General features: G+C 43.3%; 1 protein-coding gene, 1 non-coding gene and 1 pseudogene across 2 annotated transcripts; 1 reads left to right on the forward strand and 2 right to left on the reverse strand.

The window, feature by feature from the left end:
- Window positions 1–15,898: 15,898 nt before the first annotated feature.
- On the reverse strand, window positions 15,899–15,973 carry Trnas-cga. Its single transcript has one exon. It is a non-coding gene; the product is annotated as a tRNA-Ser (tRNA).
- Window positions 15,974–23,444: 7,471 nt separating this feature from the next.
- LOC124606408 (dipeptidase 1-like) lies at window positions 23,445–187,737 on the forward strand. The gene is made up of 6 exons (XM_047138388.1): window positions 23,445–23,559; window positions 94,004–94,180; window positions 120,506–120,590; window positions 123,888–123,963; window positions 128,862–129,000; window positions 187,633–187,737. The coding sequence occupies exons 2-6, from the start codon at window positions 94,019–94,021 to the stop codon at window positions 187,735–187,737; spliced, it is 567 nt and encodes a 188-aa protein (XP_046994344.1). The 5' UTR covers window positions 23,445–23,559; window positions 94,004–94,018.
- LOC124608134 lies at window positions 99,650–99,766 on the reverse strand (annotated as a pseudogene).
- Window positions 187,738–288,358: the final 100,621 nt, after the last annotated feature.

Below are 288,358 nucleotides of genomic sequence, written 5' to 3' on the forward strand. Positions count from 1 at the left end.
TAGTTCCGTCTGTGTTTTTCCTATTGTTTTTACTGTTGATAGACATAATCTTATGATAATGCTTCTTTATTCTGTATTAATTTTATTCTGTGACGTGGCCTACGTTTGGCCCTCAAAATAATTTAATTTTTGTAAGTATCACGATTTCCCTTAGGCGCTTCAGTCCGGAACCGCGCGGCTGCTGCGGTCGCAGGTTCGAATCCTGCCTCAGGCATGGATGTGTGTGATGTCCTTAGGTTAGTTAGGTTCAAGTAGTTCTAAGTTCTAGGGGACTGATGACCTTAGATGTTAAGTCCCATAGTGCTCAGAGCCCAGATTTTCTTATTATGAAATCATTAGATTGATGTCGTATTTCAATGTTTAATATATGTCCGTATGGATTAATTTATAGGTTCTGAAGAAGATACCATTATTGGCATTGAAACGTAGGTAAACTAAAAAGAAATACCTTGCAAATGAAGGCTGAATTTCTTATAGACTGATTGCCGGATAGACTGACGCAGCATACAGAAAAGTCAAAACAGCCCTCGGTGAAATTAAAATCAAGGGTGGTAATATGAAGAGTGCAACGGGAATCCCACTGCGGCAGAGAGAAGGGATAGATGGAAAGAGTAGATTCAGGGTCTCTATGTCTCTCTCAGGTGGAGGTTACCTGATGGCGTGATATTAAAAGAAACGGGATTTCAAAGGAACGCGATAGGGAATCCACCATTAGAAGCAGAACTTAGAAGGGCTTTTGAAAGCTGAAAATCAAATAAGACAGAAGGAGTAGGTAGCATGCCATAAGAATTGCTAAGACTGTGGAAAGTGGGGAAAATATGAACACTCACGTCGGTGAGCAGAATGTATGGGACTAGTTATACACCATCAGTCTACAAGAAAAATTTCATCCACACAATTCCCAAGGTTGCAAAAGTTTACAAGTGCTACAATCATCGCACAATCAGCTTAGCAGCTCACTCATCCAAGTCAATTACAAGAATGATGCATAGGAAAATGGAAAAGAAAATAGAGGAGCAGATAGAAGACGATCTATTTCGGTTTAGGAAAGATAAAGGTACCAGAGAGGCAGTTCTGACGTTGCGGATGAAAATGGAAGCAAGACTAAAGAAGAATCTAGACACATTGTTAAGATTTGTCGATCGAGAAAAAGCGTTCGACAATGTAAAATGGTGCAAGACGTACGAAATTCTGAAAAAATGGTGGTATGCTTTATTGAAAGACAGGTAGTATATAATATGTACGAGAACCAGGACTGAACAATAAGAATGGACGATCAAGAACGCAGTGCATCAATTAAAAAGCTTGTAGGACAGGGATGCAGTCTTTCGTTCCTGCTGTTCTGTCTACACGTCGAAGAAGCAATGATAAAAGTAAAAGAAAGTTACAATAGTAGGATTAAAAATCAAGGTGAAAAGATATCAGTGCTAGAATCGCCGATGATATGGCTATCCACAGTGACAGTTAAGTGGAATTACAGGATGTGTTGAATGGAATGAACAGTCGACGAGAGCAGAATATGTACTGAGAGTAAATCGAAGGAAGACGAAAGTTATCAGAAGTAGCAAAAATCAGAACAGGGAGGATCTTAACATCGTAACTGGTGACAACGAAGTAGATGAAGTTAAGGAATTCTCCTACCTAGGCAGCAAAATAACCCACCATAGACGGAGCAGGGCTGATGTAAAATGCGTACTAGCACTGACAAAAAGGGCATTCCTGGCAGAGAGAAGTCTACTGTTATTAAACATAGGCCTTAATTCGAGGAACAGATTTCTGAGAATGTGCGTTTGGAGTCTAGCATTGTATGACAATGAGACACTGGTTGTAGGAAATGCTGCACAGAAGAGAATAGAATACTTTGATATGTGGTGCTACAGAGAACGTTGAAATTTAATTGGACAGATAAGGTAATGACGTGGAGGTTCACCGGAGAATCGGCGAGAAAAGGAACATACGGGAAACATTAACAAGAAGAAGGGACAGGATGGTATGCCATCTATTAAGGCATCACAGTGTAACTTCCATTGGATACTGGGAGCTATAGAGAATATCAACTGCAGACAATGAGAGATATTGGGTTACTTCGATCAAATAAATGAGGACGTAGGGTGTCAAGTGCTACTCTGAGATAAAGATGTTGATACAGGAGAGGAATTTATGGACTGCTGCATCAAACCAGACAGTAGACCGACGACTTAAAAATTATGGTTCATAAACGACGAATTAAAATTTGCCCAGTAATACCACCATCCACTCACTCACTCCACACTCACTTGTGAGTGTTCAAGCTGTTGCGGAAGATTAGAGCGGCAGTTTCCCGCCGCAGAGCAGGTGGCCGGCGGTTGCTACGGGGCCGTGGCGAGTGGCTAGTGTTTACGCGGCCTTGGAAAAACCCAAGCGGGAGTTGGCAGGGGCGCTTATGGGCGTGTTTGTGCGCTTGGAGAAATTTGTATGCCAGAGCAAAATTGATAAAAACAAAACTAAGAGTGACACGAGGGTGCGAATTGGCAGTCATGGACAGAAAAATATGTAAAGCTAAATTATCTAGACGCGCCACAAAAATATGTAATAGTTTGAAAGTTATTGTTGTCTTAAAAATTGTAAGTTTATGAAAGTTAAAAAGCTAATATCTCGGCAATGCTTTGGCCGATTAATACGAACGAAGGGTTTATGGATGCGGCTAGTAGAGCTGCATCGAGCAATCATATCCAATTTGGCATAGTGTGTACCATTTTTGAATGTGAGGTCGGAATACGGGATTCGACTGAGAGAAACTGTGTTTTTGGTAATCAATAAATTTAAAAAGACGAAACTAGCGGCAGCAATCTAAAGTTCAAAGAGGTATATAAGTAATTAAGAATGTATTCTTGTTTGTTTATTTATGTTCAGTATCAAAAATCCGGGAAAAGCAAAATCACACCAAAAGAATATTATTAGTGAAGAAACGGTGGCAAATAAAAAAATTGGACTTCAAATTGTTCTTGCGCAGGAAATTTCCATATTTTTAATATGTCATATATTTTCTTGTTTTTTTCCTTAGAATATTCGTAATTTTTGTCAGACATTGTTTTGAGTTAGGCAGTCGTTTCGAGGGTGGATAGGGCGCGCATCTGGGGGTGGTAGTGGGTTGGTAGCCACGTTCGAAGGCGACCAAGTGGAGTGCAATATAGTGGTTTAGGACATCAGACAAGAGTGTATTTTGTGAATTGTGAACAGACTGTCGATTGCCGTGATCGTGACATATCAGTTTTATAATAAAGTGTTGTAGCATCAATTATTAAAGGCCGCCCTTATGTAAAAGTAAAATTTAAGTGTTTAGTGAATATGCCGAAAAATTGAAATAAACTAAATGTTCTAATTATAAATCAACGTGAGTGACTCAATATTTCAAATTTCACCGCAATACCTGCCTGCATTGCTTTTTGATATTTTATTTCAGCTTAAAATTGAGTTTATAACAAATGTGAGCTGGCAACCTATGGCGAAAAACGTAGCCAATCATTGAGACCAGCAATATCTCTGGGCCGCTCAACTGAGCCTGATTGTAACAAATATATATACATATATATATATATATATATATATATATATATATATATATATATATATATATATATATTCGTGTCATAGTATGTAGGGGCTCGAACCAAACTATTCAAACTTCAATGTGTAGTGCCCAGTACCGTCGTAGCCTGGGTTTGAAAACGACACATATATTCTTGTCGTTTTGATTTCACGTGGAACACGATATGCAATAGTGTCTTACACTTAGTGATTTATCTAGGAGAGCAGTGTTATGTCCATTTACTGATGTTAAGTTTGTGCAACTTGTGGACGCCGGCGATTAGTTTTGTACGTAATAATATTAGCACGAGTCAAATATGTAGTTCTGTCAGGTGTTAAAATGAACGAAGAAATTCTGTCAGTTACTGCAAGCACATGTAGGAAGTAAAAGGGAAAATTTATTGTGAAGTGTTCTTTCTTTTTTTTGTCAGTTCGTATTTACAAGAAAAGTTTTACATCGCATCTGTCTGTACCAAGGGAACCGTTCTGGTTCTGAACAGCATCGTGTTTTTACATAAAACTGAGCTTTCTGCTGGCATCGCGTCAGTTCAACTAACTAAAAACTTTACAGTAAGACATATTCGGTCTTTGAGAGTTTCGTTCTACTTCGCTGGTTATCTCCAAGTCTCCCAGTTTAAATTCTCATGTCATCCTGTTTCTAGTAGATTTCAGTTTATATTACATTCACAATTTACTGTTTTTCTCACAGGTATGACTAACCCACGTTTCATACGAAGAATTTGCAGTGCTCTGTTTTGAAATGCGTCAGTCTGTAATTAGTGACCTGCAGTTACGACCCCATAACATATAACAAAATACCGCCTGTTCCTCGGTGTGATATGTGCTGTACAAACAGAGCAAAATAACAGTAACTAATGTGCGTAGCAGAGTCTGAAATCGTTTTATATTGCGGTATATTATACACTGAAGCAGGAAGAGTTATATTACAGCAAATAAACATTATAATTTAATTAAATCTCTAATTTCACGTCGCCCGAACGTTTGCTAAATATGATAAATGAAACTAGTTTACGTGGTAGACTTATGGTCGAATTCAACTGCGAAAAGCATATTACATTTAGTTATATTACATTCAGTTCTATCGCGTCTCTACCGTTTTTTTACATAAAGTCTTTCTACATTATATGTCATAATGTAGCACGACATATTTACAGTGACTCACCAGACTATGCCAACATTGCTAATTAGTACGTATGCAGGTGAAATTAAATTATTAATTGGGGGTGAATCTTTGGGGATTGTATGGCCTCGATCCATGAAACTTTTCTCTTCCTGCCGTTCCATCCAGAGCTGCGTTGGACATATTCAGAGGTACTCTTGGTTTGGTTGAGAGTCGAGATTGACGAGTCAGATGACGGAGATCAACATAAATTCCTTGAAAAGAAAGCGTAGTATGTAGACATAATACTTGTCTAAGATTAAACTTAACTGTTTTCTGGCGAATATAAAACTTACCTATCGATTCTATTGAGCTACTGTCCATATCACTGAATTTCATGCCTTCTACTTTCCTGTTAGAACTGTCGTTATTTTCTATATGTCGTCGGCTTCTTTACATAGCCGTGAATAACACTTCGTCACTGTAGATAAAATTTCTGTCTGAGAAATATTCGCTTCGTGTTTTCCTGAGTGAAGAACATGCTTTATTACAGCTAGTTTTTCTACCTTTATAATGAATTCTACTCTGCTTTTGTAAATGATGAAAGTCTATGTGAATGCAGCTTGCCACTAACTTGGTGTAATGTTTTGTCTGTACAGAAGTGTATCTGTCGCCTTTATCGCTCTTTCCCTCTCACACATAAATCGGTACAATAAAGTCAGGGCTTCGTGTTTTCTAGTTAGGCTGATCCGTGAAAAGACAGAGAAACAATTATGCTAATAGAGGATTCTCTCACTCTCTCTCTCTCTCTCTCTCTCTCTCTCTCTCTCTCTCTCTCTCTCTCTGTCCTTTATCTGTGTACAGTTTAAATATATTATTTACGTGAAATCAGCCTAGTAGAATCTCTGGTGGAGCCCTTCGTCTTAATATTCAGCGGCTGGCTTGCTAGAAAAGATCTTTACATTTGTTATTATTATTAAGCGCTGCATTCAGTTGGGAAAATCGATCGTTTGAACAATTCGTTCAGTTTACGACAGATCTAAAATTTCAGATGTGGACGAAGCCTTTTTGGACGATTTCAAAAAACTCAGAGATTGCAGGCTCTCTTCGTCACAGCTGAAACTTCCCAATTAATTACAGGGCCCAGACAATCATCAATGGTTCAGACAGAGAACTCATTCGTCATTCCCTCTAGAATAAAATGGTCACAAACCTTATTTCTGAGGAAAATTGTATATTGAATCCATTTCCGTACATGTTCCGTTTTCTGTTGGTTCCAAGTCTCATGTAATTTTCTTTTACAGGTTTTTCTTTCTTTTTATCTATCACGCTAGCGGATCAAACTTTCCTAGCTCGCTTTAGCGCGAAGAAGAGTAAATAAATCTGCTTTAGCAATCCGACAATCTTCCAACCGATACTTCCGAAGCTGTTCCTCTCTCTCTATATATAATAACCATGGAGCATACATTTCTGTACCTCTGTTGTTCCAAAGAATAAACGTACTAGAAAAATACCTTGGCGTCGACGAGCTGTCGGCGCATATATTACTAGAAAACCTGATCAGATACTTTTCAAACGTAAATACATGTGGATGATTTGGTTGACCATTATTAATTATTGCGTGGTAGAGGGTAATTTTCCGTGGGGAGATTACAATGCCCCTCGCAGCGATCGAAGTTTGTGAGCTCAATTTTGATTCACCGAACACACTTCGCGAGCTATCTATTAGCGTGGATAACCCGGAAGTGCTGATTGTCAGTCCTCCGACTGAAAAAGAATATTATATTTGAGACAGACGAAGAAAAGAAATGTTGGAGACAGAAGAAATGAAGAGACCGGTACCGCGGCTGTATTGCTTTTACGTGCATCTAGGTGTTACATTTGCTGTGCACAACCAAGGAAGATGATCTTTCATGAACTGATGTCAGGGTCTACCCATTCGGGAACTTTCTTAAGCAGGGAAACCTTGGAAAACCTCTTAAGCCTAGACCCCCAGCCTACGGTACATAGAAGATACGAAAGCCAATAGAAGAAAAAAAAATAATTTTGAAATAGATCTCTAAAGGAAAGACAGGGATCAATTTGTAACACGATTGGGAGAAGAGTGGTTTGCGCCTCTAGCAAAAAAAAACGTTTTACAATAAATAACGTGAATTCTCGTTTTACAATCTTGCTCCTGGCACAATATCTTGCGGTGCTAAACTCCCCCGGGTCTTGCATGTCCCCGACGTCCACATCTGTAGTCGGTCTTCTACGCGGCCCCCTCTGTAGTTGATCTTCTACGCGGCCCACAATGGGAAGAGTAGAAGGAACAGGGATACTCGAATTCACATGCAACATTCATTCCAAAAGAATTAGCAATGACCAAAAGGAAAACTCTTCCTGTAAGAGAACTGATTAGGTTGTACCGTCCAAGATTCTCCTTTTTGAAAGCAAAATCCTTACGGCTTCATGGATCCTTTTTGTTACGACGTACTTCAAGGAATTCAACCATTAACTAATGATGTTGCCAAAAGCATCATCCGATTTACTCCCTTTTGAATACTCCTTTTGACTTTGCCTCCCCACTTGTGCTTATAAGTCCAAAAGTTCTAACACATTTTCTATCACTGATTTGTTCTTCGTAATTTAAAGGATTCATGTAACTTACTATAGATTTTGGATTCAAATCATCGAATAATGGAAAGTGTAGTTCATTTTATACCAAAACATCATCCATATTTCCTTGATAAGTCATATAATTTAGCTATACTCAAAACTTTTTATTCTAAATACATATATTTCTTCGCTTGAGTGCTGAAATGTAAAAGTTATTAGCATTGAGGAATGCGGATTCGCTTCTTTCAATTACTCTCTGATTCATACGGTGTTCATCCATGCTCATATATGGAAATGGATTTTTCACACAAAATTCCCAAACGAACACGAACCATTAAATTACTACTGAATCTATGAATATTACTTTCTTTAATCATTCATTAATAAATTAAAAACTCTTAACTTCTAATTATAACACCTATTCCTTTTAGAGTTCAACATGAATCAGTTTATCCTCGCGTTTGGTGCGAGTCTCTTACAAAGCATATCTGTATTATCTATATCGATTTTAATTCTCGCGCCGACGTCAACTGTTTTGCGCGGGAAATTATCTTTGCGGCGTTAACCGTCACTCACGATTCACTACCACAACACATCCCTTCACACGTTTACACATGTAAGCGTGCACATGAGATTATATATGAATATTCACTCGGAACCTCTTTTGATTATTCCGCGTCATTTGCGGGAAACATTTCATTCTTCTTGAAGGTCAGTTAGATCCTTAATCATTCTTGATGACATTAGCAATGCTAAAGTTCTATGTTCACCCAAACCACAGGTGAAGCCTATCTCCACTATCTTCTTTACAACACTCGATAATAATAGTTAGTCACTATTTCTATACTCTATGTCACTGATTATAACTATTTCAATTTAAAGGTTTCTATCACTACGCACACAGTTTATTGTTATGTTTTTTTACGAGCGTTCATTTCTGTCACTCCGTACACCATTCCTCCCTATCTTCTAATCTTCATTATACTTTTTTAAGTCGTTATGAGAAAATAACCCTTTTATTTTGTTCGATCCCGGGTATGCTAACAGATAAGCCCCCGGATTCGGAATTTGTAGGATAATGTATGGTCCAGTATATAGTAACTCCCATTTCTTTATACTTTTCTTTATTACGGATGATTTGGTATGTCGTTTAACTAGTACCTTCTCTCCGACATGGTATGTCTGTACCCTTTTGATTAATTTGTCATATCGTTGTTTTCTTTGATCAGCCTTTTTCGTCATATTTATGATAGCTTGTCTTATTTTTTCTTCACAAGGCATCTCAGTTTCCTGAGTTTTGGGGATATGGTCAGTCCAGAAGTTTTCCTCTTTTGCTCCGAACATCAATTCACAAGGTGTATATCCAGTTGAGGAGTGGGGCATGTTATTGTATATCTGCTCAAAGTCTTCCACATAATTTGCCCACGCAGTTTGCTTATTATGGCAATACGTCCTCATAAATCGATTGAATTCTCTAAAAATCCTCTCAACCAAATTGCCTTGTGGGTGGTAAAATGATGTTAGTATATGTTTCACACCGACTTGAGACAAAGTCTGCTTCCATCGGAGTCCCGTGAATATTTTAGCATTGTCTGTTATGATCGCCTTAGGTGTACCAACATGTGGAAGATAATCCCTTATCAATCTTAATACAATTACTTTGGCTGTAGCCGCCTTTATCGGGTATAGCTTTACGTATTTCGTACACACATCGAGAAATGCCAATACATATTTAACACCACCTCTTGAAGTAGGTAACGGTCCACACAGATCACATGGAATTAATTCTTTTGGTTCTTGTACTAATATTGAGCATAATGGGTGCTTAGTCCCTTTTGAATCCGGCTTTGTTTTTTGACATATTATGCATCTCTTTAAGACCTCATGCACTCTGCGCTTTATGTTGGGAAAATAACAGGACCCACTTATTTTGTCTGCGCATTTTGTCGCACCGAAATGTCCCCAGGGTAAATGAGTGAACCATACAAGTTTCTCTATTTGTGCCTCAGGTATACAAACACACCAACGGACTTTGTTTGGCCTTCCACAGCGGAAAAATAATACGCCATTTACCAGCTTGTAATAGTTTGCCATCTGATCCGAAGGTTGCTGTTGTAACCTTTGAATGACACTTCCCCATTGAGCATCCTTTTTCTGTAACTGGGCCATATGCACACACAAATTGATGTAGTACGTCTTAAATGGATTTTCCTGCAGCAGCAATACAGGGAATTCTGAGGAATTATTTACTTCAATCTCTTTTGTTAAACCCTGCGGTGACCTTGATAGAGCGTCAGCAATAATGTTTTGCTGCCCTGAGACATGTACGATCTTAAACTGGTATTGTTGCAGAGCGAGCGTCCATCTAGCCAGCCTGGGGTGTAACAGTTTACACGTTTGTAAAAACGTTAATGATTGGTGATCGCAATATACGATAGTCTTCGACCCATATAAATAATAATGAAATTTTTTAAATCCCCAGACGACCGCAAGAGCCTCTAATTCTGTCGTCGTGTACGTTCGTTCACAGTTGGACAAAACACGACTAGCAAACGCAATAGGACAAAAGGTAAGCTGTCCATTTATCTTGCGTACTTGGAAAAGGCACACTCCAAGACCCACATTTGACGAATCTGTTGACAAGTAGAATTCCTCTTGCATGTCCGGATGGTACAAAAGCGGTGCATTTACTTATTGCTTCTTTATCTCTTCATATGCTTCTTGACACTCTAATGTCCAGAGCCAGGGCACATCCTTCTTCAGCAAACTATTTAGAGCTGCTGCATTCATGGCCTGATTCGTTATAAATCTTCTAAAAAATGAGGCAAGATCCATAAACCCTTTTAATTGCCTCCTATTTCTCGGTGTTGGAAACTTACTAATCGCAATTAGCTTCTCCTTGGTCGGTAAAATTCCCTTTGCGTCAACTATATGCCCCAGGAACTTGATTCTGTTTAGTGCAAAATGGGATTTCTGTAGGTTAGCAGTTATTCCCATGGTTTTGAACACGTCCAACACCCGACTCAGTAAGGTAATATGCTCCTCCCAGGTCTTCGATGCAATAAGCATATCATCAACAAATACTGTTATCCTGCTTCTTAGTTCTGGGCCCAGAGCATAATCTAGAGCTGCTATAAAGATTCCAGCACTAATGTTGAGTCCGAAAGGAACTACAGTAAATTGGTAACTTCTTCCGTCATAAATGAAAGCTGTATATTTCCTTGATAACTCATCCAGCCTGACCTGCCAATACGAACTCCGCAAATCGATGCTCGTCAAATATTGGACATCCTGGAACCGTTGTATCAGTTCGTCTATGTTTTCCGGATGTGTTCTCACTGGAATTATGATTTTATTTATTTCCCTGGCGTCGAGTACCAGTCTCACAGTTCCATTTGCTTTTGGCACGACCAACAATGGGGAGCAGTATGGGCTTGTAGAGGGTTCGATCAAACCCCATTTCAACATGCGATCTATTTCTTTTTGAACTTGAGCCTTTAACCTCCAGGGAACAGGATAGAAAGTTCTACATCACGTTTCGTGTGGCTTAACGTAGAGATGGCATATGTATCCCTTAATAACTCCTGGCCTTTCGTCAAACACGTTTTCATACACTAATAATAATTCTTTGAGCTGCTTCTTCTGCTCTTCAATAATGCAGTCGGATTCATTTAACTTCTCATACACTAATTGACCGAAGTCTCCTTTGACTTGGAACTCATTATTTACGTGCTGTTTAGAATTTTGTGCAGTCCTGATTACTTGCACACTGATCCCACTATTATATTTTCTGGTAAGGCTTTCCTTTTTCAACAAGTCCAACTCAATTTCTTGTTTATTTACATTTAACCAAATTTTTCCTGTTTTAAAATCTATTCTGCATCCGTATTGACGTAGGCTGTCGACTCCTATAATGCAGTCTACCACCAAATTTTTTACAACAAGGAATGTGCTTAATATTGCTACATTTCCGACTTCTACACTAATTAGTGACTGCACTTTTACATTAGCCGATCTAGCCCCAACGGCGCCTATTATTCTGCAATTTTGAACTGGAAAAATTGGTACTCGTCTTATATTTCTGATCTTGTTGAATAGAGCCTCCGAAATAAAATTCGTGGTTGCAGCTGTGTCCAAAACCGCCACTATAGGTACAGTCTCCAAAATGACTTGCACTTCGGCTACTGCCACCTGTTCCTTATCCTCATCTTGGAGTTCTAAGTCCTCGGTCAATTCATCTGCCAGTAATCGTCCATCATTATACGTTAGCATGGGTACACATATCCTGTTGCCCCTGAACCAATTGTTGACCGCTCCTCCGGGGCACGAGTGGGTCCTTACAAGTTTGTTGGATTTTGATTCGCCTGGTGGTTGACATCGTCCGTCACTTCGGTAATTACCGGTTGATTCGTAGATGTCCGTCCCCACTGATGTTGGTTATTTGAATCTATTCCCCCCGGTTGATTCCACTTTCTATAACTGTTACTGTTCCAGGCTTGCGGTCTGAAATTCCTTTCGTTCCCCCATACGGGATTGTATCGTTTCCCATTCCTGTTGTTCCTTGGATAGCCCCTCGCAAGACTATTGCCGGTATTATTATTGAGATTTTGAGGGGTTTCTCCACTATTTATCGATCTCTGTGCGTTCCCTTGCCTACCATTTGGCGGAGGTTCTATCTCCCTATATTGGAATCTGTTGTTACGGGCTTTCTGGTTGCTCTCTTCTATAATGTCTATATGATCTAACGTCGTGAGGAACGACTCCAAGTCTTTATCGTTCCCGTAAATTAATTGATTCCGGATGTTAGTTGGTAATCTCGCCTTAAGTATGTTTATTATGTCTGGCAAAGGCATAGGTCTGCCCCAATATCTAGTTTTGTTTATATATTTTTCAAAATACTTCCTAAGGCTTCCTTTTGAAAAAGAGAAAGGCTCTGGGTAGAGCACCTCCTGCCTTAGGCGTTGCTGTACCCCTTCTGACCAGAATTTTGCTAAAAACGCTTTCTCAAAATCGCCATATGTCGAGCAAACAGAAGTCATGTCCGAGGCCCAGATCGCCCCCGAACCTTGTATATACCCAGTCACGAAACTGATTTTCTGCCACTCCGACCAATTTCTGGGTAGCACTCCTCTGAAACTTCGGATAAAAACAATCGGATGGACCCCCCTTTTGTCAGTGTTAAAAATCCGGAATTTCCGATGCTTTATCATTTTTTCTTCGGCATGGCAAGGGCTTTCGTAATCTCCGTCAGATAAAACTTCACGCGAACAACTAGCTCGTGGCAATTTAATATTCGAGTTACTCACAGAAGTCGGTATCGTGTGCGAATGTGCAGTAACTGGCTCTACAGACGCTGCCAACTTCTGCTGCTGGCCGGTATTCATTTGTTCTGAGCCATCGACTCTTCTATCGTTTGTTTCCAATGCTCGAAATCAGCACCTAACTGCTGTCGCACTTCCTCAAGTACTTTCGCAAACAAATTCTCTTCCTGTTTGCCGCATAGACTCTGGAATGCTGCTTTAACATTTTGCTCAACGTTTTCACACATTAGCCTTTTGTTTTCTAATGTGATTTCGGATAATTTACCCGTTAATACATTAATTTGGTGGTCTATAACGTCTTGACGTTCGGTCAGATGTTCAACACTTTCCTTTAGGTTCGTCTGCGTACGTGCCAATTAAGGAAGTTGCGCAATTGCACATGACATGGCATCTTGCTTTTGTACTAATTGCGGAACCATTTCCACCTGTTCCCGTACGGTATCTATCTTAATAGCCAAATACTCCTTCATTTCTACACGTACGCGTTGAGTAGATTCCTCACATTGAGCTTTAACCAATTTTATTTGTGCAGTTAATTTTCGTTCCGTCTCTTCGGCCTGATCTTTAAGTTCCTTTGTCTTCGCCTCTATCCGCTGCTCAAATTCGGAAAAACTGTCATGTAACTGCTGCTTAATCTCAGCTTTCAGATTTTTCTGCCCCTCAGTAACTGAGGCTAATTTCGCATTCAAATCATTTTGCCCCTCGGTAACTGAGGCTAACTTCGCATTAATGTCGGTTTTCATATTATTCATGCCCTCGGTTATCATCTGCATCTGTCTCATGATAATTACTAATGGATCTAATCCATGTTGCATACTTGCTGTTACATCTACAGCCGTGTCTACCGGGCGTTCTATTGCACTATCTGTAGCGATCGGTTCTACAACACTTCTTACTACATCACTATTATCCGTGATCACAGCTGAAGGCTGTTGCGTGTTGCTCTGCTCTGCTTGACTCATCTTAAACATTGCCCTAGTTAAAACCATATAAATGTTCTACAGTCAATATGTATATATTTCCCTTCACACAATAATACTTCTGTGGCTACTTTCTTATAGTACTTATACAGGTAAATGCAACTAGGGCAGGTCAATCAAACTACGTCTGGCATGAACACAATTAGTAAATGTTCAAATCTACGTCTACTTCCTCAATACTAGCAAGCTTTAATGCGTTCTATTGCACTATCTGTAGCGATCGGTTCTACAACACTTCTTACTACATCACTATTATCCGTGATCACAGCTGAAGGCTGTTGCGTGTTGCTCTGCTCTACTTGACTCATCTTAAACATTGCCCTAGTTAAAACCATATAAATGTTCTACAGTCAATATGTATATATTTCCCTTCACACAAGAATACTTCTGTGGCTACTTTCTTATAGTACTTATACAGGTAAATGCAACTAGGGCAGGTCAATCAAACTACGTCTGGCATGAACACAATTAGTAAATGTTCAAATCTACGTCTACTTCTTCAATACTACCAAGCTTTAATACAAAATTATTGCTCTGGCCTCGTTTCTGCGCCCAGCGTGCTGCTTTTATTTGTAGATCCACTTAATTTGCCTGCGAGTATTTCTTCTCTTTTCCAAGTTAAGTTGTCTCGTCGTAGTTCACATGAAACAGAGAACAAAATTATTTTAACAACGTCCAAAAACGTGTCCTGTCACGGATTGGCCATTATAATGAAGTCTACTCTGCTTTTGTAAATGATGAAAGTCTATGTGAATGCAGCTTGCCGCTAACTTGGTGTAATGTTTTGTCTGTACAGAAGTGTATCTGTCGCCTTTATCGCTCTTTCCCTCTCACACATAAATCGGTACAATAAAGTCAGGGCTTCGTGTTTTCTAGTTAGGCTGATCCGAGAAAAGACAGAGAAACAATTATGCTAATAGAGGATTCTCTCACTCTCTCTCTCTCTCCCTCTCTCTCTCTCTGTCCTTTATCTGTGTACAGTTTAAATATATTATTTACGTGAAATCAGCCTAGTAGAATCTCTGGTGGAGCCCTTCGTCTTAATATTCAACTGCTGGCTTGCTAGAAAAGATCTTTACATTTGTTATTATTATTAAGCGCTGCATTCAGTTGGGAAAATCGATCGTTTGAACAATTCGTTCAGTTTACGACAGATCTAAAATTTCAGATGTGGACGAAGCCTTTTTGGACGATTTAAAAAAACTCAGAGATTGCAGGCTCTCTTCGTCACAGCTGAAACTTCCCAATTAATTACAGGGCCCAGACAATCATCAATGGTTCAGACAGAGAACTCATTCGTCATTCACTCTAGAATAAAATGGTCACAAACCTTATTTCTGAGGAAAATTGTATATTGAATCCATTTCCGTACATGTTCCGTTTTCTGTTGGTTCCAAGTCTCATGTAATTTTCTTTTACAGGTTTTTCTTTCTTTTTATCTATCACGCTAGCGGATCAAACTTTCCTAGCTCGCTTTAGCGCGAAGAAGAGTAAACAAATCTGCTTTAGCAATCCGACAATCTTCCAACCGATACTTCCGAAGCTGTTCCTCTCTCTCTATATATAATAACCATGGAGCATACATTTCTGTACCTCTGTTGTTCCAAAGAATAAACGTACTAGAAAAATACCTTGGCGTCGACGAGCTGTCGGCGCATATATTACTAGAAAACCTGATCAGATACTTTTCAAACGTAAATACATGTGGATGATTTGGTTGACCATTATTAATTATTGCGTGGTAGAGGGTAATTTTCCGTGGGGAGGTTACACCTTCCCTAGCCGATGCAGACTTCTGTTTCTTCAGACATGCACTCCAAAATCTCTTGGTAATTCCAAGATAGACCATAAATTTTACATGCCAGCGGAGGGGGAAATTTTCTTCTTTATGGGTCTGAGAGTTTGACAAAATTATTTTGTTGGTGAAAAACTGAAGTGATTTCCAGAATGACATTTTCACTCTGCAGCGGAGTGTGCGCTGATATGAAACTTCCTGGCAGATTAAAACTGTGTGCCCGAACGAGACTCGAACTCGGGACCTTTGCCTTTCGCGGGCAAGCGCTCTACCAACTGAGCTACCGAAGCACAACTCACGCCCGGTACTCACAGCTTTACTTCTGCCAGTACCTCGGCTCCTACCTTCCAAACTTTACAGAAGCTCTCCTGCGAACCTTGCAGAACTAGCACTCCTGAAAGAAAGGATATTGCGGAGACATGGCTTAGCCACAGCCTGGGGGATGTTTCCAGAATGACATTTTCACTCTGCAGCGGAGTGTGCGCTGATATGAAACTTCCTGGCAGATTAAAACTGTGTGCCCGACCGAGACTCGAACTCGGGACCTTTGCCTTTCGCGGGCAAGCGCTCTACCAACTGAGCTACCGAAGCACGACTCACGCCCGCTACTCACAGCTTTACTTCTGCCAGTACCTCGGATCCTACCTTCCAAACATTACAGAAGCTCTCCTGCGAACCTTGCAGAACTAGCACTCCTGAAAGAAAGGATATAGCGGAGACATGGCTTAGCCATTTCCTTTCTTTCAGGAGTGCTAGTTCTGCAAGGTTCGCAGGAGAGGTTCTGTAAAGTTTGGAAGGTAGGAGACGAGGTACTGGCAGAAGTAAAGCTGTGAGTACCGCACGTGAGTCGTGCTTCGGTAGCTCAGTTGGTAGAGCGCTTGCCTGCGAAAGGCAAAGGTCCCGAGTTCGAGTCTCGGTCGGGCACACAGTTTTAATCTGCCAGGAAGTTTCAACTGAAGTGATGTTTCTGTAAAACATTCCGAGCTAACCAGTCACATTTTTAATAAAAGTGAGAAAAGCTGAATTCTTCCATAGTTATTTTTAATCCTTGACCTTCGTCCTAGTGTTATTTTGAGGCAAAAATCCTTTTAGTTCTTTTCCTGAAGAACCATTTTCTTAGAAAGCCTTGGCCTCTGTTGACAAGACTTTTAACGGACAATAGCTTTACAGAGCCGATAAATAATGATTATCTTTGACATGCGGCTGGCCGATAGTTAAGTTTTGTCTTTGACGAAGATTATCTCTGCCGATTACGCCTGTTTCTCACGGTATTTATGTCGCTCTCCAATGTCGGATACACCAGTCGTCTAGACTCAGCCGAACCATGAGCACCTGTGAAGATGTTAACCATTGGTCGAAAGGTCTGAAGCAAAAAATTGTTGTAGGCCACGACCATACAAGCCGGAAGTTTCTCAACCAACTGAGACAACATCCTATGCAAGTCTTTATTGTATGATGAAACGACCATACCGTTTCTTGAAGATCGAACTACATATATTAACGAAAGTAATCAAGTTTTGACAATATTATATAATTGAATAGATAAAAAGTGTACTCACCAATCGGCGGCAGGAGGACACACACATATAAAAAAATGTTTTACTTATGTAAGTTTTGAGAGCGAGTAGGCCCTTCTTCCGGCAGTAGTACAGAAGGAGGAAGAAAAGTGGCGAAGGGAAAGGAACTCGAGAGGTTTCGGAAAAGGGGCAGAGTTCGGAAAAGTCACACAGAACTCCAGGTAAAGAGCGACTTACCGGACGGGATGAGAAGGAAAGACTTTGACGTTGAGGCAGACTGCTTTCCCTCTACCACATAAACTACGCTCGTTTCTTGAGTAAATAAGTAATTGTAAATGACTGAAAGAAGGGAATTCTGGACGTTCACCTTTCTTCCAAGGCTCTGGTCGAACTGTTACCGTAGTTAAATGGTAAATCATCCTTGAATGCCGTGTTCTTTGCCATCCAGTTGGTGTGTCGGTGTAGCTTTGTGTAATCAGAACATATTTCAATTTGAACATTTCTCCACTATTCCTTTTTTCTAAGTAGACTGTCTTAGCCTCATTAAGCAGAAGTGCCCCATATTCATGAACCAATATCTGCGTGTAATGCCCGCGAAAGACAGCAATCGGTTTGATGTCCAAAACTGGTTAATCGCATGTTCTAAATATTACAATCATTCCAAAACTAGTTACCGGATTTTGAAGAGTGCAACACGTCTCATGTAGAACGAAGATGCTAGCAGCAGATACTACAATAGTTCCATGTTAAAAAGCAAAGTTAATATCGATATTTATGTACTTAGCACTGATGAGAAAAGAGAGTAGTCACCATGTAGTGTAGAATTTACACAGTGCATCTAGATGTACACTCATTACGATATCTTAAACGATTCAAGATATACTGTAGTTGAACAGCTTAGTATTCCAGCATCCTGCGTCGTAGTGACTGTATATAGACTTACGTGATCGATGTGAAACACCACTGCAACTACATCTCATTATTTTAGTCCAGTATCTTTATCCATATGGTTACCACAGCAGAAGATGATCGGGTACGTTAACAGGAGCAACATGGGCTGTACAAAGATATAGAAACTCCTCGAAAAACGCCAGCTTGAATACAAATGCAGGTGATAATCTGCAAGTTGCACTGTTGTATTTGCCCACAAACGGCACCTGTACAATGTCCTCAATACATTACAAACTTCAGTTGTGATCACACCGGTGTTCTGTGTGGTTGTGAGTGCATTGTGTCCTAGTTAAGTGGGTTCGAACGTGGGTAGACTGTTGGTCCTCTTATGGTGGCTGCTTCCGTAACCAACGTAGCCGACGTCTTTGATGTTTCAAGCGCCACCGTACCGAAGATTTATACCGCGTACTGGGAAAGTCGAAAAACATCCTCCGCTAAGTCACAACGCACACGAAATTGGGTGGTGAGTGATCGCGCAGACGGTCGTTGATGATGACAGAGACGAAAAATAAGGGAGCGGCAGAAAAGTCAACGCACAACTAAATGTCGCACTCCCGAACCCCGTAAGCACCAACACAACACGAAAGGAGCTCAATATGCAGTGAATTGCAGGGCGAGCCGAAATTCTAAAGCCACCCATCAGTGATCCAAATGAACGTAATAGGAGAACGTGGCCCCGAAGCCATACAACCTTGACTATGGAGCAATGTAAAAAAGTTATAACGTCCGATGAGTCTTACTTCACACTGTTTCCAACTTCTGTCCGAATTTACCTTTCATGTGCGAAACAAAGCAGCGGTTCGGCGATGAGTTGGGCAGCCACACAGTGGTATCGCATTGGTACTATGGTTGCTCTATAAGGTCACATTACTGCCAAGGATTATGTGGCCATTATGGCTATCAGGTCCATCCATTGGTACAGAATTTGTTTCCTAACGGTGATGCAGTACTGCAAGACGACAGGGCTGCTTACACTGGTGGTCGCATCCTCTATGAGTGGTTTCGTGAACACGAGGATTAATTGTCACATTTCTCCTGGCCACCAAAGTCCCCAGATATCAATGTTATTGACCCTTTAAGGCCATCTTTGGAGCGAAGAGTGTGTGATTGCTTCCCACCTCCTCATAATCGTTACCATAATATTCCCTAGAAAACCACACTGAACCACAATTTATCCTTTCTGGGATGAGTAGAAGCTGATTTCAACGCCAAAGCGTCTCCTACACCGTGTTCATAGTAATGTCTTGTGGTTTTGTTATTTCCAAATTTTTGTCCATCCCGTGTACTCGCGGTGATACCCATCACAGTACTAGAGTGTTTGAAGATGAAGTTGTAATTATTATTGTTGTGTTGGCTGAAGAGCCAACACCGTGTTACTAGAGGAGGCCGAAATGCACGTGTTTTAGCTCAAGCAGGCTGGGGTGAGGAAGGAAGAACTATACTGACGTGAGGTCTGGAACACGACAAGGAATTAGAATTCAGAAAGCGGACGTAATTACTTTGATACTTAACTGTTATCCTTTAATGATGAACGTCGCTCTTGACGGTACATGATTCACAATATTATCAGTTCAGAATAGTAACGGAATATGGCGCCTTGCTAGGTCGTAGCAATTGACGTAGCTGAAAGCTATGCTAAACTGTCGTCTCGGCAAATGAGAGCGTATGTAGACAGTGAACCATCGCTAGCAAAGTCGGCTGTACAACTGGGGCGAGTGCTAGTTCGTCTCTCTAGACTAGACCTGCCGTGTAGCGGCGCTCGGTCTGCAATCACTGATAGGGTCAGACATATACCATCGGACCGCGGCCGATTTAAAGGTTACCACCTAGCAAGTGTGGTGTTTGGCGGTGACACCACAGTTTTGATATCGATTGCATAAACCAAGAGACACAGGCCAGATAAAATAGTAAGGGAATAACCTTTATATAAGAAAATATTTAACTACTGACGTCCATTATGTCAAGTGATATGGGGACTATAAGATTAAACAAAGAGAGGCTGAAACGTGAAATCGAAGTTTTATTTGTTATTTAATCAATGGTAACTCTCAAACAGTCAGTTATATACGAAGTGTTCGAAAATAATAATTTTTGGCTGAACTGGAGCCTTGTGAGACAATGATTATGGGGACACAAAAAAGGATGTGTCAGATTTAACAAACCCAAAAGGCACGAATACACACCACAACATTCTTTCACATTCTTACACGTATATACACATGCGTTCTTATACAAATCAAATTTAAATATTTTTATGGGACAACAGATAGGAGTGTCCCAGAAATAAATTATTTAGTTCGTTCAGTACTGATTGGCACTGACCGTATAACTCGTGAACAGTAGTGGCTTGAAATGTGGGCAGATGTATGTCTGAAAACAGGCTGTAGTACCGTTTACCACTACCAGATGTTGATGCTGCGTCGTCTAGATGACACGATGACACAATGCAGCAGCACTTGTTCCAGTTTGAGAGTACTCTGATGGACACCGATAAAATGACATGGAAGCACACAAGCATATTCAACTGCGAGCAGTATTGTTTCCCTAGAGAGAAGGAGCAGCTGCTTCATATATTCACAAGAGGTCAGTAAGCCATTTGTGGGGAGAGATTACCAAGTCGCAAATCCGTGTTTCGATGTGTATCGAAGGTCAGATAGGACGGGGACTGAGCTCAAAAATGCAAAAGCACTGGGTGTCCTGCAGTTGCACTCAAACCAAACAATTCCCAGGTCGTCAGTGTGCGATAATGGAGCACAGGTGAATGATATTTGATGAAGTAGAGAAGGAAATAGGTTTTTCACGGGGATCCCCCAACTCTTCATTCATATGGATTTGAGGATGAGGAAGGTGTGCGCACAGTGGGTGTCCCATTACCTCACCATTGCGCAGAAAACAGAAGCGTGTGGGGATATGCGAACAGACAGTGCAGTAGTGCAGTGCAAATCCAGCTGAGTTCTTTGTGAGTATGGTCACCATCGATGAATCATGGCGTCTTACAAGAGACTCCATCCCAGAAAAAGAAAATGCCAGTCTAGGGAGTGGACGCATAGTGAAAACCCTCGTCCCAAGAAGACACGGCCTGGGCGGATCAGGAAATGGATCTGGTGGACTGGCTCCTTCCCAATACAGTCCTTATCACTATCGGTACTGCATTTCACTGCACCAACTCCGCCGAAGTATTCACCAATACCGCCACAGCAAATGGGGCCGTGGCGTTCTGAGACAACACGACAATTCGTGACAGTCACCAGATCATTGTCACTATGCGTGAACTACCATGTACAAACACGCCATGTTATTCGCTGGATCAGGCTTCTAGCGACTAAGCCGTATTCGACGCAACGAAAGAGGTCATGCTGATTAAGAAGTCAACCACCAACGACGAGCTTCATGCAGCCGTCCACCAGCGGCATCGAGATTCCCGAAAGAATGGTTTGTTACTTAAATACGGTAGCTGCCAAAACGACGGCAAAAGTGCATGGACATTGGCGGGAAATACCTGTAATATTAGGTTAGAGCTTGAGTTCATACTGTTTTTCCGTAAGTTTAATAAACACAACAGTTACACGTAACAGGGATTTTACTCATCATTTATACATTGTCCTTCACCGATAACAACAGTCTACACTATTAACAACAGTTTACCAACGCTGAGGTAACTTTTCGATTCCGCGACTATAGAAATCACTTGGATTTGAGGAGAAGAACTTGTAGAGCAATTTCGGAGTGCATTTTCATCCGGAAACGAAGTTCTTTGATGGTTATTGCTTTGGCGTCATTGTTGAATGCTTCGGTGGAGTTGGTGCAGTTAAATGCAGTACTGATAGTTCCTTGGAGGTGGTTCCTTGAAGCTTACAAGGTGAAAATCAGGTGAATAAGGTGGAAGCTGAATGACTTCCCAACCCAACTGCTATACTGTGTCTTATGTGCGTCTCGCACAACGCGGGAGGGCGTCATCGTGGAGTCACATCACATCACGCAGTCCTCCTGGTGGCTGTTGGTGAAATGTGTCCGCAAGACGCCTCAGTTGTTAATGATAAATGTCAGCAGTCATGGATACATCGTGTGGAAGCAATTCGTAGTACACCACACCGTCGCTGTTCCACCAGATGCAGAGGATTACCTTTTGTGGATGCCCGCAGGACTTTGTACAGGGAGCTGCTGCTTGGTTTGGGCTCAGCTATTCCTTTCTTTTCCCTATATTAGCATAAAGACACATTTCTCGTCACCAGTAACGATACAGGATAGGAATGGTAGGCGTTGTTCACGAGCCAACTCATGAGGGGCAAGCAGTGATGCACATATGGCCAAGTGTTGTTTCTTGTAATTGTGGCTTAGCGCACGCGTTACCCGATTTTGGACCCTCTCCCATGGCATGCAAATGTCCCACGGCGGTGTAATGATCACAGTTAACCACACTGGGCAGCTCTCGAGCACACTGACGCGGATCATTGCGGATTAGTTCATCAAAACGCTAAGGTCTTCCTGAACGTGGAGAGACGCTAACATGAAAACGGTCCTCCTTGAAACGAGAACACCACTTTCTTGCCGTGCTTTGTCCAATGGAATCATCTCCGTACGCGGTACAAATGTTAGTGACTGCCTCCGCCGCTGTCACCCTCTATTGAACAGAAGAATGTGCGGAAATGTTCCGAATGCTCCGTTCGGCACTCCATTTTCTTGCGTCCACAGCTCCACTCACTATCTCCAAATGACAAAATGACAATATGTAAATGCCGGTGTGGCCGAGCGGTTCTAGGCGCTTCAGTCTGGAACCGCGCGACCGCTACGGTCGCAGGTTCGAATCCTGCGTCGGGCATGGATGTGTGTGATGTCCGTATGTTAGTTAGGTTTAGGTAATTCTAAGTTCTAGGGGACTGATGACCTCAGATGTTAAGTCCCATAGTGTTCAGAGCCATTTGAACCATTTTTAAACAATATGTAAATTCAAATAACAACACAGAGAATTACAAAGAAAAAATGACAATCTATAAATACACCCTTAGTAGCCGGAATACCAACACGTAAAACAAAAACGCTACGAACCTATGCACTGGCCTAATATAATCTCTGTTCCTTCTCCACTAAATGGTTCCTGTGACAAGACAAAAAGTTGCAATTTCAATAATGTCTCAGGTAAGACAGTCCCCCAAGTAAAAATTTTCCAGTCATTGAGTCAGGCCAAAGTATTTTGGAGATTCCCTAGGTTGTAACGCGAACAGCAGAACTGCAAGTTACGTCGTAAGTTTTCTCACTTATGCTTACCGTCGCCCCTCTCCCAGCCAAATGAAATATTGACCTATAAGGGGCTGGATCTCTAACAACTCGCTCTACTCCATGAATCAGGGAATGGAAGGTACAAAAAAAGTAAAGAAGAAAGTGAACCAGCTCGGTGATTGATTGGCTGGCACGATTGCAGCAGGCGGCGAGGGCGACACCTGGCAGCGGCGACGGTGCCGTCGCGACGGGCGAGTAGTGAGAGGCTGTACTTTTCGGCAGGGCAGACTCTTCGGCGGCTGGCGAGTTGGCCGACGACCAGGAGTTGCCGCCCGCCACGGTCTCGCCCCTGCCTCCGCCTCCGCCGCCGCCGCCGTCGCCGTCGCCCACACCCCTGGTCCTGGCCGACGTCGCCGCGGACGCTGACCCGGCGGCCGAACTCCTGCCGGGTCTCTCTGTTGTCCGCCGTCCCGGCCTAACGGAATTCGGCAGGGTGAGTACACGCCGTCTTCCGAAGCGGTTCCGAAATTTGTTATCAAGTTGGTGGATATGGCCATTGATCTTTAGATTGGCGTGTGTATAGAGAGGACAAAATAATACATTACGAATTTTTTGTTTGTGACCAATTTCACCTCCTAGGCGAAAATAAAAGGCAAAAAGTAATTTGGTATTTTAGGCTTGGAGGGAATGTACTCGAAAATAGGAAACGTAAAAAGTGCTTCCAAATAAAACTTAACAGGTAATTAATGTTCTGAAGAACTGTAGAATCAACATTTGTAATAATCTGAAATTTTGCAGTATACTCCACCACCACGCACTAATTGTGAAAAATGGAAACTGTTGTTACTATATAAACTGAAGAAGCTTTCAACTCACATACATCCTTGTGCAATAAATACCACTTTTTGGAAAATAAGCTGTACACAGTACGCTGCCAGTATATTTTCGAGAAATGTTGTTGTTGTTGTGGTCTTCAGTCCTGAGACTGGTTTGATACAGCTCTTCATGCTACTTTATCCTGTGCAAGCTGCCTAATCTCCCAGTACGTACTGCAGCCTACATCCTTCTGAATCTGCTTAGTGTATTCATCTCTTGGTCTCCCTCTACGATTTTTACCCTCTTCGTGCCCTCCAGTACCAAATCGGTGATCACTTGATGCCTCAGAACATGTCCTACCAACCGATCCCTTCTTCTAGTCAAGTTCTGCCACAAACTCTTCTTCTCCCCAAATCTATTCAATAGCTCCTCATTAGTTTTGTTATCTACCCATCTAATCTTCAGCATTCTTCTGTAACACCACATTTCGAAAGCTTCTATTCTCTTCTTGTCGAAACTACTTATCGTCCACGTTTCACTGCCATACTTGGCTACACTCCATACAAATACTTTCAGAAACGACTTCCTGACACTTAAATCAATACTCGATGTTAACAAATTTCTCTTCTTCAGAAACGCTTTCCTTGCCATTGCGAGTCTATATTTTACATCCTCTCTACTTCGACCATCATCAGTTATTTTGTTCCCCAAATAGCAAAACTCCTTTACTACTTTAAGTGTCTCATTTCCTAATGTAATTCCCTCAGCATCACCCGATTTAATTCGACTACATTCCATTATCCTCGTTTTGCTTTTATTGATGTTCATCTTATACCCTCCTTTCAAGACACCGTCCATTCCGTTCAACTGCTCTTCCGAGACCTTTGCTGTCTCTGACACGAGAAATATAATTCAAAAATGTTCAAATGTGTGTGAAATCTTATGGGACTTAACTGCGAAGGTCATCAGTCCCTAAGCTTACACACTTTTTAACCTAAATTATCCTAAGGACAAGCACAAACAACCATGCCCGAAGGAGGACTCGAATCTCCACCGGAACCAGCCGCACAATCCATGACTGCAGCCCCTGAGACCGCTCGGCTAATCCTGAGCGGCAGAAATCTATTTAAAACACCCCAACAGTCGTCACTATTCTATCTGTTTAAATTACGTACATTTGTTTAATGTTTTTAAATTAATATTTTGCGTTTTAAAATTATGGTTGTTTTGTTTGTCAGTTTACTACTCCATATATGTATAGTTCGTTTCCTGAAGATAATATGTAACTCATTATGATATAAGTTAATTACAATAATGATAAACAGTAAAGAAATGCTTAAAACATAACATTTCTTTACACCGTGCACAGAAAATAAACGCAATCTTTTCACTTGTTATACAGTACATGACAGAGAAGACAATTTATGAGCAAAATTTAGCAGGATTTCAAACTGTAGTGAGTGGTTCTCTGAATAACCTGATTTGTGTCAAGCATATAAATTCTGATAAGCGTTGGCGAAGAGTATTGATAATATACTAATGACTGCAGATTGAGTATATTGTTTATCAAGTGGACACTGGCATCGTAGTGATTCAACAGGACTAGATCCGAAAGCCTTCTCAGAAAATTCTTCCAATACTGCAAGCTGTGCACGTCCCACGGTTGTACAAGTGCAGTCAAGTGGTTTAGGATCACCAGATGAAAAAGTTCCTTGTCGTCACGTACGATGTTCTAACGGTTCTTTCACAATGAACTCTAACAATAATACAGACATTTCTCCCTCATTGTGCAAGGAAACATCTTTCAAATACCTTCTAACCTAGTTAGTCATTTGTTTACCAGATTTAGATACTGTCACAAAGACATTTGTGTCTTCAGAAATCGTCGGCCAAAACTCACCCTTAGTTTCTTTTAAAACCCAGAAAACACCGGTGGCCCGTGTGAAAAAAAGAAAAAGCTCCTTTAGAGCCTCGTACCTGAGGGCAAGAAGAAATGGTTCAAATGGCTCTGAGCACTATGGGACTTAACTGCTGAGGTCATCAGTCCCCTAGAACTTAGAACTACTTAAACCTAACTAACCTAAGGACATCACCCACATCCATGCCCGAGGCAGGATTCGAACCTGCAACCGTTGCGGTCACGCGGTTCCAGACTGTAGCGCCTAGAACCGCCCGGCCACCACGGACGGCTACCTGAGGGCAGGAAACACCTGGTGATCCAAAAGAACTCGATGGCACAGTTACAGCGGTGAAACGTATACGGTTTTCGATGTTGGAAGAACTTCACGAGAAGATTTTCAGATCTAGTTCAGTTGAATAGTTAAGATGTTAGTCTCCACTTGAGAAAAAATATAATGAAGCGGCAGCCGTTAGGACATAATCAATTCTCCTTGCCAAGACTTACAATGTACTAGAATATGCTTGATACAAATTAGCAAACTCAGAGAATCATCCGTGACAGTTTGAAATCATGCTCAATTTTGTTTTATGTTATCGCCGTCGTGTGTATTACTTGAAGAAATTTCACTCATTTTGTGTGCGTGGTGTAAAAAAACGCAACTTTTTTATGATTTACTTACAGATTATCATTTTGTGATTATTATATACCAGAACAATGAGTTACGTACTATTTTCATACGTATGTGAAACGGTGAATTAAGAAAAATGCCATGAAGGTAAATTGTAAAATAACAATTTAAAATATAATACGAATATAAGTAAAACAGGTGATTAGAATAGATATGAATTTTGACATATTATAAATAGATATATTGTAAAGCAAGGGTGATAACATTAAGAGTGCAACGGGAATTCCACTGTTACATGCAAAGGAGAGAACGGATATATGGAAAGAATACATTCAGGGGGAAGGTTTGTCAGATGTCATAGAAGAAGAAACAGAAGTCGATTTAGAACAGATGGAGGATTCAGTATTAGATTCAGAATTTAAAAGAGCTTTGGAGGAGTTAAGATCAAATAAGGCACAAGGGATAGACCACATTCCATCATAATTTCTAAAATCATTGGGGGAAGTGGCAACAAAACGACTATTCACTGTGGTGTGTAGAATGTATGACTCTGGTGACGTACCATCGAACATTCGGAAAAGCATCATCCACACAATTCCGAAGAGAGCAGAGCTGAGAAGTGCGAGAATTATTGCACAACCAGTTTAACAGCTCATTTATCCAAGTTCCTTGTAAGAATAATATACTGAAGAATGGAAAAGTAAACTAAGGATGCTCTAAATGAAGATAAGTTTGGTTTTAGGAGAGGTAAAGGCACGAGTGGGGCAATTCTGACATTTCATTTAGTAATGGAAGCACGACTAAAGAAAAATCAAGACACGTTCATAGGATTGTCGACCTAGAAAAAGCGTTCGACAGCGTAAAATGGTGCAAGATGTTCGAAATCCTGAAAAAAGTAGGGGTAAGCTATAGGAAGAGACGAGTCATATACAATATGTACAACAGCCAAGAGGGAACAATAAGAGCGGACGACCAAGAAAGAAGTACTCCTATTAAAAAGAGTGTATGGCAAGGATGCAGACTTTCACCCCTATGTTAAATCTGTACATCGAGGAAGCAATGACGGCAATGAAAGAAAGGTTCAGGAGTGGAATTAAAAGTCAAGGTGAAACGATATCAATGATACGATTCGCTGATGGCTTTGCTATCCCGAGTGAAAGTGAAGAAGAATTACATGATCTGCTGAATAGAATGAACAGTCTAATGACTACAGAGTATGGGTTGAGCGTAAAACGAAGAAAGACGAAGGTAATGAGAAGTAGTAGAAATGAGAACAGCGAGAAACTTAACATTAGGATTGATGGTGATGAAGTAGACGAAGTTTAGGAATTGTGCTACTTATACAGTTAAATAGCCGACGATGGACGGAGAGAGGACATCAAAAGCAGACTAGCAATGGCAAAAATGGCATTCCTGCCCAAGAGAATTCTACTAATCTCAAATATCGGCCTTAATTTGAGGAACACATTTCTGAGAATGTACGTCTGGAGTACAGCACTGTATGGTAGAGGAACATGGACTGTGGGAAAACCTGAAAAGAAGACAGTCAAATAATTTGAGATGTGGTGCTACAAACAAATGTTGAAAATTGGCTGGAATGGTAAGGAACGAGGAAGCTCTGCGCAGAATCGGAGAGGATAGGAATATGTGGAAAACACTGATAAGGAGATGGGGCAAGACGGTAGGACATCAGTTAAGATATGAGGGGATGACTTATATGGCACTATTGGGAGCTGTAAGCTGTAGAGGGCAAAAACTGTAGAGGAAGACACAGATTGGAATACATTTTCCAAGAATGGTATTTCAGAAATCAGCTTTTTTTACACAGTGATGTTTGGGCCTTGAAGGCTTCTTTAATTTACAGTGTAACAAAAGCCTTCATTTTCCAAAATTAATAAATGGTCGTGGTGGAGTATTTTCCAAATCTCAGATTATTCCAAAATTCGATTATGCAGTCTTCAAGAACATTAATTACATATCATCTTTTATGTGAAATACACTTTTATATATCATTGTCTCGAAGTATTCCCTCTGAATCTGAAATTCCAAACTACCTTTTGGAGTGTGTTTGACCGCTTGAAATTGAAACTGGCACAAAAAAAGTTGTCTTGCAGTATTTGGCCTTCTCTAAACTTCCGCCAAGTTTCACCAAGATCGGTCATTGACACGTAGGAATGTTCCCTTGCCAGTTACCATACAGGCCCCCAACGGAAGATAAGACAGAGAAGGCCGAAATACTGAATTCGGTATTCTGGAACTGTTTCACCACGATAAACTATAACACGATCCCTCTTTTTAGTCACCACAGGGATGTCGAAATGGTAGATATTTAAATAATGAACTGAAAAACAACTACAATCGTTTTGTAGTGGAAAGGTATCAGGACTGGACGAGATCCTCTTAATTCAAATGCTTCCCTTCTAGCAGCAGTTTATCGCAGTCTGCCAAAACAACGAGGGGTAGCTACTAATTGGAGAAAAGCACAGGTCATTACCGTTTTCAAGAAGGTCATACAAAGAGGCATATAATTATAGACTTAGATCGTTGACGTCAGGATGTTGAAGAATTAAGGAATGCGTTTTATGCCAAAGAATTATGATGTTTTTGGAGAACGAAAATCTCCTCAGTAGAAATAAACATGGATTCCGCAAAAAGAGATCTTGTGAAGCTTCGCTCTCTGCGTTCCTCCAATAGATGGACAGAGTTTTAGAGAACGGTGCTCACATTGTTGCCGTGTTCCTTAACTTCAGCAAGGCACTGATGCCATCTCACGCTGCTCATTACCGAAAAATGTACGAGAACCCCAAGGAGGTGTGATAGAAGCGTTACTGTTTGCAGTGTATATCAGGCGGAAACATTGTGTACCCAGTTGCTAATGGACTAAGTGATCATGATGCGCAATTAATGGAAATAAACAGATGGCACCTTACAACCCTTGGGCAGGTTCATACAAAATAGTCAGGCTTTATAAGGAAAACAGGGTACAATGTTTTAAGAGTAAGCAAGCTAAAAGTGGTGGTATGGAATGAGATGTACGGGGTGAATTTTTGCAACGTGTACAAACTCCAGGGAATGATCGATGAGAAGATATGGAACAAAAAAGGTCTATCCGGTCGATGACCTGGTCGATGTGGACGTGTGAGGCAGAACAAACTACGGCGCCTACCCGCATGCGATGAGGCACATGGAAACTTCTTTCAGCATATACTGTAACTGTGGCTTCATGGTACAGCTCGTATTAGACCGCAGTCTCTGTAACAAAGTATGACAGAATAAAGGTATCTAGCATGGAAAGCAGGAATTTCCGGACATAAGTTCATTAGATCTTTTTTCTTCCGTATCCTCTAATCGATCAGTCCCTAGAGTTTGTAAATGGTGGAAATATTCATCCCGTATATAGCAGGAGACGCTAATGCCATATTCAATTTATTCCATAGTAAATTTGCGTCAATATTTAAGAGTTGCTTATCTAAAAGATATCCAGAAGATCCAAAAATAAAAAAATAAAAAGAATTCGTGGAAAAATAACGGTACTAAAATCTCCTGTAGAGAAAGAGGTACATTTCTGTAATGGCCAGAGTAAGTTTAGATACGACATTACTTGCATACTTCAAAAATTACCACAGTATTTTAAGGAAAGGCATTCAAGTCTCCAGAAGTAAGAATGTCATGACAGAAATAAATAATGCCGACCCTGAAATTAAAACAAACTGAGCGAGGGGAAAACGATTGTCTATATGCCTCCAAAGACTCCTAATTTCTCTCATCTTATCTTTATAGTCGTTACTTGAAATGGCGGCAGCAGAATAGTTTTCCAGTCAGCTTTAAATGCCGAGTCTCCAAATTTCCTCAGTAGAGTTCCCCGAATTGAATGTCGCCTTCTCTTCATGGATTTCTACCATTTGAATTACCGAAGCATCTCCGTAACATTTGCGTATTGTGCGAACCTACCGGTGACAATTATAGCTGTTCTACATCTACATCTACATCTATACTCCGCGAGCCACCTTACGGTGTGTGACGGAGGGTACTTATTGTACCACTATCTGATCCCCCCTTCCCTGTTCCATTCACGAATTGTGCGTGGGAAGAACGACTGCTTGTAAGTCTCCGTATTTGCTCTAATTTCTCGGATCTTTTCGTTGTGATCATTACGCGAGATATATGTGGGCGGTAGTAATATGTTGCCCATCTCTTCCCGGAATGTGCTCTCTCGTAATTTCGATAATAAACCTCTCCGTATTGCGTAACGCCTTTCTTGAAGTGTCCGCCACTGGAGCTTGTTCAGCATCTCCGTAACGCTCTCGCGCTGACTAAATGTCCCCATGACGAATCGCGCTGCTTTTCGCTGGATCATGTCTATCTCTTCTATTAATCCAACCTGGTAAGGGTCCCATACTGATGAGCAATACTCAAGAATTGGACGAACAAGCGTTTTGTAAGCTACTTCTTTCGTCGATGAGTCACATTTTCTTAGAATTCTTCCTATGAATCTCAACCTGGCGCCTGCTTTTCCCACTATTTGTTTTATGTGATCATTCCACTTCAGATCGCTCCGGATAGTAACTCCTAAGTATTTTACGGTCGTTACCGCCTCCGAACTGCTCGATTTCCTTTAATCCGACCTGGTACGGATGAGGATTCAGGGCACTCGAACAGTACTCAAGAATAGGTCGCACCAGCGTCTTATATGTCTCCTTTACAGATGAACCACACCTTCCTAAAATTCTCCAAATAAAGCGATGTCGGCCTTTCGCCTTCTCTAACACAGTCCTCACATGCTCATTCCACTTCCTATCGAACGTTTAAGTGAAGTGACTTTGTTAAACAGGGCACCATTAATACTGTATGCGAAAATTATGGGTGTGTGCCTCCTACTCATCCACACCGTTGATGTGTCGGAACATCGATACTGTCGATGACCTCCTGAATGGCTGTTTTTAGCTTGTAACCTCCCCCTCACTTATCGACCTTAATGACAGTGAAAAATTAAACCGCGTGTACCTAATGGAAATTTGGGAAAAAGCAATCGTCACCGAAGTTAATCTGTCGGTAAAGAGGGAGGAAAGGGTTACATCTAAATGAAAGGAAAAATGCAAATGAAACTGGTGGAAATTAATTTTGAAAAGGGGTAAAGTTAATGAAGAAAGTAAATGTGCGGCCGTTACGTTAACAATTAACTAGCGGTAATTAGATATTTGAGATTTGGGGGAAATTACGGTCGCCAGTCCTAAGGACAATTACTATAGTAACTGAAAAAGAAAGGTAATTACACATATAATTAGCACTAGAAGCGGGGCAACTGAAAGTTGACACGTGTAGTGTGAAAACTGAAAGTTTGTCAGAAGTAATAACTTTCGCTGGACTCTGACTTAATTTAGCAAAAGAATTAATAAAACCGGAAAACTGAAAGTTAATTTAGTGACTGAAATTAATAAGAAGCCTTCTTTCTGAAGCACATCGAAATTCAGTAAAATACGGTTAGTCTTGGACTACCTCAACAATCATTTCAAAAGCTACTTGAATCTACGCAATTTAGAAATAAGAGATTTAGCTTTGAACTCGAATTAAATGATTCTGAACAATTAACAATAGTAAGATTTAGTACGTTCCAAGCTGAGCTGCAGTCACAGGTAAGCTAAAATATGGTAACAAAACTAGCACTCTTAATTTGTGCTTGTGTAATCTAAGTATTGTAGCCAGCTATGAATACTTAAAGTGAATTTTGAAATTAAAGCAGTGAAATGGAATTATGCTGGCGTTTGAATTTCAACGACACTCGGGTTCATTTCGGAAAAGGAAGGGAACCTGCTTGGGTATGCAATTGGGGCAATGAGCAACAAAGGTTCATGCTAAGTAGCTGTGTGATGCAACAATTTTAAAAGTTTGAAAAGCTGAGGTCTGCCATACAGTTCTAAAACTTTACGTGCTTCCAGTCTTCCTTGTTGGTTGATTGAAGATTTGAAGCCGTCGATCGAGGATGTGGCGACAGTCACTCATTGTCGGCCGTCGCTGTTGCAGAAGCTGGATGTTGGCGCGCCTTCTTCTCAACACGGTCACCAGACGAAACGGGCTCTTGATGTGCGCCAGCTAATGCTTCCCGTCCGCGACACCATGTCAGAAACTATTATCGCAAGTCGAGCGCAATTACATGCTGCCAAACCCCGAAAGCGCGGCAACTCCCGGGAGCTTTACACCACACACCTGTTCCACTCGCTACTCCAGCCAGACTCTCTCTGCCCGCGCTCCACGCGGCAGAGTTAACAGTCCCAAAGATCCTACACACTTTGATTCTTCACACGACCCATGGATGTAATCGTTCGATAGCAGTTTTCCCTAGGCAAGACCCAGCGTAAAAATTCAAATAATATTTACGAAACAAACCAATTATACATCGACATAAGTGCATAAATATATATATATGCAAACAGTAAAACAATTACAATATATAAAGAGACAGAAATGAGGTAACAAAACAAGGAAAAAAATAATAGTACAATAGATGGAAATAGGAGGATATGCATTTCCGGCGTTACACGTGTCTGAGGATGTTCGTGTAACGTAAACAGACTCAGAAAATGTCCCAAAAAAGAAACAGCGGAAATGCATATGCTAAAAACATCAACAAAATTTAGCATTCGTCTAATTAACCTTAAATCAATTTTAGACCATAATAATTGAGTGGAGACACTCCTAATCTTAGCCCACTCTGTCATCTTGCACAAAATAAAACAGGTTGACAACATATTAAAATTCATAGAAAATATAGAAAATCGTTTAGCTATTCCAAAATCGTCAAAATCCGTAACAGTATCAAGAAATGTAATACTATTTACAAAATTAATCAGAGTACATGGTCATAAAAACAGGTAGATCAAAATACGCAAATTAATTATTAATTACATAGAATACACATTTTATATAACCTTTTCGTAATTAATACTCTTGCCATGAGAGTCCACTTAATGCTAAACAAGAAATTAATATTCAGCAGATCGAACAAAAACATAAATATTAACAGCAGAATTCTTTCACATCAGCTGTCCGGGAAGAAAAAAACAATTCCGCCTTCCGTACCCGCAAGTACAAAGAATGCCGACAGCGGCACAAGAGCCGACAGCGGCACAAGAGCCGACAGCGGCTCCGCCTCGCAAGTATTGTTGCGCCCGCCTGTGCGGCGCGCTTGATCTCACTCGCCCTTGTAACGGCGTTTCCAGAACGTCCGTTTCACTGAATTCTTTCGGAAAAACTCACTCCCGAGTAATCTCAAGGAGTCCATAAACACTATCACAGTGGATAACTCAACACTGTCCATCATCACACGCATGTACTAGCCTGAAACTTAAAACAGCGTCTAAGTACATCGGCAATGACTAATAAAACACACATTCATGAAATCTGACAGCTAGTTACAAAAGCATATTTACATTCCTTAATCTACTGTGACTCAGTTGCAAACTTAAACTCGCAGCTTGGATTTTTCAGTTGATTAGACCATGATTAAATTGATTAAAATTAAATTAATTAATCAAAATTAATTACTTATTAATTACAACATCTTTAATGACCTTGGTCAGTCAAAAGCATGGCAATCTAGCAAATCGTTAAATCTTACACTCTATTTTACATACTGTACAAATTACCCATCGTGTGGTATTAATCGATCCTAGGTCGGTACAATTTCAAGTCTACAATGTTCCGTATACCTAATAGTTTTCCAGAGCTTGGATACTCTAAGCAATAAGCATTTGTGTGAGGTATACCAATGACTTTATATGGTCCATTATAAATAAACTTAAATTTAGAGATTTCATGGTCTATCTCGCTCGATTTCTCATGAGCTTTTACAAGTACTAAATCTCCGATTGCAAACTTAGCAAAACGCGCTTTAGCGTCGTGACGACGTATGCGAGCATCGGCTTTTAGCTTCATTACTTCTCGCAAACGATCTTTTTTCACACCAATACTAATGTCAATCCGTGGAGGGAATTTGATTATCTCTTCCAATTCACTTTCTACACTTTTGTCAATGCCGAAATTCCTCATGTTACGGCAGTTCAAACTCATTCCTACGTCAATGTCATCCGGCCATTTAACAATGTGTATAGGCTGGTATTGCCTATGCACACCGTCTCCTGCCTCGTCAAAACCAACTACCATTGTTTTATCTAGTGACATACATGTCAAAGTTTTGCTTTCGCAGTTAATCACTGCACGGTACTTTAATAGCCAATCTAACCGGATAATTACTTCCGTAGTTAAGTCTGGCACGACGAAAAACTCTTGTTCAAATCGTGCCCAACATATCTCGAAGTTGACAAAAATCTGTTTTGTGACCGGTTTACTGGCCTTCCCAGTAGCACCGATAATTTTCACTCCTGTTACTGGCATAACTACGATGCCAGGTCTGTCTTTCAGTAACTCAAATATTTTCCCAGATACAGCACTCAATTCTGCACCGGTGTCAATCAACACGTTTAGTTGTAGGTCGTGCATATTAACAGACACTACTATCTGTCTACACTTGTCCTCGACTGTTTCATTATTTTCCCACAGTAAATCCTCGTCTATATCCAGGTCTTTCCAGAAAAAACCATTCGGCTTTGATCCTAAATCCGGTTTATCTGGCGGCTTTTTCAGCCTCTGTTCACATACAGTTTTAATTTCAACACGTCTGTCCTGAGGCTTAGTCTGTAGCTTCGCCTCCAATACCGAAACCTTTTCCTGTAACTTGTCAACTAGTGAGTGTTGCTTTGCTATCAATTCACTAATTGTCACCTTTGTTGATTCTTCTTTGGCCAGATTGATCTCATCTGCCAATCTACCTGGAGGAATGTGCCCAGCCGCATCTGAAATTACTTCCACTGGATCTGCGCAACCCACACTGCTCACGTCTGACCGCATAACGTCAGCTCTAACCTCATACACGCTGTAATCTATGTGCTTTTCTACCAATTGTGTCCGGCTATCACTAAAATTTTCGTAATCTTTCCCCCTAATACTCTCGCAATGTTTAAACTGGAGGTTTGCGTCGGATGGGTCGGCTACTTCTACCACTACGACTTTCGGTAAGGTCTGCCGGTTAGGGCCAGAACTTTCCGTTACTACTTCAACATCCAACTCTTGTGGGACGAGACACGACGAATCTTGCTCGTGCTCCCCATTAACATCAACTATTTCTAGTAAAGTCTGCCGGTTAGGGCCAGAACTTTCTATCATTTCACAAACACTATCTTCCTGCGGGACGAGACGCTGAAAATCCTGCACGTGCTCCCCATAAACACTTCTCCCATACAGGCCCCTATAATCTCTTAATTCGTCGTATAAGCGACCGAACTGCCTTAACCAGACCTCATCCCTCTCTGCCTCCCCTCGCTCAATGACGGACGTTTTATCCGACATCTGATATCCTCTCAACACTTGCGAATCATTCTTAAACTCAATCTCCAGTTCCGCTGTGGGTTTTACAGCTGCCGCTTTATAATCGATTTCCGGAACACTACTTAAATTGTTCTCACTGACAGTGAATGTATTTTCAACTGCCGTGTATACAGCTAATCTACTACTTGTGGGCGCACTCCTTTCTCTTAACACTGGCACACTCTCCCGCCGTTGATTATTCCATACGGAATTTTCATAACGACGACACCTCGGTTTTCTACTTTTATTGGGCCGCCAAAATTTCTCCACGCCCGGTCGGCCCCTCACCGGCACGGCTAATGGTTTCCCTGTCTCGTCCCAGCAGATACGCTCCTCGGATGCTGCTGAGGCGGCTGATCACACCCTCTGGCGTTATTACTATTCTGTGAAGCCCGTATCACGTTAGTATGATACTGGTTTCCGTCATTCCTGTTATTATTTGCATTGTACCGATTGTTATTACGGTCCGAACCATTATTGTTATCGCTGCCATGGTTGCGGTATGCATTATTCCCATGGTTATCGTTGTTGTGGTTGTTGTGGTACCCGTTGTTGTTACCACGGCCTCTACCACTGTCGCGATTATTGCGCCAATTGTCCTCGTCCTCCACTCTTTCCAGGAAATCATTGATTGTCCTGTAATTGCTTCCTACGTAGCGTTTTGTATCATCTGGAAGCTTCATGTAGAGTTCCCAGACTATTTCGGATTCCGTGCGGCGATCACGCAAATATTCCAACTTGCGGATCCAGCCCTCACAAAGTTCCTTCATCGAGCCGCGCGAATTCGCATCGAAAGACCTCTATACGACAAATTCGCGCCAGACACTTTGCTGTTTTTGCTCTGACCAGTATTCAGCCAGAAACAAATTTTTAAATTCGTCAAAAGTCAGGTTCGTAATGTTGAGGTTTAAGCCCCAACGCTTGGCATCACCAGCCAACACATCAATAATAGCATTAACTTTTCTCTCATCAGTCCATGATCTGAGTAAAACACTTTCACAATTCTTAATGAAATCCGTCACGTGTATACCGCCTTTTTTCAAGGGGTCGAACCGCTCCTCTTTCGTCAACAACTCCGAACTATGTGGATAGATTGGCACATAGCTCTGTTTTTCGTCAAGTTTCTTTTCTAATCCCGACACTCTCGTAATTACTTGGCAAGTGGTTGTCGCAAGCGTTTCTACTTCCCTTTTTTTTTCTTCGCAGGTATTAGCCTGCTTCGTCACTTTGGTATCTACTTCGGATACTAAAGCCTTTAAAGTTTCCACCTTCTTTTGATCCTCTTTTTTCACTAATTGAATTTGTTCCGTCACCTTATTCTCGATGATCGGAGCAACTGATTCTCCTACACTTTTCTCGATTCTGCTAATTTCGGAATTAAAACGAGTATTTATGCTCGCAATTTCCGCCTGAACGCCTATCATTTCCTGTTTAAGATTACCGATTTCGGTATTAATTAAATTACAACAATATCTTCTTTGATTTTATCAACTTTTGTGTTAACAACTCCAACATTGTTGATAACGTTAATAGCTTTGTTCTGATTGTCTAGCATCCGTTCAAATTTTTCAGACTGAGCTTCTTGCTTGGCAGCCTGAGCTTCTTGCTTGGCAGCCTGAGCTTCTTGTTTGGCAGCCTGAGCTTCTTGCTTGGCAGCCTGATCTTCTTGCTTGGCCGATTGACTCTTGATTTCGTTAATCAAAACATTCAATAAATCAATTAAATTCCCGGAAACTACCGGTTTTACTTCCGTAGCGGCTTCCTCTTTAATTGTCCCCCCCGTATTCGTCATCAAGGGACTCAGTTTTGATTTTCACTTCCGATTCCGAAACATTTTCTAAAGTTTGGAATTCCATTTCTGCCCTTTGTTGCGTTTCGGCGGTCGCGTCTTTCATGCTAGCCGCCTGCCCCTGAACAATGGGTACCGCGGTGCGCGTTTCCCACTGTTCGACCGATTGTTCCGTATCCAAGTCTACCAAATTTTGGCAATTGTTGCCTTCACTCATTTTAATAATTTTCAATACAAATGCCAAATCTCAAATATAATTAGGATTACTCCCACTACTTATTCTCGCTGACGTAACGGCCTGTGCGTAACCAGTACTTTGTTACGAAATTTGCACCATACAAAATTCGTGTCCAGAACAACCTCAAAACTGAAGATTGTCCTGTCACCAGGTCGCCACGTGTAACCTCCCCCTCACTTATCGACCTTAATGACAGTGAAAAATTAAACCGCGTGTACCTAATGGAAATTTGGGAAAAAGCAATCGTCACCGAAGTTAATCTGTCGGTAAAGAGGGAGGAAAGGGTTACATCTAAATGAAAGGAAAAATGCAAATGAAACTGGTGGAAATTAATTTTGAAAAGGGGCAAAGTTAATGAAGAAAGTAAATGTGCGGCCGTTACGTTAACAATTAACTAGCGGTAATTAGATATTTGAGATTTGGGGGAAATTACGGTCGCCAGTCCTAAGGACAATTACTATAGTTACTGAAAAAGAAAGGTAATTACACATATAATTAGCACTAGAAGCGGGGCAACTGAAGGTTGACACGTGTAGTGTGAAAACTGAAAGTTTGTCAGAAGTAATAACTTTTGCTGCACTCTGACTTAATTTAGCAAAAGAATTAATAAAACCGGAAAACTGAAAGTTAATTTAGTGACTGGAATTAATAAGAAGCTTTCTTTCTGAAGCACATCGAAATTCAGTAAAATACGGTTAGTCTTGGACTACCTCAACAATCATTTCAAAAGCTACTTGAATCTACGCAATTTAGAAATAAGAGATTTAGCTTTGAACGTGAATTAAATGATTCTGAACAATTAACAATAGTAAGATTTAGTACGTTCCAAGCTGAGCTGCAGTCACAGGTAAGCTAAAATATGGTAACAAAACTAGCACTCTTAATTTGTGCTTGTGTAATCTAAGTATTGTAGCCAGCTATGAATACTTAAAGTGAACTTTGAAATAAAAGCAGTGAAATGGAATTATGCTGGCGTTTGAATTTCAACGACACTCGGGTTCACTTCGGAAAAGGAAGGGACCCTGCTTGGTAATGCAATTGGGACAATGAGCAACAAAGGTTCATGCTAAGTAGCTGTGTGATGCAACAATTTTAAAAGTTTGAAAAGCTGAGGTCTGCCATACAGTTCTAAAACTTTACGTGCTTCCAGTCTTCCTTGTTGGTTGATTGAAGGTTTTGAAGCCGTCGATCGAGGATGTGGCGACAGTCACTCATTGTCGGCCGTCGCTGTTGCAGAAGCTGGATGTTGGCGCGCCTTCTTCTCAACACGGTCACCAGACGAAACGGGCTCTTGATGTGCGCCAGCTAATGCTTCCCGTCCGCGACACCATGTCAGAAACTATTATCGCAAGTCGAGCGCAATTACGTGCTGCCAAACCCCGAAAGCGCGGCAACTCCCGGGAGCTTCACACCACACACCTGCTCCACTCGCTACTCCAGCCAGACTCTCTCTGCCCGCGCTCCACGCGGCAGAGTTAACACTCCCAAAGATCCTACACGCTTTGATTCTTCACACGACCCATCGATGTAATCGTTCGATAGCAGTTTTCCCTAGGCAAGACCCAGCGTAAAAATACAAATAATATTTACGAAACAAACCAATTATACATCGACATAAGTGCATAAATATATATATACAAACAGTAAAACAATTACAATATATAAAGAGACAGAAATGTCATATCTTGAGGTAACAAAACAAGGGAAAAAAAAATAGTACAATAGATGGAAAAATAGAGGATATGCATTACCGGCGTTACAAGCTCAGCAATGGATTTTGGGTTATTGCTCCACACCTTGTCTTTAATATAGTCTGCGTCCTCAAAGTACTCTTCCAGGACATAAAAACCTCCCGCGCTTCGATAGGGTCGAGCTCCGTCTTGCATGAACATCTTGTCGAAATCAGGGTCACTTTGGGTAATGGGAATAAAATCATCTTCCAAAACCTTTATGTTCCGTTCGGTGGTCACCATGCCATCGTGTAATGTCGCACCCATTATTCTGTGATTAGACATTGCACTCCACACAGTCACCTTAGGAGGATGGAGAGACTTCTCGTTCGCGAAATGCGAATTCTCAATCCCCCAAATGCGCCAAATTTGCTTATTGACGAATTTGTCCAAATGAAAGTGAGCTTCGTCCCTAAACCAAACCATATTCACATGAAAATCCTGTTCGTTAATTCTGTGGAGAATGGTGGTCCTGGGGCTTAATGACTGATGAGTTTGAATTTTGCATGAGAAGAGATGCAGGTCTTCAACGGCAGTTTGTCGCAGTGTCTCCCGGTTGATGCTCACCTGTTGTGCATCTCGTCTGATCGATTTCCTGGGATGACTTGAAACACCGCACGTAACTTCTCGGTTTTCAGGCGTTTCCATCCACGACCGACATTGCCAACACTTTCATCACAGACACTACCCGTTCTCTCAAACTTGCGAATCAAATTCTTGATTGTTACCATACTTGTACGGGTTGTCTTCAGCTTGAACTCGGTCGCAAACTATTTTTGAGCCGCAGTTGGAATGTTATTGCTCACATAGTAGGCGCCATACTTTCAGGCACGCTGTACCGAGACACTTTTAAGTGGAAATGTCCGACAAAAACAAGGCTCGTACGAATGCACATACTAATTTCATCATGCCACACATACAACCGTGCAGTTTTAACGTCCTAATGGAAATAGTTCAGGAGTTATGACTATTTTATTTCACTTAGTTCAATAATTGTCACCCTGCATATTCAAAGCTAGCTGCCATTCATCACACCAACTAGAAATTTCGTCTAACTCATCTTGTATCTACATACTGTCACTCTACTTGGACACCTTACCGTACTCCACAACGTCAAATCACTGCCCTCCCAGTTCATCAAATTATTTGTACATATAGAGAAGAACAGCTATTCTACCACACTTCGCTGGGGCACTCCTGACGATATCCTTCCCTTTGATGAACACCCACCGTCGAGGACAACATACTGGGCTCTATAGCTTAAAAGGTCTTCGAGCCAGTCACGTATCTATGAACCTAATCCGTATGCTCGTACCTTCGTTGACAGCCTGCAATGAGTGGCTGTGTCAAATGGTTCCCGGAAAACTATAAATATGGAAACCACCTGTTGCCCTTCGTTCATAGTTCTCAGTATATGAGAAAAGAGCAAGCTGAGCTCCAACGATCGATGTTTTATAAAATCAAGCTCATTCGTGGACATAAGCTTTTCCGGTCTCAAAAAAATTTACTATATTCGAACTGAGAATATATTCACGGATTCTGAAGAATACCGTAGTTTGGGATATCAGTTTGTAATTTTGCGGGTCCGTTATTTTATCCTTCTTATATACAGGAATTATCTGCGCTTTCTTCTAGTCACTTGGGAAATTGCTCTGGGCGAGAGATTCACGTAAATGCAAACTAGGTAAGGGGCCAGTGCCGCAGAGTATTGTTTGTAAAACCGAAATGGGATTCCATCCGGACCTGGTGACTTATTTGATTTCAAATCTTTCAGTTGGTTCTCTATGCCAGGGATGCTTATTACTACGTCGTCTGATGGTCAAATGACGGTATGTTTCTACGATTCCCCTGTGTGAACGATTTCTTAGACGAGAAATTTGTAACATCGGAATTCGTTGTGCTATCTTCAAGTGCCACATCAGATGGTCAACCAGGCACTGGATGGAAGCCACAGACCCGCTTACCGATTTTACATAGGACCAGAATTTTGTTGGGTTCTCTGCTAAACATTTTGCTAAGACTGACGATGGTATTTGTTGCATGCTTCGCGCATAGACCTTTTCACGCAAGCTCGAATTTATACTGACCTTTGCTTGTTGTCACTTGCGCGTTCTCATTTGCACTGAGAGCAATAGTCTCTGCTCTCTCAGCACCTTTCGAATTTCGTTGTTAAACTATGGTCGGTCTGTTATATCCTTAATCCACTTACTAGGCTCATGACTTCCCAAACCAAGTTTTATAGTCTGCTAAACTTTGCCCATAATTCCTCTATGTTCATCTTACTGGAGCTGAGTGACGTCAATTCATTGTCTACCTGAGATGTTAACAGTTGCTTATCTGCTCTTCCTAGCAGAAATACTCTTCTTGTCTTCTTCGCCGAATTATTAACTTTCGTGATCATAGTTGCTATAATGGCATCATGATCGCAAGCCCCCGTCTCCATACCGACGTTGTCAATAAGGTCAAGCCTATTCGTAGCTGCAAAATCTAAGGTATTTCCATTGCGGGTGGGATGTCGAACTAGCTACTCAAGACACCGATCAAAATCCGCGTTCAAGAGTAGTTCGCACGTTCTAGTTTACAGATGATCAGCATAGATAATCCTTGTCAGAGATAAATTTTCACTATCTATTCTAGCCTGTCAAAGAAAAAACTTATCTATCGGTTTTGCAGAACCGCTGTCTGTGTATCATTAAATTTCATGGTTTCATCTTTCCTGTCAAAGTTGTGTCCATACTTATACAGGGTGTTATTTGTACAGGTACAGATAGCGTGACCATTGGTAGCTTAATATACTACTGGTCATTAAAATTGCTACACCAAGAAGAAATGCAGATGATATACGGGTATTCATTGCACAAATATATTATACTAGAACTGACATGTGATTACATTTTGCCGGCCGGACTGGCCGAGAGGTTCTAGGTGCTACAGTCTGGAACCGCGCGACCGCTACGGGCGCAGGTTCGAATCCTCCCTCGGGCATGAATGTGTGTGATGTCCTTACGTTAGTTAGGTTTAACTAGTTCTAACTTCTAGGGGACTGGTGACATCAGAAGTTAAGTCCCATAGTGCTCAGAGCCATTTGAACAATTTTTTACTACATTTTCACGCAGTTTGCGTGCATAGATCCTGAGAAATCAGTGCCCAGCACAAACACCTCTAGCCGTAATAACGGCCATTATACGCCTCGGCATTGAGTCAGACAGAGCTTGGATGGCGTGTACAGGTACAGCTGCCCATGCAGCTTCAACACGATACCACAGTTCATCAACAGAAGTGACTGGCGCATTGTGACGAGCCAGTTGCTCGGCCACCATTGACCAGACGTTTTCAACTGGTGAGAGATCTGGAGAATGTGCTGGATAGGGCAGCAGTCGAACATTTTCTGTATCCAGAGAGGCCCGTACAGGACCTGCAACATGCGGTCGTGCATTATCCTGCTGATATGTAGGGTTTCGCAGGGATCGAAGGAAAGGCAGAGCCACAGGTCGTAACACATCTGAAATGTAACGTCCACTGTTCAAAGTGTCGTCAATGCGAATAAGAGGTGACCGAGACGTGTAATCAATGGCACCCCATACTATCACGCCGGGTGGTACGCCAGTATGGCGATGACGAAAACACGCTTCCAATGTGCGTTCACCGCGATGTCGCCAAACACGGATGCGACCATCATGATCCTGTAAACAGTACCTGGATTCAGCGGAAAAAACGACGTTTTGCCATTCGTGCACCCAGGTTAGTCGTTGAGTACACCATCGCAGGCGCTCCTGTCTGTGATGCAGCGTCAAGGGTAACCGCAGCCATGGTCTCCGAGCTGATAGTCCATGCTGCTGCAAACGTCGTCGAACTGTTCGTGCAGATGGATGTTGTCTTGGAAACGTCCTCATCGGTTGACTCAGGGATCGAGACGTGGATAAGATGCCTGTCATCTTGACTGCTTGTGATACGAGGCCGTTGGGATCCAGCACGGCGTTCCGTATTACCCTCCTGAACCCACCGATTCCATATTCTGCTGACAATCATTGGATCTCGACAAACGCGAGCAGCAATGTCGCGATACGATAAACCGCAATCGCCATTGGCTACAATCCGACCTTTATCAAAGTCGGAAACGTCATGGTACGCATTTCTCCTCCTTACACGATGCATCACAACAATGTTTCACCAGGCTACGCCGGTCAATTGCCGTTTGTGTATGAGAAATCGGTTGGAAACTCTCCTCATGTCAGCACGTTGTAGGTATCGCCACCGGCGCCAACCTCGTGTGAATGCTCTGAAAAGCTAATCATTTGCATATCACAGCATCGTCTTCCTGTCGGTTAAATTTCGCGTGTGTAACACGTCATGTTCGAGGTATAGCAATTTTAATTGCCAGTAGTGTATGTACCCATATCAGTGTGTTAGTTATTTTTTCTCTGTCTTCCGGCAGACACGTAACATAATTTTGTACCTAATGTTTTCTCAGCGGTCATAACTGTACCGTGAAGTGGACTGTACCTGCTCGTGCATACAATCCGTTCTGCTTCTACGCATCCACACTTCAATACGTGACCTGCTACCCAGGGAACATAAAAGTTAATGGTTTGCTCGTGTCACGCATTCTTGTAGGTAATAACCAACGTAACGAAATACTACTCGCAGTAGCTATGATTATTAACGTCTAAATGAAGTAAATACCTACGTAATATTGTTCAGCAAACTGTCCTCAGTCACCCTGCATATTTCTATCGCGTCTGTATATAGCAGTGTATGATAGTTTCTCAATGTAGAAAAAATTTTCGTTTCAGAAAACTTTATGATTTCTTAACTGAAGAGCTACTGGCGACAGGCGTCAATGCATAGTCAGGTTTTATCTCAGACAAAGATTATATCTGCGGATCAAGCGTAAACTAGACCACGCCCATTTTATCCAGTAAATAAGTCGCTTTCCGACGTCCGACACGTCAGTCGGCAACACTCGGTGAAAGTATCCAGTGCAGCTATGATAGGAACGTTAGGAACCGAAAAGTATCTTGTATGTTATCTAGAATTGTACAAGGTGACCGAGAAGTCCGTTAAGACTTGAAGATGTAATAATTCGCGAATTAAGAAAGGCAGAAAAGAAAAACTTGTCAAACATGAAGAATTTACGAGGGGTTTTACTGAAACCAAAACCTAATGCATGGTGTGGTTTGGGTTTATCACAAGAACCGTGATATGGCTCTTTTTCACCGAGAAATGCGGGCTGCAGCTTTCCACACTGCACGCGTGGCGGGTGCAAGATATGCAGATATACAGTCAAGCGCTAAAGAAACTGGTATAGGCATGCGTTTTCAAATACAAAGATTCGTAAACAGTCAGAATACGAGGCTGCGCTCGGCAACGCCTGTATAAGACAACTAGTGTCTGGTGAAACTGTTAAATCGGTTACTGCAACAATGACAGGTTACCCAGATTTAAGTGAGTTAGAACGTCGTGTTAACTCGACGGACGAGTGATGGGACACAGCATCTCCGAGATAGCGATGAAGTGGGGATTTTACGTTACTACCATTTCATGAGTGTGTCGTGAATATCAGGAATCCGGTAGAACGTCAAATGTCCGACATCGGTGCGGCCGGAAAAAGATCCTGTAAGAACGGAACCAACGACTACTGAAGAGAATCTTTCAACTTGACAGAACTGCAACCCTTCCGCAGATTGCTAAAGATATCAATGATGGGCCATTAACAACTGTCAGCGTGCGAACCATTCTACGAAACATCTCCGAATTGGAGCCGAAGGCCTACCCGTGTACCCTTGAAGACTGCACGACACAACGCTTTACGCCTCACCTGGGTCTGTGAACACCGACATTGGACAGTGACTGACTGGAAAAATGTTGCCTCGTCGGACGAGTCTCGTTTGAAATTCTATCGAGCGGATGGACGTGTACGGGTATGGAGACAATCTCATGCATCCATGGACCCTGCATGTTAGCAGGGGACTGTCAAAGCTGGTGGAGGCTATGTAGCCGTGTTGGACGCTTGCAGTTTGAGTGGTATAGCACCCTTGATAGTCTATATACGACACTGACGGGTGACTCGTACGTAAGCATGGTGTCCGATCACCTGCATCCATTCATGTCCATTGTGCATTCCGACAAACTTAGGCAATTACAGCAGGACAATGCGACACCACACACGTCCAGTATTTCTACATAGCTGCCCCAGTAACACTGTTCTGAGTTTAAACACTTTCTCTGGCCATCAGACTCCCCACAATGAACATTACTGAGCATAGCTGGGATGCCTTGCAACAAGCTGTGCAGAAGAGATCTGCACACCCTCGTTCTCTTAAGGATTTATGGCCAGCCCTGCAGGATTCATGGTGTCAATTCCCTCCGGCACTACTTCAGACATTAGTCGAGCCTACTCAACGTCGTGTTGCAGTTTTTCTGCGTGTTTGCGTGGGCCCTACACGATATTAGGCAGGTGTACCAGCTTCTTTGGCTCTTCAGTGTATTACAGAATCGCATCGGCCCCTAACGTGGCTGATATACACCTGCTGGAATGGAAGACTTCAATGGAGGATGACGCTCCACCTCATATTCCTACATGTGTGACAGACCTCTTGCGTCCATCGTTTGGTAAGTATCGCGTGCTGAGCTGCCACTTCTGTCGTGTTTCGTCTCCCAGCTCTCGAGAAGTCAATCCATGTGACTATTGGTTGTGGTGTTACCTGAAGTCGGAGGTCTAATGGCGTTGTCCGGCCTTATTAGGGATGCTAAAAGATGACATATGACGGCAGTTTCTCACTGTAACTACTGATTTGCCCTACAGTGCAGTTCACAACAGGTATTGTTGATTAATGAGGGCCCACATGTCGAGCATTAGTTATTGTCCTGCTAATTGTTGCTTCAATGTCATACAAAACGCCATCTTTTGGGCGTCTCCTCCACTTCTTTTCTTTCAGTGAAAGTCCAATTTTTACCTTGTACTACCATTACTCCGTGAAGAACTGAATTTTCAAATGTTTGCGTGCTTTTGTGTCACCCTGTATATTGATATAAACATGCCCTATTTACAATTTCCGTTAGGAAATCACAAAATATATCGTTTTCGCTCAGGATTCATACGCCGACTGCAACGTTAATCACTGAACAAAGGTACACTGATGAATGGCTATGAAGAATTGCAAAAATTATCATATTCTAATCCTTTTCTTTAAAATCAACTACGCCACAAATGGATGGTTGAGAAGGAATCACAACTAGGAACGAGGAAACTGTAGGATGTTCCACGCCACAAATGGATGGTTGAGAAGGAATCACAACTAGGAACGAGGAAACTGTAGGATGTTCCACATCTGACTAGCGAAGCACGTCACTTAAACCTGGTGGTCGTCTCTCCGCAAGTCTGCTCCTCTCGATGCCCCAATAACTAGCAGTTTCTGAACCTTCGTTTCCCGACAAGCTTCCTCAATCAGTGGTAGCGTTAGCTATTCAGGAGCCACCGTATACACCAACTCCTTTCCCAGGTCTGTGCTACTAATTTCTATATCAACTAGTGATTGTACAATGAAATAAAATCCCCCCCAGGCGACAAGCTGACACAAAGCTTCTCGTCGCCTGTTTGCAATGATATGGGCCTCTTATAATAATGAGAAATTTATAATAATGAGAAAATACACAATGGAAGGGCTTGTCTGCGATTTTTCCTTCCACATTTAGACTGCTGCAGCCTAGTTTCTTTAGTAAGGGAGAGCAGTCTCCGATGGTAGTCGTTGCCTCTGAATCCACGCGTTTTGCGGCGCCTTGACGGCTAAGGCATTTACGCCCCCACAGTCGCCTTTGAGGTCCGCTTTCATGTGGCCACAAAAGCGTCGGTGCCGAGTTTCTCCTCCACGACATGGATTTTTCTCTTCACCAAAGGAGCTCGTAACACCGGAGAATAAGGGTGGGAGGCAAAATTTCATAGCCCAAAGAAGAAGTGCGTAAAACCGTGTCATATCCGGCCAGCTAGGGAGTTGTGGAGGAGCCAGGACACCGTCTTGGACAGCTTCTTATAACATCCTCAGATTTTGTCACCATACTCCTGTGACTGTTTATCCCTGAACGAAAGACGAAGTTCTTTTCGAGGAGCGCTGTTGAGAAAATTTAGAGAACGGGCATCTAAAGCTGACTGCAGAACGATATTACTGACGCCAACAAACATTTTGCGTAGGACCCACGAAGGTACGATACGAGAAATTAGCTCTCATACGGAAGCATATAGACAGTCGTTCTCCCTCGCTGTATTGCCAAGTGAAAAAGGGAAGGAAATGACTAGTAGTGGTAAAGCGTAACGTCTGCCAAGCACAATAGGTGGCGTACGGAGTATGTATGTAGATGCAGATGGAAAAAGCATTTTATATTATTTTACTCGATTGCGATTGGGTTTTAGACTTTTTCGGAGTCGCGAATCCTCATGCTTTCACTGCTCTCGTTGCTCCTCAGTCTCTGGCCATAGTGATACATACAACATTAGTCCATCATGATAACCTGGCTAAAGAAGGCACCTGGATTGGCTTGACACACAGTTCAATATTTCTAATGATGTTACGTTACAGAGGGCATTTTATATGAGTATCAGAGGTCGTGTAACTTGGCGACTGGTGATCGTGATATTTAGAGAGTGGTGCAAAATGCATAAAGGGCATCCATGGCTGATTTTCAGTTTGCGCTTTCGCCCTGATGATGGTACGTCGATGTTCTACCACTGAACCCTCTTCTTCCACTCAGTTCTCCACAGAGATATGACTTCCCGTTTCCGTTTCGTCATTCAGACATCTTTTCCGACCCTGCAAGGGTATGCACAACGTAGCCATTGTTTTATACATTCAGGTGACAAAAATAACGGGATAGCGATTTGCACATACACAGGTAGAGGTAGTCTCGCACACAAAGGCTATAAAAGGGCAGTGCATTGGCTGAGCGGCCATTTGTACTCAAGTGATTTATGTGAAAAGATTTACAACGTGATTATGACAGCACTAAGTGAATTAATAAATTTTGAATGCGAAGTTGTCGTAGGAGCTAGGCGCATGGGACATTCCAGTTCGTAAATCGTTAGCGAATTCAATATTACGATATCTACAGTTTGGAGGTGTACTAAGGATACCAAATTCCAGGCTTTGCCGCTCACCGTGGACAACGCAGTGGCCGACCACCGTCACTTAACGACAGAGAGTAGCGGCATCTGCGTAGAATTGTCAGTGCTAACAGAAAAGCAAAACTGTATGAAATAACCGCAGACATTAATGTGGGACGTACGACAGCAACGGCTGACGCAAGTGCCTTTGCGAAGACGCATGACATCACCTGCAGCGCCTCTTCTGGACTCGTGACCATATCAGTTGGACCCTAGACGACCGGATAAACGTGGCCTGATCAGATGGGTCTTGATTTCAGTTGGTAAGAGCTGATATTAGGTTTCAAGTGTCGTAGAGACACCACGAACCCATGGACCCAAGTAGTCAGCAGGGCACTGTGCAAGCTGATGGTGGCTCCATAATGGTGTGGGCTCTGATTTCATGGAGTGGACTGTGTCCTCAGGTCCAACTGAACCGACCATTGACTGGAAACGGTTATGTTCAGCTACTTGGAGACCATTTGCTAGCATTTATGGACTCCACGTTCCCAAACAATGATGGAATTTCTATGGATGACGATGCGCCTTGCCACAGAGTCTCAAATGTTCACTATTGGTTTCAAAAACATTCTGGACAATTGTAAGGAATGACTTGGCCACCCATCGAACATTTGTAGGGCATAATAGGGAGGTCAATTCGTGCATAAGAATCCTGCACCAGAAAGACTTCATTAATTATGGGTGGCTGTAGAGGCAGCATAACTCAATATTTCTGCAGGGGACTTGCAATGGCTTGTTGAGTCCATATCACGTCGAGTTGCTGCACAATGTTGGGCGAAAGGAGGTGCATCACGATGTTAGGAAGTGTCCCACGACGCTTGTCACCTCAGTGTGTGTTGGCGAAATGTTGCTCTACATTCTACATTCACATGATCTCTGTTTGCGGAATCCAGGAGGACCTGCAGAGGATTAATGCATAGTGCGACAGCTGGCAGCTTTCCCTAAACGTAGATAAATGTAATATAATGCGCATACGTAGGGGCAGAAATCCATTCCAGTACGATTATGCCATAGGTGGTAAATCATTGGAAGCGGTAACGACCGTAAAATACTTAGGAGTTACTATCCGGAGCGATCTGAAGTGGAATGATCACATAAAACAAATAGTGGGAAAAGCAGGCGCCAGGTTGAGATTCATAGGAAGAATTCTAAGAAAATGTGACTCATCGACGAAAGAAGTAGCTTACAAAACGCTTGTTCGTCCGATTCTTGAGTATTGCTCATCAGTATGGGACCCTTACCAGGTTGGATTAATAGAAGAGATAGACATGATCCAGCGGAAAGCAGCGCGATTCGTCATGGGGACATTTAGTCAGCGCGAGAGCGTTACGGAGATGCTGAACAAGCTCCAGTAGCGGACACTTCAAGAAAGGCGTTACGCAATACGGAGAGGTTTATTATCGAAATTACGAGACAGCACATTCCGGGAAGAGATGGGCAACATATTACTACCGCCCACATATATCTCGCGTAATGATCACAACGAAAAGATCCGAGAAATTAGAGCAAATAGGGAGACTTACAAGCAGTCGTTCTTCCCACGCACAATTCGTGAATGGAACAGGGAAGGGGGGATCAGATAGTGGTACAGGGCTTGCGGAGTATAGATGTAGATGTAGATGTAGATGTACATGTGCAACTACACAGCATGGATTCTTGCAGCGTTGTTCGCCTGCGAATACAGATAATTCCTGCATGACACTCTAGTTTTTTAACGGGATGCGCTATTTTGATTTGGCTGCTGTAGCGACAGGCTTAAGTACTGTGTCAAAGGGATTTCAACATTCCAAATTGTACCTCTATTGCAAACGTATACCTTGAAAGATAAATACAACGTAATTACATAATTTACACTTTTGGACACCATAATTAAAACTTTATGACTATCCATCGCAAGTTTCTATCTCCGACGAAGGAGAAGTCACCTTTGATCGAATGTCTAAGCATAGGCGGCTCCGCCCCGTAAGCAATATATAGTGAAATTTCCTGATTCTTCTATCACTGTTTTGTAGAAACGGGTTCCTATTGATAAACTAAACATTATGGATGCTCTACGGTATTAATTTACTTATATGAACGCTTTACGGCTTAAAAAAACAATCACCAGATTACAAATGTTAAATGGTCGAAGTCAGTTAAGTATATCCCTTCTCCCAAACTTCACTTAAGACCATGATGTGTGTTCTGTTCAGTCCTTTCATATTGCTTTGTATTCAGTGCATTCCAAACTGTTATATATTCATCTTCCAAACAGTAAATCTACAGAGGTGTGCTGAACAATAAAGCTTCCGAATTGCTTACGTGAAAATTCTTAAAGCTTTTTAAATAAAAAAATTTCGTTGTTATTCTACATCTTTATTCTTCATTTCTACATACCTACATCTACATCTACATGGTAACTCTACAGTTCACACTTGAGTGCCTGGCAGAGAGTTCATCCAACCATTTTCATACTACTTCTCTACCATTCCACTCTCGAATAGCGCTTGGGAGAAAGGAACACGTAAATCTTTCCGTTCGAGCTCTGATTTCTCTTATTTTATTACGATGATCATTTCTCCCTACGTAGGTTGGTGTCAACACAGTATTTTCGCATTCGGAAGAGACAGTTCGTGATTGAAATTTCTTAAATAGATCTGGCCTCAAAGAAAACCGCCTTTGTTTCAGTGACTGCCACCACAACTCGCGTATCATGCCAGTGACACTCTCACCCCTATTGCACGATAAGACGAAACGAGCTGCCCTTCTTTCCACTTTTTCCATGTCCTCCATCAATCCTACCTGGTAAGGATCCCACACCGCGCAGCAATATTCCAGCAGAGGACGTACAAGTGTAATGTAGGTTGTCTCTTTAGTGGGTTTATCGTATCTTCTAACTGTTCTGCCAACAAAGCGCAGTCTTTCTTTGGCCTTCCCCACAGCATTAGCTATTTGATCTTTCCAATTTAAGTTGCTCGTAATTGTAATTCTTAGGTATTTAGTCGAATTGACAGCCCTTAGATTTGTGCGATTTATCGTATATCCAAAATTATAATATTTCTTTTAGTGCCCATGCGGATGACCTCGTACTTTTCAGTGTTTAGTGCCAATTGCCACTTTTTTCTCTAGATCATACTGTAATTGGAAATGATCATCTGATAATTTTACTAAACGGTAAATTACAGCGTCATCTGAAAACAATCTAAGGGAGCTGTTCAGTATATCACCTACATCATTTATGTAAATCAGTAACAGCAGAGGGGCTATGACACTACCTTGCGGAATACCAAATTCATTTCCGTTCTACTCGATGATTTACCGTCTATCAGTACGAACTGTGACTTCTCTGAGAGGAAATCACGAATCCAGTCACACGACTGAGACGATACTCCACATGCACGCAATTTGCTTAATAGTCGTTTGTGAGAAACGGTATCAGAAGCCTTCTGGAAATCTAGGAATATGGAATCGATCTGAGATCCCTTGCCGACAGCACTCATTACTTCATGGTAATAAAGAGCTACTTGTGTTGCACAAGAACGATGTTTTCTGAATCCGTGTTGGTTATGTATCAATAAGTCATTTTCTTCAAAGTGATTCACAATGTTCGAGTACAGTATATGCTCCAAAATCCTACTGCAAATTGAGGTCAGTGATATAGGTCTGTAATTCAATGGGTTATTCCTATTTCCTTTCTTGAATATTGGTGTGACGTGTGTGCTACTTTCCAGTCTTTAGGAACAGACCTTGACTGCTAAGAAAGGCGTTATTGTGTCTGCATACTCTGAAAGCAACCTGATTGGTATATCATCTGCACCGGAAGACTTGCTTTTCTTAAGTGATTTGAGTTGTTTCACAACACCCAAGATATCTACTTTTATGTCACTCATGCTAACAGCTGTTCTGGTTACGAATTCTGGAATATTTACTTCGTCTTCTTTCGTCAAGGAATACGGAAAACTGTATATAGTCACTCCGCTTTAGTGGCACCTTCATCCGTAGTATTTCCATCGCTATCGCGCAGTGACGGTACTGACTGTTTTTTGCCACTGGTGTACTTTACATACGACCAGAATCTCTTGGGGTTTTATACCGTATTTTATGCTATGTTTCATTGTGGAAACTATTAAAAGCATCTCGCATCGACGTCCGCACTAAATTACGAGCTTCCGTGAAACTTAGCCAGTCTTCTGAATTTGGTATGCTTTTTTCGTTGCTTCTGCGACAGTGTTCTGACGTGCTTTTTCTACCATGGTGGATCAATCCCGTCTCTTATTAACTTACGCGGTATGAATCTATCTATTGATGTCTCACCACAGTCACTCTGAGGACGAACAGATTTCTTTCAACGGCCGGCCGGTGTGGGCGAGCGGTTCTAGGCGCTACGGTCTGGAACCGCGCGACCGCTACGGTCGCAGGTTCGTATCCTGCCTCGGGCATGGATGTGTGTGACGTCCTTAGGTTAGTTTGGTTTAAGTAGTTCTAAGTTCTAGGGGACTGATGACCTCAGAAGTTAAGTCTCATAGTGCTCAGAGCCACTTGAACCATTTCTTTCAACGAAAGACCGGCTTTTTGATACCTTCACTGTAGAATGTTTAACTTTGTTGCCAGAGCAACGACCTCAGGTCTGTATGCACCGCTTAATCAGTGTCAAAGTGAAGTCTTCAAAGAAGTTCTTTAAGTTTCGAAAACAGATGAAAATATGATGGGGTCAAGTCGGGACCGTATGGAGAATGACCGATGACAGTGAACCCAACGAGTCGGATTTCTGTAGATGTGGCAGCGCTCGTGTGTGGCCTGGCCTTGTCATGTTGAAAGAGATGGTACTCCATGTGTGGACTGTTGTAGACTTGATTACAGAACTGTGTTTCTCACGCAATGTGATAGTTACCTAACACATCACCTTACTACACACTACAATCCTGGGTCGTCTAACGACATAGGGTTGCAACTCGACTCAGAGAGACGGTAAAGTCTACTGAGTAATATGCTTGATATGTAATACCTCAGCGGGAACAGAACACAACATACAAATTTGGAAGCTAACTGTTTTATTCGATTTCTATGACATAATCCAGCCATTCTCCAACATTATGGTATTTATTTTATTTGAGCTATATGGCCAGTTTCATTTAAACTGTTTTAAAAGCGCTGTTTGCTTGATTTACAGCACGTAGGTTCCCTCTTATGTTGAGTATAATTCTTTGCTGACGTTATACGCATCGCCTACCACCTCACTGCAACGCGCGCGTGCGCGTACACACACACACACACACATATATATATATATATATATATACATATATATATATATATATATATATATATATATGTATATATTTTGAGAAAGCCGTTGGCGAATGAATGTCCCTTCGACTGCAGAGGCTATGTTCCAAATTTAAGCAGTGGCTGTGTTCGAACACGTGATCCAGGAAGTTTTGAATAGTAATTATAATGAATTATAATTAATTATGTATATATGATATTCTGTGTATTCAGTGTTAAAGTTTTCTGGTATACCCAATTTATAATTATTTAAAGTTTTGATTCAACTTTTTCATGTTTTATGACCTAGGAGTATCGAAATTACTATTCAAAACGTCCTGGATACCGTGTTCGAACACAGCCGCTGCTTAAATTTGGAACATAACCTCAGCAGTGGAAGGGACTTCGCTTTCCAACGGCTTTCTCAAAGCGGGCGGAGGAGCGAACGAAGTTTCAGGGTAATCCTTTGCTCTTCGGGTGCGATACTGTCCCTAAAAGACGGAAGTATCAGTAATGAACAACAGAACGAGGATGCAGAAGACAATGGAACCCATTGCATTAATCACTAGTAAGGTGTATCCAGACGAATGTGACTAAATGGAAAACGGTCCTGATGATCTCTCTACTGGCAAAAATTACTGACTAGCCCTCCATTCGGATCTCCGGAAGGGGACTGCCAATGGGAAGGTGACTATGAGAAATAAACTGAATAAACTACGAAAGATAACGATCTACGACTCGCGGCGTGCGACTTATGAAGTTTGAACATGGTAAGGAAGCTAGAAAATCTCAAAAGGGAAATGCGAAGTCTAGGTCTAGATATATAGGGCTCACTGAAGTGAAATGGAAAGAGAACAAAGATTTCTCGTCAGACGACCATAGGGTAATAAGAACAGCAACAGAAAATGATGCAGCAGGAGTAGATTTCGTTATGAATAGATTGGTAGGGCAGAGAGTTAGTTATTGTGCACAGTTGAGCGACAGAATTGTTCTCGACAGCAAATCAACACCGACAACAATATTTCGTGTATAAATACCAACGCCGCAAGCAGACGATGAAATATCTAAATGGAAATGAAAATCTAGTAGTCATGGGGAACTGGAACGGCGCATCTCCTACCTCAGTTCTAGTTTGTAGCCTGGTTACGTCTCTCTGTATACCAGTTTTATCCTGATAAAGCTTATTATGTTAAGACCTCGTTTTTTCTCTTAAAGACGGGACCAAACATGGTTACCGATCACAGCGGTTGCCATCACTTCCTCGTCACCCTTCACCTGTCGTATTATTGCTCATATGCACTCTTCGTCCCGTCTCGCGCTGGGCTTCGCCTGAAGTGACGAGCAAAAGGAGGAATAGGGGTTAGGGGCGCTACTTTGGTAGTGTGCGACAAATGGGATTTTCGATTGAGAAGGGAGGTGTGCTTTCGAGGGAAACTCCCCGTCGATCCCCGATCTCATTTAGTGGTGAGAGGGCCCACTTGATACCCCGTCAAAAACTGAACACAGATCAAGCATGAAAATTGGAAGAAGGTGTAGCGATGTGTGGAGAAGAAGCAAAATAGAAACACTGAATTCTCAAAGGACAAGTGCGTAATAGAGCTATAAAAACAGCTATGGCGTCACGTTTAGGCGGTAACGCTAGTGGAGCGTAAAGCAAGCGAGTCGCGTTCAAAGCTCGTCCCTATATTTTACTCCGCTGTTCGCTGTATTCGACTCTGTGTCTGTGTCGTGGGGACCTATAATGATTGTTGAGTCTACACAATTAATCTAGTAACAGCCGAAAGAAAGTGGCTTTCGAATGGGAACCGAAAACATTTGAAGACAAGGCAACGTGTCAACCGAATCCTCCACCGGAAAACGCGGCATTAGTGACAGTAAGTGTGTCATACAATAGAAATCTCTTATCGACACTCCTAACTCGTACGCCTGGTGTGTGAGTGAGGTACGCCTCCTTGCCCGATTTAGGTGTTAGTATTGTAAGTAGGCTGTTTAGGTTTTTATGTTGGTAACGCCATGTAGCGCTCTATATGAAAATCACTGACTGTGCTGTGTGCAGCCTGTGGCTGGTCGGCATTGTTGTAATACTTGCTATTGTAGTATTGGGCAGTTGGAGGTTAACAGCGCGTAGCGTTGCGCAGTTGGAGGTGAGCCGCCAGCAGTGGTGGATGTGGGGAGTGAGATGGCGGTGTTTTCTCTATCAAAATCTTTCATTTGCTAACTATGCCTATCAGTAGTTATTGACTTCAGTAGTTACAATCTATTATTTAGCTGTCAGTATTGGCGCTCGCTGTATTGCAGTAGTCAGAGAAACGAAGATTTTTGCGAGGTAAGTGATTCATGAAAGATGTAGGTTATTTTTAGTCAGGGCCATTCTTTTGTAGGGATTATTAAAAGTCAGATTGCGTTGCGCTAAAAATATTGTGTGTCAGTTTAGTGATGATCAGAATAAGTAAAGAGCGAAATGTCTGAGTACGTTCAGTTGTGCTCAGCTGTTAGAAAATCAAATAATGTAAGAGGTTTACCAGCACAGTAATTGAATAATTTTTCTAAGGGGACGTTTCAGTATGAATTTTAATGTGTTCTCTCCCAAGGAAATTATGAAAACATTGTAGTTTGTCACATGAGCTGCACCAAACGAACGCAATTGTTTCACATTCACACAGTTTTCCCTGTGCCTATCTAAATAAATGTTTTCAACGTTTTTTAAGTTGCCTCTCGCATTGAACGTTTTACCTGTTGAATTCCTTTGTTGTAACATAGTTCACGCCCATTTATTTGTGGTTTCATTTCTGTGAGACGTCTATGTAGCATCTCACCTGCTCTCATTATACATCACATTTACTTGGGACGGTAATGTATTCTTACCACATGACTCTTATTCTATAGCCTATATATAGTATGACAACTACCAAGACTACAGAAAGAGAACAAACGTTTCAATTAACGGACGGACAGTTCATATTTCTGTGAAAATAAAAGTTGTAAGTGGCGCGAAGACGTTTTGAAGGCGAGTCGTCCGCGTAGCAGTCGCAAACCGTGAAGACTTCACCACGACGCCACAGCCATACCAGTGTGCAAGATGTTGTACTTCTTAACCTTGGACCGTTCACTATTTCTGTTTGTATCACACTTTAGTACACCTCCTTTCTGTTTTCATGCTTGATCTGTGTTCAGTATTTGACGGGATATACAGTGGACAATCTTACCACAAAATCTGAGAAGGGTGCGGTGGGGAGTACACCTTTTTTATCGTTATTGTTCGTTGCATTTATTCGGGACAGACGTCCCATTAAACTCGTTCAGATCTGTCGCTGACCCATTCACTAAGCTTCATAATAACAGAGGGCAGCAAACCCTCTGACCCAACACTGTGAGCAACCGTGCCGGCTACTTGTTACGTAATCCGTGAAGTTGTATGAAGTCTGTGTGTCGACGTGGCGTAAATGGTGAACGCACCAGTTTAGTAAGCGGAAGACTTGGGTTCGAATCCCAGCTTTGACACAAATTTCCGTTGGTCGTCAGTGCATTCCTTCACTGCCCTAATGCGACAGAAATTTGAATTTCTCCTTCGTGAACATCTTACCGCTAATTCTAGAATTTTTATCATTAATCTTTTTATTGTCATGTGTTGTGTCGCATTGATTTTTAGGCATTTTCGCCGGAACACCATTGTCGACATGTCCTCTCTTGCAATGCACATTACGTAGACAGCGTTCGTTTACACACTTTGTGGACTGTACGTGACGCTTTCGTCCATAACAACACAGTCCGTCACTTCCATATAACGTAGCCAATAATACACAATTCATATAATTGTTCTTTTACGTGAAGCACACCGTAAACAATGTCCACTCTGTTCTCGCCGTTCAAACTTCTGTAACGTCATTGAAAGTCAGATATACAGCACAGCTCATTAAATTCTCCACTTTCACAGCTTAATAAAAAGCGAAAGACAACAGTTCCACCACCCGAATATCAGTGCCAGCAAAACTCATTCGTATGTTCGTGTCGGTCTCAATAAAGTCTCAGTATCACTGTCCATAGAATTCCAGGTGCCTTTCATAAAAACACAGTATCACTTTCCCGCGCATGCTTCACAGACGCATCCTCCACCATACCTCCTACTACACATCCTCTGTTCGACTATCGGTATTTCCTTTGTCTAAAGATGTTATATCATTATCATAAATAATATAAATGTTTATAAATGTTCCTGTCTGCAGTTTGCACAATTAATAAAAAACCAAGAAAGGAATATACAAATTTTTCCATAGTTACAAAGCAAGAAGCATATTTATCCACTGGCAAACGAAATAATCACAATTACATCTTTACACTTAAAAACCACAGTATTACGTTACATCATGATAACTACATTTGCCGGTAGGAACAAAAGAAAAAAACGAAAGAAAATCACGGCAAAAAATTTTATATGCGTAATTAGCAATGCCTTCACAAACAGTCTCCTGAAAAATCACATTTTAAAATCTTATACACTACCTGGCCAGAAGCATCCGACCACTAATATGTAGTGCGGAAGTGACGACCAGTACGAGAGGAAGAGGGGACCTTAGTGTTATCACTGGAGAAGCAACAACAATGGAATTGGTCGGTCAGGGGACCGCCGGGACTGCAACATCAATCACACCAATCACTGAACATCACTGGAGCACCAAATCTCTCACGAAAATACCAATCCATTTAGAAGTGCCTAGGTCGACATTGGTGATGTGACTGCGAAGTGTAAACGTAAAGGAGAAACCACAGCTAAACCGTGTTCAAAGATTTGGAGGTCAGTACATACATGCAACATCATGCTTCTCTACACCATAACACTTGGACCACCAAAACGATCATATTTGACAATTCTGGGCGTAAATTCACACGCCGACAGGTGGAAACACGTAATGCACCCGGGAAAGTTGTCGAAATTGATAGTTTTGGTGGTCCAGGTGATATGGTTCGGTGAGGCATAATGTATCAAACCATTGAACACGATAGAATCTTTGGTCAACGTTAATGTGACACTGTACTTCTTCTCCATGTTCGTCTTTTCAGGGGTGCATTCGGCTCTGACTTCAAATTGTGGATGAATAAGCCTAGAACAGAGCAGGTGGAGGTAATTTGGAACGAGCGGATATTCGCAAACGAATTGGCCCGTCCCCTTTACTTAAGTACCACCGGGCACGTGTGGAGGTGGATCGCGAAGGCGTATTGTAGCACGTCTACGTGTACCAACGACCGTCTAGCAGTACCTGTCAACTGCGCTGGTGGGGGAATGAAAATCTATACCACAAGAACTGGTAACCAATCTTGTGGTTACCATGGGAGCAATTCTCATATCATGCATTTTCGTCCGTGCTGGTGACACACCATAATGAACCATGTCCAGCCTTTTGTAATGTCCAGTGAACCATCTTGAATCACATCACTTCACTGTAAGTATTGTCTTTGAATAAAAGCGTCGTTTATGTTCGTCTCGTTCCTCATTTCTTTCAGATATCTTCTGTACTGTGCTACAGCAGCTCTTTCTATGCGTGGTCCAATTTTCACTGATCTATGTAACTTGTCAGTGATACATCATGCGAAAGTAACTTTCTTCCTTAAGTTTTGCACACCAGTGTATTATTTCCCTCACAATGACTTCCTGCAGTGTAGCCATATGCGAAGTGAAACATGGACGATAAACAGTTTAGAACAAAATAGAACAGAAGGTTCAGAAATGTGGTGCTACAAAAGAATCTAAATCTACATCTACATCCATACTCCGCAAGCAACCTGACGGTGTGTGGTGGAGGGTACTTTGAGTACCTCTATCGGTTGTCCCTTCTATTCCAGTCTCGTATTGTTCGTGGAAAGAAAGATTGTTGGTTGCTTCTGTGTGGGCTCTAATCTCTCTGATTTTACCGTCATGGTCTCTTCGCAAGATGTACGTAGGAGGGAGCAATATACTGCTTGACTCCTCGGTGAAGGTATGTTCTCGAAACTTCAACAAAAGCCCGTACCGAGCTACTGAGCGTCTCTCCTGCAAAATCTTCCACTGGAGTTTATCTATCATCTTCGTAACGCTTTCGCGATAACTAAATGATCCTGTAACGAAGCGCGTTTCTCTCCGTTGGATCTTCTCTATCTCTTCTATCAACCCTATCTGGTACAGATCCCACACTGGTGAGCAATATTCAAGCAGTGGGCGGATAAGTGTACTGTAACCTACTTCCTTTGTTTTCGGATTGCACTTCCTTAGGATTTCGGATTGCACTTCCTTAGGATTCTTCCAATGAATCTCAGTCGGCCATCTACTTTACCGACGATAAGCCTTATATGATGATTCCATTTTAAATCAATCCTAATGCCTACTCGCAGATAATTTATGGAATTGATTGCTTCCAGTTGTTGACCTCTATATTGTAGCTAAATGATAAACGTTCTTTCTTTCTATGTACCCGCAGCACATTACACTTGTCTACAGTGAGATTCAATTGCCATTTCCTTCACCATGCGTCAATTCGTTGCATATCCTCCTGCATTTCAGTACAATTTTCCATTGTTACAACCTCTCGATGTACCACAGCATCATCCGCAAAAAGCCTCAGTGAACTTCCGATGTTATCCACAAGGTCATTTATGTGTATTGTGAATGGTGAAGATTAGATGTGTAGATCGCGTAACTAATGAGGGGGGACTGAACATAACCAGAGACACAAAAGATTTGTGGCGCAATTTGACTAAAACAATGGATCGATTGGAAGGTCACATTCAGAGCCGTCAAGAGATCACCAATTTAGTATTGGAGGGAAGAGTGGATGGGCAAAGGTCGTAGAGGGAGACCAAGAGACGAATACAGTAGGCTGGTTCAGAATGATGTAGGTTACAGTAGTTATCCAGAGATAATGATGCTTGCACAGGATAGATTACGAAGTAGAACTGCATCAAACCAGTCTTCGGACTGAGGACGACAGCAACAATGACACTCCATGTAAGCGTAAAATCAGACAGACCTGTCAGAGACCGACCACAAGTTTCAACGCGTATTATAATTTTTTTCTGTCAACTCATGTTATGTCTATTTGGTAAAATCAACAAATCAACCTCCATTAGAAGACAAAAGCGACCATCCCTAAGAAAAGAACAACACAACTGGCAGAAAGTTGGAAGTCTATCGAACTCGGGATCTTACCTGAGCATAAACGCACACATATATTAATACTTGTTCCAGAAATCATAAATACGACATTTCGTAATGATGTGGAACGTGTTACTTTAACGAAAATTTTCATTAGACAACATAATTTTTTTTGACAGTTACTGCTTCATATCTAGAAGTTCATCTATTGAGCAGAAGGAGTTTTTAAATTATAGTTGGCTATCTGTCAGACTTTTAATGCTATTTGGCAAATGACCAAACTTACTTTTAGGCATCATAATTCACCCCCTTCTGTGCCAAAGTCAGATTTAACCCCGAATAATGAAGATCATCCTTCCTTCTAGTGTTGTAGCTATGCACTTTGCTGTTATTTTTGAATTGCGATGGGTTATTAATAATAAATTTCATGAGTGAATATGTGCATTGCGAAGGTACTGTGAATATCCCGCGTTCCTTACATAAACGTCTGCAAGGTGATCTTGGGTGGTCTCCAGCTATTATTGTGATTATGCTCTTTAGTGGAATGAATGTTTTTTTCTCTTAATGATGAATTACCCCAAAATATGAGGCCATATGAAAGCAGTAAATAAAAATAGGCATGTAGGCTAATTTACTGATATGTTTATCACAAAAATTTGCAATGACCCTAACCGCATAAGTAGCTGAACCTAATCATTTCAGCAGATTACCGCTGTGTTTTTTCCAAATCATTTTCTCTTCAGTGCACACTCTGAGAAATTTTGAACATTCTGCCTTAGCAACAGGCATCTGTTCATACTCTATATTTATCAATGGTGTTGTGCCGTTTACTATACAGAATTGTATATACTGGTTTTTCTCAAAGTTTTGTGAAAGTCCATTTGCAGAGAACTGCTTACTAATTCTCTGAAAAGACATTATTTACAAATTCCTCAGCTGTTTCTTGTTTGTTGGGTGTGATAACTATACTTGCGTCTTCAGCAAAAAGAACTTACTTTCCATTTTCGTGAATAAACAGGGTGAGTCACTAACTATTGCCACCTAGAGTAACTCCGAAAGTATGATAGTACGTAGCTGAAAAGTTTGTGAGACAAATGATGCCTGGGACAATGGGGGCCTTAATATGACGTTGATTTTTTGTTGCTAAGCGGGGTCGCATCAGAGATATGAAGATCAACTTTGTCACTTATTTTCTGATAGCGGCTATCGAGACGAATCCAGTGATGTGTAACAATAATGTCTTTGAAGGTTAAAAAGGTCAAAAACGCGGCATGAACGTCCATTTACAGAAGGTGTTCGAAGTGATGACCATTGGTATCAATGCAGTGCTGCAATCTTCTTAAAATGGGTTGAGTGGTATCACATCGGCACTTATCGAAGAACGTGTTCTGACAATTCTCTCTCGCATATGTTCAGGTGTAGTTGGAACGTCTGTATAAACAAAGTCTTTAACGAATCCCCAGAAGAAAATATCCAGAGGCGTCAAGTCCGGCAAACGAGCCGGCCACGACACATCTCCTTCGCGTCCAATCCAACGATTTGGGATTTGTTTCTGCAACTCATTTCTAGCCATCCGCGAAAAATGTGCCGGACACCCATAGTGTTCATACCACATTCTGTTTCTTGTTCCTCAAGGTATTTCTTCCAAAAACATACCTAATTTTTCTTGCAGGAATGTGGTGTACTTTCTACCGTTAAGATATCCTTCCATGAAATAGGGGCCTATAATTCTGTTCTCGAGAATCCCACACTATACATTCACCGACAACGGTTTTTGGTGTTCAAATTGCAGCAGCCAACATGGATTTTCAGTTGCCCAATAATGCATGTTATGCAAATTAACATTTCCATGATTCGTGAATGTAGCCTCGTCAGTAAAGAAAATCAAACTAATAAATGTGCCATCACTCAGAATCTGAAGTTGAGCCCATCATCAGAATTCAATGCGACGCATACAATCTGTACCAGACAATTCTTGGTGGAGATTGACATGGTAAGGATGATATTTATGGCGATGCAGAACACGAACAACACTACTCTGGTTCATGCCAGATTTCCTTGCGATTTGACGCGAACTAACACAAGCATCTCGAACCACCGTGGCAAGGGTATCTATTTCCGTTTTCTCGATAGTAGCTTTCCTTTGCCGAATATGTTCCCGATGCGTTAAGGATACAGTTGTTCTCGATTTATCATACACATATTTAAATGTACGACGTGTAGGGTGTACGTTGAGGATACCTTTAAGCGGATAGGTCTCTAGCTCTCACTGAATTATGTTGGCATTATCCGTAAATGAGAAGCATATCGACTTGTTCTTCGAGGGAATACATCATTCACATTCGCTTGATTCGACGATACTATTCTCACCGTTCCTATTAGTGTTGTATTTCGAAACCGTCGAATCTTTTTACATGCCAGTGGCACGTTAGATGGATACGCGAATATTTGCTATCTGCACGATATGCGAGAGAGAATTGTCAGAGCATGTGCTTCGATAAGTGCCGATGTGATAAGGAATACCACTGAATCCATAATACGAATATTGCAGCACTGAATTGATATCAATGGTCATCACTTTGTAAATGGACGTTCATGTCACCTATTTGACCTTCAAAGACCTTACTGTTAAACATCATTAGATTCGTCTCGATAGCCGCTATCAGAAAATAAGTACCAAACTATAGCACCCCATTTAAGAAAACAAAGTTGAACTTCATATCTCTGACGCAACCCCAACTAGCAACAAGAAACCAACGTCGATTATGGCCCTCATCATCCCATGCAACATTTGTCCCACAAACGTTTCACCTTCTACCATACTTTCAGAGTTATTCTAGGTGGCAATAATTAGTGACTCACCCTGAACAGCGGCAAGTCAGTAATATATATTAAGAGCAATAAAGGTCCCAAAACTGAACCCTGTGGGACACCATTCTTGATACCTCCCCAGTTAGAGGGCTCTGTTGATTTTTGCAGATTATCTGTAGCATTCAATTCAACCTTCTACATTCTTCCAGTTAAATATGAATTAAACCGTATGCACTGTCCCACTCATGCCAAAATCTAGAAGAATTTCATCATTCACACAATCAAAAGCCTTTGAGAGATCACAAAATATCCCAATGGGTTTATTCAGTTATTCAGTGCATTCAATTTTTGATCAGTGAAAGCATATATAGCATTTTCTGTTGAAAAGCCTTTCTGAAAACTAAACTGAAATTTTTTTAGTACTTCATTCTCACAAATATGTGATGATACTCTTCAATACATTACTTTTTCAAAAATTATGGATAAATCTGTCAGAAGTGAGATAGCAACAGACAAACCCCCCTTTTTTATGCAATGGTTTAACAATAGTGTATTTCAGTGTATATGGATAAATGCCCTGTTTCAGTGAGGCACTACATATGTGTCTGAGAATCCTACTTATCTGTTCGAAATAAGCTTTTAGTACTCTGTTGGAAATGCCATCAATTCTGTGTGAGGTTTTAATTTTAAGTGGATTTATTATTTTCCTAATTTCAGTAGGAGACGTGGGTTGAATTACAATTTTATCAAATTGCATAGGTATTGCATCTTCCATAGACTGCCTTGCATTTTTTAACGAATAGCTAGTTCCTATGTTCTCTACAACACTTAAAACGATTATAAAAACGTTTTCTGGTTCTAACTTTTTGTTAACAAACTTTTCAATGATTCCGATAGAAATACAGTCTTCTGTACTTTCGATTGCCCTATTTCCTTTTAACAATATTCCAGATTGTTTTGATTTTATCACCAGATGTGCCAATCTCAGACATAATGCACATACTTATGAATTTTTAATAACTTTTCTTATTAAAAAGCAGTTGTTTTTATAATACTACAGTGTTTGTGGATCATTACTGCTCCTAGTTATAAGATACATTTCCCTTTTCTGTTTACAAGCTACTTTTATCACTCTAGTGAGCCATGTCTTTTTAGGTAGTTTCTTACATTTATATTTCAATATTTTCTTAAGGAAATTGTTTTCAGATATACTCACAAAGGTATCATGAAATAGGTTTCATTTTAAATTAGCATCATGTTCCCTGTACACCTCATTCCAGTCCAACTGTTGCAAGCTTTCTCTAAAATTTTCATTTGTTAAATCATTAATTGCACACACTATTCTGGAATCTGTTTTGCATTATTGTATGAAGCTATGTGCTATACTGTCATCAGCTGTGCATCATCATCAGACAGACCATTCTTAATAAGAAAAGTTTTTATTTGGTTAAATTTATCTTGGTCTGTAAAAATATTACGTATCAGTGTGTTTCTTTCCTGTACCACCAGAGTAGGAAAATCAATAACTGACATCAAATTGAAAGAACCAAGTAATACTTCAAGGGCAAGTTTTCTGTCTGACTCTTTCAGAAAATCTCCATTGAAATCCCCACAAACAATAATTTGCTTCCCTTTCTCTGACAGATAGCACGACAAAGTACCTATTCTTTTCCAAAGCAGCTGCAAATTTCCCAGTGGGGTCCTACATATGGCTACAATTATAAAAGTACCATTATTTAGTTTAGGCTCACAAGCACATGCTTCTATGTGATCTCTACACACAATATTTTAGTTTCGAAATTTTTCGCACTATGACAGATTACATGTGCTGAAAGCTTTTACCATTTCTATACCTGTGACTATAAGATATTCAGACAATTTAGTACATCTATTCCATCCTCAGTTTCTAAATTTTTTACAAACAACAAGCTCATCTACTTTGTTTTTTAATCCCCTGGTATTCTGATACAATATACTAATAGTATTTTTCACTGTACCTTTCTGAGAATCTTGCGACATACGAACATTATTTTTCACTATACTGTTATGAGTGTTTTGTGATATCTTAACATCCCTAGTACCTACCTGTCTGAGCTTCTCATTAAGCTTAATTTCAGTCAATGTTGGATGACGGGACACTTATCTTAGCCCAAATAAGAGGCACTGCCATGAGTTTCAGTGCCTGCCTTAAAGATTTTGCTACCATCCCCACCAGTTTACTCTTCCTTTTCCGACTGAGATGCAGGTCATGTCTTGTGATGTCCCAACTACCAATACTACCAACAGGGACCAAACCTATGCTTGACAAAGTAGGTATGCCTGACAAAGCAGCTGATTTTTCTCCACTTTCACCCTCGTTACAGAGCTGTTGCAGGTCACACTCAGTATTGTAGCTTGGTCCCTATCAAAACTGTTTCTGCTCCACCCACTACCACAACATGGTCCTGCTTTGTAAAACCCATGAACAATGATCCTACATCCTTTATCACTGGACTTGAAAATACTTGTGACCTGGTACCTGTCACCTAATTTTTCCTGCAAGATCTAGCCCACACCTGTTCCGTGGCTACTACCAGCCAACAGAATTTTCCTCCTACTTTTATCTTTCTTTGAAACAGTTGATTTCGTAGTGAAAGTCTATTGAGTGCTGACTACACTTACATCTACTTGAGCCTATTCCTTATTTGACTGAGGTAGCGTGGCAAATCTATCGCTTGTGCCAATGATGAAACTGTCGGAAACTGTTCTCTTTTTGTGGACCCTGTTCCTTGCTACCACTTCCCACCTGTCTTCACACTTCTCCCCCATTAACCTTATCAGTTTCTCCATAACACTATCCAGTTCAGCCTTAAAGGCTCTAATCTTCCCCTCCTGTTCAGCTATTTTCCTATCCTTTGAACATACTCTGCAATACCATGGAGAAGATCCATTTACTTCTCCAATTCCCATGCCACTACATTCCCCCCAACAGCTGCGCAGAACCCCAGAACTAACTCTCCTATGGCAGCTCAAACACTTTTGTCTCATAGTTGTTTACAATATTTTTACAAAATTTATCTAGGCAATAACAGTAGTATTCTATTAACTACAGATCAAAAGGTTCACTAATGTCACGTAGAACACTAATATACGTGTATACTATTAATATAGTACGTAATGCACTTAAACTAATATTAAAAATCAAAACTTGTGTACCCGAAAAATAGGCCTAAGATCGCTATTCGCAATATGTACTTTACACGTTTTGAAACGGAATGAAAGTTAGAACTTAAAACCTTTAATTCCCAGAGTACATCCGGCACTATTAAATATGTATATAATGTAAACAGCCTAAATTATTCCCTTAATACGTATGCAAGTGTCTTAAATTTGTATATAAATCTACGTCTAAAGTGCGCGGAAAATCACTTTCCAAGGTCTGCGTCTGAGCCGTCTGTTGGGGCCAATTCTACTGCTACTTTCTTCTTTATTTAGAGGATGTAGCCGTGACTAAAATCCAGATAATATAATTAGAACTGCAAAACACTTGTCTCTATAAGCTCGGAAATGATAGGTTACAACAGCGCCACAAGATTAGACATTAGGTCGTAGAAGCAGAATGAAGAAGTACAGCTTGCATTAGCAGCGAGAGTTTTAACAGTATTCCGTGAGTATGGTCAAGCGATGAGGAAGAAGTAAAATTTTGTTTATATGAGGAAAAATAAAATTCTAAAAATCCCATTGCTTCTCCGGATAAAAGTATTTCATATCAGTAAGTGTGTGTGTGTGTGTGTGTGTGTGTGTGTGTGTGTGTGTGTGTGTGTGTGTGTGTGTGTCTGTGTGTGTATGTGTGTGTGTGTTTGAGGTTTTCGGGCGCTAAACAGCGTGGTCATCAGCGCCCAAACGCATAGAAACAGGAACATATGCGGTGAAGGGACGAAGACTGACAGCGAACAAGGAGAACGGCTAAAAGACACAGACCTGACGCAGTTTCAAATCCTTACATACAGAGGCAAAACAAGAGGAGAAGAAACACACTAAAAAGGAAAGGCAACACAAGGAAAGGAGAACAGAAACCGAAGGGAAGGAAGGAGGTATTCGAGACTGGCGGACCTCTTACCTAAAACCTGGGCGAGGCAGTCACCCAGCAGCACATTAAAACCCTCTCCCTAAAATACGAGGCAACAAATTGGACAGGACACAAAACCGTAAGACCTTAACCACAGTCGTTGCGTCGTCTTGCAGAATAGAGGGCAAATCCGGTGGCAAAGAAACCACCGCCCTCTGGTCAGAGAATAAAAGACAGTCAAGTAAAATGTGTCGGTCAGTAATCTGGACGCCACAAGCACTGAATAACCATGTGTTAAGGGACTGTGCCCGATGCGGGCGCGAGTGAGGAGAACCTCATCCCGCCTGCATGACTGGTAGGACGTACGCCATGGCCACGTGGTGGCTTTGACCAGACGCAGCTTATTTTCACCGACTGCCAGCCACTCCTCTTCCCATTGACGCATAACACGAAAACGCAGGAGGGAGGTAACAGCATGGAGGGGGACGGCACATTCAACAACGTGAGCGAAGGAACATGCATCTTTGGCAGCCACATCCGCTAGTTCGTTTCCCTAATACCCACGTGCCCCGGCATCCAGCAGAAGGAAACCTCCTTCCTCTGCCGTTGCAGGTGGAGTAGGGCGTCGTGGATGTTCAGGACGACCGTATCCGCTGGGTACAAGTGTTGCATGGTCTGAAGGGCACTCAGGGAGTCAGAACAGATGAGAAACTTAAGACCGGGAACACATCTCATCTGCTCCAATGCCCACAAGATCGCAAACAATTCGGCATCAAAGATGGTAAACGCCGCAGGAAGCCGTAACTTGACGACTCTATCAGGGAAAACAACAGCACAACCAACAGAGTCCCCCTGTTTAGAGACATCCGTAAATACTGGTGCATGGTCGGGATACAGGTGTAAAATATCGGAAAATAAGGAGGTAAAAGCAAACGCAGGAGTGCAGCTTCTCCGGTACTCCGACAAGTCTAAAAGGTCTCTGGGCCTCTGGAGCAACCAGGGAGGCAGGCGGGTAAAACCTTGGCGTTGGGGGGCCACACGCTCCACGCCAAGGGACTCAAGCAAATGCTTGGCACGAATCCCAAATGGTCTCGTTGCCCTGGGACGACTGGAAAAGGGACGTCCCATAGGCGGTCGGGCAACGGTAGGGTACGCAGGGGAGGTAGGACAGGCAAGGAATTGACACACCCGTCGCACCATGAGGAGTTTCCGCCGGATGGCGAGCGGCGGTTCCCCTGCCTCAGCACACAGGCTGCGGATGGGACTGGTACGGAAGGCACCAGTGGCCAGCCTGATACCCTCACGGTGTACTGCGTCAAGAATCTTCAGATACGAAGGCCTTGCTGACCCATACAAGGTGCAACCATAGTCAAGACGCGATCGGAGGCCCAGTGTCCTTTTAGACTTGTCGGAGTACCGGAGGAGCTGCACTCCTGCGTTTGCTTTTACCACCTTATTTTCCGATACTTTACACCTGTATCCCGACCATGTACCAGTATTTACGGAAAGCCCTATAAAACTGCAGCAGACGCGGCCGATCTGCTCCCCAGGACTGATGGCTCAGACACTTCAAATTATTCACTGCCTTCAGGGCCCGCACCTTGAGATCTTTAAGGTGAGGCAACCACGACAACTTGGAATCGAAAGTGAGGCCCAGGAACCTCACAGTGTCTCTAAAAGGAAGAATGGTGTCCCTCAGACGCAATTCAGGTTAGGTAAAAAGACGTCGAGAACGATTAAAATGAACACTCACACATTTGTCGGCAGAAAAGGTAAAACCTGTCTTCGCTCCCCATGCCTCTAATCGCTTTATCGTAAGCTGCAACTGCCGACTAGCAGTGACAAGACTGGAGGAATAACAGAAAACAGCAAAATCGTCCACAAACAAGGAGAATTGGGCAGGACTCCGGATAGTGGACGTGATACTGTTAATGGCGACGGCAAAGAGGGTGACACTTAAAACGCTTCCCTGAGGAACACCATTCTCCTGCACGTACAAATCAGATAGCACATTACCAACCCGATATCGAAAGAGGCGGTGGGAAAGAAAGGACCGAATGAAGATGGGGAGACGGCCACGAAAGCCCCATTGATGGAGTTGATTGAGGATAATGCGGCGCAAAGTAGTGTCATACGCCTTATTAATGTTAAAGAATACACCTAGACAATGCTGGTTACGAGGAAGGCCTGCTAGATGGCCGCCTCAAGCAGCGTCAAGTTGTCTATAGTGGAACGACATCTCCGAAAGCCACACTGAGAGGGGCCAAGGAGCTGCCTGGTCTCGATCAGCCAAACTAGGCGACGATTGACCATGCGTTCCAACGTCTACCCGACACAGCTCGTCAAAGCAATACGTCGATAACTACTGGGATGCGTTCGGTCCTTCCCCGGTTTGAGGAGGGGAATCAAAATCGCCTCCCTCCACGAGTCAGGGAACGTGCCTGATAACCATATCATATTAAAACAATTCAGGAGAACTTCCTTGGATGGCAGCAACAAGTGCTGCAGCATGCTGTACCGGATTTGATCATGACCAGGCGCAGTATCATGAGCCACAGACATCGCCGAATCCAGTTCCCACATTGTGAAGGGGCAGTTGTAAGGTTCAGAATTTGGAGACCGGAAGTCCAAGTGACCCCTCTCGATGGCAGTGCGGTAGCGGCAGAAATCTGGTTCACAGTTAACAGTGGCGGTAGAATCCGCTAAATGCATGGTCAGTGTCTGGGCAATGTCTCTCGGCGCCGTGAAAACACATCCCTGTGCAGCAATGCCATGACAGGTAGTTGGCTGAGTTTTCCGGAAATCCTGCTGATGGCTTCCCATACTTTAGTAGAACTAGTGGAGCGGGAGATGGAGTTCAAGAACGATTGCCACGACCGTCGTTTGCTCTCTTTAATCACTCGCCGCGCCTTGACCCTTGCCATCAGAAAAGCCGCAAGATTGTCAGCTGAGGGACGGCACTTGAAGCGGCGCAGAGCGGCACGGCGGGCTCGGATGGCTGAGCGGCACTCAGTGGTCCACCAAAGGACAGGACGCCTCTTGGGATGACCGGATGACCGTGGGATTGACAATTCAGCAGCATGGGAGATCACGGCTGTAACATGGTCGACCCATTCGTGGACGCTGGCACGGTGTTCCAAAACAGGCAGTTGGCTGAAAAGTGTCCAGTCAGCACTGCAGAGGTGCCACCGGGGTGGAACGGGTAATGCCACAGCCTCATCCAGGAGGCGGATCCAAAGGGGGAAGTGGTCACAAGATTGAAGGTCAGCAGCAACCTCCCACAGAGCAGAATCCGCGAGTGCTGGAGAGCAAAAGGAAAGGTCAATAGCTGATGACAATCCGGAAGCAGTACAGAAATGAGTGGGAGCACTAGAGTTGAGGATGCACAGTTCTTCAGACATCATGAGGCTTTCCAGAATGCGACCCCTGGGGCAAGTAGTCGGAGAACCCCATAAGACTTTATGAGCATTGAAGTCCCCCAGAAGAAGAAATGGGCGGGGGATTTGGCTAATAAGGTCTGCGAGAGCCTCAGAGTCTATTGCATCCTGAGGTGGTAAGTAAACTGAACAGACTGTGAGCCTCTGACCCACAAGAAGGTCAACTGCAACTGCTTGCAAGTCTGTAACGAGAGGGGGCTCACGGACAAAAACTGCAACACCACCCTTTGCCTTTTCCCCTGTCAGATCATCTTTTCGATATACGGTATAGCCCCGTAAAGAAGGAGAATCAGTGGCCCGAAAATGTGTCTCTCGGAGACATAAGCACAAAAGGCACTCTCGTACAAGGAGTTGTAATTCGGCCACATTCGTCCTGAATCCATTCAGGTTCCACTGTAATATGGGAGCCAGTGATCAGGTGGGCTGAACTTTCACCCTGCCTCTGTGCTTTGGAGGAGAGCTTGTATTGGCCGGAGATTTATTCCTGAGGCTAGAAGATCGCCCACGGTCGACATCAATGTCCATCAGCTCCGATGACGAGCCACGGGAGATGTCAGACAGTACGATGGCCTCGTCATCGGTCCGACCCTGACTAGTCTCCTGAGATGGCAAAACCTTCATCTTCGGCGTCTTTGTCTTGGGGGGCTTTGAATGCAGAGCCTTGTCAACAGTTGGAGCTTTACTCGTCTGGGCAGAAGGCGCCATATGGAAAGAGGCAGGGAGTACCCCAATGTCAGCAACCACTGCCTTGTCCGACGTTGCGGGGAGAGCTGCAGGTTGCAAAACAACCGCGGCAGCACACGTGCACTGGCAAACGCAGGTATTAGTGCTAACACTAGCAACCTCCGTTTGCGTAGCAACAGCGGTCATTTGTACCGGTTTTTTCAGAGCGGAAGCGAAAGATGTAGAAAACACAGGAGGTTGCATGGCCTTAAAGAGCTTCTTGGCCTCACCATAGGGGATGCGCTTAGATGTTTTGATCTCCTTTACCTTCCGTTCTTCGAGATAGATGGGGCAGACCCGGCTCCAGACAGGGTGACTCCCAGAGCAATTCACGCACTTCACAGGCGATGAACAATCGGCTCCTTCATGGGCAGGCTGACTACATTTTCCACAAGTGGCTATCCCATTGCACCCCAACGTAGTATGCCCAAAGCGCTGACATTTAAAACAGCGCATTGGATTGGGGAAATGTGACCGTACTGGCAAACGTAAGAACCCCGCTTTAACATGCTCTGGGAGTCACGGGCAACTGAACGTGAGAATAAACGAGTCGGATTTGACGAGGTCCCCATCGACTCGTTTCATAATATGCTGCACGTCAACAGTACCTTCGTCAGCCCATTCAAACTCGTCTGTGGGGATATCCACCAAGTCCCTACATGTCACAACACCCTTACTATAATTCAAAGTGGAGTGGACCTCGGTCTCGATAGCATACTGTCCGAAACAGGTTGCTTTCAGAAGAGAAGCGACTTGACGGGAACTAGAAGTCTCAACTAACAGAGTCCCATTGCGGAGACGCTTCACAGATTTCAGTGTTCCTGCAATTCCCTCAAGACCCTTGTGGATGTAAAAGGGAGAAACCCTCTCAAAGCTACCCTCCTTCCGTTTAATAATCAAAAACACATTCTGATTATCAGCATGTGCTCTGTTACGACAGTCTGATAAATCTCTAGCAACACCAGGCGCTGGAGGACTCGTAGCATGAAGTCTCTTTTTCGATGGGGTGTATTTACTACCAGTGGCCCACCCAATCCACTAATAGGGGGAAATGTAGAGGTTGAAGGGTCCATTGCGGTCCCACGAGCAGCTATGGAACTAAAGGTACGCTCAGACAGAGCCCCGCGTGCCTGAGTAAGCCTTATACAACTGGGGTGCGGCAGGTGCCCCAGAGCTTGCCCGTTTGCGACTGTTCCACCCCAACAGCCATGCATCTTATAGGCGCGGAGCACACTGTAAGACTGAGGGGTTTTTATAGAGGTTGGCCTTCCTCGCAATCCAGGCGATCAAGCCAAGATTACCATTCCCCGCAGCACACAACATTCCACCGCCGCGCCATACGGTGGTCGCTGAAGCATGTCCGGGGGTTACGGTGACAGGGTGTAAGTAGGCTGTTTAGGTTTTTATATAGGTAACGCCACGTAGCGCTCTGTGTGAAAATTACTGGCTGTGCTGTGTGCAGTCTGTGGCTAGTTTGCATTGTTGTCTGCCATTGTAGCGTTGGGCAGCTGGATGTTAACAGCGCGTAGCGTTGCGCAGTTGGAGGTGAGCCGCCAGCAGTGGTGGATGTGGGGAGAGAAATAGCGGAGTTTTGAAATTTGTAAGACTGTATGTCATGAACTGCTATGTATATTATGATTTTTAAACACTAGTAAGGTAAATACATTGTTTGTTCTCTATTAAAATCTTTCATTTGCTAACTGTGCCTATCAGTAGTTAGTGCCTTCCATAGTTTGAATCTTTTATTTAGCTGGCAGTAGCGGCGCTCGCTGTATTGCAGTAGTTCAAGTAACGAAGATTTTTGTGAGTTAAGTGATTTGTGAAAGGCATAGGTTAATGTTAGTCAGGGCCATTCTTTTGTAGGGATTATTGAAAGTCAGATTGCGTTGCGCTAAAAAATATTGTGTGTCAGTTTAAGGACAGTCATGTATAATTTTTCTAAGGGGACGTTTCAAGCAGACTGGCGGCGCTGACCAGTCCGCAGCTCAGGACCCCGGGGTCGACAAACCCGTACTCAGCAAATGAATGCTGAGCCCCTGGGGGCTTCATATAAGTAAGTGTAGTTTTTAAAGAATATATAGAACATTAGAAGTAAAGGACAACGACACACTGATATGCATATGGAAAGGAGTAGGTGATGTGGAAATCTATTGTGAAATGGTAGCTGCTGAATAATTTTACATTTACAGGACTGTGAGCAAATAAATCTATTTGTTATTCATTACTAAAGAATCCTTTTTTAAAGTAATACAGCAGGAAATTTTTAGCGAATGATAGGTGAAAGCACGATACTGACGGTGGATGGAAACCATCAACGTATACTGCATATTTTAATTGCTTGGATTGACCGCAGACGAACATATTTGTAAATTATTTCATATGAGATCCAATATGTAATTAAACAAATATTGACCATTGATAGAGCTGGATGTATTTAATTAAATTCCTGCCAGGGAGAAAACAATGCAGTAAGGCTTACAGTTCCGCAGCGGAATCAGTTTTGTCTGTACGGAATACGAAGATTATTTGTGTACCTTTCCAGAACTCACTGGCTTCGCAAACCGGATAATAAAACTAGTAATCTTCCGTTCTATCAATCTGGCTTCCAATTTAAGATATTGAAGAGCTGCTGAGCCTTTTACATCAAAATTTATTCTGCCTTTCATTTATGTTATAAAATTCTTTTTTTAGAGGATGTAGCACTTTGCGTAGTGGTAAATCAACTGTCTAAACAGAGAATACCTACTTCATACAAGAATTATTTCGACGATCGTCACCCGTACGAGAATGTGTGAGATTCTAGCAAGCTGAAACAACTTCAAAGATATTATTTTTTTCCTATTTAGTGTTATCGTTACGTTTCTGATACGTGGGGAGATATGTAAATCAGGGCTGTGAAAGCAGGAAATTGAAATGTTCGTTCGAGATTAATTTTTTCTTTGTTAACCACATGAGCAGCCATCAAATGTTATTCATCTGTGTCACCCAGAGGAAAGGCTGTCAGAATCTCCAGATGTGTATCAACACGATATTAGCGAAGTAATTTTCGTTAAACTTTAGAGATTTACAAGGCGCATTGCTTCCTTTTAAGAGATTATTATTCCACGCAACTGTCAAACATTTATCATTAAGTAGGAATGAATGACTATCCTGAAATTTCCCATGTGACGTCAACTGCTATCGCCTAAATCACCAGGTAGCTATTGTTGACATTCTTGCCAGTAAGCAATGAGTCCAAAAATAACAAGCGCGATATGAAGATGAGATAACTTATTTAATGTGAAATTGATTTTGAGAACTGTCGTTAATGAGACTTAGTGCCAAAATTGTATATTAAATCCCAAGCACATCATTAGTTTTTCTTCCCATACATGATACGACATAATAATGTAGTAAATGTTCGTATCTATAGATATACCCAATGAAACGAACAGAAAGAGACGAACAGAAATGACACTTTTGTGCAAAGACAATACACTCTGAAATTCGTGATTTAATACGGTTTCCTGGACATTAAGAAAGGCGGGATATGGTTCTTAATATCGTAGATGACCACTACCAACGGCATTGTGTGCCACTAGTTTGCTAGGAGGTCTTGTGGTGCGGCGTTCCATTACTCCACCAGCGCTAGTAAAAACTACGCGATGGTCACTGACGCACGTGGAACATCTTTCAATACATCCCCCAACGCATCTCACATTTACCCCATGGAATTTGGGTCAAGTGATAGGCAGGCCAGTCCATTCGCCGAATATCCGCTCGTTACAGGAGCTCATCCATTTGCTCTGTTCGATGCGATTGTGCATTGTCATCCGTAAAAATGAAGTCAGCTTTAAATGCATCCCTGAAAGGACGCACATGGATGAGTATAATAACACAGTAACGTTGACCAGTGGGTGTAACGTGTTCAGTAATTTGTGATTCCCCACACCATAACATCTGCACCACCTCCCCCCCCCCCCCCACCCCCCGCAAAAAAACCATCATGTTCCACATTATTTCATGGGTGAACTAAGTGTTCTTGCTTCTCGTAATACGACAGTATGAGGGTACGTCCAGGATAACTAGTCAGGCTGAAGCAGCTTTCATCCGAGACGAATCCGCCACCTAAGCTTTTGACACCATCGCGACCGGTGCCCCGGTGTGTGGGAGAAACGAAACACAATATACTAGTCGTCGGACAAAGAGATCACGCCCATCCGGTCACCCTGCCACTGTGGAGCATGAGGCTGTATGCTTCGCAGTACTGTTGAATGTCTGCAAATCCCTGCACCAGCTGTTTGTCGTAGGTCCCTTTATGCCTGATGTACACTGTAGCGCTTAATTGCTGCTGTAGTTGTCCGTGGTCGGTTACCTCCTCTCCTACGTGCAGCAATGACTGTGGCTCTAAATGTTCCCAATACACTTTAAGCAATGATGTGAGCAACACCAAACTCCTGGGTTACTCTCGTCACACTTTGTCATTCACCCAGATTCCAGACGATTCTTCCTCGTATGAAGCCATCCAGATGTTGTCTCTAGGCCACGTTATAGTCAAGAACTTAATACCAATGCACTGTAATATCCCAGATTTAAATAATGTATATTTCAGGACCACTGAGTTATACATTGGCTACCACAAAAATAAAGTTCTTAATACTCTGCCGGCCAATGTGGCCGTGCGGTTCTAGGCGTTTCAGTCCGGAACCGCGCTGCTGCTACGGTCACAGGTTCGAATCCTGCCTCGGGCATGGATGTGTGTGATGTCCTTAGGTTAGCAAGGTTTAAGTAGCTCTAAGTCTAGGGGACTGATGACCTCAGATGTTAAGTCCCATAGTGCTGACAGCCATTTCAACCTTTTTTTTTTTTTTTCTTAATACTCCCCCCCCCCCCTACCCACACACACACCCAGCCACAAACAGGAGACCACCGACTACATAAGCTTTAGTTCGAGGAAATGTGAGGTAACCGAATATTTCCTTCCACTTTTACATGCAATGCAAATGTTTCTGCGTCATTTGTAAGCAATAGACGATAGCCAAACAGGAACCGTTGATTGCACACAGCAGGGCGCAAGACTATTGGCAGATAGGAAGCAAGTCGAAAACATAGCGCCCATTATAAAATCATGCGCCCATAGTCATTCTTTCGGAACTCGTTTTGCAAATATAAAGTTGAGTCCTCAGAAAAATGAACAATAGCGTGATGTTTCACATACTGCGATGCTGTCATTCAGCTGTGCTATATGTCTATAGGGCCTTAAGAAGACGAGACCTAATACTAATTCTAAATCACATAAGTAGATAAAGAAGACGCTATTCCCGATCGTGATAAATTTTAGTTTCAGAGTCCCTGAGATTTGTAATTCTTCGACAGTGCTGAACCAACTACAACAGACACTCCATCCATTCATTGTACTACCACTGTGAAGAGCAGTGGACCGTTAAAAGGAACTGCACGTTCGATATCTGCAGTCGCTGAATTCAGCTTCACTGAGAAAAATCGAAAAGCATTTCATGGAACGGAAACCTTGTTCCACACCTTTATAACTTCGGATTCTGTTTCTAAAGGAACTGTAGAAATTCGGATGTACGATAACAGTCTCAACCTGAGCGGCGGATACAATATTGGCGGTGCCTGAAAACTAACTCACGTTACTGGGAAGATTAAAAGAAATTCAGCGTGTTGTTTACGTTCGTACAAGAGCAGTGGCGCCACCTGCTTAGAAGCTGACATCATCTCTGGCAGCAGGACGTAATGATAACGTTTGCCAACAAATTACAGGCCTTCTATCCTTTTTGTAGAACATCCACTAAATTTAATTGACAAGAGAGAAAATGCAGAAGAGATAGAAAATGAAGCAAGCAAAAGGCAATAAAGATATCTAAAAAACAGAAATTTACACAACTTACAGGAAGTGCTGAATGGCAAAGCAAGAATGGCTAACGAAAAAATACGAGGCTCTAGACGTATGTTTATTAAATGTGACAATTGTGAGTCCCACACAGGTTACGGCAGACGTCATTCAGACCTAGCTTGCCAAAACTTTATAACGAATTTGTTGCTTTTCTTTAGCGCTCTGTGAAATAGTAGATATAGTTGAACCCTAATTGCATGTGACGTCTGTCCCGATTAACTTGAAACTTCACATGTCTTTACAATAGCTCTTTAACTAGCAGGAAACGAATTTGTCGTCATACAGAGTGTATTCTAAACAGAAATTTCAAAACCGTTGTGAATGGCCTCCTTTTTGGTTTACATCGGGTGCTCTATAACAGCACCCTATATACCCAAGTATGGCCATATCTAAGAATCGATAGGGTGCAGTGAAGGTTAGCTCACATGACTGGCAGCATAGGGGAGTTATTTAGGAATTTTACGAAGGAGCATCAGGTATGGGTAGTGGGTGGAGCAGGGAACAGTCTTGATAGCGACGGAGAATATGCTGTAGGTGGTGACCTGGTAAAGATAGCTACTTAAACTGGTGGTACTAATGTGTATTTCGTGTAAATGTTTCAGCGTCATGATCGCCCTCACCTTAATGCGGCTGTTAGGCACGTTAACGTGGGGCTGGGGAGGGCGCTGATGGAAGAGGGCGTGGGTCACATCTCAGTGGTGCCAGTTGGGTCTATTAGCAGATCGGGTTTCACTAGGCATTGCCTGCGCCTCAATAGGTATGGGAAACAGAGGCTGAATAAGCTAATAGGTGACAGTGTATTTGGTGGTGGTGGTGGTGGTGGTGGGTCACTCATGGAAAAATTCCTGTAGCAGCCGGTGTTAGAGCTACACCTGTTTTAGACTGAAGTTAGCTGATAGATATACCTTGTTAAAGGAAGTCCCTCTAACTAAGGGCCCACCTTCCGAGGATGTAAAATTTCCAATTCGAGAAGTAATTAGCATATTTCATCAGAATATAAGAGGTATTAGAGATAAAGTTAGTGAACTGCTTATAGATGTTGACTCTGAAATTACTGGTATATCAGAGCACCACTTAAATAATTTGACAATTCAGAGGCATCCTTTACCGGGATACAGATTAGCTGGCTGTTTCTCAAAGAGTTCCTTGCGGCGTGGGGGAGCGACTATGTACGTAAGGAACAGTATTCCATTGGGCCATAGACGTATGACGACACAGCACTGAACAGATATTTGAATGTAGCGCAGGGACAGTTGAATTTAGTGAAACTAAACTTCAAATTGTTGTCGTTTATAGGTCCCTTAACTCCAACTTCAGAGCATTTCTGCTCAAGCTAGAGAGGGTTCTCGATTCACTTTGTAGGAAGTACCAGAAATTAGTTATATGTGGTGACTTCAATGCAAATTTTGTATATGATGGTTCAAGGAAAAGGATGTTTGTTGATCTCTTAAATTTATGTGATCTGATGCAGACTGCGTTTTTTCGAACTTGGATGCAGGGGAACAGTAGCACAGCCATAGACAATATATTTATTCAGTCTTCTTTACTAATTGGGTATTCTGTTAGTAAAAGCGTGAATGGCCTTTCAGACCATGATGCACGAAATTTTAACACTAAAAGGCTTTTGTACTCAAACCAATATTATATTTAAATACAAACTATGCTGGAAAGTTAATCCAACAGCAATAAAAAAATTTTTAAACCTTGTCAAGGAACAAGAGTGGCAGGATATTTATAGTGCCAATAACATAAATGATAAATACAATGGTTCCCTTAACACATTTCTCATGCTCTTTGAGAGTTACTTTCGCCGGCCGAAGTGGCCGTGCGGTTAAAGGCGCTGCAGTCTGGAACCGCAAGACCGCTACGGTCGCAGGTTCGAATCCTGCCTCGGGCATGGATGTTTGTGATGTCCTTAGGTTAGTTAGGTTTAACTAGTTCTAAGTTCTAGGGGACTAATGACCTCAGCAGTTGAGTCCCATAGTGCTCAGAGCCATTTTTTTGAGAGTTACTTTCCATTAGAACGTTTTAAACGGGGTACTAGCAGTAATAGGCAGCCCGGGTGGGTGACTAGCGGGATAAGATTATCTTGTAGAGCAAAGCGGGAATTATATCAAAACGTTAGAAGTAGTCACAATCAAGCTACAGTAGCCCATTACAAACAGTATTGTAAGGTGCTTAAAGATGTTATTAGGAAGACAAAGAGTATGTGGTATGTAAATAGAGTAGCTGATTCACAGGCTAAAATTAAAACCATATGGTCAGTTGTGAAGGAAGTGTCTGGTCAGCAGTACAAGGTCGACGATATAGTCAGTTGCCAGTAAAAATATTTCTGTTACTGATATATCAGATGTATGTACAGTATTTAACAATCATTATCTGAGCATTGCTGGTGAATTAAATAAAAATTTAGTTTCTACAGGAAATCATATAACTTTCTTGGCAAACGCCTTTCCGAGATTGATGTCTGAAATACTCCTCTGTGATACAGACAAGAGGGAGAGTGAGTCGATAATAAAATTACTGAAGACTAAGGACTCTCATGGTTAGGACGGAGTGTCTAGCAGAATATTAAAGTACTGCACGTGTTAGCCCTGTATTTAGCCATATTTATAATTTTTCCTTTCCTGGCCGATTAAAGTGCTCAGTAGTTAAGCCGCTTTATAAAAAGAGAGAAAGGGATAATGTAAATAATTTTAGACCTATTTCTATGCCATCAGTGTTAGCAAAAGCTATTCAAAACGCTGTGCATGTAAGGATAATTGATCATTTTACATCACACGATTTGCTATCGGATGTACAGTTCGTCTTTAGAAGTTGTTTGAGAACTGAAAATGCTATATTCTCTTTTCTCTGTGAGGTACTGGATGGGCTAAACGAAGGGTTTCGAACGCTTGGCGTATTTTTTGATTTAACTAAGGCATTTGATTGTGTTGATCACAGAATATTGCTCCAGAAGTTGGACCATTACGGAATACGGGGAGCAGTTCACAATTGGTTCACCTCTTACTTTAGCAACATGCAGCAAAAGGTCATTATTCACAATGTTGATAACGGCTGTGATGTGGAGTCTGAGTGGGGTACTGTCAAGTGGAGGATGCCCCAGGGATCACTATTGGGCCGCTCCTGTTCCTTATTTATATAAATGACATGCCTTCTAGTATTGCGGGTGACTCTAAAATATTCCTGTTTGTCGATTTGGTAGTAAAGGATGTTATCTGCAACATTGGCTCGGTTTCAAATAGTGCAGTTTATTGCTTGTAGAAAATAAACTAACGTTAAATTACAGTAAGACTCAGTTTTACAGTTTCTAACTCACAATTCAACAAAACCAGACCTTTGAATTTAACAGAACGGGCATATGATTAGTGAAACTGAACAGTTCTAATTTCTAGGTGTTCAGATAGTTAGTAAGCTGTCATGGAATGCCCAAATGGTTCAAATGGCTCTGAGCACTATGGGACTTAACATCTGTGTTCATCAGTCCCCTAGAACTTAGAACTACTTAAACCTAACTAACCTAAGGACATCACACACATCCATGCCCGAGGCAGGATTCGAACCTGCGACCGTAGCAGTCGCGCGGTTCCGGACTGAGCGCCTAGAACCGCTAGACCACCGCGGCCGGCATGGAAAGCCCACGTTCAGGATCTTGTTCAAAGACTTAATACTGCCATTTTTACTATTCGAACGGTATCAGAAGTGAGTGATCGTTCGACATGAAAATTAGTCTACTTTGCGTATTTTCATTCGCATATGTCGTATGGTATTATATTTTGGGGTAACTCTTCCCATTCTAAAAATATATTTTTGGCTCAGAAACGGGTGATTCGGGCAATAAGTAGTGTAAGTTCACGAACCTCTTGTTGACCCTGGCTCACGAGTCTGGGTATTTTGACATTGGCTTCTCAGTATGAATATTCCTTACTGTTATTTCTTGTTAACAATATTAGCTTATTCCCAAGAATAAGCAGCTTTCACTCTGTTTATACTCGGCAGAAATCAAACCTGCATTTGGATCGGACTTCCTTAAGTCTTGTGCAAAAAGGTGTGCAGTATACTTCTGCATCCATTTTCAGTAAGCTACCATTCGTATTCAAAAATCTTAGCAGTAATCCACGAGCTTTCAAATCGAAACTGAAGAGTTTGCTCATGGGTCACTTCTTCTATTCTATCGAGGAGTTCCTTGAAAAAGAGAGCTGATTCTTATTGTATTGTTGATTGCGTTTACTTAAACTTATGGACTGACATTTTTAGGGTTCATGAACACTTAATTTTATCTGTTATTACTTTTATGTTGTAATTTCATGTACTGACACGTTCCATGACCTTGGAGATTTCCTCCTCAATTTGGTCCTACGGAACTTGACGTGTAAGTAAATAAAAATGAAATGCTGAATACAAAGTCAAAAAAGTTTATTATACATTAAAAAAGCAATAAGGAAAACTGAAACTTTCATAGACTTGAACTATACTATACCTCAATAGTGACAGAATTATCTCTCAACGGTGTCTCTATTGTCGTTCCTGGCACAAGGCTCGTGAATATATTGTCCACATCGTAAACAGCGAATCATATCTTCTGCCGAGTTCTCAATGCAGATGAGACAATGTTAAGATGTAGATGCATCCAGTTTTAGGTTGGTGGGACCTGGTTGAGAGATTCGCTCGAAGTTTTTGATATTGTCTTTTGATGTACTGGAGTTGATGCTCAAGTTTCCTCTTAGACTAGACTCCAGCTTACTTTGTCCCCCCCCCCCCCCCCCTCTGTAATTCAAACTTATATCCTCCTCGGTGAGACTTTTCTCCGTTTAAGGGTTTTTAAGATGTTTGCTGAAGGACCTCCAGCCACATGAGGAAAAGAGGGTTGAGGATTCCATTTCAGGAAGGGCCTCACATTGATCTAGTAGGGTCGGCTCGTTGACTTTCACTTCTTCACCTAGACCGACCACATTAGGATCTACTGCAGGCATAACTTACATCTGAGATCCATCAAGGCAAATCAGGAGTGTTTTCATCATTACATGGGGAGTCACCATCCACCATTACCTCCATTACCCATCCACCGGTTGCTGTCTATGTGGGTGCAAGGTTTTCTTCCTCAGCGGTTTCACTGGAAGCACATTATTCAGGAGGGATGACATTGGAGTTGAAGGGGTAAATCCCTGTGCTCCGGAACTTTGCAGCTACATTGAGTGGTGACAGAGCTATTGACCATGCTTTATGGAAAATAATCCCGATTGAGACCTTATTATTCTCCTGTTAGAGGTGTTTTCCCCTAATTAAGGCGAGGATGATGTTATTGGTCTACATACAATGTTTGTTTCTGTCATTTATAACAATCCTATTTTAAAATAACTCAGGAAACTCGCATCTACAGCAAATATGGTTGAAAAGATCCATCTGTCCATAAAGCAACCACAAAATTTAACTGTTCCAGGGCTTAGGGATAACTTACCTTAGTAGCTTTGCAAAAATCTCCAAGATCCACGTCTGCAACTGAATAATGTGAAGCATGGCGCCCCATCTTATCTTTTGTCACTAGGATGCTATTTCGGGTCATGTAGACGCTGCCATTTAACGGATCTGACTGAAAGTTTCTAAAATAAAGGGTAAGGGCATGGCCTTTTTGGGAACTATGGCCTTATTTGGTGCACTTACCTTATTACTTTTCTCTGTTTCAGTCACTCGTTGCTTACTGCTGTCTGTGAGACTGTCGACCACTTCTGACCCTTTTAATTTACCCAGTTCCCAGGTCCTTAATTGCATACTTTTGTAGGAAACTGTACTTATTTACAGCTAATTTCAAATCAGAACCTAAGTCTAGGAAATAGTTCATCTGGAGCGACAAGTTTTCCATGTGTTGTCAACTACATAATGAGATACTGAACAATCATGAATGATAATGCACAAAATCTCTTGACAGTAAAATGAGAAAACATGAAAAATGAAATAGGTGAAAGAATAAATCATAAAAGATTATTTAAAAAATTGCCCTTATCCTTACCGATAATCTACCTAGTATGCAGTCAGTTCTGGTTTAGAGTCGGCCGAGATGTGCCTTTAATGCAGAAGTATTAAACAGTTGTATCGAGGGTAGATTTAATTGTTGAAGAAAAAGGAATGAGAAGAAGTTAATTTGAGAGTGTTTCAAGTTTTGTGGGAGTGGATATATCGGTCCAAACACCAACTTAAGCGATTGATGTGAATATCTAGGGCCCGTGTGGACACCATAATGTGGATGTAGCTCACAGGCGAGTTTACTATACTTATAATCATGTTTCTACTTGACTAACATGATCGCAGTGGACTGTGAATGATAAGGATGTAGTTAGCTTTGTGTTCTTGCTTAGGGATTAATAAACCAAGCAAATAGACGTCGTCTTTTATTTTATAATATTATTGCCGTCACTCTACCTCTACATGTACGTAGATAGACCGCAAGCCACCGTATGATGTGTGGCGGAGAGAACCCTGTACCACTGCTAGTTATTTCCTTTTTTTGCACCACTCTCAAACAGAGTCAGACGTAAACATCTGTCTATATGCCTCCGTATGAGCCCTAATTTCTCGTATCTTATCTTCGTGGTCCTTAGGCGCAGTGTATGCTGGCAGCAGTACAATCATCCAGCAGTCAGCGTCAGATGCCGCTTCTCTAAATTTTCTCAATAGTCTCTCTATAAGTAGGTCACCTTCTCTCCAGAGGTTCCCATTTGGGTTGCCGAAGCATCTCCGTAACCCTTATGCGTTTTTCGAACCTACCAGTAACAAATCTGACTGCCCGCCTTTGAATTGTTTCGATGTCTTCCTTCAATCCGCCCTGGTACGGATCCCAAACACTCGAGAAGGACTCTACAATCGGTTGCACCGCGTCACATATGCGATCTCCTTCACAAGTGAACCAGTCTCTCCTAATATTTTCCCAATAACATGAGGTCGACCATTGGACTTGCCTACCACAGTTCTCACATACTCATTCCAAATATTATCGCTTTGCAACGTTACGGCCAGACATTTAAATTATCTAGTAATACTGCATCCGAACATTACAGGTTTTTCCTTCCTGCACATAAGCATAAACTTATATTTTTCCACATTTTGAGCTAGCTGCCATTCGTCACACCAACTAGATTGGTAGTGGGAAGTTCCTATGGGATCAAACTGATGAGGTCATCGGTCCCTAGGCTTACACACTACTTAACCTAACTTAAACTAACTTACGCTAAGGACAACACACACATCCCATGCCCGAGGACCAAGTAAATACGTATACTGTTCCATCGAAATTGTTTAAAATGTTTTCGGTAAGCGTCTAAAATAACTGTACAGTTCTACGAATTACTGTTGAAGTAGATTGATATAATAAATCACAAGCTTCGGATACAATGAAATGTCGAGGCTATATTTCATTTATAAAACATACAAAAATAAAATGCATTGGAGTATGCTTTAGTCCTGTTTGCTATAATAGAGCCTGGTTGAAGGGTGCATCATGGTTCAAAATGGTTCAAATGGCTCTGAGCGTCCACACCTCGTGGTCGTGCGGTAGCGTTCTCGCTTCCCGCGCCCGGGTTCCCGGGTTCGATCCCCGGCGGGGTCAGGGATTTTCTCTGCCTCGTGATGACTGGACGTTGTGTGATGTCCTTAGGTTAGTTAGGTTTAAGTAGTTCTAAGTTATAGGGGACTGATGAACATAGATGTTAAGTCCCATAGTGCTCAGAGCCATTTGAATTTGGCTCTGAGCACTATGGGACTTAACATTTGTGGTCATCAGTCCCCTATAACTTAGAACTACTTAAACCTAACTAACCTAAGGACATCACACACATCCATGCCCGAGGCAGGATTCGAACCTGCGACCGTAGCAGTCACGCGGTTCCGGACTGCGCGCCTAGAACCGCTAGACCACCGCGGCCGGCGATGCATCATGTATTTGTGCAGAGGAATTGTGATCTTTTGTCAGAATATGTGATATTGCATAGTGAACTGCATTGCTGGCGAACGTTTTACGCCATTTATATTCGTAAAATTTATACGCATACAAAGTATTGTATATCAGAGCTCTGTCTTCATCTCATTTACGAGCACTTAAGTCAATGTGAGAGCTTATTAACAGATAACACATGTATTATCCTCTGTTATGCTATAAATAAATATTCCCATCCTATCCTACTGCACATTACAATCATAGCACTATTAGTAAGCTGTATGATGTAGACAGATGGAGAGACTTTACGACATAAAGCTTATAAGTTTGTGTCATTGGTGTGCACTATCTTTGCTACGTGCACAGGCAGTATCTTTAGTAAATGTATTTCCGCGCCAACTGACTTACCTCCACATGTTGTGAGTGTACCTGAACTTGTATGTGTGATAGATTATTAGAACGATGATAACATCAGCAGTTCAGTATATGTTGAACAACATATTGCGAAGTAATAAGTGTCGTACCTGTCGGATGTTTTGGGACTCCCACAGTCAAAAGGCTGCATTTTGGCGACATGTACTCTGTCAGTTTTATATTCTAACAGAATGCAAGTAATGGACATTTATCTCCAGTTGTTACAACTGAGCTACTTTCTTAACGAAATGTTTGCTGAATTATGTATATACACCCTGTGCTTCACTTTTGTATTTTTGTGTTTAGGTGACTTTGCAGTGTTACTTGAAAATGGTCATAAGGCCGAATTTGCAGTAGTACAATAAATATTTTAAACATTCAACGGTGACTATGATGTCTTTTAGAAATATTGTATGACTGTGAATCCCAACCATGAGAAGTTAATCAAATTTGTATCAATTATACTTACGGAGCTTGAATCGTTCAAAGTTTAAGGGTAGATGCTACATGTTGTACCGAACTGATCGTGTTGAGATAGATGTCCTAGAGATGGATGTCCTAGTATCATAACTTTAATTTATATCAGGTACTCAAACGAGTGCCCAGTTTTCTCAATGCACAACTCAATGTGCCCCCTAAACAACGTACGGACGTGATGTAAAGTTGGTGGCGTAACGGAGCCACAAGCTTCCTCGATGCACAGTTTGGAGTCATGGTACCTTAGGTGGAAGAATGTTTCCTTACACTGCCGTGTACAAGGCAGGTGCAAATGTACAGTTTAAAGAAACAAGTTTCGTTCTTCCACAGACTTTGAAGTGGACAAACACGAAATACACATGTAACGCGTTCTTTGACATGTTGCTGCTTCTCGGCGAAATAAGAGATGATCAGAATGAAGTATCCATGGCTGCTGGAAGAGCTCCGTTCTCCATAACGTTTTTACGTACAATTTGAGAAGACACGGCGGTAACAGACGACCAGCAGGATGCAGGGATATGGAAGTGTTTCCCTTAGCTACCGCATACCGCGATCATCATATCAGTTGTTGCCTTCACTGGAATTAATCAAGAACAGCTGCGAAGATAAGAATCATAGAAGTCGATGCCCTCTGTGTAGCAAAGCATTTTAAATCAATAATGGCAGGGCCTCCGGTCCAGATTGTATACCAGTCAGGTTCCTTTCAGGGTATGCTGATACAATAGCTACATATTTAGCAGTTATATACAACCGCTCGCTCACAGAAAGTTCCGTAACTAAAGACTGGATAATTGCTCAAGTCACATCAATACCCAGAATGGGAAATAGGAGTAATCCACTGCATAAGAGGCATATCTCACTAACGTCGATATGCAGTTAAATTTTGGAACATATACTGTGTTCAAACATTATGAATTACCTCGAAGAAAAGGATTTATTGACACATAGCCAGCACGGATTCAGAAAACATCTTTCTTGTGAAACACAACTAGCTCTTTATACTCATGAAGTAATGAGTGCTATCGACAAGGGATGTCAAATCGATTTCTTATTTTTAGATTTCCTGAAGGCTTTCGACACTGTCCCACACAAGCGTCTTCTAACCAAACTCAGTGCCTATGGAATAGCGCCTCAGTTTTGCGACTGGATTCGTGATTTCCTGTGAGAAAGGTCACAGTTCGTAGTAATAGACGGAAAGTCATCGAGTAAAATGGAAGTAATATCCGGCGTTCCCCAAGGAAGTGTTATAAGCCCTCTATTCTCCCTGATCTATATTAACGATATAGGAGACAATCTGAGTAGCCCTATTAGATTGTTTGCAGATGATTCTGTTACTTACCGTCTTGTAAAGTCATCAGATGACCAAAACGAATTGCAAAAGGATGTAGATAAGATATCTGATGGCTCGAAAAGTGGCAGTTGTGCTGAATAAAGAAAAGTGTGAAGTTATTCAAATAAATACCTAAAGAGATCCGCTAAATTTTGGTTACGCGATAAGTCGAACAAATCTTAAAGCTGTAAATTCAACAAAATACAAAGGGATTACAATTACAAATAACCTAAATTGGTACGACCACATAGATAAAGTTGTGGATAGAGCAAACCAAAGACTGCTATTCTTTGGCAGAACACTTAGAAGGTGCAACAGGTCTACTAAAGAGTCTACTTTCACCACGCTTGTCCACTCTATTCTGGAGTATTGCTGTGCATTGTGGGATCCGCATCAGGTGGGACTGATGGATGATACCGAAAATGTTTAAAGAAAGGCCCCTGGTTTTGTATTATAGTGAAATAGGGGAGATAGTGCCACAGGCATGATACGTAAATTGGAGTCGCAATCATTAAAATAAAGGCGTTTTTGTTGCGACGGGATCTTCTCATGAAATTTCAATCACCAGTTTTCCACTCCGATTGCGAAAACATTCTTTTGGCACCCACCTACATAGGGAGGAATGATTATGACGCTAAAATAAGAGAAATCAGGGCTCCCACAGAAAAATTTAAGTGCTCGTTTTTCTCGCACGCCATTGGAGAGTGGAACGGTATAGAGACAGCTTGAAGGAGGTTCATTGAACCCTCTGCCAGGTACTTTATTGTAAATACCCGAGTAACTACGTAGATGCAGGTGTAGGTATGCATCTATGTGGTGAGTAGTATTCTGTCGCAACTTTCCCCCGTACCACCTACTGCGGAAACAGGAGCTGAAGGGGAGCGATTTCAATCGGAAAACAAGTGGTTTCACACGGACATCCACAAACTATGGCACAGTGAACCCTCATAATATTCAGCAATGGGCCGCAGAAAATACTAGATGGGAACCTAATGTCGACTGTCAAAACTGATGGTCCATTACAGATTTGTGTGCAATTGTAGGAAATGAAATCATCAGTCCATACTACTATGCGGATACTCTCACAGGTGAATTGAACCGAGCCTTTATCGTCGACTGTTTCATTGCCCTCCTTGAAAATGTCAGTCTAGACATTAGTGATCTGCCGTGGATGCAGTACTACGGTCACCCATGCCGTTCTGCACATTATGTTGTGCAAGAGTTCAACAACAGATTACCTGGAAGATCGTTAGGACTCAGCGAACCTCAAGAATGGCTCCCAAGGCACCAGCACCAGTGGATTCCTTCTTGTTGGGTACTTAAGGAATCGTGTTTATATGACCGTGACCACAGTGTATAGAGGAATATGTCGCTGCGTGACACCAGCTTGTCGTGCAGATGACGCACTGAGTTGTGTACTCAGAAGAATGTGGACTCGCTCGAACACCTCGATTAAATGAGCGTTCCACCTCCATAAAATTCATATGTTTACAGATAAATATGTAAAATATTATAACTCGTGCATGTTACTCTTCGAAAACTAATAAACGTGGTACACACCTGCCTAGATGAATATTTTTTTACTTATAATCCTGTAAATGACAGAGAAACACGTTTTCCGAAACAGCGTGCAACACATGGAAATATTATAGATGTAGAAATACACACACGAATGAAATTACCGTGAAGAGAAGCCACCACTGTAGTAACCTCAGTAATTAAATGGAGTGGCACACCACAAGATCTAAAAGTCTTTGATGTCATACAAATTACAGAAATGGAAAGGAAAACAGTACTAGGAAAAAGGAAAATTTAATGAAATGTCGTATAACACAGAGATAAACTTGTTACCCGAAGGAGAACACATAGGGCGTTAGTTTTAAATGCACAAGAGCGAGGAGACAGATGGCATGTATATACCACAAATTTTTTGAGGGAGATGTTCTGAACCACGTTGAACGTGGATGAGCGTAGATGTTGAACTCGAGTGCAGTAAACGTCATAATCAAATTTGATAAGGGAGAGACGGCTTTTCAGAAACGAAAGTAATGCTTGGTCATTAGAATAGAGCAATATCTTTATTAAAGGGTTTCGGGAGCGCATAACAGTGGGGAGTTCCAGGGAAGAAAAGGAAGCTTTTGTTACCAGACATTACAAAGAACGACACAGGCATTGCCTGTAGCTAATTACGTGCACTTACCTCGTATTGCATTAAGGGGACACGTTTCCTGTTTTTAATATTAAATTCCTACATCAAGAAAAATAACAGCATGATAATAACTTTCCTTTCTATTTCTTCTGTGGCAGACAGAGGCTTCATATAGATTCCAACTATTTAAATAAAAAGCAGTCGTTCATTGTGTATTTACATTTCATTAATATCTGTAGCAACCTATTTCGGCAGTCTAATAGCTCTTTACAGAGAAAAGCTGTGATCGGACTGTTCAGCGCAAGATATGCCACTGTTGTAGTCTCTGACTACAAAGAAACATAGTAGATTCCGATTATGAGTTTCGCCCATTTCAGCAAGGTACATACTAGAAACTGAAGGGACTCCCTTTGTTTCTTTTCACTTGCAAACAACAGCACAGGAAATTCCTTACAAGCTACCTGCCTCTCTTCAATTTCATAGTAGCTCTGGCTTTTGGTTTATGCTCTCAGTTACTGCGAAGTGTTCCAGACTAGTAGGCTTTATAAATAATTTTAACAAGGCGTCACAATTATAAAACTTGTTAACAGTAAAACACATACCTTTTCTTCAAGCAGGTTTAAAACAACTCCAGATGCATGAATTTTCTTCTGGCATGCTACAGTATATTTTTAATTTGAGAATTGTAACTCTGTATTCTCAGATTTCACAAAGATTCACCACATTCTCGAGTTTCAGCGGCTGTCTGGTAAAGGGACGTCCACACCACAATACTATTGACCTGTCAGTGCAGTGATTCCTGTCCAGAACGTATTTATAACTCGTGAAGCTATGGAAATGGTGCACAATTGGTTTAATTTTGTTGAGACTGCAATTGTATTACAAAGAGATCCAGAACATGCCAATGCGGACATTATAAAAAGTAACATTACATGTGCTACAACAGTTCCAGAAAAATTAAATTCAATAAAATCTCGAGAGAAAAGCTGATGTCCTCCTACAACGTTCATAAGTTTTTTGTCTGAAACATACATAATTTGTCCGACTATTAATGTATGGAACAAAAGAAAAGAAAACAACTAATTAACAAGTGAACTGATGACAGAATTTTACGAGACTGCTTCAAGCGCAGCTACTCGTTGAGCAGAAACAACACTGTACCTCGATTAACTTCCACGCATCAGTGTTCTTTGTAGTGTCTTCTATCTGACGACTGCAATCACTGTAGTGTGAGTCCTCACTCAAAACCTCACCTGAAGGTCGTTCGTAGACATTATGCCATCTGAGAAGTCGTCCGGAAAATTATCCCATTGTGATTCGTTCATATTAACTATATATGGAAGCTCTGCATCACTCAACTTTGTCTTGTTATCAGCCATCTTAGGTGAATTGGCCACAGCTAACTCAAAAACATCGCAATCCACAAAGAAGTCTTGATATATGCTGATGAAATTACATCGAAGGCGTGACCTATTTTATCGAATACGGTTAGAAATACGGTAATTTGGAAATAATAGCGATACGGACTTATTACGTGGGGCGTTCAGGACGTAATGTAGTACTTGTTTCTGAACTCAGGTTGGTTTTATTCAGGATTTTAATACACCATATCATTCATTGTACTCTTGGCTATTTTCGAAATATAATTTCCGGTCAAAGCGATAGCCTTACGCCACCTTAGTGGGAGGTTCTGTATGCCCGCAGAGTACGACTGTACGGGTCGACGTCGGAGCCAACGTTTTGCTCCATCAATAACGTCCCTTTCATCCACGTACTGCTTTCCTCGGAGTGATCCCTCATTTGGCCAAACACAGGAAGTCGGAAGGTGCGAGATACGCTCTGTAGCAATGATGAGGGAGAAGAGTCCAATGAAGTTTTGTGAGCTCTCCTCGGATGCGTAGACTTGTGTGAGGCCTTGCGTTGTCGTGGAGAAGGTTGAATTCGTTTGCACTTTCGTGGCGCGAAACACGTTGAAATCACTTCTTCAGTTTCCTGAGGGTGGCGCGATACACACCCGATTTTGGCGTTGCACCCGACAGACGACATCCAAAAGAATAAGTCCTTCAGGGTCCTAGAACACTATCATCATTACATTTATCTGCTTAGGGTGCGGGTTTGAAATTTTTATTCGGAGGACAGGTGGTGTGGTGCCATTCCAAGGACCGTCGTTTTGTTTCCGGCTCGAAGTGATGAACTCATATTTCATCACCTGTGACGTCGTTGGAAAATAATGGTAACGAATAGCCTCGTAACGCGCCAACAATTCCTCACGGATGGCCCTTCGCTACTCTTTATGGTCCTCTGCTAGGTTCCGGGGAACCCAGCAGACATGCACCTATGTGTATGCCAACTCATGGACGAGTATGTCAGCACTACTAACACAGACATCCAGTTGCATATGACGTGTGTGATTGTGATCCATAGATCACCTTGAATGAGAGTGTCCGCACGTTCCAGCATTGCAGGAGACACAGCGATATGCGGCCGGACGGCACGCGAAAGGTCGGACAAGTTGGCGCGACCTTGTTGCTATGATAACAAACGCCTCGCACTACTATTTACTGTGCGTTTGTTCACTGCCGGGTCTCCGTAGAAAATCTGCTGACGTCTATGAAGAATATTGCTCTGGTTTTCCGCCAAATGAATCTCAATGAGTGTTCTCTGCTTGGAAAGCACCTTCATTTCCAACACCATTTGAACGTTACGTATAGCACCGCCAGCTATCGGAAATTTATGAAACTGTAGGACGTCAAGCGGGAATACTACACTATATCCCACACCGAATTCAACATGTTTTCAACCGTAACTGGCCGAGATAAAATGTGTTCTATTACTTACTGAACGCCCCTCATACCAATGAAATAACAAATCAGATCTTATGAACAACTGGGCTGGGCTTTCGAAGGCAGCCTGCACGTCTCGGCCGCTCCAGCCAATGTGCTACGGAAACTCGTTCTCTCCCAGTTTAGTAACGGAATGACTGGAACTGGGGACCTAGTAGCGACAGTAGCGACTTCGTCCCCGCCATTGTCCTCAGTGGTTGACAACCCCACAACAGGCTACAGCGGTACACTCAGCCCACTGCCGCCCCACACCGAACCCAGGGTTAGTGGGCGGTTCGGTCCCAGTGCCCCTCCCCCCGCCCCCCGGGAACGTCTCACACCAGCCGAGTGTAACCCCAATGTCTCCGTGGTAGAGTAATTATGGTGTACCCGTACGTGGAGAAAGTGTTTGCGCAGCAATCGCCGACATAGTGTAACTGAGGCGGAATAAGGGGAACCAGCCCGCATTCGCCGAGGCAGATGGAAAAGCGCCTTAAAAACCATCCACATGCCGGCACACCGAACCTCGACACTAAACCGCCGGGCGGTTTCGTGCCGGGGACCGGCACGCCTTCCCGCCCGGAATGTAGTGCGTTAGACAACACGGTTAATTGGGTAGGCTTGGAGGAACAGTAACTCCGTATTATACGAGTATGTAATTCTGCAATGACACGCATCAAGTCGTGATGTTGAGACTGCCCGTAGTAAAGCCGAAACGATGACATCCGATCGTAATATTAATCGTTCAACAAAACAAATGTGTATTACTTAATACGTAGACTACATGTGTTCCTTGTTTCTGTGTAGTAATAACTGCCCACTGACGAATGAGAAGCACGTTGTGACGTTGCTGTGTTGCAGAAGGTGGTGCGCGAGATGAACCGTCTGGGCATGATGGTGGACCTGTCGCACGCGAGCGTCGCCACCATGAAGGACGCGCTGGAAGCGAGCCAGGCGCCCGTCATCTTCTCACACTCCGCCGTCTACGCGCTCTGCAACAGCTCCAGCAACGTGCCCGACGACGTACTGAGGTCCTTGGTATGTACGTTCAAGAAGCTATTCTTCGTATGTCCAACGGAAGTCTGATGCAGAATTAAAACTGTCAACAAGAATGTCACACAAGTCCAATGCTGCGTTCGCAGTTTGGTGTTCAGTTTCGTTAAGCTCTAAGGAGAAAAATACCGACGCACCACGAAGCAATTATCCGAGTAGGACGGAAATCGGTAGAAGAGACATACACATACAGACAAACTAATAATTACTATTTCAGATAAACTGAATAATTTCTTCCAGAGATAGAGCTCCACAAATTAAGTAAATAAATTACGCTTTGAACTGCCTCTGGCACTAATGCAAGCAGTTATTCGGCTTGGCGTTGGGTTACAGAATTGTTGGATGTCCTCCTGAGGAATATCGTGCCTAATTTTGTCGAACTGGGGCCTTAAATGGGCAAAATCCCGTGCTGATTTGAGGGCCCTGCCCATAATGCTCCATAGATTCTCAATTTGGAAGACATCGCGCGACATTGCTGGCCAAGGTAGGATTTCGCAAACACGAGGACAAGGAACAGAAAATCTCACTGTGTGTGGGCGTTAATTTGCTGAAGTGTAAGGCTAGGATGGCTTGCCTTGAAAGGCAAGAAAAAAGGTTGTAGAACATCGTCAACGTACCATTGCGCTGTAAGGGTGTCGTGGATGACAAGCAAAAAGGTCTCGCGATGAAAAGAAATGGAACCATGGACCATCACGTCTGGCGGGTGACTGTTTGGTATACCGCCGCAGTCTTGCGTGTCTCCCAACACGTTTTCGCCGGTCATCGGCAGTTCACTTCGTAGCCAGACTCATGATTGAAGAGAGTTGCACTTCAGTCAACGGGATTGCAGGCCGAAGACATTCTGAAGACGCCCCAGACAGTGGTGGGGCACCAACCTGACTGTCATACGCCATATGACCCGACCACCATTAGCGATTGTCTTGGGGTGTCATTTCTTTTCACCTCAGGATCCCTTTGGTTGTCATACACGGTAACATAACAGCACAATGCAACGTCGAGGATATTCTACACCCCGTTCTATTGCCTTTCATCGCAAGCTATCCTGAAATTACATTTCAGCAAGATAATGCGTGCTTTCGTGCATCGCAAATCCTGCCTTGGCCAGAAAAATCGCCGAATCTCCCCCAAAACGTGCACGTTTGGAGCATTAACTGCAGGGCCATCGAACTACTTCAGGAGTTTGACAATATAACGCGTCATTAGGTCAAAATTTGCCATGCCCGAAGGGTACCATCCAGAAATTCTGTCAATCAGTACCAAACCTAGTAACAGCTTGCCAAGGGGCCAGACCTAGACCAATGCGTGTTTGAATTGTACAATTTGTGAAGCTTTTCCTCTACAATATATAATAAATTTTTTCAGAAATTGTTATCATTTGTATGAACGTGAACATGACAACCGATTTACGTCCAATTCAGATAATTCCTTCGTTTTGTGTCCTTTTTTGTATTAGGGCGTATCTGCATCTAAATGGCTCGTAATTGTGGCCCTCACTATGGTGTGGAACGAGTCAGCTTTACAATTACATTTCACACTTTCAGTACAAAATATGGCAACAGGCTGACAATTAAATAATCATTCAGACACACTCACACACATAAACAACCACACACACACACACACACACACACACACACACACACACACACACACACACACACACAGATTGTAGTGTTACACATTCTGATTTTTTTTTTTTTTTTGCATTGGAAGAAGTTGTCACTTGTACTTCTTTTACTTAACAAATTTTTGTACAACATAGGGTATGGTCAAAGCTTTTCATGGCGTTCGTACATAGTTTGGTACCCGAAAAGCCCCAGCATCTGTATTTTACGATATCTCTCATAAGTGTAGACTACTTATGTTAACGTCTACTGTTTTCTTTCTTCAGAAACCATAGTAACCCTTTAGAAAACAGAGTTGTTCTGGGATGATGATTTAAACTTTAGTGCTAATGGGCCACGGTAATGTAACTGACTGAGAAAACAAACCCTTTTGCGGGAACTGCTTAGTCGAAAGTTACGAAGGCAAATCGTGGTGGTATTGCCTTAGCAGTGAAATAGGAGACAAGTAATTGTGTGCACAATGTCATAAAACGGTATATTATTAACGTAGTTACTGAAACTGTAGGGACGGCGAGAACAACCAAAAAGGAGGCACACTTCAGGAAGGGTGGCAACAGCAAAACTACAGTCTCACTGTAGGTGTTTGTACGCCGACGTAGTCCTGACGCCAAGTACTGCTGTGCTGCATACTTACCCTCACTTTGCTGCACGTCTACCTCTGTCGGCTGCGTGACAGACAGAGGTGGCGCAATGGATAACATACTGGACTCGCTTTAGGGGGGACGACGGTTCAAACCCGCGTCCGGCCATCCTGAGTTACGCTTTCCGTAATTACCCTAAATCGCTTCAGGCAAACGCCGGGAAGGTTCCTTTGTACGGCACGGCCGGCTTCATTCCCCATCCTTCCCTAATCAGATGGAACCGATGACCTCGCTGTTGGTCCCCTCCTTCAAATCAACCAACCAACCAGTCGAGTGCGCGCCTACTTCTTTTGGTGAAGGACGTTCACCAGACGCTGAATGCTCAACAGTCGTGTATGGGGCCATGAGGATTCCTATATTCCTGTTATAAAGGAATATCAACAAAGTTTGGTTTAAACAGTTTTATATTAAGCATATTGGTCAGAGTGGGACCTTCCCTTCACTCCCTTCCCACTCTAATTCCATGTAGCACCACCTTCAGCTTTGATACTTACCTCAGGTCAGCGAGGAAGAGAGTGAACAAGTTTCCTTATGTTTTTCATGTATAGCTGCAGCAACTCATTGGTAATTTGTTCCTCAAAGCTACCCAACTTCGGTGATGTTGATTCCTACATGTCACCCACTGCTCCAAATAAACTCTGACATTCTTTGTGGGAGTAAGATCACGTGATTTAGCGGGCCACGTGATAGATGACATTTGGTGCCCTAGTGTGCGTCAAAGCAAGAACACACGCAGCCCAATGTTTGTAACGAGTGGCCCTCGGCGATGTAATTTATGAAGATTCTCGCGTTGGTCGGTTGAGGCATGTAAAATGAAGAAAAAGTTACGTGCGACTTGTTGCGGCTCTACAATTTTAATTTATAGCGGTCACTGTACAAATGCAGGCAAATGCGTGCGCTCGCTGACTTGCTGACTTGAGGCGATGTACATCATTATCGAATTTGTTATGTGAGGATTACTAATAAAGAGTCTGGTATAGAAAACTTTCTATCTCAAGGCATGATAAGTCGGTGCACCTTTAGAGGAAAAACTGTAATTATGATATGTGACACAAGGTGTCTCGAAAGAAAGCTTATATCTAAAGAGCTCGCTGCGAAAGCGCAGCACATCGGAAGAGAGAAGAGAGTGAGGAGTACGTCGTTGCTTGCTTGGCCTTAGGAATTCAGTCTATGTGCAGTGCCTCTCGGAAGCGGACCACGCGTTGTGTGTGCCCGAATTTCACAAAAACGTTGACTCGGCGACTGTAGCACGGAGGATATTTTGTAGTGATTGTGGACTGCAGGACTGCATAATGTAAATGCTGCTCCAAGTGTTCCCCTTATCCGGAAATGGATCGAAACGTTTGAAGAGGCCCGTTAAACACTGGCCATACAGAATTACCGGTGGCCAGGGTCATCAAGAGCGGACGAATCCGTGGAAAGAGTAAATCGGCCTGTTCGTAGCAATCCAACCTCTCCATTCGTAAGCGTGCAAGTTCCTTAAATGTGCTTATATCATCACTGCACCGCACAGTTAAAAAAATCCAACTAGTGAAAGAATTAAAGCCTCAAGATGTGAGGCATAGGCCGCAGTTCGTTTGTGATGTGACTGATTGCCCTTCATTTAACAACATTTTGTTTTCTGATTAGTCTCAGTTTTATCTGAACGTTCACGTCAACTACAGTGCACTACAGTGCACCTAATAATAAACAGAAGCATGAGAAACCGCTTCATTCGCCAAAAGTTATTGTGTGGGCAGCGATATTGGCGCGTGGAGTAACAGGCCCGTAGTTTTTCGAGGACGAGAATGGCCGTGCAGTTACAGTGATATTGGAAGGTTATGTGACGATGGTAAATGAATTTTTGGTTCCTGAGTTGCAAAACATTTCTGATTATAATCAAAGAAGATGTGTACGAACTTTCAGCACGCTGGAGTAACTTGCGGCAGCAAATTCTGTTGCTCAGTAGAACGGAAAACCAGTTCAAGTTGCAAACATTTTATTTTTCATTCCATGATAAGTTTTGGGCCTAGACATATTTTCAAGGCAACTCACAGGGCAGAAAACTAAATTTACACTCATGCACAACATAGTTATTATCAAGTTCGTAAGCGCATGCCAAAGATACAGAGCATATCGTTATAAACTTACGTAACAAAGTCGAAAATGGCATTTCGCAACACGTCGAAAAATGTGTAATGTACATTGTAATGCGTACAGGTAACGGGCAGTTTACTCCTTGCTCTGTCGTAAGAAAACCTCGGGATTTCGTAATACATGCCGTTTGTGGCGATGCTGTGTACTATTGGTCAGTGATTTTTAGTATTTGACTCTTTTTGGTAAAGATTTTAAAAAGTATTTATTTTATTGAGTACTTGTACGGCTGTTGTGTGGATTTTGTATTCTTAATGACTGTAGAACGTTTTAATAAATAAAAAGGTTTTCTATAACCTGATGGGGCGCCCCCTTCCCGATGCTTCCTTACGTCAGGTGAAGGAGTGAACTGCGAGTTATATGTATGCACTGTAATGTGCATTACACTTTTTTCGACATCTTCGGCAATGACATTTCAGACTTTATTATGTACGTTTAAAACGACATGTTCTGTATGTGTGGTATATGCTTAAGAATTTGGTAATAAGTGTATCACGCGTGAATGTAAATTTGGCTTACCGCCCTGTAGGTTGATTTGAAAATGGGTCTCGGCCCGATACTAGTCATCGAATGAAAAACAAAATATTTGCAACTTGGACTGGTTTTTCTTTCTATTAAAGAAGAAGTTTTCAGTAAGATGGAGCCACAGCACTCACATACAATGCGTCTATGCTGCAAGTTCGTGAAAGGTTTCCTGGTAGATCGTACTCCAGGAGGGACGATTATAAACTGACTCCCACGCAGTCGAAATTTGAGCCCCGTGGATTTTTTCTTGTGAGGATGTGTCAGATGTAAAGCGTTTGTCAATAATCCGACATCTCTTGAGCAACTGAAAGCAAAAATCAGTAGCCAGGACTCCGTCTTCAGGCCACAAGTGGCCCATCGGGACCATCCGACTGCCGTGTCATCCTCAGATGAGGATGCGGATAGGAGAGGCGTGTGGTCAGCACACCGCACTCCCGGTCGTCATGACGGTTTTCTTTGACCAGAGCCGCTACTATTCGGTCGAGTAGCTCCTTCAGTTGGCATCACGAGGCTGAGTGCACCCCGAAAAATGGCAACAGCGCATGGTGGCCGGAATGGTCACCCATCCAAGTGCCGCCACGCCCGACAGCGTTTAACTTCGGTGATCTGATGGGAACCGGTGTACCCACTGCGGCAAAGCCGTTGCCAAATATCAGTAGCCAAATGGCAGCGATCTCTGTGTCTACAATCCGAGCCGTCTTGCAAAATTTTGGTCATGGTCTAAATGAGTGCAGTAGGCACTCTGAGTTGCATTTAAATGGCGTTATCTTTCAAGAAGTAAATTCCTGAACTGTACAGTAAACTTTCCTTTGAGACACCCAGTGGGGTATTATATACTGCATTCTGTCACGGTCGCTCCCCGCTAGACCGCGGATTGTAGGTAAAAACCTATTTTGTTCCTGAGTTCCTATTTGCATAAAATTTTGTACTTATGCGTTTCTTGACTATTTACACTTAATAGCGTTAATTCTATAGGACCTAAAAAAGCCTATTTCGACGTTAGTGCCTATTTTTGCCTATTTCGGCTTTAATATCCTAAAAAGTGCCTATTACATCATATAAGACAGTGGCTTCAAGTTTTTCCACACTATGCGAGAGATGGAAAAAAAAAATATTTTCTGCCCAGCGTGCAGCAAGGTGGCTAGTTGATATGCGCTCATGCTTCGTATTTGCCTAACACTTCGATCTTTTTTTATTTTTTTATATCGCTATCCCTGTTAATACCAAATACTCGTTATAGGTGTTTTATTATTCATATGTAAAAAATAGATCACGGATCTTTAGGTTAAATTGAAATCTGGTGAATCCTCTGAAAGAAACAAGTTCGGCAGTGATTTGTGTTATGCACTTGCTGCAGCAAACATCCCCTTTCGGAAACTAAAAAACCCTATTTTCAGAGGTTTTCTTGAGAAGTACTGCCATCAGTCTATTCCTGCAGAGTAAACTTTACGTAAGAATAATGTGGATTCAGCTTACAATGCTGCATTGCACAGAATCCGAGAAGATGTTGGAGAATCTTGTATATGGATTTCTGTGGATGAAACTACTGACAGTCTTGGCCGTTACATTGCAAACCTGATTATTGGCAAGCTAGATCCAGATACTCCATCCAGGGCTCATTTGGTATACTCAAAACAGCTTGCAAAAACTAACCAACAAACAATAGCACAGTTTGTGAACAATGGGCTTAAGGTGCTATACCCAAACGGAGTGGATGAGAATAAGGTACTTCTGGCCGTCACTGATGCTGCTGCATATATGATAGCAGCGTTTCAACTATTAAAAGTGTTCTACCCATTAATGCTGCACGTAACTTGTGTAGTGCATGGGATCAACCGCATAGCAGGGCAAGTAAGGCTACAATTTCCGAATGTAAATAAAGTAATATCTATGGTGAAGAAAATTTTTGTTAAGGCACCATCAAGAATGCAGGCATTCAAAGAACAGCTTCCAGATGTCCCATTACCGCCAGAGCCTGTTGTCACCCGCTTGGGACACGTGGCTGATAGCAGCAGAATCCTATAGTACGCATCTCTCAGCTGTGCAGAAGGTGGTTGATACCGGAGGATGCTGCATCCGTAACTGCAGCAATGGAGTTACTCAAAGATTCTTCTTTAAAACGGGACTTATCTTACACTAGGGCCCACTACACATTTATGGCAAGAATAATTTCACACTTAGAAGGGTCAGGGAGACCTATCTACGACAATATTTCTTTGCTTGAAGAAGTCAAAATGAAAATTAATGAAGCGCCATGTGAAGTAGGGGAAACAGTACGGGCAAAAATGCAAACGGTTTTGCAGAAGAAAACTGTCCTGAAGGAGTTGTGTGCAGCTGCCAACATACTTAGTGGAAAATCCAGCACTCCTGACTGCAGCATTCCTATCCAACATGTGCCGAAAATGAAGTACGCTCCTGTCACGTCTGTTGATGTAGAACGTTATTTTTCAGCTTATAAATTGATTCTGATTAACTAGCGCCACAGTTTTTCACTAGAAAACCTAGAAAAGATTTTGGTTATTTATTGTGAAGCCAACTATGGTCATCTTTTTTACGGAGATCTTTACCTTGCAGGAACTCAAAAATATTTGGAGTTATGTTCAACATTAATGTTGTAGATTGCTGTGCTCTGTAACTGTGTAAATATTCATTCTACTTGTTTTCAAGACTAATCAGATGTTCATACTGTCAGCACTGTGTATTTTAATTTATTTTTATTTTCTCTGCATCATTTTTATTAGAGCCTATTTTAGGTTTTATATAACCTAAATGAACTACTGAAGGAGCCTATTTTAGGTGCCTAAAACACACTTTTTTACGACCTAAAAATCCGTGGTCTAGACTCCCCGCACAGAAATAAGCTGCGCCCGCATAAAAGACGCAGGCAGACTGAGTCTGACTTCAAACAAAATCAGCATCTTGGACGTCGGAGTAATTCGATGAGACTGCGAAGCAGGGGGGAAGCAATAGCTTTTAGCTTTAATCAAAGACCACTGAGGTATTCAGACTGAGTGATGCTGGAAACCGGTGGGCTGCAGAGACAGGACGAGCCAGTGAGAGACGGAAGAGCGGAGCGGTTCCGTCGCTGAAAGGCGCAGCGCCGGGCGGCTACGGTCTTTGCGCCGGGGAGACGAGACGCTGCCCGCCGCCCCGGCGTCGCCTCTATACGAGCACGGCGCCTCGGCGCTGCTCCGGGTGAGAGGGACGCCGGAGGAAAGAAAGACTGCGCGCGTTCCAAGCGCTGCTCGTTTTGTTTGCGGTAAGGTCTCCCGCAAATAGCCCGGGAAGTCGCTCTGTCCCCCGGGAAATCTATGACACAGCGCTGGCCGAGATGCGATACGTATACGTGGCAGCGAGTCCGCGTGTTTATGTGTGTGCGCGAGCATGTGCCCGTGTGAAGCACTGAGTGCCGCATACGAGACAGCGTCCTCTCACCACGATTTCCATTTTCCATCTTTACAGAATTACGCCAACGGAGCAGGGATATCTTTCAGCGTCTGCTTGCAAATTCTTTCGAAGCGGAGAACGTTCCGAACGATGGGTCTTCCCGTAGGGGTTCATCGTATTCTTTTCTGGGGTAACAGACACTTAGGGCAGAGTTTTATCATTAACTTAATACATGCGAAAAATGATTACAGTTAATAAGAAACACGATATATAAAATCTGAAGGCAATTGCAAGTAGCGGGTACGTAGATTGAATTCGCTATGTTATTCATTTTGTAGTGGGATTGAGTCCACCAGACAGCTACAATTCCTTTCGCGAATATTGTTTGTAGGCTTAAATTACTCAAAAAATGTCAGTTCGTCAACTTGACCAGCAACATTCCTCAATTCCTCTTTCGAACAGGATATCTTAATCCATTCCTGTAACAAAGTTAATACGTATCTTCAGTTTCATGCGTTGATCCTTTGCGATAATATTAACCAAGTCCAATACTTTCACAATGCATGTAATTACGGTAAATTTAACAGATGTGCCTGACTGTGCTTGTTGACAGTGGTAGAATGTCATAGTACGATATACACAGCCACATCTACAATGTGAAACATACGTCTTTACACAGTTCTCTCTTTGGCGGTTTGAATGTTATTTGACTTTCTTCTCAATATTTGAATGTATTAACTGTAAGGAACTGAAAATTTAAATCATGGTGTTCCACTGGAACACATGACATTGCGTAACACGATACCCATATGCATCATTTTATAATATAAGAAAATCTTGCGATTGCATAAAGAAGTTATGCAGCATCAGTGGATTTGGTGATTCGGTGATAAAAGAAGCGGTAGAGATACGTCTGCACGAAAATTTAACTAAGCGAGACAGTAGTTACCATCGCAGGACAGCTTGGGATCCGGCAATAAGGGAAAATTCGGCATGAACGCTCCGATCCGTAGGGGACCGCGGCCGGCGCTGATATGAACAGACACCGGGAATCGACGCCCGCACTCGGGTGCCCCCCCTCCCCTCCCACCCAAACCACCGGTGGCGCCAAGCACCCGGTACGATTCCGCTGGCACGTGATTGGTCGTCAGCCGAAATCTGATGGCGGTCCTGCGGCTACAAAGGCTCGCGGCAGGCAACATCCCGACACTTCGCCTGAAGATGATGGATACGCAATCCATTGAAACGCTGCAACCAGAAGACGACGCCACTTGGCTGATAACCCGTGATGATTTCATAGCTAAGAAAATGTTGTTAAAATTATTTTTATGTACATGTTACAGTTTTTAGCAGTTTTCTTATACTTTTTACAGCATTTAGAATGGAAACAAGCATTCTATAACCGTCAGTTTCCCAGATATAGGAGCCGCTATTTCTCATTGAAGCAGCTCCTCTGCTGTCACAACGAGGCTGAGTATACTCCTTTACAGTCGTCCCACCAAGAAAAAATTCTCTGGCAGTACTCGGAATTGAATCCGGGTCCTCCACATGGTCGTCCCATATGCTCGTCACTTAGTTACGGACTCACACACATATACCTTCACCGCAGTGTTGCACACAGAACCGGTACTCGTTTAAGCAGGTGACGAGGTGCCGCTCCTGTCTAAAGTGTTTTCGTTGTGCACCCAACTGTCGGCGGGCCATTCTCTGTTCCCACGTCATAATGTAACGCAGCAGCAGTCGTCCAAAAACAGTCACACTGTCCGTGTGTGTACTGGTCTTGCTGCTAAGTAGTTCATTTCCTGATAAAGGTACGTCAATAGGTGTATGACTTTAACGACCCAGCAAACTCAATATGTGTGTCCTCTCGGCGCTAGTAACGTGTTGCTGTTCAGATCCCGCCTAGCGTTGAGTATGGCCGTCCTGAGCCCATCGATACTGTATTCACGTGGCAGCCAAGCGATCCCGAACAATGCAAGTAAGAATATCGCAGAATGATACTCTCAGTCTGGATCACGAAATCCAACACGTGCTGGTAGACATTAATTCCTTCTCTCACGAGGCATAACACGACCTTCCCACAAATCACCCATATTTAGGTACGATTGCTTGAAGAGAGACATTGTATGTTATTTTAAGTTATGCGCAAAATGTAGATCGCGCTCCTCTTGCTACACCGTGCGACTGCGCTAAGCTGCTAGTCGTTTCCATATCCAGACGTTTACTCACTTTATGTCAAGCTGAAGTTGCAGTTTTAATGACCGGCAGGCTATTTACAGTTACCAATAGCTTTGTGAGCTACAGAGATGTGTCTGAGAAAGCGCAAATCAGCGTGCGTGTTTTACTTTTTCCATTCGTCTACTTCTCTGCCCAGATTTCCAACGTCCCCTGTTACGTTCTTTGCTTGCAATATGCCACGCACAGACTCGTATTTTCTTTTTTGTGTGATCCATTGCATAAATACAAAGCCGAAATGCCTGGTCTATTTTACTGGTTTGAATGGTTTTTCTTCTTGACAGCACAATTCATTGCACGTGGTACGGTCGATGCATACGCATGTTCCCATAAAGTGTTTAATAACTGATATAGCGTAGGATTTCAGCCGGGATGGCATTAGAATATATTTGAACTACGTCGGTTTGTCATGTCGTAGCACTTTTGGCGAAACATGGTGACATTTTCACACGTTAGCCCCGTGTTTGTGTCATCGAGAACTACCGTTGTTCTGCTACAGGAAAAATGAGTTGATATCTCTGTTAAGAAAGTTACTTAGTTGACTTCTGTGTTTCTGGTGTTAACAAGGGCAACACAATTCGTAGTTTTGGATTCATGAGCTTTTGTGAAAATTCATATAGGTGAAATTCATTTAGCAAGCATTTGAATGGGTGCGACTGGTTTTTCACTGTGTAAATTCATGGGCTACATACAACCAAATAAGGAATTCGAAGCGGAGTAATTCATACCGATAGCAATTTTAATGACAGTCTGACATTAGCGCTTATTAAAGCGGCGCACGAAAGAACGTTAATATACCATGAAGCTATCAGTATTATCGATACAGCCCAATACACAGTGTGGTTATAGTTAAACTTTCGCTACTTCGGCCAGTGGAGACGGAAAACTATCTAACGTTCGCGTAGGAATGATTTGCGGACTGTGTACGGCAGGATCTGAGTTATTAGTAATGTTATTGCTATGACTTGCTGTTAGGCGGCGGTGCCAGTACTGCCTTGTAGTGCTGAAAAGTAAGCATCAGTCTGTTTACAGTTCCATGCAGTGAACAAGGTTCTGTGCAAGGTGAGTAGGGCTTAGCTCGTAAAGCTGTTTTATCGAAACAACAACAATAGTGTCGTTGTTCTTCACGAGTTCAGACACGTTAAAGGAATACGGAGAGGTCCTCTTTCCGCACTGGTGTTGAAGAACATGATTCGGAAGTGCGAATTAACTGAAGATTAGGGAATTGCACCTGGGAAAAGCCGACCACCAATTGCGACACAGATTGTTTAAGAGCTTACGGCTGACATTGCTGAGAATTCTGGGCGCAATGCTCTTTCAAATGTTCAAATGTGTGAAGATTCCTGAGGGACCAAACTGCTGAGGTCAACGGTCCCTAGACTTACACACTACTTAAACTAGCTTACGCTAAGGACAACACACACACCCATGCCCGAGAGAGGACTCGAACCTCCGGCGGGAGGGGTCGTGACATGGCGCCATAAACTGCGCGACCACTCAGCGCGGTCGCCATGTTCGATTTTGGAGCAGTCCATGACGTGTGTCACGCCAGCTGAACAATCTACGGTCAACAGTTCGAAAACTGCTACCAGCCACTGTGAAATGGTATCTATAGTGCGGTTCCACAGTGTCATGGGTGGAGATCCTGGATCCGCGGATTTGGAATACGTGCCAGACGGCATGGGCGTCGAAGACCCCTAGATGTGTGACTCTTGAAATTTTCCCGGCGTATCGAATATTCCACAAGATTTCGGGCTTGCAGCCGGATCTCATCGACTTCTTTCCACGATATTTCGGCTGACAACCTTACAGCCATCTTCAGGCGAGTGTTTGACACTGGAGATTGCTAGTGCAAGTCGCTCTATTTATACGTAAAAGTGCCGCAGGCGCGCATGCGCAAGTTACCGTAGCATGCGCGCCACCAGTCGATTCCAAGGCCCTCTACAATATTACTGCATCTATGGAGCGCAAACGAGTGCGTGAAAAAAGTAAAACATGCACGCAGACGTGTCCAAAACAATAAAATGCCAAAAAAATTTGAATTAAAATTACTTGTCGCTCGACATCTCAGAAGCCATAAAAAGTTTTCTTTTGGTTGAAATTAAAGAAATCAACGGGTCCCAGGCCTTATTCAATAAAAAGCCGCCATCACGATTAATGAGATTTTCCGCTAAACGTATTTCCACGGATTCCTTCACAGCTGAATCCCAGAAGGATCTCGATGGGTCCAAGATTTTCGTGGCCGAATAATCCATAGTATGTCCTGTGGAAATACAATGTTCGGCTATGGCCGACTTACTGGGCTGTAAAAGGCGAGTGTGGCGCTCATGTTCAACGCAGCGGTCGTGTACTGTGCGTGTGGTTTGACCAATGTAGGCTTTCCCACATTCGCAAGGTATTTTATAAATTCCAGCCATCCGTAATCCCAGATCATCCTTGGCTGAGCCCAGAAGAGCACGAGTCTTTGTAGGTGGCCGGAAGATTGCTTTCGCACGATGTATCTTTAAAATTCTGCCTACTTTCGATGAAATGTTCCCGTCATATGGGAGAAATGCTCTGGACTTAAACACCTCCTTATCCTCTTGATCTTGTGGGTGGTCACGTTTTTTTCTTCCTTAAAGCAGTACTGACCTGATGTGTAGAATATCCATTATGTTGAAATACCGATTTCAAGTGCTCTAATTCGTCTGCAAATCTGTCTTTATCAAACACGACATGTGCCCTATGCACCAACGTTCGAAGGACGCCCATAGTTTGTGACGCGTGATGACAGCTTGACGCCTGCAGGTACAGATCCGTATGTGTGGGTTTTCGATAGACAGAATGCCCCAATGACCCATCCACCCTGCGTTTAACCATGACGTCCAGAAATGGTAGGCAACCATTCTTTTCAACTTCCATCGTAGACTGAATGTTTGTGTGGATGGAATTCAGATGTTGTAAAAACCGTGAAAGCTCTTCTTCACCGTGAGGCCACACTACAAAGGTATCGTCCACGTACCGCCAGAAGATTGTTGGTTTCAACATCGCCGAATAGTCAGTGTCAAACACTCGCCTGAAGATGGCTGTAAGGTTATCAGCCGAAATATCGTGGAAAGAAGTCGATGAGATCCGGCTGCAAGCCCGAAATCTTGTGGAATACCCCTAGAGGTCTTTGCACGATCGCGCCGTAAGCCGTGTCGGTGCGCGCCACCTGGCCCATGTTTAATTTGAGGGCGCCACAGTGGAACACGTGGTCCCAACGGCCAATAGCGGCGCCGTCGATCATGTATTTAAGCGCCTGCCTCCTGCTCAGCCAGTGAGTCTAATCTTTGCGAGCGTCTTGACATATCGCCTCGACAACAGACAGCGTGTTCATCATTCTTTGTTTTCCTACCTACTGGACGTCTTGGATTTGTTTGGTTGTCTCTGTGACCCCGTTACTTCTCGCGTGTTGTCGTCGTAAGGTCTCTCTCGATCGTCCGTCGTTGCTTCGTGTCCTTTCCGTTCGTCTGTTTGTTCGCGGGCCGCTCTCCGTTTGGTCCCACCGCACTTTCTCGGCCACCCCGCGACCGTTCCGGTCGCGATTACAACAGAGATGGCAGTCATACTGAACACTTCTGACCTGGAACGTAAACATGGTACGCAATTAACGAATGTTACACTCTCACACGAAAATTAAAATGCGTTTTTTTTAATGTTTTAATCATTATTTCCCTTCCTTGTGCTATTGCAAATATTTCCGCAAAGTTTCATTCCATTACTATCACTCGTTTTACATGGGAGCCTTTTCAAGTAGCGGAAGTTCTATTATAACCATCCTGTATTTTATTACTGACAGAGTGGGCGGTAATGCAGTAAACAGATCGGCTATGCTTCCGTTCGTAGCCAGACAGCATCTGCAAACGATAAGAACAGGAAATGTAGCAGTACTCGTAAGCTTTGCTCAAAGGAGAATACGCTTACACTGATGACTCTGTAGCTATCTCAATACAGCTTCTTCCAGTGGTACTGGAAATTCAATAGACCTGTAAATACACAAAAGAGAAACCTGGCTATAGCTATGAATGGGAAGAGGTAACGCACACAGAGAATTGAAAATAACTTTCTTCAAAATTTTGTTTACATAAAATCTACAAGAAATAAGCCAAACTATTTCTGTCGGTGTTCACTAGCCCATTCTGACACTTGTCTGCTTGAAAAAAGCCTTTATGAACAATCACTGTGAATTTCCGTACGTGGGTCGTATGTATTTAGAACGTGTACAATATGAGACAAAGAAAGCCTCGCCCAAGACCTGCGACACCTGAGAGACGGTTCCAAAGGAAACTAGTACTCAGAACAACACAACGCCCTTGCCCGGCAAAGGTAGACATGGGTGATCCAAGAGACAGATCCTTCTAAGGAGTGAGTGATCAGTGACTCGCAAAAACGGAGCGTTATCTCCTCTAATCCTAAATGTTTCTGTGGAGACGTTACTGAGCTGAATGAAGATCCTGCGTCAGGCTGCTGCAACAGTGCCCCAAGTCACATACTGAACACTGATGTATGGAAACTCAAGAAAGAACAATTTCATATACGACACTTGCGATCTGTCAAGTCAGGAAACGCCCTCAAAGTGCCGTATAAAAATTACCAAAGATACAGCACATGCACATCACGCAGGCCGGCCAAAGTGGCCGAGCGGTTCTAGGCGCTACAGTCTGCAACCGCGCGACCACTACGGTCGCAGGTTCGAATCGTGCCTCGGGCATGGATGCGTGTGATGTCCTTAGGTTAGTTAGGTTTAAGTAGTTCTAAGTTCTAGGGGACAGATGACCACAGCAGTTAAGTCCCATAGTGCTCAGAGCCATTTGAACCACATCATGCAGGATTTTCATAATTATTTCGTTCTACGCTAAATATTAGCCCTAGAGAAAAAAATGAGCAGTACTTCTTCTTGTAGGACACTTAATGTAGTTTAGTTTTGTACTGGGATACTTTTTCGGTAGAAGCCGTAATTTTCAAGTTATTCAAGAAAAAGGATAATTGCTTTTAAATGTATCCCCACCCCAACAATCATCCCTCAACAGTCATTATTTCTAATATATCGTTGTTGGCATTCCGTCCTACCCCTGTACAAAACTGTGCAACGAGACAAATTATTTCCCGTATTCGTCCGCCTGCTTAGCTGAGTGGTAACGTGCTTGCTACAATGCATCAGGCCCAGGTTCGATTCCCTGCCAGGTTACAGATTTTCTCCGCCATTAGATAGGGTGTTGCGTTGTTTTCATCACCATCTCATCATGACTGATGCCCAAGTCATCCATTCTGGTGACACATGAAATAAGACTTGCACCCGGCGGCCGAACTTCCTCAGGCGCGACTTCTCGATCATCAATGCCACACGATCATTTCATTTCATTTCCCATATTCCACATTTTTTCTACATTGACTGGCTATTACACCACCAACTTTGCCACGCACTTTAAAATGGTAAAATGGACTTACGTAAACGTATGCTTCCGCCCCCATTGTCACATTCAATAATTTTTTCTTAATTTGTGACCGCATTGTCAAGATGTCAAAAACTGTGAGGAACGGAAAAAACCCACCGTGGTACAACAACAAAGTTAGGAAACTACTGCGAAAGCAAAGAGAGCTCCACTCCAAGTTTAAACGCAGCCAAAACCTCTCAGACAAACAGAAGCTAAACGATGTCAAAGTTAGCGTAAGGAGGGCTATGCGTGAAGCGTTCATTGAATTCGAAAGTAAAATTCTATGTACCGACTTGACAGCAAATCCTAAGAAGTTCTGGTCTTACGTTAAATTAGTAAGTGGCTCGAAACAGCATAGACACTACGGGATGATGATGGCATTGAAACAGAGGATGACACGCGTAAAGCTGAAATACTAAACACCTTTTTCCAAAGCTGTTTCACAGAGGAAGACCGTACTGCAGTTCCTTCTCTAAATCCTCGCACAAACGAAAAAATGGCTGACATCGAAGTAAGTGTCCAAGGAATAGAAAAGCAACTAGAATCCTTCCACTGGACCTGATGGGATACCAATTCGATTCTACACAGAATACGCGAAAGAACTTGCCCCCCTTCTAACAGCCGTGTACCGCAAGTCTCTAGAGGAACGGAGGGTTCCAAATGATTGGAAAAGAGCACAGGTAGTCCCAGTCTTCAAGAAGGTTCGTCGAGCAGATGCGCAAAACTATAGACCTATATCTCTGACGTCGATCTCTTGTAGAATTTTAGAACATGTTTTTTGCTCGCGTATCATGTCATTTCTGGAAACCCAGAATCTACTATGTAGGAATCAACATGGATTCCGGAAACAGCGATCGTGTGAGACCCAACTCGCTTTATTTGTTCATGAGACCCAGAAAATATTAGATACAGGCTCCCAGGTAGATGCTATTTTTCTTGACTTCCGGAAGACGTTCGATACAGTTCCGCACTGTCGCCTGATAAACAAAGTAAGAGCCTACGGAATATCAGACCAGCTGTGTGGCTGGATTGAAGAGCAAACAGAACACAGCATGTTGTTATCAATGGAGAGACGTCTACAGACGTTAAAGTAACCTCTGGCGTGCCACAGGGTAGTGTTATGGGACCGTTGCTTTTCACAATATATATAAATGACCTAGTAGAAAGTGTCGGAAGTTCCATGCGGCTTTTCGCGGATGATGCTGTAGTATACAGAGAAGTTGCAGCATTAGAAAATTGTAGCGAAATGCAGGAAGATCTGCAGCGGATAGGCACTTGGTGCAGGGAGTGGCAACTGACCCTTAACATAGACAAATGTAATGTATTGCGAATACATAGAAAGAAGGATCCTTTATTGTATGATTATATGATAGCGGAACAAACACTGGTAGCAGTTACTTCTGTAAAATATCTGGGAGTATGCGTGCGGAACGATTTGAAGTGGAATGATCATATAAAATTAATTGTTGGTAAGGCGGGTACCAGGTTGAGATTCATTGGGAGAGTGCTTAGAAAATGTAGTCCATCAACAAAGGAGGTGGCTTACAAAACACTCGTTCGACCTATACTTGAGTATTGCTCATCAGTGTGGGATCCGTACCAGATCGGTCTGACGGAGGAGATAGAGAAGATCCAAAGAAGAGCGGCGCGTTTCGTCACAGGGTTATTTGGTAACCGTGATAGCGTTACGGAGATGTTTAATAAACTCAAGTGGCAGACTCTGCAAGAGAGGCGCTCTGCATCGCGGTGTAGCTTGCTCGCCAGGTTTCGAGAGGGTGCGTTTCTGGATGAGGTATCGAATATATTGCTTCCCCCTACTTATACCTCCCGAGGAGATCACGAATGTAAAATTAGAGAGATTAGAGCGCGCACGGAGGCTTTCAGACAGGCGTTCTTCCCGCGAACCATACGCGACTGGAACAGGAAAGGGAGGTAATGACAGTGGCACGTAAAGTGCCCTCCGCCACACACCGTTGGGTGGCTTGCGGAGTATCAATGTAGATGTAGATGTAGATGTAGAACTAACGACGTTTCGGTCCCTTGTGCAAGTGACAATCTTCAGAGAGTTTTTGTTTACTGCTGAATGAGAAAATTTGGTTTCTTACATACCTGCAGCCGTAACTGTTAAGTAATTCTGATATGCTATTAAGGACGAACTGGAGGGGTGTTAAAAGTCTTTATTGTTGTTATTATTATTTCTTTTCATTGGTGGAAACCCTACGTTTCGATTACTGTTTGCAATAGTGCATGCGATGGATGGAAATCGGCGAATGGGAATCCAGGCGGCAGCTGTGACATGGCGCTGTTTTCCTGCTTTCTGGCGCCAGCTTAGGAGCGCTAGTACTCTACGTACTTGCGACCGCTGCGGTCTCACGCGCGTCTTTGGTGTATTGCTTCACGTTAGCTGCCGTTTAGTAACGCTGTTATTACTGGCAGCCAAGACGTCGGAAGTCGATATCCCTCTTCTCTGTTGACGCTCCGATCCGTAGAACGCCAGTTCTCTTTCTCCTGATAACGATGTCCTACTGAGTAGTCCCCACCTGGAGGTCCGCATGGGGGACTATTTTACCTCTGGAATATTTTACCCAAGAGGATGCCATCATCAGTTAACTATACAGTAAAGCTGCATGCCCTCGGAAAATTTACGGCTGTAGATTCCCTTTGCTTTCAGCCCTTCGCAATACCAGCACAGGAAGGTAGTTTTCGTTAATGTTACAAGGCCAGATCAGTCAATCATCCAGACTGTTGCTCCTGCAACTACTCCAAAGGCTGCTACGCCTCGTTTGGAATCACACGCTTGTCTGGACTCTCAACATATACCCCTCAATTTCCGCTGCAGCTACGATACGGCAATCTGATGAGTGAGGCACGCAAGCCTCCCCACCAACGACAAGTCCAAGGTTCATGGGGGGGGGGGGGGGGGGGGAATGTTGTTATTTATCATAATAAGAGTACATATTCACATAAATATTTTTACATATATGACAATGCGCACACAGGCACACACACACACACACACACACACACACACACACACACACACACACACACACATACTTCATTTATATATTTAAAATAATCAGATTAATGCTTTCAGGACAGTTATGAGATGTCTTTTCCTTTCATCTTTATGTATTAATCATTTGACTGTTACATCCTCTTGGTTGTAGTTATTAATCTTCACCCTTTGGTCTATCTTTCTCAAGGCCTTATGCCCAACAGGTAATAATTCATCGATAATTCAACTATTCTGCCATTTTCCATTCTTTTGATATAGTCCATTCAGTAGTTCGTGTATTCCTTAATCTCTTCATACAAATTTTTTAACTCTGTGTTCTCTGATATCAGCACACATGCTTCTTTCAGAAACTGTATATCCAGATATTATTCTTAGCAGTACGTCTCCAATGCTTGTATTCTTTATTCACAACTTTTTTGTTTTCGTACTACCACAGTACTATTTCAAATGTCATAATTGGTTCTGACATGATTTTGTAAAACTTGGGTAAATTATCGTTTCACACTTTAGTTCTGAGGGCTCTAGACATTGTTGTGTTAATAAAATTAAATCTTTCTACCTTTTTTGTATGTCCAATTCTGTCATGACTGAGATAAGACTTCATATGAGACTGAACGACTTTATGCTTCCTGTATTCTAACCATTTATAATTATTTTTATGGGAACTGGCCTCTGGCCTTTGAAAGACATAACTTCTGTTGTCCTTGAAGGTACAAACAGACTACATTCCTCTGCGATTGTGGATGAAATATTACCAGCTGTCCAGTGGGTTTTCTCATTTCCAAGGTTGTCATGTGTAGTGATAGTCGAACTAGACAGATATTTATCTGAGTCATATTTGAATACAAACAATAGAAACAGCGATTCCTTAAACTGGTGGGTAATCAAAACAATTTCCGTCCCAATGTTACAACAACTGGTTCAGACAGTATTATGTAACCCTCTATGTCTAGGCGCTTTGAGTGTATCTATTCAAAAGCAACACAATGTTTACCAAGAGAGGAAACTGACTCACTTTAAATAGACCAAATTTTATTTATAAATCATAATACTGATTAATTTTTTTCGGTTTAGGCACATATTTTGTCATACTGACTGCAGATATCTAGATTAATTAACGTTATGCTACTGTTCTTAAATTGTATTTTGTCTCCAATAAAAGTATGAAAACGTAACAATAATTAGCCTTAGTTTTAAAATTTTGCCTATTGTTGAAAAGCATTTAGGATTTTGATGTAATATTTTGAATTTTTGCAGCGGATGAAAAGCAGATCATTTAAATCTCGAAACTACTGCCAACTTAACATAAACTTATTACTTCTCTTTCTATGACATTTCAAAACAGGAATACGTCAGATAAAAATACAGGTATAACTGCCTGAATTACAATGGCAAAATGACTTCCTTTCATTAATTTACGTGAGTGAATGATGAGTAGTGAGCCATGAAAGGGAACTATTTTTTATCCAGTGAGAGGATAGCTGTAACCGAATCTCTGGAAAGAACAGTTTCACCTCTCTCTATACAAGACAGGTCATTGCTGCCTACTGAGAGTGTCGACATTAAGGAACAAGAAGACAGATTCGGAAATCTTCCAAACAGAGGCGCTGATTCCGGAAGATCTGTGGAATATATGGAAAATATTAATGAAAGATAATCTTGGACCACGCAAGTAGTATACTTTACAGGCTATGACAACTGTTAAAACAAAGGTGTAACGCACATAGATGCTAGACTTAATGGAAACCGGCGAACAACATCGGCCTTCGTTGAATACTGTCCCATCTGAGAGCATGAAATAAAACTGGACATTATCAGGTTCTTGGTACACACGCCGTATTAATGGTTCAAAAATGGCTCTAAGAAATATGGGACTTAACATCTGAGGTCATCAGACCCCTAGACGTAGAACTACTTAAAACTAACTAACCGAAGGACATCACACACATCCATGATCGAGGCAGGATTCGAACCTGCGACCGTAGCAGCAGCGCGGTTCCGGATTGAAGCGCCTAGAACCGCTTGGTCACAGCGGCCGGCCGTATTCATAGGACGGGGCATAGGTAATAATTTAAATAATGCATGAGACGTGGCATTCAATGTACGCAAATCACGTCCGAAAAGACTCAGTGCTCTCTTTGTACTTATTTCCACCTGTCATAGCTTATTTTGGTGAAGGATATTGTCTTACGATGTTCTACGTGCAACTATTTTACGGTACTGTTTAGCCTTCAGATTGTTGTCAAACGCCTGTGAGTTTTATTCTTTGACGTCGCTGGTAAATGATCGCAATGGCGGGGCGCAGAATGTGCAGTGCACAGTTTGGTTCAAATCCAAAAAATGAGAAACGAGATCAACGCCCGAAGCGTCACGAAGATGACTAGGACTAATGTGATAAAATCTTGGAGGGAGTAAGACATCATTAACGTAGCAGCATATCCAGAAACAGGCAAACCATAGTTACTGCTAAGACAGACAGGTAGCATGCTTGATATTAGATTTAACCATAATATTCGAGCGGCATCAAGAACTACCTTACAATTAGTCACAAACTATTATCGCATCAATCAACTGGAAACTTTCTCGAAAACCTCATGTCATTGCTTTTTAATTCTTATTTTACTTTTTGGATTGAGTATCAGACCTACAGCAAGGTTATCGAGTTGAAAGCTGAAGGACAAATATTTACTACTAAATGAAGCGTCGTTCAAGCATGTAGTCAAGGACATGCAGCGTGATCCGCTCTTCGCTCGCCGTTGTACTGTGACTATTAAGACAGAAATAGTTCGATCAAAAATGTAGTCGGGCCCCTCCTTAGACTACATTTGCTTTCATTCACACTGGCGACATCCGCATATTGTGGAGACATAACGCGTAACACCGGAATTCCATTAGGTCGTGACATTTCGACTTTTACGAGACGTAGTCCTCTCTTTGTGTCATAAATATAAATAAAATCGTTTTTACGGTGACATTTATGTGACGCCTGCGTAAAAATTTCCAGTATTTCGCCTGCTAATGTATGGTAATGAAAGACGACACAGTTATGTGATTAATAATAAACTTTCATACAAGAAAGAAGTGTACCATACTAGGTTTTATGAAAAACTACAAAAATATATTTCAGTCAATACAAAAATAATTATAACCCTCTAATGTAAAAAAAAAAAAAATACGCTTTCTCCAAATGGCAACCCTTCTAAGGAGATGACATGGCCAAAAGTCTGTATTCATTATGGCAACAGCAATGAAGTTAACTGTTTGCTCTTTCAATGTCAGAAGTGTTCGAAAAGTGACGATGATCTCTACACGTTCACTTGAGCAACTACAGTTTTACAAAGCCAGACGTGACCAAATGAATAATGTCTGCAATTTATTACAAGGCATACGTGTCTGTAATATTGATAGTATTGTACTGACACATTTAAGCATTGCAAACATTAAAACGCGTTTACACCTTAATTTCCTGCGAAGGGTATCTTCCTTACTTACTTTGGAAATACAACCAAAAATCGTTCATTGAACCCCTTTAATTTCGTGAATGAATTAAAATGATGAATAATCCATTTAGTGATGGTATTACGTATTTTCCGTAGTTTCGTATTTTGCTTGCCTGGGACAGCTACCAGAAAGTTGTCACAGGGAAGCATTAACCACGACGTTAAGGATGAAACTGCAAACAGTCAGTGATGTCTCCATTCAAAATAAATTCAACACTGGACGTGACCGTAGATTAGTGGCTAGTAAAATTATTATAAACCCCAAACACCAAATGTTGAAACTGTTTGAAAGAAAGAAATCTGAGTACTGAACAGTGAAGTGAGATAAACCAGCAGCCTGAATCAATAGCACCATACAATTCATGATAAAATATCGAGTTGCGGAAATAACTGGTATAGAAGGAACAGACCATAACGAAAGTGGAACAGTAATACTAAAGCCCTACTGAAAAAGCAATGACAATTCAAAACTGAAACGATTTAAGTAAAATATCTTAGTGCATGATTATCAGAAGAAAATGGAAGATGAAAATAAACTCAATCTATAAAATCTATAAAGAAAACTTTATTAAAGCAGAATATCTGGCAAAAAAAGTTAAACAGACGTTAAAGGTAGATAGGATATAATCAACAGCAATGTAAAACAACAGGCGAATAATGGAAACATAAAACATTTTCCAGTACATCTGCAACATCTACCGCAGCCTAAACACAACATTGGTAGAACAAAAGCAGATGTACCTATTTACCAAGAGGTTTTTCTGTCAAAGATAGAAAGGCTATTGAGCAGGTGAGGAAAGGCAGAGCAGAACGGCATGTCTTCGTATTTCAGCTATTGGAACTGTTAGAAATGAAACAGTCGTTGGTTAGCATCTTCACAATAGGCTGCAGGATGGTAACATACCATCAATTTGGAAAATAGCCATATTACGCTGGACTAACTTCCATTTCATTAGCTTTTTATCTGCTATGCACAAGCTTTTCATGAAGATTCTAAAGAAGAACATTACAGGTGTTTTGGCTAGAGCTTAGCTAGTAAAATAGGCATCGTACCTCAGTGGATTCAACACGATAGGCCGCTTCCATTCAGCCAAAGTAATGAGCGTGCAACGTTACTTTACTCGTCCTCCTCGAATGCGAAAAGGTATTTGATTCAGTCAGCTACAAAGGAGTTATAAAAACCCTAACAGAGCTAGGGACAGAACAAACACACATTAAAATGATACACATGGATATAACAGGAAAACGTGATGCCAAAACTGTAACACCTGGACTGTGGGCCAGGGGAAAAAAGTCATTTGATCGCGTGAAGCTTAATCCATACCCTGTCCAGCTTCGGCCGAGTTTACTTCCCGAGTGAAATATGACAGGGTTTGAGTTGATGACTTCGTCAGTCATGTCGGCGTAGTCCATGGGTCCCGTGGTTACTGTGAAAGGTCGCATTACAGTCAAGGATTGCACAATCAGTTTCGTTGATCAGCTCCATCCCACGGTACAATGTTTGTTCTCCAGTGGAGATGCTACGTTTCAAAACGACAGAGCCCATCTTCACGTAACTCGCATGTCCAGAAATGGTTTTGTGAGCACGAGCATGAAATTTCTCATCTACCCTGGCCGCCACAGTCACCAGATCTCAATATTATTGAAACTTTGTCGTCTACTTTGGAGACAAGGTTGTGTGATCGCTATCCACCACCATCACGTTCACCTGAAGTTTTGCTGATAGAATAGTATGAGATGCAAGATGTCCATGAGAACCATACAGGACCTGTATTAATACCTTCTGAGACGACTGGAAGCTCGTTAACGCGTTTCTTTTCTTTTCTTTTCCCCCCCTTTTTTTTCTTTGAGGCTTCAATTCTCTGACTAGTTTAATGCGGCCAGCCACAAATTCCTCTTCTGCATCAACCTCTTCATTTCTTCTTCCTCAGTTATTTGCTGGATATGTCCCGATCTCTGTCTTCTCCTTCCCTTTAGTATCGTGGAGGTTATTCCCTGATGCCTTAACACATGTTCTACGATCCTGCCCTTCATATTGTCAGAGTTTTCACTGTATTTGTATGTGTTACATCTGATCTTTCGGACATGTCCGAATACATGTGCCTTGACTGCAATTAAAGATCATCTAGTGCAGATGCACTTTCACTGTATTTGTATGTGTTATATCTGTTCTTTCGGACATGGACGAATATATGTGCCTTGACTGCAATTAAAGTTCATCCAGTGCAGATGCAGTCTTTGTCTGACGCCGGCTTCTGTGGCCGAGTGGTTCTAGGCACTTCAGCCTGCCAGCACGCGACCGTTACGGTTGCAACTTCGAATCCTGCCTCGGGCATGTATATGTGTGATGTCCTTAGGTTAGTTAGTTTTAAATAGTTCTAAGTTCTAGGGGTCTGATGACCTCAGATGTGAAGTCCCATAGTGCTCAGAGCCATTTGAACCACCTTTGTCTGACCTCTTGCGGAAACTAGCATGATTCTGCGAGCAGTGAGGGTAACAGACAGGGACACAACGAATGTAGTGTGCGATAAGTTGGGAATTCTGGTTGGAAGGGAAGCGCTCTCGGATACCCGAAGCTGTTCATGGGACAGTTGGCACAAAGCGGGCAATACCTGTTGGACTCCAGGTCCGACACGACTTTTCACTTAGTGCCCATTACGACTAATGTCGGAATTTTAATTTCGATCATGTGTATATACGACTGCAGGATAAAAAATAAATGTTGTCAGTCTTTTCGGACATGTCCAAAAGAACACTATGTGCAGTCCGCAGATTGCTGAGTAGATCACTGAGGGAAAAATCATTGCCTGGATGCAAGCTGACTTTATTATTCCAGTATCACCGTGCCGGACACTGCCATCATCAGATATTTTGGAATGTCATGTTGTACCTAGACATGAAGATAGATGTTGGAGTAGTAACAATCGTAAGCAGACTTTTGTATCTATAAGCAAAATCAAGGTCCGGGGTATCTGACTATGACAGTGTCCAAAACGCGTATAGCTGGAATAATAAAGTGAACTTGCATCAAGAGAATGACTTTTGCTCAGCGACGCATCCAGTGAATGACTTTTGCTCCGCGACCTACTCAGCGTTTTTCTGACTGCACTTTATTGTCCAACATCGTCACATACCTCCTTCGTGACTTCGTGGCATAGCTACATTCTGAAGGAACAGGCACCACACACAAAGCCGAGCTTTATTTTTGACATCACATCCGTAAACCCAAGTTTCATCACAAGTTGTGACCCTTTTCACTAGCTTTCTGGCATTGGTGACTTCATCTAGCTACTCCTGGGCAAGTTACATTGCAGCTGTATTGGTTTTAAATTCAACAATTATGGAAAATATTGTACTATTGCAAGTTTGATATCGAAAATATAAGAAAAAGTCAGGGAATGTGCCAACTTCCTATATCATCATGGTCTTCTTTGATTGATTCCGCTGTCGTCCATAATCATTTCTTGCACTTTGTCCAACGATTTCATGGGCTGATGACGTCTTCGGATGGATAGGTCGCTCATCATATTCAAAGTCTACAGCCTCCTCCTAAAAGTGTATACTAGTCGTAACCTCTTTCTTTACTCACAGCAAGCTCACCAGAAACGACATTTAACGTTTCTAAAATTTCGATGTACTTTATGGTATTTCTAATGCTACATTTAGTATAAAAAAATTCACTTGTGTATGAAATAGATAGTTGTCAATACTGTCAAAAAGCTTGCGAAAGCTGTTTATAGAGTACTGTAGAAGTGCATGTACTGAGAACTGTTGTTTCTGCCCCGGCAGGCGATGAACGGCGGAGTGGTCATGCTGAGCCTGTACCCGTATTTCATCACCTGCAGCGCGGCCGCCAACATCACTGACGTCATAGGTGAGAAATGAGTTTATCACGTTGGGGCTCATAACGGCCAATACTGCTAATGAATTTTCTCCCTTCACTCTTCATTAGTCTGCCTTCAAAACTGCCATCCAAATTTTTCTGTTGAGGCAGCTTTTCAATTATGGATACTGGTCGAGCAGTTCTCTAATAAGATCGTTAAGAATTAGGAGACACGTGTGAGGCACACGGCACAAAAGATTATACGTAATCTGGTCTTAAGGGAGACTGAGAGAAGTAAATGGCGAAAGGGTACAGTAATTACGAAATTTAATGGCGATAGTTTTACTTCCACATATACAGGGTGAAGAAACATTGACACGCGCTGGCTCTTCGACGTGATTCCTTGCATACTAGCAATACAAAATTATCTCAGCCCTGTGCGTATTTTTAGTGTAAACTGGAGGTTAAAAATGTCTGTTTGGCAGCATTTCATGCACATTTATGGCAAGTACCTTAATTCAAGATTATCGGCCTCTTGATTAGAATGTAACAGATGAAGTAGCAGTAGAACAATACTGATAAATCTTGTGACTATGTGGTGCTTACAGTTGACACGGCCTATCTAGGATGATTCCGAAATGAGTATTAAAAGAAAGGGTCACGTGCAGCAGACCAAAAACGAGATGAAAAGTATTGGTTTTGGGGCAAAGGTGAGAAACGTTGAAAGTTGAGTGTAATGAATAGGTGAAGATGAAGTGTGGCTTGGGAAAAGTGTGAAGACTTTAAGGCTCAATACGGCCCTGAAAACAGAATAACAAAAACATACTACATTAAAGTATTAATACTCACTAATGAGACGTATTTCGTACAAGATATGCTACAATAGCTATATAATGTTTAAGAAGCCGTACACCATATAATGAAAGCGAAAATTAGAAAATAATAAAAAAGTACTCGTACGTTCCTGGATCATAATCCCCTGCTTACTCTAACACCAGCCTCAAGACACTGAAATGACTGGGTATATCAGTTTTATAATGTCGGAATTGAACTTAAGTACCTAAAACGTGATAACAGTCTTGGCAGACAGCGACTCTTGTACGTCCGGTTTCTACAGAAAATACACAAAAGATGTAACTGTGTGACAGACTATTTTCTGTTATCTTCGTGCAAGAAACCGCGTGTGGTATCAGAGTCTGCGAATATAGTTTCATCCTGCATAGTCTTTTCATTTCACAAGTCGCTACACAATCTAACCCGGAAATGACCCATTTCATCAAATTCCTGATTTGGGGTTTGAATAGGACGAGATATCAACTTACTTTCATTTATTTCGCTTCTAACAAGAAATAAAAGAATTATGCCCGAAATATCTCCACTAGCAGTGGAAGAATAAAACCAAGAACTTACTATCTAATACGTATGAGCATGTTCTAGACCTAACAGAAGGCTATAAAATACGAAGGGCTTATTTCAATAGTGGTACAAGTCCATTACCTCCACTTTTCTGCCTATAATGCTTCTGAAATTGATCATCCAAAAAATCGGAAAGAAGGGTTTATATCTAGCAAGAAGCCATATGCTTGAATATTTCTGGTATCTCAACTACATATTTTTCAGCCCTCATTTAACTTTAGGACTCTGTATCTGAATATGAACAAAAATGGACTTGTACCACTACTGGAATAAGGCCTTCATATAAAATGTGAATGAACTAAAAAACAAGTTTCGTATTTTATTGTTTATTTTTGCGTAACGCTGTTCATAAGTATACATGGTGCGTCTGTAAAGGTCAGTGAATGGTCTCAGAAAATAAAATACCTTTACTGGCACTTAAACTAATCACCATGAGATACAATATACTTCCGACATCGGCTGTGAACCGTTAGGAAACTGTTAGCAAACGCATGTTGTGGAATTGCTCAACCACCGTCGTTACGTGTTGTTGGACACCCGCATCATTACAAGAGATGAGATATGGTGCTACCAATGGCATCAGGGGGCCAAACGATAGTCGGTGTTTTCATCATCTTCCCCGCATCCCTTGGGTTGAAATTCATGAGACAGCAAGTCTTTGCGGTTGAGAAAGACGATCAACATCGTCTTGATCTTGGATTTTGTCGGCTGACTTATCTTGGGACGCGGGTAAGACGATGATCCCCACGCCACTGACTGCCACTAGGTCTCCGCATCGTATTGGTGACATCAGGTCCAGTCTCTTCTAATAATGCGGATGTCCAACAACGCGTGACCACGGTACTTCGAGCGATTCCCCAAAAATTGTTTGTTGACAGTTTGCATCATCTTAACGACCGACGTCACAAGTGTGTCGTAGTTAATTGTGATTAATTTGAAGGCGAGTAAAGGTGTTTTCTTCGTACCTCTTGTTTCCTTTATTTTCTAAGACCGTTCACCGAATTTTCGGACGTGCCTTGTATTTACACGATATAATTCTCAATAGTAACATAATGTGCATTACGTATTAACAGGTGCACTGTAATTTACATGTGAAGCTGAGGTTTTACGGAATTGCCAGCAGAGTCTGAACTGCTTGTCAAGTCGTGCGAATTTATTTTGGATATTATCTTCTAGTTTTCTCCTTCAATAATTACCTTGTGTTGCACGTTACAAAATAGAGCTGTATTTGAACTAAAAACGTTGATTCTATAATTACCAGCTAAACTCGAGAACTGCTGCGTTGTGTAGTTGGTAATGATCGCCGAGATGGAATCTTTAGTGAATAATGTAAAGACGTAGAAGGAAGCTCTGTTTCTACTGCTCTTTTGTGCTAAGAATGACGGAGGGTGATGCCGCTGGTGTGCTTATGTGCACAAAAACTTTAGACTGTCCCATGATTTCTACCGACAGAGTTGTTATCACCTTATGACCAAGCGCTGTCATTTTGTTTCCCGATATGCTGATTGAGTATCCACGTGCTTTTCTTGCACACATGCATGACTAATTACATTTAATTTGTAGAATTTCATCACACGACCATGTTTCTCCTGAAGCTGACAGTTTTGTTTCTGACTGGTTATTTATATCGAAAATAGTACTTACGCTGAATAAGAATGTAAAATTCACTTAATGAGAACTCGTCATGGGTTAGTGATCACGCTATTAAGTTTTCATAATCCTTCTCTCATTCTCTTTGGATAAGCAGTTACTTTGGTTTGATATAGTTTTGGAATATAAGAAATTGCTTTGATCGATAATGGAGAATATCAACATTTCTTAAAAGCATTTCAGGAGAAAGGAGTACACAATCGACCCTCGAAAAGCGTGGATAAATGTTTGCAAACATCTGTTTGCAGGGACTGCTTACAGGTATGTGACCTTCTGTTTCAGCGCACATCAACCACGTGCGTGACGTCGCTGGGGTGGACCACGTGGGCCTTGGTGCTGGTTTTGACGGCATCAGCCAGTGAGTATTGCTGAAAGGACTGTTGCCACTAGAATTTAAGGCAGCTCGCACGTTGCATTTAGATAGTTTTACTGTAAAACAGAACGTCGTGGAGATCAGAAACAAACTGCTAAGTGCAAAATCTAAGAGAAAATTTAATTTTAAAAATTCTTTGCATGTTGAATTACTGGATACCTACAGAACTACCAATTAATACCTGTTGTGACTTTGCAGTGCTTCCCCTAAAGCAGTTATCAAGGGAAATTTCTTTCGTTATATATCCATATACGTGGGCTGCGTACCTTGAGAATGTGCTAAAATATTGTACATAGTGTGTCACAAAAAGAGGACGAACACTATCCCATTAGAACAGTGGTTTCCAACTTTTCTGAGTCCGGTATCCCTGGGTGCTATCAGATTTTAGCTAGTGCCCATCGCCATCATCAGCATTAACTCGTAACTAAACTTTAGAATGGAAAAGAATTTTTTCTGAACACTTACATTTTTAAATGACGGAAGGTTAACTACATTTGCTGTAGTAGGTGTATTATCAGAAAACACACTATTGAGTTAGTGAGCGATTTGGTACTGTTTGTTCCTAACAACCTTTCATTATATAATGAAGAAGCAATTTTCAGTACATCGAGAATGCTACCTACAATTCCTTTTCGGGAAAGCAACTTTGCGCCACTTGTCTCCCTACTGGCACTTGCTTCACGCACATCCTCATCCCCCATTTAAAATTAAAATGTCAGCACTACACATAGGCCAACTGTTTGTAAATCACTTGACTGCGTACTCTTTACTTCTGAACTGGCAGGAATTGGAAGAATTCAGACTGGCAGTGCTTTGTGACCTACTACTGTCACCACTACCAATATTACTAGTACTTTTACTACCAATAAACCTCGAACAAGCTTCGAAAGGCCCAATAGTATCGACGTACCCCCGTTTCCTCGCAAGCCGATTGGCGTAACCGGATGCGGGTATGGCGGTGCATGTGGTCAGCCTACCGCTCTCACAGCCGTTATCAATTTTCGTGACCGGAACCGCTGTTTCACAGTCAAGTAGCTTCTAGTATCTCAGTTAACCTCACAAGGGCTGTGTATAGCCCGGTTGCCAACAGCGTTCGGCAGACCCAGACGATCACCCATCCAAGTGCTCAGCAAGCCCGACAGAGCTTAACTTCGGTGATCTGACGAGAATCGGTGTTACCATTGCTGCAGGCCGTTGGCGACCACTACCACTACCACTACAACCATCACCATCACTACTACTACTGCTAATAATGATGATAATAATAATAATAATAATAATAATAATAATGCAATGTAGGCCCTACATCAGTGTAGCAGCCATTAGATTCTTAATGTTACCTTGTGCTCTCAATTAATTCATTTAATGTAGCGAAGTGAATAATGAAGCAATTTCTAATCTAGTACAAGGACTACTTGAAACTTGAAGAAAACCTTTTCATAAGATATTTAAACATATGAGATGTACACGTCTCAATTTCACTGTGATCGCTGCATGGTACAAAGTGCTAAGAATGTGCGCAGTGGACGTAGGTATAACCTTGCTTTAATGTTAGTACTTGAAAAAAAATTTAATTATTGGTAACTTATATGATGAGTTTTTCGTTCTTACAAAATTGTGATAATAGCAATGATCTTTTAAAAATAATTTATTTTCTTTGCCGATACATAATTTAACGCATTTGTTTTTACACCTCAGAAAATTGTCTATTTCCCCTCAGGTGAGATTATTCCGAGCTTCGGACAACGGTTTTGGAATATGGGTTTATGGATTTTTTCTGGGAAGGGAATACCATTGGCGACTCTTCAGTCTATTCTCCATTGCTGCCTACGATTTATTCGCTCCCTGATTATGGGTCCATGATCCAGTGAAGCCCCCCCCCCCCCCCCCCGCAACCCCCCTCCCTCACCAATCTCAATAAGTTACTTTACTTATCGCTGATGAAGATTTACAGATTCTTAGGTTAATTGTTGGTTATTTGAGGATGAAGACGGCAGTAGTACACTGAATGATATAACTTCATGGGAAGTCACTGGAAGTGTTGTCGGTCGTCGCCTGCAGAATTCTGTGCGGTACGTTTGCACATTTGTCCCTGTCAGTCCAGGTAGCAATGATATTCCTGGTGGCTCATATGGCAATCCACGACGAAATGACTCGCAGTGTTCGCTGATCAGCCTTTAAGGATTTGTGGAGGCCACGCGACATCTGTTCGCTGGACATTTCAGTCGTTACTAACCTCAGCTACGTTCGTGGTCAATATCAGCTTAATTGACAATGACGAGACTGTTAGAACCAACAGCTTCAGAGTCATGGTCTGTCGTATATCGCTGCTTTTAGTGGTACACATTTCCCTGGTCCCAGTACCATTATGGACAGAGGTTTTTGGGTGTCCCCATTTTGTATGTTAGTGAAATAGTCGTGCAGCAAGGCAACAGTGTGTTTCCTTCGTAGGAGACAAGGCCTGTTTACGCAGCAGCTGGCTTCATCTTCTCCACTGGCGGTCGTGGCAATCAGTGGTGATCACCGAATAAAAATACAATATTGCGAGATGTTCCTTCTGTGGTCCGACAGCGTACAAAGTCACGTATGGTGCCGATGGAGTGACCTAGTAGTAGGTGCCGGCGCCTATAACTTTCTCTGTAGTCTCCCTGCATGACGTTTCCGGACTTGGGTTGCTATCCTCGGTTAGTTCCTCAAGGCTGTTGTACAAACCCTCGAAGTTTGTCAGTCTGTCGCAAAATTTCTGGGACACCCTTCATAGCAATGATCTGCCACTAAAAATGACAAATGCTCCAACAATTGTCTATTTGCAGATGACCATTTTTGTCGTGAAAGAGATCGAATGTATTACAAATTATCTAGCTAATAGGATAGTGATTAACATCTCTTCTCTGAAGATTACGCAGTTCATAGATTCGGACACAAAACCTATGCAAAGGCTAAATTTATTCTCTCTGTGGTCACGCAGTCAGTGTAATCGAAATTCTTAGAAGTGAGGTAAATTAAAAGCTTCCACGGAGGTCCTTTTCAGGAACTCAATGCTACTATCTACGCAGTAAGAATGATCGCCACTCTCTCCCTTACACTCAAAAGCGCAAAGACGTCACATACTTCCACTCTATATATACGTTTTGGGACAACTCGGAGCACTCACCAAAAATTGTCTATGTCCAGGAAACAGCGGTTACAGTGCGCTACCATATCTGTTTGCTCATTTCTTGTAGACTATTGTTATGGTGTCTATGATATGTAACTCCACCATTACTGTACATATATACGATCATGGAATTTGTGGTTGATAATATTGACCGATTCAGAAGAGGCTGCAATGTTCATTCTGAGAACACCAGATGATAATAAAATTTGTACATACAACAATTTCTGGATCTACAGCTACATGTACATACAAATTCCGCAAGCCACCATACGATGCATGGCGGAAGGTACCCTGTACCACTATTAATCACTTCCTCTCCCGTTCCATTCGCAAATAGAGCGTGGGGAAAAGGGCTGCCTATGTGCGTCCGTACGTGCCATAATTTCTTTTATGTTCGTGATATTCAGGCGAAATGTATGTTTGCGGCAGTCGAATCGTTCTGCAGTCAGTTGGAAATGCCGGTTCTCTAAATTTTGTCGATAGTCTTCCACGAAAAGAACGTCGTCTTTTGTGTAGGGATTCCCATTTGAGCTCTGGAACCATTTCTGTAGTACTAGCGTGTTGTTCGAACCTACCGGTAACAAATCTAGCAGCCCACCTCTGAATTGCATCTATGTCTTCTTTTAATCCGACCTAGTGCGCATCCCAAACACTCGAGCAGAGCCCAAGAATGGGTCGCGCTAATGACCTATATGAGGTCTCCTCTACGGAGGAACTCAAGAATGGGTCCCGCTAATGTCCTATATACTGTCTCCTCTACAGACGAACTGGATTCTATTAAAATTGTCCCAATAAACCGAAGTCTACTATTCGCTGTCCCTACCACAATCGTGCTCGTTCCATCACTCTGCAATGTTACGCCAAATTATTTAATAGACGTAACTGTGCCAAAAAGGCACACAGCCATTGTCTTATTCGTGCATTACGGGTTTTTGTTTGTTATCTGCATTAACTTATTTTTTTATTACATTTAGATCTAGCTGCCAACACGTAGAAATGTTGTCTAAGTCATCTTGTATCTTTCGACAGTCACTCAACGGCGACACCTTCCCGTACACCTCAGCATGATCAGGAAACAGCCGCAGATTGTTATTTACCCTGTTAGCCAGATCATTTATGTATATAGCAAATGACAGCGGTCCAATCACACTTCCCTGGGACACTCCTTACGACACCCTTCACTCTGATGAACATTTTCGGTCGAGGACAACGTACTGGGTTCTGTTACTTAAGAAGTTTTCAAACCACTCACATATCTTGGACCTATTCCATATGCTCCAACCTTCTTTAATGCCTTCCGGAAATTTAGGATCATGGTCTCTGCCTGTTGCCTTCATCCACAGTTCTTGAATATTGTTCAGTTCTACACTATTAGCAGCTGTCAACAGGCTTCCAGCTGAACAGAAAAGTAATGATGAAACCCAAGTACGTAAATCTAGGTTGAATAGTTTCCCTACAGTACACTGCTGCACTGCACAGTAGTTTTTCACAGTAGTTGAAAATTTTTCTCTCCACCCTTCAAACAAATTGTGTTCCGCTAATTTTTGGTTCTTTTGTTTGCAAAAATTTTAAGCCACCATCCGTATGGCTTAGTAAATGACGAGTAGCTTTTACCTGCTTGCTAGATGCAAATGACGGACGAGAGAGCAAAGTAGACATGATAATAAAATATGTCAGTAAGTGCTCTGGAGAAGAATAGTGTGTGACTGTGTACTGTGTCCAGCAGCACGACGACGGGACTGGAGGACGTGTCGAGGTACCCGCAGCTGCTGGCCGCACTGCTGGAAGACCCGTCCTGGAGTGAGGATGACGTCAAGAGGCTGGCAGGGCTCAACCTACTCAGGGTCTTCCGCCAGGTCGAGCAGGTTAGTAGGCGGTCTGCGCTCCCACTAGAGCAACACCACACCCACCGATTGTGCAGTCATGGCGCTAATCTAGCCATGTAGAATGCTTGGCATTTCCTTTCTAATTAATCACCTAGCTTTCGAACTTGCAGTCATTTCCTTTGTCCGTCTCCAAATAGCTACCACACACAGCATCCTGGGCAATTTTAAGGTATATTTAATGTTTTAAGTGCAATCTGTAATCGTTACATTTCATTCAACGACTGATAAACTTTATTATGAGTTTGATTTAGTTTCGATGAAATTCTGCTCTAGGAGGCCTTTAGGTTCAGTATACTTATTAAACCAACATTATTTAGGAAAAATATGTTCTTCTCGTTGGAGAAGTTTTATTTGCCCATTTCGCAATAATTACATAATGGAGTACTAGTTTCGGCAAACTTTAATGGCCATGTGCATATCATTTGAATACATCAAACATTGTGTCACTCTATGCAGTGCACTGTCATCTAGTCCTGTCCATATAGGAGCTCAACTCGCTGGATAGGACACACCAGTGTAGCGTCATACGTCAAGTAATAATAACATAATAGTGATGATGACTGAAATAGTTAGTGAATTGTTACCAGAATTATGTTTTATTACTTGATATATGACTACACCGAATTACGTTTTTACTACTTGTATCCAATCCAACTAATAGAGCTCCTTTATGTACATGATTAGATGACAGTGCACTATTTAGGGTGGCATAATGTTTGATGTTTTTAGATGATCTGCAGATGACAATTAAATCTGGCGAAACTAATAGTCCATATAAGTAATTACGGGATCTGGGCAAATAAAACTTCTCCTGCCAGTAGATTACATTTATTTAAACACGATATTGCTCTCCTGCTGGCAATGTCAAGTAACCACATTATTTAGTACTACTAAACCTCCATCTCCGTAAATAATCCGAATCCCATGAATAAAACAGCAACATACTATTAATTGTCCACATCTCGTGGCCGTGCGTAGCGTTCTCGCATCCCGCTCCCGGGTTCCCGGGTTCGATTCCCGGCGGCGTCAGGGATTTTTTCTGCCTCGTGATGACTGGGTGTTGTGTGATGTCCTTAGGTTAGTTAGGTTTAAGTAGTTGTAAGTTCTAGGGGACTGATGACCATAGATGTTAAGTCCCGTAGTGCTCAGAGCCATTTGATTTGAACTATTAGTTATTTTAGAAAAGAGTTTATGTATTAAATAATTACGTTAAGTAAGTTAGTGAGGTGAGTTTAGAAAAGATTTCAGATTGTGAAAACAATTTGTTAGAAGTCGGTAAGTGCTCTCGTTCAAGACGTCATACCTTCTGAAATATTTATCGCACTGTGATACACTTTTGTAGGTACATTTAGTTCTACATGTAGACAGTGTCTGCGATACGCGTTGCGAATCGACTAGTGATAAGGAAGTTTCTTGTCATCCTTTTCGTGAGTCACTAAGTGCTCCAAATCTCAAGTACTGGTTGATGTATTGTGGTATTTACACGCTGTAGCTTACGCTGCCCTAAGACATCAATGTAGTTTGTGACTGTGATTGTTTTCTGTCTTAAATCTTTAACGTAAGATTATACCTCTTGATGGATAGGTTATGGCTGAATTTTAAATCCTTAAATTATATAAAATATTGAAAATCAAATTTCAGCGGCCTCTGGAAGCTTTAGATAGGCAACCTGCAACTTGGATAGGACGACCATGCACCATATTAGCCGTTCAATAATACTGTTTACGTTCCGAAAGTGAGTTTCGTTATTGTTTCGGACACGGAAACTTTATTGCCAAAAAGAAATACATCATTGCATCACGAACTATACATCCTATTTATTTATATTTTTTCAATATAATCGCCACCGACTTTGAGAGATTGGTCGTTGTGTGCAGTCAATTTGAAGAAACCACTGTGGTAAAACTCGGAGCCCTACAATCCAAGAAACTGCCACATAACCTGCTTCATCTCACCATTAGTTTGAAAGTTACTTCCTGAGAGGGCATCTTTCAATGCAGTGAACAGGTGAATGTCCGATATGGTAAGATCGGAGTTGTAGGCCTGTGGTGTGCGTACTGTAAGACCTTCGGTACACACACCATCAGATTATTTGACTTTTCGCTCTAACGAAGTTGGCAAGTGTCAGCGTGTTTATCTTCTGCCGCCAGGTCAGACGACAGAAATGCCACTTCCACACTTAGAGTAGTAGATTGACGGTGACCAACTTTAAACAGAACTTGATTAATTTTCACACACATTTATTAAAATAGTAGCAAGCATAAACCTTACGTAACTTGATTCTGAATGCTATTTACAATTGACAATCTGAAGTTCCTTTGGTCTTGGTACGTTAATCTTGTTCTCACATGTCTCTGATACTTGACAAAGTGTCTATACATTTATCTTCATGGCTAAGTACATGTTTATGGTAATCTTATTAGGCGCAGACTGATATTTGACTATAGACTGGTAAAGACAAATGCAGACAAATGCAGACTGGTGCAGACAAATGCAGACTGAGTAATCAGAGGTCTGTACATTCGTTATAATACACTCCTGGAAATTGAAATAAGAACACCGTGAATTCATTGTCCCAGGAAGCGGAAACTTTATTGACACATTCCTGGGGTCAGATACATCACATGATCACACTGACAGAACCACAGGCACATAGACACAGGCAACAGAGCATGCACAATGTCGGCACTAGTACAGTGTATATCCACCTTTCGCAGCAATGCAGGCTGCTATTCTCCCATGGAGACGATCGTAGAGATGCTGGATGTAGTCCTGTGGAACGGCTTGCCATGCCATTTCCAGCTGGCGCCTCAGTTGGACCAGCGTTCGTGCTGGACGTGCAGACCGCGTGAGACGACGCTTCATCCAGTCCCAAACATGCTCAATGGGGGACAGATCCGGAGATCTTGCTGGCCAGGGTAGTTGACTTACACCTTCTAGAGCACGTTGGGTGGCACGGGATACATGCGGACGTGCATTGTCCTGTTGGAACAGCAAGTTCCCTTGCCGGTCTAGGAATGGTAGAACGATGGGTTCGATGACGGTTTGGATGTACCGTGCACTATTCAGTGTCCCCTCGACGATCACCAGTGGTGTACGGCCAGTGTAGGAGATCGCTCCCCACACCATGATGCCGGGTGTTGGCCCTGTGTGCCTCGGTCGTATGCAGTCCTGATTGTGGCGCTCACCTGCACGGCGCCAAACACGCATACGACCATCATTGGCACCAAGGCAGAAGCGACTCTCATCGCTGAAGACGACACGTCTCCATTCGTCCCTCCATTCACGCCTGTCGCGACACCACTGGAGGCGGGCTGCACGATGTTGGGGCGTGAGCGGAAGACGGCCTAACGGTGTGCGGGACCGTAGCCCAGCTTCACGGAGACGGTTGCGAATGGTCCTCGCCGATACCCCAGGAGCAACAGTGTCCCTAATTTGCTGGGAAGTGGCGGTGCGGTCCCCTACGGCACTGCGTAGGATCCTACGGTCTTGGCGTGCATCCTTGCGTCGCTGCGGTCCGGTCCCAGGTCGACGGGCACGTGCACCTTCCGCCGACCACTGGCGACAACATCGATGTACTGTGGAGACCTCACGCCCCACGTGTTGAGCAATTCGGTGGTACGTCCACCCGGCCTCCCGCATGCCCACTATACGCCCTCGCTCAAAGTCCGTCAACTGCACATACGGTTCACGTCCACGCTGTCGCGGCATGCTACCAGTGTTAAAGACTGCGATGGAGCTCCGTGTGCCACGGCAAACTGGCTGACACTGACGGCGGCGGTGCACAAATGCTGCGCAGCTAGCGCCATTCGACGGCCAACACCGCGGTTCCTGGTGTGTCCGCTGTGCCGTGCGTGTGATCATTGCTTGTACAGCCCTCTCGCAGTGTCCGGAGCAAGTATGGTGCGTCTGACACACCGGTGTCAATGTGTTCCTTTTTCCATTTCCAGGAGTGTACCTCACGCGTTCAGGTATCACTGCACGAGTGTGATCTGCGAGGAGAAAAGGTTCTACGTTAGCAGCAATCTCATTGGTTGCGTTACATATTAATACGCGGATCGGCGGAAGCAGAATTTGGTCCGTCTCTAAGGCAGCACCATCTCGTAGTGTGGAGACGGACGAGTGCTGCGTGTGCGCTGTTGTGTTTAGCGGGGCGCGCTCTAGTGGGAAAGTTGTGTACGCGCTGACTATGTGGAACTTCTATGTACACAACAAGGCCGCGTGATCTAATCTCTCCCACCTGAAGCGGCGAATCTGATCCTGTATGGGCCTTGCTGTGTGTGGTTTTGCGTTGTCCAAGAGCGCAACATCTTCACTCAAGAGCACTGGTCTCTTTTGTCGAACAGCGGACCAGAATGTGGTAAGTGAGTCGCAGCAGCATGCCACATTGACGGCTCCTTGCTGGAGGAAATCAAGGAGAGTCACACCTCTCAGGCCACTGTGGCCAAAACCCTTCCTGGGGAGGGTAACAATGAAGTTTTTCGTCACTAATGGTCCTGGATGCTTCCGCGTAATTGAGACGACCTTGGATCATAGTGTAGGTAATGCACCCATTTCTCACAACCTGTGATGATACTGAAGAGAAATTCATCTACCTCTCGCACGTACCACATCAAATGATCGAAGCGGACGCCCATTTTTCCACTCTTGTTACCCGGGGTCTCATTTCTCGGCAAACGTCTTACAGACCGTTTAGGTGATGTGCCCGAAGATGGCCAATACGCAGTGTAGACACTATGTCTGACAGAGTTGTCCGCATTTCTACTGACACCATAACCTGTACTCTATAATGTTGTTTTCATTATTAAATGTGGAGAGACGCTCAAGTTGACCTTCAATCTCCACGCTATGCCTTTCTTCTTTGAACGTGGAACACCAGCGACCAACCATTTAATGAGACATAACCTCTTCATCACACACGGTCTGTAGGTATTCATGGTTGATGTTCATACTAGCTCCAAGTGCCCATTCATACCAGATAACAGCACATACTTCCATTGGTGACGACGTTGCCTGTATACGTCCGTCTGCCATCGTGATGTATACTCATGTTAACTTCAGCACGACGGTCTGTTGCTACTCTCCCTTCTCCGCGCTCTGCGGATACCTCATCTCTCCTCCGCTGAAGCGCCTTCCGTTGTTGAACCAGTAATGGGTGGTGAGTCATATGGGTTTTTTTTGTGTCACCTGATGTACCATCTTCTCTTTCCGAAACAATGACGAAAATTTATTTCGGAACGTCTCTTATAGGAGTATCGGAAAATATATACGTCAGTGCTAAAGGAGGAGAATCCGTATTTCCAAGTCGCTAAATTTATTCTGAGTAGTCCTGGAGCAGAGTTTCAGAACTTTAAACATATTAATGAAGTACAAAAGCACTGAAGAAATAACTACTCGTACTTGTACAGGAAACTAATGCCGTGCAACACCTTCTCTGCCTTTGACAGTTACCCTAACTCGGTAACGAAAAGTAGATATAACTTCCTTCAGTATGGGAATTTGGGTCCGCCTTCATACAAAACACTTCTGTTTTATTTTCATATTCTTCTCTAAACTAATTTGTGTGGCAATATCGCCATCGTCAGTGAGTTTTTTCTTTATTCTAAAACATGCAAATTCTGCATTGCTACAAACATTACCGAACGTTATTACATGTGCACTGCTTGGTTCTAGATAGCGCATTATGTCAATAGTTTTGTAACATCTTGCTTACTTTCAAGTCACAGCATAGTTTTTACATGTGTTGCCGTTTTCCGGCGTATTTTCTGTGTGTTATTGCAGAGGTTCTTTTTATACAGTATATTCAGCATCTCATCTGCAATTATATGACCGATCTGTTATTAACAAATATGAAAATGTGAACTCACATACATCAGTCTTACATAGTTGAGAATTTCGGTAGTGTTGCGTATAGAGTTTTGGCGGGTATTAGGTTGTTACGTAGTCTGTCATGTGCTCACGATCGTCGCCGGCTGGCATTCACTTTAAATCACGGAAAAACATAAATGTTACACCGTGGCTGCAATTTGATACTTTACGCCATCTCGCTATTCACGCGTATGGTGAAAAGTTTCACGTATCGCTTGAAACTGAAACTGATTATTAGATCCCGAAGGGCTATTAAATAGCGATAATGTTGGGAAACACGTTTCACTCGCTCCTCCAAATAGTCGCAGACATTTTTTGTAGGGTTACAAGCCTTTGAACTAGGTGATCAGCTGTGATGTGACATATAACTGACCTCTATTAATATTTAACTGTCTATTACAACAAAAAGGCAATAAACTCTTTATTTTGTTGGATTGCACAAATATTTCGAAAGGATCAGTTAATAGTTCGTTGCGAAAGAGCAAATTATGATATGGATTAAAGAGTATTTCTGAATAAAGTTCTGAATTGTTAGTGAAAACTGAATGTAGGAAATTCGTTTCAACTCTTTATTTGATTTAACTCCTTTTCTCTTAAGACAAACTGATTTTGTGCTGAATCCTAAGTTACTGAATAGCTTCCATTTGTATGGTTGTGTTTGAGAAACCTGTTTACTGAAAATTAGTCTAGACCACGTGACTTAATAAAATCACCAAACTTCAATGTAAGAAAACTATGTACAAGTTCTGACAAAAAGGGAGATATAAGAAATTTAAATTACAAATCCACACTAAGTTTAATGTATCACGCAAATCTACCCTAGTTTCCTCTAGAACAGTCACAGTGGCCACATTTGACTTAAATTCCTCAGTATAATAAAAACAATGGAAACTACGTAAAGAAAGTTAAACGATTCTTTACAGTTCTCATTATTCCAATTAGAACAAGAAAATTGCATTCACTAGTGCTGAAGTGCTTTCAGATGCGACCTCAATCAGAACTAAGAGAGCAATGAACGATTCATTGAAGTACTTGGAAATATAAAATGGAAACTCAAAAAAAAAAAAAAAAAAAAAAAAAAGGGCGGTGGAGCGCTGTGTTGTTATTCTTAGACGAATAAGGAATTTTATATAAATCAAGCCACTTTCAGACACATTCAGTAAAAAATGTAAAAGCTCTCTTAAAATAGTAACAGGGAAGCCCCGAAGCTCCCCATCGCACCCCCTCAGATTTAGTGGTAAAATGGCCCAGTGGCAAGATGTGCAACATAGAGCATATTGCAAGGATAACGGGGTCGTCACTGTGCGTTCACGGTGTTGGTCTGCGAAGCGGGTGATCCGTGTTCAAATGTCCCTTGTGCCCTACTTTTCTCTTCCACAAAACCATGAACTTTCCGTTCGGTCGTTGGCTTGTCTGTTCTCCTTCCTTAGTTATGTGAATTGCCATAGTACATATTGGTTATAAAAGAACTTTGTGTTCTGACTTACGGCAGGTCTTGTCATGGGGGAAGCCTCGTCAGAGAGGTCCACCGCATGAGCGTCGAGGGAAGTGATTCCAGTGGTGGTTTCCCGTTGCGTTCCACCGATAATGATGGAATGATAATGAGGACACTTTTTTTTCACTAGCTGCTTATATTTTATGACCCACGGTCTAATTTCTTATGGTGGGTCGTATGTTGTCATTTAGCCGCTGTGACTGGGTCCGGGGTCGGAGTGACTGAAAGTAACACCACCCCGGCTCCCGTCCCTACTCACACCGTTGCCCGCGTCCAGCTACGTGGAGGCGGGCTCTATTTGTTTAGAACCATTTGATATCTTTTTTATTTTATTTTGTGCAGCATCAAAAAAACTTGTAACTAATACAAAATTAAGTAAGATATTAATAAACAAAACAAAACTAAATATTTAGAAAGAAGGAAGGGAGAGAACTGAAAAGAGAAGGGATGGGTATAATATTGCCCGTCACCTGGTTGTGGGCGGCGGCCCGGGTCTTGGAATGACCCTCAAGACGCAGGCCGTCGCTCACCATGCCTTTAACATCTACCATCCAAAAACTAACTTAACTAGAAGAGATTAGAGTACGTTAAAGCTAGAAACTAAGACTAAGACCTCCATGTACAGCCTGCTAAACTGTTTACGATATACAATAGAGAGGTAACTGATTTTCTGCTTGGCTTAAAGTTGCTAATGAAAGGGTACTTGTGGTAAAAGTAATAAGGTAATGACGCTAACGGTTTGTGTTGAGCCTACAAGCCTCCTAGTAGAGTACATCAGGCGCAAGCACCTCCCGGCCCCGCCGACAACACGACGTGAACGGTGGTTTTCCCCGATCTGCCATAGGTATCCGTCGGGTTGGGCTCAAAAGAGAGGAACCACAATTAAGATCCTTCCATCCAGAACGTGCGCTGCCTCTTAACGGAAGGCGTAGGTCCCTTGAAGAGGTACCCAGCTTTAATCTCTTATTAGACATGGAGATGCTGTTAACTATTTACATATAAGGTGCAACCTGTTTTTGGGATTGTGTGTGACTTGTGCACCTCTTGTCGGTTGTTCCACTCTGTGCTTTGAATTTGAGTTGGTTTACACTATGGATCATCCACGCTGGACGCTTCAATATCTGTGTTGGTGCCCTGGTCTGTATCTGTTTCTTCTCCATCACTCGTGGTGCTAATCATATCTGTGTCCCCTGGGCATCGTGTCGTCTGTTTGGACCGACTTGCCTTCGGTAGGGTCTGTTGCGCAAATATTCTATTTGTTGGATCTCCGAGATTTCGTCCGTTAGTTTGTTGAGTTCAGTCCATCTTTCCGGGCCGCGTATTATGGCATATAGTTCGTTCTGTGTGTTCAGGCGATTTATGTGTACTGTGTGTCTTATGTTCGTGCGTTGTCCGCAGAAGAAGACAGTATGTTCAGGGGAACCTTCTTCCCCGCAAGTGCATCTATTAGTCTGCTGCAGACTCACGCGGTACAGGTGCGTGGGATAAGGGCCATGTCCTGTGATGAAATGTACCATACCGCGGCTGGGATCAATATGTTTTAGTTTTAGTCTCTCCCGGATGTCAGGGAAGAAGTAGTGTACACGGCGGCCCTTATCGCTATTGGCCCACTCGCTCTGCCAGGTATCCACTCTCCATGCTCTGAGTTGGCGTGTGTCTCATTCGGTACACCAGTGATCTGCCGAACCTGGTCTGTTCTCCCCATCCTAAGCCAGTACATTGCTGCGCGGTACCTGATGGTGATATCTATGGAGAAGATTCCCATGACGACACATAGTGCGTCATTTGATGTTTGTTGAATGCCCCTGTTAGTCGAAGTACTCGACGCACAATGGTTCTGTTGGTTGAGAGATTTAGCCTGTGGGCCCACGTACTGGCAGCAAAGCATAGTACTGACTCGGAGAGAGCGCAATGGTATGTTCGTGTCACTGACAGGGGTAGTCTGAATTGTTCCGAATTTAGCCTAGCCAGTTTGTGTTGTATCTTTTCTGCTTTGTTTGTGCATATTAGCATGTGTTCGGGGATGTTCAATCGTTCATCAAGGTATACTCCTAGATAGAGTGTGACTGCTAGTCTTTTTATGTTTGTGTCCCCGATTTTGACTATTGGGTTCCTGCGCAGGATACCCTTTAGCAATGTATAAGTTGTTTTGTTTCCTGCTATCTTTAATTTATTATCTGTGCACCATTGGGTTATTGTCCTAAGTGTTCCATTGGCTCTTTCTTCCAGCTGGGCACGGTTGTTTGTTGAAACTACGACGAGTAGATCATCAGCATAAGCGACAACTCCATCTGTCAGGATGTGCTCCTCTAGTAACTGTAGGAGCGGTTCTATAACTATGTCCCAGAAGATGGGGCCGCAGATCGACCCTTGTGGACAGGCTTTTGTAATTCGTTTAATCACTTTCTGGCTGTCCATTTGCCATACGACCGTTCTGTCTCTGCAGTAGTCCATGAAACTATTATACAGAGACTCCGGTACCTGCAGGTGTCTGAGTCTCTTGAACAAGGCCGGCCACCAGAGGTTGTCGAAGGCACCTGAGATGTCTATCATAATTGCAAGTGTGTATTTGGAGGGTGTGTCGTGTACTATTTGGATTGCTCTGTAAATTGCGTCGTCTATAGATTTCCCTTCCCTGAAGCCGTATTGGTGTGGTGTCAGTCCCCGTAATGTTCGGTGTGCTTGTAGTCTTTTGGAGAGTAGTTTTTCTTGTACTTTACCGAGTGTATTGACAAGGCAAATTGGTCTGTATGACTTGGGGTCTGATGGGTCTTTCTCTGGAGCCTTTTTGATGATAACCGCCTTCGAGGTCTTCCACACTGCAGGCACACGGCCCAGCCTTAATGCATCGTTTAACAACGTTGTAAGAAACGGAGTGATCTGCGGTGCAATTTGTTTCAGTACCTCAGAGTGGATACCATCCGGTCCAGGCGCCTTTTTGTTTTTGAGATCGCTGTCGCCACTTCTTCCTGCGCAAATGGACAGGTAACGGTTGGTGTGGTGTATACTGTGTCTACTTCGCGTCTCAGTGCTGCATGTTGTGGTGTGTCTGTGTCTGCGATGTCGTCGGGCAGGAGTTTGCTCAGCAGGAACTCCGCTGTGCGTCTCCAGCCCTTAGTCATCTCACCATCCTCCTGTCGCAGCGTTCCCAGAACCAGTGGGCTCTTAATTTTCTCTGTCACGATTTTGTATGGTTCCCCCCAAATGTTTAGTTGTGTTTGTGCAGCTACGTGGCTGCTCCAGTGGTCTTTCCTGGTCTTATTCAGCTCAAGTTTATATTTGTCCTTGGCAAGCCGGTAGCCGTGTAGTCGTAATTGTCTTTCTCTATCTGAAATTGCTCGTTGGTAAAGCTTACGTTTACGTTTTGAGTCTTGTTTGAGTCGTGTTAATTGTGTAGTCCAGGGAATATTTTGGTGTTTTGTCATTCTTTGTGTGGGTATGCAGGTGTTCTGTGTGTGTGTGATGATGTCTGTCAGCATGTGTGCTCTGTAATCAACACTGCCGGTGATGTCTTGCGGTATGTGCTCATGTATTTTTAGTCTGACCCTGTCCCAGTCTGTTTTGTCAAATAATAGCCTTTTTGGTAGTGTTTCTGTGTTGACATTTGGTGTACCATTTAAGGTTAGTGTGATTATGTTGTGGTCGCTAGCAGTGATCTGGTCATGTACGGTGTCATGTACGGTCCAGTCTCGTACGTGGTTGATGGCGGCATTATTAACGAGGCTGATGTCTATGTTTGATGAATGACCGTTGTGTCCTATGTGAGTCTGGTGATGTCCTTCCTTGTTGAGTACGTGAAGTCTGTTTCCTTGGATGATGTCATTTATTATTCTACCTCTGTCGTCAGTTCTGTCTGAATGCCACAGGGTTGATCGGGCATTTATGTCTGCACAGACGAGAAGTTTTTTGTTGCCAGCGTATTGCGCAACATCTCTGATAAGGTCTGCGTATGGTTTGATGCAATGACAGTATTGGGCGTACAGCGACGCGATGATCCAAGTATCCCCCTTGTGTGTGACTTCAACTGTAACTAGGTGCTCGGAACAGAGTTCTGTAATTTTGGCTGGATGTATTTCTTTGTTTAGGATTATGATAGATGCCATGCAGCCTGTCCCCTCTACAACTGTCACCGCAGTTGGAAGAAAGTTGGGGATATGCCCTTGTCTAGTGTAGGGCTCCTGTATGCACAGAATGTCACATTTTTGTTCACATAGGACCCGTGGGAGCTCCGAATTTACAAGTATACTCCGCATAGCATTAAGCTGTGCTATTAGCAGTTTGGGTGTTTAACGGTGGCGTAGCACTTGCTGCCAGTTTGACTGTAATCCAAGTATGTTCTCCCATGAGCCCTTACGTGATCCTTGTAAAGCTTGTCCATATCGAATGGTTCCTCCCTGCGAGCGCACACCTGCATGAGCAGATCTAGTAGGCTGTCTGGATCTGTTGGAATATTCTCCGTTTTGAGAATCAGTCAATCGGTTTGCTCTGATGTACGGAAACAAACAGATTGGCCGTACGGGTGTAGGGTGCGGATGAGCATCCGCTGTGCCGTCTCTAAGATGTCTCTTTTTTTCTAGCCTACTTAATTTTACATTTATGTCTAGCTTGTCGTAACTAAAACTATCTGTGTCGATGGCGTGTGTTGGCATCTCTGCAGCCGTGACATGTCGTGATGGTGTAGTGGCGTTGCTGTGCACCTCTGCGGGGGGCGCTGGATTGGCTTCCTCGATGGTTGTTGTGGGGGTTTCCGTGGGCGTCGGCATTGAGGTTATTGGTTGGGGGGCTGCGAAGGTGTTGGAATCATCAGGGGTATGCACTTTCGTGTCACTAGGTTTTGAGGCAGCCTGCGACTGCCGCGATTGGTCGTCACACGGTTTCACTTTCTTGACTCTCTTGGGCTGTTTGGGTTTTCTATGCGGTTTTAGTTTCCTAAAGGCTGTGATGATTCGTTTGTTTTTTGTGTGTGTTTCGTTTGTGCAGTCTTGATGTGTATCAGATGTGTTGGTTGTTTGTGCCTCCATTCTACATTGATTTGATTTGATTAGGTTCCCACTTGACTGTTCGTCTACGGTATCTGTGTCAGACATAACAGCTTTTGGTATGTTATGCGCACTGTCGCCTCTATTGCCAAACCTCCGCAGACTTTTGTTGTGGTTGTTGCTGCGGCTTTTTGTGTGGCATTCGTGGTGTCTGCCGGCGCTGGCCTGTTCAAGGTCGGTATTACGGTTTCGAATATCATTGTTATGAGCACTTCAATATCTGGCGTAAGGTCAATAATAGACGTCGTCTTCTTCCTCTGTCAGTGAGTCAGAGAGAGTTATTTTGCGTTTGATTTGATTACAGTCAGAGGTGTCTGATTTGTCCATGTTTTCCGTTTCGGCTCCAGTTGTGCTGGCTTGCGTTACGGTTGTGTTTAGCACCGTTGGGTTCAAGGTCCCACCTTGTATGAATTTGATTGGTTTGACACGTCCTTCGCATTTTGTAGTGTCGTATGTGCGTCGTTGTGCTGGAGTGGATGGGTGATCTTGAGTCGTTAGCAACGCTGTTTTGTGCAGTTGCTTTGGTTGGTCATTTGTGGTATGGTTTTCTGGTCTGTCGGTATCCGGATTTGGGGTTATCATGTCTATTCTCATGAGGACAACACAACACCCAGTCCCTGAGCGGAGAAAATCTCCGACCCAGCCGGAAATCGATTCCGGACGCCTTGACGTGACAGACCGCCGCGCTGACCACTCAGATAAAAAAAAAGAAAAATAGAATTACAAAAAAATATAATTGACTGTCTTAAGTAGAATTGCGGTTCTGTCAATTAATTCACAACCGTCCAAACTCTACACAGAAAGTCATTTGGAGTATGCATACTAATAACAAAGACATGCACAGGCAACATAAATTAACGAAAACGTCATAATGAAGTTAATAAACACTGTTGAGAAATTGGGAGCAGTCATGGGAACTTGTGTATCTCCTTATTCGTTGTATATTTTGTCCGCTACATCGTCGTGATTTGTGCCCTTACCGGCATCGAGAATTACCCTACGCCTTGTTTTTCAAAAATTATGTCTGACACTTAGGTAACGTTTCATCTTCCAATGTGCCGTTCTCATATAAGACTCGAAAGTAAAGAGTTTATCTTCACTATGGATGATGGTATATGTCACACACTGCGCTAACAGCCACATCACGGTGTTGTTCTTGGTAGCGGGAAAATGTTTCCTTTCCGGCCAGAGCAGGATGTCGGTGCAGTGGCTGGCTGGGGTGCTGCGGGTAATCTGGCCCAGCCTCTGCTGCACCCATTTCCAGTTAATGAGATGATCGTCACAAGTAAAGCGATGGCGTAAGGTGTCAACCAGACCACAGCGGACGCATTTATCACTGTCACATAAGCCGATGCTATGCAACCTTTCATTAGTGAGGATAACATCGTTTACCACTTTATACCACGTGGATGCCGCCTCAGCAGTGTGGACAGTTACACTTATGTTGCCCCTAACTGCTTTCTAATGAACACTCGTGTGTTTCCAGAATGAGATTTCCACTCTGCAGCGGAGTGTGCGCTGATATGAAACTTCCTGGCAGATTAAAACTGTGTGCCCGACCGAGACTCGAACTCGGGACCTTTGCCTTTCGCGGGCAAGTGCTCTACCAACTGAGCTACCGAAGCACGACTCACGCCCGGTACTCACAGCTTTACTTCTGCCAGTACCTCGTCTCCTACCTTCCAAACTTTACAGAAGCTCTCCTGCGAACCTAGCAGAACTAGCACTCCTGAAAGAAAGGATATTGCGGAGACATGGCTTAGCCACAGCCTGGGGGATGTTTCCAGAATGAGATGTTCACTCTGCAGCGGAGTGTGCGCTGATATGAAACTTCCTGGCGGATTAAAACTGTGTGCCCGACCGAGACTCGAACTCGAACTTGCCTTTCGCGGGCAAGTGCTCTACCAACTGAGCTACCGAAGCACGACTGCCAGGAAGTTTCAACACTCGGGTATTTAAGTTCAAAGGGATTCCGGACTATTTGAGATGTCTATCTCTTTAGTAACAGGTGCGTCGTTGGTAAATCCTGCGTGAGATAGTTTCCATCTATACAGGGTGTTACAAAAAGGTACGGCCAAACTTCCAGGAAACATTTCTCGCACACAAATAAAGAAAAGATGTTATGTGGACATGTGTCCGAAAACGCTTAATTTCCATGTTAGAGCTCATTTTAGTTTCGTCAGTATGTTTTTCCACCTACGCTCAATTGAGCACGTTATCATCATTTCATACGGGATAGTCTACCTGTGCTGCTAGAACATGTGCCTTTACAAGTACGACACAACATATGGCTCATGCAAGATGGAGTTCCTGTACATTTCAGTCGAAGTGTTCGTACGCTTGTCAACAACAGATTCGTTGACCGATGGATTGGTACAGGCGGACCAATTCCATGGCCTCCACGCTCTCCTGACCTCAACCCTCTTGACTTTCATTTAAGGGGGCATTTGAAAGCTCTTGTCTACGCAACCCCGGTACCAAATGTAGAGATTCTTCGTGCTCGTATTGTGGACGGCTGTGATACAATACGCCATTCTCCAGGGCTGCATCAGCGCATCAGGGATTCCATGCGACGGAGGGTGGACGCATGTATCCTCGCTAACGAAGGACATTTTAAACATTTCCTGTAACAATGTGTTTGAAGTCACTCTGGTACGTTCTGTTGCTGTGTGTTTCCATTCCATGATTAATGTGATTTGAAGAGAAGTAATAAAATGAGCTCTAACATGGAAAGTAAGCGTTTCCGGACACATGTCCACATAACATATTTTCTTTCTTTGTGTGTGAGGAATGTTTCCTGAAAGTTTGGCCGTACCTTTTTGTAACACCCTGTATAGCTTACTTCAATAAAAAAAAACTGTTTGACATGTCGTAGTTTGTAATGCATTTTACCTACATAAATGGGTGGGTGCATGTCGGTGGGCTGTAAGATTCGGAAGAGCCAACTGATTACGCTGAGAGGTTCCTTGTCCAACAGGTGGGTGATTCGTTTAACATATAACGCCGTACACTTGCAGTTAATGTCAGGCATGTTGAGTCCGCGGGCCAGTCTGGAAGACGTCAGCGTGGTGTATTTCACTTTAAACAGATGCTCTTGCCAGATAAATCTATTAGAGATTTTCATCACGTGTTTGGCCTGCACCTTGGGGACGGGAAATATTTGGGCCGCATAGTGCGCTTTACTGAATATATATAACTGCTGTGGAGTCGTATGCGTTGGAGAATGTCAACGGACCACCAATTGTTTTCATAGATGGCACATGAATTTTATAGTTGACCTGCTTCCAATTTTTTGCATACATTTTTGGCGGGAATTTGTAGATAATGATCCCCAGAGTTTTGTGGGCTTCGACACGATTCGCCCAAGGTGCAATAACTGCGTCCAATCCCCGAATGTTGACAAAGGTGCATTTATCGGCGTTGATTTTAGCACCTCAAGCACGACAGTACTCGTCGACCACGGTCTTGAGCGTTGATACGTCTCCGTCGTTGCGCAGTAACACTTTGACGTCTCCTGCCGGAGTGGCCGAGCGGTTCTAGGCGCTACAGTCTGGAACCGCGCGACTGCTACGGTCGCCGATTCGAGTCCTGCCTCGGGCATGGATGTGTGTGATGTCCTTAGGTTAGTTAGGTTTAGGTAGTTCTAAGTTCTAGGGGACTGATGAACTCAGCAGTTGAGTCCCACAGTGCTCAGAGCCATTTTTGAACTTCGACGTCGCCGGCGTAAGCACAAACCACGAAGGACGTCCCGGCGATCAACAGGCCTGCAAGTTTGTCATGAATGGAGCGTAAGAGTGACTCGAGCGATAATACAAATAACATCATGGAGAGAGGGCTCCCCTGCGGCACTCCTCATTGGATCTCGATGGGCTGAGTAAGCTGTCCATTTACGCTGACTTTGTTTGTAATGCACGGGACGAAATGTTGCACGACATTAATAACCCGTTGATCAAAACCACACCGCTACAGTAGCTATAGGACGTTCTCGGGGCGGACGCGAAGAAATGCCTTGCAAAAGTCGATAGACAGCAATGCGAGATTCATGTTAGTGACTGAAGCTATGGCTATTATATCTCAATATTCCGAAAGGGGCGTCATAATAGTGCAACCAGGGAAGACTGATTGAGGGTTTGAATCACTTGCTTTATTAATGGAGACAATCTACTGTTGAGTGCTCTGGCAAAGGTTTTGTAATCAAATCGGTGTAAAGTAATCGGTTGGAAGCTATCTAGGGTTTCTCGGTGTTTGCTTTTTGATATCAGTACAATTCGACCTTAATTCATTTCGGCCGGCACGTCACTCCCTCGCATCACTTCATTGAGAACATCTGTAAATGCGTGTGCGATTATGGGCCAGAAACGCACATAAAATTCCCGTGGCAATCCATCAGGGCCTGGGGATTTATTCGATGGCGAGCCAGAAATCAGTTCAAGGACGTCGTCTGGAGCAAAATCGTGTACGACCGCCGAATTCTCCGCAGGCGTGACTGCGGGGGGCAGAGCACGCTCGATCTCACCGCCGTCATCACCATATGTATCGCATTGCGAATACAGATTCGTGAAGTACCGGTAAGCTGCAGTAAGAATATCACTCCGCCGGGTCAAACGGAGTCCATCATCTGTGTCCAGCTCCCCGATAAAAGCTCGCTTGCGATTGGAACGATGTTTTATGAAGTGATACAGCGATGCAAGTTCGTCCTCTTGAAGCGACTTTGCCTTAGACCTGTTCTTCAGTCCTTCAAGCTGCGTTCGCTTTATGCCTATAAGCTTCGCCTTTATTTGTTTGATGGTCGCCAGCTGCGTGTTGGTTTGTGACATAGTCGAATACAACTTTCGCAGAACTGTCTGGTAAAAATCAATCGTACGTTTGACATCTTGCGCCCATTGTCAACTGTGGATTTTTAATAATAATCGCATTTTCCACTTGAACACAACATTCCACCAGGCTATCTTGCTCGGAGATGTGCAGCGTTGCTTGAGACAATCCGCCCTTGTCTTGGAGAAGACATCTCGCAGCGCGGCATCGGCGAGAATAGAAGAATTTAGGCTCCACGGAATGCTATGCCATTTACTATGCTGTTTGACCAGATTTATCGTGACACAGAGGGTGCAGTGGTCGGAGAAACTAGCTGGAATGCCATCGGCGCCCAGAACATGTTGGCACATGTTCTCAGAGATGTACAAACGGTGTAGACGGCTACATGCGGTGGAGGTCAGGTACGTGTACTTTACTAGGGTAGGAAATTTTATTTCCCACGCATCCTTCAGCTGCAGGTGACGCACCAGATCACGTAGTTCCCTACAGTAATTTAAGTTTGGCGATAGATCTTTCCTGTGGATCACACAGTTAAAATCACCACTAATTATCAACTGAGACTGGCTGCGAGGTAACAAGTAGACGATGTCTTGTTTAAAGACGTTAGCTCATTCTGATTTTAGAGTCGTTCCAGACGGAGCATTGATATTGACGACGGTGACATCAAAAATTTGGCAAGCTATGCCTCTACCGGAGTCAAAAATGTCGATATTCCTCACTTGGATTCCGTCTCGTGATAGAATGGCCGTACCTGTACTCTCGCCCGCCGCGGTGTTTACGATTGTTGCAAATCCTGATACACTTCCTGTAACAGAACTATATCAGCTTCGGACTCATAGATAAACCGCCGTAGCATTGCTACTTTTAAATCTGTCTTAACTCTACTAATATTCAGGGACAAAAACTTATACGGATGACTGATGATCGTCAGAGACGTGTGGGTGTTGGGAGGCGAAGGAAGCCCATTCCATCTCACTGTCGGACTTCTAACCTACATCCGCAGTTTTTTTACCAGTTTTTGCGCTGACTTTACTTTTTGACTTACTTCTAGCCACGGAGTCATTTGATTTAACTATATTTTACCGTCGTACAGTCGTCAGAAGTGTCATAAAAGACGGCGCAGTTGGCGAGTCATGGCTGTAAGCAGTATGTGAAAGTCCTTGCTTCGGAACGGATGACGGAAAGTCTGAAGACGCGGCTTCAGTAGGCTCAGTGTGTTTGTTTGCAGCAGCACTGGCTGTTTGTATACAGCTTTCCGGTTCCTCGCGTTGTTTGGAAGCAGTTCCAAGGTGGCGAGTGATTATGTTAAGCTCTACACCAAGTACATCATCCTCTGTGTTTACGATAACCAGTTGACTGACTTTCGCCTCTTCTATGTTGACCACCTGTGGCGAGTCGAGAAGCGGTATCGCAACGGATTGCTGTAAACACTCGACTGCACTCGTATTGATAGTTTCTGCGACGGCTGTTCCAATGTGAATTTGGCGGTTCGTAACTGAGCCATCCGACATATGCGTGTCCTGTGTGGAGGCCCGTGTCTCCGCGTCATCGGTTAGATTTTTTACGACCTGGTCACCGGAGCCACTACCGGCACTAGTACGGCGTTGTTTGTTACCGACAGATAATGCAACGCCGGCGGCTAAGGGGTGACTGGCCACGGTTTTCGGAGGCAAGGGTGCGTAGGTGCCTTTACCGAGATCGTTGTCCTCTGACACAGACGCACTTGTTTGGGAGTCAATCACAGAAAGCATCTTTATTTTGTGTTAGGACATCAACAAATGTTAATCTCTCTGGTTGTTGCAGACTGTTTCGATTTACGAAAATGCGCCGCGGGCAATCACCTCGTAAATGGCCACTCGTGTTACAGATAAAACAAGTGTCAAATTGTCCATCGTAAATGACAAGAGCCTTATAACCACAAACCATTATAAAGAATGGGGTGTTGACTTTAATGGCCTTGTCATCTGAGCGAACCCCACTATAACGTTGGAGTTTGTGACGGCTCGACCATTTTTCGTTTCTAATCTGTCGGATGTCACCGTATTTGCAAAAGGCATCTCTAAGAAAACAATTCTCAACCTCAGGTGGCAAATTTGAACACTCGCACTTGTTCATAGTCAATATCAGCGTTACTCATGGAAACTGTACTCACCGACTGATCACGATGTCGGAACTCTGCTTTCCCACCAGTATTCACCAAAATTTTCTCCAGTTGTATCTGATCTAAAAACTTCACAAAGAAACAGTATTCCTCCATGTCATAATATGCTGTGTGGACCTGGTCGGACGTGATACCAATAATACTTACCACCCAGGCATGGATTTCTAGAGAACTCGGTTGCACATTCCTGGAGGATTTCTTAAATGCAAAACACAGGGTAATCTTACGGGGTACACTGAGAGCCATAACTGCACCATATGAGCGGCCGAGACCGCTGTGAGTTAATTAACTAGCGTGTGTACGACGGTAGTGAAGAAGCACAGAGAATATCACAGGTCACAATCCAAGAATTTCTATAAATACGGCTTGCGACGTCATGACTACGCGGAAGTTTAAATGGCTCTGAGCACTATGGGACTCAACTTCTGAGGTCATTAGTCCCCTAGAACTTAGAACTAGTTAAACCTAACTAACCTAAGGACATCACACACATCCATGCCCGAGGCAGGATTCGAACCTGCGACCGTAGCGGTACGCGGTCCCAGACTGCAGCGCCTAGAACCGCACGGCCACTTCGGCCGGCTACGCGGAAGTACCGGCACGTCCGGTCACTGTCGCATCCCAAGCGGAACTCGAATTTCGGGGCGGACTACTGTAGTATGTTAGTAATTTGGTACGAATGTATTTACACTTTGTAAGGATTTTTAGGGGATCTTCTATCTTCGCAGTCTAACACCGTAACCATAACCACAGCGCCATGGCTACCCGAATATGTTCGATGCTGCACATCTTGAGCTTGGAACATTCGATGTATCGGTTTTGCTTCTTTTTTCGCAGCGCAGTAGACCTTCTAGCTGTTTTTCAAGCTTGATCTGTGTTCAGTTTTTGACGGACTATCCACTAAGCCGCCGTACCACTAAATCTGAGGTTGGGTGCTATGGAGAGTTTCCATTGTAAGTGGTTCATAAACAGGCGCCACAGGTAGTGTTCCTCAGTGATCGTCAATCAAACTACGTATGCGTTCAGAGCTGTAGATATCACTGCTCTCATCTTGTTAGACGGCACTGTTCACACCACACTCTGGCCTGAACTACACGCTCCATAGACTGCGGATGAGACTCCCCACTGTGTGGTTATTTCACTTTTCCGAAAAGAGGCAAAATCGTTTCTCGTCAGACCACAGAACACGCCTACTTTCAGCCACTGTGTTGTTTGGCTAGCTAGAGATGAGCAGGTCTATGTGCTGCTATGATGACCTTTAGTGAGGCACCCGATTCCAAACATCCACTGCATGCAGTTTGCTTCGCATTAATCCCTCGGCTGTTGGTTGAATTAAACCTGCATTCTTGACAGCAGCAATTCATGTAGGGTTTGAAATCGATTGTCACTGGCAAGGTGTGACACTCATCACAAATGTAATCTATTGCGAATACATAGAAAGAAGGATCCTTGTGTGAGAAATCTTATGGGGCTTAACTACTAAGGTCATCAGTCCCTAAGCTTACACACTACTTAGCCTACATTATCCTAAGGACAAACACACCCACCCATGCCCGAGGGAGGGCTCGAACCTCCGCCGGGACCAGCGGCACAGTCCACGACTGCTTCGCCTTACACGGGAAGGATCCTTTATTGTATGATTATGTGATAGCGGAACAAACACTGGTAGCAGTTACTTCTGTAAAATATCTGGGAGTATGCGCACGGAACGATTTGAAGTGGAATGATCATATAAAATTAATTGTTGGTAAGGCGGGTGCCAGGTTGAGATTCACTGGGAGAGTCCTTAGAAAATGTAGTCCGTCAACAAAGCAGGTGGCAACAAAATACTCGTTCGACCTATACTTGAGTATTGCTCATCAGTGTGGAATCCGTACCAGGTCGGGTTGACAGAGGAGATAGAGATCCAAAGAAGAGCGACGCGTTTCGTCACAGGGTTATTCGGTAAGCGTGACAGCGTTACGGAGATGTTTAGCGAACTGGAGTGGCAGACTCTGCAAGAGAGGCGCTCAGCATCGTGGTGTAGCTTGCTGTCCAGGTTTCGAGCGGGTGAGTTTCTGGATGAGGTATTGAATATATTACTTCCCTCTACTTATACCTCTCGAGGAGATCACGAATGTAAAATTAGAGAGATTAGATGGCTCGCGGAGGCTTTCCGGAAGTAGTTCTTCCCGCGAACCATACGCTGTGTTAACACGACAGCTCCTTTTTGTCTTCCTGTCACGTCTCCATGTCGACCCACCTTACTGCGCTGGTTCCACGCAATCTTCACTGAGAACACTTACGTCAGCGGTACAGCGTCACTTGCCCGTTTGATGCCAGCCCCACATCCTCATCTCCATCTATCTCGTACCCTGCAAACCACCTATGTGGCACAGGGTAGTTACGGCCCCACTAACATAGCTCAATCTACCCTCTCCCACTAGCGAAAGGCGGGTGGGGAAAATGATTGCCGGTAAGCCTCTGTATTAGTTATAATACCTCGAATTTTCTCATTGTCCTCATTTCGCGAGGTGTATGTGAGAGGAGGTAACACATTATACGTCTCTTGTCTTTATAGTAAACCTCTTTGATGTAAACGCCTCTCTAGTAACGCCTGCCACCAGAGTTTGTTGAACATCTTTGTGACTCTCTGGCGCCGACTAAACGATCTCTTGACAGATCGCGCCACTCTTCACTCTTCGTTGGATCTTCCATATGTCTTCTATTAGTTTTACCTGGTAATAATCACGGATCAATGAACAATACTGCTTCTGGGATGGGTTAGATTTCCTCTTTTTCCTATGAAGTTAAGTTTGGCATCAGTTTTCCTGCCATTTGTTTTATGTGGTCATTCCACATAAGGTCGCTCCGGATAGTTACTACTAAGTTTTAAGGTAAATACTGTTTCTATCAGTTTTTCATCAGTAGTGTAGCTGTAAAGTAGAGGATTTCTTTTCGCTCCAAAGAGACCGGTGAGCTCTTTCAAAGAGGTGACTGAAATATGTTGTAAGCACTATACGTCAATACTAGAGACGACAAAAGTTTTCAGATAAATGTCGGCAAATACAGTGAATTCGCCTTTGTTTAGTGTTGTATTCTGGCCCTGTTATAAAACGTGTTGCTCTAAACGTAAAAGTCTCTACAGCCATATAAAAGTGCAGCTGAGCTACTTAGGGAACGGTAATAAGAATATATAGGACAGAAGGACGATGTTGCTCACATGAACATGGAAAATTTCGACAACCTGAACTCTATGAAGCTGGAGCAACAATTATATAACCCCGTGGTGTATCTCGCGAGGACGTCGTAATAAGAAGTACAATTGTATATAGGATACTTCCTAATACTTTTACGAAGGTTGGGGACAGGTTCCTTATTCCAAAGGTCACATTAGCACGCGTACAAAAGCCCTTCGTTTTCGAGATTATAAACGAAAGTTTGCAGCTCCATCGACTGGAGCTCATCAACACATAAAGTCATAGTAAAAGCTCTAAATGTCCAATTCTTGCTCCTAAAAACTTATGCATTCGTCGTATCAATGACTGTCACACCCTTTCAAATACTCCCTGACGGTTCCGTACAGTTTCACAGGCTTCCTTGAGCGATCGATGTTAGGGATCGTACGAACGGACACGGACAGAAGATTCCCCTTGGCTCCAAATGCTGTTCACATACGAGACGTAGGCTCTCATATTCACATTATGTACTCTCTTGCACGCTTATGCGAAGTCACTTGTAGAGTGTTTATGTTGATACTATATACAGAAATTTATGAAGATATTATGACGAGCTTTTCCAGAAAGTTGCCATAAAACTACTAATTTTGGACTAGCAGACACAAATCCAAAAACAACCTGCCCCTCTCTCAGCAGTTCTTTCTCAGATGTACCAATAAATTTAGTAGACTCTTAAAAATGCTAGGCTTAGTTAAGATTAGACGATTTAAATAGATTATTTCTTAGGATATTGTGTAGGTAGCTGTAAATACATAACGCAAGCTACATGGGATTTTTTGGTTGACACCCTATGATAATTTGTCTTCTTTTGTTTATAAAGTACGCATTGCTATTAGGAGTGTTCAGTTACTTATATTATTGAAAATGCGGACGCTATATTATTTGCTTTGCTTGTAGTTTTTGGGGATGTGGAAAGACTGTCCATCACCTGTAATTTTGTCTTCCGGGACCTTCATTAGGCTTCTTTACTCTTGAAATTCTTATATCAAGAAAAAATTACTCTTTAACTCTGACAGAGCATCTGACATTTGTAACAGGTTTTACAGAATAATTTTTTTCTTATTTTGTCTATGTACTCCCATAGGTTAGGTAGTATGATGACTTTTATTTAATATTCTCCAGAAACTCCTCTCCATTTATTTATAAAAGGACAAACTCACACTAAATATTTATTTAACAGTATTTAATAATTATTTAATTACGTTACTAAATCTGCTAGGGTAATCTTCTCTTCGTCGGTTTATAAAGGGACATAATGTCAAAGTGGATATTTATTTACTTACAATACTATATTTGCAGATGCATATTCATTAGCCTTTTTCTTTACAATATTTTGTTAAATATTAGCTTGTAATTAAACATACATAACATTCTAGCGAGCGAGATAAAGCCTCTGATGGTCACAGACGCGGATTCTGCATTCGAGACGACCATGTATGGGGCGAAACACGCACTCGGGACTGTGTATGTGTGGAATTTAAATAATGCCGCGGCCCCTACGCAGCCGCTGTGTTTATACATCAGTCATGACAAGAAAACAAAGTTCCAGGGCAGAGCAAATGAATTAATTTTCCGCCACTCTTTTGTTCTCACAGTTAATTCCAAACAACCCTCGGCGCCTCGACAAAGCAGGCGTTCTCTTTGTTGAAATATCGCTCGCCTGGCAGCTAGCTGAGAACTTTTATCCATGGGAGATGAGAGGGGCACACATGGGTGGTTTTTTTTTTTTTTTTCGAGTGTTCGAGGATTTATCAGGAAGGATGGGGGTCTTACAAGTTCTGCATACGAACGTAAGTAACGGGAGATTTCAGTTTTCCTGTTAACAGTCCCCGTACAGTTGTTATATCAACAACCAACACAAGTACTATTTACATCTCTCGTACTACACCTACATATATACACTGAAACGATGTATGATAGAGTGTATTTCATACCAATATTGACGATTTTCGGTCCTATTCCAATCACGTATTGAGAGACGGGAGCATGAGGGTGTGTATGTCTTGTACATGGCCTATTCTTTCTTATTCTTATGATTCTTAATCGAGACGTACAATGCTGTCAGCAGAGTGGGTGACAGTTATCCTCGAGTACATTCGAAAGATCCCGTTTAAGTTCGGCAAGCATCTTTGCTACACTCCTATGTGAACCATATCGATCTGTTGTCCTAACAGTTCATCTGTGAATTATTTCTACGTCTGTTGCCATGCCTACTTGATAAGGACTTGATAAGGTATCACTAAAGGTTGCTAATAACTAAAAGATTCATTTGCGACTGGTTTCCACTTTTCATCATAATCTGATTGGGTTCGTAGCACAGAAAGGTATATGCCAAAAATCCATGATTGATCTGACAGTTGATGAGGAAAAGTCGGATCTAGTAGCAAGTGAATAAAGTTTGCTTTAACAATTTAACAGCAGCTTTTGTTTAGTATATGCAAAATAGCTTGTATACAACATACTAAAGATGTGAAGCACATTTAAAGATTCTATAATTGGTTGTACTAATGAGTTGTATGTGATTTATTTTCTTGGCACACTGATCTTTCCGAGAATGCTTCCAACATACCTGCGAGTAAATTTTCGATTAGCCTTCGATACTACTGGTTTTAAGAGTTCATCCCAATTTGTATAGCTTGTTAATGTTACCGACTGTTACTTACACATTCTGACGTCCTCAAGATGTTCACATCTAAACCTCGATATGTTGGAACACGCATTTGTCCACAACTTTATAATTAATGTGATAGTGTTAGTGACACTTCTAATTCTGCAAATAAAAACCATGATCAGGAGGTTTTTCTTTCCTGGTGGCAAGTGCAGCACAAGAGTAACAGATGTTTTTTGCAGAAACCGAGGTAAAAGAGACATAATATGGCATCTGGCACATAAAACTCAGTGCTTCTGGTAGGCATGGTGCTGACCAGCCAGTCCTAGTGGCATAGGCGTGAGCTTAGCATGAACCTGTCGTAATTTCGTGTTGTGGGCGCACCTGCAGCCTCGACTGATGCTATGGCACAGGCACGGCAGCAGCCTAGAATGATGCTATGGCTTCAGCTTGGCTGCAGCATGACAGAACTTGGTTGCAGCGGTTTGGCCGGAGCACAGAGTGTACTGCAACGTGACTCACGAAAAGCCCAGAGCGGTGTTGTGATATGGGAGCGGCAGCACCGCAGAGTGATGCAGTGGTGTGAGCTTGCCAGGGTACAGAATGATAGTGTGCCGCAGGATCAGCAGGAGGCTATGTGATGCAGTGGCACACAACCACCAGGAACCTATAGTGATGTTATGGCGCACGCTTGGCAGGAACTAGCCATGTGTGACTCTGTGACTCGGGCTCAGCTGCAGCATGGCTGGATTCAGTTCTGCAGGCTCTGCTTGGAGCACAATGTAGACCGCTGCTTAACTCTGCAGGAGCCTGGAGTGATTTGTGGCCTTGCAGACATGGGCTCAGAGTGATGCTGGCCTCACCGGAAACTTGTAGCGATTTTTTAGTGCAGAGTCAGCAGGAGCCAAGAATGGTACTTCGGCACAGGCTCTGCATGAGTGCACAGTGATGTTGTTGGATGGGTCCAGTAAGAGACCAAATTGTTGCTGTGATGCAGGCTCCCTAGGAACCTATATGCTCCCCAGGAACTCTGAGTGTTACTGCAGGAGCCCATAAGGTTGCTGTGGCGTGGCCTCGACATTTGTCCAGAATGACGCTCTGGAATGGGCTCAACATTTGCCCATAATGAGGCTGTGTCATGGGTTCAACACTGCTGCTGCGCTGCGGGCGTCACGTAAGTACAGAGTGAAGCTGTGGTGCCACCGCGGCAGGAGCATGGCATGGACATTGGCATGGAGCTGCAGAACCCCATCATGGTTCCATGGTGCATTCTCAGTTGGAGCACTGTGTGTGGTACAGCGTTGGCTTTTTTGCATGCCAGTGAGGTTGCAGTACCGACTCGACTGGAGCACTACGTAGAGCAGCAGTGCAATTCCAGCAGGACGCTACATCACAGGCTTGATAGAAGCCTGGAGAGAGTCACTGTGTTGGCTCGACAGGAGCCCGATGTGAGCTGCTGTGTCGATTCTGCAGAAGCTGTGGTAAGGTGAAACCTATGAGCAGGTGAAAGCTCAGTGGCACCGAACAACAGTGGCTACTAGTAATACAAAGGTGCCAACAGACCAGCAAGTGTGGCTCAGGTTGATGGTCCATCAAATGCTGCATTTGTAAAGCCCAGAACAGGACACATCTGTCTGCTGGCAGTCATGCTACGACCTATATTGAGACGTGGTAGGATATCAGCTGTGGCAGTATATGACTGGGGATGAGGAATAGTCCTATGACTGCAGTGCTGCTATTGGCAGTGCATGTACAGCTAGCCGAGAAGCGTCCACACCCATGTAGCTAGATTAGCCACAAAACAGTATAAAACAATTCACTGCATTGTCTTCCATCTGCATTAGCAAGGCCACAATTTATTGTCGAATGGATTCATTCAAGCCCTATATTGCCCATAGTCTTAATGTATATCACATGGTTTACAGACAACGATCCATAAAGGATTTCGAACAGTGGAAGCCAGTATCATGGTAAACAGGGTAGGAGCAAACGTTTGTTACGACCTTCAAAAAAAAAAAAAAAAAAAAAAAAAAAAAAAAAAAAGGGTTCAAATGGCTCTGAGCACTATGGGACATAACATCTGTTGTCATCAGTCCCCTAGAACTTAGAACTACTTAAACCTAACTTAACTAACCTAAGGACATCACACACATCCATGCCCGAGGCAGGATTCGAACCTGCGACCGTAGCGGTCACGCGATTCCAGACTGAAGCACCTAGAACCGCACGGTCACACCGGCAGGCCGGACCTTCAAAGGTCTTACTCTATCTCTGATATCACCATTCCGCCAGTCATATGCCTGCTGGGAGCTTACAACTTACTAATTAGTATTGGCTACATCCCTATAACACTACAGTGTTGCACGTGGATGCCACTGTAAAGACGACAACATCGACCTGTGAGAGCGTGCATTTTGCTGTGTCTTTGGAAGTGAGAGGTAGTCGTTGGTAGAACTATCTTACGTTTCCATCCAGTACCTGTAATTCTGTTACGCCGGCTGCAGCAGACGAGCGGTTTTAGGCGTTACAGCTTGGAACCCGCGAACGCTGCGGTCGCAGGTTCGAACCCTGCCTCGGGCATGGATGTGTGTGATGTCCTTAGGTTAGTTAGGTTTAAGTAGTTCTAAGCTCTAGGGGACTGATGACCTCAGAAGTTAAGTCCGATAGTGCTCAGAGCCAATTGAACCATATTTTTGCAATTTTGTTTACCTCTTTGTAAGTGCTTTTCGTCGTGTATCGGTGGTGTTTGGCCAGAATATTCCACTGCATTGACTATAATCGTTCATGGCACATTACAAAATGAAAAGTTAATGATGGAGTTCTGTTGTGTCTAGACAAGACAGCCTAGACACAATGAGAGGAAGCCGAAAGGCACGCGCTAAGTTAAAGCAGGATGGCGTGAGGTCTGAAACAGGATATATAATGAATGCTATAAAGAAAAGTACGTAGCTTCTGGAATACTTAACTTTAATCCATCCATTTGGTACATCTGGAGATTGTGGCGATACAAGTGAGACTCTTCATATACATGCAATGTTACTAATGGCGCCTTGCTAGGTCGTAGCCATTGACTTAGCTGAAGGTTATTCTAACTATCGGCTCGGCAAAGGAGCAATGCTTCGTCCATGTAGTCGCTAGCTACGTCGTCCGTACAACTGGGGCGAGTGCTAGTCCGTATCACGAGACCTGCCTTGTGGTGGCGCTCGGTCTGCGATCACACAGTGGCGACGCGCGGGTCCGACATGTACAAATGGACCGCGGCCGATTTAAAACTACCACGTAGCAAGTGTGGTGTCTGGCGGTGACACCACATTCCTCCCCCGCAAATCGGTGAACGGTCGTGTCATAAGGCTTCCGCCCGCCGTGGGGAGGACCCCATGCGATGAGGTGGGGAGCCCAACAACAGGCGAGGCTGTTCCACCCGCACCCGGCCATTCGGTCCGAGGGGAGCTAGGAAACGCCTGAAAACCTAGTCCAGGTTGCACGTCAACATGCGGTGTATGCGCGCGTAAAGAGACAGGAGGGGCCGAAGGGTCGACCTCCATTGCGTAGGGGTACCCGACGCGCGAAGACGCCATGTGGTCCGGAACGGGCAAGAGGTCCATGGCGGAGGACAGCTGGTCACGGGAAGCGATCGGCGGCGCGTGACCCAGGGAGGCGCTTGGCGGCTGCAGCGAAGCGTCCACTGCGGGCGGCGCCGGCTGGAGGACAGGCGGCGGCGGCGGCGGAGGCGGCGGCGGCGCGTCGCCATGGGGCAAAATGGAAGGCATCGTCGGTAACACCTGGGGATGAGGCGAGCCAGTAGATGGGTCCCCAGGGCGCTGACCGGACGGCACCGTCGCTGAAAGCAGACGGGGAGCGGCAGAACCCGTGCGACGACAGAGGCGCAGCTGATTGAGATGCCGACGGGCACCTCACCAGAGGCCCCCAAAACAAAATACATCGCGCGGCCGAGGCAGCGAAGAATGCGCCCTGCGAGCCAACGCCGTGAACCTCGATAGTTGCGATAGAGTACAACGTCGCCTGGAGCAAGAGCAGAAGTCTGCCGCTGCACAGGAACCTGATGCAGCGGGTGCAGCAAAGACAGCAAGGTTCGATGAGGACGACCGTGGAGCAACTCAGCCGGCGAGCGACCATCTCGGGGCTGAGAGCGATACGAGGACAAAAAGAGCAACAACGCGATCACATTCCGTCGTCCAGACGAACGGAACACCTTTACGGCGTAAGCGATGAAGCGGAGCTGAAAGGGAAGAGGCATTGCGCAAATTCACTCACACCCCGTGATTCTAAATCGTGTAATGTTCTAGCGACCTCATCACGCAATGCGTGAGGAACATTGCGCGCTCTAAAAAATTTCGGTTGCGCGTTGACTTTGAGTTCCAAATGTGCTTCATAGTTTTTAGCGCAACCTAAGCCCGGTGCAAAATTGTCTGCAAATTCTACACATAGACGAGAAACATTGTCTGACGGCACAGTCTGATTCACTGGTAGGACCTGATTTACTATAGACATGTTAATCAACTGAAATAAATCTAAACCAAACAAGTGCACTGCAGTAGAAGAACGAAGAACGTAAAATGACACAAGTTTTGTTTGTCCCTTGTATGTTGCAAGAAGAGTGCACTGTCCTAAGACAGGGATATTCTGACCTGAATAACTATTTAACTGAACATTTGCGGCACGCAACGGAGGTTTGCCCAGTTGTTTGTACGTGTCGCGATTGATCAATGAAACTGCAGCTCCGGTATCGAGCTGGAATGGTATGACCTTGCCATTAAAGTCCAAATCTACAAAAGTTTATTGTCCTGCCGACGACAAGAGCGACTGTCTCGTGCAATTTGAACTGATACAGGTACAGAAGCACTTGCTAATTGACGTGATTTCCGGCGACGTCGATGCACACTTTTTGTGGGACGAACACAGTCACTGTTAGAAATAGTGGCACTGGGCGGAGTGGAATTAACTACATGAACGCCCATGGGCGAAGGTTCACGAGCCTGAGTATTCTTGGTTCGATTCCGGCGCGAAGCAAAGGGCCTGGAATGGTTGTGATTGTCTGATCCGGGCTTTTTCTGGCAAACACTTTAAACATGTCCTTTCTTATTACAGTAAAAGCAAATAGCTTGGCGTGACGGGCAATTTACACGCGAATGTCTAGTAGCACACCGCGGGCATGATGTGTGCGAGGGCAGTTTACCGGGCCGTGCAGCGCGCCCTGCGGGCCGGTTAATGTTACACACGGCTGGCGAAGTTGCAAACGATTCCTGAGCAAAGTCAAGCGTGTCTTGTCTATCCAATATGTCTATCACTTGTTGAAGGGAGGGATTGACGAGTTTCAAAATCTGTTCCCGTATGCGAACATCAGAAACGTTCTGTGCTATTGCGTCACGTACCATAGTATCTGAATAAGGGAGTCCACATTCACACTCAATAGCACAATCCCTTGTAAGGCCTTGAAATGTTGCAACCCACTCCCTATTAGTCTGACCGGCCGTTCGTTTTGTACGAAAGAACGTATACCTTTTTGCAACGACATTGACTGTTTCTTTGAAATAGGCGTCCAATGCCGACAAAATTTCTTCGTAGGACAGAGTTGCTACGTCGCGCCGGGGAAACAATTTCACTATCACACGGTAGGTGGACACACCTACACAGGCCAATAAAAAAGGCTGCCGCTCGTTACCTTGAATTCTGTAGGTGGCGAGATGGAATAGAAATTGGCGTGACCAGTCCGTCCATGTTTCCTTAGCTGGTTCGTAGGGACGAAATAGGGGTGCAACTGCATGTTGTAGCTGCGGTAGCGGTGAAGCGGCGGCTGCCGCATCGTTTTGCAGTGCACGTTGACCCTGGACGAGCTGTCCAAGGGCATCCAATAACGCCTGCGTCTGCTGATTCTGCAAGCGATAAAATTCGGTCAGTACATCTGGCGAACCCATGACACAGGTAAATGTAAGCAATTAGAAAGAACAAGACCCGTTCCGTTGACTCGTCGCCAAAAATGTTGTGTCTAGACAAGACAGCCTAGACACAATGAGAGGAAGCCGAAAGGCACGCGCTAAGTTAAAGCAGGATGGAAACAGGATACGTAATGAATGCTATAAGGAAAAGTACGTAGCTTCTGGAATACTTAACTATAATCCATCCTTTTGGTACATCGGGAGATTGTGGCGATACAAGTGAGACTCTTTAGATACATGCAATGTTACTAATGGCGCCTTGCTAGGTCGTAGCCATTGACTTAGCTGAAGGCTATTCTAACTATCGGCTCGGCAAATGAGCAATGCTTCGTCCATGTAGTCGCTAGCTACGTCGTCCGTACAACTGGGGCGAGTGCTAGTCCGTATCACGAGACTTGCCTTGTGGTGGCGCTCGGTCTGCGATCACACAGTGGCGACACGCGGGTCCGACATGTACTAATGGACCGCGGCCGATTTAAAACTACCACCTAGCAAGTGTGGTGTCTGGCGGTGACACCACAAGTTCCATATTCGTCAATGTCCAATCAGAACAAGACACTATTTATGCCAGCCACTCACCTTTCGATGGTACGTATGTGGGGGTCACTCAGCGCCCACGCTGAAACTGGTCGTGAAAATGTTATGTACGTAAGGACCAAGAAGAGTTTCGATAAACATCCACAAGCTCAGCAATGCACTCGCTTATGATAACGAAGATTCTTCAATGAAACAACCATTTGCACTGCATATTTAAAACCGGTTAGTTATTGAAATGTCTCGACTAGCAGGACAGAGCAGATTAGGCCAAAATAAGATGCTGTCAGTTGCACTCAACATACAAACTTTATTTATTAACACACAATATTATAACAAGGATGCAATACACTCAAAACTTTAATCGACCTCCTTTGATTAACTTTAGATCGGCTGAAGGCCAGTCTCAAAATCATAGAAGCAAGACTTAAGCAAGAAACTGAAATACAAGGTCTTCTGGAGGATTCACCAAAGAATATTTTCTAAATTTTCAATCCAAACAGGCTGAAGGCCTTAGAAATTTATTTTTAATGGAACTTGGCTGGGTGCCGCATATTAAGCAACAAAAAGAGTTTCAATCCAAAAGCAGAAGGCCTTATCTTAAAACATTTTACATAAAATTCGGCTGAAGGCCCCCGTGAAGAATAACAATATCATGCCATATGGGCAAGACAAGAACATTAATTGAAGAAATATTAATACTAGGCTTAAGGTCACATATCAAAAATATGTTTAATGGCTTCAGGCCTAGAAAAAGCGTTTCAATTTAAAAGGCAAGAAGGTCTTATCTAAAGACATTTCACCTAAAATTCGGCTAAAGTCCCCATGTAAAAGAATAACAATCTCATGCCTTACGGGCAAGACAAGAACATTAATTTAAGAGATACTAACACTCGACTGAAGACCACACATCAACCAAATAACTAAACGCCAAACAGGGAAATCACTATGTGACACACAAGGAACGGCGCTCAGAAGTTTCCAAGGGTCGGCCTGGGATTGTAACACTAACGCCCGTTTAAGTGAGACAGGCAGCCTGTCCAACGACTTCTTAATCTGAAGGCAACCCAACCAACTGACAGCCGACCGACCAATCAACAAAATCAGTTCCGCTCCACGCAACCAGAAAAACGACCACAATATATCAATAGAACGACACACAAAATATAGGCTGGCCACGCCAACGACCAGCAACACTTCAGCTGTCGAACTACACGCCGCGCTGGACAGCAACAACACGACGAGAAAAATACACTGCCGAAAATTACGTCAACGACCGGGGCAGGTAACCGGAACGTCAACGGCCACAAGGCAGAAGATACCACTGGTCAACTTCAATAACAGGAAATAAATTAAGTAAACTCCACAGGAAGAAGGCTGGAATCTTGTTGTTGTTGTTGTGGTCTTCAGTCCTGAGACTGGTTTGATGCAGCTCTCCATGCTACCCTATCCTGTGCAAGCTTCTTCATCTCCCAGAACTTACTGCAACACACATCCTTCTGAATCTGCTTGGTGTATTCATCTCTTGGTCTCCCTCTACGATTTTTACCCTCCACCCTGCCCTCCAATGCTAAATTTGTGATCCCTTGATGCCTCAGAACATGTCCTACTAACCGGTCCCTTCTTTTTGTCAAGTTGTGCCACATACTCCTCTTCTCCCCAATTCTATTCAATACTTCATCATTAGTTATGTGATCTACCCATCTAATCTTCAGCATTCTTCTGTAGCACCACATTTCGAAAGCTTCTATTCTCTTCTTGTCCAAACTACTTATCGTCCATGTTTCACTTCCATACAAGGCTACACTCCATACAAATACTTTCAGAAACGACTCCCTGACACTTAAATCTATACTCCACGTTAACAAATATCTCTTCTTCAGAAACGCTTTCCCTGCCATTGCCAGTCTACATTTTATATCCTCTCTACTTCGACCATCATCAGTTAGTTTGCTCCTCAAATAGCAAAACTCCTTACTCCTTTAAGGGTCTTATTTCCTAATCTAATTCCATCAGCATCACCCAACTTAATTCAACTACATTCCATTATCCTCGTTTTGCTTTTGTTGATGTTCATCTTATATACTCCTTTCAAGACACTGTCCATTCCGTTCAACTGCCCTTCCAAGTCCTTTGCTGTCTCTGACAGAATTACAATGTCATCGGCGAACCTCAAAGTTTTTATTTCTTCTCCATGAATTTTAATACCTACTCCGAACTTTTCTTTGGTTTCCTTTACTGCTTGCTCAATATACAGATTGAATAACATTGGGGAGAGGCTGCAACCCTGTCTCATTCCATTCCCAACCACTGCTTCCCATTCATGACCCTCAACTCTTATAACTGCCATCTGGTTTCTGTACAAATTGTAAATAGCCTTTCGCTCCCTGTATTTTACCCCTGATACCTTTAGAATTTGAAAGAGAGTATTCCGGCCAACATTGTCAAAAGCTTTCTCTAAGTCTACAAATGCTAGAAACGTAGGTTTGCCTTTCCTTAATCTTTCTTCTAAGATAAGTCGTAGGGTCAGTATTGCCTCACATGTTACAATATTTCTACGAAATCCAAACTGATCTTCCCCGAGGTCGGCTTCTACCAGTTTTTCCATTCGTCTGTAAAGAATTCGCGTTAGTATTTTGCAGCTGTGACTTATTAAACTGATAGTTCGGTAATTTTCACATCTGTCAACACCTGCTTTCTTTTGGAGTGGAATTATTTTATTCCTCTTGAAGTCTGAGAGTATTTCCCCTGTCTCATGCATCTTGCTCACCAGATGGTAGAGTTTTGTCAGGACTGGTTCTCCCAAGGCCATCAGTAGTTCTAATGGAATGTTGTCTACTCCCGGGCCTTGTTTCCACTCAGGTCGATCAGTGCTCTGTCAAACTCTTCACGCAGTATCGTATCTCCCGTTTCATCTTCATCTACATCCTCTTCCATTTCCATAATATTGTCCTCAAGTACATAACCCTTGTATAGACCCTCTATATACTCCTTCCACCTTTCTGCTTTCCCCTCTTTGCTTAGAACTGGGTTTCCATCGGAGCTCGTGACATCCACACAAGTGGTTCTCTTATCTCCAAAGGTCTCTTTAATTTTCCTGTAGGCAGTATCTATCTTACCCCCTAGTGAGATAAGCCTCTACATCCTTACATTTGTCCTCTAGCCATCCCTGCTCAGCCATTTTGCACTTCCTGTCGATCTCATTTTTGAGACGTTTGTATTCCTTTTGCCTGCTTCATTTACTGCATTTTTATATTTTCTCCTTTCGTCAATTAAGTTCAATATTTCTTCTGTTACCCAAGGAGTTCTACTAGCCCTCGTCTTTTTACCTACTTGATCCTCTGCTGCCTTCACTATTTCATCCCTCAGAGCTACCCATTCTTCTTATACTGTACTTCTTTCCACCATTCCTGTCAATTGTTCCCTTATGCTCTCCCTGAAACTCTGTACAACCTCTGGTTCTTTCAGTTTATCCAGGTCCTATCTCCTTAAATTCCCACCTTTTTGCAGTTTCTTCAGTTTTAATCTACAGTTCATAACCAATAGATTGAGGTCAGAGTCCACATCTGCCCCTGGAAATGTCTTACAATTTAAAACCTGGTTCCTAAATCTCTGTCTTACCATAATATAATCTATCTATATCTTCTAGTATCTTCAGGATTCTTCCCTCTTTCATGATCCTTGAACCAAGTATTAGCTATGATTAAGTTGTGCTCTGTGCAAAATTCTACCAGGAATCTTAGCCGACTTAAATACACAAACGTAGTTGCTCGCGGGATTGCCCCAAAAGCGATAATTAGGATCAAACGGAGAAGTGTAACCAGTTGAGGCTCGATAGTAGGTTAAGTGAAGACTCAACTTTCATGTCCAAGATCGGTGGACGACGAACTTCGCAGCATCGCAAGCAGCACCTCACACTCCAACCGTGCGTGCACCGGCTACGGCCCGACTCCGTGCGACAGGTGCTTCCTTGCTGCTCCACGCCAACCGGCCGTCTGGTCACAGACTGCCCAGCTGCAAACTATATCCGCCTCACCAAAGATAGTACGGCAGTACTAGTATCGATACACGCTGCTGCTGCCACTCACGGAGAGGACAGCAACATTATCGTGATAACTGCAGGAGATATACAACCACAGGTTTGCAACCAAGGTTTAACCCAAGACAAGCATAACTCGAGCCAGCCACGGCTCAGTTATGTATATGTGGCTGGAACTTATTCTTGATTGTTCGTTATTGGACGAGTAAGTTCAGAATACTTATACGACACAGTACCATAATAACGTTAGTAAATACTGGCATCACACAATTCAGACTGGTATACAGGGTTATTACAAATGATTGAAGCGATTTCACAGCTCTGCAACAACTTTATTATTTGAGATATTTTCACAATGCTTTGCACACACATACAAAAACTCAAAAAGTTTTTTTAGGCATTCACAAATGTTCGATATGTGCCCCTTTAGTGATTCGGCAGACATCAAGCTGATAATCAAGTTCCTCCCCACACTCGGTGCAGCATGTCCCCATCAATGAGTTCGAAAGCATCGTTGATGCGAGCACGCAGTTCTGGCACATTGCGTCTGTTCACTTCACCATTAAGAAAGAATGTTGCTTCATCACTGAAAACAAGTTTCGCACTGAACGCATCCTCTTCCATGAGCTGTTGCAACCGCGCCGAAAATTCAAAGCGTTTGCCTTTGTCATCGGGTGTCAGGGCTTGTAGCAATTGTAAACGGTAAGGCTTTTGCTTTAGCCTTTTCCGTAAGATTTTCCAAACCGTCGGCTGTGGTACGTTTAGCTCCCTGCTTGCTTTATTCGTCGACTTTCGCGGGCTACGCGTGAAACTTGCCCGCACGCGTTCAAACGTTTCTTCGCTCACTGCAGGCCGACCCGTTGATTTCCAGAAGCTTTAAACTGCGCATACCATCGCCAAATGGCGTTGGCAGTTGGTGGATCTTTGTTGAACTTCGTCCTGAAGTGTCGTTGCACTGTTATGACTGACTGATGTGAGTGCATCTCAAGCACAACACACGCTTTCTCGGCTCCTGTCGCCATTTTGTCTCACAGCGCTCTCGAGCGCTCTGGCGGCAGAAACCTGAAGTGGGGCTTTAGCCGAACAAAACTTTATGAGTTTTCTACGGATCTATAGTGTGTCGTGACCATATGTCAATGAATGGAGCTACAGTGAATTTATGAAATCGCTTCAATCATTTGTAATAGCCCTGTAGTTACTGAAGTTTCTCACAGACACAGTCCTGAATATCTCGAGAATAAATCAAGATCGTGTGTACAGAAATATTGCAGATGACAGTAATTTTAACTTATTATTGGATACAATACGCTTCCATACAAATTCTTCCATCCGATTCTTGACGTCATTCAGAGTCAACTGCAAGATTAGCAAACGCATTATGACGTTCTGTATTCGGTGATTATATTCTATGCAGTCACCAAACACTAGCAGCGTATAGCGTATTGCTCCACTTCAAACATGTAGTGTCGGAGTACTACATACTTGTCAAACATGCTTTTGTTTCAGTACTTTAAAACTAATATACTATGATATCATCTTCACTTCAAGCATTAAACTTTATTAGTTTTGCCTGTTACCATAGCCATAGCTTCCCTGATTTTCTTTGCCACCTATCACCCACTGGGTTAAACCTTATCTGGAGAAGTAATCTGTCTCCACTCATTCTTTCGAGATGTTCGTTCCAGATTCTTCTATTTTCTTGTGTTTTATTGAGGGTGGCAAACTTGTTCAGTTCTTCCATAATTTCCTAATTTAGGAATCTGTCCCCTCTTCTGCATTCCCTTACCGCACTTAGAAATCCGATCTCTTATGCCTGTATGCAACGTTCTAGACGACTGTTATTAACCCATGATTCACTTCCGATAACAAGCATTGGAACTGATATGGTCTTATAAAATTTTAATTTAATTTTTTTTCTCGTTTTATTTTTTAGATATGTTTATTGTTCCATAAATATTCACAAACATTGCAGTTCCTTTCCCTTTTTCTTCATCATACTAGCATGTGACGTCACAACCTAAATAGTTAAAATGGTTGACCTGTTCTATAACTGATCACAATTTTTGTCCGAACAGCGTGTTTTCCTCTAAAAGTTATTGGTTTAGTGAACTATCATCTTTAGAAAAATAACTAATGGAAATGAAAGATGAACATATCCATGGTTCTGCCGACCAACTTTCAAGGAAGCAGTGACGCATATCTATGACAACCGTGCAGTGTTAATGTTGCGACTGTGCCAGTGGGGAAATGCCATCAGACTTTCAGAGGAATCTCGTCCATATCATCCCGAAGAGAGTAAGGACAGGTAAACAGAGAGAAATGCGAGACCTGCCTCACAATTACCTTGAGAGCCCATGCACCCAAGTTGCTGACGACAATCACATTTATAAGATCAGGAAAGGAAATTAAAGATTTGTTGGATGGAGATATCTTTACATGATGCAAAAGAGGTTGGTTTGATGTTACGCTTGATAATAACTTACGAAAAATCAAGACTAGTTCATAGGATCTGTCAATCTGGAAAACGCGTTTGCCAATGTGAAGTGGTGCAAGGTCTCTAGAATTGTGTGTAAGTCAACCCGCTTTTGTGACTGACTTCACTGAAGATAAAATCATCTGGTTTTTAGGCAGAACCATGTTCCTCTTCAGACGTCTGTAATAGTCGACGTTTGGGCTACTTTTCTGCTCTTCGTTGTACGTTGTAACGTATGTCAATATTTAGTGACTGAAAAATTAGTCCACATAGCATTATTCAAATAATTTATATTACGTGGTTATTAGCAAAACCTTTGATGATTACTCAACAGATAGCGCCTTCAGAAAAAGTAGTTTTAAATATCCTAGGAAGAGTAATGGGGTACTGCATTCTCACTCTCTAAGACTAGAGTTCAATTCCACAAAATTCTGTACAAACATGCCATAAAGACCAGATGTTTCTGTCAATATAAAATAAAAGACCTTCTCGGAGCTAATACGGACGTGCCTTATAACAACATTGCGGGAGTCTACGTAGAACGTGCGACTGTGGCATAGTGTATTCAGGCGAAACTGGGAAGACAATATAGGCATTAATGACTGTGAGCGCTGCTCATGTTTAAAACAAAACCTGAAATCTACAATAGCGAAACATGAATCGGACTGATGTCAGGGTTTAAATTTGTGAAAGGAAAAGCCAAGCAGCGATTGTCAGCTCTAAGAATGAGAGAAATTTCAAGAGTGATGATGGCTACAGACTCCATCTTCGTGTTTCCCACGATCAAGAAAGTGAATACCCAGTCGTGGCGTGTGAGACATACAAACGACTACCGGCGACGAGCTCGGTGACATGACAACAATGTTTTGGCAATTATTTCCCCTGTATTTCACTACCTATTATCACTACCTCTCCCATGACTATGGACCACCAACAGTTACCTAAAGGGTTTAACCCAAAATCTCCACCTCTGCCGAGTAAGCACGGTGAAATACCCTTTTACAAGTGAACGCGGGACTTGTTTCCTACAGCGTACAGCCAACTGGAGAGTTAAGAAGGGCCTGAAGAAGATCCCCAATAGACAGACAGAGCGGGATGGTGCAGTAGTTAGCGTACTCGACACGCATTCCAGAGGACGAGGTTGCAAACCCGCATCCGGCCATCCAGATTCAGGCTTTCCGTGATTTCCTTAAATGGCTCAAGGAGAATGCCAGGTTGACTTCAGTGAAAGGCCACGACTAATTTCATACCCTACCCATGATACAATCCGAGCTTGTGTTTCGTCTATAATGACCACCACGTTGACGGGACGTTAAACCCACTCTTCCTTTTCTTCCCAATGAGGAGATCGAAATGTAGACGAGTAAAGAAGAATTTTCAGGGGGAACGGGACTCGAGCTAACAATCTGGAAGAACTTCAGTGTTAGAAATTCCAAGAAATATGGTTATATGATGTAGGGAATGATGGATGTGTCGTGCAGAAAAACAGAGTGGAAATAATAGCAATGGAAGACCGAGGAAAATGCCCACATAAAAAGCAGCTTAAGACGGAGGTGTAATATTTCGTCTCTACTGTACATCCTATATACTGGAGAAGAAGTAAAATAAGTAAATGTAAAGAAAGGTTCATAAGTGAGATAAAAGATCAGGGTGAAATAAAATAAACGATTAGGGATTAACCGATGGCATTAACTTGAAATTACATGATCGGTTGAATGTAAAGAGCTGCAGAACACAGATTATGGAAACAGCAGAAATGGATTTAGTGCAAAACTGAGATAAAAATTAGGAACTACGTAGTAAATGATGCGAATGAATTCTGGTACAGTGGAAGAATAATAACGAGGGACGGACGAAGCAACACGTAAGTAGCAGGGTAGCACACACATAGAACATTCCTCAGGAAATGCTATCTCCTACACCCATGCTCAGAAATTAGGGATAATGCTGATACACGGTGAAACAACGCTCTGGTGGGCGGTTTGTGGGTTTAAATCACCTCGGGGTATGACCATGCGGTGCATTTGACCTGCGGTCGTCGTACGGTGGCACTGGCAGCAGTCCACATACGCAGAGGTGTGTTGGTGCAACGTCAGAGTACGGTGCAGCGAGTAACTGTGCAGACGTTTTCAGACGTTCTTTACGTGCTTAGGTTGAAACTACAAAAGGTTTTTCAGCACTACCAATGAGTATATAGGTTGTACCAGAATAAAAAAAACAACGTTAATGTGTGGTGCGGGAGGCAAACTGACCGCATTTCGAAAGGCAGCCCGTATCCAGAAACGCACGGCTTGGACGGTGGAGATCGTCGAAGTCTGAGATCGAAATGCAGTGACCAATTTTTCCGGTTCTTTTTGGTGACTGAATATGGAAGGTATGCAACTCGTTAGGCATCTGTGTACTGCGAATGGACGACCCGAACCTAATAGCATTCCTGCACACGCGCTGCGTTCCTCCACACAGCCCTCCTGCTCATCCTAGAGCGGACCTAGTGTGGTCCGTCAGTGGAGTAACGTTGTTGGCAGCAGTGCTGCGGAGATGACCGACATGGCGCTTGCATGCGGCAAAGCGGATTGCAGTGCGGGAGCTGCTGGAAGATTGCACGCGAAACGTTATCCAAACAGAGATACCGCACATCATTCCACGTTCGTAGCCGTCTAGAGACACCGCAGAGAAGCCCGGAAGTTGAACGTGGATTCCAGAATGAGATTTTCACTCTGCAGCGGAGTGTGCGCTGATATGAAACTTCCTGGCAGATTAAAACTGTGTGCCCGACCGAGACTCGAACTCGGGACCTTTGCCTTTCGCGGGCAAGTGCTCTACCAACTGAGCTACCGAAGCACGACTCACGCCCGGTACTCACAGCTATACTTCTGCCAGTACCTCGTCTCCTACCTTCCAAACTTTACAGAAGCTCTCCTGCGAACCTTGCAGAACTAGCACTCCTGAAAGAAAGGATATTGCGGAGACATGACTTAGCCACAGCCTGGGGGATGTTTCCAGAATGAGATTTTCACTCTGCAGCGGAGTGTGCGCTGATATAAAACTTCCTGGCAGATTAAAACTGTGTGCCCGACCGAGACCCGAACTCGGGACCTTTGCCTTTCGCGGGCAAGTGCTCTACCAACTGAGCTGCCGAAGCACGACTCACGCCCGGTACTCACAGCTATACTTCTGCCAGTATCTCGTGGTTCGCAGGAGAGCTTCTGTAAAGTTTGGAAGGTAGGAGACGAGGTACTGGCAGAAGTATAGCTGTGAGTACCGGGCGTGAGTCGTGCTTCGGTAGCTCAGTTGGTAGAGCACTTGCCCGCGAAAGGGAAAGGTCCCGAGTTCGAGTCTCGGTCGGGCACACAGTTTTAATCTGCGAGGAAGTTTCATATGAACGTGGATTATTTCTGCATGAAGTGTGTCCATTGTAAAGTTAAGTGGTAAGACTTTGTGGTTGGTACTTGCGAATGCTATCCCCTGTCTACTATTTGCTCTCTGGTAGGAGCCGACGGAAACACGACGCGGATCACCCACGCTCGTCCCGATCATTACAAGTGGAGGAGGACGTGCTGACAATGATCGGAGTGCACCCAGCCACCAGCATTCGGCAGGTGTCACGGGTGCTCCAGATGGGTGAAAGTGCTGTGTGGCGTGATGTCCATAAACACCAGCTCCATCTATACCATCTGCGGAAAGTCCAGGCGTTACGTGAGGAGGATACTCAGGAGCGGTACAGCAAGCACATTGCTAATTACCGCAATGTATACTGCAATCACAATTCGCCAGCTTGGTGCTATTTACAGATGAAAGCACGTTTATTAGCCACGGTATACTAAAGCCGCACATGGCACATATTTGGCCGGTCGAAAATCTGCATGCGCAGGTGATTCAAAATCACCAACGCAACGTCTGTCCCAGGATAATTTGTGGCCATATCGCTGGACTGACAGACATCACATTTATTAGACATGTTGTGCCTACCCTATTGCTTGTAGTATCACTAAATGTTTGGACGGACATGTGGCTGAAACATGAAGTCTCCAGCACACTTTGATGTCGAGATGCGGATTCACCTCAGCATCGCGCATCTTAGACGCTGGATCGGTGTGAATGGATTAGGTCCACGGGCAGCACGGTCACCAGATATGACACCTGTGTACTATATTCGTAGACACAGTATGAAGAGTAGTGCGTGGCACACCTGAAATTTCAGCGCAGGACTACTAAAACTGTTCGAGTCCGCGGAGAGTCCAAAGACAACCACAATTATTGGCTCATGTGCATGAGACTTAGCACGCTGATGTCGGTTCTGCATTACGTAGAAAGTACGCAGTACGAAGTCCGTTTGTAATGCAGACAGCCCGATGTGCTACTCAGTTGGGTTTATTGACTTAATGTGCAGCGCACATGCGTCTCATACTTCGCCGCTCTTCAGCGCCCAAGCCGTGCATTTCTGGACACAGGTTCCTTCTGGAAAACAGATCTGTGTGCCTTGCCATACAACATACTAAGGGTTTCCGGTGGTTTCTGGGGCACCCTGTATACCTAGAGATGACAGTGAGATTATGCAAACCGGCAATATGTAAGTGGCGATAAAAAAGTTTCCGTTTCAACGCCGTGCAGTCCAGAGTCGGTATGCCAACCAAGCAAAACCCCCGTGAAAATTGAGGTAATCATGCCACCAAAGCAACATGCCGAAGGTACCTATTTGGTAAAACACCGTGTCTTGCTGAGTGAAGAAGTCTGAAACTGCCTGCTGCACATTCTCGTCAGACAGGAATCGGAGACTCCTCAATGCCTTTTTTAAGGGACTAAAGGTGGCCGGCCGAAGTGGCCGTGCGGTTAAAGGCGCTGCAGTCTGGAACCGCAAGACCGCTACGGTCGCAGGTTCGAATCCTGCCTCGGGCATGGATGTTTGTGATGTCCTTAGGTTAGTTAGGTTTAACTAGTTCTAAGTTCTAGGGGACTAATGACCTCAGCAGTTGAGTCCCATAGTACTCAGAGCCATTTTTTTTGACTAAAGGTGTGGTGATCACAAGGGGGCGTTCTTGTGTCTTCCACTTGAATTTTGCGTAACTACGGTGTTCCAAAATTTTCGTTATGGGGACTTGTGTTATCATGCAACAGCAGCATACTCTGTCGCAGAAGCTTTTCGACACAAATGTTGCCCCATGCACTTTCTTAATTCCGCTGAGGATGTCTACCAGTGTTTGTCCTTTGGCAACCAAGAAAAGAATAATAGCACCTTGGTCCAGTTTGGACGCATTTGGTAATAACGTCATCACAATTCACGTTTCTACATTTACGGCACGCACGTTGAAGGAAAAAAATTTTTGTGATTATATACCAGCATCGGAGTCGCGCTTCGTTGCATGCACACTGTGGCAACGCAGTCAAACGAAACCTTTTTGATCGCCCCTTCTACCACAAAGAACATTAACTCAAAAGTAATCGCTAACCTTGCAGCTCACCAAAAGGCCAACCCTGCTATCTGTGTGATCTGCTGGATACGAGAATCGCTACATTACTTGAAGCAATTCCGGTAGTAGAAACTGTCATTCTGCCGAAACGGAGCTGCACAGATCACGTTTTTGCCACTCAGCACCTACACTGAGCCACGATTTAAAAAAAAAAAAAAAAAAAAAACACCGCAGCTACTATTGTTGACCTGTTGTTGACCTAAGATACAGTGTTCAAGGAAATAATGATACACAAGCTTCTCCGTTCAACTCCTTGCAAAGGAATTGTTCGGCTAATAGAAAGATTGCTGAAATACTGATTGTGAGAAAAAGTCATCGCATCCTAAATGAGTTCCCTGGGGAAATTAAAGAACAGACTACCACTTTGGTCAGTTTTTGTTTCAAACTTTTCGGCTTGTACATTGTTGAGACTCCAGAAACTAAATCAAAGAAGTTTGGCTTCGCCAACGACTGGATACTTGCAAAATGGTCTAGCTCAGTAATTGAACTGTCAGAAGAAATCCTAAAGGTGGGCCTAGACGTTGTGAGAAAGTGCTTTCGCAAATGGAGACTCCAACCTTGTGCCACTGGAATGGAAGTTTTCTGCATTTCCCTAAATAGCAAAGCAAAAAAATGGCTCTGAGCACTATGGGACTTAACTTCTGAGGCCTTCAGTCCCCTAGAGCTTAGAACTACTTAAACCTAACTAACCTCAGGACATCACACACATCCATGCCCGAGGCAGGATTCGAACCTGCGACCGTAGCGGTCGCGTGGTTCCAGACTGTAGCGCCTAGAACCGCTCGGCCATTCCTGCCGGCAAATAGAAAAGCAGCCGGAGAAAAAATTCAGAATGTAGTTTGGGAACCTAAGTGCCTGGGCCTAACCATTGACAGAACGTTATCTTTCAGAAAATACTTGACAAGAACAGCCGAAAAACTGAAAACAAGAAACAGCTTCTGCCAAAAGCCACTTAGTACAACTTTGGAAGCATCAGTATCCACACAGCGTTTTTACACCACGTCTCTGTCTTCGCAAACGCAGAATATTGTGACGCAGTTTTGTTCAGTAGCCCACATACACAAAAAATACACGTCCACCTAAGTAATGCCATGAGAATAAAACTTCCTAGCAACCTGCGTTTTTTCCCTCTACGGACCGAGCTATCCAAGCACGAGACACGCCCCGGCCTCACAGCTTCGCTTCAACCAGCCGCTCTTCTCCTATTTCCTAAACTTCTCAAAGTATTCTGGCTTACCCTATGGGACTAGCACCATTGGTAGAGAGAATATTGCTTGGGAGATTGGTCAGCCACAGTGTAATGGATGCTTCCAAGAAACAGGAATTGCTGGTGTTATCAAATGAAGTAGCTACTATTATTACACCGCGATCCACCTCCTTAACTGCTACTCAGAAACGAGTAAGAAAAGATCGTAGATAACGAAATCTCCCAATTCGTTAAGATACCAGTGATGCTAACCATTAGACTCCGTTCTAGACAACTATCAATAAAAACAATAAGGTTCGCTGTAGATAATGAGTTCTACCTTTTCAAGTCATGAATTCAAGAAAGGGCTCAACTGCAAATATCATACGCTTTTTCATCTCACCAGTTTTCTGACTGGTTGTGATAATGCATGAATCCCTCTCTTGTGCTCTTTTTCTCAGTGGCATCTGCACTCTTTGTCTTCACTTTAATTCTTTCCACATAGTGCTTCCCCTAGTGCCATGTAAATTGTTGCCTGCTGTCTCAACCATTGCCCTCCCACCTAGCCCCCTTTTTTTGTCAAGAGTTTTCTACATGCTCCTCACTTTACCGATTCTGGGGAGTACCTCCTCATTTCTTATCTTATCTTTCTACAGCACCACGTCTCAAACGCTTCGTTTCTTCTCTCATGCAGTTTTTCCTCAGCCCATAAATCATTATCGCACAATTTGGTGTTCCAGACGTACATTATCAGAAATTTCTTTCTTAGAAAAAAGCCGATGTTTGAGATTGACAGCTAGGAATGCCCTCTTTTCCTGTGCTAATCTGTTTTTTGTATGCATCTTGCTTCATTTGGCACGTGTTATTTTGTTCCTAAGGTAGCAGAATTCCTCAGCTTCGTCTGCCATGAGATGCCAAGATCTAGTATTAAGTCTCTTGCCGTTCTCATAACAGATACGTCTCATGACTTTCGTTTTTCTTCAATTTAATTTCAGTCCACATTCTGCACTAATTGCATAGCTCATTCCATACCTCCGTCATTGCTTTTTCGTCGTATAGTAGGAGCGAAAGACTACATCCCTCTCTTACATCTTTTTTAATCCGAGGGATTCGTACTTGATCTTCCATTATTATTGTTTCCTTTTCGTCCTTGTACATATTGTACAATAGCCGCCTTCCCCTTTAATTTACTCCTATTTCTTTCAGAATGTGGAACATCTTAAGTATCTTGTTTCACACAAAAATCACCAGGATTTAACCTGCGATGAAAAATGTGTCAGTGAATTTAAATCCAATTTAAATCCAACACGGCAGATTTTATACCAGTGTGCTAAGCTATCATTCCCTCTACCTGAATGCAGAGAAGATCAAACCATCAGGCATTTGGCAGACCACCCCACAAGTTCATAGTGCGGTAGACTATAAGACTCCCTGCTAGCAACCGCAGACTCCAGAGACAGACAATGCTTTATTCTACTTATATTAAATCTACTTTCTATTATTACTTAAAAGCCAAATGGTAATTACGTACATAATTACTTGTTCTATTTATTCTAACGTGTCTTCCCCCACCATTTTTGCTTCATACGCCATAACTCAGGAGGAGCAGTCAAATAAAAACGAAACAAATGGGAAAGTTAGGTGTGTATTACTTCAGGAGTAATCACCGTAACTCTTGATATATTTATCCCACTGCAGGCAACACGGTCAGTTTTTTCATGGAAATATATTATTTATAGCCTACGGAAGCATGATTATACCCACAGGCACTCCTCTTCGTGCAAGGCAAATCAACGGCCACCAAGGCTGCAAAAATTAGGAAATGTCATGCGGAGAGGTCGGGACTGTATTTAAGATATGTAACGCCACCCAAATGTTGCTAACGTTGTTTCGAGTACAGTGTAAAAGAGACCTGGAAACCCCTTACACATCATTCATACAATCCCCATCCCTCCGCATTTGACTTTCGTATCTTTGGAGCCCCGAAGGAAGACATTAATGACCATAGATTTGCTTCTGACAAACGGGTGCCACAGCTTTCCAAGAGGGTATTGATCGTCTTCTCTTACAGTGGTATGGATGAATTAACAGCAATCGCGAATACTTTTAAAATAATTAACAGTTGACTTGTTTTCTTCCGTCTGATTTCTTTTCATTTTACTGCCCCTTGCATTAATCCAGTTACAAGTATGATGTGTATGTTTTCGGCATTGTTAGTCAGCAAGTTTTCGTAACTTTTCATAAGAATCGTTAGATAAAAGGCCTATTGGCCTGGAGCTCGTGTTGATAATTCTGTGGCACGTAAGCTGAATATTGTACTTTGTTCACTAAGAACCCACCTATAGCCACTGCAGCTTTGCTGCGTGCTTTCGACCTTGGCGGTGCTATACGATCCACCTTGTGAAATAGTCCCCACAGTCAAACACGTCTATGTCAATCTGTGCTTACAAAAATCTCAAATTCATAATTAACATTATTTAATTCGTAGTTAATACTTACTAGAGAGCATCAGGTTTCACATACCTCGGTGAAAGAGGACTCATCAATGCTTCCTGAAGAAGAGCGCATAGAATAACAGTTCGCGTGCATAGTGTACTAAAATAAATACAAATGTGTCACTACACATTCATCAATAATTCAAAAGAATGAATATTAAGTTATATTATTCTCATTTACAAACATCAAAAAATTTTGCATAACCCCGGCTCCAAGAACTCCGGAAAATAGGCGTTTACTGTGGCACAGACACAGTCCCTTTGACTGTTCAGAGATGTCACTAAGCTCGCTCAAAGATGTAGACAATCATGAATGAGCAGCGCCAGTTAGACGGAGGCGGTCCGACAGCCGATTAGTTCCAGACATTCTACCAGGAAGGTGGTATACGTTTCGTGTTGTCTGTAGTTCAACGATGCCTACACGGTCAATACCGCGGTTCGATCCCGTCCGCGTTGTTAATTTGTGCCAGGAAGGGCTCTCAACAAGGGAAGTGTCCAGGCGTCTCGGAGTGAACCAAAGCCATGTTGTTCGGACATGGAGGAGATACAGAGAGACAAGAACTGTCGATGACATGCCTCGCCCAGGCCCCCCAATGGCTACTACTGCAGTGGATGACCGCTACCTACGGATTATGGCTCGGAGGAAACCTAACAGCAACGCCACACCGTGTTGAATAATGGTTTTCGTGCAGCAACAGGACGTCGTGTTACCATTCAAACTGTGCGCAGTAGGCTACATGATGCGCAACTTCACGCCCGTCGTCCATGGCAGCGCGGGACAGATGGGGCCGACAACATGCCGAATCGACCGCTCATGATTGGCATCACGTTCTCTTCACTGATGTGTGTCGCATATGCCTTCAACCAGACAATCGACGGAGACGTGATTGGAGGCAACCCGTACAGGCTTAACGCCTTAGACATACTGTCCAGCGAATGCAGCAAGGTGGAGGTTTCATGCTGTTTTGGGATAGATGGCATTACGTGGGGCCGACGTACGCCGCTGCTGGTGATGGAAGGCGCCGTAACGGTTGTACGATACGTGAATGACATTCTCCGACCGATAGTGCAACGATATCGGCAGCATATTGGCGAGGCGAGGCACTCACCTTCATGGACGACAATTCGCGCCCCCATCGTGCACATCTTGTGAATTGATTTCCTTCAGGATAACGACATCGCTTGACTAGAGTGGTTAGCATGTGCTCCAGACATGAACCCTATCGACAATGCCTGCGATAGACTGAATGGGGCTGTTCATGGACACCGTGACCTACCAACCACTCTGAGGGATCTACGCTGAATCGCCGTTGAGGAATGGGATAATCTGGACGAACAGTGCCTTGATGAACTTGTGGATAGTATGCCATGACGAATACAGGCATACGTCAACGCGTGAGGACGTGCTACTAGGTATTATAGGTACCGGTGTGTACAGAAATCTGGACCTCCACCTCTGAAGGTCTCGCTCTATGTTAGTTCAACATGCAATGTGTGGTTTTCATGAGCAATAAAAAGGACGGAAATGATGTTGATGTTGATCTCTATTCCAATGTATTGTACAGGTTCCGGAACGAGGTGACGTAATACTATTTTTAATGTGTGTAAATATAAAAATAATATACATAAATTGTCAAAGAAAACTTTACTCTTAGTGACATATAGAATGCATTAATATTTTAATATTAGCGATTCATTTTTGCCGTCAATATACGTAACACTTTTCAGTTGCTCGTCTAAAGATGAAACCAAAACCAGAGTAAGGGCACATTTGCAATTATCGTATTTACATTTTTCTCGTTACAAAGATTTCAACATACGCCACTTCATCAAAAGGCTCTAGTCACCCGTCACTTGACAAGGTGTGTACTCGACCCCGGCCTTTACAGCTTCTTCAATTCGGATGCGGTCACCTTTAATGACTTGTCTGAATATTTCTGGAGGAATAGCTGCCCATTCCTTTTGAAAAGCCGAAACAAGAGGAGGTGGTAATGTAGTATGCTTGGGTATGGAGCGAGGTTGTTGTCTAAGTGATCCCGAAGTTGTTCAGTTTTGTTCAGATCGGGACCCTTGGCAGGTCAGTCCATTTAGGTATGTTATTATTAATATACCGCTGTCTCACAGATGCTGTTTTATTACAGGGTGCATTATCATGCTGATACAATCATCCTCTCCGAAATTTTCCCCTGCTGTAGGCAGTACACAGTGCTGTGAAATGTGTTCACGTTTGTTTTAGTTTTTTTTATTTTGTGTATTCCTAAGCGCAAATAGGGTCCACACACTACCCACGAAGACTACACCCTTAACGTCACACCAACTCTTCCATGTTTGACTTTTGTCATTAATCATAAGCAGTGTTCTGCATTCATTGCCAAACCTAAACGCTTCCATCGGATTTTGCCAGCGTGAGTCATCACTCGAAATGACTCGTTTCCATCCACCCAGTGACATCGCTCTTTATCCCACCTCAAGCATCACTTAACACCATACACAGAAATGCGTGGCTTATGAACTGCACGACGTAACTCTGCGCAACATCATTGTGGTAGCTGGACTGTTGGTGGCAGTTTGGAACCCGCGAGTGATATACCTTACTTTGGCTTCACGTGATTTTGTGGAACCAGCCTCCGCATTGCTTCAGCTGTGGTTGTTCCTTCACGTGTCCACCTCACAATCCCATCACCAACAGTCAACTTAAGTCGCTCTAGAAAGGTCGATGGATCTGTTACTCGGGTGACATTCAGTTACTACTTGGGCTTTCTTGACCTATACATTCGGCAGTTAACTGATTCTCTACTAACAACAAAATACTTTACGCCTCCTTTTATGCTGGCAAATGCGCTCTCGTGACATCAAGTGGTCAGTTGCGCATTACTAAGGGGTGTTGTTCAGACAGTGTATCTTCAATGAGTAATAGGTTAAATCGTTTGAAATTTTCGTTTACAGATCATAATCAACGGTGCTTCAGTTGAAGCCCTCTTATAGGGCGCAACGAAATTACCAATCAGAGTATCACATTTATATATCACTCTACCATCTGGTGAGCAAGATGTATGACACGCGAAATGCCCTCAGACTTCAAGAAGAATATAATACTTCCAAAGAAAGCAGGTGCTGCGAGGTGATAAAATTACCGAACTATCAAATGGCTCTGAGCACTATGCGACTTAACTTCTGAGGTCATCAGTCGCCTAGAACTTAGAATTAATTAAATCTTACTAACCGAAGGACATCACACACATCCATGCGCGAGGCAGGATTCGAACCTGCAACCGTAGCGGTCGCTCGGCGCCAGACTGTAGTGCCCAGAACCGCACGGCCACTCCGGCCGGCACCGAACTATCAGTTTAATAAATAACGGTTTCAAAATACCAACACGAATTCTTTACAGAATTATGGAAAAACTGGTAGAAGCCGACCTCGGGAATGATCATTTTGGATTCCGTAGAAATGATAGACTACGTGAGGTAATACTGACCATACGACTTATCTTAGAAGTTAGATTAAGGAAAGGCAAACCTACGTTTCTAACATTTGTAGACTTAGAGAAAGCTTTCGACAATATTGGCAGGAATACTCTCTTTAAAATCCTGAAGGTGGCAGGGGTAAAATACAGGGAGCGAAAGGCTATTTACAATTTGTACAGAAAACAGACGGCGTTTATAAGAGTAGAGGGACATGAAAAGGAAGCTGTGGTTGAGAAGGGAGTGAGACGGGGTTGTAGCCTATTCCCGATGCCATTCAAAATGGCTCTGAGCACTTTGGGACTCAACTTCTGAGGTCATTAGTCCCCTAGAACTTAGAACTAGTTAAACCGAACTAATCTAAGGACATCACAAACATCCATGCCCGAGGCAGGATTCGAACCTGCGACCGTAGCGGTCTTGCGGTTCCAGACTGCAGTGCCTATAACCGCACGGCCACTTCGGCCGGCCCGATGTAATTCAATCTGTGTATTGAGCAAGCAGTAAAGGAAACAAAAGAAAAATTTGGAGTAGGAATTAAAATCCATGTAGAAGAAATATAAAAACTTTGAGGTTTGTCGATGACACTGTAATTCTGTCAGAGACAGCAAAGGACCTGGAAGAGCAATTGAACGGAATGGATAGTGTCTTGAGAGGAGGATATAAGATGAACATCGACAAAAGCAAAACGAGGATAATGGAATATAGCAGAATTAAATCAGGTGATGCTGAGGGAATTAGGTTACGAAATGAGACACTTAAAGTAGTATATGAGATTTGCTATTTGGGAAGCAAAATAACTGATGATGGTCGAAGTAGAGAGGATATAAAATGTAGACTGGCAATGGCAAGGAAAGCGTTTCTGAAGAAGAGATATTTGTTAACATGGAGTATAGATTTAAGTCCCAGAAAGTCTTTTCTGAAAGTATTTGTATCGAGTGTAGCCATGTATGGAACTGAAACATGGACGATAAATAGTTTAGACAAGAAGAGAACAGCAGCTTTCGATATGTGGTGCTACAGGCGAATGCTGAAGATTAGATGGGTAGATCACGTAAGTAATGAGGAGGTACTGAATAGAATTGGGGAAATGAGGAATTTGTGCCGCAACTTGACTAGAAGAAGTAATCGGTTGGTAGGAAATGTTCTGAGGCATCGAGGGAACACCAATTCAGTATTGAAGGGCAACGTGGAGGGAAAAAATCATAGAGGAGGACCAAGAGATGAATACACTAAGCAGATTCAGAAAGATGTAGTCTGCAGTAGGTACTTGGGGATGAAGAAGCTTGCACAGGATAGAGTAACATGGAGAGCTGCATCAAACCATCTTTGGACTGAAGACCACAACATCTCGTGCCAACGTTCGACAATACATCTGACTTTTTCGTAATCTAAGATGTACTTAATCTTTGGAAAAATTGTCCAAGTTGAAAATACAGATTCAGTGTCACTAAAGAAAGTTAATGGCTCCATATCGATGGAATAACTGAACCCACCAGCCAGAATTACACTGCATAACATACACTGCAATGAGGTCCGCTAAGATCACTATCATGGCTTTGTTTTTATTTACTGATAATCATGAATTATTTATTTTCAAGGTAGAGTGTGGATACCAAAATATCTCGTGTTGGCACTGAATAAAAGACAGTCTTCCTTAAACGAATTAATTTGTTAAAACACAATAACTTTTCTGAAAATATACATCTGATATCATTAGTGTCCCCCCCCCCCATGAACCATGGACCTTGTCGTTGGTGGGGAGGCTTGCGTGCCTCAGCGATACAGATAGCCGTACCGTAGGTGCAACCACAACGGAGGGGTATCTGTTGAGAGGCCAGACAAACGTGTGGTTCCTGAACAGGGGCAGCAGCCTTTTCAGTAGTTGCAAGGGCAACAGTCTGGATGATTGACTAATCTGGCCTTGTAACAATAACCAAAACGGCCTTGCTGTGCTGGTACTGCGAACGGCTGAAAGCAAGGGGAAACTACAGCCGTAATTTTTCCCGAGGGCATACAGCTTTACTGTATGATTAAATGATGATGGCGTCCTCTTGGGTAAAATATTCCGGAGGTAAAATAGTCTCCCATTCGGATCTCCGGGCGGGGACTACTCAAGAGGATGTCGTTATCAGGAGAAAGAAAACTGGCGTTCTACGGATCGGAGCGTGGAATGTCAGATCCCTTAATCAGGCAGGTAGGTTAGAAAATTTAAAAAGGGAAATGGATAGGTTGAAGTTAGATATAGTGAGAATTAGTGAAGTTCGGTGGTAGGAGGAACAAGACTTCTGGTCAGGTGACTACAGGGTTATAAACACAAAATCAAATAGGGGTAATGCAGGAGTAGGTTTAATAATGAATAGGAAAATAGGAATGCGGGTAAGCTACTACAAACAGCATAGTGAACGCATTATTGTGGCCAAGATAGATACGAAGCCCACACCTACTACAGTAGTACAAGTTTATATGCCAACTAGCTCTGCAGATGACGAAGAAATTGAAGAAATGTATGATGAAATAAAAGAAATTATTCAGATTGTGAAGGGAGACGAAAATTTAATTGTCATGGGTGACTGGAATTCGAGTGTAGGAAAAGGGAGAGAAGGAAACAGAGTAGGTGAATATGGATTGGGGCTAAGAAATGAAAGAGGAAGCCGCCTGGTAGAATTTTGCACAGAGCACAACATAATCATAGCTAACACTTGGTTTAAGAATCGTGAAAGAAGGTTGTATACATGGAAGGACCCTGCAGATACTAAAGGTATTATATATTGGTAAGACAGAGATTTAGGAACCAGGTTTTAAATTGTAAGACATTTCCAGGGGCTGATGTGGACTCTGACCACAATCTATTGGTTACGACCTGTAGATTGAAACTGAAGAAACTGCAAAAAGGTGGGAATTTAAGGAGATGGGACCTGGATAAACTGAAAGAACCAGAGGTTGTACAGAGTTTCAGGGAGAGCATAAGGGAACAATTGACAGGAATGGGGGAAAGAAATACAGTAGAAGAAGAATGGGTAGCTTTGAGAGATGAAGTAGCGAAGGCAGCAGAGGATCAAGTAGGTAAAAAGACGAGAGCTAGTAGAAATCCTTGGGTAACAGAAGAAATATTGAATTTAATTGATGAAAGGAGAAAATACAAAAATGCAGTAAATGAAGCAGGAAAAAAGGAATACAAACGTCTCAAAAATGAGATCGACAGGAAGTGGAAAATGGCTAAGCAGGGATGGCTAGAGGACAAATGTAAGGATGTAGAAGCCTATCTCACTAGGGATAAGATAGATACTGCCTACAGGAAAATTAAAGAGACCTTTGGAGATAAGAGAACGACTTGTATGAATATCAAGAGCTCAGACGGAAACCCAGTTCTAAGCAAAGAAGAGAAAGCAGAAAGCGTTTCTGAAGAAGAGATATTTGTTAACATGTAGTATAGATTTAAGTCCCAGAAAGTCTTTTCTGAAAGTATTTGTATCGAGTGTAGCCATGTATGGAACTGAAACATGGACGATAAATAGTTTAGACAAGAAGAGAACAGCAGCTTTCGATATGTGGTGCTACAGGCGAATGCTGAAGATTAGATGGGTAGATCACGTAAGTAATGAGGAGGTACTGAATAGAATTGGGGAAATGAGGAATTTGTGCCGCAACTTGACTAGAAGAAGTAATCGGTTGGTAGGAAATGTTCTGAGGCATCGAGGGATCACCAATTTAGTATTGGAGGGCAGCGTGGAGGGTAAAAATCGTAGACGGAGACCAAGAGATGAATACACTAAGCAGATTCAGAAGGATGTAGGTTGCAGTAGGTACTGGGAGATGAAGAAGCTTGCACAGGATAGAGTAGCATGGAGAGCTGCGTCAAACCAGTCTCAAGACTGAAGGCCACAAAAACAACAACATCATTAGTGTTCTGCCCAAGTGCAGATATCCACATGGTAACTCTACATTCTACCCTGTCTTCTGCCGTCCTCTTCAGGCCTCATAATTTCCACTTGCCATTACGTCTTGTAGGCAACAGACGTGTTACAGTGGTTTAAATCGGTTCCCGTCAGGTCACCGAAATAAAGCGCTTTCGTGCTTGGCTAGTACTTGGATGGGTGACCGTCCTTGCAGCCGAGTGTTGTTGGCAAGCGTAGTGCACTCAGCCCCTGTGAGGCCAAGTGAGGAGCTACTTGATTTAGGAGTGGCTCCAGTAACGAAACCTGACAAAGGCCAGGAGAGCAGTGTGCTAACCATGTGTCCCTTCATATATGCATCCAGTGATGCCTATTGGCTGAGGATGACTCGTCTGTCGGTGTGTACCGTTGGGCCTTCTGAAGTCTGCTCAGAAGAAGATTAGTTTATGTATATCGTCCTGTATCTTTTCCTACCTCTCAATCGCCTCTCACAGACAAATCCTTCCGAGGCGTTCGTCAGCAAGCACTCCTGTTTCAACAAACGTCAAATCTAGTTTTCCTTCCTTTCTCTTACAACCTTCAGCAGTTTGATGAAGAGGGTGATTATTGACTTTGTATTTACTGCTCGAAACGATACAGCTAATCAAAAAGAAATCAGGAAAGGGTTCAGTGAGCCCGCCACGCGGTCTAACCCTCAGGTTCCCGATTGGAAAGGTGTGCCGGTCCCCAGCATGATTCCACCTGGCCGATTAGCAGCGAGGTTCATTGTGCTGGCCAGCCTGTGGATGGTTTTTAAGGCGGTTTTCCATCTACCGAGGCGAATGTGATCTGGTTACTCTTATACCGCCTCAGTTACACTATGTCGGCAATTGCTGCACAAACACTGTTTCCACGTACGCATTCACCATAATTACTCTATCACTCAAACATTGGGGTTACACTCGTCTGAAATGAGACGTTCCCAGGGATGGGGTACACTGGGGGCAGAACTGCACAATAACCCTTGGTTCAGTGGGGCGGAGGTGGGGTGGGATGACTGCTGTGGCCTGTTGTGGGGTTGTGAACCACTGATGGCTATGGCGGGACGAGCCCACTCCGTCGTTTCTAGGTCCCCGGTTTAATTCGCAATGCACACACAATGGGCTCTGTATTTTTTTTTAATGGTTTGATGCGGCCCGCTCCAAATGTATCTCCTGTGCCAACCTCCTCATTTCAAAGTAACACTTGCAACTTCGAACCTCATTTATTTGCTGGATGTGTCCCAAACTGTGTCTTCCTCTACAATTTTTACCCTCTTCAACTCCATCTGGTACCAAGGGAGTTACTCCCAGATGTCTTTAAAGATGTCCAGTCATCCTGTCCGTTCTTCGCGTCAGTGCTTTCATTAGGTTCCTTTCCTCCCCAATACTGTAGAGAACCTCCTCAAACCACACCTTATCAGTCCACATAATTTTCAACACTCATATGTAGCACATCAACTGAAATGCCTCGATTCTCTTCTGTTCCGGTTTTCCAAAGTCCATGTCTCACTACCAATCAGTGCTGTGCTCCTAACGTACATTCTTAGAAATTTCTTCCTCGACTTAAGACCTCTGATACTAGCAGACTTCTCTTGGCCAGGAATGCCTTTTTTGCCAGTGAAAGACAGCTTTTTATGTCCTTCAGATTTCTATATTGACTGTATTACGATAGCAGGTGGAAGTTCGTTAAAAAGTTATTGTTTTAAAAGGTCGACTGGTGTGAGTAAAACCGTAATTTTATTTACTGCCAGTGAAACTTATTTTGAAAAGTTTGGCAGTGTGTTTTTATTGCTCGTTATTGTGTTGTATGATATTCGTAAACCTGTCCAATAAGAGGGGCTCATTATTGCTTTAGACTTTTGCCTGTACAAAATTTTTTTGTACACTTAAATGTAATGTTGAGTTAGAAGTGTGTGTTATAAAATGTAACAACCTAAACACGATAAATCTAATCGAAAATATTCTAGAAAGTGGGAAAATAAATCAGTGTATATTACACTGTTTCTGTTTACAAGGCATTTTATTCTACATCTACATTTATACTCCGCAATCCACCCTACGGTGTGTGGCGGAGGTCACTTTACGTGCCACTGTCATTACCTCCCTTTCCAGTTCCACTCGCGTATGGTTCGCGGGAAGAACGACTGCCGGAAAGCCTCGTGCGCGCTCGAATGTCTCTAATATTACATTCGTGATCTCCTCGGGAGGTATAAGCAGGGGGAAGCAATATATTCGATGTCTCATCCTGAAACGCACGCTCTCGAAACCTGGACAGCAATCTACACCGTGATGCAGAGCGTCTTTCTTGCAGAGTCTGCCTCTTGAGTTTGCTAAACATCTCCGTAACGCTATCACGCTTATCAAATAACCCTGTGACGAAACGCAGCGCTCTTCTTTGGATATTCTCTATCTCCTCTGTCAACCCGACCGGGTACGGATCCCACACTGATGAGCAACACTCAAGTATAGGCCGAACGAGCGTTCTGTAAGCCACCTCCTTTGTTGATGGACTACATTTTCTAATGTCTCTCCCAATGAATCTCAACCTAGCACCCGCCTTACCAACAATTAATTTTATATGATCATTCCACTTCAAATTGTTCCGTACGCATACTCCCAGATATTTTACAGAAGTAACTGCTATCAGTGTTTGTTCCGCTATCATATAATCATACAATAAAGGATCCTTCTTTCCATGTATTCGCAATAAATTGCATTTGTCTATGTTAAGGATCAGCTGCCACTCCCTGCACAAAGTGCCTATCCGTTGCAGATTTTCCTGCATTTCGCTGTAATTTGCTAATGCTGTAACTTCTCTGTATACTACAGCATCATCCGCGAAAAGCGGCATGGAACTTCCGACACTATCTACTAGGTCATTTATATGTATTGTGAAAAGCAATGGTCCCATAACACTTCCCTGTGGTACCCCAGAGGTTACTTAAACGTCTGTAGACGTCTCTCCATTGAGATCAACATGCTGCATTCTGTTTGCTAAAAACTCTTCAGTCCAGCCACACGGCTGGTCTGATATTCCGTAGGCTCTTACTTTGTTTATCAGGCGACAGTGCGGAACTGTATCGAACTCCTTGCGGAAGTCCACGAAAATGGCATCTACCTGGGAGCCTGTATGTAAAATTTCCTGGGTCTCATGAACAAATAAAGCGAGTTGGGTCTCACACGATCGCTGTTCCCGGAATCCATGTTGATTCCTACAGAGTAGATTCTGGGTTTCCAGAAATGACATGATACGCGAGCAAGAAACATGTTCCAAGATTTTACAACCGATCGATGTCAGAGATATTGGCCTATAGTTTTGTGCATCTGCTAGACGACCCGTCTTGAAAACTGGAACTACCTGTACTCTTTTCCAATCATTTGGAACCTTCCGCTGCTCTAGAGACTTGCGGTACACGGCTATTAGAAGGGGGGCAAGTTCTTTCGCGTACTCTGTGCAGAATCGAATTGGTATCCCGTCCGGTCCAGTTGACTTTCGTCTGTTGACTAATTTCAGTTTTATATTCCTTGGACACTTATTTCGATGTCAGCCATCTTTTCGTTCGTGCGAGGGTTTAGAGAAGTAACTGCAGTGTGGTCTTCCTCTGTGAAACAGCTTTGGAAAAAGGTGTTTAGTATTTCAGCTTTACGCGTGTCATCCTCTGTTTCAATGCCATCATCATCCCAGAGTGTCTGGATATGCTGTTTCGATCCACTAACTGATTCCTTGTCAGAGCAAAGTATGCGAGACGTAACAGTACGTTTTTGCACGGACATGAGGGAATTTAGTTGGCGAACCTGACTCCTGAAGAGAACGTCATCCCCATTTCCACCTAGGAGGGCACAGCTAGGAGCTTAAATTGCCCATGTTGTTGCAGGTACGAGATAAATGGCGGTTGGCAGCCGTGACGCCGGGAGAGGATTTCATCGCCAGTGCCAACCTGGAGGGCGCGGCCGGCAACTGCACTTACGTGGGCTCCTGACCACGGGGCACTGCGATACTTCCCCGGCCGGCAGGCACACACCCATCCGACGGCTTCCGCTCTGCTCTTCTTCTCGTCGAGCTGTGGTTACGGCGTGGGACTCTGCTAGCTTCCAATAAGTACAAAACTTGATGAAAGGAGATGTGTAAAAGACGGCCAACGCAAGAGTCACCGATGGTACTGTAGAGCGAGCTGAGACACAAGCGACATTTGTGGAAGAAGACGATTGTGATACTTATGCCTTACAAGAAAAGAGAAAGCTTTACAGGTTTTCTTCATTGCTGTGATGCAGACAGTGCTGCTGCAGAAGAGCAGTTGGTGGATTGTCGATGTTGCTTCAGGACGGCTATGGCATTGCATTTAAATGTATTGTGAGAACTCTCAGAGCCGGTACTTGCATTAATGCTTTGTAAAATAACTTACAGTGACATATTTTAAAGTAAAGTAAAATTCCTTACAGTTTCCTAAGGTTCAGGGCAATAGGCAGTGTTAATTCGCGAAATTTCCCTATTAAAATTCCTTGAATTCCATAATCGCCGCAGGACATCACGTGTTTTACTTCGGCGAACACTTTAGCTTGAGGTCAGTAAACGTATGCTATCGGCGTAGTTAAAAAGGAAATCCTCAATAAGTCGACGGAAATAAAACTCAAATGGTGTCAGGTAAAGCCGTGCAGCGTTTTTAGTTTGAGATATCTAATTACCTAGATACCAATGGTTCAGATAATCCAGAAGTTTCAATGATGTATGGTAGTATTTCATCCTCTTCTTTATCCAACCTGATTAACACTTTTTCAGTAGACCTTTTAGTTTTTGCACCATTATTCATCTGCACTATGCAAAAGCTTACTCTCAGTTGGCGCCAAGTAGTCGAAAATGAATATCAGTGAATATCAGTTCGACTTTGTCGAACCGTTATTGAAACTGGGCCTCCATATATCGTGTGATAATTGATAACGACCTATGAATTTGTTACGCATTCCTGGTCAGCTTGTCTGGACAAACCACTCTTCTCTCTCGATGGCTATAGTTCTGCTGGACATAATCGACTTTGCACGAGAAGAACACTGTTTCATGTTTGTCGCAATGCTCGATTATTCTGAGCAAAACACAAAGCAAGCACACAGAGTGACAGTGAAAGCTGTCATTCTGATACAATTGGCTCCGATGCAAACAGAATAAGGTCGGTAATTGTGTCAGTAAACGGTTTGAAATGTGATTCGAAAAATAGACACCAGAACCGGCTCTGTGAGGTGTCGCAAAAACGTACATTCTGCTGCAAAGAAGTAACGTCCTAATTGAAATAGGCTGTGTTGTTAAGGTATATTCAGTCGCAGTGGTTACTTTGGAAAACAGCTCAGGGCACTTTCCCGCCTATCTCAGTCATATATGTCAATTATTGTAGTGGCATGGCTATATAACATGGAATTTGCGCATTGTTTCTTCACGTTAGTACATATTTTCTGCTTCTGCTTATAATTAGACATAGCGAAGTTAACACCCAAATGATGGTCTTCCATTCTTTGATGCTGCTTACTTTCGCACCAGTTTTTCATGTATCAGTACATTGTACAAAGGCGATACCTCTTGACATCATATTATCTCTGTTAACAGTAAAACCTAACAAACTTGGTTCGTAAAGATAAATTATTTTTCACCATTAACATATCATTGTATCAAACTAGCGTTTTTAAATTACAAGCTGGCGTTGTGTTGGCCGAATTTGTGTTGGCTGGATTTACCTTAAGTATACTCTTTTTCCGGCGTCTCGAAACCGGTTCCCGATTAATACAATATGATTATATGCAGGGAGTCCTGTCAAAAGATTGTGATACTGATAAACTAAGGGGAATTAAGATGCAAGGAGCACAGAAGTTTTCGGAGTATCTTACTTCGCCATATTGTAAAAAAGACACCAGTAGACGCAGAAGAAAGCCATTACAACTGTGGCAGAAACGTCGGTTCCTCCAGTGAAGTTTTTTACATTATGACGCGGCACGATACTCAGAAAACTTTTCTATCAACTGACTCTGGGCGCGGAAGCCTACGCACTTATAATGCACTTTGGAGTTTCCATAATTAACTCCACATTTCGTTCATTTAATGCTGCAATGACTTTACTGAATGAGCATAGGCGGAAGCTCCACGTTAACACAAAAGTGTAAATTGTTGTGGATTTCCGTAAAGAGTGGTGACACATTATGTGACAACGCGAATTACGAGTCTAAGGTGATCGCTTTCAGTATGGTCCAGCAAGAAAACAGTGTACATGGACGAAGAATCAACAGCAGCGAACCACTCTTGATGTCATGGTTTAGACGATTTTTAGAGGTTTTTATGAACATTGAAAATGACTGAATGTTAATGAGAACTGGAGTAGATTGAAAACATAAATTTTATTGTACTCTTATATATGTCTATGGAATGTTGACTTCATGTATATCTTCAATTTATGTGGAATTAAACACGGTAGTTTTGTATAAACATTTCGTTACGTTTCATTAATCTTGTAAGAACTATTCTTAAAAAGTATTTGAATGTATCCGTTTTTAAATTCAAAACTTGTGTTCGACTTCTATAAACGTTCATGGCTATGAGTTTAACGGCAAATAGGGACTAAGGATGGAGAGAAATGCTGTTTACAGAGACGTTCTTGTAGAAATTACCTATGATAAACATCGAACCTGTCAATTACTATTTACAGGTACAACATATTTCTGCAGTTCATACGAGTAATTTTTATAAATTTCTCAGATAGCTGGTGTATACCAGTATTCGCTGAGTTTTGGAAATAATGGATAATGGCTATGATAACTCACAGTGTAGTAAGACAAGAAACGAAGGTGATGTGCTTTACATGGAATACGATACAAGACACTTCCACACGGCTGCCCGTGGTGATTTACGGTGCTAGGATTGTGGCAAATAACGGAGAGGGTGCTGTTGTAAGAAATTTGCACGCTGTTTAAATATATAAAGTAATACCAGTGGAATGTGTGCATGAACAGCACTGTCACTCGGCATTTACCAATTCGAATGGAAGGAGGCACTGTGGACTTACGAGTACGTCAGGTAATGTATGCACAGAGTGTAGTGAACACATACATCGTTGTGCTGGCCGAGAGCTTCCGGTAGTTTGTTGGCAACATTGTTTGCAAATTGTTCCGCAAAATTTTGCAACATTTTACGTTGTTCGCGTCGCCGTCTACACTAGCGGCAAATATTTCAAGACTTTTATTCGTTGGATTGGCAGCAAACATTTCGCTACGACAAGCGAAGAGAAAGATTTAATAGTATGTGGTGCTGCATTAACAATAATCTACGAAATAAACAGACGAAGGAAACGACGTAGTTGTCCCCGGTGGACAGAAACATACTAGAAAATATGTAGTGGGAATGACGTCCTGTGTGAGCTGAATTTGGGAATATTACAGAACTGGTTGTTTCAAAAAAAAGTTATACATTTCAGAGGAGCAGTTCCTGTGAGGCAAAGACTTGCTGCTACTCTTTTTTTTTTTTTTTTTTTTTTTTTTTTTTTTTTTTTTTTTTTTTTTTTTGGCAACAGAAGATTCCTATAAAAGCCTTGCATCTTTATTCAACATTTAAAACCCAGCCGCATCTCAGATAGGTGCTGCAGTTTCTGAACGCTTAGCTGACGGACTAAAGGTTTATGTAAACACAATTCAGTTATGTTAATTGAAGGTGGAGGTGGTGAGGGGGGCAGGAAAGGAAAGAAAAGAAAATGATGATGTCAGCTGCACCGGAATTTTATGTGGAACAGACAGCGAAGAGAGAAAATGCGTGCCGGCCCTCAGCTCGAACCCAGGATCTCCAGCTTACTGGACGCTTGCGTCAACTACAGCGCTATTCGACAAGGTGTTAACCGTAAATGCACGGACTATCTCGGCGCGTTCCCCGGCTGATCCACATTCCCACCTAGCGCCACCCGCCCGCGGTCCCTGTCCATACCGTCCATGCTCCCTAATTTGAGATTCCCGCCGGAGGTCGAACGATATTGTGCATCCGCTACGACGGTGGTGTGTTCATTACCCACCGAGGCGAATCAATCATGTGAATGCGTGGTATCTGCTTTTCAGGAAACCCCCGAAAGAACAGACATCACGCTGATGTCTGCCTAGTGAGCAGGAGGTCCTCAGTTCCAATCCCGAACCGACTCATATTTTCGCTCGTCAACACCGATTCCGCATAAAACCCTGATGCAGCTGATATCATCAGTTCCTTCCCTTTCGTTTTGATTCTCCCCCCTCCACATTCAGTATCACAGGTGCGGATTCCGTGTGATGTGTGTTCTTACGGACCTGTCCAAAAGAACAGACACCATGCATTCATATAATTCAGTTATGTTAATAGCAGGGAAATATGCGTTAAGCTGATCAAATATTCATTTTTTGATGCTAAAGTTATTCAGAATTATCACTTTTAACAAAGAAAATTTCATCATCCTCCATGCCAACGCGAGAGGGGAGTATGCTGGTGATGACACCCCTACGTTTACTACTGACTCCAGCCACCTACATACACTTATTTCAGTCCCATTGAAAGGTCGCAATTCTGTTGTTGTTCCAACCGCCCTTTCGAATGGCGGCGACTCACGTAACATGCTGACGACAAATTCTTTTGCAGACAAATAATGAAGTTTGTTGAAACTTCCTGGCAGATTAAAATCGTGTGCCGGACCGAGACTCGAACTCGGGACCTTTGCCTTTCGCGGGCAAGTGCTCTACCAACTGAGCTACCCAAGCGCGACTCACGACCCGTCCTCACAGCTTTAATTCCGCCAGTACCTCGTCTCCTACCTACCAAACATCACAGAAGCTCTCCTGCGAACCTAGCATAACTAGTACTCCTGGAAGGAAGGATATTGCGGAGACATGGATTAGCCACAACCTAGGGGATGTTTCTAGAATGAAATTTTCACTCTATAGCGGAGTGTGCGCTGATTCTAGAAACATCCTCTAGGCTGTGGCTAAGCCATGTCTCCACAATACGCTTTCTTCCAGAAGTGCTAGTTCTGCAAGGTTCGCAGGAGAGGTTCTGTGAAGTTTGGAAGGTAGGAGACGAGGTACTGGAGGAATTAAAGCTGTGAGGACGGGTCGTGAGTCGTGCTTGGGTAGCTCAGTTGGCTCCTCAGTTTGTCAACATGCTAAGAAATATTGCAACAGGTATAAATGTGAAAATAGCAATCAATGGCCAAACATCTAAACCCATACAGATAAGGCGAGGGGTTCCACAGGGCAGTCCCTTATCTATGTTTTTATTTTCCGTCTCTTTAGAGCCCTTTCTCCGCACTGTCCACGCTAGATTAACAGGCATAACATTGAGTGGTGAGAAAAGTGTCATACGAGCTTATGCTGATGACGTGGGTGTTGTAATAAGGAATAAGGTGGAGACCGTTACACTGGAAAGAAAAATCCAGAAGTATTGTCTAGCGTCGGGAGCGACAACAAATGAAAACAAAAGTAAAATATTGGATCTGAGGGGCCTAGATCACCTCCGACTGGCATGGGCAAAACAAGACAACAAACATAAGACTTTGGGAATAACCTTAATGGCATGTCCGATGAGGATGGCTGGTTTTAACTGGACGGAATCTAGCAAGAAAGTTATGATGCTGTAATGGAGAACATCCATCGAACTATGGACCACGTGCAAAAAGTCAGATTCATCAACTCCTGCATTTTGTCTAAAGCGTATTTCACTGCGCAAGTATTTCCAATCCCCAAACTAGTAGTGAAAGGGATCATGACCACTGTTACCAATTATTTATGGCGAGGAGACATATTCTGGGTTGGTGCGACTACTTTTATAGTAGATGTCAGAAACGGGGGCCTCGGTTTGGTGGATATTCGAAATAAAGCGTCTGCTCTGTTCCTCAAACGGACTTTCGATATACTCAGAGAACTTCCACAATGTATAACCGCAAAGCTCTTTTAGGCTGTGACACCCCATAGCCTGGAAGCACCGACTGATGTGCGAAGGATTAATGCCTGTCTGCAGTATGTGACGGAATTTTTCCTGGAAGGAAGTTATCTGAGTGACGAAATCAGAAGCAACACATGTATCACAGCGCGCGACATCATACTTGAAAGGAAGTTAAATGAGGGCAGAAACAAAATTGAAAAGAAATTCCCTAATTGTGACTGGAAAGCTGTATGGCGGAACATCAACTATGCCGGGCTATCTGGAGACGCTATTTTCGCATGGTAGAAAACAGTTAACAATGTCATCAGCACCAACGAGAGACTATTTGGGATCGGTTTAAACCAGACACACCTTCGTGGAAAATGCAATCTGGTGGACACACTCATCCACAGATTCACCTGTGGCGGCAATGTGAATAACTGGAATTGAATCAGGCAACAAATCGCCTTTCTCACCAGATCCTCGACGGAATATATAAAGCCATCTCTCCTTCTGAGACCAAACATGACGTACTTTCCGGAATTAAAACCAACGCCATTAGCTGGTTACTGGGAAAATATGTTAGTTATGTCATCAACAAACTTGGGTCGGACGACGAGACACAATTCCACGTTTACGTAAAGTGTGAATACGCAAAAATCAGCACGTATCGAAACCACAAGAAGCACTACGGAAACATGCTGAAGATCATTTTTGAAAGAATGGGTGTTGGTTAAATATGTGGAATCACTACAGCGTCTTGAACGAGAACGAACAGAAGATAATTAGAAGTCACTTGTGTTCTTATTATTATTTAGTATTAACTTGCTTCCAAAACTTCTGTGTTACACGAAGAGTTTTTTAAAAACATTTTGTTCAGAATTACTCGTGTTCGACTTCCAAAGTATTTGTGTGATTCAATAGGAATTGTTAAGTTTTATCAGTGTTCAGTTTCTACTCAGAGACGAGGTTTCTTTGTCTTTGTTACGTCGGAGAATGGGAGTTTTGTGTTAAGATTTCTGCACACTTAGTGCTATGACCCAACAGGGGGCATGAAAAAAGGGGTGGGAGGGGTTTGGGCCTCGACGCAGTGGCAGTGCCGTGAAGAGACCCCACTGCTAGTGCGGCGTGTACCACGCACTGACCTTCCTAAAAAAAAAAAAAAGGGACAGCTACTGTCTATGATTAATGCGTTGTGTGATACTGACAATTTTGTGAATAAAAAAAGAAAAAAAGTGGTTAAAAAGTGGCAGAAGAAAATGGTGTAAGGGTTAGCACTGTGGACTCTGAATCCAGAAAAAAAAGTGATTACGACGTTGGAAAGAAAAGTGGCTAGGATACCTGGCTTTCACCCAGGAGGCTCGGGTTCGATTCCAAGTACCGGAACGGAACAAAAAAAAAGTTTGCAGAGCACTTGCCCACGAAAGGCAAAGGTCCCGTGGTCCCGAGTTCGAGTCGCGGTCCGGCACACAGTTTTAATCTGCCAGGAAGTTTCATATCAGCGCACACTCCGCTGTAGAGTGAAAATTTCATTCTATGAATTCTGTTGGCTGTAGCTGCGCTATTGAGACAGACACGATTTTTTTTATCGTCGACACTACTGCTGGCGTCAAAAAAACGCAGTAACAGTAGACAGTCATCCTCCTCGCAAATAAAGTGTTCGAGCCTATTATGCCATGGTCCAATGGATTTCACATTAAAACCAACGTTTCGTCCTCATCTGCGCAGGACATTTTCAAGGGGGATCGTAGCTACTTTGAATGTCCGATTCACATCCTAGCTCGCTACTGACTACATCAAAACTCCGCTTCCGCGGCGTTCTTCAGCGCCGGAATCAAGATATCATTCAGTTTCACCCCCTCCGCCTTCCTATTAGAATTCCTGTAGCGTTTTACAATCTCTATGGTCTCTCTGTAGCCTGAAGATTTCAGAGTATCCGCTTGTAACTGCCAGAACTTGAGTAGTATCAAAATGAATGTGGTGGTCGCGTGGCTGTAAAGATGCTCCACAACACCTGATCTGTCACTCTCTCCTCTTCTGAAATTGCCTTTGTGCTCTTCTAGTCTTTCTTGACCGTTATTTTTGTAGTACCACGTACACCACCCCACAGGTATGTAGAATGCTATAAATTCCTGCATTTTCCAGCGGCTGGTGAGCATCATTGGCCAATTTTTAGATGATCTTGTATTTCCGGGTGGGTTTGTATATTAAATAATTGTACACAGAATAACGTACAAAAGTGACTTTCTAATGGACCCCCAGCCCCACACTTACCCACCTTCGATCAGAATGTTAGTGTGGTGGTCTTGGCATTCCATCCTGCCACTGTATAAAATTTGTGACTACAAGAATCATTTCCGACCTTTTTTGGTCTTTATTTTCTGGTCTATTACACCACCGGTTCAGTCGACTACTTCGTTAACATCAATAACTTAAACTTTCGTGTGTGGGAATAGGGAAAAAAGTTTCGTACACGTTACACAGAAACTAATTAAGTTCATAATTCGATCTTTTTAATCACTAGAAGCACGGAAGTTTTGTAGTTAGAATACCAAACAAATAAAGTGATTTAATCGTTCGTCTTATGCAGTTAAAGTTCACAAAACTTCTAGGTAAAATTTACACAAACGTCAATTCCATAATTTGTAACTATACAGCTAAGCCGGAGGCGTGATAACAGTCCGGAAAGTGATGACCCCAAAGTTCGAATGTGATAACTAACTCGTGAAGCCACAAATTATTTTGTGGGGGAAGGAGGTAGCTCTGTGAACAAGAGAACAGAGAGCCTAACCAGTGGAGGGTGAGTGTGGGGGTGAAATGTGAAGGTAAATTTTGTAAGTATTTCTTGAATAATTCGACAAACGCGGCGTATAGCGGAAACGTATTTCAGTACAACACTAATCTACCCCAAGTTCGCACTGAAAAAAAACTGTACTCATGTTTTCAGTAGGACCAATAATTTGCACGCAGAAAGCGAGAGATACGGAAAATCTCGCACAGCGCGCATGAGCTGTAGCTTAGGTGAATTTTGTGGGTTAACTTGTGGTAGTTTGAAGACTTGATCTTCAAGTGTCCTGCAACAAATTGTTCGCCTCCTCTTCTTCTAAACAATTCTAGAACGTTAACATCCTGCATACACTGGTATTTTCACAGATTAAAATTAAAGGGTTAGGAAATAATCCCCTAACAGATACTCTGAATCCTATAGAATGATCTCGTTTATACGTACATTTGCATTTTACTTCAGAATCCGTCTGATACGTAGCACTCAGTGGCTTCGGCATAAGCTGCTACGTCGCAGCCTCTCATCCCCCCCATCTCCCCCATCCCAACCACCCCACCTCCCCCCCTCCACGAAGCGAAGTGTAATACCTTCTTAAAGGGCATACTGAACTTCTGTTAACATCAAATGCTACCAGGGAGTGATAGAAATTGGTAAGCGTTCGTCTACAACTCGATATGTACTTTATGAACGTATTTTCAACGTATTTCATTCAGAAGACGTTGGTAATTATAACCAGTGCATCTTCATGATCAACTTTAAACGTCCTGTAGTTTCATATTCTTTGTGTCTTTACCTGTTGTGTTGCATTTGTCACTAGAACCAGTATGAACTCAACCTCGTTACACAACGTTACTAGGACGCTACCAGTTAGCTGAAGAAAAATCATGAGATACAGATACTGTTGAAACATTGTTGTCCAAAGCACATGATAATGAAATTGTTCTCTGATACGTAGGAAAAAAGAAATGTTTGCGTCGATGAAAACCTGCCAGATGGGTGCCTAAAAATAAACACAAAAGTAAACTGGTTACTATACCCATATCAAGTTTGTTTCCTTCTGTTATGTTATGTTTTATTAAGGACGGTCTGTAACAGTCTGAGTAGCTTGTAAAGGTATTACAGGGTGGGTTCTGCGGAAAAAATTCAATATTTAGCGCCTTTCCCGAGTTAATTAACATTGAAGTTAGCCAATCAGGACGCTGCGCTCTCAAATTTAAGCGCCCCGCTGAGACAATGTCACCAAACATGTTCTTCGTCTGGTTTCCTAAAGCCGAGCAAGAGATTAAGGAAACTGGAAGTAGAACGACAGTAAGGAATCCACGCTATGAGAACAACTTAAAGTAATTGTTTCCGGCGGCCTCTCGAATTTACGCACGCAGAGGCCTGATTGGCTAGCTCCAATGCCAATTAACACGGAACCGGTTGAACATAACGAATGTATTTCTTAACGATTAAGTCTCAGCACAACCCACCCTGCAACATCCTTACAAGCTTTTCAGTCTGTTTCTAACATTCGGTTCTGCGACCGTGTGGGCTGCAGATTCCTCGACTTGCGCCATAGAGTGGTGGGGTTTCGGGTTCCGCTGGATAGGTCAGGAGTCCACTACACGCAACAAGCGGCTACACGGGTAGCAGGGGTTGTGTGGCGTGGGCTGGGCGGTTTTTTAGGTTAGATGGCCTTGGGCAAGTACAGAAAGGGCAACAGCCTCAACGGGTGCGGGGCAACGTCAGGACATGCGGGGACCAAGCAGCAATCGGTATTGTAATTATCAACTGTCGAAACTGCGTTGGTATAGTACCAGAACTTCAAGCGCTGATAGAAATCACCGAAGCTGAAATCGTTATAGGTACAGAAAGCTGGCTTAAGCCAGAGATAAATTCTGCCGAAATTTTTACAAAGGTACAGACGGTGTTTAGAAAGGATAGATTGCATGCAACCGGTGGTGGAGTGTTCGTCGCTGTTAGTAGTAGTTTATCCTGTAGTGAAGTAGAAGTGGATAGTTCCTGTGAATTATTATGGGTGGAGGTTACACTCAACAACCGAGCTAGGTTAATAATTGGCTCCTTTTACCGACCTCCCGACTCAGCAGCATTAGTGGCAGAACAACTGAGAGAAAATTTGGAATATATTTCACATAAATTTTCTCAGCATGTTATAGTCTTAGGTGGAGATTTCAATTTACCAGATATAGACTGGGACACTCAGATGTTTAGGACGGGTGGTAGGGACAGAGCATCGAGTGACATTATACTGAGTGCACTATCCGAAAATTACCTCGAGTAATTAAATAGAGAACCGACTCGTGGAGATAACATCTTGGACCTACTGATAACAAACAGTCCCGAACTTTTCGACTGTTTAAGTGCAGAACAGGGAATCAGTGATCATAAGGCCGTTGCAGCATCCCTGAATATGGAAGTTAATAGGAATATAAAAAAAAGGGAGGAAGGTTTATCTGTTTAGCAAGAGTAATAGAAGGCAGATTTCAGACTACCTAACAGATCAAAACGAAAATTTCTGTTCCGACACTGACAATGTTGAGTGTTTATGGAAAAAGTTCAAGGTAATCGTAAAATGCGTTTTAGACAGGTACGTGCCCAGTAAAACTGTGAGGGACGGGAAAAACCCACTGTGGTACAACAACAAAGTTAGGAAACTACGGCGAAAGCAAAGAGAGCTTCACTCCAAGTATAAACGCAGCCAAAACCTCTCATACAAACAGAAGCTAAACGATGTCAAAGTTAGCGTAAGGAGGGCTATGCGTGAAGCGTTCAGTGAATTCGAAAGTAAAATTCTATGTACCGACTTGACAGAAAATCCTAGGAAGTTCTGGTCTTACGTTAAATCAGTAAGTGGCTCGAAACAGCATATCCAGACACTCCGGGATGCAGTTCCTTCTCTAAATCCTCGCACAAACGAAAAATTGGCTGACATCGAAGTAAGTGTCCAAGGAATAGAAAAGCAACTGGAATTACTCAATAGAGGAAAGTCCACTGGACCTGACGGGATACCAATTCGATTCTACACAGAGTACGCGAAAGAACTTGCCCCCCTTCTAACAGCCGTGTGCCGCAAGTCTCTAGAGGAACGGAGGGTTCCAAATAATTGGAAAAGAGCACAGGTAGCCCCAGTCTTCAAGAAGGGTCGTCGAGCAGATGCGCAAAACTATAGACCTATATCTCTGACGTCGATGTGTTGTAGAATTTTAGAACATGTTTTTTGCTCGAGTATCATGTCGTTTTTGGTAACCCAGAATCTACTATGTAGGAATCAACATGGATTCCGGAAACAGCGATCGTGTGAGACTCAACTCGCTTTATTTGTTCATGAGACCCAGAAAATATTAGATACAGGCTCCCAGATAGATGCTATTTTTCTTGACTTCCGGAAGGCGTTCGATACAGTTCCGCACTGTCGCCTGATAAACAAAGTAAGAGCCTACGGAATATCAGACCAGCTGTGTGGCTGGATTGAAGAGTTTTTAGCAAACAGAACACAGCATGTTGTTATCAATGGAGAGACGTCTACAGACGTTAAAGTAACCTCTGGCGTGCCACAGGGGAGTTTTATGGGACCATTGCTTTTCACAATATACACTCCTGGAAATTGAAATAAGAACACCGTGAATTCATTGTCCCAGGAAGGGGAAACTTTATTGACACATTCCTGGGGTCAGATACATCACATGATCACACTGACAGAACCACAGGCACATAGACACAGGCTACAGAGCATGCACAATGTCGGCACTAGTACAGTGTATATCCACCTTTCGCAGCAATGCAGGCTGCTATTCTCCCATGGAGACGATCGTAGAGATGCTGGATGTAGTCCTGTGGAACGGTTTGCCATGCCATTTCCACCTGGCGCCTCAGTTGGACCAGCGTTCGTGCTGGACGTGCAGACCGCGTGAGACGACGCTTCATCCAGTCCCAAACATGCTCAATGGGGGACAGATCCGGAGATCTTGCTGGCCAGGGTAGTTGACTTACACCTTCTAGAGCACGTCGGGTGGCACGGGATACATGCGGACGTGCATTGTCCTGTTGGAACAGCAAGTTCCCTTGCCGGTCTAGGAATGGTAGAACGATGGGTTCGATGACGGTTTGGATGTACCGTGCACTATTCAGTGTCCCCTCGACGATCACCAGTGGTGTACGGCCAGTGTAGGAGATCGCTCCCCACACCATGATGCCGGGTGTTGGCCCTGTGTGCCTCGCTCGTATGCAGTCCTGATTGTGGCGCTCACCTGCACAGCGCCAAACACGCATACGACCATCATTGGCACCAAGGCAGAAGCGACTCTCATCGCTGAAGACGACGCGTCTCCATTCGTCCCTCCATTCACGCCTGTCGCGACACCACTGGCGGCGGGCTGCACGATGTTGGGGCGTGAGCGGAAGACGGCCTAACGGTGTGCGGGACTGTAGCCCAGCTTCATGGAGACGGTTGCGAATGGTCCTCTCCGATACCCCAGGAGCAACAGTGTCCCTAATTTGCTGGGAAGTGGCGGTGCGGTCCCCTACGGCACTGCGTAGGATCCTACGGTCTTGGCGTGCATCCGTGCGTCGCTTCGGTCCGGTCCCAGGTCGACGGGCACGTGCACCTTCCGCCGACCACTGGCGACAACATCGATGTACTGTGGAGACCTCACGCCCCACGTGTTGAGCAATTCGGCGGTACGTCCACCCGGCCTCCCGCATGCCCACTATACGCCCTCGCTCAAAGTCCGTCAACTGCACATACGGTTCACGTCCACGCTGTCGCGACATGCTACCAGTGTTAAAGACTGCGATGGAGCTCCGTATGCCACGGCAAACTGGCTGACACTGACGGCGGCGGTGCACAAATGCTGCGCTGCTAGCGCCATTCGACGGCCAACACCGCGGTTCCTGGTGTGTCCACTGTGCCGTGCGTGTGATCATTGCTTGTACAGCCCTCTCGCAGTGTCCGGAGCAAGTATGGTGGGTCTGACACACCGGTGTCAATGTGTTCTTTTTTCCATTTCCAGGAGTGTATATAAATGACCTAGTAGATAGTGTCGGAAGTTCCATGCGGCTTTTCGCGGATGATGCTGTAGTATACAGAGACGTTGCAGCATTAGAAAATTGTAGCGAAATGCAGGAAGATCTGCAGCGGATAGGCACTTGGTGCAGGGAGTGGCAACTGTCCCTTAACATAGGCAAATGTAATGTATTACGAATACATAGAAAGAAGGATCCTTTATTGTATGATTATATGATAGCGGAACAGACACTGGTAGCAGTTACTTCTGTAAAATATCTGCGAGTATGCGTGCGAAACGATTTGAAGTGGAATGATCATATAAAATTAATTATTGGTAAGGTGGGTACCAGGTTGAGATTCATTGGGAGAGTGCTTAGAAAATGTAGTCCATCAACAAAGGAGGTGGCTTACAAAACACTCGTTCGACCTATACTTGAGTATTGCTCATCAGTGTGGGATCCATACCAGATCGGTTTGACGAAGGAGACAGAGAAGATCCAAAGAAGAGCGGCGCGTTTCGTCACAGGGTTATTTGGTAACCGTGATAGCGTAACGGAGATGTTTAATAAACTCAAGTGGCAGACTCTGCAAGAGAGGCGCTCTGCATCGCGGTGTAGCTTGCTCGCCAGGTTTCGAGAGGGTGCGTTTCTGGATGAGGTATCGAATATATTGCTTCCCCCTACTTATACCTCCCGAGGAGATCACGAATGTAAAATTAGAGAGATTAGAGCGCGCACGGAGGCTTTCAGACAGTCGTTCTTCTCACGAACCATACGCGACTGGAACAGGGAAGGGAGGTAATGACAGTGGCACGTAAAGTGCCCTCCGCCACACACCGTTGGGTGGCTTGCGGAGTATAAATGTAGAATGTAGATGTAGATACGCTCACACAAAATTGATAACGGCATTTATTGTCTCTTTATTCATTTAGAAACTAGAAACAACAAATAGAACCGTGAAAGCATATAGCATGAAAGTCAAAGTTCCGAGTTAGAGTCCCGGTTTGGCACAGTTCTGATCTACTAATAAATTTAACAGACTTCTTCGTCATAGGTTACAGTGTATTTGCCGATAGTGTATCAGTATTCTGGGTCTTAAATTTAAAGGTGGACAAATTGTGGTCATTAGATTTATTAATAAAGAAAGAAATTTCCCGAATGAGTCTATGATCATTGTGGATACTTTGTGGATAAAGCCGTCTAGTTACAGGTCGCACCGGTAAGATACATGTTACATTGATACTGACACTTAACATTATTTTACAAGTTATAAGTTTTGATCTGATAAAGGACATTTTAAATTAGAAATATGTTAAGCGAACTAGATGGCGTTATTCACACAAAAACAACATTGCGATATAATAGGTGCATGTCCAGAATTACTGGACCCTATACAGGGTGAGTCACTTAACGTTACCGCTGGATATATTTCGTAAACCACATCAAATACTGACGAATCGATTCCACAGACCGAACGTGAATATGATAGGTACGGTAGGCGATTATGTCTCTGTCTACAAAACTTTCAAGGCCACCAACAGAAGGTACTCCGGTACCACCTCGTACAATAGCTACAGTCAGCCATCCATTACCATGAGTAAATGAATCATTAATGTCAATACTAAAATTAAGTCTACAACCACAGAACACACATGGTCCGTCGACAAGTGTAGTAGCAGCAGTATTCTTCACAGTATTCTTCTTCTTGTCTGCGGCAGATGTCGAGAATTCGATGTTCTCAATTGTTTTGTAAATTGTCTGTTTAGAACGACGACGTAGTCTTCTGTAAGGCATCTTTATTAGCAAGTTCTCCAGTGTGATAGGTACGGTCGGCTATAAAGTCTCTGTCTAGAAAACTTTCAAGGCCACCAACAGACGGTACTCCAGTACCACCTCGTACAATGGCTACAGTAAGCCAACCATTACCAGGAGTAAAAGTATCATTAATGTCAATGCTAAAATTAAGTCTACAACCACAGAAAATACAAGGTCCGTCGACAATTGCAGTAGCAGCAGTGTTCTTCACTGTATTCTTCTTCTTGTCTGCAGCAGATGTAGAGAATTCAATGTTCTCAATTGTTTTGTAGATTGTCTGTTTAGAACGGCGACGTAGTCTCCTGTAAGGCATCGTGGCGTGTATATGTCCCCTTCTCCATTGTCTTTGTATACGCGTAGTAAGAGATCTGTAGCGTAGCTGAGAACCGGACAAGGGTACGTCACGAACCGGGGGCTCAAGGAGGCAACAGCATGATCCATGTTAAAGTTCTTATCAGTTTGACCTTTGACCCCCAGCGCTCGAGGCTGGCTTACGCAATCGTGGCGGCGCGCCAGCAGCGGACGGGAGCACTCTAGTACGGCCTAGTGCTCCCGTCCGGGATAACGCGCTGCTGGCAGTGTGAAATATTCTAAGTCCAAGCTGCCGCATGATACATAAGCGAGCGATCGCCGCGCAGCGGCTCATTCGCGCTGCTGCTGCCGCACACGCAACTGCATTGAACGCCGCCACGATGCCTTACACCAGACTACGTCACCGTTCTAAACAGACAATCTACAAAACAATTGAGAACATTGAATTCTCTACATCTGCTGCAGACAAGAAGAAGAATACAGTGAAGAACACTGTTGCTACTGCAATTGTCGACGGACCTTGTATTTTCTGTGGTTGTTGACTTAATTTTAGCATTGACATTAATGATACTTTTACTCCTGGTAATGGTTGGCTTACTGTAGCCATTGTACGAGGTGGTACTGGAGTACCGTCTGTTGGTGGCCTTGAAAGTTTTGTAGACAGAGACATTATAGCCTACCACCATAAAAAAATGCACGGAAGTATGTTTTTTAACACAAACGTACGTTTTTTTTAAATGGAACCCCGTTAGGTTTGTTAGCACATCTGAACATATAAACAAATACGTAATCAGTGGCGTTTGTTGCATTGTAAAATGTGAATTACATCCGGAGATATTGTAACCTAAAGTTGACGCTTGAGTACCACTCCTCCGCTGTTCGATCGTGTGTATCGGAGAGCACCGAATTACGTAGGGATCCAATGGAAACGGTGATGGACCTTAGGCACAGAAGAGACTGGAACAGCACATTACGTCCACATTCTAACACCTTTTTATTGGTCTTTTTCACTGACGCACATGTACATTACCATGAGGGGTGAGGTACACGTACACACGTGGTTTCCGTTTTCAATTAGGGAGTGGAATAGAGTGTGTCCCGACATGTCAGGTCAATAGATGTTCAATGTGGTGGCCATCATTTGCTGCACACAATTGCAATCTCTGGCATAATGAATGTCGTACACGCCGCAGTATATCTGGCGTAATGTCGCCGCAGGCTGCTACAATACGTTGTTTCATATCCTCTGGGGTTGTAGGCACATCACGGTACACATTCTCCTTTAACGTACCCCACAGAAAGAAGTCCAGAGGTGTAAGATCAGGAGAACGGGCTGGCCAATTTATGCGTCCTCCACGTCCTATGAAAAGCACGTCGAACGTGTACCACACCCCTCATGGTAATGTACATGTGCGTCAGTGAAAAAGACCAATAAAAAGGTGTTAGCATGTGGACGTAATGTGCTGTTCCAGTCTCTTCTGCGCCTAAGGTCCATCACCGTTCCCTCTGGATCCCTACGTAATTCGGTGCTCTCCGATACACACGATCGAATAGCGGAGGAGTGATACTCAGGCGTCAACTTTAGGTTACAATATCTCCGGATGTAATTAACATTTTACAATGCAACAAACGGCACTGATGACGTATTTGTTTATATGTTCAGATGTGTTAACAAAACTAACGGGGTTCCATTTAAGAAAACGTAGGTTTGTGTTAAAAAACATACTTCCGTGCATTTTTTTGTGGTTTGTATTAACCAATTAACCTAGCCCCTCTCCTCACGTTCGGTCTGTGGAATCGATTCATCAGTATTTGTTGTGGTTTACGAAACATATCCAGCGGTAATGTTAGGTGACTCACCCGGTATAATCGGCTCACACAGGTAAAAGCCTATTGTGAACATCTGTTCATTGAGAACTATCAGCAACATAATCCACTGCTCCTCTGGAGCGACGTTATGTACAACACTCTCTCCGGAAGTAAATCGTAGCTTCTGAAGAGTATAGTGTGTGTGGAACATTTTCTTGAAACGAATGTAAGGACAGTACTTATTAAAACCTAACATTTTGTTAAATGCATGTATTTTTGACTTATAATTTTGCTCGTCCTCTCCGAACAGTCAAGTGAAACCGGCCCACGGTGTATGACCTTGACGTCATCAACTATATGTCCCAGTTCGTTGATACTCCCAGTTTCCTGTATTAACATTCGTCTGCAAAGTCCCTACCACTCTCACACCACCCTCCCTTTTTGCTACCGGGAATCAAAACAAACACGCACTATTTCCAATTCGCTCTTAATTTCTCAAAAAAAGTTGTGTCTGACTCTTGTATATTTGGTGCATTGGAAGTTATCAATAATAATTTAATTCTAGGCGTGGATTTTTATCTTCAGGTAAATAATTCAGAAATTACGTATCGGATTAGAAAACAGAACAATTCGCGCTTACTAATTTTAAAAATTCTGTCCGGCTCTTACCAGTCTTGGCCCCCCCTCCCCGTTCCCGAAGTCCTCTGTTGCACAGCTCCTGTAAGTATGTCCTGATGGCTTTGCAATTAGAATGAAAACTTGTGTAGGCTCTGTCACAGTATTTTATGCGTGCTGGAATAGTTCAAACCAGTCTCTGCTGTAATTGTTCGATCTGTTTTCCTAGGATTTTGCTGAATAGTTCCGGAATCTGTGACAATATTTTCAGGAGTAACTACAGTTTAGCTGGTTCCGACATTACCCACTGGATTATCAGCCACGCAGTCTGTCCGTTGGCATTTGGCGAGGAGCTTGCGAATGGTTTTTGCATCGGGTTCTTTTGGAACGCTATATCGAGTGTGAAACACGTTACTGTTGCCGCAGGACTGTTTAAAAAAAAAAAAAAAAAAAAAAAATTGTTCAAATGGCTCTGGGAACTATGGGACTTAACAGCTATGGTCATCAGTCCCCTATATCTTAGAACTACTTAAACCTAACTAATCTAAGGACATCACACAACACGCAGCCATCACAAGGCAGAGAAAATCCCGGACCCCGCCGGGAATCGAACCCGGGAACCCGGGCGCGGGAAGCGAGAACGCTACCGCACGATCACGAGCTGCGGACCAGGACTGTTTTCTAACCTGTTGTATTCTACGATATACATGATTTCAACCTCTTCTTTCTGTACACTAACCGCCTTTCACGTATCAACCGTGGATCTGACCGCTCTGAGCTGCAGCATATTATTTATAGGCACTATGCATTGCGATTACATCGCCTTCTTCTAGCAGATTTTCGATCTATTCCGACATTTTTGTATAACCTCTATATAAACCTCTTACAGCTTCCGTAATAAACACAGCATTTATCACATTCACCTACCGATCTTAGTTTTCGAGATATTATATTTTGACATCAGGGACTCTTTCGCTGCCAGTGTAACGTGTATGGATGATTTTCTTGAAACGTGTGTAAGGACTCTGCTTCCACACATATTACAACTTAACCTTTCGTTATCTTATGATATTAGTTATCTTATAATTTTGTTCCAGCTACCAATCTCACTATCCGAATACTCAAGCGATACTGGCCCACAGTGTATGACCTTGACGTCATCCACTACATTTGTCTGTCCGTTGATATTCTCAGTTTCCCTTATTGACATACGTCTGAAGACTTCCCTCCACTCTCCCTCCACCCTCCCTCGTTTTGGCTACCGAAAGTCAAAACAAACACACACAATTTTCAGTTCGTTTTTGTTTCTTCAAAAAAAGCTGACAAACCATTCTTATGTTGAGGACCAAAATGCAGATAATAACACTTAGTCTCATATTAACTCACGTAGCACCTGTTATAATGGCCGAAAGAGAAGGTATAGCGCCTGTGACATCACGCACTCATCTCGCGACCCACATCCAGTTCCTTTAGTGGTTCCCTAATTTAGTATCATTCAGTGATTCGCATTTCCTGTCCAGCCGGAGTATCGATACAAGGATCACCTCAGAGATACTCGCGCCACGTATTCCGGCCTCAGCTTGCTCCTACACGAAACGCTGTCGTTGCCGCAAGCGTGTCACGTGTCCTGATGACTCGAGGAAGCCGCAAATACTGCTAGCCAGTCTGTTGCTAAATTCTGAAATTTCACTTACACGCCTCTTAACGGCATCGTTTTGACGTTCCCTGTACTACGTTTTTGGTTTGTATTGCTACCGAGACTGTCCTGTACTCTTAAGGCGACTTTTCTACTCAGCAGAGTTTTGTTTTCGGTTAGCCGTTCACTTCAAGAATCGCCTTTTCGTTCCTCGAGTCACCATGTTGCTGACAAGCTAGATAGAAAAACTAGCTAATAGCTCATCGCAAAGAATAGGAAGCGTCGGCCCGAAAGTGTCACTGACGGTATATTATAAATTCTTCCCAATCGGATCCTGTATTATGTCTCTACACCTTCTCCCTCTTCTCGGTTCTTTGATTGAATAACGATTTCCACTAATACATCACCAGGAAAGTTAGAGCAACTGCGTCACATTGAAAGAATTTCAGCCTTCTGAATTGGTTAGTAATGAGTGAAAGCACAAAAGATGTGGACAATAGACTTATTTGTAGTCAGACACAGGTGAGCATTGTAATTAATAAATCACACAAGAAAGGAAACGGTATATAACAGATCTGACTGACAAAATTCAATGGAATGTTACCCGTAGATTTAAGAAAAAGGAACTTTCAATCGAAACTATACGTACACTAGAGACCAATACCAAGAACAACCGTAACCTCCTAGCGAGGTACTTCGAGAAACATCTAAACGCAGAATCACCAACAGACAAACTGGACACAGAGGAACCCACACCAAACACAGACAGCGAAACACCACTGATAGAAGAGGTAAGAGGAATCATCGAGAACCTCAAGAACAATAGAGCATCAGGAGAGGATGGAGTCATCGAGGAATTCTGGAAGCTATAAGATGCTAATCTCACAGAACACATACATAACATCATGAACAGATACGGGAAACAGAAGAGATACCGAAAGAATGGCGCACAGCACTAATACACCCTTTACACAAGAAAGGGGATAAGTCGGACCCAAACAACTATAGGGCATCTCACTGTTACCTGTCACATATTAGATATTTTCGAAAGCATTGCTAAATAGATTAGAGAAGCGAACAGACCACCTGATTGGCGAATACCAGGCTGGGTTTCGTAGACACAGGTCGTGTACTGAACCGATATGGAACCTTAAGATGATAGTGCAACACAAACTGAACATAACCATCATCTTCGTCGACTTCAAGAAGGCGTATGACTCAAGGTATATAATGAAGAGAGGAGTGGGAAACTAAAGAAGGCCTGCAAACTGTCTATCTCACGAAATCCCAAGCTACGACACTACGAGACGGTGGTGCTACCAGAAACGCACTATACGCAGCCGAGACAACAGTAGTACAAGGACAGACATGAATCAAATAGATAGAGAAGACGAAATGAAAAGTGCTCAGGAAAATATTCGGGGCGACGCAAAAAGACGGGGTATGGATAAACAGGCCAAGTTAAGTACTATACGTTCACACAGTGAAATAATAGACCAAATCAGGAAACTAAGACTACAGTATTACGGGCACCTCAGCAGAATGGCATTACATAGGATAACGAGACAGATCTTGGACTGAGTTAGCACAAGGAAAAACAACAAATAAATCAATGAAGTAAGAAATGACATGGAACAACACAACGGCACCCAGGGAACAATCCAAAAAAAAAAAAAAAAAACACTCCTTGGGAACTCAAGAGACACCACACAACAAACGAACAGAAAGGACCGAACAGAGACGACAAGAACACATCCAGAGGATGAAGGAACACTGGGCGAACAGGAAAAAAGAGCTGCCGAAGAAACCACAGGACCTAAAGTGGACCGAAGAACGGAAGCAGAAACAGCACACGAATGAGGGAAGTTTGGCAGAACAAAGAGAAAACAACAGGGAAATGGACATGAAGTTTAGTCTAAATGCGCCCTTCATGGGCATAACAAAATAATGATGATAATAATAATAATACATACTACCATCATTAGATATCCATTATCAAAATTACGTACGAACTAAATACCGTAATGTATTATTTAGTGCACAATAAAAAATAAAGCAACATTCCACTCAAAACTTTGTCCTGTGAGCAACGTGATGGTTATTCATTCTCTCTGAGGTCCGGTTCGTCTAGAACTCCATCTAATCGCATGGTTGTCTTGATTTCAGGATGTTAACAGAATCGACGTGAAAACTGTTTCACACTAATATTAGTATATAATATTTATAGCACCAAATTTACAGGGATTAAACGGTAGTCGGGAGGCGGTGTAAGAAGAGTAATTTGACTTACGAGAAAGAATAACAGCAAAAAAGTATCAAACTGCATTTTAATAGTTCTAAGAAATATATACATTGGCTGAGAAAAAAGTGAATACCCTGAAGACATGGTCGGACGTCATCGTAACTTCGTACACGTCCACACCACTGGCAGGTATGAAAACGGCAAGTATAACGGCCACCAGAGTGCATTTGTGTTTCAAGTGTCTAGTGTAGGTACTAGGACTGACAGGGCATATAAGGTGTGTGAATTGCATTAAATATTGCATTATCTCTATGAAGGTCACGGGGATGCAGCGTACTTGTTCGAGAGATCCTTATGAGCAGCTGGCCGCTTTGTGGGTCTCCTTTGGACGGAAGGTCGAATCGTGCTTTATCCAGATTTGTGAAACATTTGGGTGTTACAGTGGCCCGATGTTAGACTGCGTGGGAATTCGAGGGCCGGCGAACTAGTCCCCAACACTCCGATCGACCCCGAAGTGGCCGTGCGGTTAAAGGCGCTGCAGTCTGGAACCGCAAGACCGCTACGGTCGCAGGTTCGAATCCTGCCTCGGACTTGGATGTTTGTGATGTCCTTAGGTTAGTTAGGTTTAACTAGTTCTAAGTTCTAGGGGACTAATGACCTCAGCAGTTGAGTCCCATAGTGCTCAGAGCCATTTGAACCATTTTGAACTCCGATCGACCATCTCTGACCATCACAACGTGGGAATGCTGTAGGCTATTGTGCACCCAGCACATCGTAACCTCTTGACATCCGCACCAGCCATCCGAGAATAAGTAATGGACTCCCTGCAAGATCCCGAGCCATCCCACACCATTGTTCGGAAACTAACAACAACAGGACTAGGAAATTAGCGTTCCACGTGTATGCTATCTCTTAACACCTAAACACGAACTGCTGCGTCTGGATTGGTGTCGTGACCGGGTAACAAGGACAGCTGATGAATGGCGTCGTATTGTGTTCGGTGATGAATCGTAATTCTGCGCTAACCAGGATGACCAGCGTCTGGAAGTACGGTGGAAACTTTTGGGTGAGGTCTTATTCTGTTACTGTTTTGGAGAGGCACAGAGGCGTCACACCTGGTGTTAACGTATGGGAAGGTCCAGGAATGATTACAGCTCACGTCTGGTAGTGATTTAGGGAACTGTGAGAGCACAACAGAAGATCACTATACTGCATCCTCATGTATTATCTGTCATACGACTGTGTATCATGGCGCCATTTTTTACAGAACACATGACACGTATCTCTGTGAAGTATTTGAGTGACGTTGAGGTACCTCAGTGGTCAGCAAGATACCCAGATTTGTCCCCAATAGAAGGCATCTGGAACCATCTCGGGCGCGAGCTCCGTCCTGTTTTCAGTATACATGATATCAAGGACCAGTTGCAACACTTATACGACAGGTTGCCTCAGGAAACACACTTCCGAATCGAATCATTTCATGAATCGAGGACTGAGGGCGAACAACGCTATACTGGTAAGTTGGCTCACTCTGTCATATTCGTTGTAAGTTTGACTCAGTTTTGTAGTCCCTAAAATAATATTACACATCCTCTCAATCCATGAAGTTTCGCCGGCTGCTGTGGCTGAGAGGTTCTAGGCGCTTCAGTCTGGAACCGCACGACCGCTACGGTCGCAGGTTCGAATCCTGCCTCGGGCATGGATGTGTGTGATGTCCTTAGGTTAGTTAGGTTTAAGTAGTTCTGAGTTCTAGGGGACTGGTGACCTGAGATGTTAAGTCCCATAGTGCTCAGAGCCATTTGAACCATGAACCTTCGTTTCGTTACCTCCTCCGCTTCTGCATGCACTACATTATGTAAGCCAATCTACAGTAACTTTTGACAGTCTTACATCTGTTATGAGGAAATAATCTTTACAAAAACGCTATTCATATTCGACTCAATATACAGAAAGTAACACTTTATTACAGTCGCATCATGTGACACGATAACAGTCATAATACCTCAAGCAATCGAAAATGAGATGAAATTTGTTTCCTAGCAAGTACACTTAAATTTTTTTCTATACACATGAATCTACCTGTTTTGTATCCCCGCTATTTGCTTCCCAACTTCTCTTACCTCTTCCCAATTTCTCTCATCTCACGAACCCAGTTGGTTGATTGGTTGAGTCGGGGAAGGTCATCGGTCCCATCAGAGTAGGGAAGGATGGGGAAGAAAGTCAGCCGTTCCTATTTCAAAGGAACCATTCCGACATTTGCCTTTCCATTTAGGGAAATCACGAAAAACCTAAATCAGGACGATCGGATGCGGGTTTGAACCGTCGTCCTCCCGAATGCGAGTCCACTGCGCCATCTCGCTCGGGCCAACCCAGTCTTTTGGCAGATTGCATCGTTATCGTCCTATAACATAATGTGCACGTAGGAGATAATGATTACTTAGTGGTTTTCTCAATACAGATATAATGAAACGACAAGTCAAATAGTTAAGATCACTTCCCGTGAGCCGGCCGTTGTCACCGAGCGGTTCTAGGCGCTTCAGTTCGGAACCGCGCTGCTGCTACGGTCGCAGGTTCGAATCCTGACTCGGGCATGGATGTGTGTGCTGTCCTTAGGTTAGTTAGGTTTAAGTAGTTCTAAGTCTTGGGGACTAATGACCTTAGATGTTAAGTCCCATAGTGCTCAGAGCCATTTGAACCATCACTCCCCGTGAAGATTACTTTCCGCGTTCTAGCATTGGTCTGACACGTAGAAACATCTTTTAAGAGAAACGAAGGTATCGGTCAGCATTGGGCGGTGAAATAAATGTATCGGTGAGAAGTGAAAATTCGTGACCGATCGAGACGCGAACAGGGGTTTCGCGCTTAGTCTGAGTGCTCACCTTAAACTCCACGACCATCTTGACACGTTGATCAGGCAACCAAAACTCTCAAATTATCACATGCTAATAGCGGCCACTTTCCATTAATCAATTTGCTAACAGCCTTAGGCTGAATCCCAGAAGAGTCCAGGTACTATGTACCTGCACTGAAATTACCGTGAGCCGTCTATGCTAACAGATATTACCGTATTTAAGTGTGGTGTGTGTTGTGTCGTTTCAGTACGATTTGCTGATAATACATCAGAAGAGAGTGGAAGCAAGAACCTCGTTTTCTAACGATTGTACAACCACCCCCCCCCCCCCCCCCCCAAATATATATGTAAGGATGCCCCTTTCTAAGGATCGTACCAGAACACTTCTGTGGTAGAAAACTTTTATGTCAATGAATTGGTTAGTAATAAACGGTTGGACGATAGCCTGATTTGCAATCGGAAACAAGTGGTCAGTGTAACTAACTCTTTAAAAGGAAAGATGATCAAATTAAAACACTTCATATTAACAGAATCCTCCGTCGGATCTTGGTAGAACAACATAATAATAATAAATGAAAAGCACCAGTTTGCTTTTGTTCTACAATACAGGGTGATTCAAAAAGAATACCACAACTTTAAAAATGTGTATTTAATGAAAGAAACATAATATAACCTTCTGTTATACATCATTACAAAGAGTATTTAAAAAGGTTTTTTTCCACTCAAAAACAAGTTCAGAGATGTTCAATATGGCCCCCTCCTGACACTCGAGGAATATCAACCCGATACTCCAACTCGTTCCACACCCTCTGTAGCATATCAGGCGTAACAGTTTGGATAGCTGCTGTTATTTCTCTTTTCAAATCATCAATGGTGGCTGGGAGAGGTGGCCGAAACACCATATCCTTAACATACCCCCATAAGAAAAAATCGCAGGGGGTAAGATCAGGGCTTCTTGGAGGCCAGTGATGAAGTGCTCTGTCACGGGCTGCCTGGCGGCCGATCCATCGCCTCGGGTAGTTGAAGTTCAGACGATAAGGTTTCATAACTAACCTTTTTCGTAGGACTCTCCATACAGTTGATTGTGGAATTTGCAGCTCTCTGCTAGCTCTGCGAGTCGATTTTCCTGGGCTGCGAACAAATGCTTGCTGGATGCGTGCTACATTTTCATCACTCGTTCTCGGCCGTCCAGAACTTTTCCCTTTGCACAAACACCCATTCTCTGTAAACTGTTTATACCAACGTTTAATACACCACCTATCAGGAGGTTTAACACCATACTTCGTTCGAAATGCACGCTGAACAACTGTCGTCGATTCACTTCTGCCGTACTCAATAACACAAAAAGCTTTCTGTTGAGCGGTCGCCATCTTAGCATCAACTGACGCTGACGCCTAGTGAACAGCGCCTCAAGCGAACAAATGTACAACTAAATGAAACTTTATAGCTCCCTTAATTCGCCGACAGATAGTGCTTAGCTCTGCCTTTTGTCGTTGCAGAGTTTTAAATTCCTAAAGTTGTGGTATTCTTTTTGACTCACCCTGTATTGTAGAACAAAAGCAAACTGGTGCTTTTCATTTATTAAAACACTTCGCTTGAAAGTTTATTAACAATATTTAGTAGAACGTTACCATACGTTAAAAAAATAAAGAGATTGTTCCAAGAAAACTGTTAAAACCATAAGTTCCTGAAGGAAATAACATCAGTGCTGTGAGTGCAACAGTTTTCTTTCCCTACGTCATTCCGACATGACTATTTGAGGACAGGTGTTTAACTGCCTCAGTCACGTCTCATCACCAACGAGTGACTTCATTGAGTTTACACTCACTGCTCCAAATGCGCGCCGACAGTCGGCAGCGTTAACGGCGGAACGGAGCCTCACACCACCTCTGCGTCCTGCCAGGTTGGCTCCTGTCTGTATGTGTGTATTTCACCGCCGGTGACGCAAGTTCGTTGATCCACTACCTGCAAATTGGCTTCCGACAATGAAATTGCAGTCAGAGGCATGGCGCAATTTCAATTTCAACGAATTCAGTCGAACTGGGAATATGGCTTTCAGGTTCCGTTCATTCCTCATCTGCTGTTCGAGTCCGAACTCGTGCCACAAGGACTGCCAGTTTCAATACAGGCGTCGATTAGAGGAATGAACTATATCATCCATTACCACAGTTTATTTGGCTTAGTCATAACATTTACCTTCAGTATTCACATATTTTGAATAGTTCTGTGTTGTAATTGTTGTCGAAGTACACTGAGGGGAGTATTGTCTATCTGGTAGTTACCGCCGAACGGTCTAAGGCGCTGCAGTCATGGATCGTGCGGCTGGTCCCGGCGGAGGTTCGAGTCCTTCCTCGGGCATGGGTGTGTGTGTTTGTCCTTAGGATAATTTAGGTTAAGTAGTGTGTAAGCTTAGTGACTGATGACCTTAGCAGTTAAGTCCCATAGGATTTCACACACATTTTTTTTGTAGTTACCAAACACTGTAGAGATGTTTGTCTCATATAGGGTATTAAGTGGTAGATGCGCGAAAACGATCTTTTATTCGTTGGGGAATTAAATCAAACAGCCTCCTAATGTAACCTTCAGGAACATCTTTCCTAAAATACTTGCTTTGTCAGTACGTGAAGCCTAATGTGAAAATATTTCTCTCCATAGGATCGCAGACGTGCCGTATGTGTGGCAAATAAGAGAACTGGTAGGCCAGTCGAGGATACGATCATAGTTCAAGGCGGTTCTGGTGTGAACCGCAGCGCGCAAGTTGCAAAAAAATGGTGCAAATGGCTCTGAGGACTATGGGACTTAACTTCTGAGGTCATCAGTCACCTAGAACTTAGAACTACTTAAACCTAACGAACCTAAGGACATCACACGCATCGCTGCACGAGGCATGCCGGCCACATCGGCCGGCCGGAAATTGCATTATCCTGCTATAATATGCTGTCTGCTACACTTAGGATCGAGGGTAGGACGTCACAGTATTACCATTCTTGCCAAATACTGACTAGTATTCAGTCCTGCTTTTCAACAATTAACAAATGTCATATCCAATAGCTACCCAAGCCATGATTCCATGATTTAGAGATGTACGGACTAGAGAATCGCTAGTTCTTGTGTCTTTCATAAGTTGATCTATGGACAAAAAGTCGGTCTGACCACCATAAATACAAGAGAGACTCACTTCTGAATCCCACGGAAGCCCACTCAATGATCCAGTTTGTCGTTGAAATAATACCAGCGATTTCTGTTGGATGCTAGCTCAAGCCCGCAGCCTATCTTTCATTAAACCGTTCCGGAATATTCATAATGACGCTCTGCCTATAAGGTCTGCCAGGCTTTCACCTGTTGTCATCAGTCTATGCGTCAGGGCAGGTCGAACAGTCCAAACCATCTTCTCGTGGTGAAGTAGTTCTGCTGGAACCCGTGCCTGACCCTCTTGGTACAATGTTGTTCTTAATTCATTTTGTATCCATCCAAAATGAACTCAGAACAACAGTGTACCAAGAGGATCAGGTACTACAGTCAACACTGTGTGACATTTCTCGATATGTTGTCCCGTACCAGTTATATCAACACGTCCTAAGGATGGTGATAAGCTACACGTACACATCGTTTGGCCATGCTCTGTAGCGATGTAGAATAAAACATAAAAAAGTGCAGAAACGTTAGGCACACTCATTTACTGTGTACTTACACCAATCTTAAACCTTGGGATCGGTATTTTACTACACTGAAAATAACCTTGCGTAAGGATAAAATTTTAATCAACTTGTCCCATAGGCTTGGAAACATTGGAGTATAAATTCGGTAGCGTTTCGTCAAAAGTATAGATACATCCTTCACCCGACAGCTAAAATCTGGCTTTTTAGTTTTGGCCTGAGCGTTTGTATACAACCTTTGCAGCAAGGCCGTAAACTAATAAACTATAGCCACATCCAGCGATAAAACGTAAATAGCTTTCTTCTCAGGATTCAGAATATTCATTCGTTGGAGAAGAAGCTGTAAGTCTTAACTGAGGCTACGCATAATTTTCATCATAACTGCAGTAGCTCTGATACACAACAACAAAATATGCAGAATTGTGCAGTTACGAAAAGTGTCCTGGGATTTCCAGAAACAAGTAACTTGTGATGGCCAGAAAACACGACAAACGTAGCTCATCGAGAATGGAGTGACGTAAGTTTGCAATCGCACATGCAAATACCTGTGGCAGGTGTCACAAGGCTGCAGTTACTATGGTGCGTAGACCATAACTCCAGGTGAACATCGGCTAATTTCTAACATATTATACTTTAGATTTGTTGAACTCGAATATTGGTTCCATAAATCGTTCCCACATTTATGAGCAGCAGCGAAGTTACACGTGTGCTAATGTGGCAAACTGAGTGGAGGTTGGATGGTAGCCGTGTACAGTTTACGAAATGATAAATTCCCAAACCAGATAAATGGCCGTGTACTAAGCTCTTACTGCACATACATCCTACGCCTATCCCTACCGTCCATAAAATGTGGATAATAACATACAAGCACATCAATGTAACAAAATTATTCGAGAAGCAACCACTAACGTATCTTCACAAATAAATGTACACAACTGGCCATTAAAATTGCTACACCATGGAGAAATGCAGATGATAAACGGATTTTCATTGGAAAAATATATTATACTAGAACTGACATGTGATTACATTTTCACGCAATTTGGGTGCATAGATCCTGAGAAATCAGTACCCAGAACAGCCACCTCTGTCCGTAATAACGGCCTTGGTACGCCTGAGAATTGAGTCAAACAGAGCTTCGATGGCGTGTACAGGTACAGCTGCCCATGCAGCTTCAACACGATACCACAATTCATCAAGAGTAGTCACTGGCGTATTGTCACGAGCCAATTGCTCGGCCACCATTGACCGGACGTTTTCAATTGGTGAGAGATCTGGAGAATGTGCTGGCCACGGCAGCAGTCGAACATTTTCTGTGTCCGGAAAGGCCTGTACAGGACCTGCAACATGCGGTTGTGCATTATCCTGCTGAAATGTAGGGTTTCGTAGGCATCGTATGAAGGGTAGAGCCATGGGTCGTAACACATTTGAAATGTAACGTCCACTGTTCAAAGTGCTGTCAATGAGAACAAGAGGTGACCGAGACGTGTAACCAAAGGTACCCCATACCATCACGCCGGGTGATACGCCAATATGGCGATAGCGAATACACGGTTCCAATGTGCGTTCACCGCGATGTCGCTATAAGCGGATGCGACCATCATGATGCTTTACACAAAACCTGCATGCATCCGAAAAAATGACATTTTGCCATTCCTGCACCCAGGTTCGTCGTTGAGTACACCATCGCAGGCGCTCCTGTCTGTGATGCAGCGTCAAGGGTAACGGAAGCCATGGTCTCCGAGCTGATAGTCCATGCTGCTGCAAACGTCATCGAACCCACTGATTCCATAATCTGCTAACAGTCATTGGATCTCGACTAACGCGAGCAGCAATGTTGCGATACGATAAACCGCAATCGCGATAGGCTACAATCCGACCTTTATCAAAGTCGGAAACGTGATGGTACGCATTTCTCCCCCTTACACGAGGCATGACAACAACGTTTCACCAGGCAACGCCGGTCAACTGCTGTTTGTGAATGAGAAATCTGTTGGAAACTTTCCTCATGTCAGCACGTTGTAGGTGACGCCACCGGTGCCAACCTTGTGTGAATGCTCTGAGAGGCTAATTATTTGCATATCACAGCATCTTCTTCCTGTCAGTTAAATTTCGTGTCTGTAGCACGTCATCTTCGTGGTGTAGCAATTTTAATGGCCAGTAGTGTATTATTCAAGAATCAGCAAAAACTTCCGCTTTCTCTTTCTGTCAATTGCCATTCAAATATCGTCCAACTGTGGACGTAACGTTTACATTTAATTCAGTTTCTGTAATGCTTTTTACAAAAATACTTGCTATTATATCAAAGTACACGCAACTGATGTCATCGGAGTCTGCTACGAGACAGCCATAATCCATTCTTTTTTATGACAAATTTGTAGAATTCTAACGTCATAACAATCCACAGAGCATCTAGTTCTCTCGCTGTCGCAACCCGTGTGTATAAACGATATCTCTCGCGCGTATATTGCTTTCTGGTTTAACATTATTGAATGATAAGCCAGTGACTCAGCCACCTAAAAAAGAGGTACTACAAAAAATTTATAGTACAAAGTTCCTACAATAAGGAAAATTAGAATTCATTAACATTCTTGGTAGTATTGTATTCGAGTACGTACTGAACTCGTGTGGAAAAGTCTATTAATAGTTGCCTATGGATAAACGCGAAGCTTGATATACTGCTATGGGTTACATGAGTGAATACTGGCAGCTTGTTAAATTGAGGATTTTAAGAACTGTCAGCAACTAGGACAGATTATCAAATTGTACCGAGGTTGATTAATTATTTGCCACTAGAGCTTTTCTTGCATCAGGAGGAGGCAGTGCCTAAGTGGTTTCTATGAGTTTTCACATTCGGCCGCAAATTCCTGAGGGAACCCACCGAATACCTTAAACTAAGCTATATCAACCTTGGTTTATATCTCACAGTTTACAAAGACAGGTTTAGTTCAGTTAATGCAAATAATAATCAGAACACACTAAATTTCAATCAATAGTATGGCGTGTTCGTTGGTGTAGACGGAAGAGGCATCTCATAAACAACTGAGCATGACATCGCCACTATGTCTGTCTGTCAAGCCGAAGGATAGGTGGTGACGAACTTGAGGTGTTGGCCATAACAGTCCTTCAGAATGTCGGCCAGGATGCAAGATGATCAGGTGCAGTGTAGATCCTCAGGGTAGATAAATGAAATAAATTTAAGGATCCTAAAACCTGTAAATCCTTTTTTCTCTGAATTCTATTGATGAAGGCGTGTGCACTAAATCTAATTCATTCAGATTCAGATTAAATCGAGTATATATTATGCAATTCCGTAATCACGTTCTGTCTAGAGCACGTTCGCTTGCGAACTTCTGTATGTCCTTATAACCATGTCACTTAGTGTCTTTGGTGCATTGACCGTTTTATCGTATGCAACAGGGTAATTTCCAAGAATGGTTGCCTACCGAAGTAGCGAGGTCCAACGATACACATCGAACGTGCGATGGTAAATCAATCATGCGACTCTGGTGCCGGGCGTTATATGTATGTTTACGGTTGTCACTACAGCAATGACCAAAGAAGAGCGTTACAAAAATACTTGTAATTGCAAAGGAGACGACTTACCTTACTCGTCGTCGGTGTTGTCATCATGTGAAAGTCCATTACGGTGGTCTGGGTGGATAATTTGGATGAGTCGAATCATGTGTTCTTCCTGATACTCGTTCGCTTTCCGTACTGTCCGCAATGACATTGTAAACGGTATTTTACACACTTCGCACCACGTCAGTCTACACAGTCCCTTCGTTCCTCGTCCGGTAGTACTCAATATTTGCGACAAAAGGTAGAACTATTTTCTACGCTGGATAAACATGGAATTAGATTTTTCCATGTGAGAGAACCCGCCGAATAAACGTCAAGAATACCAGCCATTACACTCACTAACGGCATAAATCGTCTCGGATTCCCTAGCATCTCACAAATAATTCGCGGAAGTATGCAATTTAGAGCAACTAAGGGAACGACGGAAAACATAAAAATGACGATCACAAATAACTGATCACAACGCCCACCACCAGAGTCGCATGATCGATTTACCATCGCACGTTCGATAAGTATCGTTTGGACTCCTTGACTTCGATAGGCAATCATTCTTGGAAATTACGTGAAACAGAAAAGATTAACACGCTGTTCTCCACAAGTCGACAAATATCTAGTCTTCGTTGCCCACTCGACCTGCGTTCTGATGTAAGGAGATGGGAATCTCAATCAATTGTGCGTACAAAAATATTTACCCAATGATCACCGATCACAACATAACAATATTTCCAGTATACGTTCGTGTCTAGCGTCTGTCATATGTATTGGTTTGACATAGACTTCGTTATTATTGTTGTATCAAGGACGTGAGAAATAACAAAGACTGCTGGAGTCAGTGGCAAATACACAACTGACCATTAAAATTGCTACACCATGGAGAAATGCAGATGATAAACGGATTTTCATTGGAAAAATATATTATACTAGAACTGACATGTGATTACATTTTCCCCCAATTTGCGTGCATAGATCCTGAGAAATCAGTACCCAGAACAACCACCTCTCGCTGTAATAACGGCGTTGATACGCCTGGGCATTGAGTCAAACAGAGCTTGGATGGCGTGTACAGGTACAGCTGCCCATGCAGCTTCAACACGATACCACTGTTCATTGAGAGTAGGGACTGGCGTATAGAGACGAGCCAGTTGCTCGGACACCATTGACCAGACGTTTTCAATTGGTGAGAGATTTGTAGTACGTGCTGGCCAGGGCAGCAGTCGAACATTTTCTGTATCCAGAAAGTCCCGTACAGGACCTGCAACATGCGACTGTGCATTGTCCTGTTGAAATGTAGCGTTTCGCAGGGATCGAATGAAGGGTAGAGCCAGGGGTCGTAACACATCTGAAATGTAACGTCCACTGTACAAAGTGCCGTCAATGCGAAGAAGAGGTGACCGAGACGGGTAACCAATGGCACCCTATACCATCACGCCGGGTGATGCACCAGTATAGCGATGACGAACACTTCCAATGTGCGTTCACCGCGATGTCGCCAAACACGGATGCGACCATCATGATGCTGTAAGCAGAACCTAGATTCATCGGAAAAAATGACGTTTTGCCATTCGTGCACCCAGGTTCGTCGTTGAGTACACCATTGCAGACGCTCCTATCTGCGATGCTGCATCAAGGGTAACTGCAGCCATGGTCTCCTTGCCGATAGTCCATGATGCTGCAAAAGTCGTCGAACGGTTCGTGCACATGGTTGTTATCTTGCAAACGTCCCCATCTGTTGACTCAGGGATCGAGACGTGGGTGCACGATCCGTTACAGCCATGCGGATAAGATGCCTGTCATCTCGACTGCTAGTGATAGGAGGCCGTTGCGATCCAGTACGGCGTTGCGTATTACCCTGTTGAACCCACCGATTCCGTATTATGCTAACAGTCATTGGATCTCGACGAACGCGAGCAGCAATGTCGCGATACAATAAACCGAAATCGCGATAGACTACAATGCGACCTTTATCAAAGTCGGAAACGTGATGGTACGCTTTTCTCCTCCTTACACGAGGCATCATAACAACGTTTCACCAGGCAACGCCGGTCAACTGCTGTTTGTGTATAAGAAATCAGTTGGAAAATTGGCTCATGTCAGCACGTTGTAGGTGTCGCCACCGGCGCCAACCTTGTGTGAATGCTCTGAAAAGCTAATCATTTGCACATCACAGCATCTTCTTCCTGTCGGTTACGTTTCTCGTCTGTAGCACGTCATCTTCGTGTTGTAGCATTTTTAATGGCCAGTAGTGTAAGTTTAAGCTCTGAATTGAAGTTCACGTTCGGTCTGAATACTGACTCCGTTCGATGGAATTGTACACTGAGTACCTTTCACAATCATACAACACTGTCACTTCAGGTCTGTATATGTCCGTAGTTACAAGAGGTGGATCCGAACACTTTGAGACTGCAGCGTGACTTTGCACTGCCATCCGTGGCGTGGCGTGTGCTTTTAACTAGTCCGGGCGCGCAGGAGTACACAGGCCGCTGGTGAGCCCGCGGCGGCATGGCACGGAGTGAATGGCCCGTAGTCGATAGGCTGATATTTTCCTTACGTACGCCGGCTGGCGTTGCTGTGGTTGCCGCGGAAACGCCTTAGGGGTGGCTGCGTCTGCTGTGTTAAGCGGCGGTGGTGACGCCGTCTATCGGCCGTGAGTTGGACGCCGTCTGATTCCCAGCCGTGAAACGCTGTCCGCCACGGTGTCGTCGCTGATGATACGACAGTTACCAAAGTTCCATAGGCATAGGTATAGCTTCACCATAACAACACTTTACCTACAGCAAACCATAACGAATTCAGCTCATCAATCTCAGTCAAATGAGACCGCACCAAAAAACCGATAGTCGAAACCGAGTAAGCGGTTTAGCAGACGGGCGAAGTTTCGGAGTGGGAAAAACAATACAGCAAGCATCGTAACGTAAACCAGCTTGATATTATTCACAAATACAAGGAAAACAAGTTAGATCCCAAAAGTAGCTGTCATTAAATGAATCCAGTTGGTGTGATCGAATTATCTACTTTTCTCATGCGGACAGGGGAAGTGAACAACCACTTTTAATTTGAAATTACTTACCGTACTTTCTGTTTCTCTGTGTGCTAAGAACAACTTGAACAACCTGACATATGTTATTGCTGTTCAAAATCACCATAAATATTCGTTCCACTACTTCTAATGATAACCCTTAAATAACAGACTTGTTATTATTAGAAAACAATAATGATTCAAATGGGTCTGAGTTCTGTGGGACTTATCTTCTGACGTCATCAGTCTCCTAGAACTTAGAACTACTTAAACCCAACTAACCTAAGGACACCACACACATCCATGTCTGAGGCAGGATTCGAACCTGCGGCCGTAGCGGTTGCGCGGTTCCAGACTGTAGCGCCTAAAACCGCTCGGCCACTACGGCCGGCAAAACAATGATGCATGATTATTTTAATCTGTAATTTAACTCTGAAACCAATTTGATTATTAGAGTGTCAAATTTATGTATTTCACTCACACTACCCATCGTGATACTTGCTGCGATTTCCTTAGTAATAACACATTGAAATGTGAAATATTTCTTATAATTCCTTGCTAAAAGTCAGTTTAGATCTTATATTGTGTATTGTTTTATGCCGTTCTCGTAAACATTGTGTGTCCATGTATTCGTTCAGGAATAGTATTTTCTCGTATCTTGATGACGACAAGGCACATTAATCCTATGGCTGTCGGGATAACCAAGCAAACAGGCTCTGGGATTTGGTACTCTAAGGATTTCAACCCGCCCTCCATACAATAAATGTCAATCCTTATTCCTTCCATTCACTATTCACGAATGACGATGACTTTTCAATAACATCCGGCCGCGGTGGTGTCGCGGTTCTAGGCGCTCAGTCCGAAACCGCGCGACTGCTACGGCCGCAGGTTCGAATCCTGCCTCGGGCATGGATGTGTGTGATGTCCTTAGGTTAGTTAGGTTTAAGTAGTTCTAAGTTCTAGGTGACTGATGACCACAGATGTTAAGTCCCATAGTGCTCAGAGCCATTTGAACCATTTTTTTTTTTTTTTCAGTAACAGCTTTTCCCGACTTGAAATCGTTGAACACGAAAATGGTTCAAATGGCTCTGAGCACTATGGGACTTAACATCTGAGGTCATCAGTTCCCCAAGAACTTAGAGCTACTTAAACCTAACTAAACTAAGGACATCACACAAATCCATACTCGAGGCAGGATTCGAACCTGCAACCGTAGCGATCGCGCGGTTCCAGACTGAAGCACCTAGAACAGCTCGGCCACAGCGGCCGGCTCGTTGAACACGACTCAGACTGTTTCATAATCTTGTAGTAAGTTCCTGTGATGTGATAATAGCTATGGCAGAATTTCCAGTGTGAAGAGAGATTGAGATGTGTATCTATTTACGATTCTGTGCCCTGAGTACTGAAATAAGAAGTCGAACAACTGGTTCTCTTGCTGAGAAGTGAGGTAACCTGACGCTGTCAATTTCTGTTGTACCTGGGCTGCAGTCATGGTCTGTGCGGCTGATCAAGGCAGAGGTTCGAGTCCTCCCTCGGGCATGGGTGTGTGTGTTTGTCCTTAGGATAATTTAGGTTAAGTAGTGTGTAAGCTTAGGGACTGATGACCTTAGCTGTTAAGTCCCGTAAGATTTCACACACATTTGAACATTTTGTACCTGGGCTGCTACAGCAAGCACTTTTATTGCATACACAGGGAGCGTCCAGGTGCTTTCGCTACACTTTACTACAAGATTAATCCGTTATCCTCTACAATGTCTCCGGTGACTTCTCTCCTCTCGCAATGGGTCTATCTTGGCTGCCACTTCGTCGATCGGGATAAAGGCGGCCCATGGGGAAGTCAGTCCCTGTGTTTCTCTCCTGGATCAATTCCAGTCCCACGATACATTTTTCCAATTAATTTTCGACCACTAGGAAGGGGCATACTGTCGTTACTTTTCCTAATTTAATAAGTGTTTTCGTTTGGGTCTTACATTCCTTGATCTCGTGCCTAACGCACAAGTGATATTGCACTTGTCTACTGGGAAGACAGGTAACCTGATCCATTTATAGATCTTGTTTGTTAAAGAAACTAGTCGAGACTACATCCACCGAAGCTCCAAAATAATCATTATCAGAATATCGTCTACCATTGCCCAGTCTGCTGATTTCGGTACCGGTGGTTATTCCAGATTACATACACTCCTGGAAATGGAAAAAAGAACACATTGACACCAGTGTGTCAGACCCACCATACTTGCTCCGGACACTGCGAGAGTGCTGTACAAGCAATGATCACACGCACGGCACAGCGGACACACCAGGAACCGCGGTGTTGGCCGTCGAATGGCGCTAGCTGCGCAGCATTTGTGCACCGCCGCCGTCAGTGTCAGCCAGTTTGCCGTGGCATACGGAGCTCCATCGCAGTCTTTAACACTGGTAGCATGTCGCGACAGCGTGGACGTGAACCGTATGTGCAGTTGACGGACTTTGAGCGAGGGCGTATAGTGGGCATGCGGGAGGCCGGGTGGACGTACCGCCGAATTGCTCAGCACGTGGGGCGTGAGGTCTCCACAGTACATCGATGTTGTCACCAGTGGTCGGCAGAAGGTGCACGTGCCCGTCGACCTGGGACCGGACCGCAGCGACGCACGGATGCACGCCAAGACCGTAGGATCCTACGCAGTGCCGTAGGGGACCGCACCGCCACTTCCCAGCAAATTAGGGACACTGTTGCTCCTGGGGTATCGGCGAGGACCATTCGCAACCGTCTCCATGAAGCTGGGCTACGGTCCCGCACACCGTTAGGCCGTCTTCCGCTCACGCCCCAACATCGTGCAGCCCGCCTCCAGTGGTGTCGCGACAGGCGTGAATGGAGGGACGAATGGAGACGTGTCGTCTTCAGGGATGAGAGTCGCTTCTGCCTTGGTGCCATTGATGGTCGTATGCGTGTTTGGCGCCGTGCAGGTGAGCGCCACATTCAGGACTGCATACGACCGAGGCACACAGGGCCAACACCGGGCATCATGGTGTGGGGAGCGATCTCCTACACTGGCCGTACACCACTGGTGATCGTCGAGGGGACACTGAATAGTGCACGGTACATCCAAACCGTCATCGAACCCATCGTTCTACCATTCCTAGACCGGCAAGGGAACTTGCTGTTCCAACAGGACAATGCACGTCCGCATGTATCCCGTGCCACCCAACGTGCTCTAGAAGGTGTAAGTCAACTACCCTGGCCAGCAAGATCTCCGGATCTGTCCCCCATTGAGCATGTTTGGGACTGGATGAAGCGTCGTCTCACGCGGTCTGCACGTCCAGCACGAACGCTGGTCCAACTGAGGCGCCAGGTGGAAATGGCATGGCAAGCCGTTCCATAGGACTACATCCAGCATCTCTACGATCGTCTCCATGGGAGAATAGCAGCCTGCATTGCTGCGAAAGGTGGATATACACTGTACTAGTGCCGACATTGTGCATGCTCTGTTGCCTGTGTCTATGTGCCTGTGGTTCTGTCAGTGTGATCATGTGATGTATCTGACCCCAGGACTGTGTCAATAAAGTTTCCCCTTCCTGGGACAATGAATTCACGGTGTTCTTATTTCAATTTCCAGGAGTGTATATTTACATCCTCACAGAGCTCCTCCCGCAAATCGGTACCGGTATCGGAACAGAAGAACTGAACCATTTTGTCATTGCCCCTACCCTTAACACGGCTGCTTCTGCAGGGCTGGATGCAGTCCAATTTAGTTTACCGGTAATATGGATAATGAGCGTCATCGACAACCTCTTTATGAATAGGCAGTTGTGACCGTCAATAGGTGTTGTCTTGTTGTTGCTGCTGACTAAGTATCCCCTTTTGATTATTTTGATGGTATCTATATCCAGCGATGTATCTTCTCTCCTTACGGTTTGGACGATTTCGGCTAAGTCAAAAATTATGGTTCAAATGGCTCTGAGCGCTATGGGACTTAACATCTATGGTCATCTGTCCCCTAGAACTTAGAACTACTTAAACTTAACTAACCTAAGGACATCACACACATCCATGCCCGATGCAGGATTCGTACCTGCCACCGTAGCGGTCGCGTTGTTTCAGAGTAAAGCGCCTAGAATCGCTCGGTCACCACGGCCGGCAGTCCAAACAATTAATTCCATTGCCTTTACCAAAGTTATTATTTGCTTGCCCATCGTTTTGACTGTAGTGATACGCTTGAAGAGCATTATATTAGGGCTGTGACTGTTGCCACGTCCATTGTTTGTGCTCGCTTCAGGAGAAGAGCCGCTCTGTCCTAATTCCACATCTTCTTGAATTAAATCAATCGAATCCAGAGCTGACATATGTCTCAAGATACCTCCTCATAATTTCATTCCTACATCAGAATGGCGCCAGGTTAAATATCTGCTTCCCACGTCGTTCTCGAAAGCCTCGCGACCTTTGTTTCGCCTGTCTCCATCCCCTCAGTAACCCATAGCTCTCTTTCACCGTCAATACTGCCGTATACGTAACTGATTTTCTGGGAATGTGTCCACGATTTCGGTAATACGTTTTTAAAAGCCACATATAAATACAACCAGCTTAACTAGCTTCCCATCTGGTGATAAGGATTGAAATTTGTACTTTATAAGTTTTTCTTCCATCCGCACTGTTGCGTAAATGTTTGATGTGGAGCAGCTCAGTGACCGGAATTTGCATTACTTGCATCATCTTATACCCTGGAACATTCTCGCAAAGCGATACGGTGCTCGTGGTTTGATGTCCTTCTGCCTATCGATGCTCGCTCTGACATTTTTGAACAGTCCTCTCCCAACACCGGACCACATTTATCTCATGTGTAACCGTTTCAACAGTGTCAACGATCTTTGTTCTCCACTGAGAGAAATCCTATACAATCTGCTTCTTCGCTTACAGCAAATCTTGCTTTATTTCTCTATCGGTGTGCTATTTCTCGAAGGGCGAATTCACAACGGTTTCCTTAATAGTTTCCTAAGACAATGTGCCACCTGTTTCTCTTCAGAATTCGCCCACGCATCTAGCTCTGCAGAAAAATATTTACGTTCCTGGAACATCTCCCCTATCAGCTTTCCTTGTCCCATAGATATTTGTTCTGCGGTTGTAACTGTTCTCCTTGTCAGAATTTAATTTCCCCAAATTCTAGATGAGCTTTTCGAGTTTTAGCCACCACATTCGGAAACCACACAACTTGAGCAGTCATCCGGTTAAATCAGTTTTATCTTAACTACTAGATTCTTTTTAGTAGGCACATTATTTTGTTTGGTTACTAAATCGGATGCTTGATTAGTCCTCTGAGTCTGTTGAGCGTTTAATAACGTTAATTGCTCCTAAATTTCAGCTAATAGGTCTATCAACTGATAGGCTAGCTCATGCCAGTTCCTAAATTTCATCAACCTCTTCGTGGGATTGAACATTAGCTAATTGCTGAAGCTCCATTTCAATTTTTCGCACAAGTCTTGATTCTAACAAACTAAATTCATCGGCTGTGGAAGTTTGTCCTGACCTACCAGCGGTACACATCTTAAGACTAAAATTCACAATATACACTAAACAATACACAGTGCATGTACATAAATTCCTCAAAGAGAGTACACAATCAGATACCCTTCAAAGTATTTCATGAAGAAGCTACTCAAGAGAAAGTGAATCAGTAAGAAAAATTTGTCACTAATAGAATAGTAGTCACAGACTGCACATTATTATTTAAGTAATAAGTATACTAATAGTAATCATGCGGCAAAGGTGTGGAAGTGATGAAGGTTAAAATTTGTGCTTGATTCTAGTATCTGATGGAAAGATGAGTGAACCACGTGTCATGGTCCTTGGTTTATAAGCCGGTTATCGCCGTTTCTACCAGTAGAAAGCATGAAACAAAAACCAATGCAGAGCTTAACAACTTTACAATCAAATACAATTCATTTCCTAGTATACTGAGCGACAGTTTAGAATATCTTCATCTGGAAATACGTAATATTCTATTTCAGCTTATTTGCACAAAGTGAAATACTATTTCACTTACTGTTTAAGTTTGAAAATATCTTCCTCGCGTAGACCCTACGTAGCTCCAACTAAACATGACCTACGTCTCCGAAAATCTGTAAGACTGGAAGATGCTGATACTACTAAGCTGTAGTTTTGTCGAGCATAAAGTTTTTTTTTTTTTTTTTTTTTTTTTTTTCATCAGTCTTCTGATTGGTTTGCTGCTTCACGCCACGAATTCCTCTCGTGCCAACTTCATCTCAGAGTAGCACTTGCAACCTACGTCCTCAGTTATTTGTTATTTGTTGGATGTATTCAGGTCTCTGTCTTCCTCTACAGTTTTTGTCCTGTACAGCTCCCTCTAGTACCATGGAATTCATCCCCTGATGTCTTAACAGAAGTTCTATCATCCTCTTCCTTCTCCTTGTCAGTGTTTTCCACATATTCCTTTCCTCTCCGATTCCGTGCAGAACGTTCTCATTTCTTACCTTATAACTCCACCTAATTTTCAACATTTGTCTTTAGCACCACATCGTAAATGCTTCGATACTCTTCTGTTCTGGTTTTCCCACAGTCCATGTTTCACTACCATACAAAGCTGTGCTCCAAACGTACATTCTCAGAAATTTTTGCCTCAAATTAAGTCCTATGTTTGGTATTTGTAGAATTTTCTTGGCCAGGAATTCTCTTCTTGCCACTGCTAGACTGCCTTTGATGTCCTCCTTGCTCCATCCTCACTGAACATTTTGATGTCTAGGAGTCAGCATTCCTTTTCTCCATTTATGTCGTAACCACCAATCCCAATGTTACGTTTCTCGCTGTTGTCGTTTCTGCTACTTCTCTTTACTTTCACCTGTCTTTGATTTACTCTTGATCCATTTTCTGTACTCATTAAACTTTTCATTCAATTCGACAGATCATGTAATTCATCTTCTGTTCCACTGAGGATAGCAATGTCATCAGTGAATCTTATCATTAATACCCTTTAACCTTGGATTTTCATGCTACTCCTGTAACTTTCTGTTATTTCCATCATTGCTTCTCCGACGTGCAGACTGGACAGTAGAGGCGAAGGATAAAATCTCTGTCTCAGACCCCTTTTTAATTCGAGCAATTTGTTCTTGGTCGGCCACTCCTATTATTCCATACGGCCGGGAGAGCGGTGTGCTGACCACATGCCCCTCCATATCCGTATCCAGTGACGCCTGTGGTCTGAGGACGACACGGTGGCCGGTCAGTACCGTTGGGCTTTGAAGGCCTGTTCGGGCGGAGTTTAGTATTTAGGCTAAAACCGCGCGGTATTCCGACAGACTTGGGCAATTCCACCAGGACAATGCTACACCACACACGTCCAGAATTGCTACAGAGTGGTTCTAGGATCACTCTTCTTAATTTAAACACTTCCGATGGCCATCAAACTCCCAGACATGAACACTGTTAAGCGTATCTGGGCCGCGCGGGGTAGCCGTGCGGTCTTAGGCGTCTTGTCACGGCTCGTGATGTTCCCCGTCGGAGGCTCGTGTCCTCCCTCGGGCATGGGTGTGTGTGTTTTGCTTAGCGTAAGTTAGATTAATTAGTGTGTAAGCCTAGGGACCGATGACTTCAGCAGTTTGGTCCCACATTCCTTACCGCAAATGTGCAAATATCCAAATTTCCAAGCATATCTGGGATGCCTAACAACGCGCTGTTCAGAGGAGATCTCGACCCCCTCGTAATTTTACGGATTTATGTACAGCCCTGCAGGATTTATGGCGCCAATTTCCTCCAGCACTACTGCAGACATTAGTCGAGTCCGTGCCAAGTCATGTTGCGGGATTTCTGAGTGCTCCCTGTAGCCCTACACTATGTTAGGCATCTGTACCAGTTTCTTTGGCTCTTGAGTGTATGTAATACCGCATCAAAATATCCTTATACCCTTATGTAATGCTGAACTGACAGTTAGATGTCACGAAAGCGGCAAGTATATAGGGAGGCGGGGAATATTGCTTTGTTAGTAGAGAAACAGTAGCATCAGCATGAGTTGGTCAGGAGAGCTCAGTTGCATTGATCGTGGACTAGTAATTGGATGTCACCTAAAATATCCTCCAGGGAAGTTTCCACGCTTCCAACACTGCCAAAGTCGACTACTGGTGACACGATTCCGAAGTGGAAACGCGAAGGAACGCCCACAGACAAACAAACACCGCGCAAAACTTACGTACTGACAGGAACCATCCAGTATTGTGGAGGGTGGTTAAAATCAGTGGACAGAATTACTCACGAGTTTCAAAGTGGAACCAGCAGTCCGGCTAGCACAGAGAGAATAGGGAGTTAAGAAGAATGCAGTACTTTTGTCGAGCGGCTTCTCATAAGCCAAACATTTCTGTAGTCTATGTCTGAAGTAGTGTAAACAGCGACACTGCTGGATAGTGGATAACTGAAAACGAGTAATTTGGAGTGATGAAACATGCTATAGACTCTGTCAGTTCGATGGAAGCGACTGAATTTAACGACGGCCTGGAGATCTTTACGGTAACTGCCATCACGCGTAGTGCCAAGAGTACGGAGGAGATGCTCTCACGGTATGGATGTGTTTTTCATGGAGACGGTGTGGTTCTCTTGTTGCGCTTAAGAAAACGCTAAGTGCGAAGGGTAATCAACCAGTTTTACAAAATTGTACACTACGTACAGTAGATGATCATTTCGGGAACGTTAACTGATTGTATCAGCGTGAAAATGCTCCTTTACCGAAAAGCAGCATCGATGAGGCAATGGTTTGTGGACAATAACATTCCCGAAATAGAGCGAGCTGTGGCCTTCTCAGAGCCCCGACCTGAACCGAAAGGAACGCTTTGGGATTAGAATGTCGACTTCGCTCCAGACCCCATCATCCAACATCACTACCTTCATTGATTCCGGCTCCTGAGGAAGAATAGACTGCTATTCCTACACAAACATCCATACACGACACTGAAAGTGTTCGCAGCTGAGTGAAAGCTGTCATAATGGTGAATGACGAACACACTGCATATTATCGTGTTCTAGTAGGTGTCCGGGTACTTTTGATCAAGAAATATACAAATAGCACTTGCTTGCCTCTGAGGTATTTCTGACCTTGTAACTGTATTAATTTCAGAGATTCTGCCCGAGCTGGAGGCGAGATTCTAAAAATTACGATAACATATTGCTGTATCGGACAGCTTTCGTAGTTTAGGAGTGAGGATGTTGCTACTACACGATCAGCGTTCATGCGATACCCATGATGAAATTAGTCCCGAAGCAGGTGTGGTCTGAATTAACTTAATTTCACTCGGAACAGAATTCAATTATCAGAGTAGCGTCAAATCCATTCCGAGAGAGGCAAACAAAGTTTCATAGCCTTTTCTTGCTCTCTGACGCTTTATCGGTTGTACCGAAATACAGGTAAAATCCATCCGAGTCCTCACTAGAAATAGCCGTATACGAATAAAATGGATACACTTATAGCAGATGGACTTTTTTAAATACAAGTGAGCTGCGCAATACAAAGCGTATGTGATAGATAACGGACCTAGCTACATCTACAGGGTAAACCAATGTTCCGCAATCGTACGCCACAGCGCGATTCCTTGAGTTCTACAAGTAAAAGAAATGTCCATAACCAAATATTGTATCGTGCATGTTTTCGATCCAAAAGAGAGGCCAAAGGATGGCAGTTTGGCAACGCTGTGATCACATGCTTGCTTAGAATCTTCATGTAGTTTTCTATAAATGTTCCGTCCAGTTACTGCAATGAGTAGAGTTTTGATTTTTTTTTTTAATTCTGGGTTTGCCTGTCACTTCATTTAATTCTAAATGTTGGTCTGGGCGTATAATGCTACAGCATAAACAGTTTCTTAAACGATAAGTATCCTGCAACAGTTTTTGACGTCGAAAATAACAATTACTTCTCAGACGTGTCAGAAATAACGTGAAGAGTAATACTGATAATCAGCTGAAAATAAATTACCCGTCATAGAAGAGAAATGAGTACAGAACTAATGATTATAATGATTTCCTTTAATACTTTACGAACGGTTTCGTTCGCAGTACATCTTTAAGTTCCTAACAGTTGCTAAATCATGATATAAATTGTCTGGCTATTGTATGTAATGTGAGCATTATGGCGGCGAAGTGGTCGCTGATCTTCAGCCAACAAAAGCATGAAGCGTGCTGCGGCTTCACTTTCTTTCCATCTCAGGGCCGGTGACCCTTCTAATGACTACCACTGACCACCGTCTGCCAACAAAAAGGAACTATTATGTAAATTCAAGTTTGAAGGAGTTGTAAGGAAAGGAAAGTGAAGGAATTGTTGATGTCAGCTGCATCTGGATTTTATGTGGAATCAGCGGCGACGAGTGAAAAAGGGTGCTGGACTGGGACTCGAATGTAGGATCTCCTCCTTACTAGGCAGTTGGGTTAACCTCTCTGCTATCCAGACACAGTGCTTAAGGCAAGTGCGTGGGCTACTCGACACGCCTCCCGGCCGATGAACACTGCCACCGAGTGCAACCTATCCGCAAACCCCGTTCATGTCCTCCATGCTCACTACATTGAAATTCCCTCAGGAGGTCGAATGTGTTTGTGAATCCGCACTGAAGGTGGTAGACTTGTGGCGCATTGAATTGAGTCAATTACATGAATTCGAGTGTCGTTCTTTCGTATACGATGGAGGCTGCAATATTCTTTTATTCTCCAAGGAAATTTTGCTCTAGGAATATTAACAGTTGGTAACTCCACAATGCACAACACATATTTAGGTCCGTTTGCCACTGGAGATGGAAGTGCATCTCTTATTTGTTTATGAAATTGAGATTACACGCACTTCTCAGCTTTTTTACTATATCAGGCCTCCCAGCATGAAGAAAAATACCCAAGTATCAGACAGACGACTGTTTTATGCGCTACATGCTACGTGGGTGGACTATAGGCCTTGAGGAGTCTTTCAATAAAGCTCAGTCTAGCGTCGACTTTTCCTATTACTATCTGTATTTCATGGATGTGACTCCTTCTAATGGCTGTTCGACGACAATGTAATCCAACAGTAACCGGTCTTTCCCCTCTGAGTGTTCTGGCGTTTTGCCTCAAATTTTCTAGCGTTGCTACATCGCTTTATACAACACCATTAGTCACACACAGGCAAGCAGGTGAAGCTTCCAATACATTAATGTAAAGGGGAGTCTATCATACTGTAGAAGTTAACAATTTGACTGCAAGAGTTTTGAACAGTATAAGTGCCTGAATAATGAACTTTGACATAACACCTACGATAATAAGTTTTGCAGAACTGATCCCGGATCCCAGAACTAAGGGTGTGACATAACACAGAAAATCTAACTGTCTCCGAAAGACATAAGTTGGCCCTGATTGAATAAAACTAAATCCAAATATTTAGTCGTTACCTCTATTCTGCGCAAATCTGGATAACGCGTCTGCTCTGTCTTGCGCGCTGCTATGTTAAAGCTGCAAATCACTATATCTACACAGAGACACTCGTGAGGTGCAATGAGTTCTCTGTTAGTTGCAAATCGAAGTATAATTTTCGAAAACCAAGATCAATTAAAAGTTGTAAGAGAAAGGCAAGTAAAAAATGAAATATGGGCATAAATGACTACACAATTTTTTTTTGCTAACTGTGAAAAACTGCTCAAGGCTCCTTTTAAATTTATTGAACGTCTTAACATCCAAACAATAGACGTGTCTATACTTCAAATCTCTCAACTCTCAGTACAATAGCCAAGTTTGTCTAATGGCACAGCAACAATGAAAAACAAAAATTTCTACATAAGATTTACCTCTGACATCTCACTTCTGGTATACACTTAGTTGCATTAAACTTCCTCCTTCACAAATCAGTATCCGTTACAATCCTGATATAATCGTGTTCATTAAACACATTGATAACCTGAGACCTCACATTTGTAACATAGCATTACCATTGCTTCCTCACTCTCACATAGCTCAACATTATCTGCCCTCTGCGCCCCCGCGCACACCAAAATTAATAACCTAGTTCCTGCGACACAGATTTACAGCATCGCTGCTCGCTCACAATTCATTCGGACACCAAAATTGTACATGACAGCTATCATTTCCCCGCGGCCCGGCGGACCAAAATTTCACAGGAGAGGTAATGTCAGTGACATTGCTGGGACTGGGAAATTTTACTTTACAAAAAAGAAAAAAACCCTGATAGAAATATGTAGAAAGGTGACTTCAAAAGTTGAGTACACAGGCAATCATAAAAATATACATGACAGAAAATAACTACAAATTATAGATGGGCATTAACACATTGTTAGAACTATCGTATTTGCTAAAGATTAGGGTACACTCACAGTACTGCACACTGAATTACAGGTGTAGACTGTTAGTACAGAGATAAAAATAGAAACGACAGAATACATAAATGTACTGCGCACAGTTGTGTTCTAAGTACAAAGAGAGTGTATATCACCACCATAGGTTGCAACATGCACGTGAACGAAATGGGACAAAAAGTGTCCCCAGAGCAGTAAAACTTGTAAGTAAGTGCCAACCGTAAGTGTGTAGGTGAAGTATATGACACACTGAGGGAAAATCTAGCAGCCCCACAATGAAAGTAAAAATACTATTAGAAAAGCAGAGTGAGACTATCTTGCAGATCCACTGGCTGTCATCAGAAATATTTGGTATAATAGGCCAGCGCAGGACAATCATGTACTCCCACTGTCACAGTCATCTGAAGTATTTAGTATAATTGACCAGCGTAGGAAATTCTTGCAGTGCCACTGGAACCGACATCAGAAAAGTTTGGTATAATTGACCAGCGCAAGACAGTCTTGAAGTCTCACTTGCACTGACATCAGAACAATTTGATATTGGTAGTAATGAGGAAGTAGCAATCTCAGAATGTCCTAAAAAAAAAAATAGTCCATCCATACTGTAGCAAGAACATATCCACTCATTATAAGTAACTCTCCACAAGAACATCCACAGTATGTATAACCTTAAATGCAGTACAGGCTAAGCAAAAGCCAAGTTATAAGAGTCTACAGTCTCTGATCAAATAAAATATGAGAGCTAACAGTTGCTCCCAATGAAAATATTTCAAATAAAGTAGAATATTTCGTATAAAACAAGAGGGTATGTCCAGGCAATGAAATACAATGGCGAACATGTATACATATTACATCGAGAAACAAAATGAGAAAGACATTATCTTAAAGAGCAAATAATACCAGAATACAGTACATCTCAACACCAACGAAATCACTTAAAATCAAGCATAGAATCAGGGTACCAATATCAGCAAGAAAAGAGTACAAATAATGTCCTCATAGTACATACAAATGGCATTGGAACAACCCCTTTCATTGAGTATAATGTGCAAACTTAGTTTCAGTGTGACCAGAACCGTTGTATACAAAGTTATAGTGATGGCATGTGAAAAATAGCTATCAAGAGCAAAGTATGTCACATTCGGTAATATGAGTAACACAGTTTTATAAAATTGTTGTTGTATACATTCAGAGAAGTGTGTAAACATGGTTATTTTATGATAAAACACTTTCCATATGATTGCAAGAACATCTTTATGTCACCATAAACATATTTATACTAATATCTAGGCCAGATATCCCTGAAGAGCAAACGCTACAATGGAAGCAGGAGCTCCACTAACTACAGGAACAAATAGGACACGAGGAACACGAGGAGTAAAATGAAAGTTCTTATAGTGCACTAGGCCTATTGTACCTGTGGAAAGAGATAATTTAAAGTCATTTGTCGTGCATCAGTCAACATAACAACAAGAATAATTTGGCCAAATTAATGAATATATGTCACATTTGACAAGATAAACATCACCACATAGCAGAAAAAGAGTAATCATCAGGCAACAAGCATTTAGGTATCAATCCACAAATCACCATAGAGGAAAATAAATCAAATCTATCAAAGCAGCAAATCACTTAAAAAGTAATCTTAATCTCACACCTTCTATTCCAGAAAAAATATCATCATGAAATCCCAAGAAAATATCATCATCATTTACACAAAGTCTCTCCTTAATGTAACATCTTCAAAAAAGTACATCATAAAGACTCATACATACAGAATATCATAAACATCATACCATTTGCTGACAAATACATTGACTGACCTATTCGCAACTCAGTAAGATCAGTCACAAAATGGATTAGTACAAACTTTGAAAATTCATCAGTTGCAAAACAACGATACAAGGTCTGCGAAGGTGTCCGCCACATGCCCATTACCTGAAAGCTTACCTTTTACTTCTGTATGTATCAAGCTGACAGTACTAAGCTCCTGAAATATATAGACCTGTCTCACCACAACAAAATTATGGTAAGACGATGGCAAAAAAGGAAACATTTTAGTACACATAAGAAAATCATAGCTCCCACAAGAACAAATAGTCAAGATAATGCAAGAAAAACTGTTATAGTATATAGTAGTAATTAGACCAAAAATGTACATTGCTGTAAGATGTAGCATGGCTATAGCCTGTAGTGTTGTTCTCATAGACAAATGAAAAAAAAATATCAAGTATATTCAGGGTTGCATAAAAATCTCAAAAAGTGTCAACTGCATCTTGTAAAACGAAATACAAATAAAAAACCTTTCGGTGTAGGAGCAATTAGCTGTAGAACAGTTACAATTGTCATCCTGCCATGACTGATCCAAACTCACCTTTTATAATTATAAACCAGAAATACCATCACGTGAGATAAAACTTGATTTCAACAAAAACAGGGTCGCTAAATCGTAACCATTACCTCAATATTATTAATCATCATCATTATCTTCATCTCATCAGTGACTACACATAATACATTATATACGTAAGCCACATAAATCATAATCATATACCTCATTAAATTTCATCCGGAAACATGATCACCATATACATAAATATGCACTAAACTTCATAACACAACTCATGTGAAATACACCAAAAAAAATTCCCCCATTGTGTCGACATTAATTGTCTCCCACACGAAAAACACCACACAGCCATAAGTAAAAACGTCCAATACTGTACACAACACACTTTCAATGACAATAGATCCCGAGAAAAGGAAGTTAGAGCTCTGAGCAAATATTCCTTCTGACAGTAGACAAAAAAATGTATGAAAGCAACAGGCTGTAGGTAGAATCAGATAAATGGTAAAAACTTCTCCTGAGTAACAGCATGGCACATCCAAGTGTAAGTGCAAGTCCAACGTTGTAAGCTAAGAAAAGACAAATAGGCTGTAGTGATATCAGTCCGGTAATAATCCAGATCACAGTGTAAGTGTGTTATCTGTTAAGCTATGATTGTGTGTGCTATTCACAGAGCTCTTTCACAAATCACAAAATCAGGGAAAGTCGAACATTGTAAGACAATAAATAACAAAGTAGATTGTGGTCATACTAATCCGATAGTAAACAAATTCTCGGTGTACTTATGTTGTCTGTAAAGCTGTGTGAGTGTGTCCTATTCGTGAAATTCTTGGACATTCATGATATAGTGTACACCCATACTCCATTTAGTTTCTTTAATTTGCGTCCATGGTCATATAGACGTAAATTAAAGAAACTTGTTACATATACGGGTCACTGTGTTTTTTTCTCGGCGATGTCGCAGCTTGTGAAGCTACATTTAGTTCTCAAACTTTCCGGTTCCAAAGCATTCGGATGACAAATACGACGAATTCTGTACGGTCCATTATAGCAAAGAAAGAATTTGCTGAGCAATCGTTTTCCTTTATGAGACATTCGGTATGATCTGTTGATTACTTTTTGACCTACCTGAAATATTCTTTTGATTCCAGAAGGCTGCTGGTGTTGAATCCTCTTTTCTGCAGCACGTTTGATGTTTCGTAAAGCTATTTCCTCAATTTGATGGTGTCGTAAGCAATGTGACTTAGGTAACAGTACAAGTGGTCGGATCCTGTCAGGTAGTACCTTTTTTTTTTTGTACAAGGTACGGAAGAAGTAAGGTAGAAGCGTTGGGAACAGAGTTGATAACATACTGAAATATGTAAATGTATTTGTCCCAATCTCTGCGTTTCTTGAGGCAATATAGTCTTCACAGTTTACCTATTTGTTTCATAATGCGTTCAGCTGGTCTTGAAGAAGCTTCATAGCGCGAAATGTAAATGGGTTCGATATTCATGCTCGAGAGAGTACGAGTCTAGTAACTTGACCTAAATTGCAGACCGTTGTCTGAAATGACCTTGTCAATGTGACCAAGTTCAGTTAAAAAAAAAAAAAAAAATCTTGACAAAGGCGGCCGACATAGTTTTGCCACTAGCTTTACGCGAAGTTGTGAATGAAACAGATTCGACGTGATGTCTACCGCTACGAAAATTTAAGAGAAGTCTTGTCTGCTGGTAGCAATAGGACCGTATAAGTCAACGGCTGCTAGACGACGTAATTTCACAGGAATGATCGGATACAACTGAACATAAAAGAATTTCTGGCATAATTGGCACTTCATAAGTACACGACAACTGCGTTTCTCCATATTAAAGAAGTACGACGTTCGACGAAGGATGAAAATGCATTTGCGGGCACCATATTGAGCGTAAATGAGATGCATGTAACAGATAGGTTTGTTAAGTGGAGGCTCGGGAATTGTAACAAGCCAGGTAGGAAGGCCTGGTGTTAACAGTTTAAACAAGATGTTATTCCGAACGAAGTAGTACAATCTGATATAAGGTTTGGTTTTGTCACTCCATTGCAATTTGATATCTTTCCATATCGCATCCTGGTGTTGCTCTTGGAAATGTCGGACATTGCCAAAGAGTTGAAGTTTTCGATAGCTACCTGTTGAATATATAACACAGTGACATCGGCGTGACAAAATTCTGTTGAAGAACCAGACACAGTACCACCAAGTGAGCGAGATAATGCATCAGCGACCATATTTTCAACACCGGGAATGTAGATGACCATAAAACCAGATTCTTGTAAGTACATAGCTCATCGAAGTAAACTCTCATGAGAAAGTTTTGCTCACTTAAGAAATTGGAAATTTCAATGCTCTGTGATCAGTATAAATCTTGGTGTGTCTGCCAAGCAAGAAGTGACGGAATTTGGGAAAGACCCACACGACTGCTTAACGTTTAAGTTCTGTTATACAACACTTACGTCCATCTGGAGACAAAACGGGGCTGGCGAAAGCAATGCTTTTCCTAACAACAATGCTGTCTTCTTCGATCTCTTGAAACAGATAGACACCAATGGCCGTTTTAGAACTGTCAGTGGCCGAATAAAAGTAACGTGAAAGATTGGGATGAGAAAATAGAGTTCAATAAAGCTTCTTTGAAAATGACAAATTCTTGTTGAGCTTGGTCGTCCCAGAACCAGTTGACGTTTTTGCCGCTAACTTGGCACAAACGTGGGTTATCGATAGCCTTATACTGAGCAAAACGTCGTAAAAAATATACCAAACCGAGAAAACTTCTTACCTGACGTTTGGAAGTGGGTGTGAAGATGTCACGGATAGCTTGCAATTTATCTGGGTCAGGTTCAATACCAGAAACGGATATAATGTGATCTAAAAAATCTGATGTTAGGTTTGCCAAATTCAGATTTGCTCAGGTTGACTGTGACTCCATGGTCAGAAAAGACTTGTAACCAAGAATTCAAGGTATCATTGTGCTCATCCCAGGTCTGATATGAGAATATCATTGACGTAAGTGGTAATCTTATTTTTCAAATGATCCGTTGAAATAGAATTTAGACCTCTGATGACTGCTGCAGACGAAATGTTGAACGCAAAAAGGAAGTTCACAGAACTGAGGTTTATGTGTTTAGCAAGAGTAATAGAAGGCAGATTTCAGACTACCTAACAGATCAAAACGAAACTTTCTGTTCCGACACTAACAATGTTGAGTGTTTATGGAAAAAGTTCAAGGCAATCGTAAAATGCGTTTTAGACAGGTACGTGCCGAGTAAAACTGTGAGGGACGGGAAAAACCCACCGTGGTACAACAACAAAGTTAGGAAACTACTGCGAAAGCAAAGAGAGCTCCACTCCAAGTTTAAACGCAGCCAAAACCTCTCAGACAAACAGAAGCTAAACGATGTCAAAGTTAGCGTAAGGAGGGCTATGCGTGAAGCGTTAAGTGAATTCGAAAGTAAAATTCTATGTACCGACTTGACAGAAAATCCTAGGAAGTTCTGGTCTTACGTTAAATCAGTAAGTGGCTCGAAACAGCATATCCAGACACTACGGGATGATGATGGCATTGAAACAGAGGATGACACGCGTAAAGCTGAAATACTAAACACCTTTTTCCAAAGCTGTTTCACAGAGGAAGACCGCACTGCAGTTCCTTCTCTAAATCCTCGCACAAACGAAAAAATGGCTGACATCGAAATAAGTGTCCAAGGAATAGAAAAGCAACTGGAATCACTCAATAGAGGAAAGCCCACTGGGCCTGACGGGATACCAATTCGATTCTACACAGAGTACGCGAAAGAACTTGCCCCCCTTCTAACAGCCGTGTACCGCAAGTCTCTAGAGGAACGGAGGGTTGCAAATGATTGGAAAAGAGCACAGATAGTCCCAGTCTTCAAGAAGGGTCGTCGAGCAGATGCGCAAAACTATGGACCTATATCTCTGACGTCGATCTGTTGTAGAATTTTAGAACATGTTTTTTGCTCGAGTATCATGTCGTTTTTGGAAACCCAGAATCTAATATGTAGGAATCAACATGGATTCAGGAAACAGCGATCGTGTGAGACCCAACTCGCTTTATTTGTTCATGAGACCCAGAAAATATTAGATACAGGCTCCCAGGTAGATGCTATTTTTCTTGACTTCCGGAAGGCGTTCGATACAGTTCCGCACTGTCGCCTGATAAACAAAGTAAGAGCCTACGGAATATCAGACCAGCTGTGTGGCTGGATTGAAGAGTTTTTAGCAAACAGAACACAGCATGTTGTTATCAATTGAGAGACGTCTACAGACAATAAAGTAACCTCTGGCGTGCCACAGGGGAGTGTTATGGGACCATTGCTTTTCACAATATATATAAATGACCTAGTAGATAGTGTCGGAAGTTCCATGCGGCTTTTCGCGGGTGATGCTGTAGTATACAGAGAAGTTGCAGCATTAGAAAATTGTAGCGAAATGCAGGAAGATCTGCAGCGGATAGGCACTTGGTGCAGGGAGTGGCAACTGACCCTTAACATAGATAAATGTAATGTATTGCGAATACATAGAAAGAAGGATCCTTTATTGTATGATTATATGATAGCGGAACAAACACTGGTAGCAGTTATTTCTGTAAAATATCTGGGAGTATGCGTGCGGAACGATTTGAAGTGGAATGATCATATAAAATTAATTCTTGGTAAGGCGGGTACCAGGTTGAGATTCATTGGGAGAGTGCTTAGAAAATGTAGTCCATCAACAAAGGAGGTGGCTTACAAAACACTCGTTCGACCTATACTTGAGTATTGCTCATCAGTGTGGGATCCGTACCAGATCGGTCTGACGGAGGAGATAGAGAAGATCCAAAGAAGAGCGGCGCGTTTCGTCACAGGGTTATTTGGTAACCGAGATAGCGCTACGGAGATGTTTAATAAACTCAAGTGGCAGACTCTGCAGGAGAGGCGCTTTGCATCGCGGTGTAGCTTGCTCGCCAGGTTTCGAGAGGGTGCGTTTCTGGATGAGGTATCGAATATATTGCTTCCCCCTACTTATACCTCCCGAGGAGATCACGAATGTAAAATTAGAGAGATTAGAGCGCGCACGGAGGCTTTCAGACAGTCGTTCTTCCCGCGAACCATACGCGACTGGAACAGGAAAGGGAGGTAATGACAGTGGCACGTAAAGTGCCCTCCGCCACACACCGTTGGGTGGCTTGCGGAGTATAAATGTAGATGTAGAAAGTAGATGTAGATGTAGACATGAATCATCAGAATTGTAGCGGTCGAATGCTGCGTCACTCATGACAGTAACTGGAGAACCAGAATCCAGAATTGCTTTTAATACGTTTTTGACATCTTGAATGTGCTCTAATACGTGTGCAGAATGCGCTGTACCCTGTGCTGGCGAGGCGTCGGCATCATCTGACGCCTGGGTCGCTAGTCACTGTTGCCCAGGATCTATACTGTTCGGTGCGTTGTAAGATGCGCCCTCAATGACTCGAACAGCGCACCAGGGCTCTAAATGATCCCGACCACCCTGTCTTGGATGAAAACATGAATCTGGTTCGCCTAAGCAAAAATACATTAAAGCACCCTTTGTTCCTGCAATAATGATCAAAATTTTTATTTCCCTGTTTATTCCCATTGTGCTGGGTATTGCTGGGTATTGCCCTAAGAATTTTGTTCGTACGGCATCTGTCTGTTGTTACGGATACTGCTCCCGTGAACTAAACTACCGCCGGAATCATTCCGTGACAATGATCACCGCTGTGACAGCCGTTGCGGCAAAGGCCGATCTATGTGTTGTCTGGAATCAACATACCGCTGTCTACGCTGTTGAAAATTGTGATTCTGCTGTTGGTGATTATTAGGACATTTTTCTGAAAATGTTGTTGCTGATCACCACCAAAATTCTGGCTGTTGTCAAAATCAATGCTGCGTCGTTCATTCCCAAAATAGTCACCCTTGTGGCGACTGAAAAACTCACCAGAATGACCACCGCCGTGTTTGTTGTGAAAATTGCGGTTGTTGTTAGAAAAGTTATTATTATTTTTCTGCTGAGGAAATACACTTTTCCATTCTTCAAATCTCGCAATCTCAGTACAATAACCAAGTTAGTGCAATGGCGCATCAATAATGAAAAAAAAAAATCCCACAAATCAGTTTCCGTTACAATCTTAATATAATCCTGTTCATTAAACACATTGATGAACTGAGACTTAACATTTGAAACATAACACAGCTTAACATTACCTGATCTCTGCGCCCTCGCGCACGCCAAAGGTAATAGTTAATAACCTAACTTCCGCTATACAGCATTACAGCACGGCTGCTGGCTCACAATCGATTCAGATACCAAAATTATACGTGACATCTGTTTGTTTGTGAGTGTGTGTGTGTTCGTGCGTGTGTGTGTGTGTGTGTGTGTGTGTGTGTGTGTGTGTTTGTCTGTCTGTCTGTCTGTAAGGAAGACTACCTTGAGAATCATGACATAACTTCCAGTGTCTGAGTGCATTTGACCTTGAGAGAAGGTAAAATATTACAGCTGAGATAATAGCTTGACGCTTATTCAGGATCAACCGCTCCCTTCCCGGAACCCACCACCCTCCCCAGACCTGCCACTGCACATGTAGGCGTATGTGATACATTCAGCGTCTCGGCCACGCCTGTAGAATAAGATTGGTTGGAAACTTAGCCAATGAATTGAGGCAACCTCGTCTGCTTTTATAACTAGAGCAGTTGGTTTATTAGTGCAGTGTCGTCCGAACAAGACACAGCCAGGGCAGGAGCACCACAGGGCCAGTGCTATAGAGACTTGCCACTAGCGCCAGTTCCACCAATGCCGCGGGCGTCACTGAGGATGTCGACTTCGCCTCGGCCAATTGCCAGTCGAGTACAATTCGCCAATGACCGTACGACAACACACAGAAGGCTGCTCGGAAGATAGAAGAGAACTTTAAAGTCAGTACCGCCATTAGACTGTTGTTTATTTACAGTGTGGCATCTACACTTACAAAATCATGATTTCGGCTTCAAAGTACCATTATAATGTGTTTTAAGTTTTATACTCGTAAGTTGCTTAAGACGGCATTTTGTCGTATTAAAATACACTATTAGACATAGTGTCTAAGAGTCGATATTTCTGCCAGAAATACCATCTTAGGCATCTTAGGCAATTTATAGCACTTAAAACACTTGATAATGGTTGTGTAAATGTAACACTGTAAGTAAACAACAGTCTAATGTCGGTACTGACTTCAAAGAAATATGTTATGACTGTGGCCTCGTATTATGAAAAAATTATTTTATAGAAGAGGAGCTCTCGCCACTTGGTTATAGATCATCATCCAGGGCTGATTTTCACAGCTAACGTCGTTTAGCGAACTCTTAGAAGTGAATAGACGGTTCCTGTAAATTGCATGTGCTATGTGCTGTGACGTTTACCTAAGATTATTTGCACTTAGCCATTGAGGGCCTATTTTGTGTTATATTATATGCGGTGTTGCAGACTTCATTATTCGACAAGTCACAAAGGTAAGTAAACCGTTTTAACTCATCTGTGTGCCTTTGTTATTAATTTTTTGGAGTGTTGTAGAACCTTCATTCTCCTATCCTGTTACCTGACACTGGGGCTTAGCTGCGTAATAGTGGCAGGGAGAAATAGTCTTAGCGCTGTACTGCACCAGAAGACGTTTCACGAACTCAAAAATCTCGGCCTCCACAGCAATAGCGACGAGGCCTTTACAAACCTGGCGACGGGGGTTTACAAAAGTTAGGGATCAGAGTGTTGGTATTTGTTATAAATAATAAGAATTTAAATTTATTAGAAATGTGTTTCTCCATACGAGGTCCAGGAAGAGAGTAAGTGAGTAAGTATTCAAATGCTTCAAATTGCTCAGACCACTATGCGACTTAACTTCTGAGGTCATCACTCCCCTAGAACTTAGAACTACTTAAACCTAACTAACCTAAGGACATCACACACATCCATGTCAGAGGCAGGATTCGAACCTGCGACCGTAGCGGTCGCGCGGTTCCAGACTGTAGCGCCTAGAACCGCTCGGCCACCCGGCCGGCTGAGTAAGTATTAAATTTGTTGCTGTTGTGGTCTTCAGTCCAGAGACTGGTTTGATGTAGCTCTCCATGCTGTTCTATCCTGTGCAAGCTTCTTCATCTCTGAGTAACTACTGTAACCTACATCCTCCTGAATCTGCTTAGTGTATTCAACTCTTGGTATACCTCTACTATTTTTAACCCCATGATACCCTCCAGTACTAAACTGGTGAGCCCTTGATGCCTCAGAAAGTGTCCAACCAACCGTTCCCTTCTTTTAGTCAGGTTGTGCCACAAATTTCTCTTCTCCCCAATTCTGTTCAGTACCTCCTCATTACTTACGTGATATACCCATATAATCTTCCGCATTCTTCTGTAGCACCATATTTCGAAAGCTTCTATCCTCTTATTGTCTAAACTGTTTATCGTCCATATTTCATTTCCATACATGGCTACAACGATACAAATACTTTCAGAAAAGACTTCCTGACACTTAAATCTATACTCGATGTTAACAAATTTCTCTTCTTCAGAAACACTTTTCTTGCCATATCCAGTCTACATTTTATATCCTCTCTACTTCGACCATCATCAGTTATTTAGCTCCACAAATAGCAGAACTCATCTACTAATGTAAGTGTCTAATTTCCTAATCTAATCCCCCCAGCATCACCTGACTTCAATCGACAGCATTCGATTTCAAAAATGCATGTAAATACGGTATGTATTCAGAGGGGTTGTTGATATGATTTTACTTCATCTACGACTGAATTTTACATGGACAAGTTTTTGTTACATCCTCAACAACGGATCCCTTCTCTTTGTGTATCTAAGGCACTCCTTAGATAGGTTCAAATGGGTCAAATGGCTCTGAGCACTATGGCACTTAACTTCTTAGGTCATCAGTCCCCTAGAACTTAGAACTACTTAAACCTAACTAACCTAAGGACATTACACACATCCATGTCCGAGGCAGGATTCGAACCTGCGACCGTAGCGGTCGCGCGGTTCCAGACTGTAGCGCCTAGAAGCGCTCGGCCACTCCGGCCTGCCCTTAGATAGGAGGTGCGAAAAAGTTCAACGTGATTTGTAGACGTGGCAGGGACCACACCGAATATTGAGGTCCGCACATTATTACGTACGCTTTACGAAGTATATATCTGACAAATACCGGCCCTATGTGAATTCATTACCACACATTATTGATCTTCAAAAGCTGTGTCGCACAACGGGTAACATTTAAGTAAATTTACATGAATGAAAGTTACGCAAAGTGAGTCACTCAGTGTGTTATTGGATTGCCCACATCCCTCCTATTCCACGGTCGTAACAGTACTGGCCTTAAGATGCTGATAATGGCGGACATGATTGTGCAAAATGGCGACAATGGGCGCAAGGTATGGTTTTCCAATCAGAATGGACGTCCCTCCATCTTCTTTGAACCCCTGCGACTATTATTTGCTCAAAGAAACCACTCATCGCGGGAAAGAGGTAACTCTCTCATTTTTCACATACTAAAAATGTTGGTCTCCTATGTATATTGTAACCATTCACAAACATTTCACCAACTCCCACTCTTGGTGGGAAACAATAGGACTATTCACCTTCTTCATAAAACAAGTGATCTCTAACGCAATGTTTTTCTGCACCAGGAAATGTTAAAGGATGTGGCCTCAATTAAACATAAGCTCATACACAAATGCAGCCTATGTAATGTCTTCTGAAACCCGTAAAGTTTGAAGAGGAAAGGAATATCAACAGAGGAATGTGGCCACTCTAAATATTCAAGTACGCTATCCCTAGATTTGGCAGTTTCCACAGGCCATTACTCAAACCGTGAAAATATCACTACTTTATCACAGTCTCTAACAGGGCAATTGCAATCACAAGCATGTACCCAGTTCTAGTTTAAATAAAATTAAGTAAGCAGTTCAGTAACATACTTCGCCTCCAAAATAAAAGTTCTTAAGCTATTTAATCAAGCAACATGCTGAATTATACGAGTTTACATCCGTCAAACTCGATTGAAATCAGATCAAGCACACTCTATCCATAATTATTGTCTGTGCACCCAGCGACGAGATCCACCACAGACAACGAGAATTCAATGTACTCACCATGTATACGCGCTTGTCCGAAAACATGATTTCACACTAGAGAAAACTCAAATTAATTCTAGACTCTACACGCAAATGATATCAACTTATAATCCACACACGCAAGCCTCATCTGAATTCGGATCAAATACGCTTTCTAGACATTGAACGTGCAGCCAGCGATCACGAAGTCCAGTGAAGACAATGGGCTTTCAAAGTAATCGACTTGTACTCCTGCTTGCGCATTCGAAAGAAATCACTGACGCAAGTGAAATCTTAATTCTACCTCCACAGGCGAATAATCTTGACTCAGAATTAGAATAAACAAAAATTATTAGCAAGCTTCGTTGCAAAGCTTGCCCTATGTGTAAGACAAAGGTGCCTGGTTGATTAAGTCGTTCCTACTAAGTTCTGCTATGCGAGTAAATAAAAAAATAATTATCCTTTCATTTACTAGTACTATTTCCTAAAGAGGAATGGATTATTGTGTAATTCAGTCTAAATATTCCACGTACAACACCCTCGCCGTTAGCAAAATTAGCGGAGCGCTTGCCAAAGTCAGCTGCCCATCTCCAACGCGAGCGTCCGGGTGCCAAACACGCCGACACCAGCGACCAGACACGCTTCTTGTAGGTGGTAGGGGAGGGGACATTCTACCAACCATGACCTACCACATCTGCAGAATCGTACACATCTTCGACCGTTCATTCCTACTTCGCTATACTAGGAAGAAAACGCAAGTTGGCAACAGCTTGGGACTGGACAGGCAGCATCTATGAAAGCGAACTATCACCTGCGCAGACGACTCACTCCGTGCCATTCAATACACAAAGCAATCACCAGAAGAAAAAAAAAAGCATAATAACTAAGACAATGAGGACACCTGAAAATTACTGAGGGATGTGCATTGAAAAATAATATAACGCAGTTTCTCCAGCTCTTCTCCATGGCGCACTGGTACCACTGCACCGAACTACAGTGAAATCATGCGCACAAATAACGACTTGCTGCTTTGACGCTAGTGAAAGGGGAAAAGTGGTATCCTTTCAGTGTAAGACATACTACAACCGTAAAATACATAGCTGTATTACGAGGCACTTGACCCTGCATTCGCCGAATAAATAAATGTAGTTCGAACGCGACCAGTTAGGTGGCAGTAAGTTAAGAATCTGCCCAAAACTACCCCAGTCCACCACTCCTAGGAATTTGCAATATTTTAACCATATATGCGTGTCGCTGACACGACCGACCTAGTTATTGGTGGAAAAGGCACTGGTACGGTAGTAGTCAGTCAGGGAGAACTACCCTTCCCTTCCCCCTCACATTAATATTCGCAAACTTTCCAGCGAAAAGATGCGTGCAGCTCTGCAGATAAACGCCAAGCACTCCGCTATCCCTCCCCCCTCCCCACATTGGGTTTTCTCGCAGAGCTGGCTGACCAATTCTGATGTGATCCATGGAGTATTTCTGGTATTAAAAACAAGTTGGTGAAGGGGGAGCTTGTTTCTCATTGGTTCAGGAAAAAAGCGGGCAGGGGAAATTAGTGCTTGGCACCTTTCTGCAAAGCCAGCCGCTAGAATTGTTGCCTACCAAATCACAACTCACTAGTCGGTATATAATTCCATTTATCCTACAAATACAAGGACTAGTTCTTCGTAATATAGTCGTGTAATTGTAAGTGTGTAGTATTTGTTATACATATCGCATTTATGCGAGTTGGAAATGGCTTATCCTCCGAATTTTTACTGTGACTTCATGAATGTAGGGTACATTTACCGAGATTTTGCCGTGATGACATTATTTTTACCGATAGATGAACGAGCACTGATTGAGAGGGTTGTTGGATGTCCTCCTCAGGGATATCGTGCCAAGTTCTGTTGAACTGGCACGTAACATCAAACAAATTCCGAGATAGATGGAGAGCACTGCCCATAATGCTCCAAACGTTAATTGCGGAGAGGTATGACGACCTTGTTGACCAATGTAAGATTTGTAAAGCACAAAGACATGCAATGGAAACTCTCGCTCTGTTCACGTAGGCGTTATATTGTTGAAATGTAAACTCTACCACGAAGGCAACAAAACTGGGAGTCGAATATAGTCAACATACCGCTGTGCTGTAGAGGAGCCGCAGATGACGAGTAAAGGGGTCCAGCTATGAAGAGAAAAGGCACCTCAGTTAATAATTGCTGGCTGGCGAGCTGAACGGCGAGTGACAGTCAAGTTGGTATACCACCGCTTTCTGAGGCGCCTCCAGATACGTCTTTGGCTTGGAATCTCTTTGACTGGAGTAGAACTGAGTCCCATTTCGAACTGAGCCCCGATGATCAGCGGTGGGGTACCAATCGCCGTCATACTGTCCGATGGGTGCAATTTCTTTTCATAGGAGGACCCCTTTGGCCGATAGCCAAGAGTGATAGGCTCGGGTACAAATTCTTTTCATAGGAGGACCCCTTTTGTTGTCTGCCGCAGCATACAGCACAGTGGTGCTTCGACAATATTCTACTCTTCGTTTTCTTGCCCTTCATGACAAGCCATACTCGGGTTACATTTCAACAAGATAATGCCCGCCAGCACACAGTGAGAGTTTTCAGGTGGACTAAATTTAGCACAATATCCTTCAGGGCGACATTCAACAACTCCATAAATCGCTGCTTGTATGAGGACCAGAGATGAATCACGCATTGTTGACTTGCTCAATATTTGAAACTCTTTCTCTTGAATAAATCATCCTATGTCTTTGATACTGTAATTATTTGTTTGTCTTTACATGTATATTACATCTCCCGACTTCCGTCCCATTTGCGTTGTTCCTTTCTGGAGCGCCGTTTTCTTTTTGTATTATAGTGTACGCTATGAAGTCGCACATATTGTAGTAGTTGTTTCCTTATCGGGCTTTACCATTTAGTTCAAAAATGGTTCAAATGGCTCTGAGAACTATGGGACTTAACAGCGGAGATCATCAGTCCCCTAGAACTTAGAACTACTTAAACCTAACTAACCTAAGGACATCACACACATCCATGCCCGAGGCAGCAGTCGCGCGGTTCCGGACTGAAGCTCCTAGAACCGCTCGGCCACCCCGGCCGGCTGTGCCATTTAGTTATAAACTGCGTAGTATTGCAACTCCAAACAGTTCGTGATTTTGAAGATATAACGCTCCAATTGAATTTCACACGATATCCCTCAGGAGAACACCCAGCAACTCTGACAATCAATGCGGAGCCGAATAACTGTTGCATAAGGTCCATAGAAGGAACATCGCGTTATGGACTTGCTCACTATGTTAAGCTGTTTCTCTTGAATAAATCACCCTATTTTTAGAAACTGTAATCATTTGTCTGTATATGTACACCACATTCACCAATGTGATGTGCATTCGGATGATTTCTTGGTGGTGCGTCTTTTTTCATTTATTTTTATGTTATTTTCTTTACTTTTTTTGCCTTGAAGTGTATTAAAACATAATACAACGAATGACTGGGAAGTTTGGTGTAAGCGATTCTTTGAGATGAAAAGGACAGCAGAAGAAATAGTGGTGGGCCCTATCAAACCAGTTAGAACCCAAATAGACCAAAAAAATAGGGGGAAAACGGAAAACTTCATGAGAGCCTCCGCGTGTATGAATTTGGGTGTCTATCAACGGGATCTCGATTTAAAAGCCAGGAAATGAAGACTACGAAGAAGGTATGTACGACATTAGCAGGAAGAATCGTAGTTTTCGATACGCTAAACCGAGGTGACAAGAATCATGGCATATATCCTAATATAGTATCGGACCTCCTTTGGCCTGTTGGTGTGCAGGATTTGGACGTGGCGTGGAATAATTAGTCGTTGGAAGTCCCCTGCAGAAATGTTGAGCAGGTTGCCTCTGTAGCCCTTCATAATTGCGATAGTGTTGCCGGTGCTGGATTTTGTGCACGAATTGACCTCTCTATTATGTTCCATCAATGTCCGATGACATTCGTGCAGGGTGATTTGGGTGGGCAAATCGTTCGCTCGAATTGTCTAGAACGTTTTTCATACCAATCGAAGACACCAGTGGCCCGATGTCATCGAGCAATGTCATACATGAAACTTCCGTCTTTGTTTGGCAACATGAAGTAGGTCAATGGCTGGAAACGTTCCGTAAGTAGTGGAACTTAACTATTTCCAGTTATGATCGATTTAGTTGGACCAGAGAACCCAGTCCATTCCACATGAAAACAGCCGACAGCATTATGGAAACAGCACCAGCTTGCACAGTGCCTTGTTAACAGCTTAGATCCAGGGCTTCGTGGTGTCTCTGTCACGCTCGAACGCTATCACGCGTTCTTACCAACTGAATTTGGGACTCATCTCACGAGGATACGGTTTTCCAGTCTCCATGGTCCAACCGATGTGGTCACGATCTCAGGTGAGATGCTGCAGGCGCTGTGATGTTCTTAGCAAAGGCGCTAGTGTTGGTCGTCTGCTGCCATAGCCCATTTACGCCGCATTTAGCCGCACTGTCCTAATGGATTGGTCCTTCGTACGTCCCACATTGATTTCTGCGGCTGTTTAACACAGTCTTGCTTGTCTGTAAGCACTTACAGCTGCTGCTACCGGTCGGTAAGTGAAGGCCATCAGCCAACTACGTTGTCCTAGGCGAGCGGTATTACCTGAAATCTGGTATTCTCGGCTCAATCTTGTCACCATGGACGTAGGAATATTGAATTTCATTACGATTTCAGAATCTGAAAGTCCCATGTGACTATCTCCATCTTCCATACCTCCTTCAAAGTCTGCTAATTCTCGTTGGGTGGCCATAATCACGTCGAAAACCTTTTCACACAAATCAGGTGAGTACCAGTGATAGTTTCGATAATGCACTGCCTATTTATACTTTGCCTGTGCGATACTAACGCCATGTGTATGTTCTGTGCTTATCGCTAACCAATGCCTTCTGCGAACTCAGTGTATTAGGGAGAGGCAGCGGGTGTCTCTCGCTGCAAAGTGTCAGGCCTGCTGTAGTGCTGTGCCGGCCACCCGTTGCTCGCGCTGTTCCCTCTGCGTTCGCAGCCTCCCTCCACGCTCCCGGGTGGCCGCTGCTAAACTGTTTGCGTTCCATCACTGTCCGTGCCGCAGCAAACACGCCGCGGGCGGCGGCAGCGGGACGCGACTGCTGCACTTCGGCAAACAACAACTTTCCCCACCAACACAAATATTCCCCGCAAATTACGCACCACTCAGCGCTTATTTAGTTGCTTATCGGCCTTATTCGCTGTAACTATTAACACCAGTTTTGTGTTTATAGCGTATCGGTGTACTAAAGCAGAGACCGCTGAACGTCCAGCTCATACCAAATCGACGCCGTATGTAAGTAACTCTAACCCTACCCTCCTAAATGAAAACGTATTATTATTTACGGTGTGAAATGATAAAAGTACAATTGTGCTCGTCAATCGTGCAATGATCTATTAGGCTTTCTTTTTAAGTGTGATTTTGTGTTGACGATTGATTTGCCCGTACAACCGTTAAAGTTCAAAACGGTTGCTGATGTTTTGATGATCTCAACGCTAATGCGACGAAGGTTTCTGTGACGATTGCGAAGATAATCTTGACTGTGGGCTTTGCGGATCATTGTGAGTGGGCTTCACTTGAAAACATACAGCTATACGGTCGCAGGTTCGAATCCTGCCTCGGGCATGGATGTGTGTGATGTCCTTAGGTTAGTTAGGTTTAAGTAGTTCTAAGTTCTAGGTGACTGATGACCTCAAATGTTAAGTCTCATAGTGCTCAGAGCCATACAGTCATAGCTGACTGTAAACAAACTTTATTCATAAAATACGCCGGCCGGCCGAGGTGGCCGAGCGGTTCTAAGCGCTACAGGCTGGAACCGCGCGACCGCTACGGTCGCTAGTTTGAATCCTGCCTCGGGCATGGGTGTGTGTGATGTCCTTAGGTTAGTTAGGTTCAAGTAGTTCTAAGTTCTAGGGGACTGATGATCTCAGAAGTTAAGCCCCATAGCGCTCAGAGCCATTTTGAACCACTTGTTTTACCTTTCTTGCCCAAGTCTTGTTTTTAATCCACTACGCGGGGAAACACTCCTATACGTCTTTCTTGCATCCATAGCGTCAGATTTGCTTCTGGTGGCTAAAATTGAAACTATTTTTTTTCCAGTGCAAATCGTTTCCTCATTAATGAATTAAAATATCTACACAGTTTCGCTGTCATACAATAATTACAGCCCAAACTGAATTCTCTGAGGGGCTGTACTTTAATTATAATCACCAAATGTATTAAGGTTCGAAATAGTCTAAAATTAAGAAAAAGAATTAAAACATACACTTCATATGTTTTCCCAATTTTCAAATGAGCTAAAGCTAGAAAATAGCTATGTGACATACTTTTCCGTAGTCGTTTTTGTCCATAAATTGTTTCTAGAGTTGAAGGTGACGATGTAGTCTGTAACAATAAATTACTTGACTGTGAAACACGGTCACAAAACGTAAATTCATGACTCCTTTGCATTGGTTGTTCATTGATGAAAGAGGGAGGACATGATACAATGTTTCCATTTAAGTGCTGGAGAATGGAACAGAAAATTGTATTACAGACGATAATTTATTGGATGTATTGCAACTGAAAGACGGCTAAATAAGCTGACTTTGTTAAAAATTCACTCACATTGATTAATATTCGTATGTAAATAACAGATGATTTTTCATTGTTCTTATCTGAATGTCCAGTGTTTGAGTGCATATTTATTGCAAGTAGTGACAAGTTTCCTTCTCACTTCCTTCCACGCCCCACAGATAATATCTGGTTAGTTAATATCTGTATCTGTTTACACTGGTGAGCGATGCAAAGGTTTTCTTCGGTACTCTGTGCTGTAACATTAATTGTGCTAGCTTTTCCAATCGATTGTCATGGTTTTCTTTATCCACGAAACAGAACGTTTCCCGCTTTCTGATACTGGTAGCTTCCTCTAGAACATTCAAGCGAACGAGAGGCCGTGATCCGGACGCTGAATTGGGCAGTCGTGATCTCAATGATGTAATGGTAACAACTGTTGTTCCTCTGGAACTTCGCTTAGAGCGATCAAGTGTTATTTGAGTAGAATTTCATTGCATTCTCTTTCTACAAATTTCGGGACTGTTATTATTTGATTTTAGTGAATCGATTTACTTTTTTTGTTGGAGAAGCACGTGGACATGTGCCTGACTTCTCGATGTTACCGAGCGAGGTGGCGCAGTGGTTAGCACACTGGACTCGCATTCGGGAGGACGACGGTTCAATCCCGTCTCCGGCCATCCTGATTTAGGTTTTCCGTGATTTCCCTAAATCGCTTCAGGCAAATGCCGGGATGGTTCCTTTGAAAGGGCACGGCCGATTTCCTTCCCCATCCTTCCCTCACCCGAGCTTTCGCTCCGTCCCCAATGACCTCGTTGTCGACGGGACGTTAAACACTAATATCCTCCTCCTCCTCCTCTCGATGTCTTTGAATAGTCATTAATTCGCCGTTTCCATTCACATGTGAAGCATAGTAATCAATTTGCGATTGCCCATAATACTACTTTGCCCTTGGCAATCAGTCGAGTTAGGTTCTACTGTTAAGTGAATCAGCTTGTGTAATACAGGAATATATGTTGTATTGGAAGCACGATTGCGAGTCCAGCTTCACTGCGAAGTGTCTATGGGAGGCCTTTGTTTCGAAAGTTGTTAATTCCTCATTTAGCCCAAGTAGTAAATACATTGGAGAAAGAAAAGTTTCATGCCGGTTTTGAGTCGTGCTTGAATCAGCTTGAATACGAGCATTAATGCAAGATTGTTTTCAGTTTCCCATGTATCTAACTAATTTCCTCCTCACCTTTTCATAAAATTCTTAAGCTGGTTTCCGTTTGCAATTACTTTCCCTTCATGAAATATTATAATTATGTGGCTATGAACATATTAAGAGTACCTATTTCTAGAAAGTGGGTGGTTGCGCCCCAATGTGTGGGCTGTGGTTGGATTGAGAGAGGTAAGGAGCTAGTACATTTTAAATAACAAATGGCTTCAAATGGCTCTGAGCACTATGGGGCTTAACATCTGAGGTCATCAGTCCCCTAGAACTTAGAACTACTTAAACCTAACTAACCTGCCCGAGGTAGGATTCGAACCTGCGACCGTAGTGGTCGTTCGGTTCCAGACTGAAGCGCCTAGAACCGCACGGCCTCACCGGCCGGCAAATAACATTGTATTTAATTTTAACAAATGCTAATTATCACTTCCCCTTTTGTGCTAACAACATCAAAACAACACAATTCCACCGAAATTACAAGTTAAACAGTCCACTAGGCTCAGTTATTAAGAGTTGGTAGATTAACCCGGAGACTAATCTCATCACAAAGGAAGTCAAGCATTCACTATTCACATACAGGTACTGTCTAGCTTCCATTCTATACATGCACATAAAAACTATGAATGCATACTTTAAACTAACATTAGAGACGGCGAAGTAAATTCTCAGGTACCTCAAAGAAAAAAAATTATGTATAACCTTTCCCTTTAGTTACTTAGCCAGGTACAAGAAAATGACTACCCAAGATTTACATAAAATAATGAATGAATACCAAAATTTCACAGCATGTGATTTACACACTTTTGCGACTCACGTCGACCCTTGCAGTTCCTCGCCCCTGTGGTTTGGTTAGCCTGAACCCAATATTTCGCTTCGCTGAGCGCGGATTAGGGCGTGCATTCCTCCCCCAGATCCATCAACGAATAGTAACCAAATAAAAGCAAAGGCTGTGTGGGGCGTACATAAGAGACAACCTGAAGCAGAGATGGCAACCATTACATCAGTGGGCAAAACAGTTTTGTTTCCCAGTCCAATACACTTAACAGAAGTGACCCAAATCAAAACATTCTCAGTAATTACTTGAAGAATTACCAATTTTTCCGGCCTTTTCTAGAAGTTCACAACTGTTAATAATGACGCTTTTAGTGAGTTCGAACAAAATATCTCAAGAAGATACTTCCGCGAGAATTGATTAAATGACAACATACAGCCGAAAAAAATAATTAATAGTACCGGGGAAGTAGATGATATTTAAAATCACACGTACCAAAATCCGTGAGAAATTAACAACAACACCACAACGCAAACCTCGGTACGACGTCAAACAAAAATGAATGCACTTTGATAATTGTAATAACAGTTCCCGTACCACCACCTTACACCTATAACACACGTAATAGTATTTGTGAGCTTATATTATCGCTAATGTCACGCGGATTATTTACTTACCCAAACGGCGTGACGGATGTTCATTAAACAGAGCTCCACTAATGCGACACACTAGGTCAGTAAGGAACCTGATAATTGCATATACAAACTGACAAACAATCAGTGCATAGTTCGCCACACAAGACATGTACTGACAACTGAGCCTTGCCCCATTATATAAAACTTTAATTTAAGAAATGATATCATGCCTCCAAGGCCTTATAAAGTTCACCTTAAGCAGGCATATTGACTAAAGTTCAATCCATTATGCAATGCTTACAAATGAGAGCTTAATGCTGCTTTTCCAGCCTTGGCAAGAGAAGCAAAGCTGAACAACACCAGCTAAATTAACTGTTCGGTCCGATTTACTAGCAGCACTTCTCTTAACTACACAAAGGCTGATACAGTGATACACATAGAAAGATTACTCAAGGTCAATCTTGATTAAAATACACCGGAAACCCGTCCTCACTGTTGTTGTTGTTGTGGTCTTCAGTCCTGAGACTGGTTTGATGCAGCCCTCCATGCTACTCTATCCTTTGCACGCTTCTTCATTTCCCAGTACCTACTGCAGCCTACATCCTTCTGAATCTGCTTATTGTATTCATCTCTTGGTCTCCCTCTACGATTTTTACCCTCCATGCTGCCCTCCAATACTAAATTGGTGATCCATCGATGTCTCAGAACATGTTCTACCTACTAAAGCCGTAATCTAACTGAGCGTTACACAGACAACGAACAAATGGTTCAAATGGCTCTGAGCACTATGGTACTTAAGTTCTGAGGTCATCAGTCCCCTAGAACGTAGAACTACTTAAACCTAACTAGCCTAAGGACATCACATACATCCATGCCCGTGGCAGGATTCGAACCCGCGACCGTAGCGGTCGCGTAGCTCCAGACTGTAATCGAACGAGGTGGCGCAGTGGCTAGCACACTGGACCCGCATTCGTGAGGACAACGATTCAATCCCGCGTCCGGCCATCCTGATTTACGTTTTCCGTGATTTCCCTAACTCGCTCCAGGCAAATGCCGGTATGGTTGTTTAGAAAGGGTACGGCCGACTTCGTTCCCTAATTCGATGAGACCGATGACCTCGCTGTCTGGTCTCCTCCCCGAAACAACCCAACCCCCCAGACTGTAGCGTCTAGAACCGCTCGGCCACTACGGCTGGCGACAACGAACAAATGTATCTCGTATCACCAATATTCTCACCGTGTTATCCACACTGAATGGAATGCAGATTTCTCAAAGGCTGTCGCTGCTTTTACAGCATCACGTGTGAACGCCAACTGCTAACTGGCCCTGGCAGCAAAAACATTAGAAAGCAGTGCAGCCGTAATCCTCCCCAACCCCGACCCGTTCCGTGTCAACAACGTCCTGCAGCTACGCCAAGTAGTATTTCCAGGGGTCGACTTCCTCGGTACCCACAACGGCGTGCCTCTGTACTCTGAGGTGTCAGAAGTCGTGGGATACTTCTGAATATCGTGTCGGACCTCCTCCTGCACGGCGTAATAAAGGAAGTCGACAACTCGACGTGGCATGAACTAGTCGTTGGAAATCTCTTGCAGAAATCCTGAGCCACGCTGCCTATATAGGCGTACGTAACTGCGGAAGTGTTGCTGGTGCAGGAGTCTGCGTACGAAATGACCTCTCGATTATGTCCCATACATGTTCGCTGGGACTCATGTCGGTTGATCTTGGTTGGGGTTGAGTTGTTTGGGGAAGGAGACCAGACAGCGAGGTCATCGGCCTCATCGGATTAGGGAAAGATGGGGAAGGAAGTCGGCCGTGTCCTTTTCAAAGGAACCATCCCGGCATTTGCCTGGAGCGATTTAGGGAAATCACGGAATACCTAAATCAGGATGGCCGGACGCGGGATTGAACCGTCGTCCTCCCGAATGCGAGTCCAGTGTCTAACCATTGCGCCACCTAGCTCGGTGGGTGATCTTGGTGACCAAATAGTTCACTCGAGTTATCCAGAATCTTCTTCAAACGAATCACGAAGACTTGGGCCTAGCTTGCATGGAGCATTGATCTACATAAAAATTCCATCCTTGTTTGGGAACATGACGTCCATGAATGTCTGAAAACCGTTTCCAAGTAGCTGAACATAACCATTTCCAGTCAATGTTCCACGTGAACAAAGCTCACACCAATATGAAGAAGTCGACAGCTTCCACCAACTTATGTCCATGGCTTAATGGGGTATGCGCTGCACTTAAACGCCACCATCAGCTCTTACCGACCGCAATCGATTCTCATCAGACCAGGCCATGGGTCTCCAGTGGTCTAGGATCTAATCGATAGGGTCACGTTGTTCGTGATGGGAGGTAATGCATGAAGTTTGGTATCCTTGGCACGCTCTTGACCCTGTGGAGCGCGGAATATTGAATTCTCTAATGATATCCGAAATAGAATGTCCCATGCATCTAGCTACATCTACCATTCCGCTTTCAGACCGGTCAATTCCTGTCGTGGCATCGTAATCATGTCGGACACTTTTCGCATGAATCATCTAAGTACAAATGATGGCTCCACCAATGCACTGCCCTTTAATACATTGTGTGCTCGATAAACTGTACAAGTGCATATCGTAACCCCGTTACTTTTTTCACGTCTGTGTATATGTTTCTCAGCAGGCACCACTGCCCTCTCCTGGTGTAAATCACAGGCTCCACCTATCTACAAGGAAGAGTAAGTGCGCGAAGTATCGCTATCGAACTGGCGCCGACTGGTACTTACGCGCGTGGGACAACTGTAATAAAATTTTGTACCTAAAGTCGCGTCACCTCCTCCTACAAATAGTAGAGTCTCATGAAAACATAATCGAAAAGGGCTGTGAAAAAGAACATAATATAGTTGTGAGATAGTCTTACGTTCACGTTCTCTAAACCACCCTCATTTGTTTTTGCGTATATAAACTGTACCAAGGCCGGGAATCGAAATTGAATCTCCCGTTTACCAAGCAGGTGCGTTAGCCACTAGGATACCTTGGCACAACGATTCAAAGACCTGCACGAATTATGCTGGCGCGCCTCCCTCGTCGACCGTAATTATCACTGCCGCCCCATTTGCTCCTCGCACACGAACAGAATTGTCGAGGCTCACCGTGTTCTGGAATAGCACCTCAGCATCGAACGTAAATGGGAGATCCAGCCTGAAGCTCAGATGCAGGTACTTATAGAAATGAAATGAAACAATGTCAGAGACTTTACTGGTCTGATGCAGATGTGATTTCTTGTAGATGGACTGAAGCGGAGAGGGGAAATTTTTACCAAGAGACCAGAAAAATCTCTAACCTGTGTCGTTTCATTTTTAGAAGTATCTGGATCTCGGTTTCAGGCGGGATCCCCCATTTACATTCGATGCTGAGGTGTTGCTCCACAACATGCAGAGCCTCGGCAATTCTGTTGGTGTGTGAGGGGGAATTTACAGCAGCCTGGGGCGGCTGTGACAATTTTGATCGCGGAGGGAGGCGTGCCAGGGTAATCCCTGTAGTTGTGTGATCCGCACTGCCAAATTGGCTTAATGGCTAACGCACCTGCCCAGTAAGCAGGAGAAACGGATTCGAATCTCGGCCTTGGTACAAATTTTCACCCGCCACTTCAGTCTATATACACGAAATCATATCTGTATCAGACCAGTAAAGTCTCTGAAATTGTGTCATTTGATTTGCATCCTCATGTGTGATTGGGTTAGATGAAACGGAGTCATTCCGTTGCGATTGATTGAAATCAGGTTTCCTTGCTGATTTCAAATACCGATCTACAGGCACTACTATTTAGAAGCCTGATTATTCTCCCATGTTCTTAAAAAAATAGTAATAATTGACCACTTACAAATTCTATCTTTTGCTAAGAACGATTCCTACTGCGAACTTTTGCTAAAGTAATCAGTTCTTCGGAGAGTTTATTTCGCGTTTCTACAAATATGCAAATCCAGACTTTTACAGAATTTATACCATCAGAGCCTTCTCTCACCCACCACACAAAGTGTTGCGAACCAGTACATTCCCTGCACAATAACCTCCCTGTAGAAAGACGAGAGCCAAAAAATAACAATTGGTGAGCTAAGCACCCACCGAGGCGGAATAGTAAATATTCGAAACAAAATTCACAGAGAGGGTGTTGGTCACCAGGCAACCGACAAAACGGGAGAAGGAATTTTGATCAGGGAGAGGAAGGTCACCGAGAACAACCGAGAATAATTGAAATTCGGAAGCCGACCCTCATCGCAATGAGCGGCACGGCGCTCAAAATTACGTGCCAGCGGACTGACAAATAACTTCTGCTTAGGTCTGCTGCAAATAGGGGGTGTGCATTTTTATGCAGACTTCTATATTAAAAAGTAAAGTTCTGACAAGCAACCACCTTTTGCGTTGTAGTAGGAAGAAGGAATAAATTTGAGTATTGCCTCAACTACATAAACATGAATAATAATTTATTAGAAAAGAAACACCACGACAAATTCTATTGGAAAGTTTAATAGGAAAAATAGACTTAGCTGCTGGGGTCAAGGTAGTACAAGATACTACTGAAGACCCACAGACATTCCAAAAAGTATAACTACATGTTTATATTTACTGTTTACCTGTAGATGTGAAGATAATTATACACAACAACGTACTGGAGATGGCGACCATCACGAGTACAAAAGCGAGGGGTCAGCAATACATCTCGACTCTCAAGAAGTTTATCTCTCACAGGAAATTTAATAACCATCTCTATCTTTCGGGGGAGCCAATATTCAGGAAGCGAAAGAAGTGAGATGAGATGGAATATTTTTGAACCAGTCTTCATTGTCACTGACAATTTATCATGGTGATTAATACCTCACATTAAATACACGAACTGACATAGAAACCAAGAGGGAATTACAAACCCTTCTTAACACAACTGAAGCAGTGCACCTAGTAAGTGCCGGGAGAAGTAATATGTTACGTAAGAAATCACATAACATATGTGCCGTAAAAGACATTTAATCACAAAAATCATTAACGCATTTTATTCCTTAACACCTCTTTAGCAATTATGATAGCGTCAACCTCATACAACTAAATACAAGGAGTAGAACAAATTTTGCAATTTTAAGTTGTACAATTTAACGTCATAACGTCAGTTTATTTTAAGGTCTCCAGTGGCTCAGTTTTCACCTTTATGGGGGAATCACGTGTGAGCTAAAACTAAGACGAAAGCATCTCAGTAGCAAAATTACCAACTAATACATTGAACACAATGGACGTTTAGCCATTAGCACAGACCAGACAGTGAGCCAAAATTACAAAGCACTATAAGGATAGTGGGCCATGATTAAAACATGTTCAAGTAGAATTCACGACATAATGCCCAACTAAGTTCAATAACAAGTCATGGGCACTAATTATTAACTTAAAACAGATGGTCCACACTACAGGAGAAGTGAGAAAAGATAAAAATATATAGAAGTGGGCACTAATAATTAACTTGAACCATAACGCCCACACTAGTACCCAACTAGCCGCAATGGCGAATAGTGAGCAATTACAGTTAATTTGAACCCAGATGTCACACAGTTCCAATTACGAAAGAACAACGTTAAATAGCCGAGGCAATGATAAAAGTGTATCAATAAGTATAAAAATGCCGACCTAGGTTCCACTAACAGAATATTTGTATCCTATACAAATAAAATCGTGAGTTAATTCAAAAATGGAGAGAAAAATCTAATTTTACTGGTAAATTCGAATTTTCGTGGTACATTAAACTGCTAATTACACTTCACTGCATAGGAATTAATAATGACAATAATAAATAATATATTCATTATTTATAAAATTTCAGTCTGCATAATCTCTGGCGTAGAGGTATGTTGGGCACTCTCTTCATTTCATCATCTTTGGAATAACGGTGCAGTCTAACAGTAATCTCACAACCCAAGGAGGCAGATACAAAATTCCTTGACAGTGAACCTATCCCTCCTTCTTCCACCTATTCGTGAGCAACTCAAAAACTGGCGGGAGAAATAATAATAAATCAGCGGAAAAATTAAAAAATTTTTTCTTCCGTCTTTGAAGCACAGTAGTTGGGGAGGCGTTCCATTGGCTGAGCAAAAAAATGGTTCAAATGGCTCTGAGCACTATGGGACTTAACATCTGAGGTCATCAGTCCCCTAGACCTTAGAACTACTTAAACCTAACTAACCTAAGGATATCCCACACATCGATGCCCGAGGCAGGATTCGAAACTGCGACCGTAGCGGTCGCGCCGTTCTAGACTGAGGCCCCTACAACCATTCGGCCACCACGGCCAGCCATTGATTGAGTACTACAGGTAGCTCTAGAAAGACTCATCAATAACTGCTGGATGTAGAGAGGGTATTTTTGCTATTGGTCTAGCACTAGAGAGTTGCTCCTTCCAGTCTAGCCAATTGCCCTTGAGGGAAGAATAAGTAATAATAATAGGACAACGGGCTATCACTGCAGGTGAGTAGCTGATCAACAAGTGAATAGCTGCTGGCTGGGAGGGACATAAGGAAGGACAATAATAAATAATATTAGGAGAGTAACCCACTGTCCCAGTGCTTTTTTTTTTTTTTTTTTTTTTTTTTTTTTTTTTTTTTTTTTTTTTTTTGCAGAAGGTTAAAATACATCTTCACCGGTGGCTCACGGTCTTACTGTCTTGGCGGAAGATAAAACTGTTCCATTCGACAATGATGTCATTCCAAAGACATCACTGGAGTGCATGTTGAAGATGTGGCGGTGGGACCTGAATTCCCATACCATCCTCTGACGGAGGAAGTTCAGGTTGCAGGCAAATGCCAACTAACTACGAACTACATTAGGGATCAACAGTGGTGGTTTACGATGGTCGATTCCCATCGAGTAGTCAAGTCAGCAATAATGCCTTATGAGTGGCCATAACAGTGCCATCGTTAGCCATGGTCAGAATCGGAATACGCAAGGATAATAAGAGGAACAGGGTGTTGGTGCCAGTTCCAGGCAGGTCTGGTGCCAAAGTATTGTATGCCAGCGACCGTGTCGCATAGGGCTTCTACTTTGGCATAGAGATGCCTTGCTTGCTCTCGCATGGGCGTCTTGAGAGTAGCCATGTCTGTTTTCTTGTGGAGTGTAACTACCCTCGAGAGGAGAGGGGCATGCAGGCTCCACTGAAACACCTTATTTTGCATTGGTGGCATAGGCAAGGGAAGGGTGGACAACTATCCCTACAGCCAGAGCTTGGTGTCGAGGTTCAGTTCCCTTCTGGTGTATATTGGGGAAAACGCTATTATTAGCTTGAGTTGTTTTTGGGTTACATATTCTGTATGGCGATGGAATAGCCGTTTTGTATCCATCTGCACAGCTAGATATTTTCTATCAGGGGACCATGGGACCTGGAGAGCCGGCCGATGTGGCCCAGCGGTTCAAGGTGCATCAGTCTGGAACCGTGAAACCACTACAGTCGCAGGTTCGGATCCTGCCTCGGGCGTGGATGCGTGTGATGTCCTTAGATTAGTTAGGTTTAAGTAGTTCTAAGTTCTAGGGGACTGTTGACCTCAGATGTTAAGTCCCATAGTGCTCAGAGCCATTTGAACCATTTTAACCCTTAGTGCTCAAAGTCATTTGAACCATTTTGAACCATGGGACCTGGATGCCTGTAATAGTGATGTTGTGACAGAGGATGGGGCGCGATTTAGTGACGTAGAGTGCTGTGGTTTTGGCTGCATTGAGGGCAATCTTGTTGGATTGACACCAGGTCACCGTTATGTCCACCTTCTTCCGGAGGCGAGCAAAGAACTGGTCTGTGATGCGGACGATGGTATAGAGCGTCGTATCATCGGCGCATTGCGTCAGGTGGCAGTGTGGGAGCACTGGCATATCATTAGCATATATCTTAAAATGGACAACAAAGAGCCTTGAGGGGTACCCACCGACATGTGACATAATCTGGAGTATTGACCTTTCTGAGTAACCTAGAAAGTCCAGTTGTGGAGGAAATTATCCACGATCTTCACATATATGTCAAGGACGGTCGTCTGTGTCAGCATTAAGACTGTCCTGCCAAATATTGTCATATGCGATTTTGCAGATCCAGGAAAAGTATTGGCGTCCACATGGTGGAGTTAAAACCCTTGCTGACATGTCCCATGATCCTAAGGACGTAGAGTTCGGCCAACAGCTGGGAAACAAATAAGAACTGTTATGGAGGTATTGTTCCAGCCGCCACCAGAGGCCAAGAAATGCGGTTGAGGATCAAAGTTTCTAGAACCTTGGCCATGATGTTCAGAGGGCTAATGTGCCTGTTGTTAATAGGGAACATAGCGTCCTTCGAATACTTGGGGATGGTAATCATTTTTGCCTGCTTCCACTGTGGGGGAAAAAGGCTGGATGTGAGACAGCGGTTCAGGATTCTGATAAATAAAATCAGTAGCTTGCATGAGAGCTGGTGGAGACGTTCGTTTAACATGCCATCCAAGCCTGGAGCCAACTGCCCACGCTTCCACCAGAGGATCCGTTGGACTCCCACTGGAGACGTGAGGCGAGGGGTAGTCAGAGGTGGTATTTGTCTGAAAGCAACGATGGTCACTTGAATATCGTGTTCATCTTGGAGTTCATCAGGCGTGAGGTCCTGGATGAGCAATTTGTTCTGGGCCTGAAAGGCATCCTCCAGTGTTTCCACGACATGGAGGGCATCAAAAGTGATTCCCTGTGCGGATGGGATGATTTGTCTTCACTGTGGAGCACTGCAGAGTTCCAACAAAAGCCCAATTGGATTTATGTTGGAGGAGGATGCCGAACATCTTGTCCTCCCATTGTTCCGTTTTCCTATCGGCGAGCCAATGGCAAAATTCACGATGGAGACATTTCATATGATGCTTATGCCAAGGACCACGAAACTGCTTCTATCACCTACGGTAGCGGTTCTTCTAAATTTGGATTTCGTGGAAGAGAGGAGGCAAGTCATCAAGTGGGGTTAAGGCCCTTGTGACAAGGGAAGTAGAGGCCTTCAGTACGTTTGGAATTTTTGTGGTTGGTTAATCAACAGCACTAACCAGTTTGGCAGACACTGTCAGGTGGAGATGTTGCCGAATGGTGTTATTAAGGATCCTGGAAAATTTGTCCCAGTCCGTGATGGTCAAGATAGATTGGACATCTAAAGACAGAGCGACATCAGTAAGGTGCAGGAGCATGGGGCTATGGTCAGAGGCCAGTTTGTGAAGTGTTTCAAACGAAAACTGCACCACAATGTTCTTGAATATAGCCACATCCGAAACATCTGGCTGGCAGTCAGAGCAGGCTAATATGTGGGTGGAAGCGTGCGGGCCATAGACTGCCAATGCCAGAGGATCTTCCAGATCAAGGGGGAGTTTGCCATTCGAATTAACAAGCTGGGTGCTTGGTGTTGAGCTCTGCCCCAACAATGAGTCTGTCAAATTACGTCAAGGTACAGAGATCTGGTTCAATAAGTTATAGCACCAAGGTGGGTGGAACCAGCGACTGCCTTAGACTCTGTATGTTCGAGTGTTTAGAGATCCTCATGATTAAGGAGAAGTAACTTGTGCAGAAACACTACCGTGCTCCCACCTCAGCGATGGAACCGACTAGTGCGTTAGCAAACCATCTTGTGGAGACGAAAATCGTCGCTGGATTTCTGGTGGGTTTCCGAGACAAGTAAAATGTCCACATGGTGGTTATAGAGGAAAGTGCTTAGTGCAGTATTCATACCTGTAAGGCCTTTAGCATTAAAAATACAGACAACTGGCTCTTAAGAGGGCTGATGGTTGTGTGGTGGGCGATTCACCATTATATCAAAATTTGGCTGAGCCCTTCAATAATTCTGGTAGCGAGCCCGTCCTCTGACCGACGGATCTGTTGAGCTGTTTCACGAATGACAGCCCTGATTGTGGTGCTGTGAGAACAGAGAGATGACCTGGAGGATCTATCACAAGTCATCCCGAAAAGAAGCATCTATCTCCACCACAGGAGGAACATCCTGTGTGGGCTGCTTGACCCTGCGATGGGCAGGGGTGGGCATGGTGGCTGGTGGAGAAGCCGACACAATTGTGGCTTGTGGCACTTCTGCAGGTGGGTGGGAGGAGGTCACAGACAGTCTTTGTGGGCATTGGTATGCGTCACAGAAGACAGATTAGCAGGAGAAGACCGAGCTGCAGGAGCGAGTGTGGTCATAGGACATGGAGCCTGAGGGGGCTCCTGTGCTGCTAATGCGTCAGCCGCCTGAGCATCAGTGGTGGGATAGTCGTCGGATTTACCCCATAAGATTTGCGTTCGTGGAGGGTGGGAAGATGTCATAGTCTTCTGGTATATAGACAGCCCTTCCAGGAAGCTAGATGATGGGGATCGTGTGAGGTGCCCAAACAGTGGGCACATGTGGTTTTCCTGAGGCCAGGAGTTTGCAGTCCTCTGACACATGAGATCTGGCACACTTACACATCAAAAAGGTAGTGAGCAGTAAATGTTGGTGTGCCACAAACGTTTAGAGCAACAGCAGAAGGTGGGGCTGTTCCAACCTTCATGTGATTCAATGCACACCTTGGTGCACTGGAGATACTTAATTTGGTAAATGGATTCTACGTCCTCTCTCCTAATAAGGGAGACAACATGGGTGGTCATAGGGATTAATTGCTAGGTCTCAAGGTCCCTCTTGTTGTATTGGTTTACGAAAGCGTCCAGGAACTTGAGATTGAGTAATTCATCTCTGACATCTGTTCCTCTAACTGCGCAAGGAAGGTCTTTGATGACGATTTTTGTTCTTCTGTCAGCAGAGGCCCGAATATTATAATTGTCCATAGCCCTGGACTTCACAAAGTTGAGGACTTGGAGATAACCCTCCATGGTTTCAAGCAGGTACCTCACATGGTCCTTCTGGTATACAGCCATAGTTGGCCCACAATAAGGCGTTGCCGTTCATTGTTTGTTTAATGTAGTTCGTGGGATTGCAAACAACGATAGTAGGGATCTTCTCCTTTGGTGGTGGTGGTGGTGGTAGTTGGTGGTGGTGGCGGCGATGGATTCTTAGGAGTGGGGCCGGAAGGGGGACCCACGTCCTGGTCTATGGCAGTAGAAGGTGCTGTTGCGCCAGGTGTGGAGGCATCGGAATCCGAATCACGGCGACTGCGACGGGTGCGAGCAGAAGACCGTTTAGAATGACGACCATGGAGAGGACCGCGAATCCCCGGAAGGCCCGTTGTACCGGCGAGATGGTGTAGACAAAGCAGCATCCCAAGGACCGTCCAAGTGGCGATTGAGTGTATTAATGCTGGGGGCCGACATGGCTTGACTATCACTTGGTGAGAGGTCTGTCACCAGGCGGCCATGGGAATCATCAGAGAACGAAGAGGAAGTTCGGTCCGTCACTCGAGGCTGTGTACAGGGTTCACATGAATCGATGTCACTCTCAGTTGTTATCGGTGACTTGTGCAGGGAGGCACGATGCGCTCCGTTGGGTGGTGTCAGAGCAGCCGGCAGCTTGCCGGGACGGTCGTCGACGGGGCCGGTGTCACATTTCCGCGCGAAGGGGCGCCGGAAGTGTCACCTAGCCGCGGATTCCTGTCCTTGGCTCTATTCATGCTTGTTCTAGTATAATGTATTCGTCCAATGAATACCCGTTTAGCCGGCCGACGTGGCCGTGCGGTTAAAGGCGCTGCAGTCTGGAACCGCAACACCGCTACGGTCGCAGGTTCGAATCCTGCCTCGGGCATGGATGTTTGTGATGTCCTTAGGTTAGTTAGGTTTAACTAGTTCTAAGTTCTAGGGGACTAATGACCTCAGCAGTTGAGTCCCATAGTGCTCAGAGCCATTTGAACCAATACCCGTTTATCATCTGCATTTCTTCTTGGTGTAGCAATTTTAATGGCTGACCAACCTGTCCGAAATGTGTATGAGCCTGCAGACCTGGGTTTCCCCGAAAACAGTCCTGTAGAAGCGTTCCTACTGGCTCTCGCCAAATTAGTGGGCTGATGATTCGAGAACTCAAATGTGAATTCCTGGAGGGAAGGCGATGTTCTTTTCGATGAACACTATTGACAAAATTTTTAGAACCGAATTTGAGGCTGACTGCTGAAGGATTCCATTGTCGCCAACATATATTTCGCTTGAGGACCACGAAGATACGATACAACAGGTTAGCGCTCGTGCGGTAGCATAGAGACAGTCTTTGTTTCCAATTTCTAGTGGAGTTGGAAGGGAAATGACTGGTAGTGATACAGGGTTCCCTTCGACATTCGCCATACGATCTCTTTCGAAGTATGCATACAGATATAGATGTAAATTTAGTCTACTTATTAACAAGGCAGGCCATCTATTTATAAGCACACAAAACTCACACAAGAATGTTTTCTCTTATTTATCGAGAAAGCAAAAGGCCGAATTTCTGCTGCTACTGTTTCTCAGCAAAAACCTTCGTGTTAGCCTCAAACTTTCTTATTGCAGTCACTTCGCGAGACCTATGTGAGAGGCCGTAATATGTTTGTCCACAGTACTTAGTAGGAGCGGTATAGTGGTCACATATCAACTCCCCTTTTGTCAGAGTATCGTTTACCCTCCTGTTTCTCACAGACATTCAGTCTTTGGTGTATAGTATTTGAATCCACCTGATTCTGACGAGTGAGAGATATCCGCCGCCAAGTCACAGACTCCTGCCAAATCTCTCGAAATCCCATCACATTCCGACTAGGCAGGGCACTATCCCAAAGAGCGGAAGAAATTCACAACCATGCAGAGTATACGAGACTGCACAAAGAAATTCAGAAGTATAGCACCTACACTTCATCGATATCGAATTACTGTTTATAAATATCACACTGTACGTTTTCTAGCACAACGTATGTGTGCTCGTTCGTTATCTGTTTGTCATGCACTCTAAAATTGATCCCACTAGCGTCTTTCTTTGCAGAATATGAGATTACCGATGCATGTGAGCTCGTGTATGTTGTAGGGTAGAACAAGGCAACGTTGAAGATGGTAGTCCCCTACAATGCTTCACTGCACTCAAATAGCCCTGAAAGTCGTTAATTCTAATGCACTGCAAGATTACTGGAAATTTCCTTTTCTTTCTACCTAAGCAAATTACATTTATAAGTCTGAATGGAGTCTATATTCATGTTGTGGCATGGAAGACTTGTTTTAATGAAACATTTGTTAATGGTGAGATAGAGTACCACACCCAGCATAGCGGTACTTAAATAGCATTGACTTACGTATGAAGATCATGCGACAGTATTTCGTAAATAATTGTTTCCGTATATTTTGAATTCTTCATTTATTGCATTCAAAACCTGATTGACTGGACTTTCGTTCATCATAAAATGACTGAGACACAGAAATCACAAACAGCACATCTCCATCTCAGTGCTCCCACTGTCTGAGGCAATATGGTACCACAGATCTACTCTCACACCATTGTTGCATATACTGCTTCCTGCAGACCACGGACGTGCATTACTTTTTGATGGTTAAGGAATACGCTGTGTGATGACTCTCGAGCTATTAATTTAAGCGTAGCAACACCAAGCACAATGAGTAATGATATTCTGGTGCTACTGCGGTCGGAGACGGAAATGGCGAGACAGAATGTGTCGTACTTATCCATCAACCGCCACTCGATATACACTGGTGTCCAAAATTAAGGCAACGAACAGTTATAGCCACGTCCTGTGACAAATTCGTGGTATTATCACAAAAAACGTCAACAGATCTCCGTACGATGGTGCCCTGCAAGGAAGATGGCATACCGGTGAACGGACAACCACGATGAGGATTTCGTCAACTCACCTATCAAACAGGATAGTATTTGCGGATAGTCCCACACCCACTGTCCCTGTGTACACTTTCGGAGACGGTGCAGTATGGCACAGAGAAGACGCCTGCCGGACACTCTGTGGTGGAGGGCCATAGAAGCAATGGAAGTAGGACAATCGCGAACTGTGTAGCAGCAGCCCCCGAGGCGAGCCGAGAGGTCGCGCAGCGAGCAGCAGCAGCACTTGTCTGATAAACTATAGATTAATTTAGTCTGTTTTTTGTTCATGCGCTTCTGCAAAGAAGTGCACTGTACGTGTCTATATTACTGTCTAGACTAGTGGTTCGAAAATTAATCGTAATTTCTGTTTTTGTGTAAGTCTTGTGAATATCCTTGGGCAGGGCGGCTTCCGTGTGTAAATTTTCCCCGCCGTCAGAAACTCCGACACGCCACTAAGTTTTAATTTTGTGCTAGTAGTCAGCACACAGTTTAGATCAGTGCATCTAGTTTGAAGATTTATCTCGTGCAGTAACTTTTAGGCAAGCAGGGTTTCTAATAACAGGTGTCTGTAAATACATCAACCTCAGCACATAAATTTATTTCTATTTAATAGCTTGCGGTCTCAGAGTACTGTGAGAAATCTGCACAGCAACTTTTAGTGTTACTTTATTCTCCTTTGTTATATTTTCAAACTCAGTAGCGCCATTTGAGACCTTATGTCTATTTTATACGTAGTACGAAATGGCTAGGAACTATGCTTCTTGAGAGCGGACACAAGGAGAGTTGGGTGCTGTCCGTAAATAGCTGGCAGCTGCGACAAGCATCTAGCTAATGCTCAAAGCTGCGGTGACGTCGGGGCGCCAGTGACGAGATCTGCGACACCTCTCGTGTCACTGGAATCCTCTGGTGACCCGGACGTCGCTGCGGCTACCGATACGCAACATCTACATCTACGTCTACATCTACATCTACATGGATACTCTGCAAATCAGATTTAAATGCCAGGCAGAGGGTTCATCGAACCACTTTCAAAATTCTCTATTATTCCACTCTCGTATAGCGCGCGGAAAGAGCGAACACCTATATCTTTCCGTACGAGGTATAATTTCCCTTATTTTATCATGGTGATCGTTTATCCCTATGTAGGTCGGTGTCAACAAAATATTTTCGCATTCGGAGGAGAAAGTTGGTGATTGGAATTTCGTGAGAGGATTCCGTCGCATCGAAAGACGCCTTTCTTTTAATGATGTCTAGCCCAAATCCTGTATCATTTCAGTGATATTCTCTACCATATTTCGCGATAATACAAAACGTGCTGCCCTTCTTTGAACTTTTTCGATGTACTCCGCCAGTTCTATCTGGTAAGGATCCCACACCACGCAGCAGTATTCTGAAGGTGGACGGACAAGCAAAGTGTATGTAGTCTCCTTAGTAGATCTGTTACATTTTCTAAGTGTCCTGCCAGTAAAACGCAGTCCTTAGTTAGCCTTCCCCACAATATTTTCTATGTGTTCCCTCCAATTTAAGTTGTTCGTAATTGTAATACCTAGGTATTTAGTTGAATTTACGGCTTTTACATTAGACTGATTTATCGTGCAACCGAAGTTTAACGAATTCGTCTTAGCACTCATGTGGGCAACCCTTTTCGTTATTTAGGGTCAACTGCTAATTTTCGCACCATTCAGATGTCTTTTCTAAATCGTTTTGCAATTTGTTTTGATCTTATGATGCCTTTATTAGTCGATAAATGACAGCGTCATCTGCAAACAACCTAAGACTAAAACTTCCCTCTGAAAAATTAAGAATGGCTGTGCAGGTAAACTTCTACGATATTTGATTTTCAAACAGCTGAGCAAAACTGAACGTACTCAGACAGCTGTCTCTTTACTTATTCTGATCATCACTAAACTGACACACAATATTTTTTAGCGCAACGCAATCTGACTTTCAATAATCCCTACAAATGAATGGCCCTAACTAACAATAACCTATACCTTTCATGAATCACTTACCTCACAAAAATCTTCGTTACTCGAATTACTGCAACAGAGCGAGCGCCAAAACTGCCAGCTAAATAAAAGATTCTAAATACTGAAGACACTAACAACTAATAGGCATACTTAGCAAATGAAAAATTTTGATAGAGAACAAACAATGTATTTACCTTAATAATGTTTAAAAGTCATAATATATAAGTTCATGACATCCAGTCTTACAAATTTCCTTTTTCTGACGGACACCCGTCCAGATCGTCCGTTCTCAAAACCCTGGCATCTCTCTCCTCACATCCACCACTGCTGGCGGCTCACCTCCAACTGCCCAACGATACGAGCTGTTCACATCCAACTGCCCAACTCTACAATAGCGAATATTCCAACAATGCCGACCAGCCACATATTGCACACAGCGCAGTCAGTGGTTTTTATACAGGGCACTTCGTGGCGTAACCAACATAAAAACCTAAATAGCCTACTTACAAGACAGGTGCTCAGATTGTCTCCCAAATCGTTTATATAGATAAGGAACAGCAAAGGGACTATAATACTACCTTGGGGAACGCCAGAAATCACTACTGCCTTAGTCGATGACTTTCCGTCAGTTCCTGCGAGCTGTCTGAAACGAAATCACAAATCCAGTCACATAACTGAGACGATATTCCATAAGCACGCTATTTCACTCCAAGCCGCTAGTGTAGTGCAGTGTCAAAAGCCTTCCGGAAATCGAGAAATACGGAATCGATCTGAAATCCCTTGTCAATAGCACTCAACACGTCATGGGATTAAAGAGATAGTTGTGTTTCACAGGAACGATGTTTTCTAAATCCATGTTGACTCTTTGTCAATAAATAGTTTTCTGTGAGGTAATTCATAATGTTTGTACACAATATATGTTCGCATATCCTCCTGCATATCGACGTTAACGAAATGGGCCTGTAATTTAGTGGCTTACTCCTACTACCTTTCTTGAATATTGGTGTGACCTGTGCAACTTTCCAGTCATTGGATACGGATCTTTCGTAGGGCGAACGGTTGTATATGATTGTTAAGTATGGAGCTAATGCATCAGCATACTCCGAAATAAACCTAATTGGTAAACAGTCTGGTCCAGAAGACTTGCTTTTATTAAGTTATTTAATTTGATTCACTACTCCGACGATATTTACTTCTACGTTACTCATGTTGGCAGTTGTTCTCGATTCGGATTCTGGAATATTTTCTTCGTCTTGTTTTGTGAAGGCATTTCGGAAGGCAGTGTTTAGTAACTCTGCTTTTGCAGCACTGTCTTCGATAGTATCTCCATCGCTATCGCGCAGAGAAGGCATTGATTCTTTCTTGCCGCTAACACACTTCACATACGACCAGAATCTCTTTGGATTTTATGCCAGGTTTCGAGACAAATTTTCGTTGTGGAAACTGTTATAAGCATCTCGCATTGAAGTCCGCGCTAAATTTCGAGCTTCTGTAAAAGATCGGTAATCCTGGCGGTTTTGCATCTGTTTAAATTTGCCATGTTTTTTTCGTTGTTTCTGCAACAGTGTTCTAACCCGTTTTGTTAACCAAGGAGGATCATTTACATCGTTTGTTAAATTATTTGGTATAAATCTCTCAACTGCTACCGATACCATTTCTTTGAATTCAAGGCACATCTGGTCCACACTTATATCATTAATTTGGAATGAGCGGTTCTAGGTGCTACAGTCTGGAACCGTGAGACCACTACTGTCGCAGGTTCGAATCCAGCGTCGGGCATGGATGTGTGTGATGTCCTTAGGTTAGTTAGGTTTAAGTAGTTCTGTTCTAGGGAACTGATGACCTCAGAAATTAAGTCCCATAGTGCTCAGAGCCATTTGAACCATTTTTGAGTGGAGATTGTCTCTGAGGAAGAAGTCAAGCAAATTTTGGAGGATTTAAGGATTACAATATTCAATCTAGCTACGACAACCCTGTGTTCACTAATCCCTGTATCGGTTTTGATGCTTGTTATTAACTCCGTCCTCGCTCCAGAGTGGGTGGCACAGTGCGGTGGGTTCCCTTGTCACTGGTCGGAAGGCGAAAGAGGGAGCAGGCCGTGCGTCTGGCTCCAAACGTCTTAGCAACATGTACGAGGTGCTACCCAATGTTGACGATAACTCTGATCCAGCATGGGAAGCCTCTCCTGTTGGACCAGCGGTCGATTTTCCTGCCCAGTCCGGGCAAGTAGAGAGAGTGGGTATGCTACTCATTGGGAGCTCCAATGTTAGGCGGGTGATGGAGCCTCTCAGGGAGAGAGCAGACAAGGCGGGAAAGAATTCAATTGTGCATTCGGTATGTTTGCCGGGAGGTCTCATCCGTATGTGGAAGAGTTCCAGCCGGCGGCTATCGAGCGCACCGTGTGCAACCGGCTGCATGTAGCGGCACATGTCGGCAAGAATGACGCCTGCCGCTTGGGTTCAGCGAATGGCTGATTTGGTGAAGGCAGTTAGCATCACACCCTGGATACAGACTAAGCTGTCTGTTTGTAGCATCGTACTCAGTGTTGATCGCAGTCCTCTGGTTTGGATCAGAGTGGTAGTCTAAAAATAGGCTCAGACGACTCTGCGACGGTATCGGAAGCGTATTTCTCGACCTCCGCTATCGAGTGCAGAGAGCAATGAGATAAGTGTTCGATTATTTTGGAAGTAAGACGCTGTCTACCGACCTCAGTAAAAACAGTAAGAGATTTCGGTTTTATGTAAAATCAGTAAGTTGGTCAAAATCATCAATTCATTCCTCAGCGAACACATCGGCACCGATACTGAAGATAACAGAGAGAAGGCCGAAATTCTGAATTCACCGCGTAAGATTGCAACACTGATCTTCCTTTCAATCGCCGTGCGAACATCGAAATGGCAGATATTGAGATAACCGATCGCGGAACTGAAAAACAGCTACAATCGGTTATTTAGCGGAAAGGCTTCAGGACCGGATGAGATACCTATAAGATTGTATAAAGATTACGCTAAAGAACTTGCCCCCTTTCTAGAAGTAATTTATCGTAGATCGCTTGAGCAAAAAAAAGGTACCCAAAGACTCTAAAGAAAACGTAGGTCATCCCCGTTTTTAATAACGGCCGTAAGACGTATCTACGCAACTATAGAGCTATATCGCTGACGTCAACTTGTTGTAGAATTATGGAACATTTTTTATGCTCAAGAATCGTGATTTTTTTTGGAAAATGGGCATCTCCTCTATAAAAATAAACATGGGTTCCGCAGGAAGAGATCCTGGGAAACTCAGCTGGCTCTGTTCCTCCATGAGATCCACAGCGCAGTAGACAACGGCGCACAGGTTGATGCCGTGTTCCTTGATTTCAGTAAGGCATTTGACACCGTCCGACATTTCCGTTTAATGAAAAAAAAAATACGAGCTTACTGAGCAGCCTTGCGATTGGATTCAAGACTTTCTTGCAGACAGAACTCAACACGTCGCTCTTAACGGAACTAAATCGACAGATGTAAAAGTAATATCCGGAGTATCACAGCGAAATTTAATAGAAACGTTGCTGTTTACAATATATATAAATGATCTACTAGAAAGCGTCGGATGCTCTTTAATGCTATTCCCAGATGATGCAGTAGTCCCTACCAAAGTAGTAACGCCAGAAGATAGTAAGAATTTACAGAAAGACCTGCAGAGAATTGATGAATGGTGCAGGCTCTGCCAGTTGACCCTGAATGTAACTAAATTTAACATATTGCGCACTACTGTACTGCTACACTATTGACGACAAACAGCTGGGGACAGCATCTGCTGTGAAATATCTAGGCGTAACTATCAAAAGCGACTTTAAGTGGAATGAGCATATAAAACAGATAGTTGGAAAACCGACACCAGACTCAGATTCATCGGAAGAATCTTAAGGAAATGTAACTCATCCACGAAAGAAGTTCACCCGATTCTTGAGTATTGTTCATCTGTCTGGGATCCCTATCAGGTAGGACTGATAGAGAAGATAGAGAAGATTCAACGAACAGCGGCGCGTTTCGTCAGGGGAGGGTTTAGCTGGCGAGAGAGCATTACGGAGATGCTAAACAAACTCCACTGACCGACGTTACAAGAGAGGCGTTGTGCATGACGGAGAGATTTACTAGTAAAATTTCGGAACAGCACTTTTCAGGAGGAGTCGGACAACATATTACTTCCAACCACACGCATCTCACATGTTGACCACGAAGAGAAAATTCGAGAAATTAGAGCCAATAGAGATGCTTACCGACAAGCATTCCTCCCACGCACTATTCGTGAGTGGAGCACGGTTGGAGGGATCAGATAGTGAGACTGAAAGTACCCTCCGCCACACACCATTAGGTGGCTTGCAGAGTATGATGTAGGTGTAGATGCAGATGTGCCCCGATGGCTCAATGTGAATCGTTCTGTTGTTTCTCGGATACGGCGACGGTATATAGAGACTAAAACTGCATTCCGAAGAGCATGGCAGGTGTGACCACGTTTGACATCAGAAAGACAGGACTGTTATTTGGCTGTAAGGGCATAACGGTACCGCCTCAGTACTACACGAGAACTAGCATCTGGCCTCGCAGGATTCACTGGACGTGTTTAATCGAGACAAACCGTGTGCAGAAGACTTTGGCGGAGTTGTCTTTGTTGTCAGAGATCTGCTGTATGTGTACCTCTGTGACGTCTTCAGAAAACGGAACGTCTGGAGTAGAATCTCAACACGTCACCAGCACAGTCGTAAAGACGGCCAATGTCTTTTCGCAGATGACTCCAGATCTGAGTCAGAGAGTGATTCTCAACGGAAGCGCAGCTAGATAGTACCTGGAATACGATTTCGGGATCCAAACATTGTGGGAAGAGATCGATATCGAGGAGGGTTGTTAATAGTGTCCTCGGGGTTGAACACCTCTTTATGAAATTGTACGGCTAGCTTAACTGCTGTCCAATATCGTGAAGAGACCTTAAGAACTCGTGTGCGCGGTTTTTGTGTGGTGCTGTGGACCCAGACTCCGTATTGATGGAGGATAATACTCGACCACAAGGGGCATGGCTGGTTGATGATTTCCTGGAAACGGAATATATTGCACGCACGGCGTGTCCTACTCGTTCTTCCGATTTGAACCTCATAGAGCATGACTGGGATGATCTACGGACACGGTCTGCATCATGTCAGCATCCATTAACCACTCTGCAAGACTTGTGAGCAGCTCTGCAGGAAGAAAGGGTGTTATTGCCTCAAGATCAGATTGATGACATCATTCGCAGCATGCCCCTTCCTTGTCAAGCCTGTATTGCTTCCAGCAGTAGCTACACCCCACACTAAGCGCATTAACCAGTTTTCGGAACCGGCAACGGAAGAATGTTTTTGTCTACCTTTAGTCGTGTTACAGTTGTCTAGATTCCTTGCATTTTTCTGTTTGTTTACTTATGTATTCTTCACATCGTTTCTACTTTACTATCACCTGTTTACACTGTTTGTAGTAAAATAAATGCGGACATGTTGCTTTAATTTTGGACACCGGCGTATACGCAGTTTACTGCACAGCTTCCCCTACCTATTTGAATAGGCCTCATCTTGTCACCTCACCGTAAATTCTCAACTTCCACTACAACTCTGAGGTCATTGTCGGCTGGTATCCAGACATTAACATGCGTAGAGCAGGTTGTGGTTAAGAAAAAGATTCGTACTGGTGGACGGTAACATTGATTCGACACCTCAATACTACATAGCTACTGTCCATCAATCATGCGAGGTAACATCAGGTGGTGTTACTTGGGTGATGCGTGCACCCCAGTGATGAAGAACTTTTCCACAGCTTTATGCCCTGCTCAAATAAAGATCTTATGTCCTTCTTTCGTGGTTGTGTAGGGACTCGACAAGCACTGACAGCAGTATTCTAGATGTTTTCCAAGATCACATGCCTCCAGATTGATATGTGTGAACCTCTACAACACTTGTTCCTGTTAATGTAAGACGTGAATTTCACGAAATCGAAAGTTTCTTTAAGATACTAGACAAGTGGTCACTTAAGGTGTGGTTCAGACACATGGAAAACCTCTAAATTACACGGCTCCACCTGTCGCGAACGGCTGGGGCCTTTCTTTCTACCTGCCCAGACGGTTCTTCAGGTACACAATACACTCGGCAGATGGCACTAGACTTGGCTGGAGATGACTGGCCACTTTTTCCATTTTGAGGTGCTGTGTTCGAGTAAGATAAAGAGCACTAAATTTGTAAAAAAAATATCTTATGATACATTTACCACGTTTATGTAGCACGGATGTTACGTGTCTCAGAAATAGGTATAAGTGTGTTTCATTCCTCAGTGCTCTTGCTGTGTGACTCCTACATATAGAGCATGAATTTATAGCAGCACTGGCTAGTTACTATGTGCTTTAATCAGCATCACCAACCCTTTGTTTTTTTTATTTTCACTTCGCAAATTTTCGCCGTGTTCCAGTTTTAACCAGCCATCGTTTTGTCACTCGTTTTTATTGTTTCATTATCTCCTCATTATGTCTGTAATATCTGCAAGCTGCAGAGCAGCATGGAAATTGAGTTAATAAAAAAAGGCAGCACTGGCATCGCGAGGGATTGATCTCCTCACTTCCAAATCGGAGGATTCCGCTACCTGGGCTACACTCAGGGTGCAATCGATGGTTTCACAAGAGCTCTTCGCGGCTGCCGTCTGTCCTCCGCCGCCGCCAGCCGTCCATCCGTTCGTCCGCCAGTCCGTCCATACGCCCGCCCTTCCGTCAGCTGCTGCCGCCACCGCCGCCGCCGCCTGCTGTCCGTCCGTCGCCGTCCGTCCCGTCGCCGCCAGCCGTGAGCCGTCCCCCATAGTATCACTTTCTGGAGTGGTGCCCCTGGCCTCCCATCGCCCCACTCACCCATTCCCCAATGTCCGTCTATTCCCACCTCTACTCCCTTCCCCAGCCATCACACCTGCAACGGCTCCCACTCCTGCTCCAGCCCTCACATATGCATCCTCTTGTACCATCAGATGGTAGGCTTTTCCCCTCTCACTCTACAGGTTCTGCCACCAGCCACCTCCCTCTCCTCCTCATCCACCTCATCTCCTACCAGGCTACACTCACCAAAAAACCCTAGATGTGCATCAGTGCCAACTCTGCACGCAGCACTTACAACAAAAAGTCACCACCCCTTGCCCCTCCGCCATTATCTCCGTGGATACTCCTCCTCCTAATGCCACCCATATCCCAGACCCCACCCTCCACCCCTTTGTCCTGTCTATTTTACACCAGAAGTTCCTTGGTGCCTGTACCTTCACCATGGAGATACGAAAGTATTTCCCAGGTGCTCCCACTTGCCAACTCATTCCCCACAGGGGCCTAGTCCTCATCAAGTACCCCTCCCATTCCTTTCATATGCGCCTCCTCTATAAACTCCTGCACATCATGTTTGGCCTCCAAACGTCCCTGACACCCTTCCTCTCTTCTTCCTCTTCTTGCCAGCCTCAGCACCCCCGTCACCCCCCAACTTACACCGCCATGCTCACCAAACTCAACCTGGTGATCGCAGAGGATAAGGTCCTGGCTGAACTGAACTCTCACCCTGACCTTGAAATCCGCTCTGCCTACCGTATCCACACTGCCTCTGGTCCCACTTATCTCATGCGAGTCTTTTCAGGGTCTGTACCCTTCATCAACCACCTCCTCACCCAGATCACTCTGATGTTTCACCACTGCCTCCCAGCTCTATCCTCCAAATCCCTCCCCAGTCCTACCACGGCCAGCACTGCCTCACGTATAATGATCACCAACACCCCACTGTGAAAACCGCCCACTTGTCCCCATCGCAAGGCCACCCATTTTTTGAAAACCTGCCCCAACCTTGCCACCTCTTCTTCCTGTAACACCTGCAATGGACCCAATCCCATCTACTCCCACAAATGTAAGGCAATACCCCCTCCAACCACCCCTGAGCTTTCTGTCCCTGTCGGTCTCATTGACCTCCCTGTCCACCCGAACAATTCCCTCTGTACACCCCCCCCCCCCACAGCTGAAAAAATCATCTGTCTTTTAACCACAGTCCTCCTGAACAATCACCCTTTCCAACGCCCCCGCACTCTCCAACAGATCTCCCTTGCCACCCACTCCATCTTTCACCTCAATACCTTCACCAACTACTTCCACAAACAAGCGCATTTCACCTTCACCTGCCTTGACACCCAAGTTTAAGCCTCTGCTCTCCCCTCCCTTCACCCCCTCTCTTCCCGTCATGGTGCAGCTTGAGTTTCACATCCTCTTCCAGGATAATCTCCTCCTTCTGCACCAACAAATACCCACCAACAAATACCTCCTCACGAACATCCTCTCCCAACACCAGGTCGACACCTTCCTCCTAAATAAAACCTTTCTCCAGCCCCACCATACTGTCTGCACCTCTCCCTATATTCTCCACCTAACTGATGCTCCTAGTTCCCGAGTGCAGGGTGAAGTTTCCATTAGCCATATTAAGCACATCCCCATCCAGACACAGCACCTCCTCAATGACCCCACCCAACACCTTATCCTCAATGTCTTTTTCCCCTCCCTCATTGTCACCTGCACCAGCATTTATGTCTGCTCCACTGCTCCTATTCTCTATGACTTCATCTCTCATGTTGACCACACCTTCTCCACCAATGTGATGGCCGCCCTTTGGAGCTGACATCAGTTCCCCCCACAATCCAAGTTGACCACATTCCACTTCTCCAGCACACCCGCCCTGAAAGCAACACAACCCCCGATGTTGTCATAGCCTATGCCAACCTCCTTGGGCATATCGTCATTGACATCCTTGACCCCACAGGTAGCGACCACCTTAGTGTGTTTCTCACTGTAACATCTGCTCACCAACTGCTTCCGGCTCCCTGCCCTGCACCCCTTTACAGGGTAGTCCATGATTTCTGTTGCACCAACTTGTATGCCTACAACAGAGGTAAGGCAGATAAAACAATAGGAAGAGGCAACAGAAGGGTCTTTGTTGGAACAAGGGGATGTGGGAAGTCTTCCACAGGTCATGTTAGAAGCCAGTGGGGAGGATGATGTATAAATCGGCAAGAACAGTCAGGAAGACGGGGCATTCCACAGCCACTCCGATTGAAAGCCACCCCCTTATCTATCACCATCCTGACAACATCATCCACATCTCATCCTTCCTTCAGAAGGCCGTTACTGACCTCATGGAGGCCCATGTTCCTTCTAAAACTATCCAACCCCAGTGTCCCACTCTCACTCCACAGGCTGTCTTCCTAATCCGTGAATCCTGCAATGTCTATCACTCCTTCCCCTGCACACTCCACCGCCACCAGCAAATACAGTGACACGTTCAGAACCTCATTACAGCAAAGAAACGCCAGGACTGGCGCCAGACCTGTACACAACTCAACCGCATACTCCCTCCAAACTCCTCCAAATACTGGTTCTCCTTCCATCACGTTACTGGTTCCCATTCTGCACCCCATTACCTCCTCCATAATGACAACCCCCTTCCTGACAACCTCTGTAACTCCAACCACTTCCCAACTTTCCGAGTTCATCTACATCCCTGCTGATACCTGCTTTGATTATTCCCTTTTCTCCACCATCATGGAATGCGCCAATACCTCAGACACTCCACTAGCTCCCAATCTCCAGAACGAGGGGCAGTTACCTCCCTCTGACATCAACACTCCAATCACAGCACAAGACATTGAACTTTTCCTCCAGTCAAAACGCAACATGGCTCATAGTTATGACTGTGTCACCTACTGCCACCTCAGAGAATGCCCCGTCTTCCTGACTGTTCTTGCCGATTTATACATCATCCTCCCCACTGGCTTCAAACCTGACCTGTGGAAGACTTCCCACATCCCCTTGTTCCAACAAAGACCCTTCTGTTGCCTCTTCCTATTGTTTTATCTGCCTTACCTCTGTTGTTAGTATGGTGTTCGAGTCAATCCTCTCCTGTTGTATCCATCACCATCTTAATCACCACCATCTCCTTCCCCTTACCCAGTGAGTCTTCTTACCCTCCTTCTCCACTGAAGACAACTCCTAAACCTTGTCTACCTTCTCTCCCACCAAAGAAACTCCCACCGCTCAACCATTTTTGTCGCACCTCCATTTTTGTTTCCCTCTATTTTGTATGGCATTCTGGTCGCCTCTTCAAACTCCAAACCTATGCTCTGCCTATCAATATTGTCTGTCTGGTCGCTTCCTTCCTCTCCCACTGTCATTCCTTTGTCACCCTCCATGATACCAACTCTCATACCTTTCATTCCATCGCCAGTGTCCCACGAAGCTCCATCCTCTCCCCTCTCATTTATCTCCTGTACACCAACAATATGCCCAAGCCACCACCCACCTGTATACCTCCTCCAATATGCTGATGACACCTCCCTCCTGGATCTCTATAATACCGTTCAACAGTCCAACACACCCTCCAAACCCCCCTTGACCAACTCACCACTTGGTGCAACCAGTAGTTCCTTTGTATCAACCCCTCCAAGATCCAGGCAGTCATTATAGGCTGCAACACTCCTACCATTTCCATGATTTCTACTTAATTATTTATGGTCATCCCATCCAGCTCACTCCCACCCATAGATACCTTGGTCTCACCCTCGACTGTTACCCCACCTGGGCTCCTTATCTCATGACCATCCAGCAGAAAGCTCATAACCATCACTGCCTCCCGAAATTTCTGTCTGGCCACACATGGGGAATGCATCCATCCACCATCCTCCACACCTAAAAATCCCTCAGACATTCCATCCTCTGCTATGCCAGCATTACCTGGATCTCTGCCCCCCTTTATAAAACCATCCAAATTCTAGAAGGCCACACACCAGAGAGCCTTGTCTTCTGTATCCACTTTCTGTCCCCCACATGACTCCTCCTTTTCCTCCAACATATCTGCATCCCTTACACTGTCCACAGGCTTGATCCCCCACCCCCTGGTTTCCTCCTTCCTCTACAACTCCCCCTCCCCAATTGCTGTATCCTTACCTCTCTCCAACTCTACACCCTCCATCTCCTTCATGAGGGCAATTTCCAGAACCTCCTCCTCACAGATGTTGAACTTCGCCGTCATGTCTACCGTTCCTACCAACTGTAGCCTGGGCTTGTTCCACCCCGCTCCCCAGGGCCCCCTTTCCCTCCTCCCCCTTTCCCCTTTCCCCAGAGTTGTTTTTCCTTCTTCACCCCCTAAGTCTTTGCACCCCCTCATGAACTGGTTCTCTCTCCCATCCTTCCCTCCCTGACCCCCTTTGGCCTGACCCTACCCCATCTCCTCTTCTCTCTTGTGCCCCTCTAGCACCACCCATTCCCCCCTTCTTCCCTTCTCTCTTGTATCCCTACCCTTGGCAGATCCTCCCAGTTTGTTCTTCATCATCAGTGTGCTATGTCAGTGTTGTGTTCAGTGCCAATTTACAGTGACATCAAGTGCTGTGGTTGTAACCATGTGCATGGCTTTATCCTCCAGCTGTACTTCACCATGAGTTCTTTTAATCGTTACAGTGTGTGGTTTTTTCGTGTAAGATACCTTTTTTGATTTTTATCTCCATTTCTACAGTCGCCCACGTTTGTACACTCTCTTCCATAATGTTCCCCCTCTTTATACCTATGTTCCGCCATATTTTCTGCTTTATGTTGTTTTACATGTCTTCCTGTTATGTACTTACTGTCTCTCGACTGAAGAGCAGCGCCTATGTTGCTGTCAGCCCAACTCAGATGGGGAACTAAAATTCAATGAAGGAAAAAAAAGCAGCACTGGAAAAATGGGCCGATGTCCTAACTCTATTATGCATTCTTATACCCCTCCCAGTGGGTATTCACTTGTGGATCGGTAGGAGTCCTATTACTGTGACCCATCCTTCCTACATAGAACTACTGACTAGACTATATCCAGCAATTAATGACTATACTGGTTAGAACTACTCGCTAGCGCTCGATCAACGGGAAGAACCCGTCCCCAGCTTCCATGACTTCCGTGCTTCGCAACCACAGAAAAAAATGAAATTCCCGCCAATTTATGAATTTCCCGGCAATAGGAGGAGAGCAACAGGAAGTATCCTTAAGAAACGACTGACTGGAATCCCATACAGCAACAGGTCATGCAACCTCAACTAGCGTGCGAGCTGACCGTCAGTCCAACACAGTTCACATGAGAAATGGGCCAAGACTGAGGCATTAGTGGAGTACCCATGTCCAGCATGTTACCCAGAAATCATTTCCATCAGTGTCGTGTGAGATGACACAGTTAGAGGGGTGCAGTTCTGTGATGGTTTCCAGAAAGACAAATGCACCAGCCTCACAGTGAAGCTGACATTCTTTTCTGCTATGAGGGCTGTTTCCACCTGAAAGGAACAGTGAATAGACACTACACTGACACAGGGCCACTGAGAACCCATGCATTGCTACAGATGCTCTTCATCAGACTGATCAGAGGTTAAATGTGTAGTGTTGCATGTACGGAGATGTTTTCATCGGCATAACAAAAAGATCACTAGTGAACTTTAAAAAGAGCATCTCGAGATGACACTCCTGTCTGTTTGGGTAATGTATCCCTAGCAGCACTACCAGGCGTTTCTCTTTCAGCAAGATGCATCACCGACGCCTTTTGGACGAACAATTCGCGAACTGCTGAATTAAGTTTTACGTGAGCTTTGAATAGTTGAAGGGGTCAATTGGAATGGCCGCCTACGGACCCAGATTTGACACGACTTGTTTCTCTAAGATCAGCTCATACCTGTAGAGTACAGAAACAGATCCCGAACAATGCAGACAAGTATCAGAAGTATCAGAGGAGCCAGTGCAGCGATAACACCTTTGGGATTACGTAAAGTAACCAAAAGTTCTGTGAACCTAATCGGATGTGCCGTCAACAGGATGGTAATCAATTTGACCAGTTCCTCCAGTAGTGCCCAAGCAGTTCAGTTCATTAATTGGTTTCAGTTTTCCACTCTTTGAGTTTACTGTTGTGATTGTCAACTTTGTTGTTAGGTCATAAATGGTGTATGGTTACGACACGGGATTCTTGTGTTTGTTTAGTTTTACCATTTTGACAGTGTTTTTTGTTAAGTTTGCGGTTTCAAGTTGATTAGTAACATTACCCAATGATGAATCTGAATTGTAAATCTTACGTCGCAACAGTTAGAAGCATGATTTAAAAAATGTATTCCCTACAATTTTGCAGTCTGTAGTTTCTTCGGTATCTGCACGAACAATGGATTTGTTTTATGTCCTGCGATTTTTGGACCATCATGGAGGTATATTAGTATCTATGTACGTATAAATTTGTATTCGATACTTGTAACAGTGCATGTGAATGTGTGTCCCGCCTTGCTCATCTCAGCATGAACGGAAAGCTAGCGACAAGACCAGTTCACAGGCATGTTCATTCCGTTTGAAGTATTCTGTGTGAAGCTGAATCGATTAATAAGGGCTTGTACTTTGGTTAGTTTCGTTCACAAAGGTTTTGTTCTGAATATGTTATACATTAATCAGCTGTGTACTGGTGAAGGTACAGCGGTAGACAATATGGTAAGAGTATCGAATTAGGTTCTATTGACCAGTTACAACAGAACTTTTAGTGGATTACGTCAGCGATTCTCTAACTTAATTCAGACTTTTGAAACAAACTGATCCAGTAACAGCCTCATAGTTACTCAAAAGAAAGTAGTAGTTTGGACCATTTTACATTCGAGCTAGATTACATCATAGACAAAGATACGGGCATCGGATATTGGGTCGTAAATCGTTTCCAGAAGCAGATACGATTTACGACCACAATTTAATAGTGATGAAGTGTAGACTCAAGTTTAGGGGACTCGTCTGGATGAATCAGTGTGCAAAACAAGTGGGCTACTGAAGTTCTGATGAATGGTGACGCGTGTTTGAAGTTATCTGAGGATACAGATACTGCGATAAGAATATCGAAATATGTAGGTCTGCAGAATATGCACGAACGACACTCAAAATTGTAAGCAGAGAAGCTGGACAGACAAATATGAGAACAACAAGATAACTTCGAAGAAACGTTGTATAACAGAAGAAGTACTTCAGTTTGTCGACGGAAGAGGGAAATAGAAATATGTTCAGGCAAATTTAGGAAAATAGATATATAAGTTACCTGGAAAAGAAAGTGCAGCAAAAACGAAATTTCTAAGGGAAAAATGCGAGGAACTCTTAAAAAAATTGATATCGGAAGGAAGGAATTGACTTAGAAAAGTCAAAACAATATTCGGTGAAATTAAAAGCGAGGATGTCAGCAGAGCGTAATGGGAATTCAACTGTTGACCAAAGTGTTAGAAAGAGAACATTGGAGGCCTCTATGAGAGAGCTGTGAGGAGCGCGGGGGTGGGGAGGAGGGAGGACTTTTCTGAGGTGGCGAACGGAAGTCGACGGGGAAGATACAGGTGTTCAGTTACTAGATTCAGGTCACAACAGAGCTTTGAAAGATTTGGATAAAATAAAGCACAAGTATAGATAACTTCCCCTCGGAATATCTGTAATCTTTGGGGAATTGACAATCAGGCAACTATTAAAGTTAGTATGAAATGCCATGAGTCTCAAGATGTAGTGCCTGACTTTTGGAAAAATATCTTCCACACAATCCCGAAGATAGCAGGGGCCCGCTTCACGTCTCATGAATCTAAGTTAATGACGAAAATAACATACAGAAGATTAAAAAAAAAAAAAACACGTGCATAGGATTTGCGGACCAGGAAAAAGCGTTCAACAATGTCAACAATGCAGAAAGGTGCTACATCTTCGAAATTCTGAGAAAAATTGGAGTATAGTATAAGGAAAGATAGATTACCACAATTTGTACACAAGAAAGAGGAACCAGTAAGAATGGAAGACGAAAAACGAAGTCTTGGGTTTGAAAAAGAGCGCAAGACAGCGATGCAGCCTTCCACCCCCAAGTTCAATGTCTACATCGAAAAAGCAATAACAGGAATAAAAGGACGGCTCAAGAGCGAGACTAAAGCCCAGGGTGAAAGAATTGCAGTGATCAGATTCGCTGCTGACATCGCTGTCACCAGTGAAAGTGAAGAAGGAAAGATATGTTGAATGGAATAAAGCATCTAGTGAGTAAAACCAATGAACTGAGAGTACAACAAAGAAAGGCCAAAGTAATTAGGAGTGCCGAAAACAAGATTAGGCTACGCTTAACATCGAAATTGGGGACCAAGATGTACATGTAGTTAAGGTAGCACATGATAGCACACGACAAAGAGTAAGTAACAAACAAATTTGATATGTTGTTAGTTGGCGTCAAGGCTGCGTGGAGAGGAAAGACCAAGTCCACAGAGGATTCTCAACAGCCTATGTTGCTTACAACGTAAGAGCGTAATAGCACGACACTGGTATCAACATAGATATTCAGACGCCAGTAACCGGTTCTTAGCCAGTAAACATTATTTAAATAAAATGTAATAGTAAGATGAAAAACTAAAACAGACAATACATTGAATTTATAAATTGAAGCCAACGGCTATTAGCTCGTGAAATATAACAGACACAGTAATCAATAACGTGAATTATTAAGTAAAAAGCATAATGTTTGTCTATGAATGTCTCAATGTAAAACAAAATCAATGCTAGGCACTGCCAGTGAAGTTATATCTCAACTGAATTTAAACTTCACATTCAAATATCGCAGTTCCATA

Source organism: Schistocerca americana, chromosome 3 (assembly GCF_021461395.2).
Source record: "Schistocerca americana isolate TAMUIC-IGC-003095 chromosome 3, iqSchAmer2.1, whole genome shotgun sequence".
Taxonomy (NCBI): domain Eukaryota; kingdom Metazoa; phylum Arthropoda; class Insecta; order Orthoptera; family Acrididae; genus Schistocerca; species Schistocerca americana.

Coding starts and splice junctions, on each gene's coding strand:
- LOC124606408 (XM_047138388.1), top strand. CDS start 94,019: ATGAACCGTCTGGGCATGATGGTGGACCTGTCGCACGCGAGCGTCGCC. Junction 120,591..123,887: donor CAACATCACTGACGTCATAG/GTGAGAAATGAG, acceptor CTTCTGTTTCAG/CGCACATCAACCACGTGCGT. Junction 129,001..187,632: donor TCTTCCGCCAGGTCGAGCAG/GTTAGTAGGCGG, acceptor ATGTTGTTGCAG/GTACGAGATAAATGGCGGTT.